We start from the raw sequence: 287,506 nt of genomic DNA, 5'->3' as shown, positions 1-287,506 counted from the left end.
TCGCGGCTGATTGGTTGGGATAAACATAATGGATTCTTATCAGATGGGTCTTCCAACGAAACACCATGAAGACACATCACTGGATGTCTCTTTGTTCATGTGACCCGGAATAGATGGAACACAGAAGTGAATCGCTTTGACATATGGTTTGAAATAATTTCACTATGAAATGGTTTTCTTTCTTTCTTGCCGGAGATCAAGATATTCAAAATACATGGTAACATTTACCTGAGCACTACTGTGCACGTGAGTGAGGCTGGGGCTTTATTGCTGCGGCGCGAGAAGACGGACGGAGGGAGAGAGGGAGACGCAGTAGCCGACTCCCCTAGAGCTCGCCGACTCCCTTACAGCTCGCCAGCTCGCCGACTCCCTTACAGCTCGCCAACTCCCCTAGAGCTCGCCGACTCCCCTAGAGCTCGCCGACTCCCTTACAGCTCGCCAACTCCCCTAGAGCTCGCCGACTCCCCTAGAGCTCGTCAACTCCCCTAGAGCTCGCCGACTCCCTTACAGCTCGCCAGCTCGCCGACTCCCTTACAGCTCGCCAACTCCCCTAGAGCTCGCCGACTCCCTTACAGCTCGCCAACTCCCCTACAGCTCGCCAACTCCCCTACAGCTCGCCAACTCCCCTAGAGCTCGCCGACTCCCCTAGAGCTCGCCGACTCCCCTAGAGCTCGCCGACTCCCCTAGAGCTCGCCAACTCCCCTAGAGCTCGCCGACTCCCTTACAGCTCGCCAGCTCGCCGACTCCCTTACAGCTCGCCAGCTCGCCGACTCCCCTAGAGCTCGCCGACTCCCCTAGAGCTCGCCGACTCCCCTAGAGCTCGCCGACTCCCTTCGCCGACTCCCCTACAGCTCGCCGACTCCCCTACAGCTCGCCGACTCCACTACAGCTCGCCGGCTCCCCTACAGCTCGCCGACTCCACTACGGCTCCCCTACAGCTCGCCGACTCCACTACGGCTCCCCTACAGCTCGCCGACTCCACTACGGCTCTCCTACAGCTCGCCGACTCCACTACGGCTCCCCTACAGCTTGCCGACTCCCCTACAGCTCGCCGACTCCACTACGACTCCCCTACAGCTCGCCGACTATTCTCCCTCCCATATACAGTGCCTTGCGAAAGTATTCGGCCCCCTTGAACTTTGCGACCTTTTGCCACATTTCAGGCTTCAAACATAAAGATATAAAACTGTATTTTTTTGTGAAGAATCAACAACAAGTGGGACACAATCATGAAGTGGAACGACATTTATTGGATATTTCAAACTTTTTTAACAAATCAAAAACTGAAAAATTGGGCGTGCAAAATGATTCAGCCCCCTTAAGTTAATACTTTGTAGCGCCACCTTTTGCTGCGATTACAGCTGTAAGTCGCTTGGGGTATGTCTCTATCAGTTTTGCACATCGAGAGACTGAAATGTTTTCCCATTCCTCCTTGCAAAACAGCTCGAGCTCAGTGAGGTTGGATGGAGAGCATTTGTGAACAGCAGTTTTCAGTTTTTTCCACAGATTCTCGATTGGATTCAGGTCTGGACTTTGACTTGGCCATTCTAACACCTGGATATGTTTATTTTTGAACCATTCCATTGTAGATTTTGCTTTATGTTTTGGATCATTGTCTTGTTGGAAGACAAATCTCCGTCCCAGTCTCAGGTCTTTTGCAGACTCCATCAGGTTTTCTTCCAGAATGGTCCTGTATTTGGCTCCATCCATCTTCCCATCAATTTAACCATCTTCCCTGTCCCTGCTGAAGAAAAGCAGGCCCAAACCATGATGCTGCCACCACCATGTTTGACAGTGGGGATGGTGTGTTCAGCTGTGTTGCTTTTACGCCAAACATAACGTTTTGCATTGTTGCCAAAAAGTTCAATTTTGGTTTCATCTGACCAGAGCACCTTCTTCCACATGTTTGGTGTGTCTCCCAGGTGGCTTGTGGCAAACTTTAAACGACACTTTTTTTATGGATATCTTTAAGAAATGTCTTTCTTCTTGCCACTCTTCCATAAAGGCCAGATTTGTGCAATATACGACTGATTGTTGTCCTATGGACAGACTCTCCCACCTCAGCTGTAGATCTCTGCAGTTCATCCAGAGTGATCATGGGCCTCTTGGCTGCATCTCTGATCAGTCTTCTCCTTGTATGAGCTGAAAGTTTAGAGGGACGGCCAGGTCTTGGTAGATTTGCAGTGGTCTGATACTCCTTCCATTTCAATATTATCGCTTGCACAGTGCTCCTTGGGATGTTTAAAGCTTGGGAAATCTTTTTGTATCCAAATCCGGCTTTAAACTTTTTCACAACAGTATCTCGGACCTGCCTGGTGTGTTCCTTGTTCTTCATGATGCTCTTTGCGCTTTTAACGGACCTCTGAGACTATCACAGTGCAGGTGAATTTATACGGAGACTTGACAGGTGGATTGTAGGTGGATTGGTGGACAGGTGGATTGTATTTATCATCATTAGTCATTTAGGTCAACATTGGATCATTCAGAGATCCTCACTGAACTTCTGGAGAGAGTTTGCTGCACTGAAAGTAAAGGGGCTGAATAATTTTGCACGCCCAATTTTTCAGTTTTTGATTTGTTAAAAAAACTTTGAAATATCCAATAAATGTTGTTCCACTTCATGATTGTGTCCCACTTGTTGTTGATTCTTCACAAAAAAATACAGTTTTATATCTTTATGTTTGAAGCCTGAAATGTGGCAAAAGGTCGCAAAGTTCAAGGGGGCCGAATACTTTCGCAAGGCACTGTAATAGTGCCTGTTTTGACTGCAGTAGTCTAGAGAAGCTAGCCAGCTATAGCTAGCCAGGTTTATTGAGGCCACATGCTGCACTTTGTCCTCAACCCTTTCAGATAAAACAGCCTACCTGTTTGTTGCTCACTGTAGAATACTCCATTTCATTTCGCTAGCTTTTTAATTCCATCTTGCATTGCATTGGTGAACTCTCAGTCCACTTGCTCCACATTGAGCCTCTTTGCCACTTTGATTGGCCAACATAAACAACAAGCTACACATGTGAAGGCTACCTGATGGCTACCAGGCTTTTTGTGGGGCATATGTCATTTTAAAAAAATACATTTGAAAAGTTTGTTTTATTAAATTAATCATTTGAAATGTCATGGTGTGTCCTTGTATGGATAATTGAATTTAGAAAAAGCATTTTCAGTGTTTTAAAATAGGCTAATTTTGAATATTCTAATAACCATACACATCCCTGGTGTCTGAGGATAGCTGTATTACCTCTTGTTTGCTGTCTGTCTGATTTGTTGGCCTTTTATCCTGAGTAGGCTTTTACTGCAGTCCTTCACACACACACACACACACACACACACACACACACAAACGAGCGCATACACGCAGTACACTTAGCATGCAGTCTGCAGGGCTGTTTTAAATGACTCCCAAGTGGTTTCCATGACTACAACCCTATGTCCATATATGGCCGCAGAGAGAATCGTAGGAGAGATGGAGACCCGCACACTGTCGAATGTGGACAAATCCAAAACACATGCTTAAATGCAAAAATACAGATGATTTATTGGGTCATCATGATGCCCAAAAAGTGCATTGTGCATAAAATGAAAGGGGAAAATTTAAATTGCAAACGTTTTGGTATCAAACTATCATCAGTGTTAAGGCCAGGACACACGCCAGGCTTGTATTTGAAGGTTAATTACATATGTCACATGATCCAGTCAGTAAATACATCCAGTCATATATGTACTTAAGCAATAAGGCCAGAGGAGGTCTGACAGCCGTGGTATATTAGCCATATAAGGGCTGTTCTTATGCACAACACCACGAGGCCTGCCTGGATACAGCCCGTAGCCGTGGTATATTGGCCTTATTTCACAAACTCCCCGAGGTGCCTTATTGCTATTATAAACTGGTTACCAACGTAATTGGATAAATGTTTTGTCAAAGCCGTGGTACACGGTCTGATATATCGTAGCGGTCAATCATCATTAAGGGCTCGAACCACCCAGTTTATAAATGCAAATTGAGTACCTAGTACAATAGAATGCATGATTTTAATTATATGAGAGATCTTTACTCATCTTTCTCTGACGCTCCTTCTCTTCCTCCTTCATGTCTCCTTACCCCCCCCCTTTTTTTTCTCTCCCAACTGAATGTAATAATAATCTTTGACGTGATTTGCATGTGTAAATGTTGCCTTGGCAGAACGGAACAAAAGGAATTACACATTTGACAAATGCATCTGTCTCCATCTCTCTCTGTGTTTCTACTTCCCCTGTCCCGCTCTCTCTGTTTCTACTTCCCCTGTCCCGCTCTCTCTGTTTCTACTTCCCCTGTCCCGCTCTCTCTGTTTCTACTTCCCCTGTCCCGCTCTCTCTCTGTGTTTCTACTTCCCCTGTCCCGCTCTCTCTCTGTGTTTCTACTTCCCCTGTCCCGCTCTCTCTCTGTGTTTCTACTTCCCCTGTCCCGCTCTCTCTCTGTGTTTCTACTTCCCCTGTCCCGCTCTCTCTCTGTGTTTCTACTTCCCCTGTCCCGCTCTCTCTCTGTGTTTCTACTTCCCCTGTCCCGCTCTCTCTCTCTATGTTTCTACTTCCCCTGTCCCGCTCTCTCTCTCTGTGTTTCTACTTCCCCTGTCCCGCTCTCTCTCTGTGTTTCTACTTCCCCTGTCCCGCTCTCTCTCTGTGTTTCTACTTCCCCTGTACACACACACCTTTCTCCATCTCTCTGTTTCTACCCCCCCAGCCTGAGAACCTGCTCCTGGCCAGTAAGATGAAGGGAGCAGCGGTGAAGTTGGCAGACTTTGGCCTGGCCATCGAGGTGCAGGGGGACCAACAGGCATGGTTCGGTAAGACCACACACACCCTTCATCAAACGTGTTTAGGTTTTATTTATTTGCACCAAAGAAAACGAAGTGAAATCCAAAACGGTGTGCAGGTTAGGTTGGAAACCCCGAAAAATCCACAAAAATGTATACAGTGCCTTGCGAAAGTATTCGGCCCCCTTGAACTTTGCGACCTTTTGCCACATTTCAGGCTTCAAACATAAAGATATAAAACTGTATTTTTTTGTGAAGAATCAACAACAAGTGGGACACAATCATGAAGTGGAACGACATTTATTGGATATTTCAAACTTTTTTTAACAAATCAAAAACTGAAAAATTGGGCGTGCAAAATGAAATGTGGCAAAAGGTCGCAAAGTTCAAGGGGGCCGAATACTTTCGCAAGGCATTGTAAGTACAAAAAAAAGTTGGTTAAATCTACTAAACAAGCGCACTTTTATTTTTACATGATATACACAGTAAACATGAACCATGTTTGATTATGTGTGAGAGCCAGGCTACATGGAGGGGACGAGTGGGTAGTTTGGGTCATCAGACTGACCCCTAGTCATTGAGGGATGATTGACAAAACACATTGTGAAGATAGGAGTTCCAGAGTATGGAACCTCTGTATCGAACAGAGAATTGACTATGTGAACTGCGGCAGCAGGGAGGGTGAAGGCTATCAGTGTCTGGTTGAATGGGTGGATTTGGGAGTTAACCAGGAAGAACCCATCAAAGGGTTTAGGTAGGCTGTCTGGGAGGGATTTGGAGACGCGTTGGATTATATCGAGTTTCTTAAACAGACTGGTGGCTTGTCTTGCAAATGTATTTTGTGTGATGAGTCATTTGTGTAGGTAGCAAACATATGTACTGGCTCAGACAGTATTGCAGTAAATGAGATATGGGTTACTTAAGATTGTAGTGTTAGGAAACAAGCCTGATGAACCAAAACACAAACCATCTGTGTGGTGATACCAGACCACTCTTCTGTCTGGTGGTACCAGACCACTCTTCTGTCTGGTGGTACCAGACCACTCTACTGTCTGGTGGTACCAGACCACTCTACTGTCTGGTGGTACCAGACCACTCTACTGTCTGGTGGTATCAGACCACTCTACTGTCTGGTGGTACCAGACCACTCTTCTGTCTGGTGGTACCAGACCACTCTACTGTCTGGTGGTACCAGACCACTCTACTGTCTGGTGGTACCAGACCACTCTACTGTCTGGTGGTACCAGACCACTCTACTGTCTGGTGGTACCAGACCACTCTACTGTCTGGTGGTACCAGACCACTCTACTGTCTGGTGGTACCAGACCACTCTACTGTCTGGTGGTACCAGACCACTCTACTGTCTGGTGGTACCAGACCACTCTACTGTCTGGTGGTACCAGACCACTCTACTGTCTGGTGGTACCAGACAGATTTCACCACTTTGCTGCAGACAAAGTGAATGTTCTTTCCAGGACAATGTAAGTGTGAAACCATTTTGTTTTATCTGTCGGGCAGGTTTCGCAGGCACCCCTGGTTACCTGTCCCCTGAGGTCCTGAGGAAGGACGCCTACGGCAAGCCTGTGGACATATGGGCCTGTGGTAAACCTTTAACCTCTAACTGTAGGCGGAGAACAAATCTAAATAATCATCTAGTGACTACTGGGTAATGTGTGTCACCATCCCATTGCTTAAGAGAGGCCATGGTGCAGAGGTCATACATCTTAAACCAGGGTTTACAGAAAACTTAACCAATCTCAACTCTCTCTGCCTTTCTCTTGGTCTCTCTCTCTCTCTCTCTCGGTCTCTCTCTTTCTCTCTCTGCCTTTCTCTCGGTCTCTTTGTCCCTCTCTCGGTCTCTCTCTTTCTCTCTAGGTGTTATTCTGTATATCTTGTTGGTGGGCTATCCTCCATTCTGGGATGAAGACCAACACAAACTCTACCAGCAGATCAAGGCTGGGGCCTATGATGTGAGTTTGTGTGTGTATCTGTGTTTGGGTACTGTGCAGGGGTTGGCTGGACAACTGGTGAATTTTTAATAGTGTCAGATTGAGAGCTGCACCCCAGCTATTGATCCTATCAGCCTCCTGACGCATTGCAGAGGTGTGTGTGTGTGTGTGCGCGCGTGTGTGTGAGTATCCTCTCTAGTATTCAGGTTATATAGTTAATGAAGACTGGTACTGAGACATTCAAACACACGTTAACATTCTGAATTGTAGGAAGACTGATTGTTTACATGATGTGAAAGGTGAAGAAATCCGTTTGTTATGGACATAATGCAGATCATGGTCTTTTTTCCTGTTTCTCTTCCTGTCCCTTCCTGTCCCCCCCCCCCCAGTTTCCCTCTCCAGAGTGGGACACTGTTACTCCAGAGGCTAAGAACCTTATTAATCAGATGTTGACTATTAATCCTTCCAAGAGAATCACTGCTGATCAGGCTCTCAAACATCCATGGATCTGCGTAAGTACACACACACACACACACACACACACACACACACACACGTGGTGACCGCGTCCAAAACCTGTCTTGCCTACTACTTACTAAAACGACTATTTTTTTATATATATATATATATATATTTTACATTTTTTACCCCCTTTTCTCCCCAATTTCGTGGTATCCAATTGTTAGTAACTACTATCTTGTCTCGTCGCTCCAACTCCCGTACGGGCTCGGGAGAGACGAAGGTCGAAAGCCATGCGTCCTCCGAAACACAACCCAACCAAGCCGCACTGCTTCTTAACACAGCACGCATCCAACCCGGAAGCCAGCCGCACCAATGTGTCGGAGGAAACACCGTGCACCTTAGCGACCTGGTCAGCGTGCACTGCGCCCGGCCAGCCACAGGAGTCGCTAGTGCGCGATGAGACAAGGATATCCCTGCCGGCCTAACCCGGACGACGCTAGGCCAATTGTGCGTTGCCCCACGGACCTCCTGGTCGCGGCCCGGCTGCGACAGAGCCTGGGCTGAACCCAGAGTCTCTGGTGGCACAGCTAGCGCTGCGATGCAGTGCCTTGGACTACTGCGCCACCCAGGAGGCCCTGGTGTACAACATTCTAGACTCCCCCGTACTGAGAATGTATAATCTAATACTAGACTCCCCCATACTGATAATGTATAATCTAATACTAGACTCTCCCATACTGAGAATGTATAATCTAATACTAGACTCACCCATACTGATAATGTATAATCTAATACTAGACTCCCCCATACTGAGAATGTATAATCTAATACTAGACTCTCCCATACTGAGAATGTATAATCTAATACTAGACTCCCCCATACTGAGAATGTGTAATCTAATACTAGACTCTCCCATACTGAGAATGTATAATCTAATACTAGACTCACCATACTGAGAATGTATAATCTAATACTAGACTCCCCCGTACTGAGAATATATCATCTAATACTAGACTCCCCCATACTGAGAATGTGTAATCTAATACTAGACTCCCCCATACTGAGAATGTGTAATCTAATACTAGACTCCCCCATACTGAGAATGTATAATCTAATACTAGACTCCCCCATACTGAGAATGTATAATCTAATACTAGACTCCCCCATACTGAGAATGTATAATCTAATACTAGACTCCCCCATACTGATAATGTATAATCTAATACTAGACTCCCCCATACTGAGAATGTATAATCTAATACTAGACTCCCCCATACTGAGAATGTATAATCTAATACTAGACTCCCCCATACTGAGAATGTGTAATCTAATACTAGACTCCCCCATACTGAGAATGTATAATCTAATACTAGACTCCCCCATACTGAGAATGTATAATCTAATACTAGACTCCCCCATACTGAGAATGTATAATCTAATACTAGACTCCCCCATACTGAGAATGTATAATCTAATACTAGACTCCCCCATACTGAGAATGTATAATCTAATACTAGACTCCCCCATACTGAGAATGTGTAATCTAATACTAGACTCCCCCATACTGAGAATGTATAATCTAATACTAGACTCCCCCATACTGAGAATGTGTAATCTAATACTAGACTCCCCCATACTGATAATGTATAATCTAATACTAGACTCCCCCATACTGAGAATGTATAATCTAATACTAGACTCCCCCATACTGAGAATGTGTAATCTAATACTAGACTCCCCCATACTGAGAATGTATAATCTAATACTAGACTCCCCCATACTGAGAATGTGTAATCTAATACTAGACTCCCCAATACTGAGAATGTGTAATCTAATACTAGACTCCCCCCAGACTGAGAATGTATAATCTAATACTAGACTCCCCCGTACTGAGAATGTATAATCTAATACTAGACTCCCCCGTACTGAGAATGTATAATCTAATACTAGACTCCCCCATACTGAGAATATATAATCTAATACTAGACTCTCCCATACTGAGAATGTATAATCTAATACTAGACTCCCCCATACTGAGAATGTGTAATCTAATACTAGACTCTCCCATACTGAGAATATATAATCTAATACTAGACTCTCCCGTACTGAGAATGTGTAATCTAATACTAGACTCCCCCGTACTGAGAATGTATAATCTAATACTAGACTCCCCCATACTGAGAATATATAATCTAATACTAGACTCCCCCCAGACTGAGAATGTATAATCTAATACTAGACTCCCCCGTACTGAGAATGTATAATCTAATACTAGACTCCCCCGTACTGAGAATGTGTAATCTAATACTAGACTCTCCCATACTGAGAATATATAATCTAATACTAGACTCTCCCATACTGAGAATATATAATCTAATACTAGACTCTCCCATACTGAGAATGTATAATCTAATACTAGACTCCCCCATACTGAGAATGTATAATCTAATACTAGACTCCCCCGTACTGAGAATGTGTAATCTAATACTAGACTCTCCCATACTGAGAATGTATAATCTAGTGAGGAGTATTTCTGTATGTAATAAAAAACAAATTCTGATTGGCTCTGCCTGGCTGTGAGTGGACCCAGGCCCACCCATATCTGCACTCCTGCCCAGTCATGTGAAATCCATATATATTAGGGCCTAATGAATTTATTTCAATTGACAGATTTCTTTATATGAACTGTAACTCAGTAAAATCTTTGAAGTTGTTGCGTTTATATTTTCTTAATGTATAGACGTAAAGCTGAAATAAGTATGACATTCTGGCATTTAGTGCAGACTGAATTTGAGACATTTCACCTAATATATAAAACCTATTTTTGCATACTAAAAAAACGCCTACTATTTAAAAATGAAGTACAGGTATTCGGACATACATACATACATACATACATACATACATACATAGAGTTTTGTATAGTGTTTGATATTCGTCTCTGTCCCCTCCTATAGCAACGTTCCACCGTGGCGTCTATGATCCACAGACAGGAGACAGTGGAATGTCTGCGCAAGTTCAACGCTCGGAGGAAACTCAAGGTACACTATTGCTGCTACCTCCTAGACCACCTCCTCCTCCCTATATACCTCCCTCCTAGACCACCTCCTCCTCCCGATATACCTCCCTCCTAGACCACCTCCTCCTCCCTATATAACTCCCTCCTAGACCACCTCCTCCTCCCTATATAACTCCCTCCTAGACCTCCTCCTCCTCCCACATACCTCCCTCCTAGACCACCTCTTCCTCCCACATACCTCCCTCCTAGACCACCTCCTCCTCCCTATATACCTCCCTCCTAGACCACCTCCTCCTCCCTATATAACTCCCTCCTAGACCACCTCCTCCTCCCTATATAACTCCCTCCTAGACCTCCTCCTCCTCCCACATACCTCCCTCCTAGACCACCTCTTCCTCCCACATACCTCCCTCCTAGACCACCTCCTCCTCCCTATATAACTCCCTCTAGACCTCCTCCTCCTCCCTCCTAGACCACCACCTCCTCCCTTCTAGACCACCTCCTCCCTATATACCTCCCTTCTAGACCACCACCTCCTCCCTATATACCTCCCTTCTAGACCACCTCCTCCCTATATACCTCCCTCCTAGACCACCTCCTCCTCCCTATATACCTCCCTCCTAGACCACCTCCTCCTCCCTATATACCTCCTTTCTAGACCACCACCTCCTCCCTATATACCTCCCCTCTAGACCACCACCTCCTCCTCCCTATATACCTCCCCTCTAGACCACCACCTCCTCCTCCCTGTATACCTCCCCTCTAGACCACCACCACCTCCTCCCTGTATACCTCCCCTCTAGACCACCATCTCCTCCTCCCTGTATACCTCCCCTCTAGACCACCACCACCTCCTCCCTATATACCTCCCCCTTAGACCACCACCACCTCCTCCCTATATACCTCCCCCTTAGACCACCACCACCTCCTCCCTATATACCTCCCCTATAGACCACCACCACCTCCCTATATACCTCCCCCCTAGACCACCTCCTCCTCCCTATATAACTCCCTCCTAGACCTCCTCCTCCCTCCTAGACCACCTCCTCCCTATATACCTCCCTTCTAGACCACCACCTCCTCCCTATATACGTCCCTTCTAGACCACCTCCTCCCTATATACCTCCCTCCTAGACCACCACCTCCTCCCTGTATACCTCCCCTCTAGACCACCATCTCCTCCTCCCTGTATACCTCCCCTCTGGACCACCACCACCTCCTCCCTATATACCTCCCTTCTAGACCACCACCTCCCTATATATCTCCCTCCTAGACCACCACCTCCTCCCTATATACCTCCCTCCTAGACCACTACCTCCTCCCTATATATACCTTCCTCCTAGACCACCTCCTCCTCCCTATATACCTTCCTCCTAGACCACCTCCTCCTGCCTATATACCTCCCTCCTAGACCACCTCCTCCTCCCTATATACCTCCCTCCTAGACCACCTCCTCCTCCCTATATACCTCCTTTCTAGACCACCACCTCCTCCCTATATACCTCCCCTCTAGACCACCACCTCCTCCTCCCTATATACCTCCCCTCTAGACCACCACCTCCTCCTCCCTGTATACCTCCCCTCTAGACCACCACCTCCTCCTCCCTGTATACCTCCCCTCTAGATCACCACCACCTCCTCCCTGTATACCTCCCCTCTAGACCACCACCACCTCCTCCCTGTATACCTCCCCTCTAGACCACCATCTCCTCCTCCCTGTATACCTCCCCTCTAGACCACCACCACCTCCTCCCTGTATACCTCCCCTCTAGACCACCACCACCTCCTCCCTATATACCTCCCCCTTAGACCACCACCACCTCCTCCCTATATACCTCCGCCTTAGACCACCACCACCACTTCCCTATATACCTCACCTATAGACCACCACCACCTCCCTATATACCTCCCCCCTAGACCACCACCACCTCCCTATATACCTCCCCCCTAGACCACCACCACCTCCTCCCTATATACCTCTCCTCTAGACCACCACCACATCCTCCCTATATACCTCCCCTTTAGACCACCACCTCCTCCCTATATACCTCCCCCCTAGACCACCACCTCCTCCCTATATTCCTCCCCTCTAGACCACCACCACCTCCTCCCTGTATACCTCCCCTCTAGACCACCACCACCTCCTCCCTGTATACCTCCCCTCTAGACCACCACCACCTCCTCCCTGTATACCTCCCCTCTAGACCACCATCTCCTCCTCCCTGTATACCTCCCCTCTAGACCACCACCACCTCCTCCCTGTATACCTCCCCTCTAGACCACCATCTCCTCCTCCCTGTATACCTCCCCTCTAGACCACCACCACCTCCTCCCTGTATACCTCCCCTCTAGACCACCACCACCTCCTCCCTATATTCCTCCCCTCTAGACCACCACCTCCTCCCTATATATCTCCCCGCTAGACCACCACCACCTCCTCCCTATATTCCTCTCCCCCCTAGACCACCACCACCTCCTCCCTATATTCCTCTCCCCCCTAGACCACCACCACCTCCTCCTTATATTCCTCTCCTCTAGACCACCACCACCTCCTCCCTGTGTACCTCCCCCCTAGACCACCACCTGCTCCTCCCTATATACCTCCCCCCTAGACCACCACCTCCTCCTCCCTGTATACCTCCCCCCTAGACCACCACCTCCCTGTATATCTCCCCTCTAGACCACCACCTCCCTATATTCCTCCCCTCTAGACCACCACCTCCTCCCTATATTCCTCTCCTCTAGACCACCACCTCCTCCTCCCTATATTCCTCCCCTCTAGACCACCACCTCCCTATATTCCTCCCCTCTAGACCACCACCTCCTCCCTATATTCCTCTCCTCTAGACCACCACCTCCTCCTCCCTATATTCCTCCCCTCTAGACCACCACCTCCTCCCTATATACAGTGCCTTGCGAAAGTATTCGGCCCCCTTGAACTTTGCGACCTTTTGCCACATTTCAGGCTTCAAACATAAAGATATAAAACTGTATTTTTTTGTGAAGAATCAACAACAAGTGGGACACAATCATGAAGTGGAACGACATTTATTGGATATTTCAAGCTTTTTTAACAAATCAAAAACTGAAAAATTGGGCGTGCAAAATTATTCAGCCCCTTTACTTTCAGTGCAGCAAACTCTCCAGAAGTTCAGTGAGGATCTCTGAATGATCCAATGTTGACCTAAATGACTAATGACGATAAATACAATCCACCTGTGTGTAATCAAGTCTCTGTATAAATGCACCTGCACTGTGATAGTCTCAGAGGTCCGTTAAAAGCGCAGAGAGCATCATGAAGAACAAGGAACACACCAGGCAGGTCCGAGATACTGTTGTGAAGAAGTTTAAAGCCGGATTTGGATACAAAAAGATTTCCCAAGCTTTAAACATCCCAAGGAGCACTGTGCAAGCGATAATATTGAAATGGAAGGAGTATCAGACCACTGCAAATCTACCAAGACCTGGCCGTCCCTCTAAACTTTCAGCTCATACAAGGAGAAGACTGATCAGAGATGCAGCCAAGAGGCCCATGATCACTCTGGATGAACTGCAGAGATCTACAGCTGAGGTGGGAGAGTCTGTCCATAGGACAACAATCAGTTGTATATTGCACAAATCTGGCCTTTATGGAAGAGTGGCAAGAAGAAAGCCATTTCTTAAAGATATCCATAAAAAGTGTTGTTTAAAGTTTGCCACAAGCCACCTGGGAGACACACCAAACATGTGGAAGAAGGTGCTCTGGTCAGATGAAACCAAAATTGAACTTTTTGGCAACAATGCAAAACGTTATGTTTGGCGTAAAAGCAACACAGCTGAACACACCATCCCCACTGTCAAACATGGTGGTGGCAGCATCATGGTTTGGGCCTGCTTTTCTTCAGCAGGGACAGGGAAGATGGTTAAAATTGATGGGAAGATGGATGGAGCCAAATACAGGACCATTCTGGAAGAAAACCTGATGGAGTCTGCAAAAGACCTGAGACTGGGACGGAGATTTGTCTTCCAACAAGACAATGATCCAAAACATAAAGCAAAATCTACAATGGAATGGTTCAAAAATAAACATATCCAGGTGTTAGAATGGCCAAGTCAAAGTCCAGACCTGAATCCAATCGAGAATCTGTGGAAAAAACTGAAAGCTGCTGTTCACAAATGCTCTCCATCCAACCTCACTGAGCTCGAGCTGTTTTGCAAAGAGGAATGGAAAAAAATGTCAGTCTCTCGATGTGCAAAACTGATAGAGACATACCCCAAGCGACTTACAGCTGTAATCGCAGCAAAAGGTGGCGCTACAAAGTATTAACTTAAGGGGGCAGAATAATTTTGCACGCCCAATTTTTCATTTTTTGATTTGTTACAAAAGCTTGAAATATCCAATAAATGTCGTTCCACTTCATGATTGTGTCCCACTTGTTGTTGATTCTTCACAAAAAAATACAGTTTTATATCTTTATGTTTGAAGCCTGAAATGTGGCAAAAGGTCGCAAAGTTCAAGGGGGCCGAATACTTTCGCAAGGCACTGTATCTCCCCCCTAGACCACCACCACCTCCTCCCTATATCTCTCCCCCCTAGACCACCACCACCTCCTCCCTATATTCCTCTCCCCCCTAGACCACCACCACCTCCTCCCTATATTCCTCTCCTCTAGACCACCACCTCCTCCTCCCTGTATACCTCCCCCCTAGACCACCACCTGCTCCTCCCTATATACCTCCCCCCTAGACCACCACCTCCTCCTCCCTGTATACCTCCCCCCTAGACCACCACCATCTCCCTATATATCTCCCCTCTAGACCACCACCTCCCTATATTCCTCCCCTCTAGACCACCACCTCCTCCCTATATTCCTCTCCTCTAGACCACCACCTCCTCCTCCCTATATTCCTCCCCTCTAGACCACCACCTCCTCCCTATATATCTCCCCCCTAGACCACCACCTCCTCCTCCCTATATCTCTCCCCCCTAGACCACCACCACCTCCGCCCTATATTCCTCTCCTCTAGACCACCACCTCCTCCCTATATATCTCCCCCCTAGACCACCACCTCCTCCTCCCTATATTCCTCTCCTCTAGACCACCACCTCCTCCTCCCTATATTCCTCTCCTCTAGACCACCACCTCCTCCCTGTATACCTCCCCCTAGACCACCACCTCCTCCCTATATTCCTCTCCTCTAGACCACATTTTTACCAATATGTTATTGGACACATTGGATGTGGAAATCCAGAAATGGTGTCGGCATCATTTTATTTTAATATATTTTGGAGTAGAATGTCCTTTTAAAAAGTCACCAGAACTGAGCTTCTCAGTCCTTCTACATAAAACCAACGGGTCTGGAATAACATGTACAAAGGGATCCTCTTTCCCCTACCCTACCACACCCCTCATGTGATCATATCTCTTCATTAATTATCCCTTCTCTCTCTCTCCTAGGGAGCGATCCTCACCACCATGCTGGTGTCCAGAAACTTCTCAGGTGGGTGTGTCTCCTCCTCCCTCGCTCCAGTTACTGACTGAGGGAGGAGGACAGAGGGCTTTACTCTCCCTCCTCCCTGGAGTCTACCTAATGTAGGTTTTTAGGCCGAGAGGAGGAGTTTGTGAGTGCTAGGAGACGTGTGTGTGTGTGTGTGTGTGTGTGTGTGTTTTCAGAACACAAGTTCTGAAGGAGAAGAGGAGGTGAAAGGAGGGTGTCAGTACTAGGTGCTAGGAGGAGGTGCCATAAGGTGTCAGTACTAGGTGCTAGGAGGTGCCATAAGGTGTCAGTACTAGGTGCTAGGAGGAGGTGCCATAAGGTGTCAGTACTAGGTGGTGCTAGGAGGTGGTGCCATAAGGTGTCAGTACTAGGTGGTGCTAGGAGGAGGTGCCATAAGGTGTCAGTACTAGGTGGTGCTAGGGGGAGGTGCCATAAGGTGTCAGTACTAGGTGCTAGGGGGAGGTGCCATAAGGTGTCAGTACTAGGTGCTAGGAGGTGCCATAAGGTGTCAGTACTAGGTGCTAGGAGGTGGTGCCATAAGGTGTCAGTACTAGGTGGTGCTAGGAGGAGGTGCCATAAGGTGTCAGTACTAGGTGGTGCTAGGAGGAGGTGCCGTAAGGTGTCAGTACTAGGAGGAGGTGCCATAAGGTGTCAGTCCTAGGAGGAGGTGCCATAAGGTGTCAGTCCTAGGAGGAGGTGCCATAAGGTGTCAGTCCTAGGAGGAGGTGCCATAAGGTGTCAGTCCTAGGAGGAGGTGCCATAAGGTGTCAGTCCTAGGAGGAGGTGCCATAAGGTGTCAGTGCTAGGAGGAGGTGCAATAAGGTGCCAGTGCTAGGAGGAGGTGCCATTAGGTGTCAGTACAAGGAGGTGCTAGGAGGAGGTGCCGTAAGGTGTCAGTACTAGGACGTATCAGTACAAGGAGGTGCTAGGAGGAGGTAACAGTGCTAGGAGGAGGTGCCATTAGGTGTCAGTACAAGGAGGTGCTAGGAGGAGGTGCCATTCTAGAATGTAATATTTCCAGCAGTACTATGTGTTTACATCTATGTCTCTAACACTTTTCTCCCTCTCCTTGTCGGCTCTGGAGTGTGTGTCAGTACTAGGAGGTGTGGTTTGACAGAGGACGGGCCATATTTAAGGCTCTACTTTCTCTCCTTTACTAGCTAAGATGATTAGAGGTTAAGACCTGGCCCTAAAGGAAGGGGGGGGGTATTACGTCCTAGATGGCATCCTACTCCTCGTATAGTGCACTACTTTTGGCTACTATATGGAGAATAGGGTGTCATTTGTGATTGGTCACTGTATTGGGTTAGGCCAGCCCAGATTTGCATAGCTCCTCCCAATTTGAGTATTTCTGTCCAATAGTGGGCCGGCAGCATACCAACCCTGCTGCTGTGTCCTCCACCGCCTCGCTGGCGCAGGAAGGTACGTCACAGAGACACGCCCTCTTACTTCCTCTACACACACTTCCGGATTCCTGTTTAAGCCCCTCCCACATCATACTAAAAGGAAGCACCATGGTTTCTTTAACTTCTGAAGGGGTCAGCAGGTTATCTAGCCCCTTTTTCTACTGCATGCAGCTCATGCTAGACACACACACACACACACGAACGAGAGTACGATATGGATGTTTTTAAGGATGATGCTAATACTATGCACACAGGCTAAATGCATGTAAAACTACACATAGTCTGTCAACAATACCACTCAGCCTCATATCATCAGAAAGCATCAAATTCATCAGTATATCAACCCCCCTCCCCACCTTCGTCCTGTGGTCACGGCCATGAGGGGGTTGAGGGGGGAGGGATTGGTGGGGGGGGCGTGTATCTGTGGCGACTGACTGACTGGAGGATGGACAGGAGCGGGAGAGGCACGCTGCCATCGTCTGACCTGGGGGGGGAACGAAGGTCGGCGATCCCATGTGGACTAGGAAACGGTATACGGTTTCTGAAAGGGTTGGATGGATAGGTGTAAGCAATATGGAAAAAAATGATATCCAGCCAATCATAGTGGAGCTACTACCATAATATTTACACCTATCAAATCCTTTCATATCTATAGGTGTTTCTGGAAGGTAGGGTTATAGTAGAGTGTTGAAGCGATAACAAGGGGCAGGAGTTAGTGTCTCCCCTGAGCGTGCGATTGGTGCTCTAGGGTTCCGCATGAGGGTGATTGACAGAAGCGAACGGTAGAGCCCTTCAATCACAGGGCTCTCCTCTGAGAGTGGCCCAATCGCCTGCCAGTAAGCCTCCCCGCCACCACGTCACTGCTTGCCCCCTCCCCTCTGCTGTGTATGGCTGACGCAGACTTTGCTCTCTGCTTATGATGCGCTCTCTTCCCCAATCACATCGTCACACTGTAGCACAGGAAAGTGTGACGAGCTGCAGTACATACAATATGTCAAGTGTGAACAATGTGGCTGTGTTACCTTGCTGCATGTGAACTTGTATGCCCTATACACTCCATTTACCCTTCTCCCTGAAGTGTGCACTCACTCACTTCCCCTCCTAGATGTAAAAGGATTGGACTGGTTTGAGGGCACACTTGAGGAAGGACAGGGAGAAACGGGATTGGACAATTTGAAAGTTACTCTTCCCTTCGTGTCTTCCTGAAAATAGCCACTGTTGTAAGGTGAACGTTCTTAGTGGTGGCCACGTTCCAGGACAACTACACTGCAGAGGCCTGCCTGCCTGCTCGCAGGTGTTTACCATGTCAGTTAATCCGACGCCCACTGCCATGTTGTGGCTAGCAGCCATTGGTTGCTGCAATGAAACGTAGTCTGTAATCTAGTTGACCTGGAACTCGACCGATAACGTCCGACCGCGATCATTTGGAAGAAGTTGGTGCATGTTGAGGGTGTTTGAACGGGTTCCGTGCTAGCCCGCCCGCTGGGCAGCTGGGTTGAAGACGTGGCAGGGCTGAATGGTGAGCCAGTCAGGGCCCAGCGCTGCTGTGTGTTGAATGGTAGGTATGCACCTTGGGAACTGTAGTGGATGCTGCATGGTTGGTCCGTTTATTTATTCCAGCCGTTCCTCTGCATGACGTAAAGCGCATGGCGTGGAACGGCTCTGATCGAGGCTCCAACCCCGAGTCGGAGCACGCTCAGTCTGCTCCGCCCAACGCTCCACTAGGGAGCCACACTGTCCCTGTAACAGCCAGTACCACAGCACAGTAAGAACACACGCACAGCAGTGCACAAACCACCAACAACTAAAGGATGCCTGCTGCCTAAAACATGTCTGTCTCTCTCTTTTCTTCCTCCTCTCCCACTTGTTACCGGAAGGTAAGCATCACCAAGACGATGCATGCAGCCCAGAATAGTGTGTGTTTCAGTAATACATTAAAAACAGTGTCAACAGCAGCAGGATGGATGAATGGATGGATGTCTGACTGACTGGAGCCTCCTAAAGGAAATCAGTGGTTTACATTAACATCCACTTGGCTCTGCTATAGCTCTCCCTGAAGTGTACACTTGTTCACTCCCCTTTTGTGGATGAAGAATGAATAGACTGCCTTGGGTGTCATGAATAGTGTTGAAAATACCCTTTAGTCAATGTTCACAACAATCCAATGCTTTTCAATCCATGAAGGGGAGGGTGCTGACTGATGTGACATCCTGTGGGGACCAGGTTGAGTAGGAGAGGGTGAAGTGACTGGAGAGATGTTTCAGCGCTTCTGTTGCTTTATCTCTGTCTCTTTTTACAGCATGCAAAAGTTTACTTAACAAGAAGGCGGATGCTGCTAAGGTAAGGAGTTAAATCTGATGTCATATAGCTAGCTGTCTCTCTCTCTCTCTCTCTACACACACACACACACCCCTTCTGGTTCACGGGGGTGGTGAGGAGATTACTTGATTTAGTGGAGAATTACAGGCTGTATATGTAAAGAGGGAAATTAAGATTTGACTCTCTGGGTTTTGTTATTTATGTGCCTCAGCCTACGACCAACAACAACAGTAAGAACAGCATAGTGAGTGCCATCAATGCCATGAAGGACAACAGCATGGCCGCCGCACAAATGGTACGGATCCTTAACCACTACCTCCTCTCCTAGCACCCTAACCTCCTCTCCTCCCCCGTTCCCTTCATCACGGTCTCCTCTCCTAGCACCCTAACCACCTCCATTCCCCTCAGCCTCGTCTCCTCTCCTAGCACCCTAACCTCCTCTCTTCCCCTGTTCCCTTCATCACGGTCTCCTCTCCTAGCACCCTAACCACCTCCATTCCCCTCAGCCTCGTCTCCTCTCCTAGCACCCTAACCTCCTCTCTTCCCCCGTTCCCTTCATCACTGTCTCCTCTCCTAGCACCCTAACTACCCCCATTCCCCTCAGCCTCGTCTCCTCTCCTAGCACCCTAACCTCCTCTCTTCACCCGTTCCCTTCATCACGGTCTCCTATCCTAGCACCCTTACCACCTCCATTCCCCTCAGCCTCGTCTCCTCTCCTAGCACCCTAACCTCCTCTCTTCACCCGTTCCCTTCATCACGGTCTCCTCTCCTAGCACCCTAACCACCTCCATTCCCCTCAGCCTCGTCTCCTCTCCTAGCACCCTAACCTCCTCTCTTCCCCCGTTCCCTTCATCACGGTCTCCTCTCCTGGCACCCCAACCTCCTAGCAACTTAAAGTCCATGATCCCTCCCTAGCAACCTACCCTCCATACTGTTCTCCCGTCTCTTCCTAGTGGTCCTAGTGGTCTTGTGTGTGTTGGAGTGTTTAAGTTTGGACCCTTCATGGACCTCTAAATCCTTCCTCCTCCATCTTAATATCATCTCCAACCCTAACCCCCAGGCTCGGGTGTGTTTGTGTGTTTGTGTGTGTGTGTGTGTGACCAGACTTAACTCCATGCTCCCCTTCTCCCAGGAATCTCAAAATACAGTGGTTGCTGCTGATGGGGTCAAGGTGAGGGTGTTGGGTGTGCAGTTAGGTTAACAACATACGAGTCAGACTCACACTATGTGTCGTTAATCTCTCTCATCACTATCTCTCTCACTATCTCTCTCTCTCCAGGGTTCTACAGAGAGTAGCAACACAAATGAGGATGAGGATATGAAAGGTAGTAAAATGACTCTCTTCCTCTCTTTGTGGTCTAACATATTGTTTCTGATAGGATGACCTGCCTGTGCTATATAGCTAGCTGTGTGTGTGTGTGACTCACCCGTGTGTGTCTGTCCGTGTGTGTTCTAATCTAGCAGACAGCGTTGTGATGATGAGTCAGGGAAGTGCTACAGACGAGATGCCTTCTCTTCTGACCTCGTCTGACAACTCGCCTGCCAGTAAGTGTTTTCACAGCAACCACAGCCTTTCGTCCCAATGACCCCCACACTTCCTGACATCTGACCTTTGTTTGTTCTGCTTTTCCACTACGCAAACTTTGACCTGTATGTCTAGCCCTCTTTTTTCCCCCCCAAGCCTCCAGCATATCCTCTTTGTTCTTGCTGAGTCCCAAACCAGTCCCTTCCTCTGGCCCCTCTTCCCTGAATTTGCGCGTTCACACGTGCCTCCACCGAATGCAGAAGTGCCTTGTACTCCCTCCCTGTACTGAGGGAGTACAGATTGTCTATGACGTAGGGGCTAATGGGATCCTTTGATAGTCACATCGGCCTAATTATATTCACCTGTTTTTGTTTGTCTTATTTCCAGACTTGACACATGTAACTTATGAAATAGCTCCCAAATTAAAAGTTTAACTGTTGAGGTTTAGATATTGTAAAACAATGAATAAAAAAAGGTGTAAATTGTATTATTTAAATGTGTGTGTCCCGAAGTTGATGGGTTAGATTTTTCTCTCCTCTGAAAGTCACCCTCTGAGTTTAGTCAGCAACACGTGACAACAGAGGGCCCTCTGACAGTGTTGGTTGGGGTGAGGGGCTGGTTAAGGATTCAGCCTCCCTCTCTTTCTCCGTCTTCACTGTGTCCATCTCTGGAACAGGATGGTGAAGGACAGGCGTCTTCTACTTTTACTCCTCCTCTCTCTTCCTCCCCCACGGTGCTGCCCTTTTCTCTCAAAACGCTGCTCTCCTGTTGGCCAGTGCTCTCACATGCTGTGATCCAATGGCAGGCCTCTGTTCTGCTTCTCAAATTGCTGATTGGAAAGCCATCCTTAATGTGTGTCGTCAGTTTTCATAGAGAGAAGTGTGTTTCCCTTCATGTGGAATGCAGGGACACGTAGTGTAAAATCATGATACAGGAAGTAGATTCCTTCCCCGTCAGCTGAGCTGCTCAGAGCCCCCCCCCCCCCCCCCCCCCCCCCCCAGCGGTCTGTTTCAATATCTTTTTCATGAACCAACATCCATCATTACTGTTCCTTCATGTTGTGTGTACGAGTGGTATGCATGTGTCTAACTGCGTGTGTGTGTGTGTATGCGAGTGACCATGCGTTGTGTGTTCCAGCCGTTCCTCTGCATGACGTAAAGCGCATGGCGTGGAACGGCTCTGATCAAGGCTCCAACCCCGAGTCGGAGCACGCTCAGTCTGCTCCGCCCAACGCTCCACTAGGGAGCCACACTGTCCCTGTAACAGCCAATACCACAGCACAGCACAGTAAGCACACACACACACACACACACACACACACACACACACACACACACACACACACACAGAGAGATATACACGCACTAGTATGGAGCTGTCAGAGAAAAAGAGAAGAGGTAGAGAGAGAGAGTAGAGCTATGGTGGTGGGTAAGATGTAAAGTAGTTCCTATTTAGCTAGATTGCTGAACTTCCATCTCTCTCTCTCTGCTCTCAAGCTCGTAAGCAGGAGATAATCAAGATAACTGAACAGCTGATTGAAGCTGTAAACAATGGAGACTTTGAGGCCTACACGTGAGTACAGCTACGTTGTTTCCCACGGCTGATTAGTTACTAACATGAACCTAATGTTGTCGCTCTCTCTTCTCCTCCCTCATCAGGAGGATCTGTGATCCAGGTCTGACGTCCTTTGAGCCTGAAGCTCTGGGGAATCTGGTGGAGGGAATGGACTTCCACAAGTTCTACTTTGAAAACTGTGAGTCTTTCGCTATTTCATACACTTCTGGACATACAACGGAGTTCAGCAGCGATCCAAACATGTTTTCTGTGTTGCCACAGTGCTGAGTAAGAACAGTAAGCCTGTCCACACCACCCTGCTGAACCCCCACGTTCATCTGATTGGAGAGGAGGCTGCCTGCATCGCCTACATCCGCCTTACACAATTCGTCGATGGCCAGGGCCGCCCCCGCTCCAGCCAATCGGAGGAGACCAGGGTGTGGCATCGCCGCGACAGCAAGTGGCTCAACGTCCATTTCCACTGCTCTGGTGCTCCGGCCGCACCCCTGCAGTGATCTGGTATGTACACACACAAATAAACTGTGTGTGTGTATAACTAACCTTGTGGAGATACACAATTGATTCCCATCCGTATACATTACTGAACCTTAACCCCAAAACCTAAGCCTCACCTTTAACCCCTAATCCTAATTCTATCCCTAACACTAATTTTAACCTTAATCCTAAACCCCTAGAAATAGCATTTGTCCTTGTGGGGAGTAACAATGTCTCCTGTTGGTAACATTTTTGTTGGTTTCTTATTCTTGTGGGGACTCACAAGTATAGTGAAACACGTCCACGTGTGTGTGTGTGTATATATATATATATATATATATATATATATATATATATATATATACACACACTTTTCAGAATGTTCAAGGGATTAAAGGTTTGCTCCCATTTTCTCTCTCCTCTTTCTTTGTCTCTGTTTCGATCTCCCTCAGGTGTACAAACACTCCAGTCGGAGTGTGAGTTTTTTGGGGCGTGTTTTCGGCTAGTGTGTTTTGGCGGCGTGTCCTCTTTGTGGATTGGCCCATGCCAGGTGCCCGGCCGGGCAAGACTGCACCCTCTCTGCAACACCAACCAATCCCGTCTATCCTTTGATCCGCTGGGGGCCGGCCGAGTGTGGACTCCGCCCCTGTGGGAATGATGCATGCATCTGACGCCCAATAGGAGGGCTTGTCCTTTGACCTCTGACCCCTCCCACCCGGCAGCCATTTTGTCTCCCGTCCACGGCAGCCATTTTGAGATGATGAGAGGAGCGGGGGGAGGAATGGAGGGTTAATGAACTTGTAATGCCAGATATGACAATGAGTTGTAAGTATACAGGATAATATATGACTAGTATCAGACAACACCCAACCCTACCAAGCATTTATATATACGTCGAATGAGAGGAGAGGAGAATGTGTGTGATTTGTAAGAGGTGACATGTTGGGTTTTGTAAATGGAGAATTCCCTATCAGAATTCTGAACGGAAGGACAGTCGGTTCGATCAGAAAAGATGTAATAACTTGATGTGAGGAAACACCAAAGTGTACAACTGTAGGCTTTTTACACCTTTCTGTGTTTTCTGCTGGTTTAGTTTTTTTTTGAGAGAAGGGAAGGTAGGGAGGGGGGTGCATTCGAGAGTAATTTTGTTTCTGTTGTGTTTTTAGCCTTGTGTTTACGTTGCGTTTCTGTGGACTGTGTCTGGGTCTGTTTGAGACGAATTGTAAGTGACTGAGTTTTAAAAGGGGTTTTATTGTAAAAGTGAAGCTGCAGTGTGTATGGCCTGTCTTTTATCTGACTGCAGTGGGAGAGAGGGACTTTTGGGGAAAAGGCGTCTGCATTTTGCATGTTTTCTCTCGCTCTCTCCCTTTCCTCACCCCTCTCCATTTCACACTCCCACCCTCTGTCTGTGTTTTAGATGGTGTGTGTGTGTGTGTGTGTGTGTGTGTGTATGTAAGTCTGAGACTCATTCAGAGGCACGACAAAGGGGTGAACATCATCTGGTCACACACACCAGCCGTAGTCCCATGGCCATGTTCCTGACCCCATTTTGACATGACCTCTAACGTCTACATGTGGTTGACACCGTGTGACGATCCACAAGGGCGCTCACACGTCAACACGCGCACGTCTCCCGCCCAAATTCTTATTCTATCCTCACATCCTGAGCCTCCAGTCTCACACGTCAACGCGCGCACGTCTCCCGCCCAAATTCTTACTCTATCCTCACGTCCTGAGCCTCCAGTCTCACACGTTCTGTGTAAATGCATATCGTGAACACACTTGCTCACACCTACACATTCTGGTGTGTCAGGCGTTGTAACATATCTTCACCGCTGTACTGTCTCCATGGTGACACCCTGGTAGTGTGTTTTCATCCGTTCTTCGTGCGGTGTCCCTCCATCAGTAACAGTGTCCTTCATTCTCCCCATTTTGTAGAGCGGTGTCTGTTTCTCTGTTTGGATGTCTCTCTCTGTGTGTCTGTCTCCTGGTTTGGGTTTTGTTGACAATGTTTTTGTTTACTGTTTGCTGTTTGCAAAGTTCTGCACTCTATATTATATATATATATATCTATATCTCACACACACACTAAAGTTACACCAACTTTTTAACTGATCAGACTAGCTGGTTATAATATCACAGGGAAGGAAGGGACTTAATCAAGATCAGTTGCTGAGGTTCGAAATCTGTTACACACACACACACACAGGGAAAAGGGAATAGAGGGTGAACGTGGAGACAACATAATCAATTAAAATGAACAGTAAATGTATTCATTTAATTTCACCCCCTCAGTGGTATTTCAGTCCTTATATTGGCCATTCAGGTGACAGAAGAGCGGTAGAGAGTTCAGAGATCACATAATTATCTGTGGATTTAAACCAGAGAGAGATGTATGCATGTTTTCAGTTTAAGCATCTCCACCGTGCACCTACCTGAACTAGGGTAGAGGACAGGGTATATGCTAACAATATCATATTTGCATCTTTTGAAATAAAAATGAAAAACCTGCCTCCATCCAGAATATTGAATAGGTGACATGAGATTAAAAAAATAAAACTATTTAATTACAAAAAGGATTGAGGAGCCTTGGCTTGTTATGAAGCTCATTGTCAGTACTCTCCCTGCGTTGTGATGTTAACCTGTCGGCCTGCGCTTTCTTTCCCCAGTAGTCGTTGGACGCTGGAGTTTTTTTTTTTTTTTTTTGCATGATCATTATGTACGGTAAAATAAAACCATGAATTGAGGACGATCACGTGTTTGTCTCAATGTTAGTAGGTCCTTTATCATAGCTTTGTTATTCAACTTGGATCTTGAAAGTATTTAATAAAAATATTTCAGCACCTTTTTGTCTCTGTCTCTTTTCATGTCCGAAACAAACAGTTTAACCAGTGTTCCAATGTCCTGCTAGCGCTCCACTACTTCCAGTGGAGGCCTGGTGGGAGGAGCTATAGGAGGATGGGCTCATAATGTCTGGAATGGAATTAATGGAACGGAGTCAAAAATGAGCCTGTCCTCCTATAGTATCTCCCACCAGCCTCCACTGATTGCTACATACTGATGATACTGTAGTGCGTGGTCTGATTAACATGGCCCTGCTCTGCTACTGTGACTGTTCACCTGAATCTATTGATAGTGTGTCTACCTCAGAAGTCTCTTAAGATTTCCAGTCATGTTCTCATTTAAGGTGACACGGCAGTGTTATATAGGCTGCACCTAATTGAGGGAAGTATTGTTACCTTATTTAAGGCGGACTGCGTACTCCCGTGTGTAACCTTATTTAAGGCGGAATGCGTACTCCCGTGTGTAACCTTATTTAAGGCGGACTGCGTACTCCGTGAGTAACCTTATTTAAGGCGGACTGAGTACTCCCCATGTGTAACCTTATTTAAGGAGGACTGCGTACTCCCGTGTGTAACCTTATTTAAGGCGGACTGCGTACTCCCTTGTGTAACCTTATTTAAGGCGGACTGCGTACTCCCGTGAGTAACCTTATTTAAGGAGGACTGCGCACTCCCGTGAGTGTGTGTCAGATGTAGGACAAGTCTCTTGGTCCCGGTCTTCTCTGTGATTAATGAGGACACTGCTGCAGGTCAGCTTCTACACACACAATATCCACCACAGCCACACACGTTCACGCACACACACCCACACTAATACTGACACACACACACATTCACTGACCTACCGTCACATTTCCAGCATGCTGTCCATCTCTCTGGCCATCTGTCGCTCTCTCTTGTTCTCTACCCGTTTGTCTTCTCAAAGGTTACAGACGTCATGTTGACATGAACCGGGAATAAAAACCCTGAGCTCATTCTCAAGTCTTTCCTCAATTCCTTGTTTCGCTCCCGTCTTCTGCCCGCCTCTTTAAAATGTCAGAGGGACGCCATCCTTCTCCAAACTTGTTACTTAGGGCTTGATTCAATCTGTGTTGTGTGACTTCAGCACTAGAGCACGATTGAATTTTAAAGGCAATGTTCGTGGAGACAGCATTCACGTTAAATGCTGCAATTGGAAATTACCTTTTACATTTCAAGCTCGGAAATTCCGCAATACGGATTGAATTGAGCCCTAAGCCTACCTCTGACGTTTTGAGACAGAGGGGAAACGAGGAAAACCCGCTTGTAATGTCTTCGAATACTCTCCTCGCTTCCCTTTGATAGGTTGAGACAGAGACAGCCAGGGAGAGGATGAGGAATTTAACGAAAGACTATTGAGAATTACCCCTTGTCTCCACCGGTATCTTAAGTCCATTTATATTGTCATTGCATCACATGGTCTGGTGCCCTGGGTGCCCTTAAGATGTAGCACAGAAGAAGTCACTAGAGAATAGCTTTATTTGAGGCCACACGGTGGCATTACAGCTTCATGCTGTAGATCAGCTTCATGCTGTAGATCAGCTTCATGCTGTAGATCAGCTTCATGCTGTAGATCAGCTTCATGCTGTAGATCAGCTTCCTGCTGTAGATCAGCTTCATGCTGTAGATCAGCTTCATGCTGTAGATCAGCTTCCTGCTGTAGATCAGCTTCCTGCTGTAGATCAGCTTCATGCTGTAGATCAGCTTCATGCTGTAGATCAGCTTCAGTAGACAACCTGTTCTTTCTGTCAGATTAGTGATCTTTGATGTATTTCTATGCTTCCGGTTCTTAAGTTTTGTTTTCTCTTTTACTTTCAGTTTGGTGTTTGGTGGTGTTTGGTACACCAGATTCAAACAGCTGACAAAAATGTCACAGTGGTTTAGATGGTACAGTGATTCTCTACACTGAGTGCTTTAAAAAAATATATATTCACCTTTTATTTAACCAGGTAGGCTAGTTGAGAACAAGTTCTCATTTACAACTGCGACTTGGCTGTTTTGTCACGTCAACTAAAATTAGGCGAATTATTTCAATTTTAGCAACCAGGAAATGGCGGAGAGATTTCTACATATTGCACCTTTTAATCAACATGTAGGCCAAAACACCACACAACATTTTAGTCATTTAGCAAACTTATCAAGGTTCTTATCCAAACGGATTTACAATGAATGCATTGAACTAAAGTAGCACATTCAGGTCTCTGTATCCACCTCAGTTTTGTGGGGTTTGACTGTAAGTTATGTGGGACTCCATCCAGCTGTGCAGCCCCCCCCCCCCCCCCCCCCCCCCCCCCAGTGGTTGTGATGATGTCGATACAGCCATTAGAAACTAAGCTCACTGTCGTCACCAAGCAGCTGTTCTACAGTAATACTCCTCCGTAAAGAACAGACAAAAAAAAATACATTTATTTTGATGTTATAAAGACCAGACAATAGAGACCAGCACAATACTCTTCAATAGCTCACTGTGTTTCAGGACAGACCAGTCTGAGGAACACACAGATGTCTGTAAGACGGTTTTACATTTCTACTGAGTCAAGACTCTTCACAGCTTCAAACAGAGACATGGTGAACTCTGTCTTCGAATTCAATCAAACCCACAGAAGCATTGTTTATGCGGTGTCTGTGTTTGTAAACTACTGCTTCCTAAGAGCAAACACACACTGGGTACAGTATGCAATGTGGGTTTGGTGGAATGTGTCCAGCTATGGAAATATTTACATTGACTTAGGACTCTAGTCAATCTGTATCGCTGAAGACTTACGGTAGAAATGTAAAGGTCATTTCCCATTGAGACGACATATGCAGCGTTTACCGTGAACGCCGTCTCCACTAAACGTGGGAACATGGCCTTTAAATGTCAATCACGCTGTTACGCTGAACTTCCGCGATACGGATTGAATAGAGGCCTTAGTATGACTGAACCGTTTTACTCAAACATGAAGTCACAAGGAGGAGGTTAATGTAATGATTATACATGACAAACCACATGTTACTGGATAGACGGGAGTTTCCAGGATAAACAGAAGGGAATAGGAGCATTTCCTGTTTGAGAGAAACAGTTATGGAATACAAGATGCTTCCACACCTGATTGAGCCAGTTAGAAACAAAAAAAACGATCATCAGGGCCATACTGTATGAGCTGGTAGAAGTTTCACCTAACCACTGGTCCTGGGTCAGATCTTTTTGCATCCTCCCCACAGGATGTTGGTGGCACCTTAATTGGGGGGGGGGGCTCGTGCAAATGGCTGGAGCGGAATAAGTGGAATGGTATCTAATACATCACACACATGGTTTCCATATCATCTGGAGTTGGCTAATCTGATCCTAGATCTCGGGTTAGGGGCAACTTCTCCCTCAAGCATATGATAAATGATGCCTCTGAATATGACAACACCGTCTACTACTAAGGTCATAGAAAAACGAGAGGAATATTAAACTACAGGAAGTCTAACTGTTTGGACATCGAAATCAGACATTAATGAATGCAACACATAAACAATCAGAAGTATTTACACACAACGTTAACAACTAGAGCCATTCGGGGAGATCAGTAGAAAAAGATGAATACGATCCACCCCCTGGCTTTCCATGGCTTTGACAGGAGAGAGAAAAATAGAGTAGCATAGAATATCCTTTTGTTTTCTGTGATGTCGCAATGCCGTTGAGAGGCACAGTGTATGACACAGTGCAGAGTCCCTGGAGCAGTAGAGTCTTACTGTAGGGCACAACGGCAGATGGTAGCTGGGAACTGACACCAACAACCCTCAGGTTACTGGCCTAAACCTCAAGGCTAACTGCCGCCAAATAAAGAGTCCAGTTTTGAGCCCCCCCCCCCAAGAAAGTCCCGTTTATTTGAAACGAGAGAGAAGAGCTTCTCCAGTTGGCATTTGAAAGAAGCGACAGTCCCATCCAAGGTAGATAGCATCTTCAGGAATACAAACGTGATATTAGATATTCGAGAACAGCTTTTGAAAAACAGCTTATATATAATTTTTTTTTACCACTAAGGAATAACAGATCATTCTGGACAGACTTCACATTCAAATAGGGCATCACAAGAAACTCAACCCCACTGTCAGAGAAATGACTACCTAAAGCATGTCGTCTAGCTACACATTATCACTACAGCACCTCCCCTCCCAGACACACATATGATACACACACAAATGACACACATACATACATGAATGCACACACCCCATAGCTAGTGTAATACACATACACACACGCACAAGTCTACATGTTCAGGGGGGCAGAGGTGGATCTCTTCTCGTTCTTCTTATGTTGTATCTTTCCTCTTCCTCCATCATCATCTATCCTTCCTCCTCTTCCTCTGACAGTCACATGACACAGCCGGTGAGCCAATGGCGTGTCCTGGATCAGACAAGAGTGTGTGTGTGTTTATTGTGAGTGTCTGTATGCTGATTGTGTTTGTGTTCATTGTGATTGTGTGTGTGTGTATATTGCTGTGCTGGTCGTGTGTGTGTATGGATTGACCGTCAGTGTGTTTGTTTCAACTGGTCATGATTGTGTGTGTGTGTATGTCCCGCTCCTGTGTGTATGTGTGACTTCCTCGATCCAGCCCCGGAACCGGCTGACCCGTGTGTAGAGCGCCGGGGTTGAGGGGTCGCTGCAGCCGTAACCCCCGGAGACAATCCCGGTCAACACCCATCGCCCTCCCTCCCCCTGGCATACCAGCCCACCGCCCCAGTTGCCCTGGCAACCGTTGTTCCCGTGGAGACGGCGTGTGTCAGGGGGGCTGCCGGCGCACAGCGTGCCGTGGGAGGAGAAACCATCGCCATAACGCTTCTTACACTGCCATGACGTCAGAAGGGGTACCCAGGACTGGAGCACAGCGTCTGAGGGGGAAGAGGGTATGTACAGTAGGGAGGAATAAGTTACTAATGTCTCAGCACTAAACCATATATCCTAAGAGGTTGTAGTTAAGAGGTAGTGGAAAGTGAGGCATACCTGGGCCGTCCCAGCCAGCGGTAACCGCTGCAATGCAGGACAAGGGGGTCTTCCCCCCCGCAGCATCCGGTGTGGGGAGGCAGGCGGCGTTGGTGTGGGGGTCAAAGGTCAAACAGTGATCATTGGGGCTGGGCAGCCTCAGCAGGGCCAGGTCATGACCCCCAGGGCCCTGATCTGCTCTAAACTTTCTATGGACCACCACTCGCTCCGGGATCAGAATTCTGTCAGAACCCCCAAAGCGCACCACATACTGAGACGGGCCAATACCAAACCTGGGAGAGGGAGAGATAGCAGGTGTAAGTTTGGAAAACGGGGACATAAAATTGGATAAAAGAAATGAAGGCAGAAAAAGAGGACGTGAGCGCTGAAAGTAGAAATAAGGAATGACTAAAAAAAAGAGAGGAGAACGGAAAAGGAGAGGTTTCACCTGGTGAAGCAGTGAGCGGAGGCCAGGGCCCAGCAGGGAGAGATCAGAGTACCACTACAGATAGGATGGCCATCTTTCCCCTCAGAACCCAACCACACTGACACCTGCCATGGCCACAATGTCCTAGAGGAGAGGGGGAGGGAGAGGAGGGTAGAGTGTCTGTGTGTGGTGTTTGTGCACGTTAACTTGTGTCTTCTCATGAGTCGTGTGATATTCTGTGTATCTACGCTGTACGTAAAGCTTCTCTTACCTGGGTACATTCTCTCCTTCTCCTCCACTCTTCCTCTCGTTCCCTTCCTCCACAATCTTCCTCACTCCACAGGTGAGCTCACTTGGCCTGGCCTGGCCCTCTGTTGCCCGGGGGGCGTGGTCACAGCTCACCCCTGCATCCTGTCTCCATCTGCAGCCGTCACGGGCCCGGCCCAGAGACGGACACTCCCCCAGGAAGTCCTCCTTCCCGGTACACCTCACCTGGTCCAGGTGGACAGGTCCCTTCCCCCGACCGAACCCACCTGCTGCTACCGCATGACCACTGAGGGAGGAGGAGGAGGAGAGAGAGAAAAGGGGGAAGAGTGGGAGAGTGAAAGACGGAGATAAAGAGAGATATTACAAATGCTGTATTGAATGAAGCTAATCTTCAACACAAAGGTCTGTGAACACACACAGACACACTCACCTGTGGCCCAGCTGTCTGCAGACCACGGCAGCGTTCAGATCGTTCCAGCCTGAGTCACAGATACTCCCCCAGTCTCCATGGAGATAGACTTCCACACGACCTTCGTTATGGCTACTACCCCCAAACAGACGCAACAGAGGACCTGCAACACAAACATACAAGCTAATGAAAAGGCCTGATGGTCGCTTGGCCATATTGCTGTCAGAGTAGGCCTCACCTGTGGCAGGTGCAACAACCGGCACCTCATTGGTCTCTTCCTCTTTAGCTCCGGCCCTGCATCGCACGCCCACGTCCTCTCCATGGGAACAGTCGCTACGGCCCCAGGTGCCATGGCGACAGTCCAGCAGGGACGACTCCGTCCCCTCACAACGCACATCGTCCAACAGGATGATACCAGAACCCTCGCCGAACGTTCTGTCAGTCACCACCTCAGCATGCCCTCTAGAGGTAGAAGATGAAATGACATCAACTTAAAAAGGCACGATGTGGTGGTTGTTGATGTCTAAACGGTTTACGGTGATGTCATATTACTGAGTCTACATTTAAACAGTGGGGCGGGTTTTCTGGTTACAGGAATCATCAACAAGACTCTTCCCAGTGTAACCCCTAGGGCTGTGGCGGTCATGAAATTTAGTCAACCGGTTATAGTCATGCCCAAGACTGCCGGTCTCCCGGTAAATGACCTTTAATTAACAGAGACAGTTAAACGCCTCGGCGCATGATGCAGATCTTTGGAACATTTACATTTTTAAAAGTTGAATAAATCTATTTAATATATAATAAATCCTTTTATTTATTCAGGTCTAAAGAAACATTATGACATGAAGAAAATGTATTTCCAAGGAACAGAATAGGAGTTGACCTACTGTGTGTTATCAGGCTATGCTCCATGCCATAGGCACTGGGACACTGGGCTTGAGAGTGAGCATATGAAGTGTCTATGTTGAGTGTTTTACATATTCACTTTAGTTGTGAACGATACAAACCTTACAACGTGTTAGAAATCAACACATTATTGGGCTGCATGATGTGACTATAGTCTATTCTTACCCTTTGTGCTGTTGTCTGTGCCCAATGTTTGTACCATGTTTTGTGCTACTACCATGTTGTGTTGTTGTCATGTTGTTGTTATGTTGTGTTGCTACCATGTTGAGTTGCTACCATGTTGTTGTTATGTTGTGTTGCTACCATGCTGTGTTGTCATGTGTTGCTGCCTTGCTATGTTGTTGACTTTAGGTCTCTCTTTATGTAGTGTTGTCTCTCTTGTTGTGATGTGTGTTTTGTCCTATATTTATTTATTTATTTATATTATTATTTTTATCCCAGCCCCCATCCCCACAGGAGGCCTTTTGGTAGGCTGTCATTGTAAATAAGAATTTGTTCTTAACTGACTTTCCTAGTTAAATAAAGATAAAATAAATTTAAAGAATTATATTGGGCTCTGTTCCTTGCCCCAGGCTACACACGCTCTTCTGTCATCAAATTATCATATTTTCACTATTCTCAATTTAATCTTGTCTTTACTAATATGTCAGATTTGATTTAGAATGGCCCATTATCAAATGGGCAGGAACAGGGGCAGGGGAAAATAACGTCATCCGTATGCACTGGAATAGCAAATGGAGACCGCTTTCCACACACACACGATCGTAACGTGTTTTCACAACGAAACACACCCCTCTCTCCGCGCGCTGTAGAAAGGGGTGAAGGAGCATATGGAAACGGACAGTGGTGAGATATTCTGTAGCTAAAAAGGTGTCAGCCTATTCAATATGAAAATATACAGAATGCCTTATTACTAGGCTACTCAAAAATCAAATACAAATTAACTATAATTATAGGCTCGGCCGTCATGCACAATCAATGAACCAACAGCATGGCCTATATGCCTATATGCTCTCTCCCAGACTCATAGATCGAACGTTTAGAGCACAGCATAACGTAACCTGTCCATCCAGTATGTATAATAATACAGTCATCACTGAAGGGCGATTACTAGAATTTGATTAATTTTGGAGATTAGGCTAGAAAAACTTTGTACCAAAATACATTTTGTAAAACGTGTTTTCTGCCGTGTGTAATATGCTGTAGGATATGTATTGTGTAATATGCTGTAGGATGTGTATTGTGTAATATGCTGTAGGATGTGTATTGTGTAATATGCTGTAGGATGTGTATTGTGTAATATGCTGTAGGATGTGTATTGTGTAATATGCTGTAGGATATGTATTGTGTAATATGCTGTAGGATGTGTATTGTGTAATATGCTGAAGGATGTGTATTGTGTAATATGCTGTAGGATGTGTATTGTGTAATATGCTGTAGGATGTGTATTGTGTAATATGCTGAAGGATGTGTATTGTGTAATATGCTGTAGGATGTGTATTGTGTAATATGCTGTAGGATGTGTATTGTGTAATATGCTGTAGGATGTGTATTGTGTAATATGCTGTAGGATATGTATTGTGTAATATGCTGTAGGATGTGTATTGTGTAATATGCTGTAGGATGTGTATTGTGTAATATGCTGCAGGATGTGTATTGTGTAATATGCTGTAGGATGTGTATTGTGTAATATGCTGAAGGATGTGTATTGTGTAATATGCTGTAGGATGTGTATTGTGTAATATGCTGAAGGATGTGTATTGTGTAATATGCTGTAGGATGTGTATTGTGTAATATGCTGTAGGATGTGTATTGTGTAATATGCTGTAGGATGTGTATTGTGTAATATGCTGTAGGATGTGTATTGTGTAATATGCTGTAGGATGTGTATTGTGTAATATGCTGTAGGATGTGTATTGTGTAATATGCTGTAGGATGTGTATTGTGTAATATGCTGTAGGTTGTGTATTGTGTAATATGCTGCAGGATGTGTATTGTGTAATATGCTGTAGGATGTGTATTGTGTAATATGCTGTAGGATGTGTATTGTGTAATATGCTGTAGGTTGTGTATTGTGTAATATGCTGCAGGATGTGTATTGTGTAATATGCTGTAGGATGTGTATTGTGTAATATGCTGCAGGATGTGTATTGTGTAATATGCTGTAGGATGTGTATTGTGTAATATGCTGTAGGATATGTATTGTGTAATATGCTGTAGGATGTGTATTGTGTAATATGCTGTAGGATGTGTATTGTGTAATATGCTGCAGGATGTGTATTGTGTAATATGCTGTAGGATGTGTATTGTGTAATATGCTGTAGGATGTGTATTGTGTAATATGCTGTAGGATGTGTACTGTGTAACGGCACAATGATTATTTGAATTCAGATGTTGTTTTCGGGCTTGGGTTCCTATATAGGCCTATGGGTATAAACTCTAATATGTTATGGGTGTTTAGAATTTTTGGTATTTGGTATTTTATTTGGATCCCCATTAGCTGTTGCGAAAGCAGCAGCTATTCTTCCTGGAGTCCATTTATCATTAGTCTATTAATCCATGAACCATCGCCTTAGAAAGCGCAGTCCATTTCGTTGTGTTAGGTTTTGAAAACAACATCCACACAACCATGTTTTTCCACTCCGTTTCAACCTGTTGTTCTTCAAAATGATCAAATCAAGGTGAGTTTTAAAAGCATGATACTGTTTTGAATAAGTGTTTTATTTGATTTTTTGAAAGCATCTATATTGATGTCAGAGTGGTTAGAGGGATAATAGAGCCCTGAGTACCAGGCTATTAGTGACCTGATGGAGGGATAATAGAGCCCTGAGTACCAGGCTATTAGTGACCTGATGGAGGGATAATAGAGCCCTGAGTACCAGGCTATTAGTGACCTGATGGAGGGATAATAGAGCCCTGAGTACCAGGCTATTAGTGACCTGATGGAGGGATAATAGAGCCCTGAGTACCAGGCTATTAGTGACCTGATGGAGGGACAATAGAGCCCTGAGTACCAGGCCAATAGGACCTGATGGAGGGATAATAGAGCCCCGAGTACCAGGCTATTAGTGACCTGATGGAGGGATAATAGAGCCCTGAGTACCAGGCCATTAGTGACCTGATGGAGGGACAATAGAGCCCTGAGTACCAGGCCAATAGGACCTGATGGAGGGACAATAGAGCCCTGAGTACCAGGCCAATAGGACCTGATGGGGGGATAATAGAGCCCTGAGTACCAGGCTATGAGTGACCTGATGGAGGGATAATAGAGCCCTGAGTACCAGGCTATTAGTGACCTGATGGTGGGACAATAGAGCCCTGAGTTGCAGGCCATTAGTGACCTGATGGAGGGACAATAGAGCCCTGAGTACCAGGCCATTAGTGACCTGATGGAGGGACAATAGAGCCCTGAGTACCAGGCCAATAGGACCTGATGGAGGGACAATAGAGCCCTGAGTACCAGGCCAATAGGACCTGATGGAGGGATAATAGAGCCCTGAGTACCAGGCTATGAGTGACCTGATGGAGGGATAATAGAGCCCTGAGTACCAGGCTATTAGTGACCTGATGGTGGGACAATAGAGCCCTGAGTAGCAGGCCATTAGTGACCTGATGGAGGGACAATAGAGCCCTGAGTACCAGGCCAATAGGACCTGATGGAGGGACAATAGAGCCCTGAGTACCAGGCCAATAGGACCTGATGGAGGGATAATAGAGCCCTGAGTACCAGGCCAATAGGACCTGATGGAGGGATAATAGAGCCCCGAGTACCAGGCTATTAGTGACCTGATGGAGGGATAATAGAGCCCTGAGTACCAGGCCATTAGTGACCTGATGGAGGGACAATAGAGCCCTGAGTACCAGGCCAATAGGACCTGATGGAGGGACAATAGAGCCCTGAGTACCAGGCCAATAGGACCTGATGGGGGGATAATAGAGCCCTGAGTACCAGGCTATGAGTGACCTGATGGAGGGATAATAGAGCCCTGAGTACCAGGCTATTAGTGACCTGATGGTGGGACAATAGAGCCCTGAGTAGCAGGCCATTAGTGACCTGATGGAGGGACAATAGAGCCCTGAGTACCAGGCCATTAGTGACCTGATGGAGGGACAATAGAGCCCTGAGTACCAGGCCAATAGGACCTGATGGAGGGACAATAGAGCCCTGAGTACCAGGCCAATAGGACCTGATGGAGGGATAATAGAGCCCTGAGTACCAGGCTATGAGTGACCTGATGGAGGGATAATAGAGCCCTGAGTACCAGGCTATTAGTGACCTGATGGTGGGACAATAGAGCCCTGAGTAGCAGGCCATTAGTGACCTGATGGAGGGACAATAGAGCCCTGAGTACCAGGCCAATAGGACCTGATGGAGGGACAATAGAGCCCTGAGTACCAGGCCAATAGGACCTGATGGAGGGATAATAGAGCCCTGAGTACCAGGCCAATAGGACCTGATGGAGGGATAATAGAGCCCTGAGTACCAGGTCATTAGGATCTGATGGAGGGACAATAGAGCCCTGAGTACCAGGCCAATAGGATCTTATGATCGTTAGCGAGATGGGTACTACCAACACATGTCCAGAGTGCATAACTGTCACCTGAAATTTTACTGGGGTCATGACTCATGATTGCCGGTGCGGCGGTAATATGGTCACCACAACAGCCCATATCATGCCTGCAGTGGAAAGTATACACACACACACCTGTATCCGAGCTGTCGACAGACCACCTGTGTGTGTTGTTGAGTCCAGTGGTCGTCACACACCGTACTCCAGTCCCCAGAGTGGAAGACTTCAACACGACCCTCCCATGGACTGTCTCCTCCTACCAACCGCACCACACCGTCTGGAACACACTCACACGTTATATCATATGTGTGCACGTTATATCCGTTTTTGGGATGTGTGTGTGTGCATGCGTGAGTGCGTGCGTGAATGAATTATGTGTGTGTACCTGTGTAGGGGCTGCAGGATACCCCAGCGTCTTCCATATGGTCACAGTTGTGTTGTTCCCAGTCTCCATGAAGACACTGGTCCAGGAAGACTTCATTTCCTGTACACCTCACGGCGTCCAATAGGATGGGACCTGAGCTCTGTCCGAAGTGAGCCCACGACCAGGCCTTCGCCACACCCCTAAACACACATGGGTCAAAACAACAATAATGACTCTTCCTCTAGCTTCAATATATTTACTCCTATAGTCTCTCTCACACACACACACACACACACACACACACACACACACACACACACACACACACACACACACACACACACACACACACACACACACACACACTCACCCAAAGCCCAGCTGTCGACAGACCACCTCTGCATCTCTGTCGTCCCATTGGTCATCGCAGACAGAGCCCCACCTACCACTGTGGAACACCTCCACACGCCCCTCAAAGTATTCTTCTCCTCCAACCAATCGTAGAGGAAGACCACTGCCTGGAGGAGGATACAACAGCACAATATGGATGCTGAGTAGGGGCACGAGGTACGCACTGTGTTTCCTTCTCTCTAGCTTCCTACTGACCTTCTGGTGGAGCACACACAACTCCCGCCTCGTTTCCATGGCTACAGTCCCCGGTAACAAATGTCCTGCTCTGGCATTGGCTGACGGAGCTCTCATCTCCACGGCAACTCAGCCGTTCGTAATGGAAGAGGCCGGAGCCCGAGCCGAACCTGGACTGCTGCAAAGCAGTGCCGATCTCACTGAGGACACACACACACACACACACACACACACACACACACACACACACACACACACACACACACACACACACACACACACACACACACACACACACACACACACACAGTCTTACAGTTGAAACGGAAATGCTGCGATGCTACAATGCCGATCTCAATGAGGAGGCACACAAACACAAACATACACACTCCTACAACTCTCTTACCCCAACCCCAGCTGTCTGCAGATCACACTGGCATCTCTGTCTGTCCAATGAGAGTCACACACCGCCCCCCACTGGCCATTCAGGTACACCTCCACACGTCCACTTCTTGACGATGTCCCGCCCACCAGCCGAGCTGCACCTAAGAGAGGGTGAGAAGGACAGGTACATCAGCCAATCAATAGTCTAGAAAAAATACAGAGTAGATACTCTGTACAGCAAAGGAGGCTGATGGGAGGAGCTATAGGAGGACGGGCTCAGTGGAATCACTACACGGCTACCCTGGCAGTCGCAGTAGGCCCGGCATATAATACTGGATTTGCTTAGTATATTGTCTCTATAAAGTTTGCTTGCTATAAACTTACCCTGGTGGCAGTCGCAGTAGGCCCAGCCGATGGCCCCAGAGGTCTGTCTGAAGAAGCACCAGGGGTTGGACTCTCTGTCAGGGTTACGGCAGTAGCTGTGCTCCCCAAGGCCTCGGCCAGGGTACTGCAGCACGTAGTCTGGAAACTCTGCCCACCGCAGGCAGGGGGCGCCAGAGTCCGTCTGAGACACAGAGCCATTATAGAAACCCAGCTCTGTAAAACCCTCCGAACAGGAGAGAGGGGCTGACCAGAGAGAGAGAGAGACAGAGAGATGGGACAAGAGAGAGAGAGGATACTGTCATAATTATGACTCCCTCTGAACAAGAGAGACAGTTGGGATGGGAGGTTTATAGCAAGAGAGGAGATGGAGAGGAGATATGGAGAGGAGATAAGGAGAGGAGATAAGGAGAAGAGATATGGAGAGGAGATAAGAAGAGGAGATAAGGAGAGGAGATATGGAGAGGAGATAAGGAGAGGAGATAAGGAGAGGAGATATGGAGAGGAGATATGGAGAGGAGATAAGGAGAGGAGATAAGGAGAAAAGCATAGGAGGAGAGTCAGGAGAAGAGTGAAAATGTCCTTATTCAAAATCCCCTTGGTTCCTCTATATTCATGTACAGACCAGTTCCGTATTAATACACACTATCAAATGACACAGCAGGGGACGTCTATAATACACTACCTCCCACTCCCACCCTTACTCAAAATGGTTGAGGCCACCCTCTAAGGAGTGTACACTCTGTAGTCTGAGAAACCCTTAGGAGTGTACACTCTGTAGTCTGAGAAACCCTTAGGAGTGTACACTCTGTAGTCTAAGAATCCCTTAGGAGTGTACACTCTGTAGTCTGAGAAACCCTTAGGAGTGTACACTCTGTAGTCTGAGAATCCCTTAGGAGTGTACACTCTGTAGTCTGAGAAACCCTTAGGAGTGTACACTCTGTAGTCTGAGAAACCCTTAGGAGTGTACACTCTGTAGTCTGAGAAACCCTTAGGAGTGTACACTCTGTAGTCTGAGAAACCCTTAGGAGTGTACACTCTGTAGTCTGAGAAACCCTTAGGAGTGTACACTCTGTAGTCTGAGAAACCCTTAGGAGTGTACACTCTGTAGTCTGAGAAACCCTTAGGAGTGTACACTCTGTACTTTAGAGGTGGAATTAGTGGAGGAGGCATAAACAACAAACAAAAGCTAAATGAAACTGCTGCTGACGCAAACATAATGCTGAACCAAACACACACACACACACACACACACACACACACACACACACACACACACACACACACACACACACACACACAGCAAGGCAGCAAGAGGGGAAGAGAGAGAGCGAGGCAGAGAGAGAGCGAGGCAGAGAGAGAGCGAGAGCTAGAGAGAGGCAGAGAGAGGCCTGAGAGAGAACGAGGCAGAGAAAGAGAGAGAGAGGGGCAGAGAGAGAGAGAGCGAGGCAGAGAGAGGCCGAGAGAGAGAGGCAAAGAGAGAGAGGCAGAGAAAGTGAGGCAGAGAGAGAGAGAAGCAAAGAGAGAGAGAGAGACAGAGAGAGAGTGCGAGAGCAAGGCCGAGAGAGGGAGAGGGAGGCCGGAGAGAGAGAGAAAGAGGCCTGTGAGAGGGGCAGAGCGAGGGAGAGAGGCCAAGAGAGAAAGCGAGTGATTGAGAGTGAGGGATAGGCTGAGAGAGGCCGAGAAAGAGAGAGGCCCGAGAAAGAGAGAGGGGCAGAGAAAGAGAGAGAGGCAGAGAAAGAGAGACAGGGGGGCCAAGAGAGAGCAGAGAGAGAAAGAGAGGCTGATAAGAGAGGCTGAGATATAGAGAGACAGAGAGGCGGAGAAAGAGAGACAGAGATAGAGGCCCAAGAGAGAGAGAGGCTGAGAGAGAGAAAGGGAGAGAGAGAGAGAGGCAGAGAGAAAGAGAGAGGGGCAGAGAGAGAGGGGCAAAGAGAGAGGGAGAGCAAGGCAGAGAGCGAGAGCGAGTCAGACAGAGGCCGAGAGAGAGAGAGAGGCTGAGAGAGAGAGAGCAAGGCAGAGAGCGAGAGCGAGTCAGACAGAGACCGAGATAGAGGCAGAGGCCAAGAGAGAGCGAGGCCGAGAGAGGTCCAAGAAGGTGGCCCGAGAGAGCGAGAGGCCCAAGAGGGAGGCCCGAGAGAGAGAGAGGCTCGAAAGAGAGAGAGGATAGGCCAAGAGAGAGAGAGAGGGGCAGAGAGAGAGAGAGAGGCCGAGAGAGAGAGTCAGAGAGAGAGAGAGAGGGGCAGAGAGAGAGAGAGAGGCCGAGAGAGAGAGTCAGAGAGAGGCAGGGAGAGAGAGAGAGAGTCAGAGAGAGAGAGAGAGAGAGGCAGAGGCAGAGAGAGAGAGTCAGAGAGAGAGGCAGGGAGAGAGAGAGAGTCAGAGAGAGAGAGGCAGGGAGAGAGAGAGAGGGGCCGAGAGAGAGAGAGAGAGAGAGAGAGGCAGAGAGAGTCAGAGAGAGAGAGGCAGAGGCAGAGAGAGAGAGTCAGAGAGAGAGAGGCAGGGAGAGAGAGAGAGTCAGATAGAGAGAGGCAGAGGCAGAGAGAGAGAGTCAGAGAGAGAGAGGCAGGGAGAGAGAGAGAGTCAGAGAGAGAGAGAGAGGGGCGGAGAGAGAGAGAGAGGCAGAGAGAGAGAGTCAGAGAGAGAGAGGCAGAGGCAGAGAGAGAGAGTCAGAGAGAGAGAGGCAGGGAGAGAGAGAGAGTCAGAGAGAGAGAGGCGGGGAGAGAGAGAGAGAGGGGCGGAGAGAGAGAGAGAGGCAGAGAGAGAGAGGCGGGGAGAGAGAGAGAGAGGGGCGGAGAGAGAGAGAGAGGCAGGGAGAGAGAGAGAGAGAGAGGCAGGGAGAGAGAGGCCTAGAAAGAGAGACTCCCCCCCCCCCCCCCCCCCCCCCACCCCAGATGTGACCCCAATAACTACTGTGGGATATGCGTCAGCAACAGCAACCTTGTGAAAATCCTCTGCATTATCATTAACAACAGACTGGTACATTTCCTCAGTGAAAACAAAGTACTGAGCAAATGTCATTTTGGCTTTTTACCAAATTATCAAACGACAGACCATGTATTCACCATGCACACCCTAATTGACAAACAAAACAAAACAAAGGCAAAGTCTTCTCATGCTTTGTTGGTTTCAAAAACGCCTTCGACTCAATTTGACATGAGGGACTGCTAGGCAAAATGATGGAAAACAGTGTTGGGGGAAAAACATACGACATTATAAAATCCATGTACACAAACAACAAGTGTCTGGTTAAAATTGGCAGAAAACACACATTTCTTTCCACAGGGCTGTGGGGGAGACAGGGATACAGCTTGAGCCCGACCCTCTTCAACATATATATCAATGAATTGGTGAGGGCACTAGAACAGTCTGCAGCAGCTGGCCTCACCCTACTAGAATCTGAAGTCAAATGTCTGTTTGCTGATGGTCTGGTGCTTCTGTCCCCAACCAAGGAGGGCCTACAGCAGCACCTAGATCTTCTGCACAGATTCTGTCAGACCTGGGCCCTGACAGTAAATCTCAGTAAGACAAAAATAATGGTGTTCCAAAAATGTACAGTCACCAGGACCCCAAATACAAATTCCATCTAGACACCATTGCCCTAGAGCACACAGAAAACTATACATACCTTGGCCTAAACATCAGCGCCACAGGTAACTTCCACAAAGCTGTGAACGATCTGAGAGACAAGGCAAAAAGGGCCTTCAACGTCATCAAAAGGAACATTTGACATACCAATTAAGATCTGGCTAAAAATACTTGAATCAGTAATAGAGCCCATTGCCTTTTATGGTTGTGAGGTCTGGGTTCCGCTCACCAACCAAGAATTCATACAATGGGACAAACACCAAATTGAGACTCTGTATGCAGAATTCACCATGTACAAAATCTAGAAAATAAGTGTTCAATTCTACAACCACCTCAATAAAGGAAGTGATTCCCAAACCTTCCATAACAAAGCCATCACCTACAGAGAGATGAACCTGGAGAGGAGTCCCCTAAGCAAGCTGGTCCTGGGGCTCTGTTCACAAACACAAACACACCCCACAGAGCCCCAGGACAGCAACATAATTAAACCCAACCAAATCATGAGAAAAGTCAAAGATAATTACTTGACATATTGGAAAGAATTAACAAAAAAACAGAGCAAACTAGAATGCTATTTGGCCCTAAACAGAGAGTACACAGTGGCAGAATACCTGACCACTGTGACTGACCCAAACTTAAGGAAAGCTTTGACTATGTACAAACTCAGTGAGCATAGCCTTGCTATTGAGAAAGGTCGTCGTAGGCAAACCTGGCTCTCAAGAGAAGACAGCTATGTTCACACTGCCCACAAAATGAAGTGGAAACTGAGCTGCACTTCCTAACCTCCTGTCAAATGTATCACAGCAGCAAAATGCCATCACAGCAGCAAAATGTGTGACCTGTTGCCACAAGAAAAGGGCAACCAGTGAAGAACAAACACCATTGTAAATACAACCCATATTGATGTTTATTTATTGTCCCTTTTGTACTTTAACCATTTGTACATCGTTACAACACTATTTATAGACACAATGTGACATTTGACATGTCTTTATTCTTTTGGAACTTATGTGAGTGTAATGTTTACTGTTCATTTTTACTGTTTATTTCACTATTGTTTATGATCTATTTCACTTGCTTTGGCAATGTTAACATGTGTTTCCCATGTAAATAACGCCCTTGAATTGAGAGAGAGAGAAAGAGGGGGGTAGAGAGCGAGAGAGAGGCAGAGAGAGGCAGTTAGAGAGAGAGGGGGGGTAGAGAGCGAGAGAGAGAGAGAGAGAGGCAGATAGAGGTAGAGAGAGAGAGGGGGGTAGAGAGCGAGAGAGAGGCAGAGAGAGAGGGGAGTAGAGAGCGAGGCAGAGAGAGGCAGAGAGAAGAAGAGAGAGGCAGAGAGGGGGGGTAGAGAGTGAGAGAGAGGCAGAGAGAGATGGGGGTAGAGAATGAGAGAGAGAGGCAGAGAGAGAGGGGGGGTAGGGAGCGAGAGAGAGAGAGAGGCAGAGAGAGAGAGGCAGAGAGAGGGGGTAGAGAGCGAGAGAGAGAGAGGCAGAGAGATGCAGAGAGAGAGGGGGGTAGAGAGCGAGAGAGAGAGAGAGAGAGAGCGAGAGAGAGAGAGAGAGATGTAGCACACGTTCCATAGAGTAGCAGGATCAGACTCTATTGTCACTAAGCTGAATCTGACTACAGAGTTCATGCAGCACACACTCTGCCAGACACACACATGCAGGCTGACACACTTACACGTGCACACGCACACACACACCCTGTGATTAATGGCCAGGACAGAGAGAGGAGCTGCAATAGTTATCTCTCACAAAAACACAGCTTGGCTTTCCTTGAACATCATCTAACTATGCCAAACACACACACAGTCTTTCCCAGAGGCTGTACCTCTCATACCTCATTCCAATCTGGAAGAGGAAGATAGAGGAAGATGAAGAGAGCAAAAGAGGGAGACGAAGTGAGAGAAAGAGGCGGAAAGAGGAAGAGAGTGAAAGAGGAAGAGAGAAAGAGAGAGGGGAGTCAAAGGAAAAGCAGCCTTGCCCCGGACTAAAGAGCCCCGGACTAAAGAGCCCCGGACTAAAGAGCTCCGGACTAAAGAGCCCCGGACTAAAGAGCTCCGGACTAAAGAGTCCTGGAATAAAGAGCTCCGGACTAAAGAGTCCTGGAATAAAGAGCTCCGGACTAAAGAGTCCTGGAATAAAGAGCCCCGGACTAAAGAGCCCCGGACTAAAGAGCCCAGGACTAAAGAGCCCCGGACTAAAGAGCCCAGGACTAAAGAGCACCGGACTAAAGAGCCCCGGACTAAAGAGCCCCGGACTAAAGAGCCCCGGACTAAAGAGCACCGGACTAAAGAGACCCGGACTAAAGAGCCCCGGACTAAAGAGCCCCGGACTAAAGAGCTCCGGACTAAAGAGCCCCGGACTAAAGAGCCCCGGACTAAAGAGCCCAGGACTAAAGAGCTCCGGACTAAAGAGCTCCGGACTAAAGAGTCCTGGAATAAAGAGCCCCAGACTAAAGAGCCCCGGACTAAAGAGCCCCGGAATAAAGAGCCCCGGACTAAAGAGCACCGGACTAAAGAGCCCCGGACTAAAGAGCCCCGGACTAAAGAGCCCCGGACTAAAGAGCTCCGGACTAAAGAGTCCTGGAATAAAGAGCCCCGGACTAAAGAGCTCCGGACTAAAGAGCCCCGGACTAAAGAGCTCCGGACTAAAGAGTCCTGGAATAAAGAGCTCCGGACTAAAGAGTCCTGGAATAAAGAGCCCCGGACTAAAGAGCCCCGGACTAAAGAGCCCCGGACTAAAGAGCCCCGGACTAAAGAGCCCCGGACTAAAGAGCCCCGGACTAAAGAGCCCCGGACTAAAGAGCCCCGGACTAAAGAGCTCCGGACTAAAGAGCCCCGGACTAAAGAGCCCCGGACTAAAGAGCCCCGGACTAAAGAGCTCCGGACTAAAGAGCTCCGGACTAAAGAGTCCTGGAATAAAGAGCCCCGGACTAAAGAGCCCCGGACTAAAGAGCCCCGGACTAAAGAGTCCTGGAATAAAGAGCCCCGGAATAAAGAGTCCCGGAATAAAGAGTCCCATAATAAAGAGCCCCGGACTAAAGAGTCCTGGACTAAAGAGCCACGGACTAAAGAGCCCCGGACTAAAGAGCTCCGGACTAAAGAGCCCCGGACTAAAGAGCCCCGGACTAAAGAGCTCCGGACTAAAGAGTCCTGGAATAAAGAGCCCCGGACTAAAGAGTCCTGGAATAAAGAGTCCCGGAATAAAGAGCCCCGGACTAAAGAGCCCCGGACTAAAGAGCCCCGGACTAAAGAGTCCTGGAATAAAGAGCCCCGGACTAAAGAGCCCCGGACTAAAGAGCCCCGGACTAAAGAGTCCTGGAATAAAGAGCCCCGGACTAAAGAGCTCCGGACTAAAGAGCCCCGGACTAAAGAGCCCCGGACTAAAGAGCTCCGGACTAAAGAGTCCTGGAATAAAGAGCCCCGGACTAAAGAGTCCTGGAATAAAGAGCCCCGAAATAAAGAGTCCTGGAATAAAGAGCCCCGGACTAAAGAGTCCCGGAATAAAGAGCCCTGGACTAAAGAGTCCCGGAATAAAGAGCCCCGGACTAAAGAGTCCCGGACTAAAGAGCCCCGGACTAAAGAGTCCCGGACTAAAGAGCCCCGGACTAAAGAGTCCTGGAATAAAGAGCCCCGGACTAAAGAGTCCTGGAATAAAGAGCCCCGGAATAAAGAGTCCTGGAATAAAGAGCCCCGGACTAAAGAGTCCCGGAATAAAGAGCCCTGGACTAAAGAGTCCCGGAACAAATAGCCCCGGACTAAAGAGTCCCGGACTAAAGAGCCCCGGACTAAAGAGCCCCGGACTAAAGAGCCCCGGACTAAAGAGTCCCGGAATAAAGAGCCCCGGACTAAAGAGTCCCAGACTAAAGAGCCCCGGACTAAAGAGCCCCGGACTAAAGAGTCCGGACTAAAGAGCCCCGGACTAAAGAGCCCCGGACTAAAGAGCCCCGGACTAAAGAGCCCCGGACTAAAGAGTCCTGGACTAAAGAGCCCCGGACTAAAGAGCCCCGGACTAAAGAGTCCTGGACTAAAGAGCCTCGGACTAAAGAGTCCTGGAATAAAAAAAATGGAATAAAAGCCCTGGAATAGACAGACGTGGACTCTCCATTGAAAGTGATTCTTAGTCCAAGACTAGGCTTAATCTGTATCCAGGAAAACGGCCTATTATATGTTAGAAGCTAAACCATAATCTTGTCAGTAACAGATTCTGTTTTATTTTTCGGACTGTATTCCACAAAACGTCAATGGCTTATTAAAGTAATTGACACGTTAACCTTGGTTACTGAGAATCTGACAGAGCCGGTTGCAGGCATAAGCGACATAAGCGGTTGCTTAAGGGGTCTAGACAATCTATACAAACAGAGCCGGCGGAGATCCGTTTGCATCACTCTCTACGTAGTTCTATGTAGGTTTGTGCGGCTGAATTTTTGGAACGCGATGCCAACGGACCCTCGTCAGCTCCGTTTGAGTAGACTGTCTAGAAAACTCAGTCGGGTTCTCAACTTACTATGGCAAAATGAATAGAATTTTATGAAATGTGTTTTATTGTGTTGCAATTGCAGTTTTCTCTTCGCCCCATGGAAAAATGTGTAGAATTGCAGGAAATCGACTTAAACTGGAAATGTTTCTTTCCACTGTAAAATTTGCCAGGAGTTTGCCCCGCCCCCAACCAAATGTCACGCAGGGCCCCCAGAATGCTAGAACCTGAACCCTCAGCAGAGACTTCAGACAGGCATATGAAATATCAACGCTGTCCCTTTAAGAGCAAAGCTATGCAAAGAGCAGATAAGGAGTTGAGTGATGTCACTTTGCAGAAGTGAAAGTTAAATATAGACCAACCATTATCCTGTTCCTCAGAAAGATAACATTGCAGCTTAAGAATCTACGTTTGTCGAGAAATTAAAGGAAAACACAAGATTTTTAGGTGAGTAAGAGAAATAGAGACAGAGGGAGATGGAAAAACCTTGACAGCAGGATCACAACTACCATTCAGGATACCGAGGTCACTGCGAGAGTGAGAAAACCCCCCCCCCCCCCACCAGTTTACGGTCTAAATGCTGACTCATTCCAGAAAGTATTTTAATAGTTGTTTTATTGTGTTCCAGAAATGGCGTCCTCTAGCCGTCTCCTGTCTGAAGAGCAGTTCCAGTGCTCTATCTGTCTGGATGTGTTCACTGAGCCTGTCTCCACTCCATGTGGACACAACTTCTGCAAGGTCTGTATCAGTGGATACTGGGATACAACTGACCTGTGCCAGTGTCCAATGTGTAAGAGGACATTCTACACAAGACCAGAGCTAAAAACCAACACAGCATTCAGAGATGTTGTAGATCATTTTAAGATGATCAGAATCAGAGACACAGACGAAATCAGAGACACAGACGAGTCCCCTGCCGAGGCTGGAGAAGTGTCCTGTGACGTCTGCACTGGGACAAGGCTCAAGGCCCTGAAGTCCTGCCTGGAGTGTCTGACCTCTTTCTGTGAGACTCACCTGCAGCCTCATCAGAGAGTCACCGGCCTGAAAAGGCACAAGCTAATAGACCCCGTTGAGAACCTGGAAGACAGGATGTGTAAGAAGCATGACAGACTGCTGGAGCTGTTCTGTAGGACCGACCAGACGTGTGTGTGTCAGTTCTGCATTGAGACAGACCACAAGACTCACCACGCCGTCCCACTAGAGGAAGAGTGTGGAGAGAGGAAGGTTCAGCTGGGGAAGATGGAGCGACAGATACGGCAGATGATCCAGGAGCGACTAGAGAAGGTTCAGGAGGTCAAACACTCAGTAGAGCTCAACAAGAGAGACGCAGAGAGAGAAATAGCGGACAGCCTGCAGGTCTTCAGTGATCTGATGGATTCCATTCAGAAAAGCCAGGCTGAGTTCATTGAGGTGGTTGAGGAGAAGCAGAAAGCAGCAGAGAATCGTGCTGATGGGCTCATTAAACAGCTGAAGCAGGAAATGACTGAGCTACAGAAGAGAAGCACTGAGCTGGAGCAGCACTCACACACTGAGGACCACCTCCTCCTCCTCCAGACCTTCCCATCCCTGTGTACCCCGAAACACACAAAGGACTGGTCTGAGGTCAGTGTTCACAGTGATATGTGTTTGGGGGGACTGAGGAGAGCTGTGTCTGAGCTGGAGCAGACACTTCAGGAAGAACTAGAGAGAGCGGTGAAGAGGTTGTGTGATGTTGAGCTGAAGACAATTCAGCAGTGGTCAGCGCATGTGACCCTGGACCCTGATACAGCACATCCATTCCTCATCTTGTCTAGGGACCGGAAACAAGTGAGATATGGAGGCACAAGGCAGAAACTCCCTGACAACGCAAAGAAATTCTATAACCCAGAGAGGTTTTTGAATCACCTCTCTGTCCTGGGAAAAGATAGTTTCTCCTCGGGGAGATTCTACTATGAGGTGCAGGTGAAGGGAAAAGCTGAGTGGCTGTTAGGAGTGGCCAGGGAGTCCATCAACAGGAAGCATGACATAAATATGAGCCCTTTCGATGGCCTCTGGACTGTGTATATGAGGGGTGAGGATATCTATGAGGCCTACACCTCTCCCCCTGTCCCTCTCTCCCTGAGAGAGAAGCCCCAGAAAGTAGGGGTGTTTGTGGACTATGAGGGGGGTTTGGTCTCCTTCTACAATGTGAAGGCCAGGGCTCATATCTACTCTTTCATTGGCTGCACCTTCACTGAGAAACTCCATCCATACTTCAACACCTGTGATAATGAACTTGGTCCAAACTTAGCCCCATTCGTCATCTGTCCTGTCAATCACACAGACTGAATGCAATGTTGTACTTTAGCACATGATATTATCTGAAATTAGTATGGACATGTAATCCTATGCCGCAATGACGAGAATAAATAATATCTGAAGTAATATGGTGTTATGTACAGTTGAAGTCGGAAGTTTACATACACCTTAGCCAAATACATTTAAACTCAGTTTTTCACAATTCCTGACATATAATCCTAGTAAAAATTCCCTGTCTTAGGTCAGGTAGGGTCACCACTTTATTTTAAGAATGTGAAATGTCAGATTAATAGTAGAGAGAATTATTTATTTCAGCTTTTATTTCTTTCATTACATTCCCAGTGGGTCAGAAGTTTACATACACTCAATTAGTATTTAGTAGCCTTTAAATTGTTGAACTTGGGTCAAACGTTTCGGGTAGCCTTCCACAAACTTTCCACAATACGTTTGGTGAACTTTGGCCCATTCATCCGGACAGAGCTGGTGTAACTGAGTCAGGTTTGTAGGCCTCCTTGCTCGCACACGCTTTTTCAGTTCTGCCCACAAATGTTCTATAGGATTGAGGTCAGGGCTTTGTGAAGGCCACTCCAATACCTTGACTTTGTTGTCCTTAAGCCATTTTGCCACAACTTTGGAAGTATGCTTGGGGTCATTGTCAATTTGGAAGACCCATTTGTGACCAAGCTTTAACTTCCTGACTGATGTCTTGAGATGTAGCTTCAATATCTCCACATCATTTTCCTTCCTAATGAAGCCATCTATTGTGAAGTGCCACCCGTCCCTCCTGCAGCAAAGCACCCCCACAACATGATACTGCCACCCCCATTCTTCACGGTTGGGATGGTGTTCTTCGGCTTGCAAGCCTCCCCCTTTTTCCTCCAAACATAACGATGGTCATTATGGCCAAACAGTTCTATTTTTGTTTCATCAGACCAGAGGACATTTCTCCAAAAAGTACAATCTTTGTCCCCATATGCAGTTGCAAACCGTAGTCTGGCTTTTTCATGGCGGTTTGGGAGCAGTGGCTTCTTCCTTGCTGAGCGGCCTTTCAGGTTATGTCGATATATGTCTCGTTTTACTGTGGATATAGACACTTTTGTACCTGTTTCCTCCAGCATCTTCACAAGGTATTTTGCTGTTGTTCTGGGATTGATTTGCACTTTTCGCACCAAAGTACGTTAATCTCTAGGAGACAGAACACGTCTCCTCCCTGAGCGGTATGACGACTGTGTGGTCCCATGGTGTTTATACTTGCGTACTATTGTTTGTACAGATGAATGTGGTACCTTCAGGCGTTTGGAAATTGCTCCCAAGGATGAACCAGACTTGTGGAGGTCTACAATTTTCTTCTGAGGTCTTGGCTGATTTCTTTTGATTTTCCCATGATGTCAAGCAAAGAGGCACAAAGTTTGAAGGTAGGCCTTGAAATACATCCACAGGTATACCTCAAATTGACTCAAATTATGTCAATTAGCCTATCAGAAGCTTCTAAAGCCATGATATCATTTTCTGTAATTTTCCAAGCAGTTTAAAGGCACAGTACACTTGGTGTATGTAAACTTCTGACCCACTGGAATTGTGATACAGTGAATTATAAGTGAAATAATCTGTCTGTAAACAATTGTTGGAAAAATTACCTGTGTCATGTACACAGCAGATGTCCTAACCGACTCACCAAAACTATAGTTTGTTAACAAGAAATTTGTGGAGTGGCTGAAAAACAAGTTTTAATGACTCCAACCTAAGTGTATGTAAACTTCCGACTTCAACTGTATACAGTCTATAGGTAAATGTGTATGTACTGGGTTGAAATATTACTATATACAGTGCCTTGCGAAAGTATTTGCCCCCCTTGAACTTTGCGACCTTTTGCCACATTTCAGGCTTCAAACATAAAGATATAAAACTGTATTTTTTTGTGAAGAATCAACAACAAGTGGGACCCAATCATGAAGTGGAACGACATTTATTGGATATTTCAAACTTTTTTAACAAATCAAAAACTGAAAAATTGGGCGTGCAAAATTATTCAGCCCCTTTACTTTCAGTGCAGCAAACTCTCTCCAGAAGTTCAGTGAGGATCTCTGAATGATCCAATGTTGACCTAAATGACTAATGATGATAAATACAATCCACCTGTGTGTAATCAAGTCTCCGTATAAATGCACCTGCACTGTGATAGTCTCAGAGGTCTGTTAAAAGCGCAGAGAGCATCATGAAGAACAAGGAACACACCAGGCAGGTCCGAGATACTGTTGTGAAGAAGTTTAAAGCCGGATTTGGATACAAAAAGATTTCCCAAGCTTTAAACATCCCAAGGAGCACTGTGCAAGCGATAATATTGAAATGGAAGGAGTATCAGAACACTGCAAATCTACCAAGACCTGGCCGTCCCTCTAAACTTTCAGCTGATACAAGGAGAAGACTGATCAGAGATGCAGCCAAGAGGCCCATGATCACTCTGGATGAACTGCAGAGATCTACAGCTGAGGTGGGAGACTCTGTCCATAGGACAACAATCAGTGGTATATTGCACAAGTCTGGCCTTTATGGAAGAGTGGCAAGAAAGCCATTTCTTAAAGATATCCATAAAAAGTGTTGTTTAAAGTTTGCCACAAGCCACCTGGGAGACACACCAAACATGTGGAAGAAGGTGCTCTGGTCAGATGAAACCAAAATTGAACTTTTTGGCAACAATGCAAAACGTTATGTTTGGCGTAAAAGCAACACAGCTGAACACACCATCCCCACTGTCAAACATGGTGGTGGCAGCATCATGGTTTGGGCCTGCTTTTCTTCAGCAGGGACAGGGAAGATGGTTAAAATTGATGGGAAGATGGATGGAGCCAAATACAGGACCATTCTGGAAGAAAACCTGATGGAGTCTGCAAAAGACCTGAGACTGGGACGGAGATTTGTCTTCCAACAAGACAATGATCCAAAACATAAAGCAAAATATACAATGGAATGGTTCAAAAATAAACATATCCAGGTGTTAAAATGGCCAAGTCAAAGTCCAGACCTGAACCCAATCGAGAATCTGTGGAAAGAACTGAAAACTGCTGTTCACAAATGCTCTCCATCCAACCTCACTGAGCTCGAGCTGTTTTGCAAGGAGAAATGGGAAAAAATGTCAGTCTCTCGATGTGCAAAACTGATAGAGACATACCCCAAGCGACTTACAGCTGTAATCACAGCAAAAGGTGGCGCTACAAAGTATTAACTTAAGGGGGCTGAATAATTTTGCACGCCCAATTTTTCAGTTTTTGATTTGTTAAAAAAGTTTGAAATATCCAATAAATGTCGTTCCACTTCATGATTGTGTCCCACTTGTTGTTGATTCTTCACAAAAAAATACAGTTTTATATCTTTATGTTTGAAGCCTGAAATGTGGCAAAAGGTCGCAAAGTTCAAGGGGGCCGAATACTTTCGCAAGGCACTGTAACTATAAATGTGGAGGCCAGGTCTTATATCTATTATTTTACTGGCTACACCTTCACTGAGAGACCTTATCCGTACTTCAATCCCTGTGATAATTACGACGGTACAATGATAGCGCCATTGGAAGGATCTGTGGTTCAAAACGTTGATCCGACTAGATGAAAAATCATCGACGTGCCCTTGAGCAAGGCACTTATTAACCTTAGTTGCTCTGGATAAGAGCGTCTGCTAAATGACTAAACTTTGACTCTCTAGCCTGCTATACACACCATCTCTTATCCCCCAGTCCCTCTGCTTGGAACTGACTCCTCTTCTTTCCTGTATCCCTTCATCTCCTTCTCTCCCTGCAGCACTGATGATAAGAGAATTGCATTATATTCTGTAGGCCTAATAAATGTTTAGATTTTGTCAAGATTCCATAATGCCTATTTGAATTTAATTGGAATAATAACTGATCATTGCATCATGAATCCGTTTGTAAACGCCAATCACCGCATGCAGACACACATACCAACACCGATCACTAGGACGACAATACTGCGTTGCTACGACAACCACACTCTCCTCCATCGCTATGGGAACCATCATCATTCTCTCAGCTCCCATAATCCATTTCACATTCTCAATGAGCATTTGACACGGTTCACAAACACACACAGAGAGTTGAGACGATATGGGGGGGTTGGTGTGTATCTGTGCTCTAACACACAGAGAGTTGAGACCATATGGGGGGGGGGTTGTCTGTGCTCTAACACACAGAGAGTTGAGACCATATGGGGGGGTTGGTGTGTATCTGTGCTCTAACACACAGAGACGTGAGACCATATGGGGGGGGTTGGTGTGTATCTGTGCTCTAACACACAGAGAGTTGAGACCATATGGGGGGGGGGGGGTTTCTGTGCTCTAACACACAGAGAGTTGAGACCATATGGGGGGGTTGGTGTGTATCTGTGCTCTAACACACAGAGAGTTGAGACCATATGGGGGGGTTGGTGTGTATCTGTGCTCTAACACACAGAGAGTTGAGACCATATGGGGGGGTTGGTGTGTATCTGTGCTCTAACACACAGAGAGTTGAGACCATATGGGGGGGTTGGTGTGTATCTGTGCTCTAACACACAGAGAGTTGAGACCATATGGGGGGGGGGGGGGGGGTTGTCTGTGCTCTAACACACAGAGAGTTGAGACCATATTGGGGGGGGGGGGGGGGTTGTCTGTGCTCTAACACACAGAGAGTTGAGACCATATGGGGGGGTTGGGGTGTTTCTGTGCTCTAACACACAGAGAGTTGAGACCATATGGGGGGGGGGGGGTTGTCTGTGCTCTAACACACAGAGAGTTGAGACCATATGGGGGGGGGGGTTCTGTGCTCTAACACACAGAGAGTTGAGACCATATTGGGGGGGTTGGTGTGTATCTGTGCTCTAACACACAGAGAGTTGAGACCATATGGGGGGGGGGGGGTTGTCTGTGCTCTAACACACAGAGAGTTGAGACCATATGGGGGGGTTGGTGTGTATCTGTGCTCTAACACACAGAGAGTTGAGACCATATGGGGGGGTTGGTGTGTATCTGTGCTCTAACACACAGAGAGTTGAGACCATATGGGGGGGGGGGGTTGTCTGTGCTCTAACACACAGAGAGTTGAGACCATATGGGGGGGTTGGTGTGTATCTGTGCTCTAACACACAGAGAGTTGAGACCATATGGGGGGGTTGGTGTGTATCTGTGCTCTAACATAAAATGCATGCGGTGGACACACACACATGAGATACTCATGTTTACACAATCAGCTACACACACCATAGTAAAGCATACTGATGTACTGTACGCTAATCAAACTAAGGAGGGCCTTTTGCATCATCATATCCCAGACAAATCCTCACGCATATTTCACCCAATCAGAACCATCCCTTGGCCAGTTAGAGACTCTGCTGTCTTTATATATATATAGAAATATGCCTTTATGATTTAGACCAGGATGAGGGAGGAAAATGTTGTTGTGTGTCTACATGCAGTGTGTTTTGATGTTGGTTGAGTGTGATTTGTTGTGTGTTGTAAATAAATAAAAAAATTAAAGACTCTTCTGTTTGATTGGCCAGAGTACAGTGGGAGGGGTTTATTTTCCTTGACGCGGTAACATCAAAAGGTCTCAATGAATCATTAGCACTGCAGGGATTTGGATGCTTGTGTGTGTGCATACAGTTTGTGTGCTTTGTGGATTTTGACACTTGGAGTGAGACCAGAAATTATGAATCAGCTGGCCTTTGCAGTGAGCGAGAGAACCCCACCCCTATCACAACCACCAGCCACAGAGAGAAAGAAGGAATAGTGATGGATGGAGGAAATGGGAGGAGGGGAAAAAGAGTCTAGAAGGACATGAGTGAGTAGGAAGGGAGACTATATGAGTAGGGGAAGAAGGGGTGGGACATTTTATGGAGCACAAAGAAATGGGGAGAGGGAAAGGGGGAGGGAATAGGAGAGGGAAAGGGGAGGGAATAGGAGAGGGAAAGGGGAGGGAATAGGAGAGGGAAAGGGGAGGGAATAGGAGAGGGGAAAGGGGGAGGGAATAGGAGAGGGAAAGGGGAGGGAATAGGAGAGGGAAAGGGGGAGGGGAATATGAGAGGGGGAGGGGAATAGGAGTGGGAAAGGAGGGGGATATGACAGGGGGAGGGGAATAGGAGTGGGAAAGGGGAGGGTTTAGGGGGGAAAGGGGGGAGTGAATAGGAGAGGGGAAAGGGGAGGAAATAAGGGAGGGAAAAGGGAGGAAATAATAGAGGGAAAGGGAAAGGGGAGGGAATAGGAGAAGGAAAGGGTGAGGGGAATATGAGAGGGGGAGGGGAATAGGAGTGGGAAAGGGGGGGGGGAATATGAAAGGGGGAGGGGAATAGGAGTGGGAAAGGGGAGGGTTTAGGGGGGAAAGGGGGGAGTGAATAGGAGAGGGGAAAGGGGAAAGGGGAGGAAATAAGGGAGGGAAAAGGGAGGAAATAAGAGAGGGAAAGGGAAAGGGGAGGGAATAGGAGAGGGAAAGGGGAGGGGAATATGAGAGGGGGAGGGGAATAGGAGTGGGAAAGGGGGGGTGAATATGAGAGGGGGAGGGGAATAGGAGTGGGAAAGGGGAGGGTTTAGGGGGGAAAGGGGGGAGGGAATAGGAGAGGGGAAAGGGGAGGAAATAAGGGAGGGAAAAGGGAGGAAATAAGAGAGGGAAAGGGGGAGGGGAATAGGAGGGGGAAAGGGGAGGGGAATAAGAGAGGGAAAGGGGGAGGGGAATATGAGAGGGGGAGGGGAATAGGAGAGGGGGAGGGGAATAGGAGAGGGAAAGGGGGAGGGGAATAGGACAGGGAAAGAGGGAGGGGAATAGGACAGGGAAAGAGGGAGGGGAATATGAGAGGAAAAGGGGGAGGGGAATAGGACAGGGAAAGAGGGAGGGGAATATGAGAGGAAAAGGGGGAGGGGAATAGGAGGAAGGAGGGGAATATGAGAGGGAAAGGGGGAGGGGAATAGGAGAGGGGAGGGGGATGGGAATAGGAGAGGGGAGGGGGATGGGAATAGGAGAGGGAAAGGGGGAGGGGGAAGGGAAAGGGAAAGGGGGAGGGGAATAGGAGAGGGAAAGGGGTATAGGAGACGGAAAGGGGGAGGGGAATATGAGAGGGAAAGGGGGAGGGGAATAGGACAGGGAAATGGGGATGGGAATAGGAGAGGGAAGGGGGAGGGGAATAGGACGGGGGGGAATAGGAGAGGGAAGGGGGGAGGGGAATAGGAGGGGGGGAATAGGAGAGGGAAAGGGGGAGGGAGAAGGAAAGGAGATATAGGAAGAAGAGAAAAGAAGGGATTGTTAACCTACCTGCGTTTTGCACCTCGTTTAAATAACTGTCATCAGCTATCACCTGAGAGGAGAGGAACACAGACATAGTTTCAGATTCACACAACGTCAGATAACACAACCTACTGTCAACATTTCACATCATATCTGTTACAGAACAAATAAATACTATATTGACCCTCAAGAGGGAAAATTGGGTTTACCACCAATAAAAGACAAACGTCAAAAAAGTTTGTTGAACCCCGCTCGCATGATGAATGACCTTGTCTAAGAGGCTTTAGCTCAGTGGGCTTGTCTTGTGATGTGTAGACGATGCAGGTTAAATCCCTTCCTGTCACAAGTACAAACACTTCAGACACACAGACATGCAGAATACAGAGACCTGAGTCATGAAGAAGCAAGTATGAGACAGTTTCAGATAGTATCTGACAGAATGCTGTGTAGTACAGCCTTTCATAGTCACACAAACCAGGTCAGAGAGAGAGGAGAGACAAGAAGAGGAGAGGAAACTGGATAAAAGAGGACTCGCACGCACGCACGCACGCACACACACACACACGCACACACACACACACACACACACACACACACACACACACACACACACACACACACACACACACACACACACACACACACGAGCGTCACCTCCCTGTGATATTGCCCTGGCTAATCATATTACACAGTGAACAGGGGTTTCTGATGAAAACCTAACATGCTGATGATATCTCCACTCATATCAATCTCACGGTTATCATACTGTTACAGCAGCATATCAGATGTTACCACAGCTGAGACCAAACCAACACATCTGGACAGAGAGAGGCTCGATCTGTTCCAATATTCACACTAACATACCACTTAGAATGAATCAGTGTACTGGGCATGCATTCTAAATGGTAAAATTGTGTTGGTATTGGAACCGATAGCCTCAAATCTGTACACCACAGGTGTCTGCATAGCCGCACACAGGGACAGGGTTACAGAACAGGTACGGGCACACACAGATATCCACAACAAGACAGTCAGCAGAGCCCGCTAAGCTAAAGCCTAAGCAATAGCTCTGGGAGCTAACACAAGTCTTCAGGACTCAGGCAAGGTTTCTCTTCACATGAGCGTATTCACGATTCACCAAACCAGTTCTGTGTCATTAACACCACACTGGCTTCCCCCCTGACCCCTGACCCTCCCACAACTAGTCTTAGCCTACACACACCTCAACAGACAGAAGTTACTATTTGTAGCAGGTTAGGAGAACTTAAGCAGCAGGCTAGGATAATTAGGTCAAGGTTAGGAAAATGATTAGGTTTAGCTAAAATACTCTACTAACCTACTATGAAAAGTCACTTCAATCCATAGCTGTAAACCATCTAGCCACAGCCCACCTCACCTCGCCCCTCCAATCTCCTTAACTAAAAGATGCTTGTTGAGGGATCCATGAGACAGTAATATAGTACCAACTCGGGATTATCTGCTTGAAAGGATAACCTCGAATACGGAGCAACAGTTGTGGGCCTATTGAGAAATTATTCACTCGTAAGCCTATAGGCAATAGGGCTACATTGTGTCTCAATACAACATAATGCATATTGCAGTTACAGATGGTGCTGATGTTCTGCTGGAGGGCTGGGTGATTGAATTGCTGCGACAACGGGAAACAGCGCGTGGTGCAACTGTACACCTACGCGCCACCAGGGGAAAACAGGCACGGGCTGGTTCCTATGACACCCAGCCATGAGGGAACCGTGCCTGAGTGTGTGTGTGTGTGTGTGTGTGTGTGTGTGTGTGTGTGTGTGTGTGTGTGTGTGAGTGTGTGTGTGTGTGTGTGTGTGTGTGTGTGTGTGTGTGCGTGCGTGCGTGCGTGCGTGCGTGCGTGCGTGTGTGTGTGTGCGCAACCTCGCTTTATCCGCTCAATTAGACAAAGACATAAAACAGACTCTTGTGCGCAAACACTGACGCGGAACAATAATGTATATTATTAATGCCTGACTGATATTAAAGGCGATCTAATGCGTGCACCTACATTCAAACGGCTTCGTCCAGCACAATTAGTCTCTCTCTACCTCCTTGTGGTACCTATAGGCTAAAACGAAGTATTGTTTAATGAAATGATAATGAAAAACGCAACAAAACGTAAATTATGTTCCATTATAATGAAGTATGTGATTCCAACCATTATAAAACGTAGCCTATAGCACCTAGCCTAATGACCGTTATGTCGGTGGACAAAATGTGGGGCGCACCTTCAAAAAGGAAAGGGACACTGTTGTTTTATTTGACCGTATTTCTCAAGGTTAATTTAATTTAGATCAAATCTGTTTTGCAAGATAGACTTTTTCCAAGATATTCGCAAGAGTAAACATAGTCTACGTACGGGACATGAAAGTGTGAGAAGAAAAGGTCTCACCTTGAAAAGGAACGCAATTATAGCACATAGGGGCCACTAAATTGGCTACTGGTCGTAGTAGCTTACCTCTGAAAGCACTTGGAGCCAGAGGCAGTTGAGGCCGATCAGAAGCATCATTTTCCGGGTGTTTGGATCCATCCTAGCCGCTGTGTCAGTGTCACAGCCTGGTAAAGAAATGGCACACCTCTCCCATCTCTGTCACAAACTGACCGCGAGGTGGATCGCTATTCACCACCGCGCACGGACTCGAAAGAGGATGCCAATAGAGCGCGCGAAGGTGTAGGCCCGGTAAACTGGTTTTATGAATGATACGACAGAAACATCTCCCGTTTCAACCAAAAACCTCTCCTTTTGTCTTCTCTCTCTCTGATGATGTGAGGTGTCGGAATAAAACACACACCCCTTCGAGTGAACAGAAACACACACCCACACCACCTCCGCGCCTTGAGTGGAGGAGGCGACTAGCACCACTTTCGGTTGAGATCTAATTGTTCCGTGAGCTGAACCTGATCTAATTGCCGCACCACGTGTGGCAATTCTCAAACTGACAAGTTAACCACACCATGGGGATACGGCGCCTATTGCTGCTTCTCATATACCTGGACCCCCTGAGCGTTCTCTGCCCCGCCACCGGAGGCAAGAAGGTGAAGCACAAGGCGATTGAAAAAAAAACTTTTTTTTGGTGGGAGTTTCGGCTAAAGTTGCGTATTATGAAGCCACAGAGCCCCCTCCGGAAATGAATATCAATAGATATGCCATAGAGCATATATATTCGTAGAATTAATCAATTAATTAATAGGGTGTCCAATTACAAAAGCATATTTTGACCATTTGTTAATTGTGTAAATAATCCTCTAAGAAAACCAATGGTCCATCCTTTGTAGGATGACCAAAATGAAGATGACTAAATCAAGGGTATTTAATCAGGGGTCCGCGGGCACCTAGGGGTCTACAGAGGTTCTGCAGGGGATCTGCACATTATTTTATTTTTAAAGTGGATTTTTTTATTATTTCAATGTTTTTATGAATATCGCTAGTGTCCTGTCACAAATAACTTTGATATTCCTGTTTATTTAAATCACTGAACTAAAATAAATACATTTTATTTGGTCTTTCATGTTACATCAGAGGTCATACACATGTTTTTATTTATTTAACTAGGCAAGTCAGTTAAGAACAAATTATTATTTACTATGACGGCCTACCCCGGACATATTGTGCACTGCCCTGTGGGACTCCCAATCACGGCCAGATGTGATGCAGCCTGGATTCGAACCAAGAACTGCAGTGACGCCTCTTGCACTGAGATACAGGGCCTTAGACCGCTGCGCCACTCGGGAGCAAGGCCAAAAAGTATGTTGACACCTCTTCAAATGAGTGAATTCGGGCCTACCAGCCCAGACCTAGCTACAGGTCCACGAGAACGCTTGATGCTGAAGACTTCACAGAGCTGAACCAAACATACAGTATGTGATCAGTAGCCTTGATCAAATATGTTTAATTGAACACACACAAGAAAGGTGTATAGGGGTACCTTGTAGTAAAGACAAGCATAGAATTCTTATATAAACATAAAAGAGCAGACAGACAGAAAGAGTTATAGGTTTAAAAAAAATTATAATACAAAATAAGATATACAGAACAGTGACAGGTAAACAGAAAGAGGCGGGGTGTCCACATACCTTTGTATATATAGTGTTGTATATAGAATTCGTTGGTTATTTTGTGTGTGTGTGCGCGCCTGTGTGCCAGTAAGGGATGTTAAAATTGAGTGATTTGGTAGCTTTACTCGTCTGTTTCCATACCAACGGTTTTAGCGTGAGGATTAGCTCGTTTCGATGAGACGGTTTGGGAATCGGGAGTGTGGGGGTTGGTACTGGGATTCGAGCCAGAGCCTCTGGGTTAAACCTAAACCTCTCTCACATCCATTCCACTGAACAGAAACACAAGGACTCTTGGAAGATTAGTCCAAAACAGGACAGAAAGAGATCCTAATCAAATAAAACAGCCCCACTGCACCTTGAGGAGACGAGCACCACTTTCGGTTGAGAACTGTCCCTTAAACTGCTGCAGAGTTAGAATTGGAACCATTGGAATTGACCCCAGTTCTGATCTCGGCACTTAGGATTCTGATGATAAACTCCTATTATCGTCATCTTAGCTTTAGAACGCCCATACTTGCCATTGTTTTATAGGCTACATGATCTCTGGTTTGTAGCTTGCTCTCTTATGACAATGCTGCATGTCTCTATCTCACCCCCTATGATAGCCAGGAGCTGCCTGGGTGGCTGTTTATTGATAGCCTACACAGGATAGTCTAATGTCATTGGCGAAATTAACATTTGCATGCTTGTTGTTCTAATGACGATTGACTCCTTTACACAGCGAAGATGAACTGTTCTGATGGATTTCCGATTTCAACTCTGTGACAACCTTCTACTCTCGGTTTTCTTTCTGACATTATGCCTCATCACTGGCTCTACAGAAAGCTGAGTCTTTGGATGGATTTCTTGGCATCAGCTCGATGCTCCTGTTTATGTGCACATTTAGTAGGGGAACATGTCAGCCTGGCTGGTTTTCTATAGCATACTCGGTTCTGAAATGAAACCAGTGTTTTTTTTAGTATTGTGAATGGGAGGTTATGATTCTCCCCCATTTTGAAGTGACTTTTACAGAAGACCTTGACCAGACAACTCCTCCTCTATGTCCCATATAGGCCTATGTTTGTCCATGGTATATGTTCCTTGTTGTCTTATGTCTTACTTGATTAACGTGTCCTGTCTTGTAGAACAACCCTGACGTTTTCTCAACAAGAAGCTAACAAGTTTTGCTTTAGGATATGCCAACAACAACATCAAATCCATGAGCGGTGTCCACATGACATCATAGTCTTCTCCCTTTGATGTCACACACAATGCTGGACAAATATGTGAATGTGCAAAGGATCGCTTTGTGTTGCAGCGGTGCAAATGGTTAAATCAGCCTGTTGACCACGCCCACCTGTGACGTCACTGTCTAACTTCTTTAGGTAGCCTAGTGGTTAAGAGCATTGGGCCAGTAACCGAAAGGTCGCTGGTTCAAATCCCGAACAGACAAAAACAATTATGTGTATGTGCCCTTGAGCAAGAGACTTAACCCTAATTGCTTCACCCCTAAAGTTGTACTTGATAAGAGTGTCTGCTAAATTACTAAAATGCAAATATGAATATCTGTCATGAATTGCTTTTACCTTGAACCTGGCACATTGGACTTAACACTCCTACAAGTTATTGAATTCATATTGATATCTGATTTACAAAAGCAGTCAGTGAGGTTTGGATCTCACTGCCAAATGTTATTGCATATCTTTGAATGTGATTTTGTCATGTTTGTTGCATTCCACAGCTCTGTTTTCAGAAACACAACAGTGACTTGGTTACACAAACCATTTAGTCCATGTTTGAAGATGCAGCAATGTCTCTATTTCCTGTTACTAGATTTGAACAGCAACGTCTCTATTTCCTGTTACTAGATTTGAACAGCAATGTCTCTATTTCCTGTTACTAGATTTGAACAGCAATGTCTCTATTTCCTGTTACTAGATTTGAACAGCAATGTCTCTATTTCCTGTTACTAGATTTGAACAGCAATGTCTCTATTTCCTGTTACTAGATTTGAACAGCAATGTCTCTATTTCCTGTTACTAGATTTGAACAACAATGTCTCTATTTCCTGTTACTAGATTTGAACAGCAATGTCTCTATTTCCTGTTACTAGATTTGAACAGCAATGTCTCTATTTCCTGTTACTAGATTTGAACAGCAATGTCTCTATTTCCTGTTACTAGATTTGAACAGCAATGTCTATATTTCCTGTTACTAGATTTGAACAGCAATGTCTCTATTTCCTGTTACTAGATCTGAACAGCAATGTCTCTATTTCCTGTTACTAGATTTGAACAGCAATGTCTCTATTTCCTGTTACTAGATTTGAACAGCAATGTCTCTATTTCCTGTTACTAGATCTGAACAGCAATGTCTCTATTTCCTGTTACTAGATTTGAACAGCAATGTCTCTATTTCCTGTTACTAGATTTGAACAGCAATGTCTCTATTTCCTGTTACTAGATTTGAACATCAATGTCTCTATTTCCTGTTACTAGATTTGAACAGCAATGTCTCTATTTCCTGTTACTAGATCTGAACACATTTCAGTTGCATGACCCTTGCTGGTTTAGAATGTTATATTTAACCAGGCAAATCAGTTAAGAACACATTCTTATTTATTATTATTATTTACAATGATGGCCTACACCAGCCAAACCTGGACGATGCTGGGCCAATTGTGCACCGCCCTATGGGACTCCCAATCACAGCCAGATGTGATGCAGCCTGGATTCAAACCAAGTACTGTAGTGATACCTCTAGAACTGAGATGCAGCGCCTTAGACCCCTGCCCCACTTGACCACCCATACTATTAGAAACGTTTATGACCTGTCTGTTGAGAACACGGAAATCATTTCGAAACCAAAGTCAGAAACCTGCACACATATGTTTGCCAAATTCTAATTCGATATGAACCTACATTTTAATTAGGCAGATGTCACTACATTCAATGTTGTTTTTCAGCTGTTTTACAGAACATTTTATGGCTTTGGCTTTTGACATAATGTTTTGTCTGTTCCTATTCATCTCAACTTGATAATTGATTTATGGTTCTAATATTTTCAAGGCAAATTTCCTTTCAAGAACGGGGAAGTTTATTCAATCTAAACTTTAATATTTTCTTAAAGAAAAATGTAATACTGATAGTGTAACTTTAATGATGCATTCATATTTTAGCTATTTTTAAAAAAATGAAATTTTACCCCCAATTTGGTGATATCAATTGGTATTAACGATCTTGTCTTATTGCTGCAACTCCCAACGGGCTTGGGAGAGACTGAAAATATTTGGCATGGGCCCCAAGATCCTCAAAAGGTTCTACAGCTGCACCATCGAGAGCATCCTGGCCGGTTGCATCACCGCCTGGTGTGGCAACTGCTCGGCATCTGACCGTAAGGCGCTACAGAGGGTAGTGCGAACGGCCCAGTACTATACTGGGGCCAAGCTTCCTGCCATCCAGGACCTATACAATAGGTGGTGTCAGAGGAAAGCCCATAAAATTGTCAGAGACTCCAGACCCACCTATAGACTGTTTTGTTTGCTACCACACGGCAATCGGCACCGGAGCACCAAGTCTAGGATCAACAGCTTCTACCCTCAAGCCATTAGACTGCTGAACAATTCATAACAATCGCCACTAGACAATTTACATTGACAAAAATAGAACTGTTTGGCCATAATGACCATAGTTATTTTTTTAAGAAAAAGGGGGAGGCTTGCAAGCCGAAGAACACCATCCCAACCGTGAAGCACAGGGGTGGCAGCATCATGTTGTGGGGGTGCTTTGCTGCAGTGGGGACTGGTGCACTTCACAAAATAGATGGCATCATGAGGAGGAAAATTATGTGGATATATTGAAGCAACATCTCAAGACATCAGTCAGGAAGTTAAAGCTTGGTCGCAAATGGGTCTTCCAAATGGACAATGACCCCAAGCATACTTCCAACGTTGTGGCAAAATGGCTTAAGGACAACAAAGTCAAGGTATTGGAGTGGCCACAAAGCCCTGACCTCAATCCTATAGAAAATGTGTGGGCAGAACTGAAAAAGTCTGTGCAAGCAAGGAGGCCTAAAAACCTGACTCAGTTACACCAGCTCTGTCCGGAGGAATGGGCTAACTTATTGTGGGAAGCATGTGGGCTACCTGAAATGTTTGACCTAAGTTAAACAATTTAAAGGCAATGCTACCAAATACTAATTGAGTGTATGTAACTTGTAAAAAATTTAAGCTGAAATAAATCATTTTTTCTACTATTATTCTGACATTTCACATTCTTAAAATAAAGTGGTGATTCTAACTGACCCAAGACATAGAATTTTTACTATGATTAAATGTCAGGAATTGTGAAAAATTTAGTTTAAATGTATTTGGCTATGGTGTATGTAAACTTCCGACTTCAACTGTATCTGCATGGCATTTTGTCTTAATTTTGGCCGATTAACTCATGTTTATTTCTGTAGATTAACTCGTGTTTTTGCTCCGTTTTTCTTCTCAGGCCAGGCAACAACCCATACTGCAGGCCTACTGTTCCATAAAGAAGTCAGCCAGCGTTTGTACCAAGACTGGCATGGGCCATCATTCAAACAAAGAGATGCCTCCCTGGCCACCAGTGCATATTTCCAAATTGCGTTAGCATTACCTGATCTGTGTTTGAATGTGACTGTGATGACAATACAATCTAAAAACTATGTGGGTAGTCTTTTGTCCATTCTTTAATCATTTATTGTATGTTTGTAATTTTAGTGCACTATTTTTGTTTAATGGTGATTAATCACATTGTCTGAAAGTGTTCAAAACACACTGAAAACACACTGAAAACAACGCCATGTAAAAACAAATTGACATTGAGGTTAAAGAAAGTGCGCTTTTTCAATTGACCTGATTTTGCTAACCGTCACTTTAGACCAAATCAATATGTCAATATTAGTGTAACGTTTTTATATAAACAAAATCTTAATTTCAGAATTTGCGATTAATCGTAGCAAATCCTGTGATTAACTCAATTACATTTGAATCATTTGACAGTCCCAATTTTAATATATTCTTTGCTAGAAATATGACTATTCATTAGTAGTAGCCTTAATTAATAAATTGCACCATACAGGGTTATAAATGGGGCTACCTTTGGTTCCGTGAAGAAGAATCCCTAGGGTTCTGATGAAAGAACGCTACAAAAGGGTTCTAGAACTTTAAGGGGTATGAAGCAAGCGATAGAACCCTTTTCGGGTTCTTTATGGAACGTATTTTTCTTGGATTGTAGAGAAATTAGAAAAACTACTCGTCTTTTTTTACAGACTTTGTTTTATCTACCGACTTCAGGGCATAAGATCCCTCATGAAGTTAAAAGCTAAATGTGTTTTTGTCTTCACAAGTCTTTGAAGTTTGGTGTTCATTGGTAAAGGTTTGTTATCTCTAACCCAGATCTCTGCTCTGCCTGTGTGAGTGTGTGTGTGTATTGAGCAGGCGACTGCTGATTCTCTGGTTAGCTCTGTGCTGAGCTGGAAGCCAATGCAATGTGTAGATGATTATCTTATCTCTCATCCAACTCTCCCTGTCTCATTTCCTTCACCTCCTCCAGCCTGTCAATGTGTAGATGATTATATTATCTCTCTCTCTCATCCAACACTCCTTGTCTCCTTTCCTTCACCTCCTCCAGCCTGTCAATGTGTAGATGATTATCTTATCTCTCATCCAACTCTCCTTGTCTCCTTTCCTTCACCTCCTCCAGCCTGTCAATGTGTAGATGATTATCTTATCTCTCATCCAACACTCCTTGTCTCCTTTCCTTCACCTCCTCCAGCCAGTCAATGTGTAGATGATTATCTTATCTCTCATCCAACACTCCTTGTCTCCTTTCCTTCACCTCCTCCAGCCAGTCAATGTGTAGATGATTATCTTATCTCTCTCTCTCATCCAACTCTCTTTGTCTCATTTCCTTCACCTCCTCCAGCCTGTCAATGTGTAGATGATTATCTTATCTCTCATCCAACACTCCTTGTCTCCTTTCCTTCACCTCCTCCAGCCAGTCAATGTGTAGATGATTATCTTATCTCTCATCCAACACTCCTTGTCTCCTTTCCTTCACCTCCTCCAGCCAGTCAATGTGTAGATGATTATCTTATCTCTCTCTCTCATCCAACACTCCTTGTCTCATTTCCTTCACCTCCTCCAGCCAGTCAATGTGTAGATGATTATCTTATCTCTCATCCAACACTCCTTGTCTCCTTTCCTTCACCTCCTCCAGCCAGTCAATGTGTAGATGATTATCTTATCTCTCTCTCTCATCCAACTCAATTTGTCTCCTTTCCTTCACCTCCTCCAGCCTGTCAATGTGTAGATGATTATCTTATCTCTCTCTCTCATCCAACACTCCTTGTCTCATTTCCTTCACCTCCTCCAGCCTGTCAATGTGTAGATGATTATCTTATCTCTCATCCAACACTCCTTGTCTCCTTTCCTTCACCTCCTCCAGCCAGTCAATGTGTAGATGATTATCTTATCTCTCTCTCTCATCCAACTCTCTTTGTCTCCTTTCCTTCACCTCCTCCAGCCTGTCAATGTGTAGATGATTATCTTATCTCTCTCTCATCCAACTCTCTTTGTCTCCTTTCCTTCACCTCCTCCAGCCTGTCAATGTGTAGATGATTATCTTATCTCTCTCTCTCATCCAACTCTCTTTGTCTCCTTTCCTTCACCTCCTCCAGCCAGTCAATGTGTAGATGATTATCTTATCTCTCATCCAACACTCCTTGTCTCCTTTCCTTCACCTCCTCCAGCCAGTCAATGTGTAGATGATTATCTTATCTCTCTCTCTCATCCAACTCTCTTTGTCTCCTTTCCTTCACCTCCTCCAGCCAGTCAATGTGTAGATGATTATCTTATCTCTCATCCAACACTCCTTGTCTCATTTCCTTCACCTCCTCCAGCCAGTCAATGTGTAGATGATTATCTTATCTCTCTCTCTCATCCAACTCTCCTTGTCTCCTTTCCTTCACCTCCTCCAGCCAAAGAAGAAGCATGGTTCAAATCAGATAATTTGCACCCTTCCTTTGGCTCTTGTTTACTCTCCTTATGATGAAGGCTAGTGAGGGGATTGGAATCGGGCTGAATCACACCTACCTATAACCTTGTTGCTACTCAGCAAAACAGGGCACACTCACACACACAACCTGTCCCTGTTTCTTTGTTGCTGTTGTTCCATACCCATCTTGTACCTCGCCTACTACACAAGAGTCACATGGTACAGTGCTGATTTTACAAATGTGCAGTTGTCATGGCAACACAAGGGTTACTACATGTCTGAGTGGTTGACAGAGCTCTCTCCAGTTCCTATTGCTAATTTGAGGAGCTACAATAGCACTCATACTGTTCGACAGGGGAGGATGTGACCAGGGATGATCACGTATAGAATACATTAGAATTAGAATTTAGAATTAGACTGCAGCATTAGAGTTAGACATGTGGAATCAGGCCATGAGTAGGCTTCTGATGGAAATCTTCACTGGGTCATAATAGGTGGAGCTTTGAAGATTTAACTTCACTTAACACAGGCTGAGTGATGACAGCACACGCATATCTGAAGCTTTCATGAGGTTTCATGATGTCGTTGTAGAGTGTGTGTGTGTGTGTGTTCCACAATCCTACCCAGAGGCTTAGGTTCCAATCCCATTACCCCACCCCCTCCCCCCGCTCCTCATCCCCAAACCGTCCCATTAAAAAGAGCCAGCTCCCACAGCTAAGACAGTTGGTATGGTAACGGATCAGTAAAACTCAGAGTCTCTCCTTTTCAACACCCTTCCCTCTGAGGCAACCAGACAGACACAGTACTAACCCTCCCTGTGTGGGTTGTAAGGATGTGTGAATATGCTGTACTGCTAGAGAGAGGGAGAAAGAGAGTGGGGGGGTACAGGGACAGATAGACAGACAGATAGAGAGTCAGACAGGAAAACAGACAGGTACAGAGATGAACAGAGAGTTAGGCGGTACAGGGACAGACAGACAGACAGATAGAGAGTCAGACAGGAAAACAGACAGGTACAGAGATGAACAGAGAGTTAGGCGGTACAGGGACAGACAGACAGACAGACAGACAGACAGGAAAACAGAGAGCGAGGCGGGGGTGTTTGTCTTCAGCAGCACTGTGTAGCGACAGATCGTTTATCATCTCCTGCCGCCGGCACGGATGGTGTTCAGCGATATCATCCACCGCAGAGTGTGTCTGTCAGGAGATGTTTACAGGAACTCTCTCTTCCACCGGCATCTCCGCCCCCTCCATATGGAGTCAGTGATGAGAAGAAGTGTGTGTGTGTGTGTGTGTGTGTGTGTGTGTGTGTGTGTGTGTGTAAGCTTGAGTGAGAGGAGATTAAAGTGTGGCCACACCTATTTTAAGGTCAATGTCATACATAACCTCTGACTGAACCGGAAGTTCTGTAGCATTATGGGGCAACACACTACCCCTGTACTATGAGCCCAGGTCGTCACAACAGGAAATGGGGTGAGTCCACACGAAACCAGGACAACAACAACAAAAATAACATGATTTGGGGGATTTTCAGGAAATTTAATTCATAGACTGGAAATTTGGAGGAAGGGTTGTTGACATATATCATTAATTAATGTAAGAAAATTGTTATTGAAATAAAAATGCTACTCATATTACAGATATATTTATTAGACCAATATCTGCTTTGTAGCACCTACAGATGAAATACTGTGGAGGCCTGGGTATTGCCAAAATGTCATATATATGCCAAAATATGAATTATATATATTATGCTTTTAGATACAAATGTTTAAAAAAAATATGTGAACAATACTTCTTTCGAAGGACTATGGATTAAAGTTAATGAAAATCCCAATAATATACAGTACCAGTCAAAAGTTTGGACACACATCTCATTCAAGAGTTTTTCTTTATTTTTTTATATTTTCTACATTGTTGAATAATAGTGAAGACATCAACACAATGAAATAACACACGTGGAATCATGTAGTAACCAAAACATTGTTAATCAAATAAAAATAGATTTTATATTTGAGATTTGTCAAAGTAGCCATCCTTTGCCTTGATGACAGTAATGGAGCCATATGTGTTATTTCTTAGTTTTGATGTCTTCACTATTATTCTGCAATGTAGAAAATAGTAAAAATAAAGAAAATCCCTTGAATGAGTAGGTGTGTCCAAACTTTTGACTGGTACTGTATATATATATTTTTTGAGTCTTTGTTAGATGGTAGGGTATTTGCATATTAATGTATTTTTCAAGCAACGTATAGGGGAGTTATTCTCCAGTCTAGTAGGTGGCGGTAATGCAACATTTATTGGATGCCAACCTCCGTTAAACTTCATCAAAGAAGAAGAATAAGATCTAGAGCTGATTTGCAACCCGCCGAAGCAGATCTGGAGAAGAAGGAAAATGTCTCCTGTCTCCACACGCACCGTTCTAGGATCAGCTGGCCGTTAGGAAAACGCAAACAGCAAAGTGGTGAGTCGGAAAACCCTCACTAGTTGCACTGCAGTGAAGGTTAGCGCGAAAATGTTGTGCAACCTGTTCTGAATGTGTTGTATCATAATTTCGATTGGGCCTTATCAAAGGCGCTACCTTCCCCCTTTGAGGCCTAGCCAGCCATGTTTAGGTTTAGACGAAAATAGCGAATATTAACGGTTTACTTTTCACCAAACAGAATTGCGACTGTGGTTCGGGTAACTTGCAACGGTAGCAGTTACTGTGTACTTATAACAAACTTTATTGGTCCCAATCTATCATCTGAGTAGCTAGCTACATGCTTTTAATGAATGCACTGTGTTGGATTTACATAGGAAGCAGGTGTCCTTGCCAAATAGAAGATACCTAGCTTGCTAGCGACGTCCGGCCCGGAGCGCCTCCGGTGTGCGCGTGGGTGACCAACAGAGGGCGAGTTAGAATGTGACGTCAAAACTCCTAATGTTGTTTTTTGCATGACGACAAAGCGTTCTTATTACGAGCCCACAATATGTCATACAAATGTTATAGACATTCATTATTTACCAGAATATAATCTTAAATATAAGTAATATACATTGCTGAATTGGAGAGGGTGGGAAAGAGAATAAATATCTGCGACTGGTGGGAATTATTTATTTAATTGGTAGTCGAGTACCTCAACTCCATGATGATTCACGAGTTGGGCACAGACTAGAGTTTTAGAAACGAACCTCCGACTCGCGATACAGTCGATACTTCGAAAGTGAAAATTCTCAAACCCTTGTTATGTACCTATGTTTCTCATCTGCGTGCCTTTGTTTGCTGAAGTCCATACTTTTTAATAAAACGTTATTCAAAAACAACCACCGACTGTTTTCTCATTGCTGTTCCTCTAAGAGGACAACTCGCAAATTGAAAATCAACAAGGAAACAGTCGGTCGTTGTATTGTATTAACGTTTTATTAAAAGGTACGGATTTCAGCAAACAAAAAATGGCGGGCTAACGTAAGGGTTTAAGAATTCACATTTTTGAAGCATCGACTGCATAGCGACTCGATGAGATAAGAGATTCATAAGAACAACAACCCTAGTCTGGATGTGAGGTACTTGGGGAATCTAATTAGGACATTTGTATTATTGTAATGGCTTATTAATGATGACTATTACTCTGTAGACTAAAGTTTGATGTCTGTTTTTTTTCTGTCCTACAGACTTTACCCATAACTGACCTTAGAGCAGTGTGAAAGCTCATTCTCATCCTACCCCGGACGTTGCAAACAAATATAGAAAGGTTCAGGAGAAACTCTTCCACACTCCAAAACAGTCACCCAGGAATTGAAGAGGAAGTGACATCAGAGCAGATGGAATCAAATCAGAGCCTGGCGGGGGTGGACTCCCAGGGCAACATGGTGTTCAGAGTGGTTAAACCTGTCATGGGCATCTTCCAAGTCTCCTCAGAACAGACCAACTCTGTCGGACAGGGGGGGTCGCAGCAGATGATGGTTGAGGGGCTGACGGGGTTACAAGGGTTATCCAATCTCCCCTCCATGGTGCTGGGGGATGGACAGGGTCAGGGCCAGCAGCGAATGGGGGAAGTGAACCAGATGCAAGCCCAGATTCAGATCCCAGCAGAGGACATGTCCCAGACCCAGGTTGCCGCTCCGAACCACAACCACGTACCCCATGTTCCGTTTGCAGAGGTGTCGTCTCTCTTGGACCCCAACATGAAGAGTTCCAAGGCCCGTAAGTACCACAGCTAGAGACGGAGGGAATCAGGCCAGGTGTGGCCCCTCCTACTGGAGACCTCTCTTTCTGCAGGATGTTCTTGGGCTCCCGAGTGGCACAGCGGTCTAAGGCATTCTCAGGACCATAATTAACTGAATCAGTTGTTAGAACAGTGCTGGTGCAAAACCCTGCACACCCAGTAGCTCTCCAGGTAGAAGGTTGGCCTCACCTGCTGTAGTATGGAATAAGTAGAAAACTCAACACAATTTGTCTGTTGTTCCTCTGGTCCTAGGCAAGTACCTGATACCCTATGACGAGATCAAGCGTCGTCTGGAGGCTCCAGAGAAGATGTCTCTGCGTTCACTAGCAGCCTACACCAGGGTCAGCCGTGGCCCGGCCAGCAAGAAAACCCTGCAGGAGTCTCTAAATATACTGGGTCTTACTCCTGGTACTACTACTTCTGTGTCTTCTTCCTTTTCCAAGCTCACAGAGGGTAAGCGGTGTGTGTGTGTGTGTGTGTGTGTGTGTGTGTGTGTGTGTGTGTGTGTGTGTGTGTGAGCATCTCTTGTGCTTTATAGATTGTTGTGTTTTCCAGGTGACACCAAAGCCCTGTGTAACGACATGAAGGACTTTGCCCATGACTACATAGACTTTGGCAACATGGCCAAGCAGCTTATTCCAGAGACCAACACTGTCCAACACTGGTCCAAGGTCATAGAAACCAGGTTAGTGTGGTTACAGCACGGTGTAATCACGAGTTAACTATGATCTATACGTTTTCTGTACAGTGAGACCGACCCTAACACACCTTTATTCTGCGATAGGAGCCACCTGGAGGCGATGAGGAAGTGTTTTCGTGACCCGGTCAACAGTGCGTCGTTCGACAACGTGACTCACGGCTTGGGCCTCGGGATGCTCGACGCCGCCCTCGACATGATCACCATGGTGATCGACAAACAAATTCGCATCCTGTCTGGCGCTGCGGCAACCGATCCCGTCGACACCGGCCCTCCAATGAGACGCATCCGCCGCCGCCACCGCAAGCCCCGAGACAACGGCAACGACAAATTGCACGGGTCGCTGGGCGGGGTTAAAGGTCAAGAGAAAGGGCCAGGGAAGGGCAAAGGGAGGGGCAGAGGCAGGAAGAAGATGCGGCTGCAGGAGTCTGGAGCTCCGGTTGGTGTTGCCATGGATACAACCCAGCAGCAGGATCAAGAGCATTGTCAGCCGGAGGATGTGGAGAGCAGTGTTCTCACACTCGTCTCTGTTGGTTACGAGACCATCTCCAGCGGCCTCAATGCCACAGGACAGATCTGAAGATGTTTAACGGTTGAACAAACAATGCTTAACACGGGAATCAGACTTTGCTTAACATTTTCCCATGGGGAAGCTGGGAGCGGAACTGTCTTAGTAACGTTGTGGAACGTTGTGATGTTTAGACGCAACTCTGCTCTGGCCCACAGAACCCCAAACACTGAGAGGGAGGCATTCAGTGACCTCACAGCATTCTGGTTTAGAGTTTTGTTTTTGAATGTTGCAGCTCTTGCCTACTGATAAATTCAATCAATTGCATTTTGTTTTTTTTGTTGTCAGTTAGCACAGAGGTGAAGAACGCAGCTTTGTTCAAGTGGAATTCAAGTCAATCCAAAGATAACTGATTATATTGAAAAACCTACAATGTAGAAATGAGTCTTAATTCTGGTCTTTGGGTTAAGGCAACCCATTCATTCCACCTACTCATCTGGTATTTGATAGCCCCGTTTATTTATATCATGAGTGGACTAGTTATAGCCCTCTCTCAATCTCCATGATTGTAACATAGGGAACACATCATGCCAGTACTTTGTCAATGATTGTATGTTTATATTGAAACCTGGATTGCTGAAATACTTGTATTAAAGCTTTCATTTTATGAATGAACCTCCATGATGTTCTTTATTTCTGACAGAATCAATGGCACAGCATCTGATCTATTTCACTGAGGGAGTTTGACTAAGCTGAACCGGGATGGCCTGTGCCGTGACCGGGAAAAAGCGATAAGGAAGGAGCTTCTCAAATTGAATAGTAATCTGTGCCGCCCGGTCATATTGTCAACAAGGCAGCATCATTCAGAAACATGGTGCATCTTTTCAAATTCATTTTCTTTTGAGAAGGCAAAATAGGGCCAGCCGGTGTTATGATACTGGTGGATTGTACGGTTGTGGCTACTAGTACTGCTCCATCTAGTTGTCTGGGATAACAGTTATTAACAACTGTAGCATTTTAGCTAACTCTAACCTTTTTCCTAACCTTAATCTCATTCTCCTAACCTGCAATGTAAGTCAGTGGAGCCTGGTGGGAGGAGCTGTAGAAGGACGGGCTCATTAATGGCTGGAATTGAATAAATGGAATGGAGTCAAACATGTGGTTTCCATATGTTTATCATTCCATTCCAACCATAACTGGATTAGGTTTAGTTAAAATGCTACAGTTGTCAACAAACCACAAGCCATCAGTTTCAAAACAAATGCAATCACTTTTCAGCCAGTGGAGACTCCGAACACCCGACCAGTGTTTCTCAACCTATATGAACACCTATTTAGTCAAATGTCCTCAAAATGTAGCACTGATACAATAAAACAGGGACACTGGATAATGTTACAGCAAAGACAGTAGAGATCTCTTGAAAACAACTGGGATAAGGTCAAATCATGACGTCAGTGATCTTAAGGTCACAAAGTCGGAGCTCTAGAAAGTTTGTTAGAAATGTTTTGTTTGTTTATTCCATGTGTAATTGTGTTGTATGTGTCGAACTGCTATGCTTTATCTTGGTCAGGTCGCAGTTGCAAATGAGAACTTGTTCTCAACTAGTCTACCTGGTTAAATAAAGGTGTTCTCAACTAGCCTACCTGGTTAAATAAAGGTGTTCTCAACTAGCCTAACTGGTTAAATAAAGGTGACATCTTTAAAAAATAAAACATTTTTAAGAAGCAGCGCTTAAAACAACTGGGTACTCGGGCTTCTTTCTGACCTGTATATTACAGTTGTCTTGAAAGCACAAAAATGCCCAAATATCCTATTTTATTTGTCACATGCGCTGAATACAAACAACCCTTACACTGAAATGCTTATACAAGCCCTTAACCAACAATACAGTTGAAAAAAAATAAACGTAAAAAATATATATAAATAAAAGTAACAAATAATTAAAGAGCAGCGGTAAAATAACTACAGCGAGGCTATCTACAGGGGTTACCGGTACAGAGTCAATGTGCGGGGGGCACCGGTTAGTCGAGGTAATATGTACATTTCCGAAGTTTTTTCAAAGTCAGAGATTTCCGAGTTCCGGAGTTGGAAGTTGTTTTGAACGCGACATTTATATTCACTTTGCAGAGATATGATTGGGTCGTTGTAGATTCAAGCCAATCACTGTGCACTATTATTTTCAGCGTCAAACCAATCAGACGGCAGATATTTTTGGCCGCACATCAACGTTATCTTATAGCGCATCATCAACATGGAGCCCTCAGGTAGCTTGCTAAATTATTTCACCCTCGCATAAACATACTAGCGATTGGGAGTACATGGATATTATTTAGTAAATATTAACGTAACTGTTTACATTTCAAAAGGGGTTTGTTAACTAGTAAACACAGACTGTAATGTTAGCTAACTGTTCTACTAGCAAAGTAGCTAACCAGCTAGCTAACAAGCGATAGCTAGTTTGTGATGTTTGCTTTGCTAGCCAGTCTGAAAATTAACGAGTTTGTGACTGTTTGCATTTCAAATGCATGCATTTATGTGTTAGCTGTACGCTAGTTATTGCCTATCAGCATGATGTTGTAGCTAATTAGCTAGCTGGTTGGGTATGATGATGATGATGAAGATATCACAGCTTGAACAATGATCCAGATGTTTCACCGGATGTATAAATCTTAAGCATCCGGTTGGCGTTTCCACATGGTGATGAAAGGAAGCCCAGTGGCCGGCAGTGGGAGGAGATGGAGTGAGATGGATTTTGGCTGACATTCAGATAATTTTCTCATCAATTAAACATTAGATATCATTACAGTTTTCTGTTACGAACAGAGTTGACAAAGTTTTGTACACTTTACCAACGTTTTTTTTTTAAAAGTGCGATGTTTAGTAGTGTAAGGGCGAATTGAGTTATTGCGCACGTCACAGGGTAGGCGTTCCATAACGGAAATATGCAAATAATTCTAGAATGCGCCCATAAGATCTCACTGGCTAGTGCTTGGGTCTGCCCACCCCCTTGCTTGTTCTACCTACTATGATTAATTTGCTCTCATTGGAAACGACAGGCTGTGATCTACCTTGTATTAGTTATAAAAATCTTTGATATGTCTGGACTGTCACAGACAGCAGGAGGAGAAATAAAAGGATGCCGCTTTCAAAACAACTGGGAACTGGGAAATCTCAGACTTCAGTGCTTTCAAAAAAAAAAAAAAACGGGCTTTGACTGGGAAAAATTGATTTGAACGGTCATCCTACTCAGAATTCAAACTCTGGAGCTCTGGCCTTTTTCTGGAGAGCTGACTTTCTGACCTGAAGATCAGACTTCATAATTTGACATGGAGTTGTTTTGAAAGCGGCACGTGAACTTGGAAAAAATGAGGTCAAACCATGACATCAGTCATCTTCAGGTCGGAAAGTCAGTTCTAGAAAGATGCCAGAGTTTCTGACTTGGGAGACTTCAAAAACAATTTCACCAGTCAGAGCTCATTCCCCCCCAGTTCCCAGTTGTTTTGAATGCTCGTAAGTCTGGGATTTCAGAGTTCCCAGTTGTTTTGAATGCGGCAGGGGAGTGTGTGGGAGGGAAGGTGGTGATTAGGTGTGTGCATTGACTTGCAACGCTTCCATCGTTCTAGGAACCCACAAGGGTTGCACATTTACATTTTAGCTGTGCACTGCCAATAACACACCTGACCTGACAAACTAGTATCAACTAATTATCCAGTCCTTGATTGGCTGATTTAATGTGTTAGTACTGGACAATAATGAAATGTGTACACATCTCCAAGACCAGGATTGATAAGAAACCCTGCTTTGCTGGTGACTAAGGACTTCTCTAATTGAATTGCAGGGAACAGAACCCCTGAGGGGAAGGATATGATCCATCTGGCCAAGAAGGCAGAGAAATATGCAGGTATGTACATTGTCTGAAGCATGAATTTAAGGTTGCCATATTAATCAGACTTTTATACCAATGCTTGATGTAAAGTCTGAAACTTATTCCTGCAAAATTGTCAAAGTTTTCCTTAGAAGCCAAAATGTTGAATAAAATTACATTTGAACTTACTCTACCAGTTGTCTGAGCGGTTAGTCCTTCAACCACTCGAAATATGATACAAATGTCCACAGGGAATAATTGCTAACCCAACTTTTTTAGAGAGCCGGTAGGTATATGGTTCTCTCGGCTTGTATTTTTGTGACTAGAGAAAAGGCAGATCATTTAGCATGAACTTGGAGGTGCTGGTTAACAAACGTATGAATACTGCAATTTGAAACAAATTGCAAAGTACATGTCAGAAAACAACACAGTTACTGTGGATTTAAATGCTTTTACTTCCCTCCAAACTGCCAGGGACTTCCCAGGCCTCGACTCCAGTTGTGGTCGTGACCCAATCTCAAACATCAGTCGGTGTCCCCAAGAAGCGCATCTACGTAGTACCCATGCCCCGGCGGGCTCCTAAAGAGCCACAAATCCAGATTCTGACTCCCACTGCAGATGCAACCCAAACCCGGACTCCAGTCCCATCCACAAAACGCATCTTTATTGTATCCCAACCTTTCTCTGCTGGGGGCTCGACGCAAACCCAGGTACCAGGCACTAGGAAACACATCTATGTACTAGCTCAGCCCAAGAATGCTGCTGGGGTCAGAACCCAACCCCAAACTACAGCCAGGATCACAACTCAACCCCAAACTACAGCCAGGATCACAATTCCACCCCAAACTATAGCTGGGAAAATAGGCCCACTTAAAGTGCCAGGACAGTCCCAGATCAAGACTCCAACTGGGGCCACAGTTCAATCCCAGATTGTAGCCAGTGTCAAAGCCCAAGTCCAGCCTGCAGTAGGGAGAATAGACCCTCCTAATGCTCCAAGGCAGACTAGGAAGATGGTTCACTTCCAACCCAAGCCTCTGACAGCCAGGGATGCAGCCCCAACCAAGGCTGATGCCCAGACTCAGACCCCTACTGTCGTGGCAGAGGTGGTCTCTATGCTGCAACACGGAGATGTGAGACCTGCACCGCAGCCATACCTGGTCCACAAAGAAGAGGTAATAGTAAATATCATGTACTGAACAAAAATATAAACGCAACATTCAACAATTTCAACGACTTAGGCCTCCCAAATGGTGCAGTGGTCTAAGGCACTGCAGCGCCGTGCTTGAGGCGTCACTACAGACCGGGTTCGATCCCGGGCTGTGTTGCAGCTGGCCGCCACCGGGGGACCCATAAGTTGGCACACAATTGGCCCAGCGTTGTCCGGGTTAGGGGAGGGTCTGGCCTGCGCTCTAGCGACTCCTGTGTCGGACCAGCCGCATGCACGCTGACACAGTCGGCAGTTGTACGGTGTTCCCTGGCTTCCGGGTTAAGCGAGTATTGTGTCAAGAAGCAGTGTGGCTTGGCAGGGTCGTGTTTCAGAGGAGACATGACTCTGGACCTTCGACCTCTTCCAAGTCCATATGAGAGTTGCAGCGATGGGACAAGACTGCAACTACCAATTGATATTACGAAATTGGGGAGAGAAATGGCAAAAAAAGTTTTTATAAATTTACAGTTCATGTAAGGAAATCAGTCCATTGAAATAAATTGATTAGGCCCTAATCCATGGATTTCACATAGGGGGCTCAGCCATGGATGGGCCTGGGAGGACATATGCCCACCCACTGGGGAGCTAGGCCCAGCCAATCAGAATAGGATTTTCCACACAAAAGGGCTTTATTACATACAGAAATACTCCTCAGTTTCATCAGCTGACCTGGTGGCTGGTCTCAGACGATCCTGCAGGTGAAGAAGCTGGATGTGGAGGTCCTGGGCTCCACACGTGGCTCCACATATATGGTTGTGAGGCCTGTTGGACGTACTGCCAAATTCTCTAAAACGGTATTGGAGGCAGCGTATGGTAGAGAAATTAACATTACATTCTCAGTACAACAGCTCTGGTGGACATTCCTGCAGTCAGCATGCCAATTGCACGCTCCCTCAAAACTTGAGATATCTGTGGTATTGTGCGACAAAACTGCATAGAGTGGCCTTTTTGTTGTCCCCAGCACAAGGCGCACCTGTGTAATGATCATACTGTTTAATCAGTTTCTTGATATGCCACACCTGTCAGGTGGATGGATTATCTTGGCAAAGAAGAAATTTAGCTTTTTGTGCGTATGGAACATTTCTGGGATCTTTTATTTCGGCTCATGAAATATGGGACCAACACTTTACATGTTGTGTTTTATATTTTTGTTCAGTATATATTGTTTTCATTTAATTTAAAGGTACACTTTGGGATCTGGGACTGTTCAATGGTCATTGAAATTATTGATTTGATAGGTGCTGAGGAGGATGGGTGCGCCAGAGAAGATGTCAGTGAGAACGTTGCTGATGTACACTGGGAAGAACCCTGCAGACCGAGACAGCAAGAACAGATTGGTGAAAAACCTGATTAAGGCTGGAATCCCCCCCGTCGAGATCCCTGCCTATATCACCAGTGCCTTCTCCAGGCTCACCGAGGGTAAGAGAGGGAGAGAGAGATTTTCTCCAGGTGACACAAGAACGCTGGGTAGTGGCATGTCCCTAGCTACCTAAAACGATTACCTCAACTTCTGTAACGTGTGTGTGTGTTCCTTCAGGCGACACCACAATGCTGTGTAGTGACATGAAGTCCCTAGCTATCAAACACCTCAACTTCACCAATATGGCCGAGCAGCTCATAGAGGAGACCAACCCTGTGCAGCACTGGTCCAAGATCATCGATACCAAGTAAGCTCTCATAGACGTATACCTTATGTTGGGTCCAAGGTTATCCATTCATCAATGCCAGTTACTACTGGTATTTCAAAGCATCTTAACTTCTGAATATGTTCCATAGATAGGGAAATGATGTATCTGTCATCGTTTAATCTTTTCCTATTTGTCAGTTTGTTAATTAGTCCCCTCACTCCTCCCCCACCCCTCTCAGAGCCCAGCTAGAGGAGATGAGACTGTGTTTCAGGGACCCAGCTAACAGTCGTCTGATGGACAACGTGACCCACGGTATGAGCACGGGCGTGATGGACGCCACCTTCGACATCATCTCTACCCTCATTGACTACCAGGTGCAGCTAATCGCCTGTCTAGTGAACACCATGCCTTCACACCAAACTCCCACTGTCAAAACTAGGCCTTCTCCGGCCCTTCAGACGTCCGTGTCCCTCGTCACCCCCCCTGTTATTACCAATCCGACACCCCTGGGCCCATTCGCCTCCCAACCCCCCTTGAAACGTCTCTATGTGATAGCCCAGCCCCACAACAAGCCCCTGCGGTGCTGCCAAGAGACCCAGAACGAGACCCAGACAGACACCCAGCTCCCTACGGAACCACTGAAACATCAGAAGGGTCGAGGCGTCCAGCGTGGCCCCAGGGGATCTTACAGGAAGAGAGCCGCTTCAGGGGCCTCAGACAGGAAACAGGAAGCGGCTCAGGAGAAGGGGAGGGGTAAGAAGGTTAAGCTAAACCCCTCCCCACACGTTGCCACGGATACCGAGGAAGAGGGGAATGCAAAGATGGCCAAAAAGAGAACTCCTGGCAACACAGAAGGAAACTCTGCAGCTGGATGTACACAAACGAATTGAAAAGTTACAGAATGTGTAGCTGCAAACTCCAGCAGAAAGGAAACCCCAACAGTTGCGGCAACAGAAACATAGCCTCGTTCCAGAAACAGTTTCTGGCTCCTACACTTGTGTAGGCCTAGATATGAGGGGATTGGATAGGTGAAAGCAATTGGATAGGTATAGCAAATCAAATTTGATTTGTCACATGCGCCGAATACAACAGGTGTAGTAGACCTTACCTTGAAATGCTTACTTACAGGCCCTTAACCAACAATGCAGTTCAAGAAAGAGTTAAGAAAATATTTACAAAATAAACAAAAAAATGTCATGTAACAATAAAATAACAATAACAATGCTATATACAGGGGGTACCAGCACTGGGTCAATGTGCGGGGGTACAGGTTAGTCGAGGGGGGGGGGGTTCAATGTAAATAGTCCGGTTGGTCATTTGGTTAATTGGTCAGCAGTCTTATTGCTTGGGGTAGAAGCTGTTACGGAGCCTTTTGGACCTAGACTTGGTGCTCCGGTACGGCTTGCTGTGTGGTAGCAGAGAGAACAGTCTATGACTTGGGAGACTGGAGTCTTTGACAATTTTTTGGGGCCTTCCTCTGACACCGCCTCGTATTGAGGTCCTGAATAGCAGGAAGCTTGGCCCCAGTGATGCACTGGGCCGTACATACTACCCTCTGTAGCGCCTTACGGTTGGATGCCAAGCAGTTGCCATGCCAGGCGGTGATGCAACCGGTCAGGATGCTCTCGATGGTGCAGCTCTAGGACTTTTTGAGGATAATGGGACCCATGCCAAGTATATTCAGTCTCCTGAGGGGGAAAAGGTGTTGTCGTGCCCTCTTCATGACTGTCTTGGTGTGTTTGGACCATGATAGTTTGCCAGTGATGTAGACACCAAGGGACTTCAAACTCTCGACCTGCTCCACTACGGCCCTGTCGATGTGAATGGGGGTGTGTTCGGCCATTATTTTCCTATAGTCCACGATCAGCTCCTTTTTGTCTTGATCATGTTGAAGTAGAGGTTGTTGTCCTGGCACTACACTGCCAGGTCTCTGATCTCCCTATAGGCTGTCTCATCGTTGTCGGTGATCAGGCCTACCACTGTTGTGTCGTCAGCAAACTTAATGATAGTGTTGGAGTCGTGCTTGGTCACGCAGTCGTGGGTGAACATGGAGTACAGGAGGGACTGAGCACGCACCCCGTGTTGAGGATCAGTGTGGTAATGTGTTGTTGTCCAGGATCCAGTTGCAGAGGGAGGTGTTTAGTCCCAGGGTCCTCAGCTTAGTGATGAGCTTTGTGGGCACTATGGTGTTGAACGCTGAGCTGTAGTCAATGAACAGCATTCTCACAGGAGTTAATTTTGTCAGGTGGGAAACGGCAGTGTGGAGTGCTATTGAGATTGCGTCATCTGTGGATCTGTTGGGGTGGTATGCGAATTGGAGTGGATCTAGGGTTTACAGGATTATGGTGTTGATGTGAGCCATGACCAGACTTTCCAAGCACTTCATGGCTACCGACGTGAGTGCTACAGGGCAGTAGTCATTTAGGCAGGTTACCTTCGCTTTCTTGGAGACCGGGACTATGCTGGTCTGCTTGAAACATGCAGGTATTACAGACCTGGTCAGGGAGAGGTTGAAAATGTCAGTGAAAACACTTGCCAGTTGGTCCGCGCATACTCTTGAGTACACGTCCTGGTAATATGTGAATGTTGTCCTGTCTTAAAGATCTTGCTCACTCACATCAGCTACGGAGAGTGTGATCACACAGTTGTCTGGAACAGCTGGTGCTCTCATGCATGCTTCAGTGTTGCTTGCCTCGAAGCGAGCATGTGGTGTACCGCAGGGCAGCTCTCTAGGCCCTCCACTCTTTTCTATTTTTACCAATGACCTGCCACTGGCATTAAACAAAGCATGTGTGTCCATGTATGCTGATGATTCAACTGTATGCGCATCAGCAACCACAGCTAATGAAGTCACTGAAACCCTTAACAAAGAGTTGCAGTCTGTTTTGGAATGGGTGTCCAGTAATAAACTGGTCCTGAACATCTCTAAAACTAAGAGCATTGTATTTGGTACAAATAACTCCTTAAGTGCTAGACCTCAGCTGAATCTGGTATTGAATGGTGTGGCTGTTGAACAAGTTTAGGAGACTAAATTACGTGCCGTTACCTTAGATTGTAAACTGTCATGGTCAAAAAATATAGATTCAATGGTTGTAAAGATGGGGAGAGGTCTAGTCGTAATAAAGATGCTAGGGCTGAAATACTATGCATGCCAGTCTCTCTTGGTTAAGAGTTGAGGAGAGACTGACTGCATCACTTCTTATTTTTATAAGAAACATTAATGTGTTGAAATCCCAAATTGTTTGCATTGTCAACTTACACATCGCTCTGACACACACACACTTATCCCACCAGGTCTTTTCACAGTCCCCAAATCCAGAACAAATTCAAGAAAACATCCAATATTATATAGAGCCCTTATTGCATGGAACTTCCTTCCATCTTATATTGCTCAAATAAATAGCAAACCTGGTTTAAAAACAGATGAAGTGACACCTCATGGCACATCTTCTCTCCCTTATTTGACCTAGATAGTTTGTGTGTATGCATTGATATGTAGGCTACGTGTGCCTTTAAAAAATATGTATGTAGTTCTGTCCTTGAGCTGCTGTTTTCTATTGATGTTCTGTATTGTGTCATTCTGTATTATGTTTCATGTTGAACCCCAGGAAGAGTAGCTGCTGCTTTTGCAAAAGATAATGGGGATTCTAATAAAATACTAATGACCAAATAAAAGGCCTTTAGCTCGTCTGGTAGGCTCGCGTCACTGGGCAGCTTGTGGCTGGGTTTCCCTTTGTAGTCCGTGATAGTTTGCAAGCCCTGCTACGTCCGACGAGCGTCAGAGCCGGTGTAGTAGGATTCATTCTTAGTTCTGTATTGACGCTTTGCCTATTTTTTTATAATTTGTCTGATGGCATAGCAGGATTTCTTATAAGCGTCTGGATAAGTGTCCCGCTCCTTAAAAGTGGCAGCTCTAGCCTTTAGCTCGGTGCGGATGTTGCCTGTAATCCATGGCTTCTGGTTGGCATATGTACGTATGGTCACTGTGAGGACGATGTCGTCGATGCACTTATTGATGAAGCCAGTCACTGAGGTGGTATACCCCTCAATACCATTGGATGAATCCCCGAAAGTTTTCCAGTCTGTGCTAGCAAAACAGTCTTGTGGCGTCTGCGTCATCTGACCACTTCTGTATTGATTGAGTCACTGGTAATTCCTGCTTTAGTTTTTGCTTGTAAGCAGGAATCAGGAGAATAGAATTATGAGATTTGCCAAATGGAGGGCGAGGGAGAGCTTTGTATGCATCTCTGTGTGTGATCATAGATCACTCTTTCCTGCTGTCCTCACTGCTTGCAGTAGGGGGCAGTTATTCGCCCGTAGAGTGTTTCCACCATTTTAACGTAAACTGGGTGGGGATTCTTATGGGTTGGGAGCGATCAGACAATGATCAGAGTATTATTAGCCTTAACCTTTTTTTCAAAACACAAAATAATAAGGACATTTTAAATGGTTTGAGCAAGGTGCTGTGCAGAACCACTGATCTACAAATCATCCTGCATTCTAAAGAACTACCCAGTAAGAAATCCTCACGTACAAGGATTAGCAAAACACCTTGCTCATTCAGCCGAATGTAAATCTGCCAAGTCAACCAAGCCAAGGGCCTATAAAGCCCCATAAAACTGGCGGTCAAACAGGGAAATGGTTCCAATCCTTTTTCCACCATTCGTTTTTCCCAAAGGGGATTTTAAAAACGCCTAGAATAAGGGCTGTGTTTCATGTAGGCTTACTCTGGCGTGGCGTTTTGATAACCATGCAAATCTCTTTTGGACAAGGTTTACTTTTATCAATATATTCGGCTCTGATTCGAAAGTGCTAATTAACATCAAAGTAGACATCATGCAAGACTATAAATCCCTGCAAGGTCCCTCATGTCATCTCTAGCTGACACCTTTGCTAACAGGTATTGTGTCATTTTAGACTTTGCCCAAGACAGTTCAGAATTGTCCATTTAAAGAAATGTTACCAATTTATTCATTACAACATTTAGCTAACTTTAGATAGTTAATCCAGAGATTCTTAATTTTGCAGAGATTTGGCAGCCTCGTCCAAATCATCATGGCATTTGTAGTTCTTTATGATAGCCACATTAACAGCTAATCAGCATTTCATTTGATGAAATACAGGCAAATATATTGATAAAAGTCACCTTGATAAAAGGAATCTTAAGTGTAAAATCCCATAGAAGAATGAAGGGTAGAAAACCTGTATGACCGCTAGGTTATATGGATATGTTTACTGTGGTAATGAATTGTCTGCCAACACAGCGGGTGAAAGGGAGGGAGGAACCGAGGGAGCTTTGCAGGGAATTAGGATTTACTCTGTATTAGCGTAGAGGAGGAGGAGGAGGGAGGGAGAGAAAGAAAAACGCCTGAAAGAGCGGGAGTACGGAATATGTAACATAAAAGGCAAGAAGGAAATAAATGGATTCGGGGCTTGCTGAGCGTATCATAGAGGAGGGAAGAGAGACGAGGTAGAAAGAAAGGAGAAGACGGTGTCTGAAACAGCAACAGACAGATGTTCCAGAAAGCTGGCGAAGAGATACGGATAAGATATAGGGGGAGTGCAGAGGTGTGTAGAAAACATTGTCTGGTTGACAGACGGTTTGAGAAACAACTGCAACAAAAAGGCCGGATGGGAGTCTATACTGACACATATGCACGCATACACACCCACAACACACACATGGATAGACTGCGGCCGACCAGTGACTCCGGTCGACTACTGCCAGTGGTACCCAAAGGTGAGTGTTGAGTAGAATTGCGTTTTTTTTTTTTAAGTTTGGTGTGTGAAGATAGACACTACGCTGCGTTGGACTGAGCCACACACTAAACATACTATTGAGCACTGAGCATTACACCACGGATATTGCTTCATTTGATATGGACACTAGCATGGCACCAGTGTGTACAGCGCGCCACAGGAGGGGATTACTATGCGACCTGACACAGCTGCTGTTGCTATGTACCTTACACTTCTATATCAGTACATTATAAACTGGGTGGTTCGAGCCCTGCTGATTGGCTGACAGGCGTGGTATATAGCACAGGTATGACTAAACGTTTATTTGTTTTACTGCTAAATTACGTTGGTAACCAGTGACACCTCGGGGGTTTGTGGTATTTTGCCAATATACCACGGCTAAGAGCTGTTGCACAACGAAAAGCGGAGTGACCCTTAGCCGTGGCCTAATGCCTTATGCCACAACCCTCGTGCCTTATATCTTAATTATACACTGACATAGTCACTTAGGTTTACACTACTCTGTAGGGTACGTGTTGTATGTGTCCCAGGCTGGGATCTGAACCCGTGTCCCCAATGGGAGAAACCAACGTCTTGACCGTTAAACCTCCTGGGCTGAAGGTGAAACTGATTTTGTTCGTGGACAGGGGTACCTCATCACGAGGCCGACTCATGTCTGCTACGTTTGCTTGTGGTGTCTATAGCGCTGTCATGTATATGTGGTACAATGTTATTCATTTCAAATCGGTACTTGAGGTGGGATGAAAACGATGCCAGAGCTCACCATAATTTTACTGTACCAGGGTTCATATTGAAGGGTCTTGACCCCAGGTCTCCCAGCCCACAGCCAAACGTATTAACCAATGCTGTACTATGGTTATAGGGAGATCGTAACAAGCGAACTGGTACAGTAACTATTCATATTCAATCATCTCTCTCTCTCATCCTCTCAGACCCTCTCACTAATGCATTAGATGCCATTGTGGTCAGTACTGATCTCATCGAGGATGAACTCCGACCTCACCTGGAAACAGTACTTACTGTCATACAGGAAAAACGTGAGTCACACACACACACCTCTGACCACAGCAAAGAGGACACAACCTGCCAACGAAACCAAAAATTACACAAAAAGGTGGCCTTTCCTTCAAGGGAGAACTTCGATTTTGTCTATTCTCCAAAAATATATTATTTACAGTAGCCAAGCTATTGTTAAAAAGGATGGAAGGAAGGGGTTTCCATTAGTTACCACAGCCACAAAGTCAAAATATCGTAGAAATTCATGAACACCAAAATGAGCTTTTTGGTCTTATTTTAGGTTAGGGTTAGCAGTGTGTTTTTCAGTTTACGGTTAAGGATAGGTTTAAAATCACATTTTAAGAAGAGACATTTGTGGTAACAAGTGAGGAACAAGAGAGAGAAGGAAGGAAGGGGTTGAGAGCGGGAGAGTTGGATGCGTGACCAATTGGACAAACAGTCGCTAAGCCGTTTGTGTCTGAGGGAGAGAGAGGGAGGGAGGGAGAAAGAGAGACGAAATGGGAGGGCGAAAAGGTCACAGGGTTGATTAACCTGCCTGGATTAAACTCACACACACGTAAACAAACCATACACAATGTACATAAACTCAGCAAAAAAAGAAACGTCCTCTCACTGTCAACTGCAGATTTTTTTCAGCAAACTTAACATGTGTAAATATTTGTATGAACTTAACAAGATTCAACAACTGAGACATAAACTGAACAAGTTCCACCGACATGTGACTAACAGAAATGGAATAATGTGTCCCTGAACAAAGGTGGGGTCAAAAGTAACAGTCCGTATCTCGTGTGGCCACCAGCTGCATTAAGTACAGCAGTGCATCTCCTGACCGTTCCAGAAGTGCATGTTCATTAATTGTTTATGGTTCATTGAACAAGCATGGGAAACAGTGTTTAAACCCTTTACAATGAGGATCTGTGAAGTTATTTGGATTTTTACAAATTATCTTTGAAAGACAGGGTCCTGAAAAGGGGATGTTTCTTTTTTTGCTGAGTTTACATGGCACACACATTATTCATAAAACAGTTTAGCTTCCGTCCCTCTCCTCGCTTCTACCTGGGCTCGAACCAGGGACCCTCTGCACACATCGACAACAGCCACCCTCGAAGCATCCTTACCCATCGCTCCACAAAAGCCTCGGCCCTTGCAGAGCTAGGAGAACACCTACTTCAAGGTCTCAGAGCGAGTGACGTCACCAATTGAAACGCTATTAGCGCGAACCCCGCTAACTAGCTAGCCATTTCACATCGGTTACACTCACACAGTCACGCACACACAGTATTCACATGCATGCCTGGATGGCTTGTAGGTAAATGGAGGGAGAATACAGTAAAGAGTGTATATTGCGCTTGTTAATATGATGCTGTGCATTTAATCTCTCTTTGTGTGTGTGGTGTGTAGAGCGTGGGGCTGCGGAACAGGTGGCAGTGAGTGGTGTATTACCTACTCTGGCTCAAGCCCTTAGGAGGAGAGGACCGCTTACTTTAATGACTGCTAAACTGGTGTCAGAACTGGCCAGAGAAAGTAAGTCTCTCTCTCTCTCTGCCTCTCTCTGCCTCTCTCTCTCTCTGCCTCTCTCTGCCTCTCTCTCTCTCTCTCTGCCTCTCTCTCTCTCTGCCTCTCTCTGCCTCTCTCTCTCTCTCTCTCTCTGCCTCTCTCTGCCTCTCTCTGCCTCTCTCTCTCTCTCTCTCTGCCTCTCTCTCTCTCTCTGCCTCTCTCTCCCTCTCTCTCTCTCTCTCCCTCTCTCTGCCTCTCTCTGCCTCTCTCTCTCTCTGCCTCTCTCCCTCTCTCTCTCTCTCTCTCCCTCTCTCTCCCTCTCTCTCCCTCTCTCTGCCTCTCTCTCTCTCTCTCCCTCTCTCTCCCTCTCTCTGCCTCTCTCTCTCCCTCTCTCTGCCTCTCATGGTTGTCATTCACTGCGTCTTTCTCCATCAGCGGTGATCAGGGAGAGGTGTGGGGAGACAGGGGTGTCATCTGCTCTGCTGTCTGTGCTGGTCTCCAGGGATCAGGAGCTGCTGATACACGCTGGCCGCGCTATCGCTCGTATCTGCTACGAGAGCCGTGAGTCATCGCTAACCTCTGACCCCTAACCCTCGACCACAGCCTTATATCTAACGCTTCAAGTCTAAGCCCTTAACCTAACCTTTCTTACACATATTTCTCTCTCTCTCAGGGTGTCAACAGGAGCAGTTGTTGCGTTTGGGGGCGGTCCCTAGGCTGGTTGGAATCCTGCTGGGTTTTAAAAGCAACCAGGCTCTGGAGGGTGTGTGTCTTGTGGCCCTGTGTAACCTAGGTGACATGGGAGAGGGGTGGGAGGATGGAGGTATATCGTGGGAGAGAGGCGTGTCACTATGTCCCGAGGAGTCTGTATTTCGTGGCGTGACTTCTCACTCCTGCGGCTTTGGCTCCATGGTTACAGTCGTCAGACTGACCCAGTGGTCGCCCGGGCAACACACCGTCAGCATCGAGGTGTTATCCCGTTACTCCATCGGGTTCTGGACAATGCATAACAACCGCCGGACAGTGCGACGTTCACCACTCTCTCACTTGGGAACGTGTCCTAGGTTCTACAAAGCCATCAAGTACTCCGTTCAGAACATTCCCAACAGTAGGAGCCTCAAGTCACTGATCTTCCACACCTTCCTTTGAGAGGGGGATGGACTACAAACATGGCAGCATATTATGGACTACAAACATGGCAGTATATCATGGTTTACAAACAACGCACCATATTATGAACTAAAAACATTTTTCATTGACTATGAATATGGTATTCTATCAATGACAAACAGGAGAACTCATTCACACCTTAGAGAGGAACGGACTACAAACATGGCATTTTATGGACTACAAACAGGTTGACTCTGAAAGTCACTACAGATACATCAGGACTGCAGACAGAAACCGAGATGACTGTGGGTGTTGGGGTTCTGGATGTACCTTACCCAATTAGAAATAAATCGGAGTTCAATTTCTTTTCAAAATTGACGTTAAAGATTCAAACCTATTTCTTTATTTTGTTTTTAAGAAATTCTAAAATAATTTGACAACCCTGCTTTGTACGCTTTTAAATGATATCAAACTCAACTGTTTACCTTTTTTTCAGTCAGTGATGAAGACACGTGTCATGGTATGGTGGGGTGTGCAAATGGGTCAACTTTGGGAACCTCTATCTTTTGAAAGTTTTGGCATTCAGGTCCAAGATGTCCCTTTTTGACCACTTCTTAAATGGGAAAACATGTTTGACAAATGTTGCTTAATCAAAAGTGATGCTGTCAAAAAGTGATTCAATTCAAATGGATTTACCCCCCCACACACACACACTACTAGGTCCGTATAGCGGCCGATAGGTTTGTTCATAACATTCATTATACACAATACAATCTTAGACTGAACTTCTTACTGTGTAGCTCTTTCTCTCTATCTCTGGGTTTTGTATCATACACAATGTTTAAAATGTCAGAACAGTAGTTTTCTCATAAAAAAAATTGCATATTCAAGAACCGGTGACACTTGTAATTTCTGCTGTGCCATATAAAACCATGTTTTTGACAATTCGTTAGCCAATTTTACTACTCCACAAGTATTTCAACCGAATTCTGCATAATTTTAACCTGTTGACCGTTAACGTTAAGTGGATGGCCATATAAAACACATGTATGTTCATGTAGGCCATGAACAGTACCTAGTAATGCCTTACACTGTTAGAAAGCTCAGATTGTGCTTTTTTTTTATTAGCTATTCATTATTTTTTGATTTTATGCATTTAAAAAAACGGAAATGGTTCCAATGTTTTTTCCGCCATTCATTTTTCACATTGTGAATAAATAAAGTATAATTCATTGTGTGTTTGGTGTAGGTGTTCCTTGGCATGACGTTTTAATAGCCGTGTAATTCTCTCTCGGACAAGGTGAGTTTTATCAATAAATTCGCCTCAATTTACTCTCAAAAATTTGCAATGCTAATTATTGATGAACGTTACCTTGTCAGAGAGATTTGCGTGGTTATCGAAACGTCATGCCAGGGTATTCCTACACGAAACAGACATTTGAAGTAGTTATAACATCCCAGATGGAACAATTGGAACAATTTCTGGGTTTTATGACTCATACTGTGACACTCAACAGTAAATAGTATGAACAATAGTAAATTGTAGATTTTATTTTCACATTTCATATGCTATGAACAACCTATTATTTAAAAATGGCAAAATAGGGCTAAACACGTTTTTAGATAATCTACATATTCTCACAATTTTACAACTAACATGCTGTAAGATTTCAGCTGAATTATTACTGTAAGAATTTTTAGATTTAATGGTCAGGGAAAATCTAACTCATTTCCTGGTGCAATAATCATCAAATTCGTTCTCTTCCCCCCTTGGGTTTCCACTAGATAGCACAGCCACAAAGCCAGAATTGGCTATATCGTTAAAACTGACAATTGTTTAATTTTTAATTTAAGTAATGCTGATGACAATTTTTTTGTTTTTTTAATTTCACCTTTATTTAACCAGGTAGGCCAGTTGAGAACAAGTTCTCATTTACAACTGCGACCTGGTCAAGATAAAGCAGAGCAGTGCGACAAAAACAACACAGAGTTACACATGGGATAGACAAACGTACAGTTAATAACACTGGAGTGATAGATGTGCAGATGATGATGTGAAAGTAGAGATACTGGGGTGAAAAAGAGCAAAAAAATGACAATATGGGGATGCGGTAGTTGGGTGGGCTATTTACAGATGGGCTGTGTATGTAACCGATGTGAAATGGCTAGCTAGTTAGCGGGGTGCGCGCTAATAGCGCTTCAATTGGTGACATCACTCACTCTGAGACCTTGAAGTAGTTGTTCCCCTTGCTCTGCAAGGGCTGCGGCTTTTGTGGAGCGATGGGTAACGAGGTGTGCAGAGGGTCCCTGGTTCGAGGCGAGGAGAGGGACAGAATATGTACAGGTGCAGTGCTCGGTAAGCTGCTCTGACAGCTGATGCTTATAGTTAGTGAGGGAGATATTAGTCTCCAGCTTCAGTGACTTTTGCAATCCGTTCCAGTCATTGGCAGTAGAGAACTGGAAGGAAAGACGGACAAAGGAGGTGTTGGCTTTGGGGATGACCAGTGAACTATACCTGCTGGAGCGTGTGCTGCTGGTGGTTGTTGCTATGGTGACCAGTGAGCTGAGATAAGGCGGGGCTTTACCTAGCACAGGCTTATAGATGAACTGGAGCCAGTGGGTTTGGCGACAGATATGTAGTGAGGGCCAGCCAACGAGCTTTTGGGGCGGCAGGAAGCCTAGTGGTTAGAGTGTTAGACAAAAAAACAAAAGGTTGCAAGATCAAATCCCCGAGCTGACAAGGTAAAAATCTATTGTTCTGCCCCTCAACAAGGCAGTTAACCCACTATTCCTAGGCTGTCATTGAAAATAAGAATTTGTTCTTACCTGACTTGCCTAATTAAATAAATGTAACATAAATACAGGTCTCAGTGGTGGGTAGTATATGGGGCTTTAGTGACAAAAAGGATGGCACTGTGATAGATAGACTACATCCAATTTGCTGAGTAGGGTGTTGGAGGCTATTTTGTTAATGACATCGCCGAAGTCGAGGATCGGTAGGATAGTCAGTTTTACGTGGGCATGTTTGGCAGCATGAATGAAGGAGGCTTTGTTGCGAAATAGGAAGCCGATTCTAGATTTAATTTTGGATTGGAGATGCTTAATGTGAGTCTGGAAGGAGAGTTTACAGTCTAACAAGACACCTAGGTAATTGTAGTTGTCCACATATTCTAAGCCAGAACCGTCCAGAGTGGTGATGCTAGTCGTGCGGGCGGGTGCAAGCAGCGATTGGTTGAAGAGATGGTGAGGAAAGCACTTTTAAAGAACAACCAGGCATCCTCTACTGATGGGATGAGGTCAATATCCTTCCAGGTTGATTAGAAAGGCCTGCTCGCTGAAGTGTTTTAGGGAGCATTTAACAGTGATGAGGGGTGGTCACGGACCCATTACGGACGCAGGCAATCTAGCTTAGATTGTAGGATGGCTGGGGTGTTAAGCATATCCCAGTTTAGGTCACCTAACAGTACGAACTCTGAAGATAGATGGGGGGCAATCAATTCACATATAGTGTCCAGGGCACAGCTGGGGGCTGAGGAGGGTCAATAACAAGTGGAAATAGTGACAGACTTATTTCTGGAAAGGTGGATTTTTAAAAGTAGAAGCTCGAACTGTTTGGGTACAGACCTGGATAGTAAGACAGAACTCTGCAGGCTATCTCTGCAGTAGATTGCAACTCCGCCCCCTTTGACAGTTCTTTCTTGACGGAAAATGTTGTAGCTGGGGATGGAGATTTCAGAATTTTTGGTGGCCTTCCTAAGCCAGGATTCATACAAGGCTAGGACATCAGGGTTGGCGGAATGTGCTAAAGCAGTGAATAAACTAAAAATAAACTTAGGGAGGAGGCTTCTGATGTTAACATGCATGAAACCAAGGCTTTTACGGTTACAGAAGTCAACAAATGAGAGCGCTTAGGGAATAGGTGTAGAACTGGGGGCTACAGGGCTTGGAATAACCTCTACATTACCAGAGGAACGGAGGAGTAGGATAAGGGTATGGCTAAAGGCTATCAGAACTGGTCGTCTAGTGCATTGGGAATAGAGAATAAAAGGAGCAGATTTCTGGGTGTGGTAGAATAGATTCAGGGCATAATATACAGACAGGGGTATGGTAGGAAGTGAGTCCAGTGGAGTTAAACCTAGGCATTGAGTGACGATGGGAGGGGTTGCGTTTCTGGAGGCACCAGTTAAGCCAGGTGAGGTCTCCGCATTTGTGGGGGGTGGGACAAAAGAGCTATCTTAGGCATGTTGAGCAGTAGACAATACATATAGACATTAGAGATAGGCATAAAGCAATCATGGGTGTTTGTCGGGAGAGCTCAGACAACAACGGGTAAATGGCGATGATGGAGCACCTTGCCATAAGGAAAAAGTCTCAAAAAAATCTCAAAGTAAAATAATGGAATTAAGAAATAAAAAAAAGATTATGTTCATGTTCATGTTGCTATAAAAGGAAGCTATAGAATTACATTTATTAATGTCTACATTCATTTTTGACATGTTTATTATATTACAGACACCTTAATGCAGACTTTTAAATTATATTATATGAGCAAAACAGTACAATAAAAAAATACAATTTTTTGTGTAATAATGTTAATGTTAATGTTAATGTTAATAATGTTACAGTGACTACTACAACAACAACAAAAAACACTTAAATATATTTAATTTTGTCTTGAAACATTTCATTAAAATACTATAGAATGCCATTCATTCCAATGGAGGACTGTTCCTACTAGGGAGTGCCAATACGGCTGACCGATTTGACCTAACAGAAGTTGATTTATAAGAGAATTACCTTGATATGCCTGGATAAAACAATTACATTATAAACGAAAGTCCCTTAAATAGTGGACTTAATGTTTTTTTGTTTTTCTTCTGATAGGAATATTTTTCATAACAGGTGCAAGGTGTGTTACCTGCTCACATAACCTGTAGCCACTCCAGGGGAAGACTGGGATAATTCGGCCCTAGAATTTTATCCACACCAGACCACATCACTGCACACGCCGCAAACTCATTATCACCGGTGCCACTAGCTTTACAGTTGGTGGCAGCAGCCCATGATTTGTTGGACCCATATCGTGAGTTGGCTCAACATCTTATAAAGTCATTCAGAAGTTGTTTCATCTAACACGTCCAAGCAGGATATTTTGACTTACATCCGAATCCAATGATAGTCATGCATTTTGGGTTGATGTGTATAGTTGCTATATTTTACTGTCCAAATTAAGGTGACCATATTCTGGGAATTAAAATCGGATAGAAAAAAATTGTCTATCTAGTAATTTTACAATCACCCAAGTTTGGTAGCCTATGGTGTTGGATGAACTTTCTGGCCATGGGCATTGTGGTTCATGCGATGGTTTGTATTGTATTACTGATCACCACACAAGCAAACGAGTTTGGTACAGGGATCGATTTTTACATGCCAAATCTCATTGGATACAGCGTTTGATTATTGAAATACTTCAGAGTTGCTTTTTTCCTTATGAAGGCTAATCAGGGACGTCTGGACATCCTAGTCAAAATAGAACTCCAGAATTTCCAGATTTTTTTTTGTTTCAATAGAGATTAATTACATACATCTTTATGTGCACTAACTAATATCATAGGCTAATTAATTTGGGGTTCAACACCTGAGGAAGTGGAAACTAAAAAACCCGTTGCTAACTTTAAATATAATACCCACTGCCAGTAGTCATGTGGCCTTTAGGGCTATGCCCTCGCAATGGCCAGTCCACATTTCACGCGCACAACTCCATATCTCAAAGCCATATCAAATATAAAATAGTTGCTATTCAGCTGAATACTGAGAAATACAAATTATACCTACAGAAAGCTGAGACCCTCATCTCTTCGACAAGGACAAGCGGGCGAAGCTTCCAAAGCTGTGTTTTCCCGCAATGACATTTTGGAATGTTATACGATCAGACTGCATTTTTCTCTCGAGCTATGGGGGTAGAGGAGAGCTATGGGGGTAGAGGAGAGCGGCTTGCTCATCACATCAGCAGGGCCCAGCAAGGGCACAGGAGCAGGGCAGACACTTTCATTACAGGAATCATGAGGATAATGCACTTCTGTTTGACCAAATAATGGTTTTAGCCACCCAAAAAATGGGACGTTTTGAGTGAAGTCACAATGTAGAATGTGCTCTTTCTCATGTACAGTGGCTTTTGAAATTATTCATCCCCCTTAGCATTTTTCCTATTTTGTTGCCTTACAACTTGGAATTAAAATGTATTTTGGGGGGGGGGGGTTGTATCATTTGATTTACACAACATGCCTACCACTTTGAAGATGCAAAATAAGTTTTATTGTGAAACAAACAAGAAATAAGACAAAAAAAACTGAAATCTTGAGCGGGCATAACTATTCACCCCCCCAAAGTCAATACTTTGTAGAGCCACCTTTTGCAGCAATTACAGCTGCAAGTTTCTTGGGGTATGTCTTTATAAGTATGGCACATCTAGCCACTGGGATTTTTGCCCATTCTTCAAAGCAAAACTGCTCCAGCTCCTTCAAGGTGGATGGGTTCCGCTGGTGTACAGCAATCTTTAAGTGATATGCCACAGATTCTCAATTAGATTGAGGTCTGGGCTTTGACTAGGCCATTCCAAGATATTTAAATGTTTTCCCTTAAACCATTCGAGTGTTGCTTCAAAAGTATGCTTAGGGTCATTGTCCTGCTGGAAGGTGAACCTCCGTCCCAGTCTCACATTTCTGGAAGAATGAAACAGGTTTCCCTCAAGAATTTCCCTGTATTTAGCTCCATCCATCATTCCTTAAATTCTGACTAGTTTCCCAGTCCTTGCTGATGGAAAAACACCCTCATCTCATGATGTGCCACCACCATGCTTTATTTAACTAATTATGTGACTTCTGAAGGTAATTGGTGGCTACAGATCGTTTTTAGCGACTTCATAGCAAAGGGGTGAATACATATGCACGCACCATTTTTCTGCAATTCTTTTTTTTTTTTTACCATTTTGTGTATGTCCATTACATGAAATCCAAATAAAAATCCATTTAAATTACAGGTTGTAAATCAACAAAATAGGGAAAATGCCAAGGGGGGGTGAATACCTTTGCAAGGCACTGTATAGGCTACCTTTCTGTTAATTTAAAAAAAATGTACTATCCATGATGTTGTCTGTCTAACTGATGAGAGAGTCGGAGCAGGTCTCTTTGCTGATCTGAATCTGTCTTTGCGTGACCTCAGCTCAGCCTATCAGAAAAACCGTTCCGGCCCATCTTGGTCGGGGGGCCGGCTGTTGCCCACTGATCAGCCATAGGCTCATTATAGATTAGTATGGCCATGTCACCTTTCTCATTGTTTTATTTAGTATATCATTGTTTGTGTGTGTGTGTCAACTTTGACCAGACCACCCAACAACAAAAATGCCCAGCCCATCTGGCTTTTTCCAGAATTTCCAGATGGCTAATCCACCCCTGAGCCATTCTGATCCACTTTCACTATCAGTGACAGACTGATACTATTGATAAGACTATACAGTGGAAAGGAAGGCTGGGTTTCACTGACTCCTGTCATTGCAATGTTAAAACAGTTTGCCAATTACAACCAGACGTCCGCTTCTAGCATGGTGTTATCACCTCCCCAAACAGAAAAAAATACATTTAAAATACATTTTGTTTTTATTTATTAATTCATTAAATTTGTATTAATTTAAAATACATTTTTGGACTATACTGTATGTCAAAATGTTCCGAATTGGTCAAATAATATATTTTAAATATATTAGCATTGTATTTGTGTAAAAATGTATTTTAATTAAATATATTTAATAAGAAATACAGGCCCTTCGGAAAGTATTCAGAACCCTTGACTTTTTACACATTTTGTTACGTTACAGCCTTATTCTAAAATGAATCCTTGTAGTTAGATGTTTTAGTATTTGATATTGTTGCCGTAATTAATTGTTATAAAGTTTGCTAGTTAGCGTAGCCTCTTGCTAAGCGATTGTGTAGAATTGTGTAACATTTATTTTTACACTACTATACAGGGTAATCTGTTGCTATGTGTTGGACAACACACATACAATTTGATGGTTTTACATGCTAGAATGCATACCTTTTGCACTATTTGTAAGTGAAATGCCTTTATTTTGGTACAGATACTAATTCATTGAATAGCAATATCTATGTGTACTGTTAAAGAGACTGAATATAAGATATAAAAGTATGTGAATTAATATTTTTTGATGTAGATATTTCTCTATTGATAATGAGTACTGTGAATTAAAAGAATTCTACAAAACAATTGTTGTGAACCAGAATTGACCCTCGACACTTGTGGATAAAACAATAAATAATAATAATAATTCTTCAAGCTCTGTCAAATTGGTTGTTGATCAGTGCTAGACAATCATTTTCAGGTTTTGATATAGATTTTCTAGCCGATTTAAGTCAAAACTGTATTCACAGTCTTCTTGGTAAGCAACTCCAGTGTAGATTTGGCCTTGCGTCTTAGGTTATTGTCCTGCTGAAAGGTGAGTTTGTCACACTCTGATCTGTTTCACCTGTCCTTGTGATTGTCTACACCCCCTCCAGGTGTCGCTTATTTCCCCCAGTGTATTTATCCCCGTGTTTCCTGTCTCTCTGTGCCAGTTTGTCTTGTATGTTCCAAGTCAACCAGTGGTTTTTCCCTTACTCCTGCCTTTGCTATTGTCCTTTTTCTTGGCCAACCCGGTATTGACCCTTGACTGTTCTGGACTCTGTACCCACCTGCCTGACCATTCTGCCTGCCTTGACCTCAAGCCTGTCTGCCACTCTGTACCTCCTGGACTCTGAACTGGTTTTGACCTTTCACCTGTCCACGACCATTCTCTTGCCTCCCCCTTTTTGGATTATTAAACATCTTAGTATCTGGGTCTCGCCTTGTGTCATAATAGACTTAATCTCCCGTGTCTGTATCTGGGTCTGGGTCTCGCCTTGTGTCATAATAGACTTCATCTCCCGTGTCTGTATCTGGGTCTGGGTCTCGCCTTGTGTCATAATAGACTTAATCTCCCGTGTCTGTATCTGGGTCTGGGTCTCGCCTTGTGTCATAATAGACTTCATCTCCCGTGTCTGTATCTGGGTCTGGGTCTCGCCTTGTGTCATAATAGACTTCATCTCCCGTGTCTGTATCTGGGTCTCGCCTTGTGTCATAATAGACTTAATCTCCCGTGTCTGTATCTGAGTCTGGGTCTCGCCTTGTGTCATAATAGACTTCATCTCCCGTGTCTGTATCTGGGTCTCGCCTTGTGTCATAATAGACTTCATCTCCCAGTGTCTGTATCTGGGTCTGGGTCTCGCCTTGTGTCATAATAGACTTCATCTCCCGTGTCTGTATCTGGGTCTGGGTCTCGCCTTGTGTCATAATAGACTTCATCTCCTGTGTCTGTATCTGGGTCTCGCCTTGTGTCATAATAGACTTCATCTCCCAGCGTCTGTATCTGGGTCTCGCCTTGTGTCATAATAGACTTCATCTCCCAGTGTCTGCTAAACCAGGTTAACCTCTAGGATTTTGCCTGTGCTCAGCTCCATTTAGTTGATTTTTTATCCTGAAAACCTCCCCAGTCCTTAACGATTACAATCATACCCATAACATGATGGAGCCACCATTATGCTTGAAAATTTGGAGAGTGGAACTCAGTAATGTGCTGTATTGGATTTGTCCCAAACATAACACTTAGTATTCAGGACCAAAAGTTCATTGCTTTACCACCTTTTTTGCAGTATTACGTTAGTGCCTTGTTAAAAATGGGATGCATGTTTTAGAATATATATATTTTTGTCAACTAGGTTACTATTGTGGCATAACTACAATGTTGTTGATCCATCCTCAGTTTAAACTCAGTGACTGTTTTGATGGCACGATTGGCCTCCTGGTGAATTCCATGAGACGTTTCCTTCCTCTCTGACATCTGAGTTAGGAAGGACGCCTGTATCTTTGTAGTGGCTGGGTGTATTGATTCACCATCCAAAGTCTAACTTCACCATGCTTAAAGGGATAATCAATGTCTGCTTTTTTTTACCCATCTACCAAATAGGTGCCCTTTGTGAGGCATTGGAAAACCTCCCTGGTTTTTGTGGTTGAATCTGTGTTTGAAATGCACCTTACATATGTATGCGTGATGTGCAGTATGTGTGAGTACAGAGATGAGGTAGTCTTTCAAAATCGTGTTAAACACAATTATTGCATAAAGAGTGAGTGAATACAACTTATTATGTGACTTGGGTTAGGGGAAGACGCAACAAAAGCTATTCACCAGCAAAAAGACACTGAAGGCTGGTATTCAGCACAAACACAACAAAGGCTGGTCACCATTGAAAACAAAACGAAGGCTGGTCGCCATTGAAAACAAAACGAAGGCTGGTCACCAGTGAAAAGACAATGAAGCATGTTCACCAATGAAAAAACAATGAAGGCTGGTCACCAGTGAAAACAACCAAGGCGAGACACCAACGCAAATACAATGAAGGCTGGTCAACATCAAAAACTAAGGCTGGTCACCAGCACAAATACAACAAAGGCTGGTTACCAGCAAAAACACAAATGCTGATCACCAGCGAAAACACAATGAAGGCTGATCACCAGTGGAAACACATTATAGGCTGGTCACCAGTGAAAACACACAATGCTGGTCACCAACACAAACAGAACGAAGGCTGGTCACCAGCGAAAACACAATGAAGGCTGGTCACCAGTGAAAACACATTGTAGGCTGGTCACCAGTGAAAACACACAATGCTGGTCACCAGCACAAACACAACGAAGGCTAGTCACCAGCAAAAACACAATGAAGGCTTGTCAACAGCAAAAACAAAACAAAGGCTGGTCACCAGCACAAACACAACGAAGGCTAGTCACCAGCAAAAACACAATGAAGGCAACAGCAAAAACATAACAAATGCTGGTCACAGGTGAAAACACAACAAAGGCTGGTCACCATTGAAAACACACACGATGCTGGTCACCAGTGAAAACACACACAATGCTGGTAACCAGCACAAACACAACAAATGCTGATTACCAGCGAAAACACAACGAAGGCTGGTCACCAGTTAAAACACATTGAAGGCTGGTCACCAGCTAAAACACATTGAAGGCTGGTCACCAGTTAAAACACAATGAAGGCTGGTCACCAGTTAAAACACAATGAAGGCTGGTCACCAGTTAAAACACATTGAAGGCTGGTCACCAGTTAAAACACATTGAAGGCTGGTCACCAGTTAAAACACAATGAAGGCTGGTCACCAGTTAAAACACAATGAAGGCTGGTCACCAGTTAAAACACATTGAAGGCTGGTCACCAGTTAAAACACAATGAAGGCTGGTCACCAGTTAAAACACATTGAAGGCTGGTCACCAGTTAAAACACATTGAAGGCTGGTCACCAGTTAAAACACAATGAAGGCTGGTCACCAGTTAAAACACATTGAAGGCTGGTCACCAGTTAAAACACATTGAAGGCTGGTCACCAGTTAAAACACATTGAAGGCTGGTCACCAGTTAAAACACATTGAAGGCTGGTCACCAGTTAAAACACATTGAAGGCTGGTCACCAGTTAAAACACAATGAAGGCTGGTCACCAGTTAAAACACATTGAAGGCTGGTCACCAGTTAAAACACATTGAAGGCTGGTCACCAGTTAAAACACAATGAAGGCTGGTCACCAGTTAAAACACAATGAAGGCTGGTCACCAGTTAAAACACATTGAAGGCTGGTCACCAGTTAAAACACATTGAAGGCTGGTCACCAGTTAAAACACATTGAAGGCTGGTCACCAGTTAAAACACATTGAAGGCTGGTCACCAGTTAAAACACATTGAAGGCTGGTCACCAGTTAAAACACATTGAAGGCTGGTCACCAGTTAAAACACATTGAAGGCTGGTCACCAGTTAAAACACAATGAAGGCTGGTCACCAGTTAAAACACATTGAAGGCTGGTCACCAGTTAAAACACATTGAAGGCTGGTCACCAGTTAAAACACATTGAAGGCTGGTCACCAGTTAAAACACATTGAAGGCTGGTCACCAGTTAAAACACATTGAAGGCTGGTCACCAGTTAAAACACATTGAAGGCTGGTCACCAGTTAAAACACATTGAAGGCTGGTCACCAGTTAAAACACAATGAAGGCTGGTCACCAGTTAAAACACATTGAAGGCTGGTCACCAGTTAAAACACATTGAAGGCTGGTCACCAGTTAAAACACATTGAAGGCTGGTCACCAGTTAAAACACATTGAAGGCTGGTCACCAGTTAAAACACATTGAAGGCTGGTCACCAGTTAAAACACATTGAAGGCTGGTCACCAGTTAAAACACATTGAAGGCTGGTCACCAGTTAAAACACAATGATGGCTGGTCACCAGTTAAAACACAATGAAGGCTGGTCACCAGTTAAAACACAATGAAGGCTGGTCACCAGTTAAAACACAATGAAGCCTGGTCACCAGTTAAAACACATTGAAGGCTGGTCACCAGTTAAAACACATTGAAGGCTGGTCACCAGTTAAAACACAATGAAGGCTGGTCACCAGTTAAAACACATTGAAGGCTGGTCACCAGTTAAAACACATTGAAGGCTGGTCACCAGTTAAAACACATTGAAGGCTGGTCACCAGTTAAAACACATTGAAGGCTGGTCACCAGTTAAAACACATTGAAGGCTGGTCACCAGTTAAAACACATTGAAGGCTGGTCACCAGTTAAAACACATTGAAGGCTGGTCACCAGTTAAAACACAATGAAGGCTGGTCACCAGTTAAAACACAATGAAGGCTGGTCACCAGTTAAAACACAATGAAGCCTGGTCACCAGTTAAAACACAATGAAGGCTGGTCACCAGTTAAAACACATTGAAGGCTGGTCACCAGTTAAAACACATTGAAGGCTGGTCACCAGTTAAAACACAATGAAGGCTGGTCACCAGTTAAAACACAATGAAGGCTGGTCACCAGTTAAAACACAATGAAGCCTGGTCACCAGTTAAAACACAATGAAGGCTGGTCACCAGTTAAAACACAATGAAGGCTGGTCACCAGTTAAAACACAATGAAGGCTGGTCACCAGTTAAACACATTGAAGGCTGGTCACCAGTTAAAACACATTGAAGGCTGGTCACCAGTTAAAACACATTGAAGGCTGGTCACCAGTTAAAACACAATGAAGCCTGGTCACCAGTTAAAACACATTGAAGGCTGGTCACCAGTTAAAACACATTGAAGGCTGGTCACCAGTTAAAACACATTGAAGGCTGGTCACCAGTTAAAACACATTGAAGGCTGGTCACCAGTTAAAACACAATGAAGGCTGGTCACCAGTTAAAACACAATGAAGGCTGGTCACCAGTTAAAACACAATGAAGCCTGGTCACCAGTTAAAACACATTGAAGGCTGGTCACCAGTTAAAACACATTGAAGGCTGGTCACCAGTTAAAACACATTGAAGGCTGGTCACCAGTTAAAACACAATGAAGGCTGGTCACCAGTTAAAACACAATGAAGGCTGGTCACCAGTTAAAACACAATGAAGGCTGGTCACCAGTTAAAACACATTGAAGGCTGGTCACCAGTTAAAACACATTGAAGGCTGGTCACCAGTTAAAACACAATGAAGGCTGGTCACCAGTTAAAACACATTGAAGGCTGGTCACCAGTTAAAACACATTGAAGGCTGGTCACCAGTTAAAACACATTGAAGGCTGGTCACCAGTTAAAACACATTGAAGGCTGGTCACCAGTTAAAACACAATGAAGGCTGGTCACCAGTTAAAACACATTGAAGCCTGGTCACCAGTTAAAACACATTGAAGGCTGGTCCCCAGTTAAAACACATTGAAGGCTGGTCACCAGTTAAAACACAATGAAGGCTGGTCACCAGTTAAAACACATTGAAGGCTGGTCACCAGTTAAAACACATTGAAGGCTGGTCACCAGTTAAAACACATTGAAGGCTGGTCACCAGTTAAAACACAATGAAGGCTGGTCACCAGTTAAAACACATTGAAGGCTGGTCACCAGTTAAAACACAACAAATGCGGAGGACATTTTTTTTTTTTCAAGAATGGACCTATTTACAGGGAGTACCAGTACTAGATCAATGTGGGTCTATATAAAGGAGTACCAGTACTAGATCAATGTAGAGCTATGTACAGGGAGTACCAGATCAATGTAGAGCTATATACAGGGAGTACCAGATCAATGTAGAGATATATACAGGGAGTACCAGATCAATGTGGGTCTATATAAAGGGAGTACCAGTACCAGATCAGTGTGGAGTTATATATTTTTTAAGCTAGTTGAGAACAAGTTCTCATTTACAACTTTACAACTGTTTGAGGTTGTGGACAGGTGTCTTTTATACTGATAACAAGTTCAAACAGGTGCCATTAATACAGGTAACGAGTGGAGGACAGAGGAGCCTCTTAAAGAAGAAGTTACAGGTCTGTGAGAGCCAGAAATCTTGCTTGTTTGTAGGTGACCAAATACTTATTTTCCACCATAATTTGCAAATTAATTCATTAAAAATCCTACAATATGATTTTCTGGATTTTTTTTCTCATTTTGTCTGTCATAGTTGAAGTGTACCTATGATGAAAATTACAGGCCTCTCTCATCTTTTTAAGTGGGAGAACTTGCACAATTGGTGGCTGACTAAATACATTTTTGCCCCACTGTATATACAGGGAGTACCAGAACCAGATCAACGTGGAGTTATATACAGGGAGTACCAATACCAGATCAATGTGGAGTTATATACAGGGAGTACCAATACCAGATCAATGTGGAGCTATATACAGGGAGTACCAGTACCAGATCTATGTGGAGCTATATACAGGGAGTACCAATACCAGATCAATGTGGAGCTATATACAGGGAGTACCAGTACCAGATCTATGTGGAGCTATATACAGGGAGTACCAATACCAGATCAATGTGGAGCTATATACAGGGAGTACCAGTACCAGATCTATGTGGAGCTATATACAGGAAGTACCAGTACCAGATCAATGTGGAGCTATATACAGGGAGTACCAGTACCAGATCTATGTGGAGCTATATACAGGAAGTACCAGTACCAGATCTATGTGGAGCTATATACAGGGAGTACCAGTACCAGATCTATGTGGAGCTATATACAGGGAGTACCAATACCAGATCAATGTGGAGCTATATACAGGAAGTACCAGTACCAGATCAATGTGGAGCTATATACAGGGAGTACCAGTACCAGATCAATGTGGAGCTATATACAGGGAGTACCAGATCAATGTGGAGTTATATACAGGGAGTACCAGTACCAGATCAATGTGGAGTTATATACAGGGAGTACCAGTACCAGATCAATGTGGAGTTATATACAGGGAGTACCAATACCAGATCAATGTGGAGCTATATACAGGAAGTACCAGTACCAGATAAATGTGGAGCTATATACAGGGAGTACCAGTACCAGATCAATGTGGAGCTATATACAGGGAGTACCAATGCCAGATCAATGTGGAGCTATATACAGGGAGTACCAGTACCAGATCAATGTGGAGCTATATACAGGGAGTACCAGATCAATGTGGAGTTATATACAGGGAGTACCAGTACCAGATCAATGTGGAGCTATATACAGGAAGTACCAGATCAATGTGGAGTTATATACAGGGAGTACCAGTACCAGATCAATGTGGTGGTATATACAGGGAGTACCAGTACCAGATCAAAGTGCAGAGGTACAATGTAATTGAGGTAGATATGTCTATGAAGGCAGGGTAAAGTGACTAGGCATCAGGATAGATTATAATAAGAGTAAAATAAAGAACGGAGTAGCAGCAGCATGTGATGAGTGTAAAGGTGTGTGTGTTTGTGTTGTGTCGGTATACGTATGTAGTGTATGTGTGTGGGTTTTGTGTGAGATTGCCATTGTAGTGTGTGTGTGTGTGTCTAGTATGTATTGCATATATCATCTTGTGAGTGTGTAATTTCATTGAAATGACATAGAAACAACATTGATACAACCTGTCTGTGCCTAGTGGGTAGGATCAGTGCAGATAGACTGTGTAACCATTAATGAACTATTTAGCAGTATTATGGCTTGGTGGTAGAAGCTGTCTTGGAGCCTGTTGTTCCGAGAGCAGATGCTCCCGTCCGTACCTTTGGCAATTTTTCAGGCCTTCCTCTGACACCGCATGATATGGAGGTCCTGAATGGCAGGGAGCTTGGCCCCAGTGACGTACTGGAGCACTCGAGGGTGGTGCATTTACCATACCAAGTGGTGATACAGCCAATCAAGATGCTCTCGATGGTGCAGCTGTAGAACTTTTTGAGGATCTGAGGGCTCATGCCAAATCTTTTCAGACTCCTGAGGGGGAAGAGGCGTCGTAGTGCCCTCTACACGACTGTGTGGAATATGTTAAGTCCTAAGCTCCGTTGATATGGATGGGGGCGTCCTCATGTAGATTGTGTTTAAACAAACTTTCAAAAATGGAAATACGATTTTTCACTTCAAAGTAAAAGACTAAATTATAAAAAATGTAAATTAATTTCGTTGGAAGCAATTATTGTCCTTTACTCTGTAATGTATCTCACCTGTGGTGCCTTTCAGGTGCCTACGGGTGCCTACAGGGTAACACCTGTGGTGCCTTTCAGGTGCCTACGGGTGCCTACAGGGTGCCTACAGGGTGCCAATATATCAGACCTCAACTGTATTCTGTAAAAATACTTTCAATGGAGATTCAACATTGAGCGTGCCAGTCCAGGAGTACGCTTAATCTGGGCCGTGGAAATCAACACAGACAAACATCATTCATATTATTTTTATTGGGCCATCGGGAAAAATGTTGATTTTCCATCTGAGCAATAATCGTTGCACACACGCACACACGCACGCACGCACGCACACACACACACACACAGAGCTCAGGGATTTGGTCAGTCTGAGAGAGCAGAGCTGCAGCTAATGAGATGACAAGATGCTAATCCATAGGGCTAATGCTAATGCTAAAGCTCTAAGTCACACACACACACGGCCACCTGCTCATCTTGGGCTCAGAGAGAGAGTTAGAGAGCGAGACAGAAGAGAGGAAGTGATAGAATGAGTGTGAGAGAGGAAAGAAGGGAATGAAGGAGAGGTGTATAAGAGGAGGAGCAGTATGAAGCAGGTAGAGTCAGGTGCGGAAGAGAGGTGTATAAGAGGAGGAGCAGTATGAAGCAGGTGGAGTCAGGTGCGGAAGAGAGGTGTACAAGAGGAGGAGCAGTATGAAGCAGGTAGAGTCAGGTGCGGAAGAGAGGTGTATAAGAGGAAGAGCAGTATGAAGCAGGTAGAGTCAGGTGTGGAGGAGAAGAGCAGTAGAGTACAACAGGACTCATAAAGGTAAGACACTATAGAGTATATCCCATGGTTGGGAAAGAGTGAGTTTTCGTGAGTACAGGTTGATTTCCACGGCCCAGATTAACCATACTCCTGGACTAGATGGCACGCTCAATATTGACTCTCCATTGAAAGTATCTTAGTCCGGGAATACAGTTGCGGTCAAATATTTTGACACCCTTGTATTTTAAAATGCAATGGCTCCTGAGTGGCGCAGCGGTCTAAGGCACTGCATACGTTACTACAGACCCTCGAATCTAGGCTGTATCACAACCAGCCGTGATTGGGAGTCCCATAGGGCGGCGCACAATTGGCCCAGCGCCGTCCGGGTTAGGCGGTCATTTTAAATAAGAATTTGTTCTTAACTGACTTGCCTGGTTGAATTGAGAAGAATGTTTAGTTTTTTCTTTCAAAACTGGTTGAATGGCGATGTTTTACCCTGTAGGCACCTGAAACATACCACAGGTGAGATGCATTACACAGTAAAGGACAATAAGTTCTTCCAAACAAATGTATTTTCATTTTTTAAAATTTAGTTTGAAAGGTTTTTACTTTGAAGTGAAAAATCTTAATTTCAATTAAAAATATATATATTTCTTGGTCCTGTGCAGTTGTAAATCAAACAAAGTCTTTAAATGTCAACGTATTTTAAAAATAAATAGTGAACCAAGCAAGGGTGCAAACATATTTAACCTCATCTGTATGTTTAATCTGTGTGTGTGAAACTGGCCTTAGGCATTTGTAAGGTGAGGTCAGTTTGTGCGAGAGAGACAGGAGACAGAGGGGATGTGTGGGTTGGATTGAGGACAGATTTGGATGTGTGTTGTGTGTGTTTTTCTCTCCAATAGCAGGCAGTTTGACTGGGTTTTTGAAAGCTTCTCAGCTATCTGGAAGGTTTAATACACCCACAAACACACTGTCTGGCACAGACACAGGACACAGGACACAGGACACAGACACAGACACAGGACACAGGACAAACACACTGTCTGGCACAGACACAGGACACAGGACACAGACCACAGGACACAGGACACAGGACACAGGACACAGGACACAGGACACAGGACACAGGACTCAGGACACAGGACACAGGACACAGGACACAGGACACAGGACAAACACTCAGTAGGCGTGGTCATGTGGCTTTGTATTTTTTCAACTCATCGCTAACTCAATCATAGGATCCAGAGAGATAAACTTAGTTGAATTGTTTTCCATGAGCCTATTGTTATTCTCCTCTTCTGCTGGTCCATGCTGGTCAGTGCTTGTTGGATGCTGTTCAAGGTGGTTTGACTAGCATTGTTTAATGCTGGGCATGCACTATACAACTTCTAAAATCTTAACTTAGACGTGCTCACATTTCCCCGTTTCATTCTGTTTATCCTCAACCCCAGGACGTGGGTGCTCACATTTCCCCATTTCATTCTGTTTATCCTCAACCCCAGGACGTGGGTGCTCACATTTCCTCATTTCATTCTGTTTATCCTCAACCCCAGGACGTGGGTGCTCACATTTCCCCATTTCATTCTGTTTATCCTCAACCCCAGGACGTGGGTGCTCACATTTCCCCATTTCATTCTGTTTATCCTCAACCCCAGGACGTGGGTGCTCACATTTCCTCATTTCATTCTGTTTATCCTCAACCCCAGGACGTGGGTGCTCACATTTCCCCATTTCATTCTGTTTATCCTCAACCCCAGGACGTGGGTGCTCACATTTCCCCATTTCATTCTGTTTATCCTCAACCCCAGGACGTGGGTGCTCACATTTCCTCATTTCATTCTGTTTATCCTCAACCCCAGGACGTGGGTGCTCACATTACACAATCATTTTCTAGTTGAACTTGCCCTGCGTTTCTTGGTTGTCATGGGAACAAAAATGCAAACAGTAAGCTGCTTTATTAGTGTGAAGACATTATTACTGTGGAAAAAAAAGATAAAACTCAACTCTGGACATGTTAGTTGGATATGAGGGTCTAGGTGGTCAAGCTGATCTGACCAGCATGGTCTAGCTGGCAGACCAGCCTTCCTTGTGTTTTTGCTGGCAGACCAGCCTTCCTTGTGTTTTTGCTGGTGACCAGCCTTCGTTGTGTTTTTGCTGGTGACTAGCCTTCACTGTGTTTTTGCTGGTGACTAGCCTTCACTGTGTTTTTGCTGGTGACCAGCTTTCCTTGTGTTTTTGCTGGTGACCAGCCTTCGTTGTGTTTTTGCTGGTGACTAGCCTTCACTGTGTTTTGGACACTGGAGACCAGCATAAGCTAAAGAAAACCCAACATCAAGTCACAAACTGGCTAGCAAAGTGATGTATAATTACAATTGAAATCCTAAAGTGGATCTCCATAATCTGCATTTAGAATGGCTGCCACAGTTTGAAAGGTACATGAATGAGACTACCTAAACTGGAACAACCATTTCAGTAACGGGTGTAATAAATCCAACTACAGATGGGATTGGGTTTAGAAAAATGTACGTTATTTATGTTTTTGTGGCATAACATCCAAAGCCTTGTTTCGCCGAACAACCACCTGATTGCTTTGGTATTGGTTTCGGGTCAAAGACAAAAATGCTACTCTGCGCACGTGCTATGGGGTGTCATCTATAATAATTTGGCTGCTCTAAATTATTTTGACCAGCAGGTGCCACTAGCGTACACTGTGTTGATCAGTATCGAGTAATGAATCTATTTTCAACGCAATTGGTTGGAAAGCCTTAACTGTTGGAAGCTTGGCTTCCCCATCACCAGTGAATGGGCAAGAAAAAAATATTGAAGTGCCTCTGAACGAGGTAGTAAATGCCAGGCGCACCGGTTTGAGTGTGTCAAGAACTGCAATGCTGCTGTGTTTTTCACGCTCAACAGTTTCCAGTGTGTATCAAGAATGGTCCACCACCCAAGGACACCCAGCCAATTGACACAACTTGGCACAACCACAACCAAAAACACAGCGGCTAGTCACCAGCAAAAACACAACGAAGGCTGTTCCCCAGGGAAAAGACAATGAAGGGAGAGAGAGGAAGAGAGAGAGACAGAAGGGAGAGGAAGTGGCCACCTGTTAGGGCTAAATGATCTCTTAACTCTAACTCAATCCTACGTTTTACTAAATAATCGAATAATCTGGACCCTGTAATCTTATTACCGGAAGTTAATCTGTCTGTGTCTGTGTGTGTGTGTGTGTGTGTTTGTGTGTTACGAGAGAGTAAGAGAAGAGTCAGGGAGCATCTGACAGGAAGGGTTTATGAAAGAAGAGAAAGACAGGGAGTAGAGGGAAAGAAATTAAAGAAAGAAAGAATTAATCTGAGTAGAACAAAAAACCAGGCCACTGCTGGAAGACGCATTGATTAATCCCTTCTTCCCATTTGTCAGTGTTGTTGCCATGGCGAGGCGCTGGCGTCCGTCATCGGACCACTTCCCCCCTGCCAGCTGCCATTTTGGGTCAACAGGTGGATTCAGGACAAAGATAAATGAAGGGGGAGAAGAAGAGGAAGAACGCTCGCCCATCTACTCTCTCTCCAAGAGCTCCATGGACATAGTCATGGCAACCGGACACCAGCATCTGCTAGATCCGGCCTGGGCAAAACTGGAGCTGAGACATAGCGCCAGCCATAACACACACTCCTCCCCAAACACACAAACACCAAAGCTCACACAGCAGCAGCCATACAGACAACACACACCCTCACACACGTCTCAAAACATACACGGGCACGGATCTCCCCTTGGCAACGAGCGTGTGGAGAGTTGGAGTGTGTGTAGTGGTGGCAGCACGCCAGAGACGGTCATGTGGAAGGGAGGGGCCTCCCGCCCCTGGATTATAACTGAGGAGAGCCCCTGCGTCCCGTACTTCACTCGCTGCTCCAAACTGGCGTCAGAGTCTCAGTCTTCCTCACCCCTAACTGTAACCTCACCCTTTACCTCACCTCTAAACACACCCACAACACTACAATCATGCCACACCCTACAATACATACCATCACACCTAACTGTAGACACACCCCATCAGACACACACACCCTCACCTGTGTCCTCACCCCTACCTTTAATATCCTCCCTACCCACAACTCCACCTTTAACCTCACTTCTACCCTCACCCCTACCTTCACCCCTACCCTCACCTGTAACCTCACCCCTACCTGTAACCTCACCCCTACCCTCACCTGTAACCTCACCCCTACCCTCACCTGTAACCTCACCCCTACCTGTAACCTCACCCCTACCCTCACCTGTAACCTCACCCCTACCTATAACCTCACCCCTACCCTCACCTGTAACCTCACCCCTACCTGTAACCTCACCCCTACCCTCACCTGTAACCTCACCTCTGCCCTCACCCCTACTTGTAACCTCACCCCTACACTCACCCCTACCTGTAACCTCACCCCTACCTGTAACCTCACCCCTACCTGTAACCTCACCTCTACCTGTAACCTCACCCCTACCTGTAACCTCACCTGTAACCTCACCCCTACCTGTAACCTCACCCCTAGCCTCATCCCTGACACATAAAGGATGCCCACCAAATCCTTACACAGACGAGGCTCGTTCCCCCCACAAGCATTCCTCTTCCCCCTACCCCTTCCCCTCTCCTTCCTGTAGAGGTCAAGGTGAGGAAGGTCTAGTGGAGAGGGGCAACAATGAGCTGGTCCCACCCCAGCCAGGGTGCACCAGTGTGGGGACATGCTATGGAGAGAAGCCCCCTATCCTGAATGCAAAACCCAGTCCCAGTCCTAACAATAACACACATCCCCTGGGTGTTAGCCTGGGCAGCCCTGTACAGCAGCAAGATGTGGGGATGGACTGTTGGGTGTTTTTCCCGAGCCCACCATCTCACCTGGCGTTGTCATGGTTACAGAGGCGCACTTGTCCATCTGACCGAGGTCAGAGGTCGGTGGCTTTAGTCTCCTCCCTCAGTGACTCGCGATTGGATGGCTGCCACCGCTGCTGCTATAACTCTGCCCACTCAGGAGTCATGAACTTGATGACGTCATCACCCCAGGGGTCAGGGTTCAAGGATGAGGGGACGATGACATCACAGAGGGAGCTGGTTGAGGTAGGGGTGCAGGCGGGGTCACCTCTAGGGTCAAAGTTCAACTTTAGATCAAAGTCCTTCCAGAGCTCCATAAAGGATCATGGGTCGGACAGTAATCTGGGGTCCCCCCCTCGGTCCCACTCCTACATTGGCTACAACTCTTATCTAGGTTCACAGTCAATCTTGGGGTCCCCTCCAGGGTCAAGGTTGAACCTGAGGTCATCGCTTGGCTCCCACTCCAACCTGATGTTGCCTTCTTCCAGTATGTTCTGTCTGGACAGCCCTGGAGAGGAGAGTGAGGAGGGGGTGAAGTGGGAGGAGAGCAGCTCTCCCCCGCTGGGGGAGATGGGGAGGAGGAGGTCCTGTCTGAAGGTGGTGGTACAGGAGGAGGAGAGGAGGAGGAGTGGAGAGAGGGATCACAGCAAGAGGAGGAGTAGTATGAAACAGGTGCAGTGGGATGAAGATGGACTGACCTGGGATGTTTACGGAGCCTCCCTGGACCCAGAGGTGCTCAGCTCAGCCTTACAGGTGTGTGTAGGTGTGTGTGTGTTAACCCTGTGTGGTTTCCATCCCTACAGATGTGTGTGTGTGTAGCTCGACTATTTAAGTGATGGTTTCTATATGTTAAAATGTTTCTCTAATCTTATTGTGTCTTCCAGAAACACCTACAACTCCTGACCAGGACAGACAGCACAAACACAGAAACCACTTCCAAGACCAAAACCAAGTCAAGGGTTAAGATCATGTCTAAGACCAAAAACCCTCCCATGGAAACCACTACCACGTCAACCCCTGTTATGACAACCAAGCTCAAGACCGCTTCTATGGAAACCGCTACCACGTCAACCCCTGTCACAAACAAAAGAAAGGCCAGTTTCATGGCAACTTCCCCAATGGCAACCCTTGTCACACCCTTATCGATTAATAGCATGGCGACTGCTGCTATAGAGACTGAGACTGACACTAAAGGAGAGGGAGACAGAGAGGGAGATAGAAAGCGAGGAGAGGTAGAGAGAGAAGGAGATGTACAGAGAGAAGCAGAGGGAGAAAGAAAGGGAGAGAGAGAAGGAGAGGTAAAGAGAGGAGAGGAGGACGGAGAAGGTACAGAGGAGGAGGGGACACCGGTGCTGTCTCGTAAGTCGTCATCCCGTGAGAGTGGGTGGCGCAGAAAGAAGAGTGGAGGAGTGATCAGGTCACTAAAGCGATGCATTCGCTCCTCAAACCCCAATGACTAACACTGGAAGCACACCCAGAAGGTGGACATTCTCCCATTATAAGACTAACCGATGACTGCATAGGACTAACACAGGGGGGTTGGTGGGGTTCAGTCTGAAAGGGAAAAGAGTCATCGTATAGCCCCAACACTGGAGTCCATCTGTATTGCCCCAACACTGGAGTCCATCTGTAAATACCTAACACTGGAGTCCATCTGTAAATACCTAACACTGGAGTCCATCTGTATTGCCCTAACACTGGAGTCCATCTGTATTGCCCTAACACTGGAGTCCATCTGTATTGCCCCAACACTGGAGTCCATCTGTATTGCCCTAACACTGGAGTCCATCTGTATTGCCCCAACACTGGAGTCCATCTGTATTGCCTAACACTGGAGTCCATCTGTAAATACCTAACACTGGAGTCCATCTGTATTGCCCTAACACTGGAGTCCATCTGTAAATACCTAACACTGGAGTCCATCTGTATTGCCTAACACTGGAGTCCATCTGTATTGCCCTAACACTGGAGTCCATCTGTATTGCCCTAACACTGGAGTCCATCTGTATTGCCTAACACTGGAGTCCATCTGTATTGCCCTAACACTGGAGTCCATCTGTAAATACCTAACACTGGAGTCCATCTGTATTGCCCTAACACTGGAGTCCATCTGTATTGCCCTAACACTGGAGTCCATCTGTATTGCCCTAACACTGGAGTCCATCTGTATTGCCCTAACACTGGAGTCCATCTGTAAATACCTAACACTGGAGTCCATCTGTAAATACCTAACACTGGAGTCCATCTGTAAATACCTAACACTGGAGTCCATCTGTATTGCCCTAACACTGGAGTCCATCTGTATTGCCCCAACACTGGAGTCCATCTGTATTGCCCCAACACTGGAGTCCATCTGTATTGCTCCAACACTGGAGTCCATCTGTATTGCCCTAACACTGGAGTCCATCTGTATAAACCTGGACTCCGTACTGATGTAGTGTAGTTTTTAGCTACTTAATATTTTTGTTGTTACCTCAAACAAAATGTATTTCTGTTGGTATTCAAATGCATCTGCCAGTAGGTAAAACAAGTTTTGGCTTTTTAATAGAAGAGATACTACTTGGGTTCAGGGCTGCAATAACAGGTCCAGGATTCATTGTTTTGTTATTGATCAGTTACTGCCTAACTGCAGAGTATTACAATACGTGTGGGAATGTGAATGTATGGATGCTATGGTTGATTATAAAGAATCTCCAATGGAAAAAAACTGTCATGTATTAAATAATCTGGTCAAAACAACTATTGTCACTTTCATATGTATACTCTATGTATTCTCTGCACTATACATATACAGCACACTCCCTCACCCTCTCAAAATAAACACACAGGCACTCACAGACCGTGTGTAAACTTGGTGAACCATGGTGGTGTGAGTGAGTCTATACTATACATGTTCAGTTCATTCAGGCCCTGTGTAGTGCCACTGTTCAGATGAGCAGGCACATTCCCTGTCTTTCACCGTAGTGAAGGCCTGAAAACTCACCTCGCTAGCTGCTTCTACTGTTGTCATATCTCACTGTTCACGAACAAACACGGTAGTTGTATGTATCATGTAGAGTAACAAAGCTCTCGCTCTCTCTCTTTTTACATCATGCCCCCTGTGGGATGAAAGTGGTAGAGTCTTGGGCCTAGTTGCAGGCCAAACTTATATAGGATGACTTCATCCATCCACAGCCCTAGGGAGGTTCGGATGAATTTAATGTCATCTATTTCCAATAAAGTGGTTTTGTATTTTATTGGATAGGTTACAGAGGTTAACTGGTGCCGATTTATAGTTAAGGAAATGTTTAGATAAGTAAAAGTAAGCCTTGTGAGGGAGATTATTTAAGCAATAAGGCCCGGGGAGATGTAGTGCATGGACAATATACCACGCCTAAAGGCTGTTCTTAGGCACGATGCAACGCGGAGTTATAAACTGGTTACCAACGTAATGAAAGCAGTAAAAATAAGTGTTTTGTCATACCCATGGTATACGGTCTGATATACCATTTCTCTCAGCCAATCAGCATTCAGGGCTCAAACCTCCCAGTTTATAATTACAAGTAATGGGGTATAATAGCTTGTAGGCATGAATGGGTAGAGTGATGATCTAATTAATTGTGTGTGTGTTTATGGGGGTAGGGGGTGAGGTTTGGGGGGGGGGGGGTACAGGTAAGGTCATCTAGAGGTCACCGGGTCACGTGACACAGGATCAGGGGGTGGGCTGATGGGGGAGTGATGTGCGTCATGGGGTGAGTGGCGAGTACAGCTGTGTTTGACCTACATGTTTGTCCTATGTCTGCGGCCAAGGGAGCGTGTTGTGCCTGTGTGTATGTATTCATGCATGCGCATGTATGAATGTGTGTGTGTGTGCGTGAATGTGTGTGTGTGTGTGTGTTGAAAGTGCTGATGGGCCTCCCAGAAGCCCCTGGTTGCAGGAGAACAATCCAACGCTGGGGCTTTGTGGTCCTTTTTGTCCTTGGGGTAAGGGGGGTGTGTGTGTGTGTGTGTGTGTGCGTGCATATTAGTTTTGAGTGTGTGTATGTGTATATGACTGAGTTTGTCCAGTGCTGTATAAATAGTGAGCTGTGGGCACGAGGCAGTGATTCTGCTGGAGATGGTTGATGTTCCAGGACCTCCGCTCCTATCTCTGCTGCTGCTGTTGAGTGTGTCGGCTCTGCCTGCCGGCGCATACACTCTGACCCCCGGCAGACTGCCCCAGGCCCAGCACAAAGTCCTGCAACTAGGTGAGCCAGAAACACACAGTCATCTTAACAGCGACTACACCTCGCTCTCGTTTATTCAGTGTGATCTCAACCCTTTCTACTTGGGCCAATAACTAAAACGAAGTCAAACATTAAAAAATATATATAATTCTAATTGTTCTGACCTGTGATAGTCACAAAGGCTGTTTACACAAGCAGCCCAATTATGGGCAAAAGAGCCGATCTGATTGGTCAATAGACCAATTAATGGGGAAAGTATCAGAATTGGGGTGCCTGTGTAAACGCAGCCATAGTCTCTGATCTCTTATATTCTTAAACTGGCCCACAGACTTTGATGTGGCTGATCTAGGATCAGTATTAGTCTGACTGTACTGACAGTTCATGTGTATTTTATCTCCTATAGACTGGCCTAAGGACTGTGGCATGGCACACTACAAACCCAACATGGCTGAACGGATCGTCTCTGGCAACGAGGCCAGACCTCACTCCTGGCCATGGCAGGTCTCCCTACAGGTAATCAATCAACAAATCAACCAATAAATATACTTCTGCTAACTTCAGGAAATCTTACTTAGGGACTAAGTGAAAATTTGACTTGAAAGTAACTCATTTCCAAATAATGTTGTTGACTAGTCCTATACTCCTATGTGGCCAAAGCAGAAATTAGAGAAAAAACCCCACCTCAAACTTCCATCTCAAACCGACGTTTCAAAAATGCAAAACATTTATTTGTACTGCCCTAATTACACTGGTAACCAGTTTATAATAGCAATAAGGCACCTTGGGGATTGTAGTATATGGCCAATATACCACGGCTAAGGGCTGTATCCAGGCACTCCCCATTGCGTCGTGACTAAGAACACACCCACTTGGGTCTTATTGCTTAAATATACCATGGGTATAATGCAAAAAGACTTGTTTACTGTTATATTTATGCTGGTAAATGGTTTATAAAAGCAATAAGGAAGCACACCTCCTCGGGCCTTGCTTAGATAGAGCATGATGTCATGTTGGCTCATTGGCTGAGCTGACCAATCAGCGGCCTACTCGCATGAATATTTTTAATGACTGGTATACGCCCACACCATTCTGTCGTCGGGGTACGCCCAAATCATTCTGTCGTCGGGGTACGCCCAAATCATTCTGTCGTCGGGGTACGCCCAAATCATTCTGTCGTCGGGGTACGCCCACACCATTCTGTTGTTGGGGTACGCCCACACCATTCCAACACGGAAAGGCTGCTTTTAAAAAATACTTAATTGCCATTTTTTTGGAAGGAAGATTATTTCACTCATTTTGTAATTAAATCCAGGTCATATTTCATAGAAATCTGGAAACACTGAACAGGAAGGTCTTGCTTGTGGGTTAATGGTACCTGTGTGTCTCAGGTTCGTCCCAGAGGCAGTAAGCACTACATCCACGTCTGTGGCGGAACACTCATCCACAAGAACTGGGTCCTCACCGCTGCCCACTGCTTCCAGAAGTAAGACCAGTTAGACAGTACAGACACACACCGACTCCCTAAGTAAGATTAGCCATTTCAATAATGTTGTGTGCTACCACTCATGAACCTGAGCTAGAAATAACCCCTAGGAGTGCTCTAGTCTCTAACTCCTACACTAAAACTCAGTTAAGACGAGAGTCAAAACACCTTGAGAAAACGTCAACGATTAGTAGACTACTAGATTACCTGTGAGGATTGTGACAGTTTCAGTCTGAACCCTGTGTGAACTCAGTTACCCACCATGCTGTGTGTCTCAGGGGTAAAGCCGAGGATGCTGGGAGTTGGAGGATCGTCCTGGGGAAGCATCGGCTGAAACGTTCGGAGACGCCCGAGAGGACTATCCCGGTGAAGAGGATCTACCGGCACGAGCACTTCCGTTACCCCACGCACAGCGAGCTGGACTATGACATCGCCCTGGTCAAGGCTGCCACCGACATCGTGCCCAACAACCACATACGCTACGCATGCCTGCCGCGCAAACAGATCAACCTGAAGCCTGGACAATACTGCTGGGTGACCGGCTGGGGAGACACTCGGGGTAAGGTGGAATGAGAGGGGGAGGCACTCGGGGTAAGGTGGAATGAGAGGGGGAGACACTCGGGGTAAGGTGGAATGAGAGGGGGAGACACTCAGGGTAAGGTGGAATGAGAGGGGGAGGCACTCGGGGTAAGGTGGAATGAGAGGGGGAGACACAAGGGTGGAGGTGGGAGGCTGGAGGGAGACGATAACCACTTATGTGAGAACTAAGATTGAGGACAAGAGAGCATCAACCAGGGTTGTATTCAGTAGTAACGAGAATGTTACTCAAAGGTAATCCTGTGGTGTTTCCCTGTCTGTGTATCAGGTGGGAAGGAGAATGTGTCTCTGGCTGAGGCTCTGAACCAGGCCCGTCTGCCCATCATCGACTTCAAGACCTGCCGTCAGAAGAAGTTCTGGGGAGACCGCGTCAGGGACTCCATGATCTGTGCCGGCTTCAGAGACACAGAAGGACCACCTGCTGCCTGCCAGGTAGAAAGGGAAGGAGGAGGGAGCAAGAGGGAGATGGGGACAGAGAGGGAGGGTAGGAGGATGGAGCAAGAGGGAGATGGGGACAGAGAGGGAGGGAGGTGGGAGGAGGGAGCAAGAGGGAGATGGGGAGAGAGAGGGAGGGAGGAGAGAGCAAGAGGGAGATGGGGACAGAGAGGGAGGGAGGAGAGAGCAAGAGGGAGATGGGGACAGAGAGGGAGGGTAGGAGGAGGGAGCAAGAGGGAGATGGGGACAGAGAGGGAGGGTAGGAGGGAACAAGAGGGAGATGGGGACAGAGAGGGAGGGTAGGAGGAGGGAGCAAGAGGGAGATGGGGACAGAGAGGGAGGGTAGGAGGAGGGAGCAAGAGGGAGATGGGGACAGAGAGGGAGGGTAGGAGGAGGGAGCAAGAGGGAGATGGGGACAGAGAGGGAGGGTAGGAGGAGGGAGCAAGAGGGAGGGTGGGAGGAGGGAGCAAGAGAGAGAGGGAGGGAAGGGAAGGAAAGACCCAAAAGGGAGGAAGAAATACATACTTGTACTTCGTATTAACATCGGAATGTGATCTAACAATGTCCCTACCCCCTCTCCTCTCAGGGTGACTCAGGGGGTCCTCTGCTGTGCCAGCTGGGGCGTGACAGGTGGGAGGTGCACGGTGTGGTGAGCTTCGGCCCCATTGGCTGCACCGTGGAGAACAAGCCCAGCGTGTTCACCCGCACCGCCAACTACATCCCCTGGATCGAGGCTACCCGCATCAGAGACTTCTTCCTGCACTAGACCACACTCACACATAACCTGACAACCCCTCTGCACCCATCAAACTATAGCATTGTTTTTGGGAAGAGATACCATATTGCAGTTTGTTTCGTAATCACACTGATGTCAATGATTCAGTGTTGTTCCATGTCCATTACCTATCAATTTTGTCTTGAGCATTCTGTCCTGCTAAATGTAACATTCAGAATCATGTTATCCCATTTTAAAATGGTGCATATTTGCAATTTGTACGGCACTTATGACACCTTGACCACCACCCTGTCCCCATCCACTGCTCCACTTCCTGGTTGTACTCTTTCCTGACTACATTTCCCACCATGCACCCAATAAAATTTGCAGAAAAAGCAGAACATTGTGAAGCTCTTCTTCTGATGTAAAACACTATGGTTATTAGTTTAGCTTACTGACCGATAGTGTGGCTGAGTTTGTGGCAGGTGAATTCAAACCCAGTCAGACACAATGGCATATCCCTCCCCTACAGGCTTTCACCATGTAAACAGCATGAGCACAACTGACAAAGAGCCAGGGCAACACATTCGCATTTCCAATGTTTGTTGTATTGTTCTTACAGTGGGATTAACAGGCAAGGCGACACAGATAACACACACTTCCAGTACTGTTTGGAGGCAACTTATTAAACAGGCCAGCATCAAGCACAACTAAGGAAAATAGCACTCACTATGAATAGCTGCATTAGAACAGTACTGATTGTAAGGCCTTGGCAGGGTGTGTGTTGGGAAAGTTTCTCATTGCTCTTTAGTTTGAAGAGTCTTGTGATTTGTATCTGAAGGACGACAACCAACATCAAGAGACAGGACTACATTCATGGTTTCCAGCAGCTTTCTGATCAGGTCTAAGACCAGTGTGGCAGAGGTGGTTCAATGAACCACGCTTAGATGACGATTAACCTTGCCTGAGAAGACTTGCTTTAGCTCTCTGTACCAACCACCAGGCTTTACAATAGGGAGCTAATAGTCATTACATCTTAAAGGGCTAATTCCACCGCTTTTCAACCTCCTATCCATCATCAAAACAATGAATATGTGAAAACAGTGTTTCTAGGATCTGTGGTTTCAAAGAATGTCCTAAAAAAAAAAAAAACAGTGTTTCTAGGATCTGTGGTTTCAAAGAATGTCCTAAAAAAAAATAGGACATCACAGGGTAAGATTAAAACTACAGGTTTCTAGCCCAAGGCCAGGCTATGTGCCTGCTTCCTACGTCACTGCAAATCTGTGTTTGAAAATCACTTTTGATGTTGTCAGGAAGAACTTTTTAAACTTCACATTTATTTTCTACAAAACGTAGAAATGTGCCGTTTTCACAAAACGTTGACACGTATTGATTTGGAGAAAATGAAAATTAGCTTGAAAAGTGGAGGAGTTGCCCTTTAAATACCCGGTCGGTAACAACAGCAGAGGTCTTCAAATATATCCATCATTCCTTCACCCCTCCTCGAAGTAATCACTGATCGGACATTTTATTTTTTTACATTTATCCTTTTTTAACTAGGTAAGTCCGTTAAGAACAAGTTCTTATTTACAATGACGGCCTACACCAGCCAAACCTGGACGACGCTGGGCCAATTGTGCACCGCCCTATGAGACTCCCAATCACGGCCGGATGTGATACAGCCTAGATTCAAACCAGGGACTGTAGTGACGCCTCTTGCACTGAGATGCAGTGCCTTAGACCGCTGCACCACTCGGGAGGGCGTGACTGGATAGGTGTAAACAGACTTCCACTGCATTGTTTCCATCGCTCCAGTCATGTCAGATCAGTGACTACTTCACAGGGAGGGAGGAGGCATGTAAAAAGTATTACAACAGGGACCCAGTCTCCCTCTGCTTAGTAAATACTCTTAACATGTCTCTCTCGCTCTCTCTCTCTTCCCGGCTACTAGACACAGCATTCAATAATAGAACAAAAGATACATTTCTAAAAACAGTTCCCAATACAATAACACATGAACCCCTTGGAAATAGCTTTTCAGATCTAGAGAGGGGAGGTACCCCAAAGGGACTGGGCTGTCACCGGGTGGGCGGGGCAGCAGGGGAAGTTGTGTGTAGACAGAGGGGTGTTTCTCTGAGGTCATTTTGTCCATTGTTTACCGACATCTCAGTCCTTCCTCCAATATCCCCTTAAAAAAAAAAAAAAAAAAAAAAAAATCGGGAAGTGAACAGGGGGAGAGGCTGTTGATATTTGTGGGAGGGGTTTGACTACTGGCACCCTATTCCCTGAGGATGTGGAGGGAGGGAAGAGGGTGCCATTTTGGATGAAACCAAACAGACAGGGACGTGTTCAGTAGAGACTTGAAGAGGAGCCGCCTCTGATATGGTCCCAGTTGCTGTAGAGAGCATAGGCACCGGACAAGGCTAACCCCACCAGACCACCACGCGCCACTCCCTTCAGCCCTCCTGAAAACACAACACACAATAAGATGAGTGAGACAGACCATGGTGTTTACATGGCTCTATATCAGCACACAAGACACACGAACGTAGACTAATCACAGACAGGGCACACACCTACCTGTGGATTTGAAGAGCATGCCTGTGAGTGTCCCAGCAGCCACAGTGTTGATATCATCCTCTGCTCCTCTAGCCTTCTCTATGGCAACGCCAAATACACTGTACAACAATGCTGCACACACACACACACACAATGGTTAATACAAAAATACTAAGGACAGAAGACCCCGACACCTGGTTAGCATGGTGATGAGATGAGGAGGAGAGAGGAAGATGTGAGTGCTCACCAACAGAGCCCAGTGTGTTGGCCCACAATGCACCTTGTCTGGTCACCATGTTGAGAATCCTGCGGTCAAGGTCAGAGGTCAATCAGAGAGCAGTATATAGAGCAAGATTTTATTATTTTTTATTTTACCTTTAACTAGGCAAGAACAAATTTTTATTTTCAATGACGGCCTAGGAACTGCCTGTTCAGGGGCAGAACGACAAATCCCTTGTCAGCTCAGGGATTTGAACTTGCAACCTTTCGGTTACTAGTCCAACACTCTAACCACAAGGCTACCCTGCCGCCACCATACAATATAGCATTTCTATTAGCATGACTAAGACCCGCCTCCAACGTGATAACACTAAAGTCACATACTACTGGAGGAACACAGTGGTGCTTACTGGACGTTGCGAGGTTTAGTCCAGCCCATTTCTCTTGTATCCTTCAACCCCATCCTCAGACCATTTACTGTCCCAAATGCAGCTCCTAGAGACGGAGAGAATCAGATACGAGCCGAACCAGCAGACAACATAACTTAAATCTGGGAGAGGGAGGTGAAAGGGACAGAGAGGGGAGTGAAAGGGACCGAAAGAAGAGATGAAAGAGGGAGAGACAGAGAAACAGGGGAAACGGGGGGAGGGAGTATGCATCTCACCTGTGATGCAGCAGCCCCCAATGGTGAAAAAGGCCAGTTCAAACCTCCCCCTGGTTTTGCTGGCCCCGGTGGGCAGAATGAACTCATCTGTGTCCTGGAACAAACACAGGTTAACATCTATGATCTTAGTCTACATGTCATTGGGAATGTCACAAATCAATTCCACATGTATTGATTGAGGTCAAATGTATGCTACTAGCTAACTAGAATATCTTACCTGTACGAGGTAGCGGGGGTCGACATTGAGATAAGGTGACAGGGGGCTCATTCCGGTCACTGTGTAGAAAATTGGACAATTCAACAGTTGTCATGTTCAACATAAACCTTAACCACCTCTGTGATGTCAACTTGTCCAGCTAACGCTAGTTAGCATGCTAGCTAGGTAGGTACATGCATAAATTGGCAGGGGCACTTACATGGGACACCGGCGAGTTCTGTGTTGGAGTATTCGCTTCCGCCAAAGAGACTTCCGAAGCCACCTTTCCCTCCCGATCCGGGGGCATTGTTGTCCATATCTGGGGAAGATCTGGAGACACACCCGGCAAATGCTTCGGACTGGAGATGCTGGTTGGGTGAGCTAGCTAGCTAGCCTAGCAGACCAAACGGTATGATGCAAGCCGAGGGACCGACAGTTCTCGTTGGAAAAGCTATATAGCGATATTTCCTGGTATCTACAACGCAGTAATATGTTTACGTTTCAATAGGTTTGTACACTGTCTTACTGTAAGTAGTCAGGTATTGAACTGATCAGGTTTTTGTAATGGATGGTTGGGTTCGCCTTTTCATCATGCTTCTCTGACCTCCACGCTCTGCCGTAAAGCGACCAAACAGGTGATTACGTAAAAAAAAAAGTAAACACAGCATTTAGGTCAATAACTAAACGTAAAACGGGTGAAATAAAGCAATGATTGCATTTGAAACGGGGCTATAAACATATCGAAATACATTTGAGATGACTGAAATGACAAAAGCCATACATTCAGATGTAAATGAAGCGTAAAAGGTCCGATAATTTTTGCGACAGTTCATGACATCACAGGGTCAGTTAAAGTACTAATATATTGCGCTAGATGGAAGCAAAGTAACATTAAATCGCTCAACGCCAGTTCGTCTGTAACCGAAATACCAGACCCCAAAGATTATAATAACTAACTCCTTTCATCTTCCCTTTAATTCCCATGTCATCTGTGACCAGAATATGGAGACCGCCAGTACTCTCTTTGATTAGACTTTAGTGTGTGTTAGGTCTTTGTTCCCTCTAAATCTGTTTTGCTTTGCATAGACACACCCACACACAAATGTTTTGGCTTGCGCCCTCCTTAGTGTGCCTACACAGTCCAGCCATCTGTTGTGGGTCAGAGAGATACTGAATACATTTATTGTGATAAAAAAAAACACACCCACAAATAACAACTGTCTTATTTAGATGCAGCCACTGTAGCTGCCTTGTGTTATTGTGTATTCAGCCCAGTCCAAGTGGAGCGATGAAGATTGTCATTGTTGCTGTGTGTGTGTTCAAGCTGCCTGGCACAGTCTGAGTAACTGTTGTCTCCGTATGGGAGATATGTGAACCCGCTGGCCTCATACAATACCCTATTCAGTCTCACGCACACACGCACACACACACCACACACACACACACACACACACACACACACACACACACACACACACACAGGCCAAGAGGCTAGCTCATCCTCAGCCAATCACCAGGAGGGAGGAGGGGGCACAGCCCATAAAATGGTGGATGTGAGAAAAATAGCTGTGATGTCATCTTTAATCTTCTTCTTCTTCTCTCTCCCACATGCACACTTGTTACTAGATCTCTCTCTCTCTCAATCTGAGCTATCTCTACCCTCTCTCTTTTTTCTCTCAGCTGAACTAAAGCTGAACTAAACCAGTACAGAAAAAGGGGCCTCAACAGGGCCCTTGTGTGTGTGCTTGTTGTCACAGAGACAAGAAGAGAACATTGTGGCACTTTAAACAGGCTCAGTGCAGTGTGTTTTACAATTTTATTTGATATAGCCTTTTTTATCCAGGTTAGTCTCATTGAGATCAAATCTATTTTTCAAGTGAGACCTGGTCCAAACAAGAGGGGGGGGGGGGGGGGGGGGCATGTTTCAGACAAATATCAGGCATAGACACACAATTAACAACATTTATACGTTACAACTACAGAAACATTCAAACGTCGTAGATAAAAATCAACCATATGTACCTCCGCATAAAGTCCTAATGACAATCACATTCCTCAGTAACATGTGAGTCAAGCAAACTTTTAAACTCCTCCAAGGAAACAAGATTCTGGTGTTTCAAGCTGTGGTCTGGTAGTAGGTGCCAGGCGCATTGTTTTGTGTCAAGAGCTGCAACACTGCTACGCTGCTGGATTTTTCACGCTTCAACAGTTTCTTATGTGTAGTGTCACCCACCCAAAGGACATCAAGCCAACTTGACAACTGTGGGAAGATTTGGAGTCAACATGGGCCAGTATCCCTGTGGAACGCTTTCCACACCTTGTAGATTCCATGCCCTGACGAATTGAGGCTGTTCTGAGAGCAAAAGTGTGTGGGGGGGGGGGGGGGGGGGGGGGGGGGCAACCCAATGTCAGGAAGGTGTTCTTAATGTTTGCATATTCAGTGTAGATCATAGTATACCAAATATTTAAGCCTATGTGGAGTCAAAGAAGACCAGCCAACAGCACTATAGAGATCACAGTGATGTGTGAGACGTATTTGATTGGTGGCAATCTTAAAGGCTGCATGCTACACAGAATCAAGTGTCTTCAGGGTAGAACTTGAGGTTTGCATGTAAATGACATCCCTGTAGTCCAACACAGACAGGAATGAATACCGTATCAGCACTTTTCTGGCTCCAAAGAAAAACAAGCCTTATGAAAGGTAATAAAAACCTATTCTCAACATGAGCTTCTTCTTTTTTTTTACCACTTTCTCTCCCCATTTTCGTGATATCCAATTGGTAGTTACAGTCTTGTGTCATCGCTGCAACTCCCCTATGGACTCGGGAAAGGCGAAGGTCCAGAACCATGTGTCCTCCGAAACACGACCCTGCCAAGCCGCACTGCTTCTTGACACTGCTCGCTTAAGCCGGGAAGCCAGCCGCACCAATGTGTTGGAGGAAACACCGTCCAGCTGGCGACCCAGGTCAGCTTACAGGCTCCCGGTCCTCCACAAGGAGTCGCTAGAGCGTGATGGGACAAGGAAATACTGGCCAGCCAAACACTCCCCTAACCCGGACGACGCTGGGCCAATTGTGTGCACAGCCTGGGATCGAACCAGGGTCTGTAGTGACGCCTTAGACCGCCACGCCACTCGGGAGGCCCAACTTGAGCTTCTTTACCAGCTTCTCAACATGATTAGTGAAGCTCAGCTTCTCATTCACTCAAAACTCCCAGATATTGGTGCGTTTTGACTTGCTATATGGAATTTCCTTTCAAAGTAGCAATGACATGGTTATCCGAGTGTTGGAAGCTGTGGGCTAGCATTGTCTGTAGGTTAGATTAGACAGAGAGGAGAGGAGCTTACCACATGGTCTGGCGATGGTCTGAGAGATCCTGGCAGTGGTGTTAAGTACTTAAGATAAATACTTTTACTATTTATATTGATAAACTTTTACTTCACTACATTCGTTAAGAAAAAAATGTACATTTACCCTGACACCCAAAAGTACTCGTTACATTTGGAATGCTTAGCAGGACAGGAAAATTGTCCAATTCACACACTTATCAAGAGAATATCCCTGGTCATCTCTACTGTCTCGGATCGGGCTGACTAACTAAACATAAATGCTTCGTTTGTAAATTATGTCTGAGTGTAAGTGTGCCCCTGGCTATCCAGGTTTGCTTAATATAAGGAATTTGAATCGATTTATACTTTTACTTTTGATACCCAAGTATATTTTAGCAATTACATTTACTTTTGATACTTAAGTATATTTAAAACAAAATACTTAGACTTTTACTCAAGTAGTATTTTACTGGGTTACTTTCTCTTGAGTAATTTTCTATTATGGTACTTTTTCCACCACTGGATCCTGGACTGAACATCATAAAACTAGACAAAACAGGAACAGCCAAAATCGAGAGCACACACACACACACACACACACTGTTCTAGATGTTTCTGACAGGTGCATCTGCCTCAAACCCCAAATGGGAGAATGACGCAGTAGGAAAAGGGAGCACATGGGGAAAGGCAAACCTTTTATCTTCTCTTCCTTCGCATTTCTTCTTCTCCCTCGCACTCATTCTCAATCTTTCTCTTTTAGCCCACTCTCCTTCCATAGGAATGTCATATTGATGTTCTTGCTCCCACACTCTAGTCCAGCGGGTTGCCAGATCATACTCCTTCTCCCCCAACAGCTGCAGGGGCAGTATCCGGAACACAGGCCCAGAGCCAAGCCTGGGGCTCAATTACCTCAATTACACCCAGAGAGGGTGCAGGAAGGGCAGGGAGAGAACAACCCACTGACAGCCCTGTCAAATAAATATTTTATAGGTCTATATACTGTATGTGTGCTTGGGTGCAGTCTTCGAGACAGAGAATGTACAGCAGTTAAAATATGACACATGGCTGTAATTAACCGTGGAATGAGAGAGATACTATACGTTAGGGAGAGCCACAGTGTTCCAGCATAGTTCGCTCAGGAGATGTGTTTGCATGTTTGTGTGTGGGTAGGTAGGTGTGAGTGAGTGAGTGAGGTTAGGTTGCACAATCGATTTGCTTCAGATTGCCCATCACCTTGGAATCTCCTTTTTAAAATCTGTCTAGCTGTTTGAGTGGGAGAGAGCCAGAGAGATGATGGGGAAGGGGGAACAAGTATGTCTGGCCTACTTTCTTTCTAAAGTATATACGTGTATTCCAATAGTATCTGCAGTGTGTCTAAGATTAGTACGCAGAAAGGAAGCTCTGAGGAAACTTTAGATGCTACAGAGAAAAAGTGACAAAGTTTGTTAGTTTTTTTTAAAACTACCAGTTTAATAATATGTTATTGTTTCCCAGTACAAATAGCTATTATTATTATTTTTACCAGCTTTTAAAACGTTAAACATTAACAACACTTTTTAATGATCTGATTCACACAGTTTATATTTGAAAAGAAACCAAAGCAGAGACAGATATGAGTAAAGAGGTTAACAGTACAGGACGGGTCAGTTAGTACAAAGATTAATATTCAGTACTACAGAGTTAATCCTCCTTTACACACAGAAGTTACAGAAGGTAAGCAACACTGAGATTAACTTGAAAAACAAGAATCTTCCAGAACATTTGAAGGTTTTCAGTATATCAGGACTTTAAAAACACTCCCGGACACTTTGTGAATGGCACATTGGTTGGAGGCAATATTAGCTCTTAAACTGAATGAAAAAATATATTCATAGTAAGGTATACTGTTCTTATCTGAAAACATAATTTAATGTTATTTCTCACATAAAAAATATAATATAAAATTGCATTATAAAACAGATGTTACAGATGTTGTACAGTATTGTCCCTGTTTTGTCTTGAAGGAGACGGTTTGTGTGGAGTAAAAACAACCGCTTGGCAAGAGGCTAGTTAGGGGCTCAAATATGTAACACACACACACACATCTAATAACACAACACTATACGATAGAGTGTGTTCTCAAAGGCAGACACACACACACACACACACAAATACATAAACGCCACTCCCCAAAATAAAATAAACACACAACATTAATACTGTTCTGAGAAGGTCCTACTGCACAGACGGAAGGAACAAACCCTTTGGCACTTCACTCTAAACCCAGAAGACATGTGGGTTTATGTTAAATCACAACATTGAGATGGTTTCTGTAAAATACACATCTCTTTCACTGTGTTGAGAGATAGAAAAGATGGCGTCAGGTTATTCCTCTTTCATGGAGGTTAGAAAAGCCTTCATAAAAAGGCTGGTCTGTAACAGATCTATTTAAATAACTAAAAGGCACTTGGTTCTCCACATTTCTATAATACTGTGACGTTGTGGTTGAGAGTATACCTGGAGAGCTTAGATCTTACACATCAGATAGGCTCAGCTCACTGTCGAAAGGCAGGCATGGTGCAACAGTCGAGACTCTAGTCTTAGAGAGGACATCGTGTGAAACTGGTGTGACCTGGTAAAACCCGATCTAAGTAACGTTTTGTGTGACAGTGACGTTTTGAGAACAGGGACAGTCAGACTAGTGGCCGTGGAGGGTCAGTGTGCTCGACAAGTATAATTATGATCACACATATGACTGTTATTATTTGGATTATTGAATTATTATAATATTATAGCTCCACATCGACTCAGTGCAGGGCAAGGAATAGAGCCAGGTTATCTGACCAGTGCAGATTGGGGAGATTTGGTTAAAGGGGGTTGTGGTTGGGGGGTTTGGCTGTGGGGTTTCCTTTAAAAGGGGCACATGGCTTGATAGTGTAGTGTTTGGGTGGGTGTGGCTGGTGACTGGGTCCTGATTGGGTCCTGAAGGTTCGTTACCATGGCCGCTGGTCTCTGGTTGGTTAGGCAGAGGTGACTCTGGGGGAGGGGCGTGGCTGCTGTCCAGAGCATGGCAACGAGCGAGGCACGGGCGGAGACGGGTGGGTCATCAGTGGGCAGAGGTCAGGGATTAGTTGCCGTGGCAGCTGGGGGGGGGGGGGGGGGGTTAGGAGACAGACGGACATACACAAAGAAATGAGAACATAAAAAAGACACACAGAAAAAGATAGAAAGAGATTAGTGTCAGCTAGTGGTGTCAAGATGACCACATAAAAGATCTACTCCAGTCACACAAACACACAACACCTTCACTACATTGACAGTTACAAGTCAGTAGCCGCAGGTTGACATAAGGTCTGGCATCTGCATGAAGTGACACGATGTGAGATGCCAACCAGTGACTGCTGACATAGGTACTTATGAATGCTTATGTACTGCTAATGAAGGCATGGTAAAAGAGCCTTTGTAGAAGGTTTGAACACTGTTACAGTGAGGCTAGCTGCATTACAGACTGAGAAACCATGGAGAGAGCAGAGGGTATGGTTTATTGTGAGGGTGTGACATTGTCACAGACGTCTAAGGCTGCTCTGACTCACCCAGTGTGTTTCTCAACCCAGTCGACTTGTGTGGACCACAAGTGGTCTCACATAATCTAGTTCTAATCATCAATGCCTTGATGGACTAGATCAGACATGTGAAATGACCACTAGGTCCTGGAGGTTGGGTTCAGCAGTGGTTAGCAGTAGTCACGGTGTAACGTTATGGTGTCTTCACAGAAAAGACCAAATGCAATGATGACCAATTAATTGATTAAAAATGATCTGCCAATGATTTCCAGACTGCTGTTAAGCATTAGAGAAGAAACAAGGCCTGCAGTTAACAGAGAGCCAAGACATGCTAAGAGATGTGGTTTTTTAGAAGGAATTAAGAACAGATATTTTTAACAGATATTTTCAAATTATAATAATTTACATTGGTTTTCAGATTATTATTATTTATTTTTTTTAAATCTCAATCTTTGGTTCTCTATGTACACCAGTTGAACTATAGCTGACACACAGCAAGGCAAGTCCTACTGTTACCAAAGTGACACCAAGAGTACACCAACATCACTTTAACACACAAAGTCATACCCGAAACAACCCTTGAACCGTTTGCTTCATAAATATGAATTAGAGCTTCAAGTCTACAGTCTAAACTCTATAGAAAACATCCATTTATTTTTGGAAAGCACAAGAGCAAAAACGACAATTATCTCAAAAAGAACAGGCTAAGCACAATGAGATGACAACGGAATGTCTATCTAAATTCTCTCTCATGTAAACCCATCCCTACCCCGAAGGTCCAGTACTGCTTACTTTACACACACACTACGGAAATCTCCTAATAGAGATTTCAGTAGTCGTTTTGAAATATAGGGTCATATACTACACAGTATAGGATCATATGGAGTACGGCTATGAGGTGGCTGTTTCAGCTTCAAGTACTGTATGTCTCTGATCCATGAGATCCACAAAACATTATAAAACCACATCAATAAATAAAAGACTCAATCAAATGAAAGGAATGGTGTAATTTAAGACAATATAAAAAGAGATGACTACTTGTCTCTAAGGTTGAACAGTAGTGAAATCACCAGGAGAGAGAGAGAGAGAGAGAGAGAGAGAGAGAGAGAGAGAGAGAGAGAGAGAGAGAGAGAGAGAGGAAGCAAGGGACACACCTTCTCATTCAAGGGTTTTTCTTTATTTGTACTATTTTCTACATTGTATAATAATAAAGACATCAAAACTTTGAAATAACACATATGGAATCATGTAGTAGCTAAAAAAGTGTTCAACAAATTAAAATATATGTTATATTTGAGATTCTTCAAAGTAGCCACCATTTGCCTTGATGACAGCTTTGCACACTCTTGGCATTCTCTCAACCAGCTTTATGAGGTAGTCACCTGGAATGCATTTAAATTAACAGGTGTGCCTATGTGGAATTTCTTTCCTTCTTAATGCGTTTGACCAAGACCAAATCCATATAAGCAAAGAGAAATGACAGTCCATCATGACTTTAAGACATGGAGGTCAGTCCATCATGACTTTAAGACATGGAGGTCAGTCCATCATGACTTTAAGACATGGAGGTCAGTCCATCATGACTTTAAGACATGGAGGTCAGTCAATCTGGAACATTTCAAGAACTTTGAACGTTTCCTCAAGTGCAGTAGCCAAAACCATCCAGAGCCATGATGAAACTGGCTCTTATGAGGACCGCCAAAGGAAAGGAAGACCCAGAGTTACCTCTGCTGCAAAGGATAAGTTCATTAGAGTTAACTGGCTCTCATGAGGACCGCCAAAGGAAAGGAAGACCCAGAGTTACCTCTGCTGCAAAGGATAAGTTCATTAGAGTTAACTGCACTTCAGATTGCAGCCCAAATAAATGCTTCACAGAGTTCAAGTAACAGACACATCCCAACCTCAACTGTTCAGAGGAGACTGCGTGAATCAGGCCTTCACGGTCAAATTTCTGCAAAGAAACCACTACTAAAGGACACCAATAAGAAGAAGAGACTTGCTTGAGCCACGAAACACGAGCAATGTACATTAGCTGGTGGAAATCTGTCCTTTGGTCTGATGAATCCAAATTTAAGATTTTTGGTTCCAACCGCTGTCTTTGTGAGATGCAGAGTAAGTGAATGGATGATCTCTGCATGTGTGGTTCCCACCATGAAGCATGGAGGAGGAGGTGGTGTGATGGTGCTTTGCTGGTGACACTGTCTGTTATTTATTTAGAATTCAATGCACACTTAACCAGTATGGCTACCACAGCATTCACCATCCCATCTGGTTTGAGCTTAGTGGGACTATCATTTGTTTTTCAACAGGACAATGACCCAAAACACACCTCCATTCTGTGTAAGGGTTATTTGACCAAGAAGAAGAGTGATGGTCCTAACCCAACTGAGATGGATTGGTATGAGTTGGACAGAGTGAGGGAAAAGCAGCCAACAAGTACTCAGCATATGTGGGAACTCCTTCAAGACTGTTGGAAAAGCATTCCTCATGAAGCAGATTGAGAGAATGCCAAGAGTGTGCAACACTGTCATCAAGGCAAAGGGTGTCTATTTTGAGAAATCTCAAATATATTTTTATTTGTTTAACAATTTTTTCTAACTACATGTGTTATTTCATAGTTTTGATGTCTTCACTATTATTCTACAATGTAGAGAATAGCACAAATAAAGAAAAACCCTTGAATGAGTAGGTGTGTCCAAACTTTTGACTGGTTCTGTATGTATGTATGTATATACAGTTGAAGTTGCAAGTTTACATATACTTAGGTTAGAGTCATTAAAACTTGTTTTTCAACCACTTCACAAATTTCTTGTTAACAAACTATAGTTTTGGCAAGTTGGTTAGGACATCTACTTTGTGCATGAAACAAGTAATTTTTCCAACAATTATTTTCAGACAGATGATTTCACTTATATCACACTGTATCACAATTCCAGTGAGTCAGAATTTTACATACACTAAGTTGACTGTGCCTATTAACAGCTTGGAAAATTCCAGAAAATTATGTCATGGCTTTAGAAGCTTCTGATAGGCTAATTGACATACTTTGAGTCAATTGGAGGTGTACATTGGAGGCCTACCTTCAAACTCAGTGCCTATTTGCTTGGGAAAATCAAAAGAAATCAGCCAAGACCTCAGCAAAAAAAATTGTAGACCTCCACAAGTCTGGTTCATCCTTGGGAGCAATTTCCAAACGCCTGAAGGTACCACGTTCATCTGTACAAAAAAATAGTAGGAAGGAGGAAGAAGACACGTTCTGTCTCCTAGAGATGAATGCACTTTGGTGTGAAAAAGTGCAAATCAATCCCAGAACAACAGCAAAGGACCTTGTGAAGATGCTGGAGGAAACAGGTACCAAAGTATCTATATCCACAGTAAAACAAGTCCTATATCGACATAACCTGAAAGGCCACTCAGCAAGGAAGAAGCCACTGCTCCAAAACCACCATAAAAAAACAGACTTTCGGTTTGCAACTGCACATGGGGACAAAGATCGTACTTTTTGGAGAAATGTCCTCTGGTCTGATGAAACAAAAATAGAACTGTTTGGCCATAATGACCATCGTTATATTTGGAGGAAAAAGGGGGAGGCTTGCAAGCCGAAGAATATCATCCCAACCGTGAAGCACTGGGGTGGCAACATCATGTGGTGCTTTGCTGCAGAAGGGACTGGTGCACTTCACAAAATAGATGGCTTCATGATGAGGGAAAATTATGTGGATATATTGAAGCAACATCTCGAGACATCAGTCAGGAAGTTAAAGCTTGGTCGCAAATGGGTCTTCCAAATGGACAATGACCCTAAGCATATTTCCAAAGTTGTGGCAAAATGGCTTAAGGACAACAAAGTCAATGTATTGGAGTGGCCTTCACAAAGCCCTGACCTCAATCCTATAGAACATTTATGGGCAGAACTGAAAAAGCGTGTGCGAGCAAGGAGGCCTACAAACCTGACTCAGTTACACCAGCTCTGTCAGGAGGAATGGGTTAAAATTCACCCAAGTAAAACAATGTAAAGGCAATGTTACTAAATACTAATTGAGTGTATGTAAACAGGGAATGTGATGAAAGAAATAAAAGCTGAAATAAATCATTCTCTCTACTATTATTCTGACATTTCACATTCTTAAAATAAAGTGGTGATCCTAACTGACCTAAGACAGGGATTTTTGTCTAGGATTAAATGTCAGGAATTGTGAAAAACTGAGTTTAAATCTATTTGGCTTAGGTGTATGTAAACTTCCGTCTTGAACTGTGTGTGTGTGTATATATATATATAAAGGAGGGGGAGAGAGGGAGAGGGGAGAGAGAGGAGAGGACAGAGAGAGGAGAGGACAGAGAGAGAAGGACAGAGAGAGAAGGACAGAGAGAGAGGGGAGAGGGGAGAGGAGATGAAAGAGTAGAGAGGAGAGACAGTGAGAAAGAGAGTGAGCAACATAGTACGTAAAGAGAGCTCTCAGAACTCTGAGAATCACAAGGTCACAGTCAGTTGGAGGAAAGGTCCATTCTAAAAGCAGGGGACAACAGACTGTTGTTAGACATTTACACACAGCCTCACTGTTTGACTTTCCTCTCATTCCTCTCTTAGCAGGCGGCACACATAGGTCAACTGACGGACACACACACACTGTCGGGCAAACGCAATCAAAACCACTCACGAATGCGTATTCCCACTCACACAGTCTGGTGATCTAACTGACCTCTGTCGGTGTTCACTACTCTTTGGTAAGGATGGGCTCTCATATTGTGGCGTTGCACCTGAGCCGTCATCGCTCCTGCTCACCGCGCAACCACATCACCAAAACACAGGAGGTTAACAGTGACACCATCAAACAGTGACATCATCAAACAGTGACATAATCATTAAGAAGACAAGAGGCCCATTTCAGATAAGCCTGTGTGTGTGTGTGTGTGTGTGTGTGTGTGTGTGTGTGTGTGTGTGTGTGTGTGTGTGTGTGTATGTGTGCGTGTGTGTGTGAGAGGTCCATGTGTAGGAGAGTGTTCATCTCTCAGCCTTTGGTTTGGAAAGCCATACCTGGAGACAGAGAGAGAAATAGAACAAGGTCACAACACAACAACACAACCCTCATGCCCAAATCAACTTGATCTGTGTGTGTGTGTGTGTGTGTGTGTGTGTGTGTGTGTGTGTGTGTGTGTGTGTGTGTGTGTGTGTGAGCTGAACAGAGGGAAACCTATCTGGGAACACCTAAGTGAGGAACTTCATGTTCTCATCACAGTGGAAGACTCACACAACAGTGCTCAGATCAAACTACAAAGAGCTACCGCAGAGGTCAAGAAACTGCTCGTACCAGCTGTGAGTACCAGGAGTTTCATGCTATAATTGTCTGTCTGTATCAGTGTATCAGTGTATCTGTGTTTACCTAGTACACCAGTAGTGTCCATGGGGTATTCTAGTATAGATGGAGTTAGGGTGTAGGGGGAATATTCGTAGGGAGCGTAGAAGAACCCTCCTGATTCAGGTGATTGCTGCATCAGTGCTGCGTGCTGATTGGCTCCTTGCATGAGGGCCTGCTGACTCTGGATCTGACGAATCAGGTGAGGCATGAGGTTGGGCTGTTGACCAGGGGCGGGGCTCCGCATAGCCTGCTGCATGACAGGGGAGGGGCTGGAGATGAGCCGAGGCTGCTGAGAGGAGGCTAGGGAGAAGGCCATAGTGGCTACACACATCATGCACCCACACACACACAGACACAGACACACCCACAGACACACACCCACAGAAACATAGAGAGAGAGAGACCGAGAGAAAGAACAAATAGACAATCCATTACTAGATGAAAAAAACACCTCCCTCAAAAAGTCAGTTTCAGGACAGGCGCTTCATGATGATGTCATCCTTACGTTGCTTGATGTTGGCGTCTCTGTAGGTTCCGTTGAGAATGGCGAGCTCCATTAGCTGCATCTTTTTTAGACTGTCCTCTCCATCAGCCTACACACACACACACACACACACACACACACCGTTGGTTGAAGGTTGGATTATGCTATGCTCTGGCCAACAGATTGTGAGGGATGTACAGCTAGGTCAGGTTAAACGAACAGATACAGTTGAAGTTGGAAGTTTACATACACCTTAGCCAAATACATTTAAACTCCGTTTTTCAATTCCTGACATTTAATCCTAGTAGAAATTCCCTGTCTTACGTCAGTTAGGAACACCACTTTATTTTAAGAATGTGAAATCTCAGAATAGCAGTAGAGAGAATTATTTATTTCAGCTTGTATTTTTTTCATCACATTCCCAGTGGGTCAGAAGTTTACATACACTCAATTAGTATTTGGTAGCATTGTCTTTAAATTGTTTAACTTGAGTCAAACGTTTCGGGGTGCCTTCCATAAGCTTCCCACAATAAGTTGGGTGAATTTTGAATTTTAGCCCATGCTGGTGTAACTGAGTCAGGTTTTTAGGCCTCCTCACTCACACACGCTTTTTCAGTTCTGCCCACAAATGTTTGATGGGATTGAGGTCAGGGCTCTGTGATGGCCACTCCAATACCTTGACCTTGTTGTCCTTAAGCCATTTTGCCACAACTTTGGAAGTATGCTTGGGGTCATTGTCCATTTGGAAGACCCATTTGCCACCAAGCTTTAACTTCCTGACTGATGTCTTGAAATGTTGCTTCAATATATCCACAGAACTTTCCTGCCTCATGATGCCATCTATTTTGTGAAGTGCACCAGTCCCTCCTGCAGCAAAGCACACCCACAACATGATGCTGCCACCCCCGTGCTTCAAGGATGGGATGGTGTTCTCGGCTTGCAAGCCTCCCCTTTTTCCTCCAAACATAACGATGGTCATTATGGCCAAACGGTTTCTTCCTTGCTGAGCGGCCTTTCAGGTTATGTCGATATAGGACTCGTTTTACTGTGGATATAGATACTTTTGTATCGGTTTCCTCCAGCATCTTCACAAGGTCCTTTGCTGTTGTTCTGGGATTGATTTGCACTTTTCACACCAAAGGACGTTCATCTCTAGGAGACGCTCCTTCCTGAGCGGTATGATGGCTGCGTGGTCCCACGGTGTTTATACTTGCGTACTATTGTTTGTACAGTTGAATGTGGTACCTTCAGGCGTTTGGAAATTGCTCCTAAGGATGAACCAGACTTGTGGAGGTCTACAATTTATTTTCTGAGGTCTTGACTGATATCTTTGGATTTTTCCATGATGTCAAGCAAAGAGGCACTGAGTTTGAAGGTAGGCCTTGAAATACATCCAGAGGTACACCTCCAATTGACTCAAATGATGTCAATGACATAATTTTCTGGAATTTTCCAAGCTGTTTTAAGGCACAGTCAACTTGGTGTATGTAAACTTCTGACCCACTGAAAGTGTGACACAGTGAATTATAAGTGAAATAATCTGTCTGTAAACAACTGTTGGAAAAATTACTTGTGTCATGCACAAAGTAGATGTCCTAACCAACATGCAAAACTATAGTTTGTTAAAAGAAATTTGTGGAGTGGTTGAAAAACGAGTTTTAATGACTCCAACCTAAGTGTATGTAAACTTCAGACTTCAACTGTATCATTAACCCATACCCACACACTCTGATTTTCTGGGTTAAGTTAAAGGCCAAAAATGTGATTTTCCTCTGTTTTATATTTATTTCCACACTATGAGGTTGGAACAATACTGTTAAATTGTGAAAATTCTGATAATGCATTTTTAGTGTAAGAGCTGCTTGAAAAGTTTTGGTGGGATGGAGTTTTGGCCTTCCATGACCTTCCATGACCTTCCACGACCTTCCATGCAGTAAATTAGTTAATAGACCGAAAAACCTCTCAGCCAATAACAGTTCGTTTTAAGTTTCCCCTGCAAAACTCTTGTTTGAGAAATGGCTCTTTCCTAAGAAGCTATTTTTGTAAATGTTTTACAATTCTAATTTTAAAACAATCACATTAAGGTACTTAATTGTCACCCAGAAATAATTTGATATTGAGATAAAAACGGCTGCAATGGACCTTTAACATGTATCATTATAACCTCTCTGGTATTGATACTGCGACCTGATTGGACAATTTAAGAGACAGGGACGGGACAGAATAAGTTCACAGGGGGCATTAGTTATATTACTGTAAATCAATGCAGTGTGATCTGAGAGTTTGTTTGGGGGTTCATAACTACTCTATTCAAAGTTGAATTTCAGTAGAGCAACATTGTTAGCAATAATGTGTCTGTGTGAGGTGTGGGGAAAGGGTAGGAGGCTAAGAGAATGGGAGAAATGTTGAGGACACGGAAAGAGTTGATGTGAGAAATTAGAGAGAGAGAGAGAGGAAGAGGGAATTCATTAAGTGTGAGGAGTGAAAGGAGTGATAGAGTGAAGAGAAAGTGTGAACAGTCTCTCCATTCATCCCCTAATTTCACATGCATTACCATGGTTACGCCTTTATACATGCTGCCTGGCGAATTACCCAACTCCCCAACACACACACAGACACACACACACACACACAGACACACACACACACACACACACACACAGACACACACACACAGACACACACACACACACACACACACACACACACACACACACACACACACACACACACAATTATAGCATGAAACTCCTGGTACTCACAGCTGGTACGAGCAGTTTCTTGACCTCTGCGGTAGCTCTTTGTAGTTTGATCTGAGCTCTGTTGTGTGAGTCTTCCACTGTGATGAGAACATGAAGTTCCTCACTTAGGTGTTCCCAGTTAGGTTTCCCTCTGTTCAGCTCTTCCTGATACACATACAAAACAATAATATTACGGTGTGTGTGTGTGTGTATTTTTATTTGAGTGTGTATGTGAGCATCTTCCTTCATCCATAAAACATGTTTCCGTTTCCCAGAAGACTGTCCACATTGGCTTCAGTTCTGTAATGACACAGTACACTGTAAGACCAGAAACATGTGACACACTCATAAACTAAATGTCAGTGTTTAAAACTCAACCATTAGGTATTTAGATTTGCCATTGAGGCTAGATTAAACATGATAGTCATCTTTTTCCTGTCGCTTTCCAACCAGGAGAACACCTATATCTCCCAAGTGTTCAGATTTTAAACAATAGCGTTTACTTTCCTACTGTCCTGTGGTCCTAAAAAAAATGTATGCCTTTTATTCAGATCAGTGTTACGAATGTCTGTCACCTTACCTACATATAACTGAACAGGACATTTGATTCAATAATTATTTTCAAATCGTCGAGTGCTCTTGTTACTCGACTGTGTAGAGTTCCTTTCCTTGAAGTCTCTCAGAGTGAAACAGACGCGGTAGTGGCCTCATTATCATATTTCCCAGCGTCCATTGTTTCAGGGTGATTTTTTTTCTTGTTTGTGATCAAATATTCAAATTCTTGGACATCTTCCCTCTGGCTGGATTCCGATAGGAATTACTAATCACTTCACAAACCAGCGTACTGTTTATTGCAGGTCTGATGTGGCCCATTATTTTCAGACCAAAATGTCAAGGATAACGAGGCCATAACTAAAGGCCTTATGAAATGCATAATATGAGGTCATAAAGGGTTTAGTTTTAATTCAAACACATTCACTTAAGCAATCACTTAGTGAAGGCTTCAAGAATAGATGTAATTGAACACAAGAACCATGTCTCTGTCACTAACAAGCAGAGTCATTAGTGGGTATCTCTCACATTCACTCGAAAGGCATGCTGGGAAATAGGAAATTACGGCTTCACACCCAGTGTTTAGCGGTTAAAACCTGAACGTCTTGTGCTGAATAAATGTGTTCATGTGTTTAAAACGTGTCACAAGGATTAAACACGTTCTGGTCTTTACAATATAAACACTGTGATGCAGTTTCATTGACATTCTAAATGCCTTGAGGTGTTTAAAACGTGCTACAGAAGAGCGCTTAGTCATGTGTTCAGATCCTAAACACTTGGTTTTACAGTGTAGCCATTTCATTGAATAATCCCCCTCATGAAGGTCAGAATGTCTACCAGGGATGAAACGTTTAGTCGGTTTCACGATAAACCACGGTATTACCCGTTTCAAATTTGAATCATCATTAAAAGTGTGTTTGATTACCACGGTTTGAAAAACTCACGGTAAATAGTGTCCAGCATCAACCACAGTTAGCAACAGTCCGACGCAGGCGCAGCGTGGGTTTGGTTTTGTGTGAACACGACACGTTGTTCTGCTGCTGTATGCGTCATGTGTCTGCAGACTATTTGTCCATTAAACACGATAACAAGGTTAGATAGTTTAGTCACCCAACCAACATATTTCGTTCATTTAAAATCAGGCAGTCGTCAACTTGGTTGTAAAAGTGTTTCAACAGGAGAAACACTATAGATTCCTATACAAGACTCCTCTACCAGACTCCTCTACCAGACTCCTCTACCAGACTCCTCTACCAAACTCCTCTACCAGACTACAGGACTCCTGTATTTATGTCAAGTGTTGGGCTCATTGCAATTACTATCACTGTCTTAAGACTAATTTGTATTAATGTAAATTGTGCATGGGGTCATGCTCAAATGCAACACAGAAGATAGACTGTGTGTGTGTGTGAATAATAATAATAATAATAATAATACATGTGTTATTCCCTTGTTTACAGAGATGGACGTGCAGCAGTTAAACCCAGTGGATGCTACTGGTCCCTCGTCATCTACAGTTGTGACACAGACACTCCAGCAAGCATTTAAAAGGCAGGCTGCTTATGCAGCCACATCAAAACATGCTCAAGACCTCACTGTACCCCTTTCATATTACATTGCAAAGGACATGATGCCATTTCAAATTGTTGAGAGGCCTGGCTTTCTGAGGCTGATGAAGGTTGCCGTGACTCACTACAAAGTGTCATCACAAACATTATTTTCCATGACTGAAATCCCAAACCTGTACAACCAGGTTCAAACTGATGTTGGAAAAAGTTTGGCTCAAGGCACACGGCTTGCTGCAACTACTGACCTCTGGACCAGTGAAAGCAGGGGTGGTCAACCCTACATCAGCTTCACTATCCATCACCTCACCCCAGACTGGCAACTGGAATCAAACTGTCTGGAAACACAGTTCTTCCCAGAAGATCACTCGGCTCACAACATCAGAGAGTTTTTGAGAATATGCTGGAAGAGTGGGGGATCAACAAGAAAGACCGGTTCTGTATAACCACAGACAACTCAACAAACATGACCAGGGCTTTTGAAGAGTTCCCAGTTCTGTGGCTTGGGTACTTTGGCCATCATTTGAACCTGGCCATCTCAAAGGCTCTGAAAATTCAGAGAGTTGACACAGCAGTCAAGGCCTGAGTCATCTGGTCCAAGGCTTCTCACGGAGCTGGAAGAGAAGGAGAAAACTGAGAGAAAAGCAAGCTGCCCTCAACATGCCACAGAAGGCTCTGATCCATGATGTGGTGACCCGATGGGGATCTACACACAAGATGCTTGAGCGTTTCCTCAGCCAACAGCAGCCGGTCTGCGCGACACTGGCTGGAGAAAGAGGAATATGGCATCAGATGCCCAAGGATGCCGACATAAGTGTCATGGAGCAACTGTGCCAGCTACTTGAACCTCTGAGACAGTTTACAGGTGCACTTGCCACAGAGACATGAGTGACACTGTCAGCCACAAGCCTGTCCTGGACCACATCACCTGTGATTTTCTGGTGGAAAAGGATCACTGACCAAGGAGATGATATGGAGCCATCCCTGACCAAGGAGATGAAAAGGATACGGAGCCATCCCTGACCAAGGAGATGATATGGAGCCATCCCTGACCAAGGAGATGAAAAGGATATGGAGCCATCCCTGACAGAGGACATGAAAAGGATATGGAGCCATCCCTGACCAAGGAGATGAAAAGGATATGGAGCCATCCCTGACCAAGGAGATGAAAAGGATATGGAGCCATCCCTGACCAAGGAGATGAAAAGGATATGGAGCCATCCCCGACCAAGGAGATGATATGGAGCCATCCCTGACCAAGGAGATGATAAGGATACGGAGCCATCACTGACCAAGGAGATGATAAGGATACGGAGCCATCACTGACCAAGGAGATGATAAGGATATGGAGCCATCCCTGACCAAGGAGATGATAAGGATACGGAGCCATCCCCGACCAAGGAGATGATAAGGATACGGAGCCATCACTGACCAAGGAGATGATAAGGATACGGAGCCATCACTGACCAGGGAGATGAAAAGGATACGGAGCCATCCCTGACCAAGGAGATGATAAGGATACGGAGTCATCACTGACCAAGGAGATGATAAGGATACGGAGCCATCACTGACCAGGGAGATGAGAGAAGACCTTAACAACAGATGCAAAGAGAGTCATGCACATGGCTTGTTTCATTGACCCCCGCTTCAAAAAGGAGCTTTGTAGATGAGCCTGAGGCTGCCAAAGTTGCCACTGACAGCTGTGTCCAGGAGGCCTTGAAGCTGGCAGCTGCACAAGTCAGGGAAGAACCACAAAGCACCAGCAGCACCTCCACCACCAACACCCCCACAGCGGCATCGGAGGGGAAAGGCCTGGCTGGGTTGTTGAGGAAGATCACCTCTCTGCTGCCTTGTTGAGGTAAAGAGGATCAGATTCCGACCACCCCAGAAGACAGAGTGAAAGAAGAGATCAAGATCTACCTGTCTCTGCCTCCCATTCCAGCAGACGAGGATCCACTGGTGTGGTGGAGGGGCCCTGCATCAGAGCTGCCTCACCTTGCCAGGGTTGCCAGGAAGCTTTTGTGCATCCCAGCAGCCAGCGTGACATCAGAGAGAGTGTTCAGTGCTAGCGGGCACATTGCCTCCCCTCGCAGATCACTACTTAAACCGGACAAAGTAAATATAATGCCATTTTTACATTTCAATCTCATGTGAACAAAGATGCATACATACAGGATGTTAGGCCAGCAGCACCTTGTTTCTTCATGAAGGAGAGAACAGACATACAATCAGCGCTGTTCATTTGATTTGTTTACATATTGTGTGTTGTTATTTTAATGTCAACACCTGCACATTGGATTTGTTTACATATGGTTGTATTGTTCTTGCATTCAAAATGCAAAATGCATAGTGCTGCTAAAGTCATTGTTATTTGTTGGTTTTCAATATAGAACTTGGTGAAATGATTTCAGTCTGTATCAGTACTTTTTGAACATTTCCAGCACATTAACAATACCGCGATAATACTGATAATACTGATAATACTGATAATACTGATAATACTGATAATACTGATTATACTGATAATACTGATAATACTGATAATACTGATAATACTGATAATACTGATTATACTGATAATACTGATAATACTGATTATACTGATAATACTGATAACTGTGATCATTTTGGTCACTATAATCGTGATATATAATTTCCATACCGTTTCATCTCTAATGTCTACCCACTCTTTCAACTAATTTCCACATCTCTCCATCCCTCCCTCTTTGTTTCTCTGAGGTATGGAATGGGTGTATTCTCATGAGAGGTGGATGGAATGCCAGCTGCGCTCCACCTGCCTTTAGCTTCTGCACTGTACGGCTGACCAGAGAACCTAAACCAGCAGAGAAACATACGGACCCAGCTCTATTCACCTCTACTCCACTCGTTAGACTCTACTACCAAAAAGAAATACACATGCTGTGTGTGTGTGCGCGCATGCTTTTGTTTGTGTGTTCGGGCTTGCATCTGTGTGTGAGCGTGTGTGTGTGTACACATACCTTCTTCTTGTCTCTCATGGATCCTTTTCCTCGTACCATGATCTTACAGCCCATCTCTGCCTCCAGCTGTTTGGCTGTTAGGCCCCTTGGACCCAGTATCCTACCTACAAAGTTAAACTAAACACACACACACACACACACACACACACACACACACACACACACACACACACACACACACACACACACACACACACACACACACACACATACACACACATACACACACACACACACACACACACAGAGAGAGAGACATTTTAAGAAGAAGAAGAAGAAGAAGGGCCAGGAGTTGGTCTAAGTTGTTCTTTCCATGAAACACTCCTGGATCTGGTTGGTAATTTGGGTCTAAATTGGCCTGGCCATGAAATACTCCTGAGCCTATGACGGACATCGCTCATCCATATATTTATATGTACATATTCTTATTCATTCCTATACACTTGTGTGTATACATTTTTATGCTGATGATACTGTTATTTACTGTTGTGCCTCGTCTCTTACAAAATCTTTCCAGAACATGCAAACTGCTTTTTATACTGTTCAACATACCTTGTGTCAATTGAAGTTTATCCTCAATACTGACAAAACTAAACTAATGGTGTTTTCTAATGCAATAAATAGACCTCTGAACATTTCACCTATTACTACCTGTCAGGGCAAGGAGATTGAGGTTGTAACCTCATATAAATATCTTGGAATTTTAATTGATGACGGCCTCTCTTTTAAATTGCATATTCAAGAACTTACAAAAAAATTGAAGCTGAAATTGGGATTTTATTTTAGGAATAAGGCCTGTTTTTCTTTTGAAGCCAGAAGGAGGCTAGTATCAGCTACATGTATCTCTTTACTAGACTATGGGGATATTTTATATATGAATGCTTCCGCTCAGTGTTTGAGATCAATTGACACTCTTTACCATGGCACTTTGAGATTTATTTTAAACTGCAAAACCCTTACGCACCACTGCACTTTGTATACCAGGGTTGGCTGGCCTTCTCTAGTCACTCGTAGTCTCAGTCACTGGTATACGTTTATTTACAAAGCCATTTTGGGTTTACTACCTTTTTATTTGGGCATTTTTATTGTTCAGAAATGTGGTGGGTACTCTCTTCGTTCGCTGGACTTTATCCTGCTAACTGTTCCAAATGTCCCAACTGAATTTGGTAAAAGGGCTTTCATGTACTCTGCGCCATCGTCTTGGAACACCTTATAAAATACTTTTAAACTGGAAGAACTTGTCCCGATTGGTGTTTTTAAATCAATGATGAAGGATTTTGAGGCTGATTCCCTGACCTGTCAATGTTTTTAATTTGCTGTTTTATACTCTTGTGAATTCAATGGTTTTTACTAGATTACTTGTAGTTTTTCATGTTGTCTGTCTGTAATTTTTTTGTAATTAGATTTTTATTTTACCCCTTTTTCTCCCCAATTTCATGGTATCCAATTGTTTTAGTAGCTACTATCTTGTCTCATCGCTACAACTCCCGTACGGGCTCGGGAGAGAAGAAGGTTGAAAGTCATGCTTCCTCCGATACACAACCCAACCAAGCCGCACTGCTTCTTAACACAACACGCATCCAACCCGGAAGCCAACCGCACCAATGTGTCGGAGGAAACACCGTGCACCTGGCAACCTTGGTTAGCGCGCACTGCGCCCGGCCCGCAACAGGAGTCGCTGGTGCGCGATGAGACAAGGATATCCCTACCGGCCAAACCCTCCCTAACCCAGACGACGCTAGGCCAATTGTGCGTCGCCCCACGGACCTCCCGGTCGCGGCCGGTTACGACAGAGCCTGGGCGCAAACCCAGAGTCTCTGATGGCACAGCTGGCGCTGCTGTACAGCGCCCTTAACCACTGCGCAACCCGGGAGGCCGAAAAATAGATTTTAATCTCAATGAGCCCTTCCTGGTTAAATAAAGGTTAAATCAAATAAATAAAAATTAAATAATGTAGTTGTGAAATTGTTAAATTACGTGTTAGATATTACAGCACGGTCGGAACAAGAAGCACAAGCATTTCTCTACACTCGCATTAACGTCTGCTAACCATGTGTATGTGACCAATAAAATTGTATTTTATTTTATTTGGCCTGGTTGGTAACTTGGTCTAAGTTGGCCTGGCCATGGAATACTCGTGGACCTGGTTGGTAACTTGGTCTCAGTTGGCCTGGCCATGAAATACTCCTGGACCTGGTTGGTAACTTGGTCTCAGTTGGGCTGGCCATGAAATACTCCTGGACCTGGTTGGTAACTTGGTCTCAGTTGGCCTGGCCATGAAATACTCCTGGACCTGGTTGGTAACTTGGTCGCAGTTGGCCTGGCCATGAAATACTCCTGGACCTGGATGGTAACTTGGTCTCGGTTGGCCTGGCTATGAAATACTCCTGGACCTGGTTGGTAACTTGGTCTCGGTTGGCCTGGCCATGAAATACTCCTGGACCTGGTTGGTAACTTGGTCTCGGTTGGCCTGGCCATGAAATACTCCTGGACCTGATTGGTAACTTGGTCTCGGTTGGCCTGGCCATGAAATACTCCATGACATTTTTAATTGGTAGCACTGGTGCTCCCAACTTAAAGTTATGAGCACCACATGAAAGAGCGCCAGAAAATATGATTTACCGTTGTTGAGATACATCCTTTATTGGGCCTATATTCAAACTACTTTGCAGCACATGTTGTGCTCTAAAAACGAATATGTAAAACTGCAAACACTTTAGTATATTACAAAAGCTCAAATGTTGCTACGAATACATAGTATCGACGAGTCATTTGTGTAATATTAGTTTTCTATATTGTGTAAAATCACTATTTGTGGAAAAAGTACCTAATTGTCATACTACAATAGAAAATTACTCAAGTAAAAGTTCTCCAGTAAAATACTACTTGAGTAAAAGTCAAAGTATTTGGTTTTAAATATACTTAAGCATCAAAAGTAAATGTAATTGCTAAAATATACTTAAGGTTCAAAAGTAACAAATAATTTAAAATTCCTTATGTTAGGCAAACTAGACAGCACCATTATTTTTTATTTTTTTACGGATAGCCAGGGGCACACTCCAACACTCAGACCTCATTTACAAACAAAGCACTTGTGTTTAATGAGTCCACCAGATCAGAGGCAGTAGGGATGTTCTCTTTATAAGTGTGTGAACTTGACCATTTTCCTGTCCGGCTAAGCATTCAAAATGTAACAAGTACTTTTAGGTGACAGGGAAAATGTATGGACTAAAAAGTACGAAAAGTGAACGAGAGAAAACAGATGCGTCATAGCGTGTCAAATTAGAAAGCAAGTCTATTTTTATTGTGTCTCCGCGGAGCAATGCTTATAAAATAATCAGATCAATTGCATGGGTTGTTTGTAGAAAAGGGTTTGAGGAATTGTTATGATCTTCACTATGCTAAGAAGTCTAAAGATGTAGTTTAACATTTATTTGGGCTGTAAGTTAAGGTTTCTCAGTGAAATCAGCTAAACATTTTTGAAAACAATCGCAGCCTACCTGGTTTGACTTCGATCATAGGAATATAGCCTAGGAAAGGCTATGGCTGGAAAACTCAAGAAACGAGACTAGCAAAATTCTTCAGAGACTGCTCCGGTGTACAGTGTTGCCAACTTAGCGACTTTGTCGCTATATTTAGGGAGTATTCAGACCTCTCTAGCGACACATTTTTTAAAAAGCGACTAGCGACAAATCTAGCGACTTTTTCTGGTGTTATTGGAGACTCTGACGTGAAAGCAAGTATCGTACTCTTCTCAATGAGCAGCGGGTGTTGCCGTGGGCCCCACCTCCGTCCTAAAGCACTCGCAGGCAGCCCAGTCCTCACGCAGCAGTCCCTCCCAGCTGCAGTCAGAGCAGGAGATGTTCACCCCTCACGTCCAGACTGCAAATGAATCGCACATGCGGGGAGCCGCCGCTGGCTGATCCCGCCCTGGATCCCGCCCTGGCATCCCCAGGGCGGGATGTAAATGTAAAAAACTCAAATAAAAAACTAAAACATTTAATAAAAAACTAAGTAACTCTGCCAGAGTGTCTCTTTTGGGTCACTTTAGCCGGTCCCAAACCCGGATAAAGGAGGAGGGTTGGAATTGTGACATAAAAAAAAACAAGAATCGACAGAAGAAAGTTCATTTGTAGTTCTAAACATATTTAGGGTGTTTTTTACTCCCTTTTTGTCTCTCCCAAGATGTTATTCCCCTCTCCTACAGCGTCCATCACAAATTACATGCACATGGCCAAGTATGCAAATTAGGTGATGACGTCATTTAGCGACTTCTAGCGAGTTTTAGGACAGCCAATAGCTATTTTCCTTATTGAGGAGTTGGCAACACTGCGGTGTATTAGCTACAACTGTCTTCGCGTTCGTAAGCTAACATAACTGTTTAGCACAGGCGGGTAAGGTGGCTCCAGTAGAACATATAAGGGAGTCAAAAGTAACAAACAATAATAGCGAACGTAAAAATTACAACTGTTTACAATATATTATCCTTATAATTAAGTGTGTATACACTGCGCAGTGTGTGAATTAACGTTTCCACTATAGTAATGGCACAACCATGACGCTAATGAGACTGCATTCGCTTTTTTCCCTCTAAGGCTCACGGAACAAAACTATACAGTGAAGCCTTATCATTACAACAATTATCTGGGAGATATTTTTCATAGTTGCAGTGCTCCCAAAATAAAACTCCCGTTGGCGCATGAAAATATTTTGTGGCACTTTAGAGCGCGTGAGTCAGGAATAGGTCATTGTTTGTTTTGGCAGGTGGTGGTGAGGCCAGGCTCTCTTAACCTTATCTGTCACTGGAGCTGAGAGATTAACAAGACAGCTGCCTCTCTTCTCGCTCTCCTCTCTCACACCCGTTGTGTCTGTCTTTATTTGTTTCTCTGACCCCCACACTTTTATACGGATGTGAATGCATTCTCTTCCTTCCCAAAATAACCCCTTTAAAGCGAGCGCACACACACACACACACACACACACAGGGGATATTCTAATGTATTTTTAGCCCTGATCTCATCTGTTCCATCGGTTTGTGTGTCCTTCTGTGTGTTTGCATGTGTCTGTTACCAGTGGTTACACTGTCCCATGCTATTTGGGATCCTTGGACGTCCCATCTCAGACGTTACCCCATTGAAGTTGAAATTTAAAATGGTCATTGTAAAAGTTAAGGTCGGGACTTCCCAATGATCCCGGATAGCACTAACCGCGGTTATATTGTCATTTTATTATGTGAAGGAAGAGAAGCTTCTGTCATTGAAGTTTGCAGCAAATTTGAAATTTGACTTTGGAGAAAAATAATGATACTGAGCAGAACTGGTCAACCCAGGGCGTCAAAACACTTCTGAAATTTGATGTTTGGAGCAACTTTGACATTTAACATTGGAGTAACGTGGATAAACGTCTAATTCTGCAGTGAGACTGTGAGAGCTTGTTGGTCGTCACCCCTATCTGATGTCCTCAGCCATACATTCTAACCCACTTTTATAAGGGCTGGGGGCTTAGAAAGCAGCCCTTTACCCTTTACTGCTACCCCCATCTATGTTAACCAATCTGGATGGACCAGACATGAGTAAGCAACATGGTGATGGCTCTACCATAGAAATAGAGGTCAATGATGGCATAATGGTTGGACTGGTGGCCCTTGCAAGTATACCCATAGGAGCAGAGCTACATTGAAGATGTCGATGGCTAAGACAATTCTTTTCAACAATTGGAGCAGCTGGTAAGGAGCAAAGTTAGGTCGAAAATATACAGCTCAAGACAACATTGTCAAAAATCTGGGGCCAGAGCTGTTACTAACTACCATCCCATTGTTGCAAAGAGTTATGGGATATTAGAATGCGGTTGTCTTAACATCTTTGACATCTTCAACCTAGGAGCAAAGCAGGAAGTAAAATCAGGAAGTGTACCCATCAATCTGTGTGGTGATTTGTTGAATCAGCACAACTGACATTACATAAAATATATTCATTGCATGAGCCACATCAGTTAGCATCATTTGAACAAAAATGATACCTTACCATGGAAATTATTGCATCACAATACCAGGCAGCCATTGTGAGTGTACTCATGAGTTTACCAGTGAAATTGCAAGGGTTAAAGGTTCCAAGCCCATTCTATTCATATCGGCTTTACCTTACCCTCCAATGGGCTGGACGTTTCTGTTATGGAAAGCGATAGATATTCTGTTATTCATTTAGACACTGACATAAAGACATCTATAACGGTTGAAAAAAGGGTTGTCTACTCACGTCGGGGTACTCTTTAACGGGCACATAGAGCTTCTCCTGCAGCTGAGCCACTGGACCAATCCCATCAGGCAGCTCCTCGGAGTCCCGCCCCTCGGCAGCCACACCGCCATTCATTGAGTCGTTATACATGTCCTTGCGCACTCTACCTATCTCTGATGGAGGGAGAAAGAGGGCGAAGAGAGATTGGGAGAGAGAGAAAGAGATTGAGAGAAGGGAAGAGAGAGAGAGAGAAAGAAAGAGAGGGAAGGAGGGAGAGCAAGAGGGAGGGAGAGAAACAGAAAATAAATTAATAAAGTCAAGCACTACAAAATAAAGACGGAGACAGTGTGTGTTTGTTTAAAGCTGTCTGACTCAGACTTTCAATATTGTTGCATGATGCATTACTAACAGCATGCCAACCACTATAATAACCTGCTAGGCTAGACGCACACACACACACACCACACACATACCCCTGTGAAATAACTATGGCCTGACGGAAGCTGAGTGATAACTAAGTGTGAACATAGTTATAATAACTGAAACTATAATTATCTAAAGCTATATTCACAACAGCTATACGCCACTAATAACACACCTGACCTCACACGTAAACCTGGTTAAACACACACACACACACACACACACACACACACACACACACACACACACACACACACACACACACACACACACACACACACACACACACACACACACACACACACACACACACACACACACACACACACACACACACACACACACACACAGGGCTCTAAAGTGCGACCAATTTGGGAGAGGGAAAGGGGATGCTTAGTCAGTTGCACAATTGAACTGCATTCAACCGAAAGGTGTCTTCCACATTTAACCCAACGCCTCTGAATCAGAGAGGTGCGAGGGGCTGCCTTAATCGACGTAAACATTATCAGTGCCAGGGGAGCAGTTGTTGTTGGGGGCACAGTGCAACTAGGAAAAATATATTCCAGATAATAATTGTTTTAATGATTAGGCTGTGCCGTACTGTTGTTTCCGAGTGCCCTAGAGAAAAGAGTGCAGATTTGATAGTGTCATGGTTGCACCATTACTACAGTGGAAACGGCTTGCTTGTGACCCAACCAGGTAAAAAAATAACATACCAGTGCAACATTTTTATCTTCCTCGCCGGGACCTCATTTTAGATTCATAAACCAGGTCGTGGGCAGTTCTAGTGTAGCTCAGTTGGTGGAGCATGGCGGTGCAGCGCCAGGGTTGTGGGTTCAACTCCCATGGGGGACCAGTACGAAAAAGTATTTAAAAAATGTATGCACTCACTACTGTAAGTCGGTCTGGATAAAATGTAAAACTGCTCATGTGTCGTTAACCATTTGTTTACACTTTGTTCAGTTATGTTACCTCATTGGCTAGCTAACAACCTGGCAAGTTTATATCCAACCATTTTGGAGAACAGAAAAAAAGTAAGCGATAGCTTCTTCAGGAGATCAACGACAGAGCGAAAGAGGCGAAGCGAGAGGGATAACTGGGCCCAAACTCTGTCTTCTCCAGCAGATGGCGTTTTTCACCACAGACCAAGAGAGGAGTTTTTGTATGGAGGTCAGGGAGAGTGTAAAATTTGGTTAACAAAAAAATGATTGGCTTATTTGCTACGTGTGGCTTAGTTGATTGAATATAAGTTTTGTAATGATTAGGGTTTTACGAGTGTACTGATATAACTAAGAGATGTGACATACTGGAAACGGAGAAAAAACACGTGCCTGGTCGTCACTAGTTACCTCAGCCACCCCACCTATTTCCACAATTTCTTTTCTTAAAATTTGATTTTAAAGCTAACCTTAACCACACTGCTAACCTTATGCCTAGCCCTAAACTTAAATTAAGACCAAAAAGCAACAAAAAAACATGCATTTTTACTATATAGCCAATTTAGACTGTGTTTGTGGTAACTATTGGAAACCGTTGTTCACAAGCTTATCTGCCCTCTCATTGGCTAGAGTGGTCCCACCTAGGGGTGTTACGGTGACCATATTAGCGCCACAGCGGCAGTCATGAGTCATGACCACCATAAAACAGAGTTTGATGGCCTCTATTAAAAAGAGGAGGATCCCTCTATACACTAGGCCTACTATATTTACTTATCAACTTTACTACTATTAAGCACATATTAAGCACATATAGCTTACCTGCCTGGCATGCAAATGAACCACGGGAAAAGCATCCTCCATTCTCTATTTAAGTGCATAAATTACATGTATTTTGTATCAAAACTTATTTTACACATAAACTAAATAATGTATGTAAAGACAAGATTAAATCAAGAATAGTCTGGTGGGTAACAATATTATCGTTTGTCAATGATGTATTATCGCTTGTGGATGATGCATTATCGCTTGTGAATTATGCATTACCGCTTGTGAATGATGCATTATCGCTTGTGAATGATGCATCATCGCTTGTGAATGATGCATTATCGCTTGTGAATGATGTGTTATCACTTGTGAATGATGCATTATCGCTTGTGAATGATGTGTTATCACTTGTGAATGATGTATTATCACTTGTGAATGATGCCCAGTTTGTGCAGTAAGGCAGGAAACTGTGCATGCCTATTTTTTGTGACTTATAAATTATAGTCACACACCTCATGTAGCCTAGCCCATAGGCCTATATGTTGATAAGGTTTGCATCACAACTAAAGTGGCCAAATAACTTCAAAAAATTAAGTTAAGTTTGGGGAAGACAATTTTCACCATAAAAATGCACCTTTATAATAATGCATTACATGCAAAATCACATTTGTGGTCATTTTGAGAATGGTGTTTTCCCGCTAATTGATTGCATTTTGGAACATTTGCTCTTACTGCCGTGTGCGCATTACTGCGCTTATGTAATATGAAGAAATAGCCTAATAGTTTACCAGCATTTTAAGCTAAACGTTCTGATCTGTTGCATCAACCTCATTGCTTTTAAAATATTTGTTTGATGCGAGTGGTTGTATTAATTTGTAATCTATCACGTTCCAATCAATAAATCAAATGTATTTATAAAGCCCTTTTTACATCAGCAGATGTCACAAAGTGCTATTCAGAAAACCCAGCCTAAAACCCAAAACAGAAAGCAATGCAGATGTAGAAGCACAGTGGCTAGGAAAAAAAACCTAGAAAGGCATGAACCTAGAAAGAAACCTAGAAAGGAACCAGGCTCTGAGGGGTGGCCTGTCTTCTGGCTGTGCCGGGTGGAGATTATAAGAGCACATGTCCATTTCAGGCCAGATTGTTCTTCAAGCTGTTCAAACGTTCATAGATGACCAGCAGGGTCAAATAATAATCCGTGGTCGTAGAGGGTGCAACAGGTCAGCACCTCAGGAGTAAATGTCAGTTGGCTTTTCAGAGGTCGAGACAGCAGGTGCGGTAGAGAGAGAGAGAGAGTTGAAAACAGCAGGTCCAGGACAAGGTAACACGTCCGGTGAAAAGGTCAGGGTTCCATAGCCGCAGGCAGAACAGTTGAAACTGGAGCAGCAGCACGACCAGGTGGACTGGGGACAGACAGTTGTCCCGGAGTATATTCCAAATATTTCTTTCTCGCACAGAAGGACAAGTAGCATAGGTCAACTTTTGTACTATGGGGGATAGTAGATTGACATAGTATAGTGCTTTTTCTGTTCGTTAGGCTTACTCATCTTGTTGGCTGATGAAAAGTAAATGTGGACAGTTCTTTTAACATCTTCAATATGTGCCTCGGAATTCGATTAGAAGGACACACGCAGTTGCATCTCTGATGTGTCTGTTTTCACTTGTAGCCTACTTTAGAGCTGAGATACCTGTGAGAAGGATCCGATCATGTGACTGGCATTGGCTAATAAGAATTGCGATATCTGAGAGAGCCATGTGAGTGAGAGGTGCTTCGGAGCACGGCGATTGGCAGTCAGGAGAAGGGAATTATAATATCCAGCTCAAGGGAACAAAGTGCCACTTTGGCCGCAAAAGGCATGGATTTTTTTAGGGGGCATTACAGCCACACAAGTGGGATGCCGCCAGGAAATTTGAGGATTGGTGAGAATATTATCAAGTGCTTGTCAAATTGTGAATGAGAGACTGATGAAGTGTGTGCAGCCTGCTCGAAATCAAAGCAGAGTTCATGCCTTTCATGTGACTCTTTACAAATCATAATTAAACTCACATCATCATCAGCCTTAGAATGTTTTAAAAATCAAAACATATAGCCTAGCGTTTGAATCACAACTAAAGTTGCATAAATAACTCTTAATTAAGCATATAGGAGAACTTGTTTCTTTGTTAACGCACTCCTTTTGTTAATAGATACCCTCAGAAAATATGAAATAATGTCAAGGAATTCTAAGCAAATTGTCTGCTAAATGAACTAGTGTAGCACACAAGCATATGGCATAGCCAGAGGGACAACTCAGAGTATGATATTCTGTTCTTCTGAAATAGACTAGATTTACTTCATATCATGTTTCTTTAGACCGTTTTAAAATAAATAATGGATTTATTGTGATGGTGTAGGCTATATTAAATGTATTTATTAAAATGTAGATGTTCCACTGGTCTGCATCAGTGGCTTGTAGTCTACGCGAGGAAGCCGGGAGATGCTAAACGTATTTATGTTAATTAATGGTCAATTACCATGAGACCGGCAATTATTTGCTTGACAATCACCAGCTGACACAGCCCTAGTCCCACCTGATCTTGCCTCCTCCCGGCTGCCTTCCATTTTGAAGACATTTATTTTCAAAGTTAGAGCAGCCACTAGAGCGTCTGGTCAATATAATCTGTGTCAATGATCATAGCAATGAATGAACAGCAGATCTTTTGCATTTCGTCATCACAAACCTGACATTCTTAAAGAGAGTATAATATGTTCAATGAAATGCATATAGGAAAATAGTGAGGCGCATACCGACAAAACTGTGGTTATATGTAGAAACAATCAAGCCTCAACTTGATAAATCAACATATTCCCAAGCAACTGGGAGAGGGTGAGCAATCCATTTTGTACAACAATGAACCAATCAGTTTGTAAACAGTGAACCAATCAGTTTGTAAACAGTGCAGCAACACGAACGCAACAGATCATGGCCTCCGTCAAAGAAAAAGACAAAGGGCAACTTGGAATGTAAAACGAGAGTAATGAACAGTTAAATGCTCTCTGGGAAAACAATACTAAAGTTCACAGTGCCCACCAAAACTAACAAACTGCTACAATCTGTTGTTAAAAAAAAGTAGATTGACAAAGTACTGAGTAAAGGGTCCGAATATCTACCTAAAATGTGATATTTCTGTTTTTTATTTGTAATACATTTGCAAATGTACATTTGTTTTTGACTTGTCATTATGGGGTTTTGTGTGTAGATTGATGAGGGGGAAAAACTATTTAATCAATTTTAGAATAAAGCTGTAAAGGGTGGAACAGTGGCCTAGGGCAGTGGTCTCTGTGCCCCCAGAGACCCTGGGTTCGAGCCCAGGCTCTGTCGCAGCCAGCCGCGACCGGGAGGTCCATGGGGTGACACACAAATGGCCTAGCGTCGTCCGGGTTAGGGAGGGTTTGGCCGATAGGGATATCCTTGTCTCATCGTGCACTAGCTGTGGCGGGCCAGGCGCAGTGCGCGCCAACCAGGTCGCCAGGTGCACTGTGTTTCCTCTGACACATTGGTGCGGCTGGCTTCCAGGTTGGATGCGCGCTGTGTTAAGGTTGGGTTGTGTTTCGGAGGAAACACAAGCCCGTACGGGAGTAGTAGCAATGAGACAAGATATTAACTACTAACAATTGGATACCACGAAATTGGGGAGAAAGGGGGGTAAAATTTATATAAAAAATAAAATAAATAAATAAAAATAAAGCTGTAACGTAACAAAATGTGGAAAAAGTTTCTGAATTTGTATTATTCCTTGTAAACATAGTTAAGATTCAACAGTGGTTATTATGTGTGGTGCTTCCACTCATCTCACTTAGGTCTCTCAGTGCACCCAATAGAGACCCACCAAGCACTATACTTCAATCTAGTAACTCCCCATCCCGGGTCCGGGAGCGTAATCATCGACTGACACTAATAATCATCACCCTGACCAAGGCCCTTCTCCCCCGATTGCTCAGTTTGACGGAGGAAAAGAGGAAGCAGATCGGGCTGGTGGTCGAGAATCCTTAGGCGAGCGAGTAAACTCCCACTGCCATCAATTGTACTTGCTAACATACAATCATTGGAAAATAAAATTGATGACCTACGATTACAATTATACTACCAATGAGACATTAAGAACAGTAATATCTTATGTTTCACCGAGTTGTGTCTGAACGACGACAAAGATAATATAGAGCTGGAGGGATTTTCCATGCACCAGCAGAACAGAGAAGCTACATCTGGTAAGACGAGGGGTGGGGGTGTGTCTTTTTGTCAATAACAGCTGGTGGTCGATGTTTAATATTATAGAAGTCTTGAAGTATTGCTCGCCTGAGGTAGAGTACCTTATGATAAGCTGTAGACCACACTATCTACTAAGAGAGTTCTCATCTATATTATTCGTAGCCGTCTATTTACCATCACAGACCGATGCTGGCACTAAGACTGCACTCAACCAACTCTATAAGGCCATAAGCAAACAAGAAAATGCTCCCCCAGAAGCGGCGCTCCTAGTGGCCGAGGACTTTAAAGCGGGCAAATTTAAATCAGATTTACCACATTTTTACCAGCATGTCACATGTGCAACAAGAGGAAAAACAACACTTGACCACATTTACTCCACACACAGAGATGCATACAAAGCTCTCCCCCACCCTCCATTTGGCAAATCTGACCATAATTCTATCCTCCTGATTCCTGCTTAGAAGCAAAAACTAAAGCAGGTAGTACCAGTGACTCACTCAATATGGAAGTGGTCAGATGACGCGGATGCTACGCTACAGGACTGTTTTGCAAGCACAGACTGGAACATGTTCCGGGATTCATCCAATGACATTGAGGATTATTCCAACTCAGTCATCGGCTTCATCAATAAGTGCACGGACGACGTCGTCCCCACAGTGACCTTATGCACATATCCCAACCAGAAGCCATGGATTACAGGCAACATCCGCATCGAGCTAAAGGCTAGAGCTGCCGCTTTCAAGGAGCGGGACACTAATCCAGACACCTATAAAAAATCCCGCTATGCCATCAGATGATCCATCAAAAAAGCAAAGCGTCAATACAGGATGAAGATTGAATCCTACTACACCGGCTCTGACACTCGTTGGATGTGGCAGGGCTTGAAAACTATTACAAACTACAAAGGGATACCCAGACGGGAGCTGCCCAGTGACGCGAGCCTACCAGACGAGCTAAATGCCTTTTATGCTCGCTTCGAGGCAAGCAACACTGAAGCATGCACAAGAGCACCAGCTGTACTGGATGACTGTGAGATAACGCTCTCCATAGCCGATGTGAGTAAGACCTTTAAACAGGTCAACATTCACAAAGCCGCAGGGCCAGATGGATTACCAGGACGTGTATCAAAGCATGTGCGGACCAACTGGCAGGTGTCTTCACTGACATTTTCAACCTCTCCCTGACAGAGTCTGTAATACCTACATGTTTCAAGCAGACTACCATAGTCCCTGTGCCCAAGGAAGAGAAGGTAACCTGCTTAAATGATTACCGCCCTGTGGCACTCACGTCAGTAGCCATGAAGTTCTTTGAAAGGCTGGTCATGGCTCGTATCAACAGCATCCTCCCGGTTACCCTAGACCCACTCCAATTCGCATACTGCCCCAACAGATCCACAGATGACGCAATCTCAATCGCACTCCACACTGTCCTTTCCCACCTGGACAAAAATAACACCTATGTGAGAATGCTGTTCATTGATTATAGCTCAGCATTCAACACCATAGTGCCCACGAAACTCATCACTAAGTTAAGGACCCTGGGACTAAACACCTCCCTCTACAACTGGATCCTGGACTTCCTGACAGGCCGGCCCCAGGTGGTAAGGGTAGGCAACAACACATCTGCCACGCTGATCCTCAACACTGGGACCCCTCAGGGGTGTGTACTTAGTCCCCTCCTGTACTCCCTGTTCACCCACAACTGCGTGGACAAACACGACTCCAACACCATCATTAAGTTTGCTGACGACAGACAATGATGAGACAGCCTATAGGGAGGTCAGAGAACTGGGAGTGTGGTGCCAGGACAACAACCTCTCCCTCAATGTGAGCAAGACAAAGGAGCAGATTGTGGACTACAGGAAAAGGTGGGCCAAACAGGCCCCCATTAACATCAACGGGGCTGTAGTGGAGCAAGTCGAAAGTTTCAAGTTCCTTGGTGTCCGCATCACCAACGATCTATCATGGTCCAAACACACCAAGACAGTCGTGAAGAGGGCACCGACAAAACCTTTTCCCCCTCAGGAGACTGAAACATTTTGGCATGGGTCCCCAGATCCTCAAAAAGTTCTACAGCTGCACCATCGAGAGCATCCTAACCGTCACTGCCTTGTATGGCAACTGCTCTGCATCTGACCATAAGGCACTACAGAGGGTAGTGCGTACGACCCAGTACATCACTGGGGCCAAGCTTCCTGCAATTCAGGACCTATATTAATAGGCGGTGTCAGAGGAAATCCCATAAAATTGTCAGAGACTCCAGTTACCCAAGTCATAGACTGTTTTCTCTGCTACCGCACGGCAAGCAGTACTGGAGCGCCAAGTCTAGGACCAAAAGGCTCCTTAAAAGCCTCTACCCCCAAGCCATAAGACTGCTGAACAATGGCCTCCCGGGTGGCGCAGTGGTTAAGGGCTGTGCCATCAGAGTCTCTGGGTTCGCGCCCAGGCTCTGTCGTAACCGGCCGCGACCAGGAGGTCCGTGGGGCGACGCACAATTGGCCTAGCGTCGTCCGGGTTAGGGAGGGCTTAGGGGTGGAGGGGTGTCCTTGTCTCATCGCGCACCAGCGACTCCTGTGGCGGACCGGGCGCAGTGCGCACTAACCACGCATTGGTGCTGGCTTCCGGGTTGGATGCGCGCTGTGTTAAGAAGCAGTGCGGCTTGGTTGGGTTGTGTATCGGAGGACGCATGACTTTCAACCTTCGTCTCTCCCGAGCCCGTACGGGAGTTGTAGTGACGAGACAAGATAGTAGCTACTACAACAATTGGATACCACGAAATTGGGGAGAAAAAAGGGGTAAAATAAAAAAATAAAATAAAAAATGAAAAATAAAAAAAGACTGCTGAACAATGAATCAAATGGCCACCGGACTATTACATTGACCCCCACCCCATTTGTTGTGTACCCTGCTCCTACCTTCTATTTATTATCTATGCATAGTCACTTCACTCCTACCTACATGTACCCCCGCACACTGACTCAGTTCTGGTACCCCCTTTATATAGCCTCGTTATTGTGTTAATTTTTATTTTCGTTTATTTGGTAAATATTTTCTTAACTCTTCTTGAACTGCACTGTTGATTAAGGACTTGTAAGTAAGCATTTCACGGTAATACCTGTTGTATTTGGCACATGTGACAAATAAAGTTGGATTTGATTTGAGACAGGGATGTCCTTTCTCCCCCCTCATGTTTGCACTGGCAATTGAACTGCTTGCAGATATAATTAAACAGGCCCCAAAATGTAACAGGTATTGGCAAACAGGAATACAAACGTAACTTATTTGCTAAAAATCTCCTGATATGACTCACTAATATTGAAAACTCAATGTCCCCCTTGTTAAAAATATTTTTGGAATACTCTAAAATCTCAGGATATAAAATGAACGTGGAATTTTTTTAATAAGGGCAATAGGAAAAATAACTCTTGATTTACAGCAGTGGACAACAAAAAATATGAAATACTTTGGAAGCTTAATAAGTGACAACAAACAACAAATATATAAAGATAATGTTGTTGAGTAATGAAATAAAGTTAAGGCAGATCTAATTAAATGGAAAAATCTCCTCGTAAATCTTACAAGTAGAATAAACATCTTTAGAATGACATAACTCCGAAGGTTTCTATATTTTTTTTCAGTAATACCAATTACCCCACCGAAGACATTCTTTAAAAAAGTATACATGTCCCTAAATCTGTGATTTTAACCTCCCAGACTTGGAGTTGTATCAACTCACAACCCAAGGCTTTTACTTACAACGTATAGTTAAATGCACTAAAGAGGAAGAATGGGTTCATATTGAAGAGGTGCATGCTTTTCCCCAGAATCTTCTCACGTGTCTGTTTTCAAAGGATGGAGCGAAGCACATTAACAACTTCATAGTTAAGAACACTATAGCAACTTCATAGTTAAGAACACTATAACAACTTCATAGTTAAGAACACTATAACAACTTCATAGTTAAGAACACTATAACAACTTCATAGTTAAGAACACTATAACAACTTCATAGTTAAGAACACTACAACAACTTCATAGTTAAGAACACTATAACAACTTCATAGTTAAGAACACTATAACAACTTCATAGTTAAGAACACTATAACAACTTCATAGTTAAGAACACTACAACAACTTCATAGTTAAGAACACTACAACAACTTCATAGTTAAGAACACTATAACAACTTCATAGTTAAGAACACTACAACAACTTCATAGTTAAGAACACTATAACAACTTCATAGTTAAGAACACTATAACAACTTCATAGTTAAGAACACTACAACAACTTCATAGTTAAGAACACTACAACAACTTCATAGTTAAGAACACTATAACAACTTCATAGTTAAGAACACTATACCAACTTCATAGTTAAGAACACTACAACAACTTCATAGTTAAGAACACTATAACAACTTCATAGTTAAGAACACTATAACAACTTCATAGTTAAGAACACTACAACAACTTCATAGTTAAGAACACTATAACAACTTCATAGTTAAGAACACTTTAACAACTTTGTTGTTAAGAACACTATAACAACTTCATAGTTAAGAACACTAAAACAACTTCATAGTTAAGAACACTATAACAACTTCATAGTTAAGAACACTATAACAACTTCATAGTTAAGAACACTATAGCAACTTCGTTGTTAAGAACACTATAACATTGAAGAAAATGAAACGGATCCTACAAGAACCAATATCACTCTCTAAAAACACACCCCTATGAAACAATCCTTGGCTTTTCAGAATTCACCGACAAATTGTCCCACATGGAAAACTAAAGGCATAGAAACCGTAAATGATGTGGTAATAGGAAATACAATTAATTCCATGACAGAATTAAAAAGCAATTTTGGACTGACCAACGTAGACATTTTCAAATATTTGCAACTTAAGTTTTATATTACAACATTTTGACCTGAAAGCTTTTGGACATCAGAGCAATCCTATTTGAGACAGAAAAATATACTAAGATGATAGGTAATGTCCAACTGACAATGTCTTCGAAAAAAATATAAACTATTGGAACCAAGACATAGAAAATGACACAGTTAACTCAAATGTACGCTTAATCCAGTATAAACTAATGTCTAAAATGTATTATACAAATTCTACAGCAAAACTTCAGAGTCATGTCTTAAGTGTAAAACTAACAGTGACTCAATGACACATGCCTTCTGGGAGTACTATAAAGTCCAACAGTTTTAGGCGGAGTTAGAAAGTGGCTGTCAGAAGCTTTACAATATACATTTACTTTTAATCCATCTATCTGCACATTTCAAGACATGGCATATGAGGGTGCCGTGAGATACTCAATGGGTTGGACAATATTATTTTTAGCGCTTATATTGAAAAAGCTATTACTTAAATACTGGACCAATCAAATGCTTTATTATTATTTTTGAAACTGGCTACAGACAGAAACGTCATAACACAATTTGAAGTCAGAGTGTTACAAGCATTAGAAAACAACATTTGGATGTGGGCACGATTGGAACGTAGGTCTGAGCAAGTGTGACGTCATTAATGTTGGTGGAAATGCATGCATGTAAATATTGGTAGAATCAAATGTTTTATCATTAACATATTTGTTTAGAAATCTGGCAACAGACAGAAACCACATAATGTTGGTGGAAATGTATGTCAATGTTAAGTAGGTTTATTGTGTTTTTGTTTGTCAACAAAAAAAAGAAAAGTTAAATAAAACATTACAACAACAAAAAGTAAAATAGCGCTTTTACACAATGTAGAAACCTAATATTCCACTAATGACTTTGTCATTTCAATGACAGGTATTCGTAGCAACATCTTAGCTTTTATAACAAACTGTCTTTACTGTGTTGCATATTAGTTTCTGGGGCACAACATGTGTTTTAAAAGTAGCTAGATTTCTTATTGGCTGTATCGCAAATCAATAAAATAAAAATCGTATTTTCTGGTGCTCCTAAATTGTGCTCCCAATAAAAATAAATAATTTAGAGCCCTGCGTACATATCACACACACACACACACACACAAACACACACACACACACACACACACACACACACACACGAGAAATGTGTCTTGGATGAGACGGCCACAGTAGTTAAAATTGGCACAATAAGAATAATGTGGCTGCAGAATGGAAAGAGAGCTGGTGCATGAGTGTGAGTGAGTATGTGCAGTCTATATATATATATATACAGAGAGAAATCTAGATAGTGTAATGGCAGGTTGAAGTGTAGAGATAAAGCCAAGCACAAATACCTCCCCGGCCTCTCCCCCTCTTGTCTTTCTCCCGTTGTCTTCCTCTCAGTCATTTTTACGTTATTTCTCCCCCTCTCCTTGTCCTTTGTCAAAATCAATATAATCTGATCATTAATTCCACAGGACATCTCATTGTTTGTTACTATGTCGTTTGACCTGCTTGGAGTGTTTTTGGTTGTTGTGATGGGGGTCCTCTTCAAAGACTACAATCAATCAATCAATCAGCCATACTGTACACACACACAGAGAGAGTTTACTGGCTCTCTATTCACGTCCTCCAAAGTCAAGTATTTTCAGGTTGACATCCCGTTGACCGAGTACTGAGCCTCGTGACTAACCGGGGATGGGCCGCCACATTCACACCGCCTTGCACAATAGGTCACCGACCCAGACTAACAACTGTCCGTTTGTTCACATCACCAACTGCCTGGTGTGTCTCTCTTAATGTCTATGGTGTGTCTGTTTATTAATGTGTGTCACAGTATCTCACCAAACAACATAGTTGAAATATCAACCAACTAATTATCAGTGGAGTAAAGTACTTAAGTAGAAATACTTTAAAGTACTAAGTTGTTTTTGGGGTATCCGTACTTTACTATTCATATTTTTGACAACTTTTACTTCACTACATTCCTAAAGGAAATGATGTCATTTTTACTCCATACATACTCCGTTACATTTTCAATGCTTAGCAGGACAATAAAATTGTATAATTCACAAACTTATCAAGAGAACATCCCTGGTCATCCCTACTGCCCCTGATCTGGTGGACTCACTAAACACATGCTTCGTTTGTAAATTATATCTGAGTTGTAGCATGCCCCTTGCTATCTGTAAATAAATGTAAAAAACTAGAAAATGTGGCCATCTACTTTGCTTAATATAAGGAATTAGACATTAATTATACTTTTACTTTTGATACTTAAGTATATTTAAAACTAAATAATTTCTGACATTTACTCAATAAGTATTTTACTGGGTGACTTTCACTTGAGTAATTTTCTATTAAGGTATCTTTACTTTTACTCAAGAATGACAATTTGCTACTTTTTTTACCACTGCTAATTATAGACCTATCATATTTTTTTGTAAATCTTTACAAATATATATGCATTGTAGCCTAAGCACTTACCTTCGTCTAAGAGCCGCTCCAGGTGAGTGAAGATGCCAGTGAAGTTGGGCAGCGAGCTCATCACCTTCCGGTCTGTCATCAACTGCATCAGGTAGTCCGGGCTGGGCCTTGGTCTGGGTCTTTCCCGGACCTGCTCATTCAACTCGCCGACCATTGTCAAACTAACAACTCAAGTTTACCAGCCAAAATCAGGGCTGACGCTCTAGAATGACGCTTAACAACAAAAAAAAGTATAACTTTAAAATAAAAGTATGTCCAAACTGCTTCCTCAAGCCCCAGCCTCCTCCGATTCTGAGATTTGGGCACACACCGCTCAGAAAAGTGGAAAGCAATAACACGATGCGATTTGTAAATATATATATATATTTTAACTTCGCTGGGTTGGATATGCCTAAAGTTAGTTAGTTAGTGTCCCCCGTTGCTTTAAACTAATTTTCTTCTCCGCAGTTTCAGTCAGATAGGCGTTCCCCAGTAACCGCTCACGCTCTCTCAGTGTCCGCGACACACACTTAGCCACTTGTTTTCTCCGGTTTACGCCTCCTCGCTCATGTCGAGTGTGTTGGTATTCAGACCCTGTCATATGACCACACATCACACTGCAAGAGAAGGAGAAATAAGGAGAGAGAGACCGAAATGGGGAAGGGGGAGGTACCAGAGAGAGCTGCGCGTCCCCGAAGATTGGATTCAGATTTAGAAAATCTATGGAGGAGAGACAGCGTGTTTGTCATCTCGCGTCTGTCTCTGTCTCTCCTCCCCCACATCTCTCTCTCTCTCTCTCTCTCTCTCTCTCACACACACACACACACACACATAGCGATAGTGCCTTCAGAAAGTATTCGCACCACTTTACTTTTTCCACATGTTGTTGTGTTACAGCCTGAATATAAAATTAAATTGAGATGTTATGTCACTGGCCTACACACAATACCCAGTAGTGTTGTTTTTTGAAATTTTTACATATATATAAAACATTTCAAGCTGAAATGTCTTGAATCGATAAGTATTCACACCCTTTGTTATAGCAAGCTTAAATAAGTTCTGCAGTAACATTTTGCTAAACAAGTCACATAATAAATGCACACTCTGTGTGCAATAATAGTGTTTAACATGCTAAATGACTATCTCATATCTGTACCCCACACATACAATTATCTGTATGGTCACTCAGTCGAGCAGTGAATTTCAAACACAGATTCTACCAAAGACCATGGAGGTTTTCCAATGCCTCACAAAGAAGGGCACCCATTGGTAGATGGGTAAAAAAAAAGTAGACATTGAATAGCCCTTTGAGCCCAGTGAATATATTAATTACACTTTGGATGGTGTATCAATACACCCAGTCAATACAAAGATACAGGCATCCTTCCTAACTCAGTTGCCAGAGAGGACGGAAACCGCTCAGGGATTTCACTATGAGGCCAATGGTGATTTAAATACAGTTAAAGGGTTTAATGGCTGTGATAGAAGAAAATTGAGGATGGATAAACAATATTGTAGTTACTCCACAATACTAACCTAAATGACAGAATGAAAAGAAGGAAGACAGTACAAGCTGTTAGCAACAAGGCACTAAAGTAACACTGCAAATAACTTGGCAGAGCAATTCACTTTTTGTCCTGAATACAAAGTGTTATGTTTGGGACAAATCCAATACAACAGATTATTTTCAAACATAGTGGTGGCTACATCATGTTGTGGGAATGCTTGTAGTCGTTAAGGACTGGGGAGATTTTCAGGATAAAAAAGAAACGGATTGGAACTAAGCACAGGCAAAATCCTAGAGGAAAACCTGGTTCAGTCTGCTTTCCACCAGACACTGGGAGATTAATTCATCTTTCAGCAGGACAATAACTTAAAACACAAGGCCAAATCTACACTGGAGTTGCTTACCAAGAAGACAGTGAATCAAATCAAAACAAATTTTATTGGTCACACACATGGTTAGCAGATGTTATTGCGAGGGTTGCGAAATGCTTGTGCTTCTAGTTCTGACAGTGCAGTAATATCTAACAGCAATCTAACAATTCCACAGCAACTACCTAATACACACACATCTAAGTAAAGGGATGGAATAAGAATATATACATATAAATATATAGATGAGCGATGACCGAGCGGCACAGGCAAGATGCAATAGATGGTATAAAATATAGTATATGAGATGAGTAATGAAAGATATGTGAACATGATTACAGTGGCATTATTAAAGTGTCTAGTGATCCATTTATTAAAGTCCTTCCTAAGTCAGTTGAATGTTCCTGATTGGCCGAGTTACAGTTTTGACTTAAATCTGCTTGACCTGAAAATGGTTGTATAGCAAAGATCAACAACCAATTTGACAGAGCTTGAATAATTTTGAAAAGATGAATGGCAAATGTTGCACAATCCAGGTGTGGAAAGCTCTTAGAGACGTACCCAGAAGGATTCACAGCTGTAATCACTTCCAGAAGTGTTTCTACAAACTATTGACTCAACATGTTTTTGCTATGTCATTATGAGGTACTGTGGGTAGATGGATGACAAAAAAAAATTACATTAATTTTGAATTCAGGCTGTAACACAACAAAATGTGTAATAAGTCAAGGGGTATGAATACTTTTTGAAGGCACTGTATGTCTTACTATACTTGTGAGGACTTTTTGGGGACAATTGATTCCCATTCAAAATCCTATTTTCCCTAACCCTTAATTAACCCTAACCTTAACCCTAACCTTAACCTCCAAACCTAACCACTAACCCCTAACCCTTAATTAACCCTAACCTTAACCCTAACCTTAACCTCCAAACCTAACCACTAACCCCTAACCCTAATTCTAACCCTAAACCTAACCCTTAAGACTAAAATGTCTTTTTTACAAGTGAGGACCGGCAAAATGTCCTCACTTCACTGAATTCTAGTTGTACACACACACACACACACACACATACACACACAAACACACACATACACACAGACTTAGAGGACGAGCTGTGAACAAATTTCCTTTAGATTTGTTTGGGGACTATCTGTTGTTCCATGTAGTGAATCTGTTGTTCAATGTGATTGGATTGGCTGATAGCAGTAACAATGTCAACAATGCTGTTTGTCAATGTTCCTTCAGAGGTTTGCACACCTGTTTTACCTCACTCTCTGTCACTCTGGGGGATCTCTGGATGTGTGTGTGGCATTCAAGTGGTCTCTCACTTCTCTCTCTCTCTCTCTCTCTCTCTCTCTCTCTCTCTCTCTCTCTCTCACTCTCTCTCTCACTCTCTCTCTCTCTCTCTCTCTCTCTCTCACTCTCTCTCTCTCTCACTCTCTCTCTCTCTCTCTCTCTCTCTCTCTCTCTCTCTCTCTCTCTCTCTCTCTCTCTCACACACACACTTTTCTTTGAATAAAATGCTAAATTAATGTATAGTTTGAATAATAATGCCTTGTTATTGGCAATGCTGTATGTGTGTGTGTGTTCTGACTCTGTGGACTAGCTGTTCTGACTCCAGTCTTTGTCAGCCACAGCTGTCTCACACTGTTGTCCCACTGTTCACTGCCACCACAGACATGGAGCAGAGAGAATATTCATCTGACACAAACACACACTACACAGACAGAATATTCATCTCAGATTCAGCTCCCCCCCCCCCCCCCCCATCTCCACCCACCAAGCACCACATCTCATTCCTCCAAACAATCAGATGTGTGTATTTAACCTTCAACACAACGATGGTCTTATACGTCTGATGGGGTAGGGGACATTGTGTGTGTGTGTGTGTGTGTGTGTGTGTGTGTGTGTGTGTGTGTGTGTGGGTGCATGCATTTGTGCGCCTGTGTGTATATATGTGTGTACTGTATATGTGTGTATGTACAGTTGAAGTCGGAAGTTTACATACACCTTAGCCAAATACATTTAAACGTTTTTCACAATTCCTGACATTTAATCCTAGTAAAAATTCCAGTTAGGATCACCACTTTATTTTAAGAATGTGAAATGTCAGAATAATAGTAGAGTGAATTATTTATTTCAGCTTTTATTTGTTTCATCACATTCCCAGTGGGTCAGAAGTTTACATACACTCAATTAATATTTGGTAGCATTGCCTTTAAACTGTTTAACTTGGGTCAAACGTTTCGGGGAGCCTTCCACAAGCTTCCTACAATAAGTTGGGTGAATTTTGGCCCATTCCTCCTGACATAGCTGGTGTAAATGAGTCAGGTTTGTAGGCCTCCTTGTTCGCACACACTTTTTCAGATCTGCCCACAAATCTTCTATAGGATTGATGTCAGGGCTCTGTGATGGCCACTCCAATACCTTGACTTTGTTGTCCTTAAGCCATTTTGCTACAACTTTGGAAGTATGCTTGGGGTCATTGTCCATTTGGAAGACCCATTTGCGAACAAGCTTTATCTTCCTGACTGATGTCTTGAGATGTTGCTTCTATATATCCACATAATTTTCCCTCATCATGATGCCATCATCTTTGTGAAGTGCACCAGTCCCTCTTGCAGCAAAGCACTAACCCACAACATGATGCTGCCACCCCCGTGCTTCACAGTTGGGATGGTGTTCTCCAGCTTGCAAGCCACACCTTTTTCCTCCAAACATAACGATGGTCCTTATGGCCAAATAGTTCCATTTTTGTTTCATCGGACCAGAGGACATTTCTCCAAAAAGTACGATCTTTGTCCACATGTGCAGTTGCAAACCGTCTTCTGGCTTTTTCATGGACATTTTGGAGCAGTGGCTTCTTCCTTGCTGAGCGGCCTTTCAAGTTATGTCGATATAGGACTCGTTTTACTGTGGATATAGATACTTTTGTACACGTGTCCTCCAGCATCTTCACAAGGTCCTTTGCTGTTGTTCCGGGATTGATTTGCACTTTTCACACCAATGTATGTTCATCTCTAGGGTACAGAACGCGTATCCTTCCTGAGCGTTATGACGGCTTCGTGGTCCCATGGTGTTTATACTTGCGTACTATTGTTTGTACAGCTGAATGTGGTACCTTCAGGCGTTTGGAAATTGCTCCCAAGGATGAACCAGACTTGTGGTTGTCTACAATTGTTTTTCTGAGTTCTTGACTGATTTCTTTTAATTTTACAATGATGTCAAGCAAAGAGTCACTGAGTTTGAAGGTAGGCCTTGAAATACATCCACAGGTACACCTCCAATTGACTCAAATTATGTCAATTAGCCTATCAGAAGCTTCTAAAGCCATTACATCATTTTCTGGAATTTTCCAAGCTGTTTAAAGGCACAGTCAACGCAGTGTATGTAAACTTCTGACCCACTGGAATTGTGATACAGAGAAATATAAGTGAAATAATATGTCTAAACAATTGTTGGAAAAATGACTTATGTCATGCACAAAGTAGATGTCCTAACCAACCTGCCAAAACTATAGTTTGTTTGCAAGACATTTGTGGAGTTTTAATGACTCCAACCCAAGTGTATGTAAACTTCTGAATTTAAATGTGCATATGTGTGTGTGTATATGTGTGTGTTTGTTTGTGTGTGTGTGTGTGTGTGTGTGTGTGTGTGTGTGTGTGTGTGTGTTTGTTATTGGGTGATGTCGTTGTATCAGCCTGGTACGGTGTGATGGGTATTCAGGGCGGGGCCCAAACAATACCCCCTCTCATTAAGACACAAGACACTGACTAGCTACTAAAACATACTCACAGCAGAGGGCTCTCTCTCTCTCTCTAGATGAACATAGTTCAGAAAATGTTTATCTGTGTCTTTGATGGTTACGTGTTTGACCCCAGAGCTCTGGGTTAGAGGTCAAACTATGACATCACTAAACAAAGGACAAAAGTCCAGGGGAATATCAAAGGAGACATTGGGATAGTGATATCTGCTGTAGAATGACAGGATGAGGGAGCAGAGCAGTACCTATCTGCACCAGTAGACTGCAGCAGAGGACAGCTTCTTTGAGTTACATCATAATGGGACTCCCTGCAAACAAGCCACTTTGATACAGTTAAGGCCAGAAGTGACTTCTCATGGCAGATTAGGAGATCATTTTCCCTATCCCTAACCCTAAAATTGTATTTCAAAAAAGTATTTCATGATTTTAAACGGAATTTTAGGAATATTGCATGCAGTTTTTACATTAAATTTCAATTGAATTCATTTACATTTTAGTAATTTAGCAGACGATCTTATCCAGAAAGGTTTACAGTTAGTGCATTAATCTTAAAATAGCTAGGTGGGACAACCACACATAGATGTTTACTCAATAAAGGGGGAAAGTGGTGAGGAGGGGGTGCGAAAGGGGGAAGGCTATGAGATTATTAAGATACTCTTTAAGGAAGTAGGGTTTCAGATGTTTTCAGAAGATGGCCAGGGACTCTGCTGTCCTAGCTTCAGGGGGAAATTGGTTACACCATTGGTGTGCCAGGACAGAGAAGAGCTTGGACTGGGCTGAGCGGAGCTGCCCTCCCGTAGGGGTGGAAGGGCCAAGAAATCAGAGGTGGCCTGCTGGTTTTCTGTTCTACCTGATAATAAATTGCATCCACCTGGTGTCCCAGGTCTAAATCTCTCCCTGAATAGAGGGGAACAATGGAGAAAAGCAATGAAACTGGCTTCGAGGTCTAGAGTTGAGTTTGAGGGTTGTAGAGGAGCGAGTCACTGCAGGAGCGAGTGGACAGCGCCAATGACTTGGTGTATAGAGAGAAGAGGAGAGGGCCTAGAACCGACCCCTGGGGGACACCAGTAGTGAGAGTGCGTGGGGCAGACACAGATCCTCTCCACATCACCTGGTAGGAGCGGCCTGCCACATAGGATGCAGTCCATGAGTGTGCAGAGCCTGAGACACCCAGCCCTGCGAGGGTGGAGAGGAGGATCTGATGGTTCACGGTGGATTTAATGGTTCACGGTGAATTGGTCTACACGGACAAGTTCTGGCCTGGTTCAGATCTTATCTGTCGGAAAGATGTCAGTTTGTCTCTGTGAATGGTTTGTCCTCTGACAAATCAACTGTACATTTCGGTGTTCCTCAAGGATCCGTTTTAGGACCACTATTGTTTTCACTGTATATTTTACCTCTTGGGGATGTCATTCGAAAACATAATGTTAACTTTCACTGCTATGCGGATGACACACAGCTGTACATTTCAATGAAACATGGTGAAGCCCCAAAATTGCCCTCGCTAGAAGCATGTGTTTCAGACATAAGGAAGTGGATGGCTGCAAACTTTCTACTTTTAAACTCGGACAAAACAGAGATGCTTGTCTAGGTCCCAAGAAACAAAGAGATCTTCTGTTGAATCTGACAATTAATCTTAATGGTTGTACAGTCGTCTCAAATAAAACTGTGAGGGACCTCGGCGTTACTCTGGACCCTGATCCCTCTTTTGAAGAACATATCAAGACCATTTCAAGGACAGCTTTTTTCCATCTACATTGCAAAAATCAGAAACTTTCTGTCCAAAAATGATGCAGAAAAATTAATCCATGCTTTTGTCACTTCTAGGTTAGACTACTGCAATGCTCTACTTTCCGGCTACCCGGATAAAGCACCAAATAAACTTCAGTTAGTGCTAAATACGGCTGCTAGAATCCTGACTAGAACCCAAAAATGAGATCATATTACTCCAGTGCTAGCCTCCATACACTGGCTTCCTGTCAAGGCAAGGGCTGATTTCAAGGTTTTACTGCTAACCTACAAAGCATTACATGGGCTTGCTCCTACCTATCTCTCTGATTTGGTCCTGCCGTACATACCTACATGTACGCTACGGTCACAAGACGCAGGCCTCCTAATTGTCCCTAGAATTTCTAAGCAAACAGCTGGAGGTAGGGCTTTCTCCTATAGAGCTCCATTTTTATGGAATGGTCTGCCTACCCAAGTAAGAGACGTAAACTCGGTCTCAACCTTTAAGTCTTTACTGAAGACTCATCTCTTCAGTGGGTCATAGGATTGAGTGTAGTCTGGCCCAGGAGTGGGAAGGTGAACGGAAAGGCTCTGGAGCAACAAACCACCCTTGCTGTCTCTGCCTGGCCGGTTCCCCTCTTTCCACTGGGATTCTCTGCCTCTAACCCTATTACAGGGGCTGAGTCACTGGCTTACTGGGGCTCTTTCATACCGTCCCTGGGAGGGGTGCGTCACTTGAGTGGGTTGAGTCACTGATGTGATCCGGGGGTGTCCTCGGATGGGGCCACAGTGTCTCCTGACCCCTCCTGTCTCAGCCTCCAGTATTTATGCTGCAGTAGTTTATGTGTCAGGGGGCTAGGGTCAGTTTGTTATATCTGGAGTACTTCTCCTGTCCTATTCGGTGTCCTGTGTGAATTTAAGTGTTCTCTCTCTAATTCTTTATTTCTCTCTTTCTTTCTCTCTCTCAGAGGACCTGAGCTCTAGGACCATGCCTCAGGACTACCTGACATGATGACTCCTTGCTGTCCCCAGTCCACCTGGCCGTGCTGCTGCTCCAGTTTCAACTGTTCTGCCCTATTATGGGGTGGCAGGGTAGCCTAGTGGTTAGAGTGTTGGACTGGTAACCAAAAGGTTGCGAGTTCAAATCCTGAGCTGACAAGGTACAAATCTGTCGTTCTGCCCCTGAACAGGCAGTTAACCCACTAGGCCATCATTGAAAATAAGAATTTGTTCTTAACTGACTTGCCTAGTTAAATAAAGGTAACATTTTTTTAGAAAAATATTATTGGACCATGCTGGTCATATTTGAACATCTTGGCCATGTTCTGTTATAATCTCCACCCGGCACAGCCAGAAGAGGACTGGCTACCCCACATAGCCTGGTTTCTTCCTAGGTTTTGGCCTTTCTAGGGAGTTTTTCCGAGCCACCGTGCTTCTACACCTGCATTGCTTGCTGTTTGGGGTTTTAGGCTGGGTTTCTGTACAGTACGTTGAGAAATCAGCTGATGTACGAAGGGCTATATAAATATATTTGATTTGATTTGATTTGAATTCAATATTCAAATTCAATTTTTGAAATAAGTTTACAAACTATAATTTCAAGTTTACCAAAGTTTAATATAATCAATTTCTCAGATGCATTCAGTTTTAAAATTCAGTTCTCTAAATTCAGTTTTCTCAATTCAGATTCATAACTTCAAAACAACATCCTGGTGCTTTTCCAGCTAGGAAAGGTAGAAGAGAACAGATATAATCTACCGCTCTCTGTGGGAAACAGAAGGTATTGTAATGGACGTCACGATGCTTGCTTAGTGGGTACCGCTTTCCCCTGATTCAGCTCATACCACCCTCCCCTTAGTGACGTAATTCCAGGACTGTATAGTTGTTCTCCAGGCTGTCTAACGATGCTAATCTAAAGCCTCTTTTGGCCTCTTATCTGCTCAGACCTGCTGGTTAACCACAATACCAAAATACCACCTACTGTTGGCCTCTTTACCGCTGCCTGCAGCTACACCAAACACCCACTAACTATCCCTCTGGCCCCACTTACTAGCCAACTCCCCTACCCCTCAAGCCCCCAACTCACAAGTTACCTACCCCACACACCTACTAACTACCCCTCAAGACCTTACTCACTGGCTAACTATCCCTCTGGCCCCCACTTACTAGCCAACTACCCTACCCCTCAAGCCCCCAACTCACAAGTTACCTACCCCACACACCTACTAACTACCCCTCAAGACCTCACTCACTGGCTAACTATCCCTCTGGCCCCCACTTACTAGCCAACTACACCTACCCCTCAAGCCCCCAACTCACAAGTTACCTACCCCACACACCTACTAACTACCCCTCAAGACCTTACTCACTGGCTAACTATCCCTTTGGCCCCACTTACTAGCCAACTACCCTACACACCCACTAACTATCCCTCTGGCCCCACTTACTAGCCAACTACCCTACACACCCACTAACTATCCCTCTGGCCCCCACTTACTAGCCAACTACCCTACACACCCACTAACTACCCCTCTGGCCCCACTTACTAGCCAACTACCCTACACACCCACTAACTATCCCTCTGGCCCCCACTTACTAGCCAACTACCCTACACACCCACTAACTATCCCTCTGGTCCCACTTACTAGCCAACTACCCTACACACCCGCTAACTACCCCTCAAGCCCCCAACTCACAAGTTAGCTACCCCACACACCTACTAACTACCCCTCAAGACCTTACTCACTGACTAACTACCCCTCAGGCCCCCACGCACTAGCTAGCTACTCCAAACACCCACTAACTAGCCCTCGGGCCCCCACTTACTAGCTAGCTACCCCAAACACCTACTAACTACCCTTCAGGCACCCACACACTAGCTAGATACTCCACACACCCACTAACTACCCCCCAAGCCCCAACTCACAACCTCATTATACTTGGTCCTTTACAGTACTATAATAACACCTACTGCTGTTCTGCTCTCTATAGGTCTCCCCTCTGACTTGACCTGGAATCAGAACCTTGATTTGTGGTAAGGATCCTTTGGTAACGTAGTTAATGGCGGATCCTTTGGTAACGTAGGCGGATCCTTTGGTAACGTAGGCAGATCCTTTGGTAACGTAGTTAATGGCGGATCCTTTGGTAACATAGGCGGATCCTTTGGTCGCTTAACAACTAAAAACACCTAGAATGTTAGAGATCCGAAGTTTAGATTTTTTTTTCATCTAAAGTCACAGAACAAACACGCACACGCACACACACACACACACACGCACATACGCACACACCCTCGTCCTTCAGTCTCCATGTGCAGGGTTGTCCTGTGTCCATGTGAATGCGATAATCTGATGATTACCCTGATCCAATTGGCTAAATGAGGCACCCCGCTGAGTTCCCAGAAGGCATTGCTGTTTGATCTTTGATCAGTCTTAAGTAGAAACAACACAACACCAATATGTCCAACTCTACTTCACAGGGCTAGCTTCTTTATTAACATTTTCATTTACACAATGGCCTCATCATCCTTCTACACAACATACAGAAAGAAAAACAGAAGGATTTCTCATGGCAAAACATTTTCTTTACAGTAAATAAAATAATTTAAATGAATTACACGGTTAAAAAAAAAGTTATGTATCAATACTAGACTATTTACAAAGACAACAGTAGCCTGGGAGTTGGTCTGTGAGTGTGTGGGTATGTACAGTAGCTCTTGATAATCCAATAAGAGAATGCTGATTGGACCTGCTGAGTGACCTCACAGAGCAGACGGCTGGGGTCAGAGTTCAGGGGTCAGAGGCCAGGGGTTTAGCTGCCAGTCTCAAATGTCCTCAACTTTGGGGTCACCCCTGGTTCACCCCCGCCACGTCTCCTTTAGCCCCTCACCCCCAAACTTCAACAATATCGGTTAGCATAAAATGGTTCCACCTCTTCCAGCCCAGGAGTCTCCAGCCCTCCTACCCAAACTTCAACAACATCGGGTTAGGGTGAAATGGATCCACCTCTTCCAGCCCAGGAGTCTCCAGCCCTCCTACCCAAACTTCAACAACATCGGGTTAGGGTGAAATGGATCCACCTCTTCCAGCCCAGGAGTCTCCAGCCCTCCTCCCCAAACTTCAACAACATCGGGTTAGGGTGAAATGGATCCACCTCTTCCAGCCCAGGAGTCTCCAGCCCTCATCCCCAAACTTCAACAACATTGGGTTAGGGTAAAATGGATCCACCTCTTCCAGCCCAGGAGTCTCCAGCCCTCCTCCCCAAACTTCAACAACATTGGGTTAGGGTGAAATGGATCCACCTCTTCCAGCCCAGGAGTCTCCAGCCCTCCTCCCCAAACTTCAATAACATCGGGTTAGGGTGAAATGGATCCACCTCTTCCAGCCCAGGAGTCTCCAGCCCTCCTCCATCTCTCAAATTAAGTTAGAAATTAAGAACTTTAAAGAGTTGATATCTGGGGTGTTTCAGTCCTTTTCTTTTGAATTTTCTAGGAATTATCTAATAGAAAAAACTGCACTACAGGTGGATCCAAAACATATTTCCTTGGGCTATGAATTAACATTTAACCTTTCCACTTTAACGTCCTCTCTGGGAAGGGAAGCGGGTTGCGCCACAACCACCAGCCCCACATTATCCATAAAACACAACATACCTGGTTTCCTGACCTTACTCTTAAAAATGCATTTTCACAGTGCAATGCAAAACATCTGACATTATGCATTTTCATGACACTGGGTGGTGTTTAGTTTTTCCCTCGTTTTATAGAAAATGGGCTAAAAATAAAATATGAAACAGAGCAGAATTATACAGAACGTAAGAAAACTGAAGCAGAGTAGCAAAGCTGGGGTTGGAGGAGAGGTGTGTGTGTGCGTGTGCGTGTGCGTGTGCGTGTGTGTGTGTGTGTGGAAAAGGTATGAGTTTTAGAAAAAGTGTGTATTGTTTGTTAGTCTGTGTGTATTGGAGTGGGGGAGGGCATATTGGAAATTGGTTATAATGTGACTTATACATACATTCATGCATTCGTACATTCAACATATCGTAAGTGCTGACATGTACTCAAGAGTCCATTTGTGTCCATTTCAGTTTTCCCTTCAGATGGACAGTATTGTGTGTGTCGGGTATGTATGTGTGTATTATGTGTGTATTTTGTGTAATAAATGCAAAGGAGTTGTTCAATCTGCCTTTCTTCCCCTCGGTGGGAATGGTCTCAGTTTGTGTCAATGTGTCTTGTTCAGCTGCCCGTGGCGACACCATCCACTTCGGCCTCGTCCACTGCATTGCCTTTACTCATGGCTTTCATCTTGTCCATGATGTCAGTAAACGTCTCCTTCACTGTCTTCTCCAGGATCCAGCCTTCGCTCTCACACTCTGGGTCCTCTGGGTTGGCCAGGTTAGACAAGGAGGTATTCACGTACTGGAGGCCGATCATCACAATAACCTACAGGGGATAGAGATAGACATATTAGTTACATCTAGCCTGGGCTAAGACTTACAGCTAGCCTGGGTGAAGAGCTACACCTGGCCTGGGTGAAGAGCTACACCTGGCCTGAGGTAAACACTAGCTTCAGCGACTTGCTCATGTACTGGAAGTGAAAACCCATAACTTAACCTAACCCCACATTAACCAACCTACAGGGGTTGAGAGAGATAGCTATAGCTGTTAGCGCAGGCTGACATGTCTAACAGAAGACACCAATCAGCATTCAGCAACTGAAATATAGCTTTGCTTATGTTCCAAGTCAACACATCAAACCCGTCTGAAACAAAGAGTTAGCTAAAAACAGAGATTCACACTGACAGGGTAAGCAACAACAGGCAACAGCAATCATAAGTTTGCCTCACAGGCATAGGCTAATGTAGTAGCATCTCTGTAGCCCTACAGAACCGAATAAAAGACATACCCCATTTCACTACTTTGACACTATCTGCTCCTGCACCATGCCAAAGGCCTGGGAGGACAGGACACCACCACTCAACACACCCTGTAACTCTTCTAAAGTCAAATCTGGTATGCCCAAATAGTTCTCTGCTGCTGCCACCACAACATCTATATTCTGTGATTTTACGTTCCATCTGATAAGCATTTCTATGAACGCTAAGAAGCCAGCCTTAATGAAGCTCAAAACACCCTCTGACACAAATCTATTACTCCATTGACCCATCCTCCTCTACCGTTGACCCATCCTCCTCTACTTTCTTCACTGCCTCAGCATACGACAGCTTCCGCACTACTCTGACTCAGACCACTTCAACCTGCCTCTCTCGCACCGAACACTTCCGATCCCCAACAACATGGGCACCCTTACAGTTGACACACGCAACTTTATCCACCAAAACGACACAATCCTCTGTCCCATGCCCTCCTGCACACTTCCCACATCTTGGAATCTCCCCCCTACACACGGCTGCGACATGAACATGAAAGTTGCACGTGAAACAGTGCAATGGGTTCGGCACAAAAGCTCTAACAAGATAAAAAAAAACATTTATTTAACCTTTATTTAACTAAGCAAGTCAGTAAAGAACCAATTCTTATTTCCAATGACAGACAACCGAAGAAACTCTGACAGAAATCTATTACTCACTGGGATCCTCACCATTGACCCATCCTCCTCTACCGTTGACCCATCCTCCTCTTTCTTCACTGCCTTTGTTCAGGGGCTGAACGACAGATTTTTACATTGTCAGCTCAGGGATTCGATCCAGCAACCTTTCAATTACTGGCCCAACACTCTAACCACTAGGCTACCTGCCACCCCAACATGACTTTGTTCAGTAGAGACTTTGACTCAAAAGGACTGCGATGACTCCTGTTTCACCACGCTCCCCACCTGGTCTGCGTCGCACCAAACGGCAGTCATCACAAACACCAGGAATTTTCAACTTCAATTGCTCCAGCTTTTGTCAAAAGTAGATTTTTTTTTTTTTACATTTAAGCTAAGGCTTTTCCAAACTTTAACATAATTCCCCTAACCTGCTACGTTAATTCTCCAAACCTAGTACGAAAAGTCAAATATGATGTTAATTTGACAAAAGCAGGATCCTTTCTAGTATGACCCCTCTGACAAAGCTATAGGTAAGGTAATACCATGGAGACAGTTGCGTAACCATGGCTATTCCAGGTAGGAGATCTCTCGGGTTGTTTTTATCCCTGATAAGCTTCAGCAGATTGAGTCCAAGTCCAGGTTTTCAGGACAAGTTAAGGGAGCAACTGAAGGCAATAAACAACTTCTCTGGTAGAAAACGGTTTATGTGGCATCTATATTAGTCAGAAACATTTATTATTGTGTCAAAATTGACTACAACAAAGTGTAATAGCATCATTTTGGTCATTGAGTCAGTCTTGTCCAAAACTGAGATTTGCAAGATAATTAGGAAAAAATGGTATGTCACAGAATGAAGGGTACCGTAACAGCTTTCCTTGGGTTGGATTTATTTCAACCCTGCCTACAGCTGGAAGCACCCAATTATTTATCAATTCAGATTGCATCTGCACATGGCTCTATCCTAATGACCATGGTCAGTTTGATATGTTTGATATTTGATATCCATATGAGACTCGTTAGGAACCATCAGTAAATTACACAATGTACATGGGACAATACTTTTAAATGTCAATAGCTCCAAATTTCAATGACTTAAAAACCTCAAACCAACTATAAATTGTAGAAATGCATATACAAATATTGAAAGCATTTAACGAAACAACTCGAAGATGTGCAACATGAAAATATTATCCCATTTACATAGAGTAATTATTTGACGTCCCTAACTAGCCCCAGAGATAGGCTATCCAACGTCAAACTAATTTTGACAATTCCAGACCTGAGGCCTATACATAGTTTGAGGAGTTAGGGAGGTAACTTTGGTCAACTCTGAGTTCAACTGGGGATAACTGGTACCTCGAAAATTGCTCACCTTTCAGGCAGGTAAATTCCTGTGGCTACAAATCATTCAGAACTAACCTGCTCAAATATATCCTGAATGAAGTGTCTGAGCTGCGAGTTGAGGACCAATGAAATTAGATTCCCTCCCTCTCGCAAAGATTGCATCATCCCTTTCATTTGAGGAACATGACTGATTCAATATTTTGTTAATAAAAAAATGTGTGTTCAAAAAAAGTTACATTAAAATACCTATCACATTACACATTTAGTAATGACAGAATACATTTTAAACTTTGCACAGAAACTTTTGCTTTTATTGATAAGTGTGGGGAAAAAAGTGCTTGTGCATTGACAAGCATGCCAAAGATGGCATTAACAATCAATAAAGACTTCAACAAGCCTATTTCACGCCATAGCCTGCTGAATATGCAAGATAACTTTTCTTTCAATTTGATTTAGGCACAATTGAGAATGTGGCACTGACTTGCCATTACATTGGTGTTTCAGCATTGTCTCAATGAAGAGTTCGGTGTTCGACTAGCCACATACGACATAAGCCTGCTAGAGTTAGCGGCGGGCGGACAAGCAATATCCACGTCGGAGTACGAATGAAGCATGAGCTGGACTGTGAAGCTAACTGAAGCTGGCTAGCATTAGAAAATTATAAGTAGATCTAGCTTAATCATAGTATACCCCTCTGGTCAGATTGTTTCAAGTTATCTGGAAAGGTGAGTGACTGTAACTGTGCACGGTTTTGGCCGAGTGAAAGTGCAAACGCTTCCCACGTTCGAACACACACTTCCGAGACACCCACATCAAAGCCTCCAAGACCCAAATCTCGCTCTCAGTTGCACTTCCTAATGAGGAGAATTTAAACCAAAGCTGAATCAAGTTCAGGTATTTTATTGGTTTGTTTGGAGTGAAAGCCTGCATCCATATGGCCCACAAGAAGACCACTAAAGAGTTACCAGCCATGTGCACTACCACTGTAAGCCTGCCTCTATGTGTGTGTCTGTGTTTACCATTGTAAACCTGGCAGGTGTGTGTCTATGTTTACCATTGTAAACCTGGCAGGTGTGTGTCTACCATTGTAAACCTGGCAGGTGTGTGTCTATGTTTACCATTGTAAACCTGGCAGGTGTGTGTCTATGTTTACCATTGTAAATCTGGCAGGTGTGTGTCTGTGTTTATCATTGTAAACCTGGCAGGTGTGTGTCTGTGTTTATCATTGTAAACCTGGCAGGTGTGTGTCTGTGTTTATCATTGTAAACCTGGCAGGTGTGTGTCTATGTTTATGTAACAGTATAACTTTAGTCCGTCCCCTCGCCCAACCCGGGCTCGAATCAGAGACCCTCTGCACACATCAACAACTGACACCCACGAAGCATCGTTACCCATCGCTCCACAAAGGCCGCGGCCCTTGCAGAGGGTAACCAAGGGGAACCACTACTTCAAGGTCTCAGAGCAAGTGACGTCACCGATTGAAACACTATTAGCATGCACCACCGCTAACTAGCTAGCCATTTCACATCCGTTACACTTATCATTGTAAACCTGGCAGGTGTGTGTCTATGTTTACCATTGTAAACCTGGCAAGTGTATGCCTGTGTGTACCGTTGCAAACCTGGCAGTCATGTGTCTGTGTGTACCGTTGTAAACCTGGCAGGTGTGTGTCTGTGTGTACCTCTGTAAACCTGGCAGGTGATGGCGTCCCTACAGCAGAGAGCAGGAGGCGTAGAAGCAGGTATCATGACTAATGCAGGAGGTTGGGGTGGAGGAGGTGGAGGTGGAGGGGGGTGGTGGAAGGAGGAGGTGTAGGTGTAGGGAGCTGGTGGAGTTCGTGGGGGGGAGGTGTAGGGAGGGGAGGAAAGTGTGTGGAGGTTTTGGGGGGAGATGAGGGAAGTGGAGGGAGGTGGTAGGTGGTGGAGGAGATGGAGGGAGGTGTAAGTGGTGGAGGAGGTGAGGGAGGTGGAGGGAGGTGTGGAAATGTACATTGAGAGTACAGGAGGACACCATGCCAGGAATTCTGGATCTAGCCAGGCATCTGGGGCATCTTTGTCAACTCTCAGTTAAAACTTCATCACAAAAAACACCCCATGCCTTTTAACAAGCGAGTGAAAGGGAGTATTTGGTCAAACTTTATTTGGATAGTCCATCTGTAGATGCTCTACAGACTATCTTTTCTTACCTCCAGAATAGTGACAAGCAGCACCAGGGCTCCTATGCTGTTCATCATGCCTCCGTAGTAGGAAATCAGAGCGTCGCGGCAGCCCCGTTTCCAGATGTTCAGGTCCTCGGTGTGGTGGTCGTAGGAGTAGTGGGCCGTGTTGTTGGTCACCTGGTACTGGATGCAGGGCCGCGGGGAGCCGGGGTTACAGCAGCTGAATGGAACAGCATCCATCAGGTACTTCCCATCCACGTTGCTGCCGATACGACTGGGGGGTGAAATGGCAAAGAGCAGAGGTTAAGGTTTCATGGCTTAGGGACAGTGTATTGTGTGTTAGGGTCAAGGTCTTATGGGGTTAGGGGAGTGAAAAGGTAGCCTCCACCAAGTACTTTCCATACTCATTAGTGCTTAAATGACTGGGGGTCAGAGGGCAAAGGGCAGATGTCATGGTCAGGGTAATATATAAAAAGCCCTACCCAATCCATCCATCATAACGCACTGTAAGTGTGATGAAGTCCTAGTGAACTACCAGTATTTAGAAAGGTAGTATTAGGTTGAAAGACCTGACACAACCCTGACACAACCCTGACACAACCCTGACACAACCCTGACACAACCTGACACAACCCTGACACAACCCTGACACAACCCTGACACAACCTGACACAACCCTGACACAACCCTGACACAACCCTGACACAACCCTGACACAACCTGACACAACCTGACACAACCCTGACACAACCCTGACACTACCCTGACACAACCCTGACACAACCCTGACACAACCCTGACACTACCCTGACACAACCCTGACACAACCCTGACACAACCCTGACACAACCCTGACACAACCCTGACACTACCCTGACACAACCCTGACACAACCCTGACACAACCCTGACACAACCTGACACAACCCTGACACAACCCTGACACAACCTAACACTGCTTTTACGTGCTCTTTCCATGACAAAGGGTTTGCAGTGCTTGCATAGTTTCTGACAGAGCTGAAATCTGTCCACATTGTACCTGGTAAAGAGAGGATCACGAAGCTCTATCAGTCACATGCTGTTTGAATGGGATTAACCCCGTTTGCCCCTCTCTACTGGGAACACTCTGCTCTCCTCACATTGGATTTGGGAAGAAACAGTGCAAACGAATACTGTCACTTGCTTTCCAAAAAAAGGTGCATGAGCCAAAGGAGAATGAAGAATGAACTCTGCTTACATTGGGAAGGAACTATGATACTTTCACTACATCTCGGTCTCCAACACAAACAGATGAGCACACTGAAGATGAGAAAAACATTCAGCAACTCTCATTGAACACACGTCCTCATTGGTAAGACATCTATCTGCCACGGACTCAGAAATTACAACAAAGGATTGTGGAGGATAATGATGCACACCACTTACAAAGGATCTCTCTCAGAATGACTTTCCCCCACTACACTGAGAAGGCATTTCAGAGGATGTATTGAAATTCAATTCATAAATTGATGGTTGAGCCATTACTTCGAATGATGATGAATTGCCTAAATGGAATTAGTCTGCATACTAACTAATCGATGGCTGGATATACAGTAGTAGCTAGTTAACCTAGTTGTGGCTTGTCAACATAGTTATAGTTGACAGCTAGTCAATCAAGCAGTTTGTTGATCGTCTGAGTAGATGTGGATGATCCCCATAAGGTGAGACTGACTGGACTGGACGTGACAGCAGTAATCTCTCTGATTCTGTAGCAGGGAGTGTGCATTTGGCCTTTGGGTGGTCTGGCGGTAGGGTTTCAACTGTGATTGACAGTTGTAGGGCAGTTCTAAATTAGAGTCATGCAAAGAGTAGTCTGATGGGATCAGAGATGAGAGAGTGACAGGGATATGAATAATTTCCAGTCATTCCCAACAACAAGGACATAGAATAACACTCTGTTGGGAATACTGAAAATGCTTGATAACGCTGACACTCTAGACAGGTCCGATCTTCCGAATGAGTTGTATTAAAGTAGGGTTGGAGCCACTAAGAACTCACAGACTCACAACACACACACACACACACACACACATTCACGCATACACATGGGTGCATGTACGCCACTTACTTCCCCTTTAGACAACCACAACTACACACTTGATATCACTTACACTGAAAACCAAAACTTGAAACACATGAATCCATACACACCTTACACCAGACACACTGCAAAACAGACCCCGGAATCATTCCCTTTCAACTCTCACAGACTGAATCTCCTTCCCTCACCTCCCGTAAGCCAGACACTGTTCAGTAATCCTTTAAACAAACCCACATGCACACACCACCATCACCACCTCTAACACTAAAATCTAAAATCCACTGACCCTGTAATCCCTCCTTAACCTTATAACAAAAAGTGGCCCTTTTATATGACTTAGTCCCCCCCTCCTCGCACCTGCAATCCCTTTATACTGAACACCCTTTAAGAACAGTGGACCCCCCCCCCCCCCCCCATAAACTAACTCTACAATCTCCATTCATACCATTTGTTGGTGTGGGCCTATTATAGAGTCATCTTATTTAAAATAAAAAACGTACATCACTATGTTTAACACTGATCTAAGGTCAGTTTTGCATTATTACCTCCTAATGGTTAGGGATCTTTAGAACTGATCCTAGATCTGTTGCTAATATCATGACTCACTCTTTTACTTCCTTGGCACTGAAGTCCAGGTAGCGATTGCTGACCCACTGGATCTCGAACCAGTCCCTGAAGTTGTTGTTGCCGCAGCAACGGAACTCCATCTGCATCTGGTCCAGGGTTCTCTTCATGTAGCAGCGTCCCGGCGTGTCTGTGTCCTTGTAGAACTTCAGGGCGTTCTTCAGGCCCTCGGCCAGCGTGAACTGGAGAGGGATCCTCATAAGGAAGCAGAGGAGAGCCGTCAGCACCAGGAGACAATTGAAAACCACACAGGAGACTAGGAAGGGTTTGAGCATAGGCTTCCACCTGGAGAACTTGCTGGGGTCCAGGGAGTCATAGCAGATCTTGCCTCCCATGGCATTGATCCCACAGGCCAGCAGCCCCACGCCGATTAGTAGGTTAGGAACGAAGTGGCTCTCGTTGTTGTCCATCATCTCTGAGCGCTTACGCAGCTCGATCTTAAAGAACAGACCCATGCTGAAGACCAGCACGCCTGCCATCACTGAGAACCAGTACATCAGCCATACGAACTGGGCCAGTTTCACCCGCTTCTTCAGGTCAAACTTGACCTTCATTAGTGCCATGGTGGCAATTTAGGGAGATTCCTAAAATGAAAATACACTACTGAGATGAGATATAGCTCTAATGTCTGAAGGTCTGGTCCTTCTTTTGGATGTCCCAGGCAGCAGAGTTTCAGCAGGGCAGGAGTGTCAGCTCAGCCAAAGATCTGTAATCCATCCCAGAGAGAAGGAGAGGTAAGGAAAGAGGAGTGCTGTTATTACTTCAGGGCCCTTTCCTCTCCCATAATGGCAGGACCCTAAATAGAAAACTCACCAAACTCACCCAGACGGATGACAGAACACAGGGTCACACTTTTCCCACTTTTCCCCCTTGCCCCTGTTCCCTCCAAAAATGTCAAAATCAACAGGTGAGGCTAATTGTGATGTCCCTTTCACTGGCTGGAGGAGGATTGAGGAAGATCCTCCCGATTCCAGCCAGAGGGGAGGTGCGTCATGATAATTCCCTGTAAGCAGTCTGATCCCATTTACAGAAATCCCTCTCCAGAAGATGAGCCAGGCCGTAAACTGCTGCCAGGATACATAATTGGTTTGAATGCTCACATGGTCCACGGTCGCCCCGATCGAACGCACCGGGGGCCGGAAACGAGGACAGTAAGTGGTTTAACAGAGAGCCGGTAGGTGGAACTAAGACGTGCTGCGATGTTGACATTGGTCCCTTGGTTCAGACGAGGCAGGATGTTTGCAGTGTAGAGTCAGTGAGACGATTCAATAAAAACAACCAAAAAACCTGTAAGCCCCTCACAGACAAACAGGCTCTGGAAGAATGGATCCTTAGAGTAACTCCTACAACAGTCTCCCCATGACCCACTTAGCTACACCTGCATTCAGCAGCCAACATAAACAACCTGGCAGTCTCTCATCAGAGGGGTCTACTACAAAGCAGGATCAGATAAATTTGATCAACAACCAGAAAGAACTATTGCTTTTCTGGTTCATTAAGAAAGCTAAACTGAGATGTTTTTTGGGCTGTTAAGACAATTAAACCATGCCCATTTCTAGCTTATATTTCTAAAAAAAAATAAAAAGTTATTTCAGAGTGATAAGGCAAGTTCGCTAGCTAACTCATTGACCCTGCATTGTAATATACCCCGCTGTAGTAAGGAAGCAGGCAGATTTAACTATGAAGGTGTTTGTGTCTGGACTGAATGAACTGTGTAATGCTTCTGGCAGTTTGGTGGACCAACAACTAACTTCTAAAGGAGGCCTCTTCATTGCACAGCAAAGCTAGGATTGTGATGTGTAAACTATATAAGAGAAGGGAGATGTGTGTGGTTATGTGAGTGTCAGTGCATTCAATCAACTACATGATGGCAGGTGCACATGTGAGCTGCACAGTTACACACAACAGGCCAGCAGACCTGATATGACATCTTCAGAAGTTGGCAAAACTTATGAGAGAAACCAGAGGAACATACTGGCGTTAGAGTAGCTGAGGGCAGAGATCAGCACTGTCATTGGTACAGTATGATTATAACCTCTACTACATGTCAGATTTCTCTGGGAAAAGTGGGGACAGGATGTGGAAAAGGGAAGAAACAGTTAGAGACGGTTTTCCATACACAGATTAGGCCCGGTCCTAGACTAAACACATTCAATGGAGATTCCCTATTGAACTTGCTTTTTAGTCCAGAACTAGGCTTAATACGCATCCCGGAAAACCACCCCAAACTGTTTCAGTCATATATTTCATGTACCATTAAAAGACAAACTGACAGATTTATTGGTTTGTCAACCAAACCCTTTATTTACATCTTCACTAACACTCACCAAGACCACTTCCACAGATGAGAGAACAGTGAAAGAAATGCATGTTGTAAATATAGATATTTTTTTTACAAACTAAGGTGGTCCTTTCTGAATAAATGAACATGTAACAAACTGTGTTAGTGACATTACCTGTGGTTAACGTTCTAATTGTACTGCTCAGAGTAGGGTAGTGAGAAAGCAGCAATGAGTAAACACACACATAAAATAAATATATAAAGGATATATATATATATAAAATACACATACAGTCAACCCTGTCAGGACATCAGGACTGAGTGATTGTTGAAGTCAACAACATAAATTCTAGAAAATAAGAAAACACTTCATTTGTTTGATTGACAGGCTCTTTATTTATGTCTCTAGGAGTCCCATTCAGTTCTTCTCTCAGCTTCTGGGATGACACACCAGTTAGGTGATTGGGTCCCTATGGCCAGCCAGTTAAAATCATCCACCTGGTTCCAGTTGTTCCTCTCCCGGTCCAGACCAGACACCTTAAAGTCCAGGTCCAGACCTGGGTAGGACCAGGCAAAGGGGGCAAAGCGCACCCCTTGGCAGTCCTCTATGATGGCGCGGCTGGTGACATGCAGATAGACCTGTGTGTCAGTAGTGTGGTGAGTCCGTAGCTGCTGGCAGGGGAAGGAGAGGGTGCTGCCGGTGCAGTGGTCGACGAACACAGAGCTGGAGACCGGCCCAGAGAAGATCTCACAGTTCTGGACGTGTTTGATGTGGACGGTGCTTGGGGATCCCAGGAGTCTGACCTTGCAATTGGTCAGGTGGGTCAGGAGAACATCCTGTTGTTTGATCTCCTCCGCTGTCTTGGTCAGCACCTGCCAAAGACAAACAGTGGTCATCAGACATTTAAACTACATACCTTCAAAAGAGTAGAATCTACAGCACAGTTGATTAGAGACAAGCGTTCTCATAAGAAATGATTTAATGAATCGTGTTATGTTAGGGGCTTACCTGGGACTCAAAGTGGGAGAAGCCGCACTGCTCTGGGGGGCTTATGGCTCCATCCACTTTAATTCGGCCAGAATCCTTAGGTGTTACAGGTGACGCTGGTTCCGCGACAGGTGGATCTACTTTGGGTGTATTTGCTGCACGCGACCTAAAGGCGAACTTCTTCTTGGGGAGAATCTCATCTCTCTTCTCGGCCAGAGAGTTATGTAGTTTCTGGAGCGCCATCTGTGCCTGTCTCAGCTCGTACTGCGGTAAAAACACCATGCTGTCGTTTAGAAACTTCTGGAGCTGTTGTGTTTTAGTAGTCACCTCCTCCAAGGTTTTGGTGGCCAGGACACGGTCAGTAGCCTCCGAGCAACCAGCCAGTAACTTCTCGATAGCCGCCCTTTCGCTGCCGAACGTCGCGGTGAAGAACCCGCTCTTCTCCTCCGTGACAGACTGGCTCTTTTTCACCTCTTTCTTTCTCTCCACGTCCTCGAGCCTATCCTGTTCCCGTTTCAGCATCCCCTCGGGGATCTTCACGCGTAACTCACTAGGCCCAGAGTCCCCGTTTCCCTGACAAATACCACTCTCCACATCCATATTCTCGTTTATGTTGTTGTATCGGCACATGCGGAAGAGATAATGTCGCTTCGTAACAAACGGCATTCTCATTGGATAAATCCCTCCCCTCTTGTGGCTATACTGTCACTTAATTGGTGGGTTATGGAACGGCGTTTCTTACGTTTTCCCCACTCTCACCTAGACCCAAAAGTCCACAGTGCCCATTTCTGCAACCCATAACAAATATCCATCTATAATGTTTCCCATGTTCTATCGTGCCCTACTGCGAAAACAAATGGAAGGATTCCTGGGTTTTAAATCGAGGCGAATATAAAATTAATCTCAGTATAGTTAAAGAGTATATCTGGGACCACCTTCACAGTAGATGTAGAAGAGTGTATTTATTCCTCAATGTCACACACACCTCACTTTCATATGCAGTAACATTGTATTATTCTGCAGGGAGGAATAACTTCACTCGTCAAAAGGAGACAGCTGTAACTGTTTTCAATAATATTAAATATATGGAATAAAATAGGCCTACGTGAATTCACACCACAATAGATTGAATTGCGGTATACATAGTTGACCCCAATCTCTTTTTGAAACATGGTGTACAGAGCAGCACTATGAATAAGACTTATTAAAGCTGTTACCGCCCTCCTATATGCCCTTGGAGAGTATATGAGTGGAATAACGCCCTCGTTTTGATGATCTCTATGTAGTCATTCCTCCTCAATTACTTAAGCAGTCACATCAAGGTGTGGCATCTATTAGTGGCCCCCTACCGTTCATAATAGCCAAGCGTACAGTAAAACAATTTCCTATTCATATGGGAGAATTTAAGTATATGTTAAGTAAAAAAATAAAATAATAATGAATGGTATAACATAGTTTTTCAGTATTTATAGTTTAGTAACTATTTGGTTGTCCTATGTGAGTACTATGGAATATTGCAATGCTATCTGTAGAATGCTCTGATGTTGCTGCCTTCTGCTGGAGCGGCACTACCCCGACTACCCGTGCTGTGATGGCGAGGAAACCCCGTTGACAAGGCACTGCTTTTTCATGACGGTGAGTTTCCCTTTGAGTGTATTATAATTTTGTGATAAAATTTCAAGGAAAAAACACACACAACCTCCTTCCTCCCTTCCTTCTGGGGGGGAATAGAGTGAGAGTGGAGAGAAATATATCTGAGACAGAACAGGGACAGTGAGAAAAATATATGAGTGGGAAAGGAGGGAGGGAGGAGGAGGAGGGGGGAGCAAATTAAAAGTTGCCAAATGGAGATATTGGGTTTCAAGAAGAGTGAGACAGGAGTAAGGGTTTGCCTTCTTTCAGTCGTCTTTATGTTATGCTAATCGAAATAAATATTTATGTCTCGACGCTGTTTAGTCCGTTTAACCGTGTCAACGAATTCTGTCCGACGTTTCTAAATAGGCGACAACGGAGCTAACCAAGAACAGGCCGATGTTTACCAGTTAAAAAAAAAAAATCCTCGGTCAAATAAGTAGCCCCAAGAGCTGCTTGATGGAAATCGCCACGCTCTAGTAAATTCCACGATTTGAAATACGTCTGTTCAGCAAATCGAGAGAAATGTGACGTTTTGCATGCTGGCAGATGAGCTAAATACTGTAGAAGACGAGTGGTAGCTTTTACCCCAACAGAGAAGGAGCACGTCAGCTAGAGGCTGGAAGGACAGGCTTTTTTTGTTGTTGTGCTCCAATACGATTCATTGTCTGTCGATTCAGTCTATATTTTGGGGGACATAAAAAAAAAAATAGCAAGCTATACATTAACTGGCTTTGTTAACGACGCCGAAGATTGAGCGTCGTGCCACGACTGTCGTTAGCTAGCGGTTCGACTCAGCACAATGCTAAGATTTGGGAGGGTGTTATTGCCATGTCGAAATTCAATTGGAGCAAAAATGTTTCGACTATTCTTCGGATGAGCTGGTTTAGCTATCTCTTCTTATACGCCTACTCCGACCACTGGGCGAGTTGTAGGGGGGGAGAGGAAATGCTATATTGTGTGTTTATTTTTGCATTTATTGGCCAGCTAGCTGACTGAGTTCAAGCTAGCTGCTCGTTTTCCCACATTCGGCCAAATGTATCTAGTCAAATCTTTGATATTTCCAAGCCAACTGACAGGTTTTTTTTTGACACTGCGTATGAATTCGGACAGTTAAACGTTATTTGACACGTATAAATGCAATGTTTAGTGGTGCTAGCTCGCCGCTATGGCATAAAATAACCCAAATGAAATGGGCAGAGGGACATTATAAAGCTAGCTAGTCGCGTAGCCGACATACTACGACGCCATCAGATTATTTTCAACTAATCTTTCGTTAACTAACAATACTTGAAGGGACCATCCAAGAGCGGGTATATCGGTTTAATGTGTGAAGTAAAATATATTGTTTTGTTTCCTTTTTGGGGGGTGGAAAACTGCATATAAAGTGCCACGCTTATCTGCGTATGCCACATGTTTTGTTAAGGACAAACATACAAACTAACAGCCCAACTATAGAAAATGCAACTAGTTTCGCCATTTCAAAACGGCCAGTTAGATCTGATTAACCATATTCGTGTAATTCCCTTTACATTGAACTACTCAATTGTAGCTGAGACTTTGTCGCATTGTTTTGAGTCTCATCATCAGGCTTTTCTTTCTCAAATAAAGATGGTGGCGGAGTCGCCATTTTGTTTCAGACTGACACGGGAGTACGAGGCTACATCACTGACTGGACACAATGTATCAGATTTGTAATTCGACATGACATCGAATGAATGATACAAATAAGTTTGAAAAAAATACGTCTATAATTGGGACACATCACAGTATATTAGGCCCCCTACACTGGCAATCCATTTTTCAAAGCCCCACCTTGTTTAACTCGGCCATTGCGGCTCTATGAATGAACCAAATAACAGGTTCGCCCTTGAGAATAGTATGATACTATTGCTATTCACTGTTCTATGGCCCCTTCCGTCACGAGACGACGGTCAACATCATAGGAGTTAGTTCTGTGGAATGTCTGCTATAAAATGCTTTCTAAACGTTCAACTCCCAGACAACCTTGAAATTGAACAGGGTGGAGTTATTTACACCGATGGCCATCTTCATTCTATGGGAGGTGACAGGAGAGACGACCAATATGCAGGAGAAGGGTAGGGTTCGGGAGCGTCACTCCCGGTCTGCTGTAGAGAGCATGGTGCTTGCAACGCCAGAATAATGGGGTTGTTTGCACACGACTGTAAATCGCTTTGGATAAGAGCGTCTGCTAAAATATCCTATATTATTACTCTCAGGGAATCTGGATACTAGGTGGAGGGATAGGGGCAATACTGTACGTACTGTTCTCTTAACCTCCCTCTCCCTTTCCTGTATCTCTCCCATCTGTCTCTCTCACCTGCTCCCTTCTACTCCAGCACAGAAAATAAAGGGTGGTTAATTAATGATTCCATGCCCGCTGTCAGAAAGCTGTGAGTGTTTTATTTCGTCATCACCAACTGTCACCACACACCACTTCCTCTTTATTGGCCCACTGTCAATGTTTCTGCATTGCTCTTTAGTGCTCATAAGCATTCATAGGAATTGTTGCCTCTATCTAGAGTAGTGACGGGTTTGAATAAAAACTCATATTGCATTTGAGCATTTTACAGAATGTATACAGTTAAAAGCCTTAATAGAATATTTTCCACTTATCCTTCATTCCATTACACATAATTTTTCTCACATCATCCTCCACTCTGCTCTCATCCAACCCTCCTCTCAGTTCGTCCCTCTCTGCTTTCACCTCTCCCAGGTGTCATGGATGATGAGGACGATCGCCGTCTTCTGGATATTATAGGGTAAATCTGTCTGACAATTAAATCACAAACATAGTCTATAACATATCTAACACTAAGGCATTCATAATGGCAGGTGGAACAGAGAAGTATGTTGCCCAAGGGCTACAAATGTTAACTAAATTGCATTTAAAAAAAAAAATCAGATTGTCTCTGACTGGAGCTCCCTCCCTCTCCTTCAGAGATGTGCAAGCATTGAATGACTACCTCCACGGCTCCACCAACAAGTCTGTGAGTGTTTCCCCCCTCTGGTCTACTAGTTCATCCATGCCTATTTAAACTAACATAATATTTAATAAAGTTAGCAGGTTGCTTTGTGATACAGGTGAAGTGACTGTGTGTTTTCTCCTTCAGATTGAGGAGGATGATGTGACGAACGCAGTGTACGGCTCTGCTGGAACCTTCTTCGCTAGTAACACTGTGAGTCTTCGTAAACCTTTACTTACCTGCTGCCAGTGGGTTTATATACTGACGGAACCTGCGTAGTTGCCAGCAGCATACCACCCTGCATCCCGCTGCTGGCTTGCCTCTAAAGCTAAGCAGCATCAGTCCTGGTCGGTCCCTGAATGGGAGACCAGATGCTGCTGGAGTGGTGTTGGAGGGCCAATACTGTTCCCTCTGGTCTAGGGAGATCCCAGGGCAGTGAAGGGTGACTTTGCCCCGCCTATCGTGCAGTCTTTCCGATGGGACATTAAACAGGTGTCCTGACTTTCTGTGGTCATAAAAATCCCATGGCACTTATCATAAGATTAGGGGTGTTTACCCTGGTGTAATGGATAAATTCCCAACCTGGCCCCATTCCATCGTGGCCATCTAATCATCCTCCTAATTTGCATATATCACTCCTCACCTCTCCAACTGATAGCTGATGTGTGCTGAGTGTTCTGGCACAAAAATGGTCGGCGTGCATCACCCAGGTGGGTGCTAGACACTGATGGTGGATAATGTGAACTTCCCACTACTATGTAAAGCACTTTGAGTACCATGAGTATCAATTATAGTTATAAAGTGTTATTTTTTTCTCTCTCTCAGGCTGGCTCTAACTCCGGCCTCAAAGATGGCGAGTTTGAGGATTCAGCGGGTGCTGGCCTCCAGCTTTCCAGCAGCCTATCGTTCATCGAGGATGAGCTGGGGGGAGGAGCCTCTCCAGGAGGAATGGATCTTGGAGGAGGAGAGGACCAGCACTTTGACATCCTGCAGAAGTCTCTCATGGAGGCAGACATCACTGAACAGACTCTGGAACAGGAGGCCATGCTAGACTCCCAACCACCTCCCCCTCCGGCCCCCTCCCCATTCCCCGCCCAGCTGGTCTCGGGGGGGTACAGTGGCGGGGTCACCACGGCGACAGCAGCGTTTCCCAGTGGTCAGTTTCTCCAGGGCGTATCCCAGGTGTCCCAGGTGTCCCAGCTGCACAACGGCCAGGCAGGGGGGCACATCCAGGTGTTGGGGTCCTTCGGAGGTGGAGGGGTCCAACAGATCCTCCTCCGGCAGGGTGGGGAGATCGGGGGGGTGATGGGGGGAGTAGCAGCAGGGGGGCAGGTGTTCGCCGCCTCCTCCCAAGTGGGCCAGGTGAACCAGGTGGGCTTGCCCTTTAAAAACATCCCCCTGCAGAACATCATCATCCAGAGAGGACAAGGGGGCACCCAGGCCCTAGTCAGACCTATCCAGCCCAAACCCCTTCAAGCTGGGGCTCAGACAGTCTACAGCCTGGGACTCCAGACCACAACCACCACCATGGTTAACACTGCGGCCCAGGGAAACTACACAGCTAATGGCTCCATCCTGGTCCACTCTCCGCTGGGGCAGCAGAACCAGGGACAACAAGTCCAGGCCAATCTGGCCCCAGGGCAGTACCTGGTCCACCACAATGGCTCCTCAGACCCATCCCAATCAACCATGGTAGCCAATCAGAACACAGTGCAGCTTGTCACCGGGCAGAACTTCACGGCGACGGCGGGTGGTCAGCTGATCCAAGTGGGAGGCAGTCAGGTGGGAGTAGGAGGAGCCATGACCCAAAAATGGCAGACTTTTCCTGGTACTAGCCCTGCCCCCATCCAGGCGGCATCAAATCAGGGGTGTCTGACGCTGGTTGGCACGGCGACCGCAGGGGTTCGGGGTCAGGTGTCGTGCAGCCCAGTGCAGCGCCTCGCAGTGACTCAGAACAGCAGCTCCCTCTCCCCCATGTCTCTCTCTGGTACTGGTACTGCCACACAGGATGAGGAATACTCACAGGTACTAACTACAACTCTCTACCCCTCGCTCACTCTCTCTCTCTTTCTCTCTCTCTCAATTATTACCCTCTTTGTATTTGTTTCTATAAATATTTTGTTGTTTTCTTCTCCACTTCCTGTCACAGGCTCAGACACAGCTCGTCAACCTCCTTGGAAACAAAGGTTTGTGTTTGTATATGAGTTCATGTGTCTGTGTGTAGTTACAGACATAAAGAAACCCCTCTCCTGATTTCTGTTTCCTTTTTTGTCTCCTAGCTGTGAAAACAATGACCTCCGTGAGCCAAGACTCCCTGCTAAACACACAGGTAGTCTACATGTTGCACACGTGTGTGTTTGTGTGTTAGTCTGTGTTTGTGTGCGTGATGATGAAAATGACGTGTCTCTTGTAGGTCAGCGCTCAGAAGAGGCAGGCCCCTCAGCAGCTCACCAGAGGAGCAATGTAAGTAGTGTGTGTTTGTACGTATAAATCAGTGGAGGCTGCTAAGGTGAGGACGGTTTGATGTAATGGCTGGAATGGAATAATATCAAACACATGAAAACCATACGTTTGATACCATTCCATTCCAGCCATTACTATGAGCTGTCCTCCCCTCAGCAGCCTCCAGCGTTATAGATGTGAGTATATCCACATATGCATTTATACTGATTGTATGCGACAAGTGTACAATGTGTATGTCTGCAGGATGCTACATCAGTTGACGATGGATCGTTCAGGGGTTCTGTCACCTGACATCACCCGCTTCACCTCATTGGACGACGCACTGCACAGACTCCTCCCCTACCACATGTTCCACGGTGCTCCGCCCAACAAGGAAGAGTTTTCTCAAGGTCAGAAACCTCCCCTACACCGTGTGTGTGTGTGTGTGTGTGTGTGTGTGTGTGTGTGTGAGTGTGACACTGTGTTCTGTCTGTACCAGTGGATGATGAGTTTGAGACGATGGCGACTCAGGTGTTGAAGAGGACCCAGGTTATGATCAACAAATACAGACGACTGCTGATGGTGGAGGCTGAGGTGAGAACACACACACACACGAACATATGCACATACACACAAATACTTGTTAATCTTCAAAATTGTAAGGATGTTGCTAAGTCCCTCTCTTCCTGCAGCGCTCCAGTCCCTCCTCAGAGATGGTGATGATTGACAGGACCTTTAACCAAGAGGAACGGCAGAACCTGACACAGGACAAACGTATGACACTGGTTGACCCAGGTGAGGAGGAGGGAAATGGCAGGAATGTGGATCATTCAAAAGCTGTGGACCATTATTTTTCATCATGTCTCTTTCTCTCTCTCTCCCTCCCTCCATAGATGGCTTCTTGGAAGATTTCTGTTGTGCGGTGAAGCCGTCTCTCCTCTCTCCCCCCTGCCTCCCCTTGGACCCTCTCTCCTCCCCCTCGTCCAGCCATGGCCATAGACAGTCAGTGGGGGGGTTGAACACAGACCCCCCTCACAGGACAGACCCCCAATCAGGCTATGGAGACCCGGGGGGAGGTAGTGGGGGAGGAGGAAAAGACTCTTATAAGAGTATCATTGACCTGAAGAGAACTCAACATAGCAACTATGGAAACAAAGCTGCTTGTAGCAACAACAACAACAGCAACTATCACCTTGGAAACGTGGCTGCTACGGCCACAGCGGCAGTGTCGACAGGGACGGAACAGACTCAGCACCTGTCTCACCTGCCCTCTCACCCCCAGGTCCCCCTACCACTCCCTCCCACCCCGCCCGACACAGACTCGGTTCTAGAGGCAGCCGTCAACAGCATTCTAGAATGTTAGAGACTGACAGGCAGTCGTGCCCATCACTCTATCCTTCCATTCCTCCATCTCTCATCCTCCCATCCTTTCCCCTCAGCTCGCTCCAGGGATTACATGCTTGTTGTTTATTTTCTCCTTCTCTCTCTCATTGTCAGTCCACTTCAACCAGCTCTGAGTTAGTTACAGCCATAGAAATATAATCTAGATTGTATTTCTATGGTTACAGTATTATATTTACTGTAGGACAGCCAGGTGTCATGATCTTTGTGACATCATATCCTGTTGGGTGTGAGTGGGGAGAGGATGCAAAGATTGTCTATTATATTGATAAAATAGTCGATTGACTGCTCTAACAATGGAAATATATGTCCTCTAAGATGGAAGGCAGGTGGGAGGTGGCGAGATCAGGTAGGACTATTTTAGCCAATGAGAGGGCAGATACGTGTGGGAATAACAGGCCATGGAGATAGATGGAGGACTCATCTCTGTATCTGTGCCATCATAGCATCTGTGACAGCATGGGCAGCGCCATTGAGGCTATTTCCATTTTAAAGTAGTACATTTTCTTCTTCATTGGCCGATTGCTTCCAACTCATAGGAATTCCCACCCAGTTGGCTATTTTAAAATGGTGGAAGCCCCAATGGCCACTTTAAAACGAGTTATATCCACGAAGAGTTCTCTATATACAGTATCTCTATGACAACAGGTACAACTCAGATATTAATGCCACGTGTGTCCACTTATATCAGTGCATTTGTAACAACCTAACCATTGCAAAACTTATATTTGATCAAATAAGCCTCATGAAGCAAATGAGCAATTACATTTTTTGTTGGCCAAATTCGACACCCTTTCTCATTGACCTCTAAAGAAACATTCCTAAATTCCTGAAACTCAATGTTAGGCTATGTCCCACAAAGCTGAAGTTCAGGGAGGAGGAAGATGATGATTCTGTGCCTGAGAAATTCTACATTGTCCTTGAAATGTTTACATGAAGAAGCCTTGTAAGAAATGTTATTTTTGCACCTGACATTATACACCTACACATAAAATACAGTGGTAATTGATGGATTGGAAAACTACAACAAATATTGTGTTTTCTACTTTTCTACTTTCTACTTCAGTCTTCTTGGTAAAGTCAAACCAGAGAGACTCACTCACACTCTTGTGTCTATATAACGACTAAACAAGCAGCTTTTGGTTTTCTGTCAGTTGTCATTTTCTTATTTGGCATTTTTCTTTTGTACCTTAAAGGTATGTGACGCCCCTCTGCACTCACACACATTCACTCTCGTTAGAGTGTATTGGTGCTGGGGGGGGAACTAACTCCTCAGATTGAGGGAGAAATGTTTTGCCGTGTTTATCTTTTTTTGGTTTCAATTTTTTAATTTTTATAAATCACGATTTGTGTTGTTAGGGATGTGTGTACCAGCGAAGTTAACACGCAACCACTGTAACCATGGTGAGATTTAATGACTCTGGAAGGTCATGGGTTGTATGTCTCTGCGTACGTACGCTGGACCAATGTCACTCATTACTTCGCCTGCTTAACTTTCCTCTCCTCTTCTATCCATCACGTCACTCAATCCTCCTGCCCCGCCCAACAATTATACCCCAATCAACAGGAGAGAGAGAGAGAGGGGAGTGTCTATGCTCATAAATTGACTGAATGAACAGACTGAAGCTTTAGAGAGAGAACACAGCTGTCTGTTTTACATGTTGTCTTGTCAACCCTCTGTATTTCAGCCCTGGTCCTGACCACCGCCATGTCTCAAATTACACCCTATGCCTGTGATAGTGCACTACTTTTGACAAGCTTATGTGGCGTGGAGCAAAAGTAGTGCACTTAATGGGGAACAGTCGTTTCCCACAGGAGTGCCTAAGGTTGATAAACTAGGCTCTTTCTGCCAAGGAGTGACACATTTTTACTTCATTACCCCCATTTTCACTGTTTACTTTTGTCTCACTCTGTACATGATTTGTATAGTTTTTATATATATCTATATATAAAAATGAAACAATATTTATACTTTTTTGTAAAGAAGAAGAAGAAGAATGTAAAAACCGTTTTTTTTTTTGTATTCTGTTGGCTATGAAGTGTTCCAAGAGAAATTGTTACAAATACTGTGTTGTTCATTTTTAGTTTGTGTTCACTACAACAGAAAGAGAAAAGTCAACAATAAATTCATTTTGAATACAATCATAAATGGGCATAGCCTGATTCATTTGAAACTTGACCTTTCTCAAACATGTAGTATTGGTAAAACCTTCACAGTCAGTTAAATACTGCAAGCACACACACTGTAATACTTGTTATTATAGTATTACTATACTTGGGCCAGTTTGTCTACATTCAATCATTTGAGGCATTGATTGGGACGGCATGCTACACACAGTACATTGTCAGTTTAAACAAAAACAGTCCAACAGTGACACTTGCTGGATTGGCTGGGAGTCCTTTAGGAGTGCTGAATTAGCTTTGATGCTGTTCTTACTAGTTTAGAGAGAACACAATTCATTTTTAACTTGTCCTAGAAGCAGAAGTGCTGTAACATTGAGATATCCTTCCCTTTCATAAACAGTTAACAAAACAACAGCAAATGCGACATAATTACTTAAAGAGTTGTACACAAGGTTTACAAGAAATTAAACTTCAAACTGAAATGAGACCATTTCCCTGGGCACCTCAGTGTTGCTTCTGTATACATTTCATCTCCTTTCACACAGAAGAATATGTGTATGAAGCCAAAGCGTTTTCGCCATTGCTGCAGCTCGTCAAATATGTCTCCTGTTGGAAAATGTTTCTCCACCACACCACTAGGGGCGCGCTCCCAGAGTGAGAGGTTTCCCCTATGTTTGACCCCTACCGCTGGCGCTCAGCAGGGCTCAGTGGTACTTCCTCCAGCGGTCATGCTCTAATGAGGGAAAACACACAAGTCAGTAAACATATAAAGAAAGTCAGTCAATTTTTTGAAGAAAGATTGAAGTCACACACTTACTGATGTGTGGGTAGTGCCAGGTGTAGCCCAGGACGCAGTATCCTGCTAGCAGCATGGCCACTCCTCCCACTCCACCTTTCCTCACATCTATATACCTCCTGTAGTACCACTGCCATCCTAGAGAAAGAAAGAGAGAGATGGTAGATGGACCTAAAAGAGATATCATGGGATAACCAAATAGATTCACTGTGTGTGAATGTGTAAGTATGTTTGTCGGGCTGGGTTCCCCTACTGGCGTTTTATTTGGCAACCCCAAGTTTTCTGATAAAAAAACAAACATCTAAAAAGATAAAAACCTACTACCATACCCCGTTCAAAGGCGCTTAAATCTGGCCTTGCCCATTCACCCTCAACGGCACACACACACAATCCATGTCTCAATTGTCTCAAGGCTTAAACATCCAACTTTAACCCGTCTCCTCCCCTTCATCTACACTGATTGAAGTGGATGTAATAAGTGACATCAATATCACCTGGATTCATCTGGTCAGTCTATGTCATGGAAGGAGCAGGTGTTCCTAATGCTTTGTACACTCAGTGTACATTAAAAGTTGTTTCCACTACTTTCAAAGCAACTTAGTAGCCGGTAACTTCTTAATGTTTTGTATACTCAGTGTATGTGATCGTAAACAAATGTAAGCTAGGATTAAAATTATTATGTTTTTGTCAAATATCTGTTTGGACTTCTTGCGGTCAATTTGTAGTCTACTAATGATTTGTGACTATGTTCCGGCCCCCTGACCATCCGCTCAATGAAAAACAATCGTCCAATAGCTGAATCTAGTTGATGATCTCTGGTGTAGGATGTCTTCTACCGCTGATCAGGGCCTGTACTCCATTTCTGGGGTTGCGGGGAGCTCTGGTAGCGATCCAGCAAGGTAGTTCCTTCAGCCTCACCTCCCCTAGAGACAGTTTACCTACAACACAACATGCCAGTCAATCAGTGCTGGTCTCATCATCTACAGGGAGTAGGGATGTCAATGGTTAACCAGTTAGTTAGTGCTGGTCTCATCTACAGGGAGTAGGGATGTCAATGGTTAACCAGTTAGTTAGTGCTGGTCTCATCTACAGGCAGTAGAGATGTCAATGGATTAGGCAGCCATAATACAGTAAGACCAGAGAAACACTACAGACCCATGATCCTCTGCTCAGTGCCATACTTCCTGGTGTCGAATGGCGCTTTCTCCCTTGTCACGCTCTGATTGGCTGTTGCTGACTCTGTCCTCACGGAGGTTTGACCGAGTTCAACCGTGAGCAGTCTTCTGGTCTTGTTATACAGATAGTCTTTGTTACGATCAGCGGTTGTGGTCTGAACACGGTCCAGTACTGTTGAAACGTGGTTGACCATGAGTTGGCTTGTCTTGCTGCGTAGACGGTCTTTATTGAGGTCAGAGGTTATGGTTGGGTTATGGTCCAGTGCGATTGTCTTGCTGTACAGACGGTCAGGTTTGACAGTGGTGTGGTCCTGGATGCTTGGTCTGGGCTGACCACTGCCTGACCCCTGCAGCTTCTCTTCTCCTCCCACCTCCTCCCTACTGCTCCCCACCTCCTCCTTCCAGAAGGGTCTTGCTTCACTCTGTGCCCCTGGTAAAGGCTCCTGGGATAGTGTGGCAGCAGCTCTGGCTGTCTGAGCGGATAGTTCAATCTGCTCCCGCAGTGAAACCTTCTTCTTAGAGGCAGCTTTGGCTTTAGTGCTCACTGGGGCTGTGGCAGGGACTGGGGCTGTGGCAGGGACTGGGGCTGTAGCAGGGACTGGGGCTGTAGCAGGGACTGGGGCTGTAGCAGGGACTGGGGCTGTGGCAGGGACTGGGGCTGTGGCAGGGACTGCTTTGAGTTTGGCTATCGCTTTGGGTTTTGTGTGGATATTGGCTGGATCTTTTGCCAGACTGTCCTTGGAGAGAATGAAAGTCTCATCAAGGAGCTTCTGCCGTTTCTTTGAAGTTGTTGTTGATGACGATGACGATGACGATGAGGAGGAGGAGGGTGATGGTGTCTTCTTATTGTTTTTAGTAGTTGTCAATGATGATGATTTCTTACTCTTGGTTGTAGTTGCCAATGGTGATAACGCTGGTGATGGAGACGAAGATGATGCCTTCTTACTCTTAGTAGAAGTTGTTGATGGTGATGAAGAAGACGTTGATAAAGATGTCTTCTTGCTGTTCTTGTCTGTGATGAGGTCAGCTGGGCCAGGGGGGGTCTGCGACCTTTGTGTGGTTGTGGTGACCGGAGCCATCTTGCATCTGGGAAGGTGGCTGTTCAGTCTCTTGAAGTTTTTCCCACAGAACGGGCATGTTTCACTGGAGGACGACATCACTGCTGGAAAAGAGACAGGATTTTAGATGATGTAAATATGATGTTGTTATTGTGGTCTGACAGAGTTTGACACAAAGGATGAAATTATTTTCCAGAATGTTCTCTCTTACAACCCATAACTTTCTAGCTTTAATATCTTAAGAGAAAAACTCTACATAATCTATACATGAATATGTAATACATGCATTACTTTTCTCGCAATCAAATGGGTTAATGAGTTTGATGACCATTATTAGGCATTTATAGTCTGCATAGCCAGAGTCGTGCTCCTGACAATGGGAAATGCCATGTTGGCTTACATAACCCGCATGACATGAGTCTTGAGCGGTAGAATCAATTTTACTTGCCGTTTGTTGGTTGCTAGAACGAAACCAGCGGCACTTCAACATCTTCTAATGCTTATCATCTTCTTCTTGACGAAATGTAAACTTGTGTCATTTTACTGTACGCGTGGAACATTTGGTGTACACGTTGTTTCAACCATAAAATTTTTGTCTGCTAAATACTTTTGGAAAAGACCCCTTGGGTAGCACAAGTAAACGCCTGAGGAAATGAGCTAGATAATTCCACATCGAAAATATTTTCAGCACAAATAAAGCTTTAAAAATGTCTGATAGTACTTTCTCTAATCGAACTGTTATTGCACTCATTACCGATACAGCAATTGGTTAGATTTGTAACGGTAAAAACGAAACAATGTATCTCGTAGTCTAGAGAACGTGTGCGTGGTAGTTGAAAATAGATCTTTGCTGACCCCTAGTGGAAGCTACACCCACAGATAGAACAATGAGACAGAAATTTCACCGGATGTATAAATGTGAAACATCCGCTTGGAGTTTACACTCCCTACCAAATATGGTGGTAAGCGGAAGCCCAGTGGACGGAAGTGGGAAGGCCAAATCAAATGAAACGCGAAGGAGCGTGTACTCGCTGGAATGATTATGCACGGTAGTGAATGACAGAAAACAGGCGCTTGAAATTAGAAAGCAAGTCCACTTTTCTCGCGTGTATGCGAAGCAATGCTCGTTTTGTGTCGGTAAAATTAATTATGCGAGAATTGTAGAAATCTCGGTGTGAACGCTTTTATGCGCAAATATTAATATAACCATCATATCGAAGTAAATTTGGAGTCACGTGATGACATTGTATGGTTCTCCCACAACAACTCGTCGTGAAAGAATACAGTTTATTCGGCACCCCTCACAGCAACTCGCCCAAGCCTCCCCCATTTCTCCTTCACCCAAATCCAGATGGCTGATGTTCTGAAAGAGCTGCAAAATCTGGACCCCTACAAATCAGCCGGGCTAGACAATCTGGACCCTCTCTTTCTAAAATTATCTGCAGAAATTGTTGCAACCCCTACTACGAGCATGTTCTACCTCTCTTTTGTATTGTCTGAGATTCCCATAGATTGGAAAGCTGCCGAGGTCATCCCCTTCTTCAAAGGGGGAGACACTCTAGACCCAAACTGCTATAGATCTATATCTATCCTACCCTGCCTATCTAAGGTCTTCGAAAGCCAAGTTAACAAACAGATTATGGACCATTTCGAATCACCCCGGACCTTCTCCGCTATGCAATCTGGTTTCGGAGCTGGTCATTGGTGCACCTCAGCCACGCTCAAGGTCCTAAACGATATCATAACCGCCATCGATAAGAGAGATTACTGTGCAGCCGTATTCATCGACCTGTCAATCACCACATTCTTATCGGCAGACTCAATAGCCTTGTTTTCTCAAATGAGTGCCTCGCCTGGTTCACCAACTACTTCTCTGATAGAGTTCAGTATGTCAAATCGGAGGGCCTGTTGTCCGGACCTCTAGCAGTCTCTATGGGGGTGCCACAGGGTTCAATTTTTGGGCGGACTCTCTTCTCTGTATACATCAATGATGTCGCTTTTGCTGCTGGTGATTCTCTGATCCACCTCTACGCAGACGACACCATTCTGTATACCTCTGGCCCTTCTTTGGACACTGTTGTTAACTAACCTCCAGACGAGTTTCAATGCCATACAACTCTCCTTCCGTGGCCTCCAACTGCTCTTAAATACAAGTAAAACTAAATGCATGCTATTCAACCGATCGCTGCCCGCACCTGCCCGCCTGTCCAGCATCACTACTCTGGACGGTTCTGACTCTCACTAGCATCACATTTTTGTAGACTTTACACTTTGGCAAAGCTTCCAAAAATTGCGTTGTTTTAGAATGAGTGCAAGGGAGAATTGAGTTAGGGGCTCCCGAGTGGGCAGCGGTCTAGGCAGGCTTACATTAGTTAGCTAATTATTTTTCTAGCTATCATACAGTATGTGTATATTAATAGTTAAATAGTTAATACAAGTAGACATGCAATCATAATTGACTGTAGCACATATAAAGCACCCACAAGCTACCGGTGGCTGAAAACACAATCATCGAGTGATGAATTTCCAGACAAGTGACGTCCATTTAAAAATCATTCCTTCCTCCCTCGCCCCTTGCCTTGCAAGTGTGTACTCGTCAGACGTTATCAGAAATGTACACTTAATTTGAGGGTTGAGGGGATAGTGTGTGTCTTTTAAGTGTTTGGAATCCAGCCTTAGGCTATGGTCCAAGCACTTTGCCTTTTACTCTGAGGTAACACTTTATACCAGGGTTTCTGAAATGATTGTGAACTATCTGTAATTGTCAGGCCCTTGGGTAGTTGAATCATGTGTGCTAGTGTTGAGCGGGATAATACGAATACATACACACTGGGGTGGCCTCTGGTCCAGACTCAAACTGCTGCTTTATAGTCTATGGGCTGAATGAATGACAATTCACACTTTATTAGAAAAAGTGTTTTATTGTAAAAATTAGTGGCATAAAAAAAAATGCAGATTGTTAGAGAAACATATGTTCATTGACAAGGCCAACCGTGAAACAGTGATTTGTTGTTGTTGTTGAATCATTTAAAAGATGGAAGTAAACAGTTTTAGATTACAACTAAGGCATCAGGGCACAGTTTTACTAAAGTTATGCAAAAACTTAAGCTTTTTAAAAAATAAATAAGCTCATAAGAACTCAAATGTTTCATAATTCACGATTTTCTTAAATATCTTCCTAAAATGATTGTCGCTAGGCAACAGCGCTATCTAGCAAGGGCAATCATGTTAGCATATTTCTTACCGAGATTACTGGTCTAAAATGTTTTATTGGATTTAAAACAAATCCAACTGAAAGTTTCAGTAGAGTCAATAAACATGTGCAATTGCTTTCATTAGCTTATTTTCTCACTTCCATGAGTTTAAGACAAGGGTTTACTATAGCCATCTTGGAATTACAAGAAGAAATCCAATAACTTCCTTTTCAAGAATCAAATTTATTTGTAACTATTTTCATAGGAAGAAACTTAAGGACATTTGCAATAACCTTATTGAGGAATAGCACATTTTAATACGTATAAAGTTGAGGTGAAAAAATGGCACTTAAGAAATGTCTTCTAAAAGGTTTTGTGAAACTGGGCCCAGGCGTCAGTCTGTACAAGGCCAGAGCGAGGCACAGTGGAAAGACAGACACGTAATCTCCGTAGCTAGAGAAACTAGGACAGTCGATCTTTATACAGTCATATAAAAGGCAGTGTGACGTGGCAGGAGAGAAACGCTCAAAACGCTAATCTGGAGTCAGTTTCTAGCTGTCTTTCAGCCCTATGAGGTGGCGTATCTTACAGTGTTGGCATACCTATACACACACTATTGTCATCAACAACAGGTTACAGTATGGACATGAAAACAAACAAACTAATCTGTCATATTTGAAACTAAAAGATACATTTGAGTCAGTCTGTACAACTATAAACATGATCACATCCATTAGACAGACAACCTCACTGACCAATAACACAAGTCCCTTTACAAGGCCACCAATGGGAAGGGAAGGAGGAGGCGGTACCTTTAACTTGTCGTGGTAACCTGGGCCACGTTCCGTGGGGGCAAAAACATGCTAGAAATTTCAGACAGAAATGAACACGCATACGAATCTGCCTGAACGTTCTGTAACGTTGCACCCCAAATTAAAGTACTGTAGCCCAGGGTCGGAGACATGCCCCCTCTGCTTTTCTGGTCCGTTAGGGCACACTGTAGAAAAATGTTTCAAAACATTGTGCAATGGAAAAAGAAAACAAGCGTTTCTTATTGGACAAGTTCAGATAGTACATCCCTGTTTCAGCCCGTTTTCTTCCGCTTTATGCTTAGTGAATACGTCCCAGAACAGGTTCTCACAGGAAGACATTTAACAAAAAAAAAATTGAAAGCTTCAACCTGGGATATACACTATAGACCGGGAGTTTTCAACTCTGACCCTACGAGGTACGGAGTGCTGCCGGTTCTGTTCTACCTGATAATTAATTGCACCCATGTGGTGTCGCAGGTCTAAAATCAGTCCCTGATTAGAGGGGGAAGAATACAAATCTAAAAGCAGTAGAGGTCCAGATTTGAATTTGAGGGTATAGACAGACTACAGCCCTATGGACAGACTGTTTATTACAATAATAACACAATAAGGACATCCTTTGTAGCGGTACCTCCATCCAACCCTGAGATAACAATACTAGATAACCGTCCAAGTGTGTGTGTTGTGTCCTTACAGCAGAATTACATGTGAACTACCTGGGAATAGAAAGGTAGAAATTTGTAAACTGTATACACACGTTAAAATGTATTGACTATAAAGACATGATTGATTACATGATAGCTAATGCCAAAACAGGTATACACAGATAGCGCAGGGCGCACACACACACACACACACACACAGTGATTAAGGGTTATTAAGACGTTGTTGTATTAACGCATTGTGGTTTCTGTCAGTCACACAGGTCTCAGATCAGTGGACAGGAGCGGGGCTATGACAGCATGGCAGGCTTCAAAACTGATCCAAGGACAGTGCTTATTATCCAGCGTTCAATCATGTCCCTGGCTCCTAAAAGGTCAAACTGACCTCAGAGCAGTCTATAGACCATCCACTCAACACAGTGCAGTAAAAACCAAATAAAACCATTGAAACAACAAAAGTGGAACATCAAGGTCCTCCCCAAGGCACTGGGGTCCTCAATCCGGTCCTCTTTTGAAGGTGAGAGCAGTCCTCAATCAGGTCTTCTTTTAGGCGGGAGAAGAGGTCCTCTCTGGGGTTCTCTCTGAGGCTGGTTCCTCTCAGGTCCTCTCTAGTGGTCATAGGTCACTGGAGCATAAGCTGTTTGAGGTTTTCGTGGAGGATGGTATCCTTGACATCTCGGAACACCAGGCGGATGTTCTCTGTGTTGATGGCTGTGGTGAAGTGGTGGTAGAGGGGCTTCTGTGTCGCATCTCTTCTCTTCCCCCGGAAACAGTCCACTAGGAACTTCTGGACGTCCGGCAGGCTGTGGTCCGGCCCCGTGTACTCTGGGAAGTATTTCTTCAGCGAAATGTTCGAGACCTGCCAGGAACAGATCAACACAAAGTTTATTCGCCACTTGCACAGGATACATCAAGTGTAAAACATTACAGTGAAATTCTTTACTGAGAGCTCTTTCCCACAATGCAGGGTTGATAATAATGTAGATAGATAATAGAAAATAGAATAAAAACACACAAGAAGTACGATATAAGTTGAAGAAATATGAGAATGCAAGTATATACAGGTCAGTGCCAGTCCCTTATTCAATGTGTAAGGTGGGGTTTTCGTTAGGTAAATGTGGCACAGGACAACGTAACCGGCAAGATGAACATTTACTGGACATTTGAGAGATTTACCCATGGTGCTCAAAATCACATTTAGATTGTAATTCATTTTAACAGAATATAAATTAGCCTGTAAAGTTCTAATAAAATAAAGTAGAACAATGTTCTTATACCAACATGTCAGGTTTTATTGAAAAGCAAAATATAACATTTGTATAATATAATTTGCGAACAACCTGTACTATAAGCCATTTGTATGTACACTTTAATCAATATCAACTGATTGGCTCAAACACATTGAGGAAAGAAATTCCACAAATTAACAAGGTACACCTGTTAATTGAAATGCATTCCAGGTGACTACCTCATGAAGCTGGTTGAGAGAATGCCAAGCGTGAATAAGTGAAAATCTTAGTCAACCAACGGCCTATCGACCAAACAATGAACCAGTTGACTAATTGGGGTCAGCCCTAGTAGAATCTGAAGGTTGGTGTGGCCTCAATAACAACACATTTATCTCTGAAAAGTGAATAGAGTCTAGTTTCTTGTGTGAACCCTGCTTCCTAGAGTGTTTGGTGTGATTGTGATGTTACTGACCTTCTCCTCCAGGAGGTCAGTCTTGTTGAGGAAGAGGATGATGGAGACGGCGAGGAAGACTCGGTTGTTGACTATCGTTTCAAAGATGTTCAATGACTCTCTCAGACGGTTGGTCTGTCGGTCCTCCATCAAGACCTTGAAAAAATAAATACATTAGGGAGTGTGTGAGTGAGAGAAACAAAGGGAGTGTGTGGTGAGTAGGGCTGGGCGATATGGCAAATAAATTATCACGAGATATATATATTTTTTCATTCGATAACAATAATTATCACGATATTAATCAAAAGATGTTTAAAAGGTGCATATCTGCTTCAAACTCAAGAATGCCTTAACAAACCGTAGTTAGAGCGTTGGACTAGTAACCGAAAGGTTGCTAGAACGAATCCCCGAGCTGACAAGGTAAACATCTGTCGTTTAACTGAATAAGGCAGTAAAACCCACTGTTCCCCGATAGCCCGTCATTGTAAATAAGAAGTTGTTCTTAACTGACTTAAATAAAGGTAATTTTTAAAAATGTTATTATGTGAGCTACACATAAAATTATACTTGAAGGAAAATTGTTCCATGTTTGCGGCCAGGGAGCACGTACCTGGGGTCAATTAAATTGATAAGCCTCATGAAACCTTCCTTTTCGACTGTGCTAATGTCCTTAGCAATGCATAATAGCATTTGTGATGTCTTTTTCTTTTCGGTGTTTGCTTGTAGGGCATAAACGCTGTCAGTGTTGACTGCTTCGGGCAACATCCCTAGATTAGCAGGTGCTTGAGGGGCGTTTATCAATACCGTGGTGCAAACTCAAACATCCCTAGATTGGCTGGTGCTTGAGGGGCGTTTATCAATACCGTGGTGCAAACTCAAACATCCCTAGATTGGCTGGTGCTTGAGGGGAGTTTATCAATACCGTGGTGCAAACTCAAACATCCCTAGATTGGCTGGTGCTTGAGGGGCGTTTATCAATACCGTGGTGCAAACTCAAACATCCCTAGATTGGCTGGTGCTTGAGGGGAGTTTATCAATACCGTGGTGCAAACTCAAACATCCCTAGATTGGCTGGTGCTTGAGGGGAGTTTATCAATACCGTGGTGCAAACTCAAACATCCCTAGATTGGCTGGTGCTTGAGGGGCGTTTATCAATACTGTGGCTCAAACTCAAACTTCCTGCATGTTCCAAAGAGGGATTTTGCTTCAGATGTTGAAAAAGGTTTGTCGTATTACCAGACTTTGTAGCCAGCCGTCTACGGCACAATGTGTACTGAACATTGTTCTGCTCTTTGTCGGACTTCAAAAGGCCAAACCACTTCCAAATTACTGAAACAGTTTAACCCTTTTTATCAATAATTTCTTTGTTGGAAGCTGCTCCTTCTCCATGGCTATCACTGCCACTGTTTTCACCTACATCGCTAATTTTTCCTGGTTAATAGAGGTGCTAAGTGGTTTTTAGTGGGCGTATACCTCTCTGCACGTTCCTGCTGCGTCAAGAGGTGAAATGAATGGCTGTACCTAATTATTCTATATCGTCATTATAGAATAAATATCGTTATCGAGGGAGGTAATTACCTCGATAATTATTGATGTTGATTTAATCGCCCAGCCCTAGTGGTGAGTGTGTGTCCACTGTGTGTGTACCTGGTCATACTCTGAAGAAGACACTAGGAACAGTATGGAGGTGACAGAGTCAAAACACTCAAACCACCGTCGTCTCTCTGAGCGCTGTCCTCCCACATCCACCATCTTGAAGGGAACGCTCTTGATCTCAAAGTCGTACTCATGGATGCCTTTAGTGGGCTTGCGGGCTAGCAGGATGTCCTGCTGGGAAGGGATGTAGCTCTGGAGGAGAGGGAAAGAATGATAAGTGGAGGACAGGAGAGGGGGATGTAGAGTGAAAGAGGGATAAAAAGGAAACCCACCTTCTCCCCCAGCATCTCCACATTGTCCAAGAAATACTTCACAGACTCACCCTAAGAGACAGAGAAGAGACATTTGTTTTAGCTTCCTGGATAATCATACTAATCTATCAGCCTAAAACTGCTGCACGTGAGTGTGTGAGTGTGTGTGTGTGTAGAGCATTTATGGGTCTTCCTGTGAGTGTGTGAAGTGAGCATGTGTGCCTGTATTTGTGTGTGTGTGTGTGTGTGTGTGTGTGTGTGTGTGTGTGTGTGTGTGTGTGTGTGTGTGTGTGTGTGTACACAGTGGCAAGGAAAAGTATGTGAACCCTTTAGAATTACCTTGATTTCTGCAGAAATTGTCCATAAAATGTTATCTGATCTTCATTTAAGACACAACAATAGACAAACACAGTGTGCTTAAACTAATAACACACAAATTGTATTTTTCTTGTCTATATTAAATGCATAATTTTAGGTTGGAATAAATGTGAACCCCTTGTCTAATGACTTTTCCAAATGCTAATTGGAGTCAGGAGTCAGCTAACCTGGAGTACAATCAATGAGACATGATTGGAGATGTTGGTTAGAGCTGCCTTGCCCTATAAAAGAAAAAGCTCACAAAATTTGAGTTTGCTATTCACAAGAAGCGTTGCCTGATGTGAACCATGCATCGAACAAAAAGAGATGTCAGAAGATTAAGAATGGTTGACTTGCAGAAAGCTGGAAAGGGTTACAAAAGTATCTCTAAAAGCCTGGATGTTCATCAGTCCCTGGTAAGACAAATAGTCTATACATGGAGAAAATTCTGCTCTGTTGCTACTCTCTCTAGAGTGGCTGTCCTGCAAAGATGACTGCAAATAACAGCGCAGAATGCTCAATGAGGTTAAGAAAAATCCTAGAGTGTCAGCTAAAGACTTACAGAATTCTCTGGAACATGCTGACATCTCTGTTGACGAGTCTACGATACGTAAAACACTAAACAAGAATGGTGTTAATGGGAGGACACCATGGAAGAAACCACTGCTGTCCAAAATAAACAACAACATTGCTGCACATCTGAAGTTGGCAGAAGTGCACCTGGATGTTCTACAGCGCTGCTGGCAAAATAGTCTGTGGACAGATTAAACTACAGTTGAGTTGTTTGGAAGGAACACACAACACTATGTGGGAAAAAAGGCACAGCACACAAACATCAAAACCTCATCTCAACTGTAAACTATGGTGGAGGGAGCATCATGGTTTGGGGCTACTTTGCTGCCTCAGAGCCTAAACAGCTTGCTATCATCAACGGAAAAATGAATTCCCAAGTTAATCAAGACATTTTGCAGGAGAATGTTAGGCTATCTGTCCGCCAATTGAAGCTCAACAGAAGTTAGGTGATGCAACAGGACAACAACCCAAAAGACAGAAGTAAATCAACAACAGAATGGCTTGAACAGAAGAAAATACGCCTTCTGGAGTGGCCCAGTCAGTCCTGACCTCAACCCGATTCAGATGCTGTGGCATGACCTCAAGAGAGCGGTTCACGCCAGACATCCCAAGAATATTGTGGAACTGAAATAGTTTTTTTTAAAGAGGAATGGTCCAAAATTCCTCCTGACCATTGTGCATGTCTGATCAACAACTATAGAAAACATTGAGGTTATTTCTGCCAAAAGGAGGGTCAACCTGTTATTAAATACACGGGTTCCAACCTGCACTGTGAATTTTTACACAGTGTGTTCAATGAAGACATGAAACATTATAATTGTTTGTGTGTTATTAGTTTAAGCAGACTGTCTATTGTTGTGACTGTGACTTGATGAAGATCAGAACAAATTGTATGACCAATTTATGCAGAAATCCAGGTCATTCTAAAAGGTTCACATACTTTTTCTTCCCACTGTATATACAGTTGAAGTCAGAAGTTTACGTACACTTAGGTTGGAGTCATTAAAACTTGTTTTTCAACCACTCCACAAATTTCTTGCTAACAAACTAGTTTTGGCAAGTCGGTTAGGACATGTACTTTGTGCATGACACAAGTCATTTTTCCAACAATTGTTTACAAACAGATCACAATTCCAGCGGGTCAGAAGTTTACGTACACTAAGTTGACTGTGCCTTTAAACATCTTAGAAAATTCCAGACAATTATGTCATGGCTTTAGAAGCTTCTGATATTCTAATTGACATCATTTGAGTCAATTAGAGGTGTACCTGTTAGAGGTCGACCGATTAATCGGAATGGCCGATTAATTAGGGCCGATTTCAAGTTTTCATAACAATCGGAAATCTGTATTTTTGGGTGCCGATTTTTTATACCTTTATACCTTTTATACCTTGCGAATGCAGTAAGCCAAGGTAAGTTGCTAGCTAGCATTAAACTTATCTTATAAAAAACAATCAATCATAATCACTAGTTAACTACACATGGTTGATGATATTACTAGATATTATCTAGCGTGTCCTGCGTTTCATAATATGACTAAGCATACAAGTATCTAAGTATCTGATTGAGCGGTGGTAGGTAGAAGCAGGCGCGTAAACATTCATTCAAACAGCACTTTCGTGTGGTTTGCTAGCAGCTCTTCGTTGTGTGTAAAGCACTGCGCCGTTTATGACTTCAAGCCTATCAACTCCCGAGATGAGGCTGGTGTAATCGAAGTGAAATGGTTAGCTAGTTAGAGCGTGCTAATAGCGTTTCAAACGTCACTCGCTCTGAGCCTTCTAGTAATTGTTCCCCTTGCCCTTGTTCCCCCTGCTTCGATGGTGGCTGATGTCGTTGTGTTGCTGGTTCGAGCCCAGGTAGGAGCGAGGAGAGGAACGGAAGCTATACTGTTACACTGGCAATACTAAAGTGCCTATAAGAACATCCAAATGTCAAAGGTTTGAAATAGAAATGGTAGAGGGAAATAGTCCTATAATTCCTATAATAATTACAACCTAAAATTTCTTACCTGGGAATATTGAAGACTCATGTTAAAAGGAACCACCAGCTTTCATATGTTCTCATGTTCTGAGCAAGGAACTGAAACGTTAGCTTTCTTACATAGCACATATTGCACTTTCACTTTCTTCTCCAACACTTTGTTTTTGCATTATTTAAATCAAATTGAACATGTTTCATTATTTACTTGAGGCTAAATTGATTTTATTTATGTATTATATTAAGTTCAAATAAGTGTTCATTCATTGTTGTAATTGTCATTATTACAAAAAATAAATAAAAATAAATAAATCGTCCGATTAATCTGCATCGGCTTTTTTGGTCCTCCAATAATCGGTATCGGTGTTGAAAAATCATAATCGGTTGACCTCTCGTACCTGTGGATGTATTTCAAGGCCTACCTTCAAACTCAGTGCCTCTTTGCTTGACATCATGGGGAAATCAAAAGAAATCAGGCAAGACCTCAGAAAAACAATTGTAGACCTCCACAAGTCTGGTTCATCCTTGGGGGCAATTTCCAAACGCCTGAAGGTACCACGTTCATCTGTACAAACAATAGTTCGCAAGTATAAACACCATGGGACCACGCAGCCGTCATACCGCTCAAGAAGGAGACGAGATGAATGTACTTTGGTGCAAAAAGTGCAAATCAATCCCAGAAAAACAGCAAATGACCTTGTGAAGATTCTGGAGGAAACAGGTACAAAAATATCCATATCCACAGTAAAAACGAGTCCTATATCAACATAACCTGAAAGGCCGCTCAGCAAGGAAGAAGCCACTGCTCCAAAACCGCCATTAAAAGCCAGAGACTACGGTTTGCAACTGCACATTGGGTCAAATACTGTACTTTTTGGAGAAATGTTCTCTGGTCTGATGAAGCAAAAATAGAACTGTTTGGCCATAATGACCATCATTAGGTTTGGAGGAAAAAGGGGGAGACTTGCAAGCCGAAGAACACCATCCCAACCGTGAAGCACGGGGGTGGCAGCATCATGTTGTGGGGGTGCTTTGCTGCAGGAGGGACGGGTGGCACTTCACAAAATAGATGGCATCATGATGAGGGAAAATTTGAAGCAACATCTCAAGACATCAGTCAGGAAGTTAAAGCTTGGTCGCAAATGGGTCTTCCAAATTGACAATGACGCCAAGCATACTTCCAAAGTTGTGGCAAAATGGCTTAAGGACAACAAAGTCAGGGTATTGGAGTGGCCATCACAAAGCCCTGACCGCAATCCTATAGAAAATGTATGGGCAGAACTGAAAAAGCGTGTGCGAGCAAGGAGGCCTAAAAAACCTGACTCAGTTACACCAGCTGTGTCAGGAGGAATGGGCCAAAATTCACCCAACTTATTGTGGGAAGCTTGTGGAAGGCTACCCAAAACGTTTGACCAAGTTAAACAATGCTACTAAATACTAATTGAGTGTATGTAAACTTCTGACCCACTGGGATTGTGATGAGTGTTGAAATAAATCATTCTCTCTATTATTCAGTAATGAATGTCACATTCTTAAAATAAAGTGGTGATCCTAACTGACCTAAGACAGAGAATTTGAACTAGGATTAAATGTCAGGAATTGTGAAAAACCGAGTTTAAATGTAAATTTTAATTAAATGCCAGGCTAAGGTGTATGTACATTTCCGACTTCCAACTGCAGGTGTTCATTTTTTTCCAGGTGAGGGAAAGGGCAGTGTGGAGTGCAATAGAGATCGCATCATCTGTGGGTCTGTTGGGGCGGTATGCAAATTGGAGTGGGTCTAGGGTTTCTGCGATAATGGTGTTGATGTGAACCATGACCAGCATTTCATGGCTACAGACGTGAATGCTACGAGTCGGTAGTCATTTAGGAAAGTTACCTTAGTGTTCTTGGGCACAGGGACTACAGTGGTCTGCTTGAAACATGTTGGTATTACAGACTCAGACAGGAGGAGGTTGAAAATGTCAGTGAAGACACTTGCCAGTTGGTCAGCGCATGCTCGATGTACACATCCTGGTAATCCATCTGGCCCAGCGGCCTTGTGAATGTTGACCTGTTTAATGGTCTTACTCACATCGGCTGCGGAGAGAGTGTGATCACAGTGGTCCGGAACAGATGATGCTCTCATGCATGTTTCAGTGTTACTTGCCTTGAAGCGAGCATAGAAGTTATTTAGCTCGTCTGGTAGTCTCGTGTCAATGGGCAGCTCTCGGCTGTGCTTCCCTTTGTAGTCTGTAATACTGTAATAGTTTGCAAGCCCTGCCACATCCGACGAGCTTCAGAGCCGGTGTAGTACGATTTGATCTTAGTCCTGTATTGATGCTTTGCCTGTTTGATGGTTTGTCGGAGGGCATAGTGGGATTTCTTATAAGCTTCCGGGTTAGAGTCCTGCTCCTTGAAAGTGGCAGCTCTAACATTTAGCTAAGTGCGAAAGTTGCCTTTAATCCATGGCTTTTGGTTGGGGTATGTATGTACAGTCACTCTGGGGACGACGTCCTCGATGCACTTATTGATAAAGCCAGTGACTGACGTGGTGTACTCCTCAATGCCATCAGAAGAATCCCGGAATATATTCCAGTCTGTGCTAGCAAACAGTCCTGTTGTTTAGCACCTGCTTCATCTGACCACTTTTTTTATCGACTGATTCACTGTTAATTCCTGCTTTCATTTTTTGCTTGTAAGCCGAAATCACGAGTTATGGGCAGATTTGCCAAATGGAGGGCAAGGGAGAGCTTTGTACGCATCTCTCGTTGTGTGTAGTAAAGGTGGTCTAGAGTTTTTTTCTCCCTCTGGTTGCACATTTAACATGCTGATAGAAATTAGGTAAAACTGATTTAAGTTTCCCTGCGTTAAAGTCCCTGGCCAATAGGAGCGCCTCCTCTGGATGAACGGTTTCCTGTTTGCTTATGGCAGAATACAGCTCATTGAGTGAGGTTTTAATGCCAGCCTCGGTCTGTGGTGGTATGTAGACAGCTACGAAAAATACAGATAAACTCTAGGTAGACAGTGTGGTCTACATCTTATCTTGAAATACTCTACCTCGGGCAGCAAAACCTTGAGACTTCCTTAGATATCATGCACCAGCTATTGTTTACAAATATGCATAGACCCGTGCCCCATGTCTTACCAGAGGCTGCTGTTCTGTCCTGCTGATAGACTGTATAACCCGCCAGCTGTGTTCTTAATGTTGTCGTTCAGCCACGACTCGGTGAAACATAAGATATTACAGTTTTTAATGTCCGTAGGATATACGTGCTTTCACGTTTTGATCCTCACAAGGCATTCTTGATCTCTTTCCGTGAAACGTATGCTTCCTTTTCCAGCAAATCGCAGGGATCTGGGCCTGGTCGGGTGTCCTCAGTATATTCCCTGCGTCCGACTCATTGAAGAACTCATCCAATTTGAGGTGAGTAATCCCAGATCTGCTATCCAGAAGCTTTTTTCGGTCATAAGAGACAGTAGCAGCAACATTATGTACAAAACAAGTTATATATATATATATATATATATAAATTGCATGGTTGGTTAAGAGCCGATAAGACGGCAGCCCTACCCTCCGGCTCCATCTTCCAAACTTCTGTGCCAGTATTTAATGTTGAATGCAGGCGGGGCAGCAGATGCTGGGTGGACTGAGTGTGTTCTGTCTGTAAGCAGATCAACATTCCAGCCCAGATCACACTCAATCTCACCAACAAACAGTTAGTGATGGGGGTAAATATCGATACAGTAGACTGAGCATTGCGATATTAATTAGGCCTATTATTAAGGTGTCCAATCAAAAAATGATGTGTTAATTGTGTAGATACTCCTCTAACATCACCAAATGGTCCAAACCGTATGTTTATATATCATAATCATTTAGAAACTTATTGGAGTTTTTACCCTTGTAGGATGACAAAGATTAGGGTGACTAAATCAATGGAGGCCAGAGAAGAAAGGTGGTCAAGAATCAGAAAAATACAGTGAGGTCCAAAAGTATTGTGACAGGAAGAAATGTCGTTCTGGCTCTGTACTCCAGCACTTTAGATTGGAAATGATACAATGACTATCAGGTTAAAGTGCTGACTGTCAGCTTTACATTTGAGGGTATTTTTCATCCATAAATCGGTGAACTGTTTAGAAATTACAGCACTTTTTGTACACAGCCCCCCCCCCCCCCCCCCCATTTTAGGGGACCAAAAGTATTGGGACAAATTCAGATGTGTATTAAAGCAGTCAAAATGTAAGTATTTGGTCTCAAGTTCATAGCATACAATGATTACAACAAACCTGTTGGATGCATTTGTTGCGTTTCTCATTATGTTGTGCCCAATAGAAATGAAATGGTAAATAATGTATTGTGACTTTTATTGTAACTAACAATAGAATGTTTCTAAACACTTCCACATTAACGTGGATACTACCATGATTATAGATAGCCTAATGCTGAATTTATTGTGAATAATGATGAGTGAGAAAGATAAGAGATAAATATCATACCTCCCCCCCAAAATTCTACCTTCCCTTGTTATTGTAATGGTGAAAGGTTAGCATGTCTTGGGGGTACAATATCACTCATTACTCACGATTCATTCAGGACTATGCACAATGATGGTAGCATCAACAATGTAGAAGTGTTTAGAAACATTCTATTGTTATTTAGAAAAAGTGATTCCAAAATGACAATACATTACTTACTATTCATTTCTATTGGGCACAGAATAATTGAATCAGCACCCAAGTATTGTGATAATATTGTATTGAGGTCCCTGGCAATTCCCAGCCCTAGTGTATTTGGAAAGCCCAGATGTCAAGACAAGAGAGCTGGGGTCTGCACAGGAAACAGACTGATGCGCGTTCTTTAGCATGCGACACACACACACACACACACACACACACACACACACACACACACACACACACACACACACACACACACACACACACACACACACACAGAAAGAGATTGAGTGACAAGGGAGGAAGCAGTAGGACGTCTAGTCTTGACTCAGTTTCACTTTTACTTCAGATCAGCTCTGCCAGTCTGAATCTGTGTGCGCGCGCTCGCTCGTCAGGGTTTCCGTTAGGAAAATGTTGATCCGGACAAAGTGATCTGAAGATTTTAATTTACCAGCCATTTGAGAAATTTACCAGACTCCTATGCATTGGGTGCATAACCCATTAGGGCCACGATGCTCAGAATGACACTACATTCCTGGTTGAGTCTGGCAAACCACATTTATAAACATCAATATCCTGCCAGCCAGATTGTGTCTACATTTTCCTGGCATTTTAGCTATCAATGTGATGTTTTGAGGTGCCTAATCAGTCAGTTCTGTACCTTCCTGGCTGAGTGGAAGTGTGTGTGTGTGTGGAAATAAAACTCTAGTCTGCCTGGAAATTAATTCGCAAGGATTAAGCATTTTTCCAATATTTTTCATATAAGATCATTTTCAGTTCTCCTCATTTAAATTAAAGTACTTTTTAGTTACCAACTTGAGAAAATGTCTGATTTAAGGCATTCCAGTAGTGCAAAATTCAATTACTTTAAACACCTCAAGGCACCTTGTGTGAACCCTGCATATAGGTCACCAGTAGTAAATGTTCCGCTAATCCCAGTCATTTAGCTACATTAATGTCTCTTAACTTCTCTAGGGTAGGCAGCATTTGGAATTTTGGATGAAAAGCATGCCCAAATTAAACTGCCTTCTACTCAGGCCCAGAAGATAGGATATGCATATAATTGGTAGATTTGGATAGAAAACACTCTAAAGTTTCCAAAACTGTTAAAATAGTGTCTGAGTATAACAGAACTGATTTGGCAGGCGAAAACCTGAGAAAAATCCATTCAGGAAGTAAGATATTTTTTGTGTGTAGATTTCTATTCAATGCCATTACAGTATCCATTGACTTAGGACTCAAATTGCAGTTCCTATGCCTTACGCTAGATGTCAACAGTCTTTAGAAATGGTTCCAGGCTTGTATTCTGAAAAATTAGGGAGTAAGAGCAGTCTGAATGAGTGGACCCTGCCGTGTCACAGAGCTTTTTCATGCACGCGACCGAGAGAGTGCCTTTCTTATTTACCTTTTATATTGACGACGTTATTGTCCGGTTGAAATATTATTGATTATTTAGGCTAAAAACAACCTGAGGATTGAATATAAACATCGTTTGACATGTTTCTTTACGGATACAATTTGGATTTTTTGTCTGCCTGTTGTGACTGCGTTTGAGCCTGTGGATTACTGAAGAAAACGCGAACAACTGAGGTTTTTGGATAAAAAGAGAGACTATCGAACAAAAGGAACATTTATTGAATAAATGAATGTCTTCTGAGTGCAACCATATGAAGATCATCAAAGATAAGTGATTCATTTTCTCTCTATTTCTGACTTGTGTAACTCTTCTACTTGGCTGGTTACTGTTTGTAACGATTTGTCTGCTGGGCGATGTTCTCAAATAATCGTAAGGTATGCTTTCACCGTAAAACATTTTTGAAATCTGACACTGTGGTTGGATTCACAAGAAGTTAATCTTTAAACCTATGTAAAATAGTTGTATCTTTTCTGAATTTTTATAATGAGTATTTCTGTATTTGAATTTGGCGCTCTGCAATCTAACTGGATGTTGGCCTACCCTAGAGAGCAGAGGCTGACCGATTAATCAGAATGGCCGATTAATTAGGAATTGGAAATCGGTAACTGCACACCGATTATTTAAAAAAAAATTTTTACACCTTTATTTAATCTTTATTTAACTAGGCAAGTCAGTTAAGAACACATTCTTATTTTCAATGACGGCCTAGGAACGGTGGGTTAACTGCCTTGTTCAGGGGCAGAATGACAGATTTTTACCTTGTCAGTTCGGGGATTCAATCTTGCAATCTTGAAAAATGTATCAGGAGTAGGCAGCGCCATAAGTGACTAAACTGAGATATGGAGTTAATCAGTGCAACTTTTCCATAAATAGACAGGAATTTACTTCTCCATGGTTGCAGGAGCTCCTCTATCTTTACAAATGTTCTACTGAAATTCATTGTGGAGAGCTCATTTATATATTTTGTGATGTGAATACCAAGTATGTTTACTTCACCATCAGACCATTTTCTAGGTACACTACAGGGTAATGAAAGTTGTATTTTTTAAAGATCCAATACGTAATCTTGTACATATAATTAGGTTTTAGTCCAGAGTTCAGAAAAGTTCTTCAAAGAGATATTGCAGGGATCTAGTTTGCGGACTTAATAAAGAACTTGAGTCACTGGCATACATGGAGACCTTTGTTTTTAAGCCTTGGATTTCTAATCCTTTAATTGTTGTTGTTTGATCTGATTTTAATAGCTTGCATTTAGATTCCGAATAATATGGTGACAGAGGACACCCTTGTTTACCTCAAAACTCTGAGAAGACGCTGCTATTTACTATTTTACACCTGGGGTTGCTATACATTACTTTTACCCATTTTATAAGACACTCACAGAAATTGCAAAAATAAATCCAGGCATTTATAAATAAAATCCAGTCTTTATCATAGTCCTTTAAAAAAGCTACTATAAATATCAGGCCTAGTTTCTTAAATGTTTCATGTTCTATTATTTCTAGTAGTTAAATAATAGTGAAATCAGACCTTCCAGCTGAGTACCTAACAGACTACCATTTCATTAGGAGTAGTTAAAACAAGTTAATAAATGGAGCTTTGATTGTATAAAAGAAAAGGGCTTTATATACCTCTTCCAGTATGCCATTAAGCCCTGGGGTTTTTCCACACTGAAAGTATTTAATAGTCTCAAAGTTATTCCTCTGTAATTTGGCCTCTAATTTGGCCTTTGAAGAGCGTTTGAAGAGCGTTTGAACGTAAAAAAATATTTTATCAACAAGCGTTTTTTTTTGGCAGAAATGCCTTCTTGACTATGTTTACTTTCATGTGCCTTAAACTCGTATGCCATCTGTAAATACGAATAGAATTGTTAAAATTACAAGCCTTGTTGGTTAAGCCACAGAAAAAAAAGTTAACCTTCCCACTAGCCATGATTGGCTGAGATAATGAGTGGGCTGGACATGCCGAGAGAGGAGTTCGGATTGGTTTGCCATAGAATGTCGTCAGTCTGTGTTGGTAATCCTGTCGAACGCGGCTTTTCGTTTTTTTTTACTGTGTAATGGAGCTGCATAAGTGTGGCTCCCCACTTTCTGGAGGATCAAGTTTTGAAATCAGTGGAATTAAAGTATGATAGCTAAAGAGATGGAGCAAACACCTGTCTCCGGATTACATCTTCAAACTAAGAGAAATCGTGACATGGCATTCCTGACAGGGAGACGCGTCCATTCATGACGATGTATACAGGTAAGATAGCTAGCTAACACTAGACTAACGTTACATTTTCAGATATTACACATTTTCTAATTTTGACAGAAAGTGGTTTCATTTTAAGCTAAAGTGTACGGTTAGCCAGCTAGCTAACGTTAGCTGGCTGGCTCCCTAGCTGACATTATTATTAGTTTCCCAGAGCCGTTTGCAGTTATAGTTAAAGCCTAATGTTAGCTAGCTAACATTGAACATGGGTTGTTAGCTCCCAGCACTGTGGCATTGTTGGCACCATTCATTGTTTAGCTAGCTAATGTTGGCTGGCTGCCTCGTTAGCTAATGTTACGTGACACGTGTACAACACCCGTTGAATATGGCCGGTGTCAGTAAACGTCTAAAAAAGCGTAATGAAATTGTTGACAGCAGAGCTGATTAGGCTGTTTTCAAGTCATCCAGAGGTAAACAAATCATCGGCCAGAGCGTCAAGTGTGCGCTTCGAGAGCAAAACGAAAGTTAATCAACTTTCAAAGCAGAATTACTTTCCCATTGTTCATCAAATGCAGTGTATGACATACCATTTTGTAGCTCTAAGCATCTATTTTCGTATAATGTAAAAAATAAAATAATAATTGTGCTACATAAGACTGAATCCAGGTGGTGAGTCACATTTGGAGTATCATAGATGACTGTCTTTAGGAAAGAGTTTCTGCAAATTATTTTTGGTAGCATTCCTGTGTTGGAGATTCAGGAAGAATTTGGTGCATCCAGTTTGCTTTATTTTTGTAATAGATTACATTCGATTGTTCTTGAATAAGTTCCTCCAGTTCTTTTTCCTCCAACTTATTTTGTCACTCTGTAGTACCGTTTTTATTGCTATCTACCTGTACTATTAGTTCATGTATTTCCCTTGTTAGCCTTGTCTCTTCAGGCAGAAACTGCATTTTTTATTGATGAATATTGAGTGACCTCTGAAGGTACATTGAATGTATCCCAAACAATAAGGGGATTTGCTGAACCTATATTGTACTGGAAAAATTCAGGTTATAAATGACGTCTTAGTTAAGAATAAATTGTCCTGAATTAGACTGATTAACTTCTTTGGGACTGGGGGGCAGTATTGAGTAGCTTGGATGAATAAGGTGCCCAGAGTAAACTGTCTGTAACTCAGGCCCAAAAGCTAGAATATGAAAATAATTAGTAGATTTGGATAGAAAACACTGAAGTTTCTAAAACTGTTTGAATGATTTCTGAGTATAACAGAACTCATGGCAGGCAAAAACCTGAGAAAAAATCCAACCAGGAAGTGGGAAATCTGAGGTTTGTAGTTTATCAAGTCATTGCCTATCGAATACACAGTGTCTATGGGGTCATATTGCACTTCCTAAGGCTTCCACACTAGATGTCAACAGTCTTAAGAACCTTGTTTCAGGCTTCTACTGTGAAGGAGGAGAGAATGAGAGCTGTTTGAGCCAGAGGTCTGGCAGAGTGGCATGAGCTGATCACACGCGTGAGAGGTAGCTGCGTTCCATTGCATTTCTAAAGACAAAGGAATTCTCCGGTTGGAAAATTATTGAAGATGTGATAAAAACATCCTAAAGATTGATTCTATACATCGTTTGACATGTTTCTATGAACTGTAATATAACTTTTTTGACATTTCGTCTGAACAAGTGATCGCGCATTATGCATTTTGGATTACTGGGCTAAACGTGAACAAAAAGGAGGTATTGGGACATAAATTATGGACTTTATCGAACAGCATTCCGATCAAGATCATCAAAGGTAAGTGAATATTTATAATGCCATTTCTGACACCTCTCCTTCTTTGGAAAATGGCTGGATGGTTCTCTGTGACTAGCACTGGCCTAACATTATCGCAAGGTGTTCTTTCGCTGTAAAGTATTTTTGAAATCTGACACAGCGGTTGCATTAAGGAGAAGTTTATCTATATTTCCATGCATAACACTTGTATCTTTTATCAATGTTTATGATGAGTATTTCTGTAATTTGATGTGGCTCTCTGCACTTTCACCGGATGTTTGTTTGCGACAATGCATTTCTGATCATAACACACCAATTTCAAATGAGGTTTTTGGACATAAAGATTAACTTTATCGAACAAAACACACATTTATTGTGTAACATGAAGTCCTGTGAGTGTCATCTGATGAAGATCAAAGGTTAGTTATTAATTTAATCGCTATTTCTGATTTTTGTGAGCCCTCTCCTTGGCTGTATGTTTTTCTGTGACTAGGTGCTGACCTAACAATAGTTTGGTGTGCTTTCGCCATAAAGCCTATTTGAAATCAGACACTGTGGCTGGATTTTCAAGAAGTTTATCTTTAAAATGGTGTAAAACACTTGTGTTTGAGGAATTCTAATTAATTATGGGATTTCTGTTGTTTTGAATTTGGCGCCATGCAATTTCACTGGCTGTTGGCGAGGTGGGACGCTACCGTCCCACATATGCCAGAGAGGTTAAAACCTCTTGAGACTAGGGGGCAGTATTTAGATTTTTGGATGAAAAACATACCCAAAATGAAACTGCCTATTTCTCATGCCCAGAATCTAGAATATGCATATAATTGTCAGATTAGGATAAAAAACACAAAAGTTTCCAAAACTGTCAAAGTATTGTCTGTGAGTATGACAGAACTGATATTGCAAGCAAAAACCCGTGGAAAATGAAACCAGGAAGTGGCTTCTATTTTGAAAGCTCCATGTTCCATAGCCTGCCTTCGCTCCATTTAAAGGGATATCAACCAGATTCCTTTCCCTATGGCTTCCTCAAGCTGTGAACAGTCTTTAGACATAGTTTCAGGCTTTTATTTTGAAAAATGAGCAAGAAAGAACCCATCGCGTCAGTGGATGGCTGGGTGCCAGCAGAGTTTTTCATGCGCAACATATATATATATATATATATATATAGTAAAAACAACCTGAGGATTGATTATAAAAAACATTTGACATTTTTCTATGCACTTTACGGATACTATTTGGAATTTTCGTCTGCGATGTCGTGACCGCTCGAGCCTGTGGATTTCTGAACATACCTCCATTTGTTTGGCGCGTTATTTTGGATATAAAAATAATCTTTATGGAACAAAAGCAACATTTATTGTGTAACTAGGAGTCTCGTGAGTGCAAACATCCGAAGATCAAAAGGTAAGCGATTTAATTTATTGCTTTTCTGACTTTCGTGACCAATCTACTTGGCTGCTAGCTGTTTGTAGTATTTTGTCTACTGAGAGATGTTCTTACATAAACGCTTGTTATGCTTTCGACGAAAAGCTTTATTGACACGCCAGGTGGATTAACAACAAGCTAAGCTGTGTTTTGCTATATTGCACTTGTGATTTCATGAAAATTCAATATTTTTTGTAATTTAATTTGAATTTGGCAATCTGCAATTCAGCGGAATTTGATGACAATTATCCCGCTAAAGGGATAGGTGCACCAAGAGCATCAACAGGCAGCACTAGTAGCGCAACAATTAAAAATAGACGCCAAAAATAAAGTTCCTGGCGATCATAGCGATCTGACTCCCCCCTTCTGTCTGAACTTGGAATATTCTTGTTCGAGGGCTTGGGCCACTGACCCTCAAACTGATTGTTCTGTTCTGCGTTGTGTACTATTCTAATAATTTGAAGTTTGATGGCATAATAATTTTAACTCTCCTGCAATTTGAAATCTTTATTTTTGACTGTCATAGTACCTCTTATGGCAGTAACTTTACAAACACTAATTATGGTCTATTTAGACCAATTTAGTATCTAGTTATGGTAAGGGGAGAAATAAGGATAGCCTGTTATAATTTTAACGGCTTAGCAGATAAGAAAATATCCGTCTTTACATGGCTAAAAGAAAAGGAATATAACATATACTGTTTACAGGAAACTGTTTACAGGAAATCCTTAGATGAAATTGCGTAGGAAAAGGAATGGGATGGTGAAATCAAGGAACCCGAAAGGTGTGATGATTAACAAAAATGTTGATCCTAATGTGCAAATAGTTAGGAATGGTTCGCTAGGAAAGTGGATCCTTTTGAATATGAAAGGGGATAAAAAAAAAAAAAAACTGATTCGGCTCATTAATCTATAATATTGGCCAAATCAGGATGATCCATACTACTTCTAAAATATTTATACCAATGTATTGAACTTACAGGCAAACGATCAAATCATCATGGTGTTAAGTACCTCAATGGACCGTAAAGATAATCACTCTACATACTATCATCACCGTGCTCTTAAGGAAATCACTAATATTATGGACATATTAAAACATTATGGATATTTGGAGGAAAAACCCTGACCTACTGAGATATACATGGAGACTTAATCAAGCTAGTCGTCTTGATTACTTTGTCTCTGTCTCTCTTGCAAAGGTTAAAGTATTGATAGGAGACAGAATGTGATCGGATCATCTAATTGGCCTTCACATAACTCTTACAGAATTTCCACATAGACAGGAATATTGGAAATTTAAGTAGGCAGCTACAGTAGCTGAATGATATTAACATCTTCGGGTTTTATTTTATCTGGGTGCTTACGTCACCTACTAACACCCTGGTACTACCCGTAGCTCCGAGAAAACACAGAAAAGGTATGTGTTGCAGATTACTCCTTCGTAGAATTACATAATGTGAAAGAAATAAAACACCAAGGTTAATGCTGTAGATATTGTCACAAGGGAGTGAGAGACTATTGAAACATGTAACTTTCAGGGTTTTATTTTTGTTATTGATATAGTTTACAGAGTGCTGAAAAGTATTGCTGTTGCTAGCTAGCTGAGCTGCCTACTGACGCTAGCGTTGCATTATGGGAGATGTAGTTTTAGCCCTCTAATGTCTGAATGGGATAAAGGCGATTTCACATTGTAGCTTGTTTGTAATTACAGTGTTTTTGTACATGAGTTGTTGTATTTCAATACTGTCAACACTGAAAGCACCTAGCAATGTATTGGGGATGTGAGTTTTACCTTTCTTCCTGAACAACTTGTCACATGGTGCATTGGAGACTGATGTGTTCCTGTCCTGTCTTTTCACAATACTATTGCAGGTATGGTTCTATTGTCTAAGAATTAAGATTATACATTCTTTGTATTAAGGACTGGTTATTATTTGATACATTATGGCTTTATGTATGAGTGTGATTGTGTGAGTCTGAGAAAACACAGAGAGAAAGAACAACTTGTCAGATGGTGCATTGGAGACCGATGTGTTCCTGTCCTGTTTTTTCATCATACTATTGCAGATTGACATTAAAGCCAAAACGACAGCTGTGGTGTCGCTCTTTATTTCTTGGTTCTCCTGTGGTACATATAAAGACTGCTACAAAATGTCTGATGTTTTGAATTCAAGAAACAGGTTGTAGCAATATTTATTTTATTCCCTTGCCTGTTTGCGAATGCCACAGATGTTAGACAATTGAGTCAAGATGTATTTGTGTAGTAGATTTGAGTAGGTTGATGTGTGTGATATTGGATGTGATTTAGTGAGTGTACAGTGGCAAGAAAAAGTATGCGAACCCTTTGGAATTACCTGGATTTCTGCATAAATTAGTCATCAAATTTGATCTGATATTCATCTAAGCCACAACAATAGACAAACAGTCTGCTTAAACTAGTACCACACAAATGACTGTATGTCTTGTCTACATCATTTAAACATTCAGTGTAGGTTGGGGAAAGTATGTTAACACCTAGGCTAATGACTTCTCCAAAAGCTAATTGGAGTCAGGAGTCAGCTAACCTGGAGTCCAATCAATGAGACATGATTGGAGATGCCCTATATATGCCTTGCCCTATTAAAAAAAAAAAAACTCACAGAATTTGAGTTTGCTATTCACAAGAAGCATTGCCTGATGTGAACCACACCTCGAACAAAAAAGAGATGTCAGAAGACTTAGGATTAAGAAGTGTTGACTTGCATAAAGCTGGAAAGGGTTACAAAAGTATCTCTAAAAACCTAAATGTTCATCAGTCCCTGGTAAGACAAATAGTCTATAAATGGAGAAAGTTCAGCACTGTTGCTACTCTCCCTAGGAGTGGCCGTCCTGCAAAGATGACTGCAAGATAACCTCATTGAGCATTCTGCGCTGTTAAGAAGAATCCTAGAGTGTCAGCTAAAGATTACAGAATTCTCTGGATCATGTTAACATCTCTGTTGACGAGTCTACGATACGTAAAACACTAAACAAGAATGGTGTTAATGGGAGGACACCATGGAAGAAACCACTGCTGTCCAAAATAAACAACAACATTGCTGCACATCTGAAGTTGGCAGAAGTGCACCTGGATGTTCTACAGCGCTGCTGGCAAAATATTCAGTGGACAGATGAAACTACAGTTGAGTTGTTTGGAAGGAACACACAGCACTATGTGGGAAAAAAAAGGCACAGCACACAAACATCAAAACGTCATCTCAACTGTAAACTATGGTGGAGGGAGCATCATGGTTTGGGGCTACTTTGCTGCCTCAGGGCCTGGACAGCTTGCTATCAGACAGAAAAATGAATTCCCAAGTTAATCAAGACATCTTGCAGGAGAATGTTAGGCTATCTGTCCACCAAATTCCTCCTGACCTTTGAGCTGGTCTGATCCGCAACTACAGAAAACGTTTGGTTGAGGTTATTGCTGCCAAAGAAGGGTCAACAGTTATTAAATCCAAGGGTTCACATACTTTTCCCACCCTGCACTGTGAATGTTTACACAATGTGTTCAATAAAGACATGAAAACGTATAATTGTTTGTGTGTTAGTTTAAGCAGACCGTGTTTGTCTATTGTTGTGACCTAGATGAATATCAGATCACATTTTATGACCAATTTTGCAGAAACCATGTATTTCCAAAGGGTTCACATACTTTTTCTTGCCACTCTATAGGATGTCTGGATAATTAGTAAGACTATAATGTGTGATGTCTAAATAAATAATAACCCAGACAATTTGCATGGTCGAGTGTGTGTGTGTATCGTGAGTATAGCCTTAATATTCTGGATGATACTTGTAATCCATATCTTATCACCATCATAGTTGCATAATAATTCAATTAAACATGTTCATGGGAGAAAAACAACAACATATCCCAGCATTTCCATAGCAATTGAAATTTCACATTATCATGAAAGAGACCTTGCATTGCTCTAGAGACAGCTTCACTACATTACAAATGTATTCCTCATAGGCTCCTGCGCCTATCTCCTGTTTCTGTAGCGTGAGGCAGCTCGATGTACAAGCACACCATCTGGACAGGACGCTAGTCTATCGCAGGGCCTTACCCCCTAATCTCGCTCTTTAATGCTGAGTGGCCTATGAAGTCTTTAAAAAAAGAAATGGCTCCACATTTCCATGATCAAATTTTGCCTATAGCCTACTTTGAAGGTAAGACACGCCTCCAGCTTCCATTTGTAAAGTGATGGGACACGCTGATAGACAGTTGCCCGCACTGGAATGGTGAATGGGCGGCGCGCTTCAATTACCAGTTGAGAATAAAATGGTAACTCTTTTTTCCCCCCCCCATCATGCACCAAAACTATTTAACACGCAATTGCATTTAGAATGGAGTAAAACACATTCATTGCGGAACCAAAGGCAATCAGCTGAGGAGCTGCTGGAAAAATCTCACTAAAAATGCTGTGATAGTTGTGTTGGATAAATAAGATACATGATGACGAACGAACGAAAACACACAGGCCAATTTAATTCCACTAAATAATGCAAATGAACCTGTAGCCTGATAAGCATGATAGTCAAATATATTTCCATTGACTGGTATTTCCAGCAATGAATAAGCTGGCAATTGAGGGATAATGGAAACCCTGGGGGGCGTGTACATTGGGTGTGTACTAACCAGTTGGAACTCCCTGCGTCTGTCGTAGGCCTGTTGTATTCCGCTGTCGGCCCACAGGACCTGGATGGAGGGAAGGTACTTGAGAAACACGCTCGTCTCTACCTGGCCGTTCGCCATCATCACAGACCGTGTGTCGAATGACATCACATTGTCTCCGTGCACCTGGTTGTCAGGGGAACCCCAGGGGATGTGAAGCTTCTCCCGTGCGTCCACCAACACACGCACACCTGAAGAGGACAGATAAAGTTGATAGTTAACAACAACGACCATACACAGAAACTCTGACGGGGGTCGATAATATTTTGTTACGTTACAGCCTTTTTCTACAATGGATAAAAAATATTCCCCCCCTTCAGTCTACACACAATAACAAAAACAGGTCTTTAGAAATGTTTGCAAATTTATCAAGGATCTCTCTGAACTTCGCTCTGTTCATCTTTCCCCTCGATCCTGACTAGTCTCCCAGTCCCTGCAACTGAAAAACAACCCCACATCATGATACTGCCACCACCATGCTTCAACGTAGGGATGGTTCCAGGTTTCTTCCAGACGTTACGCTTAGCATTCAGACCACCGTGTTCTTGGTCACCTCCCTTACCAAGGCCCTTCTCCCCCGATTGCTCAGTTTGGCCAGGCAGCCAGCTCTAGGAAGAGTCTTGGTGGTTCCAAACTTATTCCATTTAGGAATGATGGAGGCCACTGTGTTCTTGGGGACCTTCAATGCTGCAGACATTTTTTGGTAGCCTTCCCCAGATCTGTGCCTCGACACAGTTTTGTCTCGGAGTTCTCGGACTTCATGGCTAGGTTTTTGCTTGAATTTTTTTTTAAATAATAAAATGGGCAAATGTTGCACAATCCAAGTGTGGAAAGCTCTTAGAGACTTACCCAGAAAGACTCACAGCTATAATCACTGCCAAAAGGTGCATTTACAAAGTATTGACACGGGTGTAAATACTTATGTAAATTAGATACAGTGCCTTGCGAAAGTATTCGGCCCCCTTGAACTTTGCGACCTTTTGCCAAATTTCAGGCTTCAAACAAAGATATAAAACTGTATTTTTTTGTGAAGAATCAGCAACAAGTGGGACACAATCATGAAGTGGAACGACATTTTTTGGATATTTCAAACTTTTTTAACAAATCAAAAACTGAAAAATTGGGCGTGCAAAATTATTCAGCCCCCTTAAGTTAATACTTTGTAGCGCCACCTTTTGCTGCGATTACAGCTGTAAGTCGCTTGGGGTATGTCTCTATCAGTTTTGCACCATTTGAACCATTCCATTGTAGATTTTGCTTTATGTTTTGGATCATTGTCTTGTTGGAAGACAAATCTCCATCCCAGTCTCAGGTCTTTTGCAGACTCCATCAGGGTTTCTTCCAGAATGGTCCTGTATTTGGCTCCATCCATCTTCCCATCAATTTTAACCATCTTCCCTGTCCCTGCTGAAGAAAAGCAGGCCCAAACCATGATGCTGCCACCACCATGTTTGACAGTGGGGATGGTGTGTTCAGCTGTGTTGCTTTTACGCCAAACATAACGTTTTGCATTGTTGCCAAAAAGTTCAATTTTGGTTTCATCTGACCAGAGCACCTTCTTCCACATGTTTGGTGTGTCTCCCAGGTGGCTTGTGGCAAACTTTAAACAACACTTTTTTATGGATATCTTTAAGAAATGTCTTTCTTCTTGCCACTCTTCCATAAAGGCCAGATTTGTGCAATATACGACTGATTGTTGTCCTATGGACAGAGTCTCCCACCTCAGCTGTAGATCTCTTCAGTTCATCCAGAGTGATCATGGGCCTCTTGGCTGCATCTCTGATCAGTCTTCTCCTTGTATGAGCTGAAAGTTTAGAGGGACGGCCAGGTCTTGGTAGATTTGCAGTGGTCTGATACTCCTTCCATTTCAATATTATCGCTTGCACAGTGCTCCTTGGGATGTTTAAAGCTTGGGAAATATTTTTGTATCCAAATCCGGCTTTAAACTTCTTCACAACAGTATCTCGGACCTGCCTGGTGTGTTCCTTGTTCTTCATGATGCTCTCTGCGCTTTTGACGGACCTCTGAGACTATCACAGTGCAGGTGCATTTATGGACTTGATTACACACAGGTGGATTGTATTTATCATCATTAGTCATTTAGGTCAACATTGGATCATTGAGATCCTCACTGAACTTCTGGAGAGAGTTTGCTGCACTGAAAGTAAAGGGGCTGAATAATTTTGCACGCCCAATTTTTCAGTGTTTGATTTGTTAAAAAAGTTTGAAATATCCAATAAATGTCGTTCCACTTCATGATTGTGTCCCACTTGTTGTTGATTCTTCACAAAAAAATACAGTTTTATATATTTATGTTTGAAGCTTGAAATGTGGCAAAAGGTCAAAGTTCAAGGGGGCCGAATACTTTCGCAAGGCACTGTATATCTGTATTTAAATTTCAATACATTTGCAAACATTTCCAAAAAACATGTTTTCACTTTGTCATTATGGCGTATTCTGTGTAGATCAGTGAGAAAATTCAGGCTGTAACTCAACAAAATGTGGGACAGTGATGTTGTTTCTACGTGCCAATTCGAAGGCAAGTTCTCTGCATTTGAGGCTACTAAACTGGTCCGCAAAATTCTTGATATGTTTATCAAGTTCAGACTCCATGTTATCAGATAGGTTACAGGACTGTTTTGCTAGCACAGACTGGAATAAGTTCTGGGATTCTTCCGATGGCATTGAGGAGTACACCACATCAGTCACTGGCTTCATCAATAAGTGCATCGATGACGTTGTCCTCACAGTGACTAAGTACATACCCCAACCAGAAGCCATGGATTTACAGGCAACATCCGCAATGAGCTAAAGGGTAGAGCTGCCGCTTTCAAGGAGCGGGGCTCTAACCCGGAAGCTTATAAGAAATCCCGCTGTACCCTCCGACGAACCATCAAACAGGCAAAGCATCAATACAGGACTAAGATCGAATCATACTACACCAGCTCTGAAGCTCGTCGGATGTGGCAGGGCTTGAAACTATTACAGACTACAAAGGGAAACACAGCTACGAGCTGCCCAGTGACACAAACCTACCAGATGAGCTAAATTACTTCTATGCTCGCTTTGAGGCAAGTAACACTGAACCATGCATGAGAGCACCAGTTGTTCCGGACGACTGTGTGACCACTCTCTCAGAAGTCGATGTGAGTAAGACCTTTAAACAGGTCAACATTCACAAGGCTGCAGGATTACCAGGACGTGTATTCCGAGCATGCGCTGACCAACTGGCAAGTGTCTTCACTGACATTTTCAACCTCTCCCTGTCTGAGTCTGTAATACCAATGTTTCAAGCAGACCACCATAGTCCCTGTGCCCAAGAACACTAAGGTAACCTGCCTAAATGACTACCGACTCACGTCTGTAGCCATGAAGTGCTTTGAAAGGCTGGTCATGGCTCACATCAACACCATTATCCCAGAAACCCTAGACCCACTAATTTGCATACCGCCCCAACAGATCCCCAGATGATGCACTCTATTGCAATCCACACTGCCCTTTCCCACCTGGACAAAAAGAACACCTATGTGAGAATGATATTCACTGACTACAGCTCAGCGTTCAACACTATAGTGCCCTGAAAGCTCATCACTAAGCTAAGGACCCTGGGACTAAACACCATGCCTCTGCAACTGGATCCTGAACTTCCTGATGGGCTGACCCCAGGTGGTAAGGGTAGGGAACAACACATCCACCACGCTAATCCTCAACATGGGGCCTCTCAGGGGTGCATGCTCAGTCCCCTCCTTTACTCCCTGTTCACTCATGACTGCATGGCCAGGCATGACTCCAACACCATCATCGAGTTTGCTGATGACAACAGTGGTAGAGCTGATCACCAACCACGATGAGACAGCCTATAGGGAGGTCATAGACCTGGCCGTGTGGTGCCAGGACAACAACCTCTCCCTTAACATGATCAAGACAAATGAGATGATTGTGGACTACAGGAAAAGGAAGACCAAGCACGCCCCCATTCTCATCGACGGGGCTGTAGTGGAACAGGTTGAAAGCTTCAAGTTCCTTGATGTCCACGTCACCAACAAACTATCATGGTCCAAATACACTAAGACAGTTGTGAAGAGGACATGACAAAGCCTATTCCCCCTCAGGAGACTGAAGAGATTTGGCATGGGTCCTCAGATCCTCAAAAGGTTCTACAGCCGCACCATCGAGAGCATCCTGACTGGTTGCATCACTGCCTGGTATGACAACTGCTCGGCCTCCAACTGCAAGGCACTACAGAGGGTAGTGCGTACGGCCCAGTACTTCACTAGGGCCAAGCTTCCTGCCATCTAGGACCTCTACACCAGGCAGTGTCAGAGGAAGGCCCTAAAAATGGTCAAAGACTCCAGTCAACATAGTCATAGACTGTTCTCTCTGCTACCGCACGGCAAGCGGTACCGGAGCGCCAAGTCTAGGTCCAAAAGGCTTAACAGCTTCTACCTCCAAGCCGTAAGACCCCTGAACAGCTAATCAAAGGGCTACCCAGACCCCTCTTTTACACTGCTGCCCCTCTCTGTTTATAATCTATACATAGTCACTTTGACTCTACCTACATGTACATGTTACCTCAACTAACAGGTGCCCCTGCACATTGACTCTGTACCGGTACCCCCTGTATATAGCCTCGCGCTTATTTCACTACTGCTGTTTAATTATTTGTTACATTTATTTTATTTTTTACTTAACACTTATTTTAATTTTTTTCCTTAAAACTTCTTAAAGCATTCTTGGTTAAGGGCTTGTATAAGCATTTCACTGTAAGGTCTACTACACCTGTTGTTTTCGGCACGTGACAAATAAAATTGGATTGAAAACCTGGTTTTCCTCTGCTACTCTGTCATTGCCTCTATCAAGCTCAGACTCCATGTCATCAGATAAGATCTGGTGTTCCTCTGCTACTCATCACAGCCTCACTTTATACAGCTCAGACTCCATGTCATCAGATAAGACCTTGTGTTCCTCTGCTACTCATCACAGCCTCTCTTTATACAGTTCAGACTCCATGTCATCAGATAAGACCTGGTGTTCCTCTGCTACTCATCACAGCCTCTCTTTATACAGCTCAGACTCCATGTCATCAGATAAGTCCTGGTGTTCCTCTGCTACTCATCACAGCCTCTCTTTATACAGCTCAGACTCCATGTCATCAGATAAGACCTGGTGTTCCTCTGCTACTCATCACAGCCTCTCTTTATACAGCTTAGACTCCATGTCAATCAGATAAGACCTGGTGTTCCTCTGCTACTCATCACAGCCTCTCTTTATACAGCTCAGACTCCATGTCATCAGATAAGACCTGGTGTTCCTCTGCTACTCATCACAGCCTCTCTTTATACAGCTCAGACTCCATGTCCTCAGATAGGACCTTGTGTTCCTCTGCTACTCATCACAGCCTCTCTTTATACAGCTCAGACTCCATGTCAATCAGATAAGACCTGGTGTTCCTCTGCTACTCATCACAGCCTCTCTTTATACAGCTCAGACTCCATGTCATCAGATAAGACCTGGTGTTCCTCTGCTACTCATCACAGCCTCTCTTTATACAGCTCATACTCCATGTCATCAGATAAGACCTGGTGTTCCTCTGCTACTCATCACAGCCTCTCTTTATACAGCTCAGACTCCATGTCATCAGATAAGACCTGGTGTTCCTCTGCTACTCATCACAGCCTCTCTTTATACAGCTCAGACTCCATGTCCTCAGATAGGACCTTGTGTTCCTCTGCTACTCATCACAGCCTCACTTTATACAGCTCAGACTCCATGTCATCAGATAAGACCTGGTGTTCCTCTGCTACTCATCACAGCCTCTCTTTATACAGCTCAGACTCCATGTCATCAGATAAGACCTGGTGTTCCTCTGCTACTCATCACAGCCTCTATTTATACAGCTCAGACTCCATGTCATCAGATAAGACCTGGTGTTCCTCTGCTACTCATCACAGCCTCTCTTTATACAGCTCAGACTCCATGTCATCAGATAAGACCTGGCCTCTCTTCCAAACAGGTACATGTTTGTTTTCTGTACCTCTCCAGTGTCATTCAGTCTATTTGTTCATCCCTTGCTGCTGCTCCAATGGACTTCTTCCCTTCTCTCACTTCCTTGGCTGCTCTTTCAAGAACCTCAAGGGGGATAAACCCCTGTTTATTTTACGTTTGTATACACAGGGCATAATGATGCCTGCTCTGTAACAGTAAAAATGTACATATGTATACATAAAAAAAAATAAACAACTATTGCACTATGCACACACTGGCCTCTACCCACACACAGTACATACCTTGCCACCACAACACACACTTTTTTTGCACCAACCCTCCTGCATTGACTATCCACACACACACACACGCATACTGACGACACACACAACATACGCTTCTGCTACGGTCTATTATCTATCCTGTTGCCGAGTCACTTTAACCCTACCTATATGTACATAGCTACCTCAATTACCTCGTAACGCTGCCCATCGACTTGGTACTGTTAATCCCTGTATATAGACGTTATTTTTTTATTAGTTATTCACTGTGTCACTATTTCTATTTATTTTCTCTCTACATTGTTGTAAAAGGACCTGCAAGTAAGCATTTCACTGCTAGTCTACACCTGTTGAAATGCCAGTGGCACAACTTACCCCATGGTCATGATCACAACTTACCCCAAGGCAAACATTTTGACTATATTAACCCACACAGCTACAAAGATGCACTTTCAAGCTAGGTTTGGGTTTGTCGTATTGTAGCTTATAGAGACCCCAACTGATGTATAAAACAAATCTTCAAAAAACGATCTACTTTGGTTTAGATAAATTCATTTATTGTAATTATAGAAATCATTATGCTTTTGACTTTGTGAAAAATAGTTATTTGGACGTAACTTGCGTACTAACTTTCCCATGTGGTTTCTTCCTTCACAGACTCCTTGAAATTACCTCTTCCTAAATATTTGGTTACAAGATTAATTTTGTTTAAAAAAAAAACGGATTGTTTGGATCCTCATTGGACGAGCAGCATTCCAAGCTGCTCTGTATTGGCCGTCAGAAACACACTTATGCCCGCTAACAATTCTATCAGAATATGATGTTCATGTTGCTGACCCAATCATCTGTTGTATTGATCTTAACTCGCCCATTATTATTTCACCTCTTCTCCAGCATTTGGTTTGGTACAGCGGTGGTTTGTTTGCTGTCTGCCTACATTTACTCTCTGCTACCATTTCTGTCAAGCCATCTACACATACAGTTTGATGCATACGTTCCATAAATCCAAAGTATGCCTCTGTCATGATGTTGGCCTGGGGGGGGGGGGGGGGGGGGGTAGGTTTATGACAGTCATAAATACCTCTTCCCCACTTTTTCCTCTCTCTACCCTACTGATGTGACATTTGAAAACCCCTTGGTTAACATAGAGATTCTGGGAACATCAGAAGGTCGGGGGGAATTAACTGGTAATCCGACCAATATAACATATGCGGTGGAACTTAATGAATATGATGTCAGTTTGGTTGTCATCTGGGACATTCTCATAAATGATAAGATGACAAACTCTACAGTGGAAAGTCTGCACATTGTAGTTATCGGAATCACATGGAATTGTTGTTCAATTTAAATGTTTGAATATAAAATTATTGGTGAAGAGATTAAATGTAATTTTAGCTTCCAAATGAGAGATTTGGGTTTTCATATGGTTAGAGCTCTGCTCAACCACCAACCTACCGAAGCGCAGCTCAGAGTAAATATTTATTGCATTTTCCTTTTCCAAATGGACAGTAATTTAGAATGCATAAGATACTGTATTTACGATAGCACAGCTTCTCCCGGTCCCTCAGTCTTCCCGCTCTTTCACTTAAACCCAGACCCTTTTCTTTTGTGTAACAAGCTGTCATATCTGTTCCGCCTGCTAGGGACGGTTTCCTTTATGACGTCATTTGTAATCACGGTATAATTCATTCTGCGTATGTGTAATTCTGTGTGATTAGTTAGGTATTTAGTAAATAAATAATTAAACCCAATTTTGTATTGCTGATTCAACTTGTTAGCCAGGGTTCGTGCAGATAACCAAGAATTTACAACTTTCAGATGAGACTGAATTAAGGTGACGATTAATATTGACTGCTATTGATGTAAAATATTACTAGGTCTTTAAGAGTTTATTCGGAAGATAACAGCTCTATAAATATTATTTTGTGGTGCCCTGACTCTCTAGTTAATTACATTTACATGATTAGCTCAATCAGGTAATATTAATTACGGAGAAAGGATTGTATAGAATATCACTTAATCCGGCATAGCCAAAGATACGACACACCACACTGAAACTGCCTCTGCAATGCAATACTTACAAGGCAAACGTAGCATTCCAATGCCTCGATCACGCCTACAGATCACCCAGTAGGGGTGATCAAGGCGTAAGACACGTGAGGCAGTGCTGCATCACGAATACTGTCGCAGGTAAACCGTTTGACAATGCCTTTTACCTGTGACTGTATTCATGATACAACACTGCCTTGATTGCCTTACTGCTTAAGTATGGTTTCTTAGAAACAAGGGGTGGCTCAACTTAACTCTCGTGCTGATATATTGGCTCGTTGAACCATGTCGCGAGCCGTAGTTTAAAAACTCAGTGGATAGTACCAGTCGGTATTGAACCATGTCGCATGCCGTAGCTTAAAAACCAGTTGGTATTAAATACACTGAACAAAAATAAACATGTAAATTGTTGGTCCCATTTTTCATGAGCTGAAATAAAAGATCCTAGAAATGTTCCATACACACAAAAATCTTTTCTCTTAGATTTTGTGCCCACATTTGTTTACATCCCTGTTAGTGAGCATTTCTCCTTAGCCAAGAGAATCCATCCACCTGACAGGTGTGGCAAATAAAGAAGCTGATAAAATAGCATGATCATTATACAGGTGCACTTTGGGCTGGGGACAAATAACCACTTTAAAATGTGCAGTTGTGTCAAAACAATGCCACAGATGTCTCAAGTTTTGAGGGAGCGTGTAATTGACATGCTGACTGCAGGAACGTCCACCAGAACTGTTGCCAGAGAACTGAATGTTAATTTCTCTACCATAAGCTGCCTCCAACATCATTTTAGAGGATTTGGCAGTACGTCCAACCAGCCTCAAAACCGTGGGTGGGCCTGGCTGCCAAGTGGGTGGGCCTATGACCTCCAAGGCACATCTATGGCTGTCCCCTGCCCAGTCACGTGAAATCCATTACTTAGAGCCCAATGACATTTAAATTGACTGATTTACTTACATGAACTGTAACTCACAAAAATATTTGTAAATGTTGCATGTTGCGTTCATATTTTTGTTCAGTATTTGTATTGATTAGGGATCCCCATTAGGTGTTGCCAAGGCAGCAGCTACTCTTTCTGGGTTCCAATAGAATGTCGTGACACGCCTGCCTTTGGGGGAAAACAACTTAACCTTTCTCAAAATGAAATTTTCTTGTCGTCTGCTTGTTAATTAGTTAATTACAAAAGTACATAAGGAAAACATGTCTAAAGATTACTTTTCAACATTGCCATTATCGTAGGGCTTCCCTCATGCCCCTTTTCATGACAGGGCTAACGTTAGTCACGTGAGTGATTGCTATCTAGGTACCGACCGGACATTAAGCTAGCCAAGACCACACAAACAAAACGGACTACACAGATACAAGAAGTGAGTGGAGTTAAAGTGCATTTGGAAAGTATTCAGACCCCTTCACTTTTTCCACATTTTGTTATGTTACAGCCTTATTCCAAAATGGATTAAATGAATGTTGTTCCTCATCAATCTACACACAATACCCCATAACAACAAAGTGAAAACAGGTTTTTTTGGTTGTTATTATTATTATTATTAATTTTTTTACATACGTTTTCAGACCCTTTGCTACGAGCCTCGAAATTGAGCTCAGGTGCATCCTGTTTCCTTTGATCATCCTTGAGATGTTTCTACAACTTGGAGTTCACCTGTGGTAAATTCAATTGATTGGACATGATTTGAAAAAAAGCACACCCCTGTCTATATAAAGTCCCACAGTTGACAGTGCATGTCAGAGCAAAAACCAAGCCATGAGGTCAAAGGAATTGTCCGTAGAGCTCAGAGACAGGTTGTGTCAAGACACAGGTCTGGGGAAGGGTGCCAAAACATTTATGTAACATTGAAGGTCCCCAAGAACACCTCCATCATACTTAAATTGGCCTCCATCATACTTAAATGGAAGAAGTTTGTAACCACCAAGACACTTCCTAGAGCTGGCTGTCTGGCCAAACTGAGCAATGGGGAAGGGCCTTGGTCAGGGAGGTGCTCAAGAACCCGATGGTCACTGTGAAAGAGCTCTCGAGCTCCTCTGTGGAGATGGTTTTCCTTCTGAAAGGTTCTCCCATCTCTGCAGCACTCCACCAATCAGGCCTTTATGGTAGTGGCCAGATGAAAGCCACTCCTCAGTAAAAAAGGAACATGTCTGCCCACTTGGAGTTTGCCAAAAGTCACCCAACGGACTCTGACCATGAGAAACAAGATTATATGGTCTGATGATACCAAGATGGAACTCTTTTGCCTGAATACAAAGCTTCACGTCTAGAAGAAACCAGGCACCGCTCATAACTTAGCCAATACCCAGTGGTGTAAAGTACTTTAAAAAATACTTTAAAGTACTACTTAGGTAGTTTTTTTGTGTCTCTCTGTACTTTACTATTTATATGTTTGATACCTTTCACTTTACTACATTCCTAAAACAAATGATGTACTTTTTACTCCATACATTTTCCTGACATCCAAAAGTACTTGTTATATTTTGAATGGTTAGCGGGACAAGAAAATGGTCCAATTCGCACATGTATCAAGAGAACGTCCCTGGTCATCCCTACTGAGTCTGATCTGACGGATTCCCTAAACACAAATGCTTTGTTTTTAAATGATGTCCGAGTGTTTGAGTGTGACCCTGGCTATCCGTAAATAAGAAAAACAAGAAAATTGTGCTGTCTGGTTTATTTAATAAGGATTTTTTTTATTATTAGTTTATTTTTATTAATCTTTTACTTTTGATACTTAAGTACATTTAAAACAAACTACTTTTAGACTTTTACTCAAGTAGTATTTTACTGGGTGACTCACTTTTACTTCAGTCATTTTCTATTAAAAGGTATCTTTAGTTTTATTCAAGTATGAGAATTTAGTACTTTTTCCACCACTGCCAATACCATCCCTACGGTGAAGAATGGTGGAGGAAGCATCATGCTGAGGGGATGTTTTTCAGTGGCAGGGACTGGGAGACTAATCAGGATCGAGGGAAAGATGAACTGAGAAAAGTACAGAAAGATCCTTGACGAAAACCTGCTCCGGAGCACTCAGAACCTCAGACTGGGGCGAAGGTTGACCTTCCAACAGGACAACGACCCTAAGCACACAACCAAGACAACGCAGGAGTGGCTTGGGACAATTCTCAATGTTATTGAGTGGCCCAGCCTGAGTCCGGACTTGAACCCGATCGAACTGCAGAGAAGAATACTCCCCAAATACAGGTGTGCCAAGGATGTAGCATCATACCAAGTAAAACTCTAGGCTGTAATCGGTGCCAAAGGTGCTTCAAAGATCTGAGGAAAGGGTCTGAATACTTATGTAAATGTGATATTTCCGATTTTTATTTATTTACTATAAATTAGTTCTCTCCTAAAAATCTGTTTTTGCTTTGTCATTAAGGGGTATTGGGAGTAGTTTGAATGTTTAAAAAAAATCCAGTTTAGAATAAGGCTGTAATGTAAAAAATGTAGAAAAAGTGAAGGGGTCTAAATACTTTCTGAATGCACTGTACAAACGGATAATACTAAGCGAGTTAAATGTCTTACCTGTGAAGAAATGTTTTCCACACACACAGCTACTTGTACACCAGGGTCCCCACAATTTCCCACTCAGAATAGCCTTAAGGGTCCATCAGAGTATCAAACAAGTACACATACGTACAGCAGTGTTCTAGAATATTGGACCATTGGCTTTCATACTTTACTAATTCTGAGCGCAGCTCAAGCAATTTCTCCAACTGTCAACACATTTAAATGAATAGAGGACACGCTGTTTGGGAATTGAGGGGAGGTGCACTTTCGGGCTGCGAGTCCCTCACAGATGGTAGTATCAGAGCCGCTTAGCTAGGTCACAATGGGAAGCCAAAAATCAGTCTCTCCAGGATTCCGCGATCGCATAATTCAATGCAAAAATCAACAAATCAGTGCATATTATGCGAGACCTCGCAATTTTGACGAATCCCCGTACTTACAGCGCATTAATCAAAAGCGGGTTAGTAATTTTGACCAACTACTGCACTGTTACCGTGGAAAATGGCCCAATCCAACCACGTCAACAAAGTTTTTCCCCCTGGCCTGTCAACGTATTCACTTGCAAAGATGGCTGACAGGCAGCACAAATGAACAGAAGTCAATCTCATTTGCCAACAAAAATAACAGCTAAAGACCGTGCAAAACAATTTCCAAATGTTTTACATGAAAGTGGGGAGAAATAGTTTTGCACTCCGTGCAACATTATGCTGGAACACAAGAGAAAGTTGACAATCAACAGTCACTTGGAATCAGCAAAGCACATGAGAATGTCAGAACAGTTTGCACAGCAGCGGCAGATCACCATGCCTGAAGTGGTAGCAGGGAAAACTGTGACAAGCGCTGAAAGAATCAAGGTGAGTGGCGTATTACTCAAACTTTTACTCCGCTGACCTTGGCTTTAGTAGGGTGGTCGGCACTCTGCTTTCCCCAGTCTGTCCATGGAGAGCGCTGCTCAAAGCACAGAGAAATTTGTCAGCTTTTCCGTTTTAAAATCTCTGTAAAACGTACTGTACCACAACCAACGACTCCGCAGTGGCGCAATTGATATGGAGGAGGATAGAGAGGATGAAATGGAGGATTACATTGAGATATAGGCCTAGATGAGCTAGGCCCTCGGTCACCCCCCACCTCTTATGTTCAGAAAAAGAGCTGCGTTTGTTCAAAAAAAGAAACAGCCGAAAAGATACATTTGTCTCCAATTGTTTTCATGGAAGATGAACTTGAGATAATGTCTTAAATGCAGATTGGACCCCAGGTGTTTATTTTGTCCTAGTTTAATCTTTTATACTATTTACAGATTAAGGGGGCATGCATTAAAAAAATCTATATGTTGGAAATGAGCTAGTTTCCACACATTTTTTGTTTAGAAAAATTGCTGTTCAGGAAAATAAACAAAATTGAGCACTTCAAAAGTTAATTGTTTTTGTGTTATGTATTCTGCTTAAAATCCTCCTAAAACTGAGCACAAATGACTTTATATGAAATGAACGTGAAAAAAAACATTGCAAAATGTAGGGCAGAATTTCAGAAATGCTGCTGCAAAAATCAACCATTTTTGGCCACATAAATACATGTTTTTTTAAATCACGAAATCCTAGAGGGACTGCAAAATATTGTGTCTCAGTCAGCGTCTGTTGACGCTTAAAGCCACATGGCTCTTCTCGAAGGCTGTATTTCCCTATGTGGGAGCATTCCGAACCATAGGTTGGGAATTTGACATTGGGAATTTGGCAGCTTTTCGGCATATTTTGTTATTTCTGTAGAATTAAATATGGATGACTAAGTAGGCTTTTTATTTATGTTTTACAATGGGGGGTCAATGTGGAATACCGTCTGTTTTCCCCAATTTGTGGGCGTGGTCGAGGGGAAATTCTTCTTATGACGTGAATACCGACACATAGTGGAGTACAGTGGTAAAACAATGATGTCATCCGAATTCAGACATCTTTATGCAGCTTCGCCACTGAAGAGTTGACAGCAGGAAGTAGCTTAACACTTTTTAAAAGAGGCACCCTAATGACCTTTTTGCATCACTGTGTGCATCGGATTTAACTAGTTATAACATAAAAATGGCCCTTTTACATTAAAAGCTGAGACACTCTCATACTAGCCGACAACGTTAGTCATAAACAACACTAAACTAAACTGAATGTTTAAACTGAATGTTTAATTGTAGTTCTGAAGCTAACGTTAAATCCCTAGCTAACTAATTTAGCTGCTAATTTCATCGAGCAGCTCCACGCATCCACAGAATGTAAACTTCGCCCAAAAGGTTTTTTTTAACACTCAACTTTCACTAGGGCTCGAAAGAAGAGTCCAGAATGTTAACTCGTAGCTTTTTAGTCCCGTAGACGTTCTCCCTAATTACCTTTGATAACATTGCTGTAAATTGTTGCCCGGAACTCTTCACGATCTTGCTGGTCGAAGTCCTGCCCGTGGATGATCCTCATCTGTTTGAGGAAAGTGGATTTGCCGCTCTCGCCCGCGCCCAGTAAAAGTATCTTTACTAGTCGTTCCGCGTACGTTTTGTCTCGGGAAAGACTTTTGTCAATCTCCTTAGATTTCCTCAGCTGTTCAACCTCGGTGCTGGAAAGCAGGCAAACTGGGAAGCACTGGTTTAGCACGGATCGGGTCGGCAGGAAGTCCGCCATGTTTCAACCAGCTTCATCGATACACGGGAGAGAGCTTGCTCGTTCATGTGAGGCGCGCGGAAACGCGACTACACTGTAGAAATATAATGATTCCAGTTCTGTGTACTACATGTGACACACCTCTTTCGCTAGGCAGCTCGTTCACACACAAACGCACATTATTTGTGTGACTATCAGTGTATGAGTGTTTTTATCTTGTCATGTTTTTTTGTGGACCCCAGGAAGAGTAGCTGCTGCTTCTGAAAAAGCTAATGGAGATACAAATAAACACACATAGAGGGCCAAGCCCATCTCTCTTCTACAACCAGGAAGTGTGCTTTGACAATATATTATAAACTGGGTGGTTCGAGCCCTAAATGCTGATTGGTTGACAGGTGTGGTATATCAGACCATATACCACGGGTATGACAACATGTATTTTTACTGCTCTAATTATGTTGGTAACCAGTTTATATTCACAATAAGGCACCTCGGGGGTTTGTGGTATATGGCCAATATACCACGGCTAAGGGCTGTATCCAGGCACTCCGCGTTGTGTTTTGCATGGGGGGGGATACAACCCTTAGCTGTGGTATATTAGCCATATACCACAAACCCCTGAGGTGCCTTATTGCTTAAATATACCACAGGAGGTTGGTGGCACCTTAATTGGGAGGATGGGCTCGTGGTAATGGCTGGAGCGGAATAATTAGAATAGTATCAAATACATCAAACACATAGTTTGATGCCATTCCATTCACTCCATTCCAGCCATTATTGTGAGCCGTCCAGCCCTCAGCAGCCTCCACTGTAGTATACAGTAAACAAATATTGTATATAATGCCTTTCTTGCTATGCTAAATTAATACCTTATATCATCACTTAACCATGTGATTTTGTATTTTCAATAAAACATGCAGTTTTGCACCTGATAAAACGTTTTTAAATCCTCAATTAAACCAAATGTTTTACCAAAGTTGACCAAATGAAAGAAAATAGTTGTGCCTAAAATTATAGCATTGAAATACCTTATTATTCACATCACATTAAATGCTTCATTTAACATTTAACAGAACAATTCAACACTGCCAAATTACAATCATATTTTAATCATGAAGCATGTAGACTGAGATTTATAACCCAATGTCATCACCTGGCGGTCACTGTTGCGTAAACGCAGACCGGTAACTGTTATAACGCAGTCTGTGGGTCATCACTAGCTTTTATAGCCACAAAGTCATAAACCTCGCACATTTCTACGATGTATCTTCTTAAAATTGCATTTTAAACATAACCTTGACCACACTGTTAACAAATTACAACAAATTCCCCCAATGTGGCCAATTTTGACTTTGTGGCTGTGGAATCTGACTTCGTGGCTGTGGAATCTGACTTTGTAGCTATAGAAGCTAGTGGAAACCCAGGCAGTGACAGGCAGGTAAAATCACTGGCGGTAATATAGAACAGTGCCCTGATTGGCTGATACGCAATCCCTCTCCATCCCTATGGATGCTTGCTGCTGGTCATTGTATTGATAAACTGCTTGCTTATTCACTCGCATCCAGCATCTTCGCTTTGGCTGGAGAAATATTAGGCTAAATTAATTCAGTATTGGCGTTATCATAGCGAATAAGAGAGGAGGAAAGCAAACAACATGACCATCAGAAATGTACGGGATCATGGACAGAGGTTCCGACCGAGGATGGCATGTCTCAAAAAGGTAGGTTAGCTTTATCAGAAATTATGATACGGTTAAGCTACACACCGCAGACATCTAGGCTGTCTTGCTATATTTAGTTCTTAAAATAAAATCGTCTGTTCGTACTTCATACCCTGGGCAAAGACTGGTTGAATCAACGTTGTTTCCACTTAATTTCAACCCCCAACATGTCATAACGTTCATCAACGTTGAAAACTAATTGGATTCGCAAAAAAGTCTTAAACGTAGTGGAATTGCGCATTATTTTTTATCCAACTTTGAACCTAAATCCAATGGCATGGGAACGTTTTCTGTTGATTTCACGTTCAATTCACGTTAGTCGACAATTTCACTAAATGTCATTTTAAAAAAAATAGACGTTGGTGGGCAGTTCTGTTTTTCTGGGATTATTCGATCAATGTCTGTCAACCCAATGCACCTATATGATAATAATACATCTACATGTGGTTTCCTAACATGCCATTTTCTCTTACAATGGCCAATTTGAAAACTCAGTTATCAGAAAACATAATTCACAGGAAAGCCTGGGAATTATGACGGTCATGTTTAGTTGTTTCGCAGGTGCTAAGACTGCAAGATCTCGAAAGCTACGTAGTCAAACGAGAGCGAGACCACCTATTCTCAATGTGTTAAAACAAATTACTTTGGTGAACAGCCTTTCACTTACTGGTATCTTTATTTTGACTTTGATTGACACGGTGTTCTCTTTAGCATTGTATTGCTTGATGCGGTCAGTGAGCGTGGTCAGCATTAGTCTGATTAGTATTAACAGCACCACCATCAACCAGTTAATCCAGACAGTAGCAGTATGGAGAGGACAGATCCTAGTGCTTTTCTAGCTGGGACTGTGCTTGTTGTACCTGCTTTTGTTACCAACAGGGTACTAAAACGGGGTTCTCTGTGTAACTCAAGACTATGATGTTTAGCCTATTTACAAGCTCTGTTTGGCCCAGAGACAGTTGGTGTCCAGAGGGTGCTGAGAGTCCGCTGTGTTTGGCTGAACCTAACTGGATGATGTTACTGTCACATGACATCAAAGCCTCAGACAGACACTGGTCTGTCAGAGAGCCCCTTCATATCAGTCAGAGACAGGCCAGAGCAGGCTGGTTTAGAACAGACTGGGATATAGCTCTACACTGCAAGACTGACTGAGACACACTGGTAGCCGGGTTCAAAACAGGCAGGCAGACAGACAGAACCCTACTTGCTGAAACACACTGGTTTTCCAAACATTAAGAGGAACAGAGTCCTTCCTCCACATAGCGTGTATATGCTTGTTTGTGTTCCCTGTCTCCTTCCTCACAGTCTCCCAATAACCTGTCTCATAACTACAAAGCACAGACGTCCTATTATTTAATAGTAATAGTACTACTTAAAAGTAATAGAATTATACAATTATATGGCTCTGACCTGTCTCGTCATAGTAACCTGTTGACTGTCTGTCTTACTGTCATGGTAACCTATTATTTTGACAACCCGTTGTCTCTGTGACCTGCCTCTGTAGTGGTGTATGCCGTTAGTGATCTGTTGTCTTTACAACCTGTGTTCCTGTTGTCTTCCAGGTGGAGGCTGTGATGCTGGAGATGCAGGATCCAAAGACTGGAGTCAAGTCACAACCCCAGAAACTGGTTATCACTACTATACCGCACGCTATCACAGGTAAGCACACACACACACACAAAGAAGCACACAGAAAACACACTCAGTGGATTGATAGTGGTTGCCATAGGTTAGGTAACTCCTATTTTTTTCCATGTCTTGAGCTCAATATTCTATCTCCATGACAACCTCTTACTGAGAGGGAGAGAGAGTGGAAACAGAGGGAGGGAGAGAGTGTAGGAGGGAGAGAATGAAGGCAAAAGAGATGATGGAGGGAGAGAGAATGAGAGAATGAAGGCTAGAGAGAGAGAAGGATGGGGAGAGAGATGATGGAGGGAGAGACAATGAGAGAGTGAAAGATGGAGAGAGAGGTGATGAAGGAGAGAGAATAGTGTGAAGGAGGGCAAGAGAAGAAAGAAGAGAGAGAGAGAGAGATTGATGAAGAACCTATACTCTTGAGTTTTAATGACGCCACTTCAGCCTGGTCCATTTCTGGTATTCTATTATTGGTAAATAATAGAACAGAACAGACTGGAATAGAATAGAACACCCAGAATTCCTTAGGGACATTTGGTTTGCAAAATAGAAGCTCCCCCCCGTCTCATCCTCCCCTCTCAGTATATTGACTGTCTCAGCAGTAGTTTCTCTCAGAGGGAGGCCTCTGGCATTTACAGACTCCACATGTGATGTCCTGTGGGCAGAGTCTCTCTTTCTACTCTCCCCTTTTTTTTTTCTCTCTCTCTCTCTCTCTATTTCTGTGTCTATCTCTCTGTCGCTCTAATATCCTCCTCTCCCTTTCTCTCTCGCTCTCTCTCTCCTCTACTTTCCACACCCTCTTTATATTACAGAGTACCATCAATGAAAGTGTCCATCTGATATCATACATGTGATGTCATATCTCTATAGTAGTTGTGATGTTTGTTGCAACCTTTTCCAGGTGAGGATGTCGTGACATGGCTAGCCAACCGTTACACTATAGAGGCAGAAGGTAAGAGAGCTTTCTTCTCAGACATGCACAGAACGTTCTTGAATTACGGTTCTCTTTCTCTCTCATATTCTCCCTCTCTACCCCTCTCTCTCTCTGTCTCTCACTCCTTCTCCCCCCCTCCGTCTCTCTCTCTCTCTCTGTGTAGAAGCGTGGGCTCTGGGCACCATGTTGGTGGCGTTTGGGTACATCTATCCCCTCCAGGATCATAAACGACTAGTCATCAAACCAGACACAGCCCTCTACCGCTTTCAGGTAGCCACGACAACACCTTATAAACCTTAACCAACCCCATACGCCTAACTCTATGCCAAACCTCTGTGCTTTTTGTCTTCTCTTAGACACCATACTTTTGGCCGGCCCAGCAGTGGCCTGTAGAGGACACAGACTATGGTGAGATACACACAACGAGACAAACATAGTTAAAGGTGCAATTTGCAGAAACCTCCCCGAAATTTCCTGGTTGATAAAATTCTAATACTTTGCCTAATTTCAGTTTATGTGACAAAACCATTAAGTATAGTGTAGAGAGTCATTTTGTATCATCTAAACCGCGGTGAAATATATTTCCCATAACAAAGAAGATTGTATTTTCCGCTGTTTGAAGCTGGTGTACAAAACTCCAAAAAAAATATGCAAAAAACTACATTTGAAGCATAGAAGTAGCACACATAGAACAGATCTACCGCTTCTTATACTTTTTTTCAATGAGAATTACAGATCTATAACTAACATTTCTATGTGAATTTGGTCAGATCGCCCAAAAAGTGACAGATTGCAGCTATAAAGCTTTCTTTATTGTTAGGTCACTTACATTGTGGACATTTGTGTGTGTTGCACCTCCATCACCCGGTCGCGTCATTGCTATTTTTAATCAATGTTCTACAGATGGAGCAGCCATATTGATGCTCAAAAGTAGAACGGGAGCTAATGACTCTAAACCAGGGCTAATGACTGTTTAGTCCAAATTACACTATAGGGGCTTGAGAATACGATGACGTTGGTGAAGTAGGCACATACTTAGTAGGAAACAATCATCATGTTGTCGAATTTACTTTAGACAGATGGCAATATTGTCATTAGCTAGCAAAGTTAATAAAAAATGTCTAGCATTGCTAACGTTAGCTAGCTAAAATCTGGAAGTCTCCCCTCAATCTTAGCTACCTAGCTAACGTTATACTGCAACTAAAGTCAATCTGGCGACATCGAAATGATGACAAAAGGTTTTCCTACGAATTATTCACCTTCTTTAGAAATGCCATAGTGTTTTCAAGCCAAAGTACTGCACTTTGGAATAAATCTTTATCAGCGCTCAATGACGATGCATCGAGTAGAATGCTCAGTCCTAAAAGGAACATTCAAAACAATATTGTGGCGCAACGTGCAACACATGAATAAGTTTAAGTTATAAAAAAAACCCGAATAAAATCATGTTTATTTTTCAGCAATCTACCTGGCCAAGAGAAACATCCGTAAGAAAGGAGTTCTAGAGATGCATGAACAGGTGAGAGACATATATACACACACACACACACACACACACACACACACACACACACACACACACACACACACACACACACACACACACACACAGGCCCACATCTGTCTAAGTGGTAACACACATCTGTGTTTTCTCTTCAGGAGCAGTATAACGGCCTTCACAAGTGGATGAACCATAAATGGGACTTCATTGTGATGCAGGCTAAAGAACAGTACAGGTTAGTCTGGCAGAAACAGACTACACTAACATCCATTCATCCACAGACTGTTTACATGGGAACATAGATTGTTTATCAGGCCTCTAACTCACAGGTGTGTGTGTGTGTGTGTGTGTAGGGCGGGGAAGGAGAGGAAGAAGCCTGATCGTGCGGTATTTGACTGCCAGGAGAGAGCCTACTGGGTTGTACACAGACCTCCGGTGAGACACACACACACACTCCAAGGCATTCCTAGTCGATCACCAAACATTTCTGTAAAAAACCCAACGATAAAGCCTTGCATTTATTTTGATTGGCAATAGGTGTGCTTGATTCAGCAGCCCACTTGATTCAGCAGCGCTAGCACTGTTGGCGATAGGTGCATTTGATTCAGCAGCCCTAACGCATGTGTCTGAAGGTAGAACTCTGCCTACCTGGCAGGCCCCGAGAATAAATCAAGTGCACTTATAGACCTATCGCTGACCAGTGAGATAGCTCAGATCACCGTGTCTGCACAGTTTCCTCGCTCCATAGACTGTAAAAATAAACTTTGAATGCACAGCAAAGTTGATCATGTGAGACTGAATGAATAAGAACTTAAACAGGAACTTACTCATAAAAACAGCAGCTTTATGCCGTATTCATTCAGTCTCTCTCTAATCATGCTTTTAAAAGTTTTGAAATCTCACATGAAGTTATTATTGAGCACTGTCAACACTTTGTTAAACACTTTTAAGCCATAAAATGTGCGTTCTCCCTACTTCCACTCACGCTACAACCAGCACTGTGATGAATGAGTGTAGCAAAGTGTTCCGATAAGCTTGCATTGTCATTATTAGCGGCTTGTGTCTTTTCTTTTTATATCGTGGGAAGATGGACCTTTCTCTGGTCATAGGAGTAACAACATGAATTGGTGCAGAAATAATGCAGTGCGACTTAAGTTTCACTATCAGCTGGAAGACTGTGTCCCCCGTTCTCAGCGGAGGGAGGGAGAGAGGTGGGACGGGGAGTCGGGTGAGAGGTCGCCTCACCACTGCTCCCTCCCCTCAGACTGACCATCAGATGCAGCTAATTATTATGCTCAGTCAGCTTTGCCTCACAAGTAATGCAACAAATGATCTATTGGTTGAATGCATTCAGTTGTGCAAATTACTAGGTATCCCCTTTCTCCTTTCATATACCTAAAAGTTTAAAATATAATTTCAAAATGGTCTGAGAAGAACAATGGAAGGGCAATTCAAGCGTAGCCAATATGCAGTATTAATGTATTGGGCCTATAGCTTACTGTACAAACCTCATCGCTACAGAACTGTTTTTAATTGGTTAATTTTGCACAGGCTTATGTTTTTTAAGTCATGTTAAAAAAAAATGGTCACTGTATCTATATCATACTCTGATGCCAATGAGAGACCCAGTAAACTGTTGTATGGGAGCCTTTTCCTGCAATCAAATGACCTAGTGTCTTCATGGGTGGAATGTTAATAGTTTTCATAATTTCATAATTAATTAACATTATTTAAAAATAAAAAAATCCAGTGTTTCTATGTTTCTAACGGTTTTGTTATGTTTCAGTCTTCTGTGATGTGTATATATAGTGTAGTATTGGGATGCAAACTCAAAATGTAATACATTTCAACTCTATCTGACATGGCACAGGTGTGTTCTTTCTTTAAACCCATAACTATGTGTGTGAGGTGTATACTTTTGTTTCAAAGTAGATTTGTTTAAGACTACCAAGAAACATTGTGTGACCCTGATTAAGCCCACGGCAGTAAATGGTTAATCCTGTCTTCAAACTGAATTTATCAGACAGTAAATATGATCAGATCTATTATCAGACACTATTCTGCTGACAGGTGAATATATCTTTGGGTGAGATGATGTGTGTCTCTGCAGGTAGGAGTTTTGGCCTTTACCTCTGTCTAGACAGACAGACTGCTAATGAGGAATCATGGGTAGAGAATGATGCATGCTGGATATTCTCATTAGGGGCAGAGGGGTAGGGGGCCTAGCTAATTTCTCAGTCTTATACCAATCATCAGAACAACACACCATGCTCTCAAATCATATTATCATACCGTGCACATGACACTTTTTTTGTCTGTCTGTCTGGCTGGCTGGCTGTCTGGCTGGCTGGCTGGCTGGCTGGCTGGCTGTCTGTCTGTCTGTCTGTCTGTCTGTCTGTCTGTCTGTCTGTCTGTCTGTCTGTCTGTAGCCAGGGACCGTCAGTGCCATGGACTACGGACTAGAACGCATGGTAGACCCCAACGCAGAGGAGGTAACAGGTCAGTCGTGTGTGTGTGTGTGTGTGTGTGTAGATTAGCCTGCTTATGCTGAGGGTGTATTGTAACTACAGGTTTGTCATTGTGACCTAGCACGGCTCTATTCAAGCTGCTTATATTTGATAAGAGGATTTCAACTGTGGTAATGTGACATTAGATACAGGTACACACCCTTCTACTTGCCCCCACATTACATCTGGACTCTCTGTCAAGCAATCACACCACACCTGTAGACTCTGTTAGCTAAATCCAATCTCATACTTCAACTGAAGTTATTGCATATTGCACCCTTCATTGGATTTCTATTTGATTGCATTGACAGGATATCCTCCTTCTCTTTTCACTCTGCAGGTTCTCTTCTCTTTTATGGTTTCAACTTTGAAGAGGACTTCCGTCTGCACACACATACACACACACACACAAACCATTAAGTGTAGTGATAAATACCACATTATTACTTTATGTCTAACGGAACAAAGTTGACCGTAGCTGGCCATTCTGCTTTGATATAACCAAATCATTGTTTTATTTTCCAGAAAGAAACTTCAGACTTCTTCAGAAGAATTGTTAGTAACCACATTTTATATCCTAACATAATTAGCCCATTTACATATGACCAGTTCCTCCTTCCTTTTGTCTGTGTTGATGACCAATTCCTTTTTCCTGTTTCCTGTAGATGATTTTTACCCAGCAGTCCATCATGAGGCCGAGGGTCAAGTCGTCTGTCTCTATCGGAGCGTACGTCTAGTTTACATTTCATCACATTTGACACACCCATGGTTAAAAGCTGAACTCAAATGGTGAAAACATTTGTATGACAAGGTGCTAAAAAGCATCATTCTCCATTCTCTCCAACATGGTTGTAGTTGTTTGTGTGTGTGTGTTCTCTCTCTTCTCCAGTCTGGTGAAATACTCCGTCACCTGTAATAAGCACGACCCTTTCCTAGCCCCCTGTCTCCCTAGCAACCCCTGGGTCACCGATGATGTCACCTACTGGTTGCTCAACATGGCCAAGTGAGTCTGATCCCCAACTGTTCAACTTACTATTTCTGTCCTACCTGTTGTTATAGAATGTATCATTTTAACTTATACACTATAAATACGTGGACATTCATGTGTGTGTGTGTGTGTGTCTGTCAGTGTGGATATTCCTACTAAGATGCGTGTGGAAAGGTGGACGTTCAGTTTCGGGGAGCTGCTCTCTGACCCTCGAGGCAGGGATGACTTCAGACTCTTCCTCAAGAAGGAGTTCAGCGGTATGTCGATACAACGTTATGACCACATTGGGAAAACATTACAACAATGGTATTATATGTTGGTCCAGGTCTCTCTTTTAAAAAATAGATTTTCATCTCAACGAGACTAACCCGATTAAATAAATATTATATAAACACGTAATAGTGAATTCTAGGCAGTCACGTACCAGTCCCTTTGACACCCAACCATCTGGGTCTTCTGAAGGTGCATCTACTTGTTCTATTAGGGGTTGATATTATAAAAGTCAAGTTTGATTGGTTGACTGATTGATTGACAGGTGAGAACCTGGCATTCTGGGAGGCATGTGAGGATCTGAAGTGGGGAACGGCTGCTACCATGAACGAGAAGGCCCAGCAGGTCTACAAGTAAGACATACATACACAGTCTCACTCACTTACACACTCACTCACACACTCTCACTCACCATGTCTCTGGTCAGGACTTTCTTGGCGCGTGGCGCCCCCCGGTGGATCAACATTGACGGGAAGACCATGGAGGTGACAGTTAAAGGGTTGAAACACCCTCACAGATACGTACTGGATGCAGCTCAGACACACATCTTCATGCTGATGAAGAAGGTCAGTTTCACCACATTAATACTACTGGCCCTCTGCCTGCTGTAACTGGAGAAATCAAACACAAAATGGCCGCCATGATGTAACATTCCTGACTAACTTATTTTGGAGTAAAACTGTCAATACACATACAGGAGGTATCTAAGTGTGTTTTTGTAGGACTCTTATGGGCGGTACCTGAAGTCTCCAGTGTTTAAGGACACTCAGAAGAGGGCCATCGGTCCTGATCAACACAGGTTCAGGTCAGTGCTGTGTGTCAGTACAGTTGACATATTGTCTGGACTGTCGTGCCCATCTCCCTCAATGCAGAGATGGAAAGACTTTGTAATTGTAAGGACAGTAATAACTCTTTCTCCACCACCTCCCTTCTCCAGTGTGTCCCAGTTGGAGGCCAATGCGAGGAAGCGTCGTCCCAGCATCAGTCCCATCATCGTCCGCCAGCAGGAGAAGGAGGAGAGAGCCAGGATGGCCACCAGTGGCCCTGTGGACATCACACAGGTCATGAGTAAACTCAGCAACAAGGGCAAGGAGGTGCCCCCACCCAAAAAATAGACCACAGACATACTCACATGCACTGACATAAATACACACACTTCTAGAAGCACAACTACACACACATAGGCTACACACCCAATGAAAATGAATCAATGCTGTTGCTATCTTTAAAAATAGTTTGGAGGACAGCAGCGCTGACGATTTGTGAAGATTTGAAATTAAAATGTGCAATTTAGAATTTCTATGAACTGTATACTAGAAGAACTGTAGTCTGACTGTCCACAGACCGTTACATGTAAAGTTTTTAAGTGTATTCTGTTCACATTATTGTAGAAAATCATAGTAAATGTCTCAGGTGATAGTGTTTTAGTCTTGATGGTATGTTCACCTGCGTCTCACCGGTACCTGCGTCTCTCACCTCTCTTTCAATGTCATTCAGCTTCATGTTCCACCTATAGGGACATTTCTGTGTTGTTCCACCAATAGAGTGCCTTTTATGTCCCTCAGGCATTGCGTGTACATAAACCCCGGTAAACAATGCCAATAGCAGTGTTTTCTCATTCAAATAAATTGTGTTTTAACTGAAAATTCCCATTTTGGCATGTCGCAAATCATGTTTGTCCAACTTCTAGGAAGATTTTCCCAAAGTTTTCACCGTCAGTCCTAGTTCTTTTGTTGCTTAGGGAAAGATCTTATTTAATGTGATTCATTTCATTTACATTTGAAGGGCTTATTTCCAAAATGCTATACCCACCAATTTTTCACAATTTGCGTTTTTGTTTAATCAGAAATGGTTGCTTATGGGAGCCCTCCTGTGTGTACAATATTACTGTTCTAAGTTGTTTAATTAATAGATTTTTTTTTTTAAAGAAGTTTTGCCATACGGTATAAATCCATTATTCAGATAGAATGAAATGTTCGTATTCTGTATTTGACTGTGATAGGTGGTTCTCTCACCTAGATATCTTAAGATAAACTGACTAACTGTCAATCGCTCTGAATAAGAGCATCTGCTAAATAACTAAAATGTCAAATGTTTTACATACAGATCTCATATTACTACATTGAATTCTTTTTTTTTTTTCATTTGACTGTGTAAAACCTAGCAGTACTACTGATTTCTCTGAGAGTGAGGCGGATATATATTATTACTGTGTAAAACCTAGCAGTACTACTGATTTATCTGAGAGTGAGGAGGATATATATTATTACTGTGTAAAACCTAGCAGTACTACTGATTTATCTGAGAGTGAGGAGGATATATATTATTACTGTGTAAAACCTAGCAGTACTACTGATTTATCTGAGAGTGAGGAGGATATATATTATTACTGTGTAAAACCTAGCAGTACTACTGATTTCTCTGAGAGTCAAGAGGATAAATATTATTACTGTGTAAAAACCTAGCAGTACTACTGATTTATCTGAGAGTGAGGAGGATATATATTATTACTGTGTAAAACCTAGCAGTACTACTGATTTCTCTGAGAGTGAGGCGGATATATATTATTACTGTGTAAAACCTAGCAGTACTACTGATTTATCTGAGAGTGAGGCGGATATATATTATTACTGTGTAAAACCTAGCAGTACTACTGATTTCTCTGAGAGTGAGGCGGATATATATTATTACTGTGTAAAACCTAGCAGTACTACTGATTTATCTGAGAGTGAGGCGGATATATATTATTACTGTGTAAAACCTAGCAGTACTACTGATTTCTCTGAGAGTGAGGCGGATATATATTATTACTGTGTAAAACCTAGCAGTACTACTGATTTCTCTGAGAGTGAGGCGGATATATAGCGTTTAGCAAAAAACATGATTATTTGTCTCTGAAATGAAACCATCAAGTGACAGATTATTTAAAAAAAAAGACATGTCTGTCATTGAACAACCCCATGCCATGATTAGATGGTGTGTTTTTCCACTAATCTCATTCATAAGTTCTTCAAACAATAAAAGCTAATTTACCAACATTTCTGTTATGGATATATATATATATATATATATATAGCATTTTGGAAATAAACTCTTAATTTGTCCCACAGGGTTGACCCTGTAACGTGAACTCAACTCTTGTGTTAATATGTTAACACTATTCCCTTTTTGAAGAAACATTGAACATTTAATAGCAGTTGAGATGGCTCTACTTTTTCTGGCCATTTTCTGGTGTTTTGTGGTGGAAAACTGAGAACATCAACCCTGTTACCCATAGATACACTACATGACAAAAAGTATGTGGACACCTCGTTGAACATTTCATTCCAAAGTCATGGCCATTAATATGGAGTTGGTCCCCCCCGTTGCTGCTATAACAGCCTCCACTCTTCTGGGAAGGCTTTCCACTAGATGTTGGAACATTGCTGTGGGTTGAAGTCAGGGCTCGGTGCAGGCCAGTCAAGTTCTTCCACGCCGATCTCGACAAACCATTTCTGTATGGACCTCGGCTCTGTGCACGGGGGCATTGTCATGCTGAAACAGGAAAGGGCCCCAAACTGTTGCCACAAAGTTGGAACCACAGAATTCTCTAGAATGTCATTGTATGCTGTGGTGTTATGATGACAGGGGACGCAGCTCTGTTGCATCCTGCAGTGTGTGTGACGTTTGGTGTGGTGTGCGTTTGGGTGGCGTTCTTTGATGTTTTCAATTAGACCCAAGCCACCCCCTGTACCTGGACTTTGAACTACTCCCCTCTGGGCGCAGGTATAGGGCACCCGTCAGCAGGAAAACCAGAACTAGACAATCATTTGTGCCAGGTGTAATATCCCCCCTAAATAGCTTGGACTAATGTTCCTATCGACTCAGTAAGACCAGCAGGCTAGTCTTTAAAAAAAAAAAAGTTTTATTGGTATGTAACTGTTATGAAAGTTGCATTGCCAATTTAGTTTTGTATTTAAACGCCACTTTAAACGTGTACATGACACTGCAACAACATTTCTCCATTGGGACAATAAAGTCAGTAAGTGTTAAGATTTCCCTTCACTGGAACTAAGGGGCCTTAACCATTATTCCTCATCCACCAAACTTTACAGTTGGCACTATGCATTCGGGCAGGAAGCGTTCTTCTGGCCTCTGCCAAACCCAGATTAGTCCGTCGGACTGCCAGATGGTGAAGCGTGATTCATCACTCCATGGTGATCTTAGGCTTGTGTGCGACTGTTTGACCATGGAAACCCATTTCATGAAGCTCCTGAAGAACAGTTATTGTGCTGACGTTGCTTCCAGAGGCAGTTTAGAACTCAGTAGTGAGTGTTGCAACCGAGGACAGACGATTTTTACGCGCTTCAGTACTCGGCGGTCCCATTCTGTGGGCTTGTGTGGCCTACCACTTCGCGGCTGAGCCGTTGTTGCTCCTAGACATTTCCACTTCACAATAACAGCACTTACAGTTGACCAGGGCAGCTCTAGCAGGGCAGAAATTTGATGAACTGACTTGTTGGAAAGGTGGTATCCTATGACGGTGCCACGTTAAAAGTCACTGAGCTCTTCAGTAAGGCTATTCTACTGCCAATCTTTGTCTATGGAGATTGCATGGCATGCTCGATTTTATACACCTGTCGGCAACAGGTGTGGCTGAATTAGCCAAATCCACTAATTTGAAGGGGTGTCCACATACTTTTGTATATATATTGTAGATAGAATATCTTTTAAACATTTCTAGCCTATTTTTTGTGATTGTTCCTCCCGGTTGCACACAGCAAGCGTCTATTCCCCCTGTAACAATGGGAGTTATGGCTGATTTATCGTCAACCCTGTTACAGTCAACCCTGTTACAGTCAACCCTGGTACAGTCAACCCTGTCAATAGTCACTTTTATAGCCATGCTTTCTTAATTTGACCTCTTGAGATGTAACACGTTTATTGAGAAGTTGGAACGTGTGCTATTAATGATAGAATGTTCAAATTTGGTGGAATAAAATGATGAAGAAGAAAAGCCAGTCCCCTAAAGGCAGTCTATTTGTGGAATGGCACATATGTTGTATGTCATTACTGTAACCTACATGTCTGCACCATCTATACAATAAAGCATCAATTACCAGCCATATCTGTCTGTCATGTCATCTTCACTGTGTCATCTAGTCACTGTGCCCATCACTGTCCATAATGCCATAACAGAACTCACAGATAACTCAGTCATTCCTGTCACAGGGCCAGACCAATCCATGCTACCCTTCATCTACAGTTTACCAGTGTTCAGCGTTTATTCATCATTTTTACCACTCCATCCCTGTGTGCGATGTATTAGTATGACCTCTCAGTGATCTTTCCCATCCCTGACCCTATATCTGACCTCTGACCTTTAACCCCTACAGCTGTGTCGCTTTACAGCACCCGTCCCCCACCTCGCGGTCTACTCCGGCCCCCCCTCCTCCTCCCCTGCCTCACCCCCTTTCCCCTTCCGTCTCCCTCACACCCCCACCTGCCCTTCACCCATCAGCGTAACCATAGACAGCACCCCCGCCTCAGAACGCAGGTGGGAGGAAGGAAGAGGAGGTGGGCTGGAGGGGGGAGAGGCGGGCCCTGAGTGCTGGGGGACAGCTGTCTCTTCTCGTTCCCGTATGGCTCTCTCATTGGGCCGTCTGTTGAGGCGGGGCTGTACTTCCTCCACGGTATTCGCCAGCCTGTCACCCAAATGTCCTGCCCCCGCCGGGACCAGCAGCCGCGTTCAGCCTATCAGCACGGAGCAGCCCAGCCAAGCCCCGCCCAGACGCATTGCCAAGTGAGTCACAGAGAGTAAGCTCACACACCTTTTATGCATCCTCATCCCTTCATTCCCTCCTCATTCCTCTTTCCTCGTTCCTTTAGTTTTTTCCAGATCAAGGTGGACATCCCTCCAGAGTGTCGCATCTACCCCATCGACTCCGAGGATGAGGAGGAGAGTGGGGGGGCGTCGAGAAGGGGAGGAGGAGGAGGAGGGCAGGTGAAGGAGATCATCTGTCCCTGGGAGAGTGTGACACCTCATGAGGGGGCTGGGTAACAAACACACACACATTCACGCACGAATGCACAACACACACAGAGATGGACACACACGGACACAGCTGAATCCTTACCGTAATCCTTAATTTAACCAAACTGATCGCTCTCTCGCACCTACCAGGTGACGGTCATTCAATTCATACATCAATGCTCTGGACATTCAGAAGTAGCAGAAGCTAGTCAAAGCTAGCTGAACGTTGCACACTGACATCAACCCAGCTCTTGATTATATGAGTCTACTGGGAGTTTGCACAACACCTCTCAGCAATGTACGTATTTATAAATATATTCTAGTGAGTTAAACTCTGTTTAGTTTTCTGACGTTAGGTCTACAGTGTCTCCACCATGCTGCTGCTCTGTAGAGTTTTGCGTGAGGCTTCTCTGCTGTTTTATGTAGCTTTGTGGTACTCTAGTCCAGGACTCGGACTTGACTCGACCAGTGGTGACTTAGGACTTGGACTTGGACTTGACTCGGACTCGACCATTGGTGACTCGGACTTGACTCGAACACTATTCACGATTTTCATGGCTCGACTTGGACTCGACCAGTGGTGACTCAGACTTGGACTCGACCAGTGGTGACTCAGACTTGGACTCGACCGGTGGTGACTCAGACTTGGACTCGACCAGTGTTGACTCAGACTTGGACTCGACCAGTGGTGACTCAGACTTGGACTCGACCAGTGTTGACTCAGACTTGGACTCGACCAGTGTTGACTCAGACTTGGACTCGACCAGTTGTAACTTTGTTGTCAGACAATCTCTCTCTTCTGCATAATTCAACATACATTCTAGATAACTGTATTGTCTATTTAATAGCCTTACAAATGTGCCACACTGTAATGAAATTAAACTTTAAAATGTTTGAACAACAACGTATAACACTATCAAGTGACTCGGACTCAAGGTTTACTGACTTGCCTAAATCACTGTTTCATACAGACCCCTGTTGGGTAGCCTTTGTCTTTATCTTTAGGGGTTAAGTGATGTTTTTCCATAGTGTCTTTCCTAATGGACAGTGCAGTGAGTTAACTAACAGAATGTATTTGACCCTCTACCTTTAATGTGTTTACAGAGACCAGAATGTGACATGTGAACAGTATTGTATGATTTATTGTGTAAGTGCCTCAATAAATGACTAAACATGACTGTAACAGGGTGAGGAGTAAATTCATCTATGTGTTTAACCAGGGTCGTAACTTTCACTGGGGACGGGAGAGGGGACATGCCCCCCCCCCCACACACACATTCTGAAATAGCATTTTTGCCCCCCCCTAGTTTTATCATTGGAATGTGATACAAACCAAGGCTTTAGGACCATACGGACGCCTTCGGGCGGTTGGGTAGGCTGTTTGGAGTGTTTATCCGCCTGTATAATAATTATGACCCCCCCACTTCTAAAACTAAAGTTGCGCCCCTGTGTGCAACTAGACTGACTGACAATGTATGGCATTATATACTGTATCTGTCTCCTGGGCAGTGGTGAGGATGCACGACCTCCACTAGGTGGAGTTCTCTGCATGTTTCATGGTTGAAGACAAGCTAACATACTACAACTATAAAGGCTATGGTTTTCTGTAGGAATATTTTCACTAATAACACTGAACAAAAATATAAACACAACATGTAAAGTGTTGGACCCATGTTTCATGAGCTGAAATAAAAGATCCCAGAAATGTTCCATACGCACAAAAAGCTTATTTCTCTCAAATATTGTGCACAAATTTGTTTACATCCTTTGCCAAGATAATCCATCCAGCTGACAGGTGTGGCACATCAAGAAGCTGATTAAACAGCATGATCATTACAATGAAAGACCACTCTAAAAATGTGCAGTTTTGTCACACAACACAATGCCACAGATGCCTCAAGTTCTGAGAGATTGTGCAATTGGCATGCTGACTGGAGGATTGTCCACCAGAGCCGTTGCCAGAGAATTGAATGTTCATTTCTCTTCCATAAGCTGCCTCAAATGTCATTTTAGAGAATTTGGCAGTGCGTCCAACTGGCCTGACAACCACAGACCACGTGTATGACGTAGTGTGGGCGAGCAATTTGCTGATGTCAATGTTGTGTACAGAGCTCCCCATGGTGGCGGTGGGGTTATGGTATGGGCAGACATAAGCGACAGACAACGAACACAATTGCATTTTATCGATGGCAATTTGAATACACAGAGATACCGTGATGAGATCCTGTGGCCCATTGTCGTACCATTCATCCGTCTCCATCACCTCATGTTTCAGCATGATAATGCACAGCCCCATGTCGCAAGGATATGTACACAATTCCTGGAAGCAGATAATGTCCCAGTACTTCCATGGCCTGCACACTCACCAGGAATGTCACCCATTGAGCACGTTTGGGATGCTCTGAATTGACGTGTACGACAGCGTGTTCCAGTTCCCGGCAGTATCCAGCAACATCGCACAGCCATTGAAGAGGAGTGGGACAACATTCCACAGGCCACAATCAGCAGCCTGATGAACTCTATGTGAAGGAGATGTGTCGTGCTGCATGAGACAAATAGTGGTCACACCAGATACTGACTGGCTTTCTGATTCTTAACTGCACTGTAACTCAGTAAAATCTTTGAAATTGTTGCATGTTGTGCTTACATTTTTGTGCCGTATATTTGACACAAGTGGCAGCCCATGTGGTGACTATCATGTGAAGAATGGTAAAGATGAACAACCAACCAAATAGCACTAGTGACACATAATCAGCACCATGGATGGTGCTGATCAGAATCACCAGAAGCCAGGATCAGAAGCAGAAGCACCGTGGAAAAACTCAACAGGGAGAAAGATTCCTTGAGAGGATCCAGTCTCACACCTTCCTCTGCAACAAACCTTACTCCACAAAGAGAGTTACAGCCACCAATCATACAGTCATTCATTCAGTCAAGAGGACTTGTTCAGGCTAGATGAGATGATTGTATCTTGTCAGGAGATGCATATATTACTGAGCGTACAAAACATTGCATGACATAGACTCCTCTTTCCATGACATTAACTGACCAGATGAATCCAGGTGAAAGCTATCGTCCCTTATTGATGTCACCTGTTAAATCAACTTCAATCAGGGGAGGAGACAGGTTTAAGAAGGATTTTTAAGTCTTGAGACATGGACTGTGTGTGTGTGTGTGTGCCATTCAGAGGGTGAAAGGGCAAGACAAAAGAGTTAAGTGTCTTTGAAAAGCTATAGTAGTAGGTGCCAGGCACAACAGTTTGAGTCTGTCAGGAACTGCAACGCTGCTGGGATTTTCACGCTCAACCGTTTCCTGTGTGTAACAAGAATGGTCCACCACCCAAGGATACCCAGCCAACTTGACACAACTGTGGGAAGCATTGGAGTCAACATGGACCAGTATCCCTGTGGAACGCTTTCAACACCTCGTAGATTCCATGCCCTGACAAATTTACACCCACTAAGTTTTACATGATGACAGCAGGATTTGCTGGTTTGATCAGGAGTCCCTAAAACATTAAACGTCACAAATTACAATTCATAAAAAATTTAAAGCGCACATATATAGCAAGATAAATATGTATAATCGTATCTCTACATTAACCAACATGTTCCTCTTAACTGTCGTTTCTTTTGCATGATTTGTTAGGAAGTTGTAATTACTTCCATTTGTTTCCATCCTTGCCTGGAAACCAAACTTGAATTGCATTGAATTCAACGTTGGGAAGAAAGGAGCGTTGTAAATCAGGAAAGTTTCCTCTCATGATCACTACAAGCCAGAATATTGAATGAAATTATATTTGAACCTACTTTCCTGGTTGTCCGTGTGGTTGGTGCTTTCGGAGGTAGGAATGTGAGACAATATATCCACAGGAAAGTATAACAACATCAACTTTTCAAAGCGCTGGCTTCACCTGAAGCCGAGCACAAGATAAAAATACATGCAGGAGACACAGGCAAACTGAGACACATGCAAACTGAGATGCAGGCATACTGAGACACAGGCAAACTGAGACACATGCAAACTGAGATGCAGGCAAACTGAGACGCAGGCATACTGAGACACATGCAAACTGGGATGCAGGCAAACTGAGACGCAGGCATACTGAGACACAGGCATACTGAGACACAGGCATACTGAGACGGGGGCAAACTGAGACGCAGGCATACTGAGACACAGGCATACTGAGACACAGGCATACTGAGACACAGGCATACTGAGACACAGGCATACTGAGACACAGGCATACTGAGACACAAGTATACTGAGACGCAGGCATACTGAGACACAGGCATACTGAGACACAGGTATACTGAGACACAGGCAAACTGAGACGCAGGCATACTGAGACGCAGGCATACTGAGACACAGGTATACTGAGACACAGGCATACTGAGACACAGGCATACTGAGACACAGGCATACTGAGACACAGGCATACTGAGACGGGGGCAAACTGAGACACAGGCATACTGAGACACAGGCAAACTGAGACACAGGCATACTGAGACACAGGCAAACTGAGACACAGGCATACTGAGACACAGGCAAACTGAGACACAGGCATACTGAGACACAGGCATACTGAGACACAGGCAAACTGAGACACAGGCATACTGAGACACAGGCAAACTGAGACACAGGCATACTGAGACACAGGCATACTGAGACACAGGCAAACTGAGACACAGGCATACTGAGACACAGGCATACTGAGACACAGGCATACTGAGACACAGGCATACTGAGACGGGGGCAAACTGAGACACAGGCATACTGAGACACAGGCATACTGAGACACAGGCATACTGAGACACAGGCATACTGAGACACAGGCATACTGAGACACAGGCAAACTGAGACACAGGCATACTGAGACACAGGCATACTGAGACACAGGCAAACTGAGACACAGGCATACTGAGACACAGGCATACTGAGACACAGGCATACTGAGACACAGGCATACTGAGACGGGGGCAAACTGAGACACAGGCATACTGAGACACAGGCAAACTGAGACACAGGCATACTGAGACACAGGCATACTGAGACACAGGCAAACTGAGACACAGGCATACTGAGACACAGGCATACTGAGACACAGGCATACTGAGACGGGGGCAAACTGAGACACAGGCATACTGAGACACAGGCAAACTGAGACACAGGCATACTGAGACACAGGCAAACTGAGACACAGGCATACTGAGACACAGGCAAACTGAGACACAGGCATACTGAGACACAGGCATACTGAGACACAGGCATACTGAGACGGGGGCAAACTGAGACAGAGGCATACTGAGACACAGGCATACTGAGACACAGGCATACTGAGACACAGGCATACTGAGACACAGGCATACTGAGACACAGGCAAACTGAGACACAGGCAAACTGAGACGCAGGCATACTGAGACACAGGCATACTGAGACACAGGCATACTGAGACAGAGACATACTGAGACACAGGCAAACTGAGACGCAGGCATACTGAGACACAGGCATACTGAGACACAGGCATACTGAGACAGAGACATACTGAGACACAGGCATACTGAGACAGAGACATACTGAGACACAGGCATACTGAGACAGAGACATACTGAGACGCAGGCAAACTGAGACACAGGTATACTGAGACACAGGTATACTGAGACACAGGTATACTGAGACACAGGCATACTGAGACACAGGTATACTGAGACACAGGCATACTGAGACACAGGCAAACTGAGACACAGGCATACTGAGACGCAGGTATACTGAGACGGGGGCAAACTGAGACGCAGGTATACTGAGACACAGGCAAACTGAGACGCAGGTATACTGAGACACAGGTATACTGAGACACATGTATACTGAGACACAGGTATACTGAGACACAGGTATACTGAGACACAGGCATACTGAGACACAGGTATACTGAGACACAGGTATACTGAGACACAGGTATGCTTCAGGTGATACACATCTGAACGCACTACCAGCGCTTTGAAAAGTTGATGTACATGTAATTATACTTTTCTGTGGATAAAATGTTATAATCCTACTCTCCTCGCTCTTCTCCTTTTTCTCCTCCTCTCTTCCCACTTCAGATAACGCAGGACAATGATAATGAGAGAGAGAGCTGCCTGGGGGCCGGGCCCGGTGTGTCGGTCTTGACGAAAGAATTAAAAGAACTTTGTCAGCTGAACTAAGCCACAGGGCATGCGCACTCACACACACACACACACACAAACACACACACACGCACACACACATACAAACACAAACACAAACACACGGTCTCTAGAGAATAGTTATATTTATACCCAGTGGGCTCTGAGATGTCAGCCTCTCCTTTGCTAAAGCACAAACCTGGTTATTTATGGACCTGTTTTTATCTTTGACTTTCTCTTTCTGCTCTCAAGCTATTTTTACCCTCAAAGTCAGAGAGACAGACAGATGGACATTCTAGCATGGATGGATGGATGGATGGAAGGAAGGAAGGAAGGAAGGAAGGAAGGAAGGAAGGAAGGAAGGAAGGATGGATGGATGGATGGATGGATGGATGGATGGATGGACGGACGGGCAGACAGTCACACAGACACGCAGCAGTTTGCGTAGTGAGCAGAGCAGTCCGGGTTACGTCATTCCTGCTGGTATGTTACATTATGGTAAAAAGGCTGACAGTTGGACCGGCTTAAAGGTCCTGAACCTCGTGTTTTCATGACATTTTATGATATTTGGATGAAACCAGATCAAATGATGATGATCAAAGTATGAAAAATGACTGTTGCTTCTACATTGATGAAGTTTGATCATAAAGTTACTGGTCCCCCCCCCCCATGTCAAACACTTGGATTCAGGAGGCAGGATAAAGCAATATTTTTGATACACCAATGGTAACATCTTATTCTCTTACCTAATTTAAATATTTATCCTCTTAAGGATCCAACCCTCTTTTTCAATTATCGCCTAAAATGACATACCCAAATCTAACTGCCTGTAGCTCAGGACCTGAAGCAAGGACATGCATATTCTTGATACCGTTTGAAAGGAAACACTGAAGTTTGTGGAAATGTGAAATGAATGAAGGAGAATATAACACATTAGATCTGGTAGAAGATAATACATAGAGGTTTAAGTTCCGCCTTGTAATCAACATTGCAGAAGGCATGTTCGCAGAGGGGTGTGGTTTACATAGCTAGGTAGCTAGGATACTGGTTCCAACGTTTGGCTGCAGCTTGTCAGCAAATATCATTTTAGGTTTCACCTATTCATCTCAGGCAAAAATACTCATAGGGTTCCGCATTCATCTGTGTCTAGTGTTAGCTAGTAACTGGCTGGCTTGGTCTTCAGCCAGCATGGAACAAAAAAGGGGGGAGGGGTTGCCCAAAACTCACACGCAGTTGTCATACATTCAAATGTCTTGCCATCATTGATAGTTATAATATATGTCAAACTTAAAAGCTAAAGGAGAGCCGCACGCTCTAGGAGCTCAGATGCCAAAAATATTTATGTCCAACGTTTCGACAGACAAGCTGTCTTCATCAGGGTATAATGACAAACACTGTGGGGTGACTCATTTATATAGTGTCAAAAGACACACATAGATGTCTGTAATCATGGCCGGGTGTGGCCTGATATCATTGGTTAATTCTCATATTAAAATAGCATACAAAAACATAAATGGAGAGCGTACGATCATAGACACAATTTGGCTACATAAGCCTACAAACATTTACAATGAATAGCAAAATCACAATAATCACAAGAATGGCTTCAGATCAAAGTCTACGTTGAGACCGAAAGGGAGCGAGGGTCTTTGAATTAAAGATCCAGGCAGCCTCTCGTTTTAACAATAAATTGTCGAGGTCACCCCCTCTCCTAGGGAGGGTGACATGTTCGAGGCCAATATAACGTAGAGATGAAATTGAGTGGTTTTCTTCCAAAAAGTGGGCCTGAGCTCCTGAGTGTGCGGGACTCCTTTTTGTAGTGTTCCACTCCGTTAGCCAGCACCACGCCTAAACAGGTGTGCGTTTCTTTCGCCTCTGATGATAGTTTCAACTGAAATAGTCCAAGATGAACTAGCTTGATTGGGCTAGCTAACTACATTTTACATCTAACGTTTTGCGTGATGTTTTAGTCACTCAAAAACCTATTTTACATGGGAATCAAAATGATTGTTCGGAACCTTTAACAACGAGAATATTCATTACAGTCCCCCACAGCTATCATTTATTCAGGCATTAGTTCAGTGGGATAATTCTGCCTCTATGTCCCTGCCCCATGGCTCTCCCTTTGTACTGAGACCTGTTCAGTACAGGGTTGTCAACAATCTCTCTCTCTCTCTCTCTCTCTCTCTGTCTGTCTGTCTGTCTGTCTGTCTCTCTGTCTCTCTGTCTCGCTGTCTCTCTCTCTCTGACTCTCGTTCTCTCTCTCTCTCTCTCTCTCTCTCTCTGACTCTCTGACTCTCTCTCTCTGTCACTCTGTCTCTCTCTCTCTCTCTCTCTCCCTCCCTCCCCCCCCTCTCTCTCTGTCTCTCTCCCTGTCTCTCTCTCTCTCTCTCTCTCTCTCTCTCTCTCTCAGTATTCATCCCCACTATCATACACTCGACAACTGTTTATTCACCAAACAGCAGCCATCTGACACCTGTGTACACAAACCAATAGCCACCGCACACACACATGCACTCACGGACACACGCAGGCTCCACAAACAGCTGGATGAACAGTTTTGCTAAGGCTCTGCCTCAGTCAGAGGGGGGGGGGGGGGGGGGGGGGGATTGGCCTCCTGGCCTGGGGACAAAGGGTCCCTTCAACTCATCTGGCTAACAGTTAATGGATCCGCTAACTACTGTACTCTTCAACTCATGAGCTGCATCCTGTATATATTCAACAAGACCTGACTTCAGTATTCAACGTTTGTTCTAAGGGGGGGAGGGGTCTTGTTGCTTACGCCCATATGCCATCCCTGTCTGCAAAGCCTTAGCAAGCCGAATGACTACTTGATGTTATTGTGCTCTCCGTTGCCCCTGGCGGCTGGTTTTGAAGGCATGTCACACTGATCTATTTTAGAGTAGCGGTGTTGTATTTTTAGCGGAGGGTTAGAACCACAAAAAGACTGAGAAGGGAAACAGACATCAGACCGTAACCTGGGAAGACAGGAGAGCTTAAACGCGTGAAAACACCTGCCTGCTAGAATGAGTGAAAGATGCAAGGAGAGAGAGGGGCAGAGGGGAGAGAGAGGAGGAAGGGAGAGGGGGGGGAGGGGGCTTTAGTGAGATGACATAAACATTGGTAGTAGAAGTGCGAGAGGAGAGATGAGAGGCGCTCGGAGGATGTTGCATGCATGCACGCTCACACACACAAACATTGAGACGTGTCAACTCCCTTGTTTAAAAATAGACATCAGTTACTCCAGAGCCTCATAAAGAGGGATAAGTGAGTCTGTGTGTTTTAGGATGGCAGCACTGGTAATCACTGTCAAATATATCTGTTAGTTAGGTGGATGCTTTGTCTGCTTGAGTCACGATGTCTCAGCCTCCTATCTGACTCTCTGATCTCTACGTCTTCACTGTTTAGGAAAGAGGGGAGGGGGGTAATGGAGAGAAGCAGAGAGGCAGGGTGAGAGAGAGAGAGAGAGAGAGAGAGATGGGGAGTGAGAGAGAGACATGGGGGTGTGAGAGGGAGGGGGAGAGGGAGAGAAAGAGAGATGGGGTGTGAGAGGGAGGGAGCGACAGGGAGAGAGGAGGGTGAGGGAAGGAGAGGGAGCGAGATGGGGGTGGGAGAGGGAGGGAGAGACAGGGAGAGAGAGAGAGAGAGAGAGAGAGAGCGAGAGAGAGATGGTGGTGTGAGAAGGAGGGAGAGACAGGGAGCGACAGGGAGAGAGAGAGATGGGGGTGTGAGAGGGAGGGAGAGACAGGGAGCGACAGAGAGAGAGAGAGAGAGAGAGAGAGAGATGGGGGTGTGAGAGGGAGGGAGAGACAGGGAGTGACAGAGAGAGAGAGAGAGAGAGAGAGAGAGAGAGAGAGATTACAATATTTCGGAGCGTGGTTTGTGCACGGCGCTTTTGTGCAACCGTGACTGAGAGTTTCATTCCAGTTTATCTAATGTGTTGTGTTATTACAAATTGTATATGACTATGGCCAGTGCCGGTGGCTTGTGAAGACTCATGTATGGTCTTGTGTCAATTGATAAAGGTTGACTAAATCAGTCAGTGGTTCTCAGTTCTCTCCTCAGGGACCCCCAGCTGTTCCAGAGGTAGTCCACTAGATTCAACTTGTCAATTAACACAATAATAACACCTATGGAAGTTTAACAATATAATATGGCTGACCAGAATAAAACACCCTGTATGGTTCTACAAAGAACCATACAAAGATAGAGGGAAAGGGGGAGTGAGGAGAGAGAGATTTTCAGATGTTAAAAAGAGAGATTTTCAGATGTTAAAAAGAGAGAGAGATTTTCAGATGTTAAAAAGAGAGAGAGATTTTCAGATGTTAAAAAGAGAGAGAGATTTTCAGATGTTAAAAAGAGAGAGAGATTCTCAGATGTTAAAAAGAGAGAGAGATTCTCAGATGTTAAAAAGAGAGAGAGATTTTCAGATGTTAAAAAGAGAGAGATTTTCAGATGTTAAAAAGAGAGAGAGATGTTCAGATGTTAAAAAGAGAGAGAGATCCTCAGATGTTAAAAAGAGAGAGATTTTCAGATGTTAAAAAGAGAGATTTTCAGATGTTAAAAAGAGAGAGATTCTTAGATGTTAAAAAGAGAGAGATTTTCAGATGTTAAAAAGAGAGATTTTCAGATGTTAAAAAGAGAGAGAGATTTTCAGATGTTAAAAAGAGAGAGAGATTCTCAGATGTTAAAGAGAGATTCTCAGATGTTAAAAAGAGAGAGAGATTTTCAGATGTTAAAGAGAGAGATTTGCAGATGTTAAAAAGAGAGAGATTCTCAGATGTTAAAAAGAGAGAGAGATTTTCAGATGTTTAAAAGAGAGATTCTCAGATGTTAAAAAGAGAGAGATTTTCAGATGTTAAAAAGAGAGAGATTTTCAGATGTTAAGAAGAGAGATTTTCAGATGTTAAAAAGAGAGAGAGATTCTCAGATGTTAAAAAGAGAGAGATTTTCAGATGTTAAAAAGAGAGATTTTCAGATGTTAAAAAGAGAGAGATTCTCAGATGTTGAAAAGAGAGAGAGATTTTCAGATGTTAAAAAGAGAGAGAGATTTTCAGATGTTAAAAAGAGAGAGAGATTTTCAGATGTTAAAAAGAGATTCTCAGATGTTAAAAAGAGAGAGAGATTTCAGATGTTAAAAAGCCAGAGAGATTTTCAGATGTTTAAAAGAGAGATTCTCAGATGTTAAAAAGAGAGAGATTTTCAGATGTTTAAAAGAGAGAGAGATTTTCAGATGTTAAAAAGAGAGATTTTCAGATGTTAAAAAGAGAGAGAGATTTTCAGATGTTAAAAAGAGAGAGATTTTCAGATGTTAAAAAGAGAGAGAGATTTTCAGATGTTAAAGAGAGAGATTCTCAGATGTTAAAAAGAGAGAGAGATTTTCAGATGTTAAAAAGAGAGAGAGATTCTCAGATGTTAAAAAGAGAGAGATTTTCAGATGTTAAAAAGAGAGATTTTCAGATGTTAAAAAGAGAGAGAGATTTTCAGATGTTAAAAAGAGAGAGAGATTTTCAGTTGTTAAAAAGAGAGAGATTTTCAGATGTTAAAGAGAGAGCTTCTGTTACGGTGCGTGAATGAGGACCCAAAAGCGAATTAACGTAAACAGAGCTTCTTTAATAACAAAACAAACGTAGGCTCAGATGGACCGGCAGATTCCGACAGGACAGGACAAGGTTGCAGCAAACATGACGATAGTCTGGTTCAGGCATGAATAACACAAACAAGAATCCGACAAAGACAGAAACAAAAACAGAGAGAGATATAGAGGACTAATCAGAGGGAAAAAGGGAACAGGTGGGAAAAGGGGTGACGAGGTAGTTAGGAGGAGACAAGGAACAGCTGGGGGAAAGAGGGGAGAAAAGGTAACCTAATAACGACCAGCAGAGGGAGACAGGGTGAAGGGAAAGGACAGAAACAAGACACAACATGACAATACATGACAGTACCCCCCCACTCACCGAGCGCCTCCTGGCGCACTCGAGGAGGAAACCTGGCGGCAACGGAGGAAATCCTCGATCAGCGCACGGTCCAGCACGTCCCGAGAGGGAACCCAACTCCTCTCCTCAGGACCGTACCCCTCCCAATCTACTAGGTACTGATGACCACGGCCCCGAGGACGCATGTCCAAAATCCTACGGACCCTGTAGATGGGTGCGCCCTCGACAAGGATGGGGGGGGGGGGGGGGGAGACGAGCGGGGGCGCGAAGAACGGGCTTGATACAGGAGACATGGAAGACCGGGTGGACGCGACGAAGATATCGCGGAAGAAGAAGTCGAACTGCGACAGGATTAATGATTTGAGAAATACGGAACGGACCAATGAACCGCGGGGTCAACTTGCGAGAAGCGGTCTTAAGGGGAAGGTTCTGAGTGGAGAGCCAAACTCTCTGACCGCGACAATATCTAGGACTCTTAGTTCTATGCTTATTAGCAGCCCTCACAGTCTGCGCCCTATAACGGCAAAGTGCAGACCTGACCCTCTTCCAGGTGCGCTCGCAACGTTGGACAAAAGCCTGAGCGGAGGGGACGCTGGACTCGGCGAACTGAGATGAGAACAGCGGAGGCTGGTACCCGAGGCTACTCTGAAAAGGAGATAGCCCGGTCGCAGACGAAGGAAGCGAGTTGTGGGCGTATTCTGCCCAGGGGAGCTGTTCTGACCAAGACGCAGGGTTGCGAAAAGAAAGACTGCGTAAGATGCGACCAATAGTCTGATTGGCCCGTTCTGCTTGACCGTTAGACTGGGGGTGAAAGCCGGAAGAGAGACTGACGGAAGCCCCAATCAAACGGCAAAACTCCCTCCAAAATTGAGACGTGAATTGCGGACCTCTGTCCGAAACGACGTCTGACGGAAGGCCATGAATTCTGAAAACATTCTCGATGATGATTTGTGCCGTCTCTTTAGCAGAAGGAAGCTTAGCAAGGGGAATAAAATGAGCCGCCTTAGAGAACCTGTCGACAACCGTAAGAATAACAGTCTTCCCCGCTGACGAAGGCAGTCCGGTGACAAAATCTAAGGCGATGTGAGACCACGGTCGAGAGGGAATGGGAAGCGGCCTGAGACGGCCGGCAGGAAGGGAGTTACCGGACTTAGTCTGCGCGCAGACTGAACAAGCAGCCACGAAGCGACGCGTGTCATGCTCCCGGGTGGGCCACCAAAAACGCTGGCGAATGGAAGCAAGCGTACCCCGAACGCCAGGGTGGCCGGCTAACTTGGCAGAGTGAGCCCACTGAAGGACGGCCAGACGAGTAGGAACGGGAACGAAAAGAAGGTTCCTGGGACAAGCGCGCGGCGACGGAGTTTGAGTGAGTGCTTGCTTTACCTGCCTCTCAATTCCCCAGACAGTCAACCCGACAACACGCCCCTCAGGGAGAATCCCCTCGGGGTCAGTGGAGGCTACTGAAGAACTGAAGAGACGAGATAAAGCATCAGGCTTGGTGTTCTTAGAGCCCGGACGATAAGAAATCACGAACTCGAAACGAGCGAAAAACAGCGCCCAGCGCGCCTGACGCGCATTAAGTCGTTTGGCAGAACGGATGTACTCAAGGTTCCTATGGTCAGTCCAAACGACAAAAGGAACGGTCGCCCCCTCCAACCACTGTCGCCATTCGCCTAGGGCTAAGCGGATGGCGAGCAGTTCGCGGTTTCCCACATCATAGTTACGTTCCGACGGCGACAGGCGATGAGAAAAATACGCGCAAGGGTGGACCTTGTCGTCAGAGAGGGAGCGCTGAGAAAGAATGGCTCCCACGCCCACCTCTGACGCGTCAACCTCGACCACGAACTGTCTAGAGACGTCAGGTGTAACAAGGATAGGAGCGGATGTAAAACGATTCTTGAGGAGATCAAAAGCTCCCTGGGCGGAAACGGACCACTTAAAGCACGTCTTGACAGAAGTAAGGGCTGTGAGAGGAGCTGCCACCTGACCGAAATTACGGATGAAACAACGATAGAAGTTCGCGAAGCCGAGAAAGCGCTGCAGCTCGACGCGTGACTTAGGGACGGGCCAATCAATGACAGCCTGGACCTTAGCGGGATCCATCTTAATGCCTTCAGCGGAAATAACAGAACCGAGAAATGTGACGGAGGAGGCATGAAAAGTGCACTTCTCAGCCTTCACAAAAAGACAATTCTCTAAAAGGCGCTGGAGGACACGTCGAACGTGCTGAACATGAATCTGGAGTGACGGTGAAAAAATCAGGATATCGTCAAGGTAAACGAAAACAAAGATGTTCAGCATGTCTCTCAGGACATCATTGACTAATGCCTGAAAGACAGCTGGAGCGTTAGCGAGGCCGAAAGGAAGAACCCGGTATTCAAAGTGCCCTAACGGAGTGTTAAACGCCGTCTTCCACTCGTCCCCCTCCCTGATGCGCACGAGATGGTAAGCGTTACGAAGGTCCAACTTAGTGAAAAACCTGGCTCCCTGCAGGATCTCGAAGGCTGAAGACATAAGAGGAAGCGGATAACGATTCTTCACTGTTATGTCATTCAGCCCTCGATAATCTATGCAGGGGCGCAGGGACCCGTCCTTCTTCTTAACAAAAAAAAACCCCGCTCCGGCGGGAGAGGAGGAGGGGACTATGGTACCGGCGGCAAGAGCTACAGACAAATAATCTTCGAGAGCTTTACGTTCGGGAGCCGACAGAGAGTATAGTCTACCCCGGGGGGGAGTGGTTCCCGGAAGGAGATCAATACTACAATCATACGACCGGTGTGGAGGAAGAGAGGTGGCCCTGGACTGACTGAACACCGTGCGCAGATCGTGATATTCCTCCGGCACCCCTGTCAAATCACCAGGCTCCTCCTGTGAAGAAGAGACAGAGGAAACAGGAGGGATAGCAGACATTAAACATTTCACATGACAAGAGACGTTCCAGGAGAGGATAGAATTACTAGACCAATTAATAGAAGGATTATGACAAACTAGCCAGGGATGGCCCAAAACAACAGGTGTAAAAGGTGAACGAAAAATTAAAAAAGAAATGGTTTCGCTATGATTACCAGAGACAGTGAGGGTTAAAGGTAGCGTCTCACGCTGAATCCTGGGGAGAGGACTACCATCCAAGGCGAACAAGGCCGTGGGCTCCCTTAACTGTCTGAGAGGAATGTCATGTTCCCGAGCCCAGGTCTCGTCCATAAAACAGCCCTCCGCCCCAGAGTCTATTAAGGCACTGCAGGAAGCTGACGAACCGGTCCAGCGTAGATGGACCGACAAGGTAGTGCAGGATCTTGAAGGAGAGACAGGAGTAGTAGCGCTCACCAGTAGCCCTCCGCTTACTGATGAGCTCTGGCTTTTACTGGACATGAAGTGACAAAATGACCAGCAGAACCGCAATAGAGACAGAGGCGGTTGGTGATTCTCCGTTCCCTCTCCTTAGTCGAGATGCGGATACCTCCCAGCTGCATAGGCTCAGCACCCGAGCCGGCAGAGGAAGATGGTAGTGATGCGGAGAGGGGGGCAACGGAGAACGCGAGCTCCTTTCCACGAGCTCGGTGACGAAGATCAACCCGTCGCTCAATGCGAATAGCGAGTTCAATCAAGGAATCCACGCTGGAAGGAACCTCCCGGGAGAGAATCTCATCCTTTACCTCTGCGCGGAGACCCTCCAGAAAACGAGCGAGCAAAGCCGGCTCGTTCCAGCCACTGGAGGCAGCAAGAGTGCGAAACTCAATAGAGTAGTCTGTTATGGATCGATTACCTTGACATAGGGAAGCCAGGACCCTGGAAGCCTCCTCCCCAAAAACAGATCGATCAAAAACCCGTATCATCTCCTCCTTAAAGTCCTGATACTGGTTAGTACACTCAGCCCTTGCCTCCCAGATTGCCGTGCCCCACTCACGAGCCCGTCCAGTAAGGAGAGATATGACGTAGGCGACACGAGCAGTGCTCCTGGAGTAAGTGTTGGGCTGGAGAGAAAACACAATATCACACTGGGTGAGGAACGAGCGGCATTCAGTGGGCTCCCCAGAGTAACACGGCGGGTTATTGATTCTGGGCTCCGGAGATTCGAAAGCCCTGGAAGTGGCCGGTGGATCGAGGCGGAGATGGTGAACCTGTTCTGTGAGGTTGGAGACTTGGGTGGCCAGGGTCTCAACGGCATGTCGAGCAGCAGACAATTCCTGCTCGTGTCTGCCTAGCATCGCTCCCTGGATCTCGACGGCTGAGTGGAGAGGATCCGAAGTCGCTGGGTCCATTCTTGGTCGGATTCTTCTGTTACGGTGCGTGAATGAGGACCCAAAAGCGAATTAACGTAAACAGAGCTTCTTTAATAACAAAACAAACGTAGGCTCAGATGGACCGGCAGATTCCGACAGGACAGGACAAGGTTGCAGCAAACATGACGATAGTCTGGTTCAGGCATGAATAACACAAACAAGAATCCGACAAAGACAGAAACAAAAACAGAGAGAGATATAGAGGACTAATCAGAGGGAAAAAGGGAACAGGTGGGAAAAGGGGTGACGAGGTAGTTAGGAGGAGACAAGGAACAGCTGGGGGAAAGAGGGGAGAAAAGGTAACCTAATAACGACCAGCAGAGGGAGACAGGGTGAAGGGAAAGGACAGAAACAAGACACAACATGACAATACATGACAGTACCCCCCCACTCACCGAGCGCCTCCTGGCGCACTCGAGGAGGAAACCTGGCGGCAACGGAGGAAATCCTCGATCAGCGCACGGTCCAGCACGTCCCGAGAGGGAACCCAACTCCTCTCCTCAGGACCGTACCCCTCCCAATCTACTAGGTACTGATGACCACGGCCCCGAGGACGCATGTCCAAAATCCTACGGACCCTGTAGATGGGTGCGCCCTCGACAAGGATGGGGGGGGGGGGGGGGGAGACGAGCGGGGGCGCGAAGAACGGGCTTGATACAGGAGACATGGAAGACCGGGTGGACGCGACGAAGATATCGCGGAAGAAGAAGTCGAACTGCGACAGGATTAATGATTTGAGAAATACGGAACGGACCAATGAACCGCGGGGTCAACTTGCGAGAAGCGGTCTTAAGGGGAAGGTTCTGAGTGGAGAGCCAAACTCTCTGACCGCGACAATATCTAGGACTCTTAGTTCTATGCTTATTAGCAGCCCTCACAGTCTGCGCCCTATAACGGCAAAGTGCAGACCTGACCCTCTTCCAGGTGCGCTCGCAACGTTGGACAAAAGCCTGAGCGGAGGGGACGCTGGACTCGGCGAACTGAGATGAGAACAGCGGAGGCTGGTACCCGAGGCTACTCTGAAAAGGAGATAGCCCGGTCGCAGACGAAGGAAGCGAGTTGTGGGCGTATTCTGCCCAGGGGAGCTGTTCTGACCAAGACGCAGGGTTGCGAAAAGAAAGACTGCGTAAGATGCGACCAATAGTCTGATTGGCCCGTTCTGCTTGACCGTTAGACTGGGGGTGAAAGCCGGAAGAGAGACTGACGGAAGCCCCAATCAAACGGCAAAACTCCCTCCAAAATTGAGACGTGAATTGCGGACCTCTGTCCGAAACGACGTCTGACGGAAGGCCATGAATTCTGAAAACATTCTCGATGATGATTTGTGCCGTCTCTTTAGCAGAAGGAAGCTTAGCAAGGGGAATAAAATGAGCCGCCTTAGAGAACCTGTCGACAACCGTAAGAATAACAGTCTTCCCCGCTGACGAAGGCAGTCCGGTGACAAAATCTAAGGCGATGTGAGACCACGGTCGAGAGGGAATGGGAAGCGGCCTGAGACGGCCGGCAGGAAGGGAGTTACCGGACTTAGTCTGCGCGCAGACTGAACAAGCAGCCACGAAGCGACGCGTGTCATGCTCCCGGGTGGGCCACCAAAAACGCTGGCGAATGGAAGCAAGCGTACCCCGAACGCCAGGGTGGCCGGCTAACTTGGCAGAGTGAGCCCACTGAAGGACGGCCAGACGAGTAGGAACGGGAACGAAAAGAAGGTTCCTGGGACAAGCGCGCGGCGACGGAGTTTGAGTGAGTGCTTGCTTTACCTGCCTCTCAATTCCCCAGACAGTCAACCCGACAACACGCCCCTCAGGGAGAATCCCCTCGGGGTCAGTGGAGGCTACTGAAGAACTGAAGAGACGAGATAAAGCATCAGGCTTGGTGTTCTTAGAGCCCGGACGATAAGAAATCACGAACTCGAAACGAGCGAAAAACAGCGCCCAGCGCGCCTGACGCGCATTAAGTCGTTTGGCAGAACGGATGTACTCAAGGTTCCTATGGTCAGTCCAAACGACAAAAGGAACGGTCGCCCCCTCCAACCACTGTCGCCATTCGCCTAGGGCTAAGCGGATGGCGAGCAGTTCGCGGTTTCCCACATCATAGTTACGTTCCGACGGCGACAGGCGATGAGAAAAATACGCGCAAGGGTGGACCTTGTCGTCAGAGAGGGAGCGCTGAGAAAGAATGGCTCCCACGCCCACCTCTGACGCGTCAACCTCGACCACGAACTGTCTAGAGACGTCAGGTGTAACAAGGATAGGAGCGGATGTAAAACGATTCTTGAGGAGATCAAAAGCTCCCTGGGCGGAAACGGACCACTTAAAGCACGTCTTGACAGAAGTAAGGGCTGTGAGAGGAGCTGCCACCTGACCGAAATTACGGATGAAACAACGATAGAAGTTCGCGAAGCCGAGAAAGCGCTGCAGCTCGACGCGTGACTTAGGGACGGGCCAATCAATGACAGCCTGGACCTTAGCGGGATCCATCTTAATGCCTTCAGCGGAAATAACAGAACCGAGAAATGTGACGGAGGAGGCATGAAAAGTGCACTTCTCAGCCTTCACAAAAAGACAATTCTCTAAAAGGCGCTGGAGGACACGTCGAACGTGCTGAACATGAATCTGGAGTGACGGTGAAAAAATCAGGATATCGTCAAGGTAAACGAAAACAAAGATGTTCAGCATGTCTCTCAGGACATCATTGACTAATGCCTGAAAGACAGCTGGAGCGTTAGCGAGGCCGAAAGGAAGAACCCGGTATTCAAAGTGCCCTAACGGAGTGTTAAACGCCGTCTTCCACTCGTCCCCCTCCCTGATGCGCACGAGATGGTAAGCGTTACGAAGGTCCAACTTAGTGAAAAACCTGGCTCCCTGCAGGATCTCGAAGGCTGAAGACATAAGAGGAAGCGGATAACGATTCTTCACTGTTATGTCATTCAGCCCTCGATAATCTATGCAGGGGCGCAGGGACCCGTCCTTCTTCTTAACAAAAAAAAACCCCGCTCCGGCGGGAGAGGAGGAGGGGACTATGGTACCGGCGGCAAGAGCTACAGACAAATAATCTTCGAGAGCTTTACGTTCGGGAGCCGACAGAGAGTATAGTCTACCCCGGGGGGGAGTGGTTCCCGGAAGGAGATCAATACTACAATCATACGACCGGTGTGGAGGAAGAGAGGTGGCCCTGGACTGACTGAACACCGTGCGCAGATCGTGATATTCCTCCGGCACCCCTGTCAAATCACCAGGCTCCTCCTGTGAAGAAGAGACAGAGGAAACAGGAGGGATAGCAGACATTAAACATTTCACATGACAAGAGACGTTCCAGGAGAGGATAGAATTACTAGACCAATTAATAGAAGGATTATGACAAACTAGCCAGGGATGGCCCAAAACAACAGGTGTAAAAGGTGAACGAAAAATTAAAAAAGAAATGGTTTCGCTATGATTACCAGAGACAGTGAGGGTTAAAGGTAGCGTCTCACGCTGAATCCTGGGGAGAGGACTACCATCCAAGGCGAACAAGGCCGTGGGCTCCCTTAACTGTCTGAGAGGAATGTCATGTTCCCGAGCCCAGGTCTCGTCCATAAAACAGCCCTCCGCCCCAGAGTCTATTAAGGCACTGCAGGAAGCTGACGAACCGGTCCAGCGTAGATGGACCGACAAGGTAGTGCAGGATCTTGAAGGAGAGACAGGAGTAGTAGCGCTCACCAGTAGCCCTCCGCTTACTGATGAGCTCTGGCTTTTACTGGACATGAAGTGACAAAATGACCAGCAGAACCGCAATAGAGACAGAGGCGGTTGGTGATTCTCCGTTCCCTCTCCTTAGTCGAGATGCGGATACCTCCCAGCTGCATAGGCTCAGCACCCGAGCCGGCAGAGGAAGATGGTAGTGATGCGGAGAGGGGGGCAACGGAGAACGCGAGCTCCTTTCCACGAGCTCGGTGACGAAGATCAACCCGTCGCTCAATGCGAATAGCGAGTTCAATCAAGGAATCCACGCTGGAAGGAACCTCCCGGGAGAGAATCTCATCCTTTACCTCTGCGCGGAGACCCTCCAGAAAACGAGCGAGCAAAGCCGGCTCGTTCCAGCCACTGGAGGCAGCAAGAGTGCGAAACTCAATAGAGTAGTCTGTTATGGATCGATTACCTTGACATAGGGAAGCCAGGACCCTGGAAGCCTCCTCCCCAAAAACAGATCGATCAAAAACCCGTATCATCTCCTCCTTAAAGTCCTGATACTGGTTAGTACACTCAGCCCTTGCCTCCCAGATTGCCGTGCCCCACTCACGAGCCCGTCCAGTAAGGAGAGATATGACGTAGGCGACACGAGCAGTGCTCCTGGAGTAAGTGTTGGGCTGGAGAGAAAACACAATATCACACTGGGTGAGGAACGAGCGGCATTCAGTGGGCTCCCCAGAGTAACACGGCGGGTTATTGATTCTGGGCTCCGGAGATTCGAAAGCCCTGGAAGTGGCCGGTGGATCGAGGCGGAGATGGTGAACCTGTTCTGTGAGGTTGGAGACTTGGGTGGCCAGGGTCTCAACGGCATGTCGAGCAGCAGACAATTCCTGCTCGTGTCTGCCTAGCATCGCTCCCTGGATCTCGACGGCTGAGTGGAGAGGATCCGAAGTCGCTGGGTCCATTCTTGGTCGGATTCTTCTGTTACGGTGCGTGAATGAGGACCCAAAAGCGAATTAACGTAAACAGAGCTTCTTTAATAACAAAACAAACGTAGGCTCAGATGGACCGGCAGATTCCGACAGGACAGGACAAGGTTGCAGCAAACATGACGATAGTCTGGTTCAGGCATGAATAACACAAACAAGAATCCGACAAAGACAGAAACAAAAACAGAGAGAGATATAGAGGACTAATCAGAGGGAAAAAGGGAACAGGTGGGAAAAGGGGTGACGAGGTAGTTAGGAGGAGACAAGGAACAGCTGGGGGAAAGAGGGGGAGAAAAGGTAACCTAATAACGACCAGCAGAGGGAGACAGGGTGAAGGGAAAGGACAGAAACAAGACACAACATGACAATACATGACAGCTTCTCAGATGTTAAAAAGAGAGAGAGATTTTCAGATGTTAAAAAGAGAGAGAGATTCTCAGATGTTAAAAAGAGAGAGAGATTTTCAGATGTTAAAAAGAGAGAGAGATTTTCAGATGTTAAAAAGAGAGAGAGATTTTCAGATGTTAAAAAGAGAGAGAGATTTTCAGATGTTAAAAAGAGAGAGTGATTTTCAGATGTTAAAGAGAGAGCTTCTCAGATGTTAAAAAGAGAGAGAGATTTTCAGATGTTAAAAAGAGAGAGAGATTCTCAGATGTTAAAAAGAGAGAGAGATTTTCAGATGTTAAAAAGAGAGAGAGATTCTCAGATGTTAAAAAGAGAGAGAGATTCTCAGATGTTAAAAAGAGAGAGAGATTTTCAGATGTTTAAAAGAGAGAGAGATTTTCAGATGTTAATAAAAAGAGAGAGAGATTTTCAGATGTTTAAAAGAGAGAGAGATTTTCAGATGTTTAAAAGAGAGAGAGAGGGAGAGAGAGAGGATAAATCCTTACACCACTGTGATGAGGACTCACAGCACCTCCTGTGATTGAGAGAGAGAGAGAGAGCGAGAGAGAGAGAGGGAGAGAGAGAGAGAGAGAGGGAGAGGGAGAGAGAGAGAGAGAGAAGCAGGATTAGACTGCACGGCAGATGAGCGGAGCCAGCCGGAAAACTCCAGGAAAAATCTGTGACTGTGTGAGAGCAACAGGAGAGGACCTGCCGCTATATACAGCTCCGACAAGCCAGACCACCGTCGGTCCATCAGTCCGTCTTTCGGTCCCATAGACGTCTGCAGCTCTTCCATATGGGAACTCCTCTGGACACATCGGACCTGAGGGACACAGACCGGAATACTCTCCGCTCTCCGCAAAGAGAACACAAGGAATATTCAGCACAGGGAGACACACTAACTCAAGAACATACTCCACACACTCCGGAGATACAAACCCATGGGAATACTGTCTGCACTTTACAGAGGGAGGACAACAAGGAGACCACAACGGAATATTGACGACACCCCAGGGACTGGAGAATACAACAGTGGGAGAACAAACTCGGAGTGGAGGAAAACGTCAGGTGGAAAAAGGACAGAAACTTGTATTTTTTTATTCTGAATAACTGAATAACAATTGATTCCCATGGAGAGGACCTGTATATCATTCATAGAGAGGAAGAGACAGAGGAAGAGGTAGAAAACGACAGAGAGAAATAGAGAGGTTGTGACCATGGTGGGGTTTCTGCACATGTTCTTACTCTTTAAAAACCTTGTCACCCTGTTTTCTCCGCTGGGTGGACTTCTCATCATCACTCTGTTCTCTCCTCTACAGACAAGCAGGGAGCGAGGGAGACAGGCAGACTGACAGAGAGCTAAACAGCAGGTTCATACACACACACACACACACACACACACGCACATGCACACGCACGCGCACACAGAAACACACACACACACGCACACGCACACGCACACGCACGCACACACACACACACACACACACACACACACACACACACACACACACACACACACACACACACACACACACACACACACACACACACACACACACACACACAGAGAGCTGGCTGCCTCTGTCTCACACCTCTCCCCAGCGAATCACTCCTGTCAGAAGGAGGAGTGTGTGAACAGCTTTGCTCCTCTCTCTGTCATCCCCCCTCCCCTCTCATTTTCACTGTCCCCACCTCAGTTCCACTCATTAACACCTGCTATAGTTCTGCTTCACACATTACACACTCACACTGTCCATATGCTGCCACTCTCCCATTGAGATGTGCTCTCCTTCAAGAGAGCATTCCACTACCTAAACTTTTATACACACACAGTTTGAACACACACCCCTACAGGTGTTGAGAGAGGATAGAGGGAAGTAAGAGACAGGCGAAAGGAGAGAAAGAAAGAGCGAGCGATAGAGAGAGAGAGAGTGAGAGAAAGAGAGAGAGAGAGAGAGAGAGAGAGAGAAAGAGCGAGCGATAGAGAAAGAGAGTGTGAGAGAGAGAAAGAGAGAGTGAGACAGAGAGAGACAGAGAGAAAGAGAGAGAGAGAGAACAAAACAGGAAAAAAAGAAAGAGGGAGACAGAGAAAGATGAAACAGCGGAAGCTGAGGTTGAATGAAGACAGTTGGCACAGGTAATACACAATCTAAGTGTGTGTGAAAGATCTGGGTCAATGAATTAGTGTTTCTGTCAAAAAAGCTGGTCCCTATGAGAGAGAAAGAGGGGGATAGAGAGAGAGAGAAAGGAGGGAGAGAGGGAGAGAGAGAGAGAGAGGAGAGAGAGAGAAATTCCCTGTTGCTGACAGTGCAAGACAGTTTGTAGTCAAATGTTGTATAAATTACACCTTAATATGATTTAGGTATTTTTGAAAAGGTGTTGGTGGAGCTTAAAAGGTCACGCTCTCTTTATCTCTCTCTATCTCTCTCTCTCTCTCTCTCTCTCTCTCTTTCTTTCTCTCTATCTCTCTCTCTCTCTCTCTCTGTCTCTCTCTCTCTCTCTCTCTCTCTCTCTCTCTCTGTCTCTCTCTCTCTCTCTCTCTTTCTTTCTCTCTATCTCTCTCTCTCTCTCTCCGTCTCTCTCTCTCTCTCTCTCTCTCTCTCTCTCTCTCTTTCTTTCTCTCTATCTCTCTCTCTCTCTGTCTCTCTCTCTGTCTCTCTCTCTCTCTCTCTGTCTCTCTCTCTCTCTCTCTCTCTCTCTCTCTCTCTCTCTCTCTCTCTCTCTGTCTGTCTGTCTGTCTGTCTGTCTGTCTGTCTGTCTGTCTGTCTGTCTGTCTGTCTGTCTGTCTGTCTGTCTGTCTGTCTGTCTGTCTGTCTGTCTCTCTCTCTCTCTCTCTCTCTCTGTGTCTGTGTGTGTGTTTCTGCAGTTTTATTCCTGCCAGCCAATGTCCCATTACAGCTGTGTACAGAGGGTCTAATGTGTGTGTGTGTCGTTTTGATTGCGCAGGGCAGGTCTAATGCATCTCTATTAGCGATGGGTAGCGTATCCGACGGTTACAAGGTGATGAATGGCCATGCCAACTCTAATTTAGTAGGCTGGCAGCTTTGTGGATGGGGATGGTGGATGGACTCCGAGGGTCGCGTGTTCAGTCAGTGCTAGGCACTGATTTCTATTCTTCTTCTTTTCTTCTTTTTTAAACCTTTAACTTAACCACTTGGAATTAATGCCTAAACCTAAGTTTAAGACTAGCCCTAAACTTAATTCTAATCTTCACCTTTCGGGAATTAATGTCTAAACCTTAGTTTCACTTTTGCAGAATTTGACTGACAGCTAAGATACGGCACCACATGCCCTAATTAAAACGGCAAGCCATCGCGTGGTGGTTCTGTATCTGCAGTTACGCCACGGGGTGCCGTTATATTCTGAGATTGGGTTGCTAAAATACGTGTCAGGCTGTTTAACTGTTTATTACAATCACAATTACATCCTAACTGAAGTGTGTGTGCTCTGCAGTGTGTCTGTCTGTGTGTATCTCTGTGTGTGTGTGTGTTCTCTGAAGTGTGTCTGTCTGTGTGTATCTCTGTGTGTGTGTGTGTTCTCTGAAGTGTGTCTGTCTGTGTGTATCTCTGTGTGTGTGTGTTCTCTGAAGTGTGTGTGTGTATGTGTGTGTGTGTGTGTGTGTGTGTGTGTGTGCGTGCGTGCGTGTACCTAGCAGGTGTTGTAGCAGATTGGGTGGTATACGTAGGTAGTGATGAGAGGGAACAGGGAAACAACTAGCAGAGCTTTGAGTGGTTCCATACTGATGTACATCATAACCTGTTACCTTCAAGTAGGGTGAAGGGGAATGTGGAAGGGGATGGTAGAAGGGGAATGTGGAAGGGGACGGTGGAAGGGGGCGGTGGAAGGGGAATGTGGAAGGGGACGGTGGAAGGGGGCGGTGGAAGGGGAATGTGGAATGGGACGGTGGAAGGGGGCGGTGGAAGGGGACGGTGGAAGGGGACGGTGGAAGGGGACGGTGGAAAGGGACGGTGGAAGGGGACGGTGGAAGGGGACGGTGGAAAGGGACGGTGGAAGGGGACGGTGGAAGGGGACGGTGGAAGGGGACGGTGGAAAGGGACGGTGGAAAGGGACGGTGGAAAGGGACGGTGGAAAGGGACGGTGGAAGGGGACGGTGGAAGGGGACGGTGGAAGGGGACGGTGGAAAGGGACGGTGGAAAGGGACGGTGGAAAGGGACGGTGGAAGGGGACGGTGGAAAGGGACGGTGGAAGGGGACGGTGGAAGGGGACGGTGGAAAGGGACGGTGGAAAGGGACGGTGGAAAGGGACGGTGGAAGGGGACGGTGGAAGGGGACGGTGGAAGGGGACGGTGGAAAGGGACGGTGGAAAGGGACGGTGGAAGGGGACGGTGGAAAGGGACGGTGGAAGGGGACGGTGGAAAGGGACGGTGGAAGGGGACGGTGGAAAGGGACGGTGGAAAGGGACGGTGGAAGGGGACGGTGGAAAGGGACGGTGGAAAGGGACGGTGGAAGGGGACGGTGGAAAGGGACGGTGGAAGGGGACGGTGGAAAGGGACGGTGGAAAGGGACGGTGGAAGGGGACGGTGGAAAGGGACGGTGGAAGGGGACGGTGGAAAGGGACGGTGGAAAGGGACGGTGGAAGGGGACGGTGGAAAGGGACGGTGGAAGGGGACGGTGGAAAGGGACGGTGGAAGGGGACGGTGGAAGGGGACGGTGGAAGGGGACGGTGGCAAGCACCTGCCTCTGGTGCCAAAGGTTGCATTTTTTAATCCAGCGATATAAAGTTTTTTTTTTTCTTGTTTTTTTTTAAGCCTTTCCCAAACATTAACCCTAACCTTAACTTTAAACACTTTGAAATGTGACGTTTGAGAAACAGATGAACATGTAATTGTGACGAGAGACTGTGAGCGCTGGTTGGAATAATATATCCTATAGTACTCTGACGTGTGAAACCTGAATAGATTTCTTTGGCATATGAAGTAGAAGGAATAGAAATAGTTGTTACTACTGCTCACCTCATAGGCAATAGTTTATTCCTGTGCTTCCTGTAGGGTCTGTCCATCAGGCTCCCTGCTAGTAAACCATATGGCCATTGAACTGGGGCATCACTGTATGATAATGGTGACATGGTTAGGAGATATGAATAACTGTTGAGATGGACCATTGGGCTGTGCTGCAGCGTGACAGTGGTGCTGTGAGGTGTGTGTGACCCAAGTAGTGTGTGTGTGTGTGTGTGTGTGTGTGTGTGTCTACCTGAGGTCCCAGTGAGAGTGAGTCTTTATCCCTCATTACTGAGCCTTCCGCCATCTGGACAGAATCTTATTTTAACACAGCTCTACAGATGTCCACTACCAATCTGTGTGTATGTGTGTGTGTCTGTGTGTTTGTGTGTGTTCTGTAAACTTGCATGAATGTGTGTGTGTGTGCGTGAGTGGATGAATGTGGATGAGTGTGTGTGTGTGTGTGTGTGTGTGTGTGTGTGTGTGTGTGTGTGTGTGCGTGCGTGCGTGCGTGTGTGTGTGAAAAAATAGTGAGCATAAGTGTGTTTGTGTGTGAATGAGCATAAGTGTGTGTGAATGGACATCAGTTAAAATAGTACTCTAACGTAATTGGTTTTAAAATGGGATATTTTTATGATGAGATTATTGTTCTTACCAGATGGCTTTCAATTGAGTGGTTGGCAGAGATTACAAATGTGCTGTCTTTTCTCCCACAGTCTGTGTTTTTTTACTGATTGTTCTAGGCTTTTGTGACCAACAGGGTTTAAACGCACCACAACACTATGAAAGGTCGCTGAGCTAAATATCGTATTTGCCTGAAACGATCACTTCGTCTAAGCCTACTCTGAATTCTTGCCTAACCCTGTTTTTCAAAAAGTCTGAAACTTCGAACAATATGATGGGCATATCGATAATATTACCGTTAAATCAACACTCTCATCACTCCTGTTTAACAACTCTAAATCGTTTTGGCAAAGTAGGCATCAAATCACTTGCCGATAACGTTTGAAAGGTCTATCATTTTCATCGAACACAATCAAAGTTTACATGGAGACCAGATGCCTTCAATTACCCAATTCTTAAAACCACACCCAATTTAGCCATATTTTTTTTAATACTATGTGATATTGTGCTCCATTAACAAAATAATCACTTGAAATAACATGATGTAGACTATTTAAACTATCAAAATAAATATATGTGATTATTTAATAGACTAGTGGTTATTGTGGTTAAGTGGTTAAGTATGGTCAAAAACACAAGAGATACTGTTGCATGTAGGTCTAGATTATGTATAGATACTGTTACATGTAGGTATAGATTATGTATAGATACTGTTGCATGTAGGTATAGATTACTGTTACATGTAGGTATTATGTATAGATACTGTTACATGTAGCTATAGATTATGTATAGATACTGTTGCATGTAGATATAGATTATGTATAGATACTGTTGCATGTAGATATAGATTGTGTATCGATACTGTTACATGTAGGTATAGATTATGTATAGATACTGTTGCATGTAGGTATAGATTATGTATATATACTGTTGCATGTAGGTATAGATTATGTATAGATACTGTTACATGTAGGTATAGATTATGTATAGATACTGTTACATGTAGGTATAGATTACTGTTACATGTAGGTATAGATTATGTATAGATACTGTTGCATATAGGTATAGATTATGTATATATACTGTTGCATGTAGGTATAGATTATGTATAGATACTGTTGCATGTAGATATAGATTGTGTATCGATACTGTTACATGTAGGTATAGATTATGTATAGATACTGTTGCATGTAGGTATAGATTATGTATATATACTGTTGCATGTAGGTATAGATTATGTATAGATACTGTTACATGTAGGTATAGATTATGTATAGATACTGTTACATGTAGGTATAGATTACTGTTACATGTAGGTATAGATTATGTATAGATACTGTTGCATATAGGTATAGATTATGTATAGATACTGTTGCATATAGGTATAGATTATGTATAGATACTGTTACATGTAGGTATAGATTACTGTTACATGTAGGTATAGATTATGTATAGATACTGTTGCATATAGGTATAGATTATGTATAGATACTGTTGCATGTAGATATAGATTATGTATAGATACTGTTACATGTAGATATAGATTATGTATAGATACTGTTACATGTAGGTATAGATTATTATTATTATTATGATGACCAAAGTATGAAAAATGACTGTTGCTTCTACATTGATAAAGTTGTATTATAAAGTTACTGTTCCTCTCTCCCGTGTCAAACACTTACATTCAGGAAGAGGGATTATTAAGGGCATAGTGTGACATCACCTTAACTCTTATTTAAAATATACCAATGGTAACATTATATTTTCTTACCTAATTTAAATAAGTACCACCTTGTAACCAACATCGGAGAAGGCGTGTTTGCAGAGGGGCGTGGTTTATATAGCTAGACAGCTACTCACTCTACTGGTGCCAAAATGTGACTGTAGGGGTCAGCTATGGGGTCAATTTTACACCATAGGTATTGAATTCAAAATAAAATAAATTGTGAAGGTGAAAAAAGTTGAGAATGTAAACATATTTTCGAGGACGGGTGAAATAACAGATGTTGAAATCAAAAATCAAACAGTTGAAAGCTAAATGTATAGAATTGTAAACAAAAATAAGACATCAAAAGCAAAACCCCAAAACTTGTTACAAAATCATTTTAAAGGGAGAGCAAAACTCTATGACAAATTATTAAAAAAATTATAATTGAAAACACTACTCGTATCTTTGCTTCCGATGTCTGTTTCTTTGCTTTCACTGACAAGCTTTTCGAATGCGAGTTTTGGCATTATTTTTCAGTGAAGGGCGGGGTTTAGAGGGAGGCGTAGACAATGAGTCTCCATTGGTCCGCTAGTTTTGGAGTGACTGTTTGTCTTAGCCCAATCAATGAACATGATAGACAGGCTTTTTTTTCTATTGCCTGATTAAGTAGACCGTCTGACGTTACCACTACGCGCCAAATCTTCCCCCCTGTGCCCGCATGTTCTGAACATGGCGAACCAGTTACCAACTGCACCGAACGTTGTGCATCAGGTAATTCACATGCTTACCTATGTAGCTAGAAGGTTCAGAGCCAGTGTCACATCAAATCATTGATTGGGTTAAGCCGAAACGTCACTCCAAAACTAGTGGACCAATGGAGACTCTATGCCTCGCTCTATACCCCACCCTTCAAGGGAAAATAATGCCAAAACTCGCAATCGAAAAAAGACTGGCAGTGAAAGCAAAGATTGAGCCAAGATGGCGTAGCAGTCTTGTGTGTTTGCCTTGTCCAGTGTTAATTAGTCTGTAAATAGTCTGTTTTTTGTTTTTTCGTATATATTTTAATCTCCCTTTTGTCATGACGTTGCCCTCTTTGGGTATAGCAAGCCCCATCCCCCTCTCCCTGCCTCCCCCTTGCCTCCTTCAACTAGGCTGCTGTGGTCAGAGATAGGTCGTAAATTCCTGAGAAGACCCTGCCACATGGCCACACAGTATAAGAGACAGAGTGAATTTTCATAGAGCACAAAGGAATTTCTTCCACCTCACAGAACTTGAGGTACGAACAAATTTCATGTCCTGGAGAAGGTATAAAAGATCGGTGAGGAATCCAGCTACGAA

General features: G+C 44.2%; 16 protein-coding genes across 57 annotated transcripts in view; 9 read left to right on the top strand and 7 right to left on the bottom strand.

The window, feature by feature from the left end:
- The window catches only part of LOC110491356 (calcium/calmodulin-dependent protein kinase type II subunit gamma), a 44,499-nt gene extending 18,657 nt beyond the window's left edge, over nt 1-25,842 (top strand). The window contains exons 7-23 of one of the 23 annotated variants that reach the window (XM_036946140.2): nt 4,718-4,820; nt 6,309-6,392; nt 6,666-6,760; nt 7,129-7,251; nt 10,159-10,242; nt 15,659-15,701; nt 17,061-17,120; nt 19,404-19,444; nt 19,635-19,718; nt 20,556-20,594; nt 20,703-20,748; nt 20,888-20,968; nt 22,086-22,235; nt 22,445-22,520; nt 22,607-22,701; nt 22,785-23,021; nt 23,450-25,842. In XM_036946140.2, coding sequence (XP_036802035.1) covers nt 4,718-4,820; nt 6,309-6,392; nt 6,666-6,760; nt 7,129-7,251; nt 10,159-10,242; nt 15,659-15,701; nt 17,061-17,120; nt 19,404-19,444; nt 19,635-19,718; nt 20,556-20,594; nt 20,703-20,748; nt 20,888-20,968; nt 22,086-22,235; nt 22,445-22,520; nt 22,607-22,701; nt 22,785-23,017 — 1,437 coding nt within the window. In that variant the 3' untranslated portion in view covers nt 23,018-23,021; nt 23,450-25,842. Of the gene's footprint in view, nt 1-4,717; nt 4,821-6,308; nt 6,393-6,665; nt 6,761-7,128; nt 7,252-10,158; nt 10,243-15,658; nt 16,579-16,633; nt 17,121-19,403; nt 19,445-19,634; nt 19,719-20,555; nt 20,595-20,702; nt 20,749-20,884; nt 20,969-22,085; nt 22,236-22,444; nt 22,521-22,606; nt 22,702-22,784; nt 23,022-23,449 lie in introns of all 23 variants that reach the window. The other 22 variants (XM_036946139.2, XR_016487124.1, XM_090201886.1 and 19 more) reach the window with 22 other exon arrangements.
- A 2,078-nt stretch (nt 25,843-27,920) lies between these two features.
- On the bottom strand, nt 27,921-59,742 carry LOC110492827 (neurotrypsin). Its single transcript, XM_036946135.2, has 14 exons — nt 59,184-59,742; nt 56,732-56,774; nt 39,110-39,352; nt 38,748-38,886; nt 38,363-38,541; nt 38,127-38,274; nt 37,778-37,956; nt 37,528-37,669; nt 32,154-32,377; nt 31,937-32,078; nt 31,511-31,792; nt 31,261-31,383; nt 30,834-31,105; nt 27,921-30,721 (listed from the first exon to the last, which is right to left on the bottom strand). The coding sequence occupies exons 1-14, from the start codon at nt 59,253-59,255 to the stop codon at nt 30,384-30,386; spliced, it is 2,526 nt and encodes an 841-aa protein (XP_036802030.1). The 5' UTR covers nt 59,256-59,742; the 3' UTR covers nt 27,921-30,383.
- LOC110491355 (E3 ubiquitin-protein ligase TRIM21) lies at nt 47,427-49,572 on the top strand. The gene is made up of 2 exons (XM_036946136.2): nt 47,427-47,616; nt 47,798-49,572. Exon 2 carries the CDS (start codon nt 47,800-47,802, stop codon nt 49,474-49,476), a length of 1,677 nt encoding a protein of 558 aa, XP_036802031.1. The 5' UTR covers nt 47,427-47,616; nt 47,798-47,799; the 3' UTR covers nt 49,477-49,572.
- A 9,498-nt stretch (nt 59,743-69,240) lies between the features above and the next one.
- Nucleotides 69,241-73,870, top strand: LOC110491353 (uncharacterized). 4 transcript variants are annotated; one of them, XM_021564733.3, is made up of 6 exons: nt 69,938-70,246; nt 70,582-70,687; nt 71,437-71,968; nt 72,243-72,443; nt 72,546-72,675; nt 72,775-73,870. In XM_021564733.3, exons 3-6 carry the CDS (start codon nt 71,587-71,589, stop codon nt 73,265-73,267), a joined length of 1,206 nt encoding a protein of 401 aa, XP_021420408.3. In that variant the 5' UTR covers nt 69,938-70,246; nt 70,582-70,687; nt 71,437-71,586; the 3' UTR covers nt 73,268-73,870. The 4 variants fall into 4 exon arrangements, with proteins under 4 accessions (XP_021420407.3, XP_021420408.3, XP_090058010.1 ...); XM_021564732.3 differs by lacking the exon at nt 70,582-70,687 and having other exon boundaries at nt 69,241-70,246; XM_090201884.1 differs by lacking the exon at nt 70,582-70,687 and having other exon boundaries at nt 70,118-70,285.
- A 1,512-nt stretch (nt 73,871-75,382) lies between these two features.
- On the top strand, nt 75,383-83,570 carry LOC149976547 (uncharacterized). 3 transcript variants are annotated; one of them, XM_090201881.1, is made up of 6 exons: nt 75,383-75,459; nt 77,034-77,096; nt 77,535-78,232; nt 79,506-79,686; nt 79,805-79,934; nt 80,134-83,570. In XM_090201881.1, exons 1-6 carry the CDS (start codon nt 75,447-75,449, stop codon nt 80,783-80,785), a joined length of 1,737 nt encoding a protein of 578 aa, XP_090058007.1. In that variant the 5' UTR covers nt 75,383-75,446; the 3' UTR covers nt 80,786-83,570. The 3 variants fall into 3 exon arrangements, with proteins under 3 accessions (XP_090058007.1, XP_090058008.1, XP_090058009.1); XM_090201882.1 differs by having other exon boundaries at nt 75,392-75,459; nt 77,535-77,770; XM_090201883.1 differs by lacking the exon at nt 77,535-78,232 and having other exon boundaries at nt 75,409-75,459.
- A 140-nt stretch (nt 83,571-83,710) lies between these two features.
- Nucleotides 83,711-90,226, top strand: LOC110491352 (uncharacterized). The gene is made up of 5 exons (XM_036946132.2): nt 83,711-85,635; nt 86,588-86,692; nt 88,074-88,196; nt 88,605-88,730; nt 88,843-90,226. Exons 1-5 carry the CDS (start codon nt 85,410-85,412, stop codon nt 89,316-89,318), a joined length of 1,056 nt encoding a protein of 351 aa, XP_036802027.2. The 5' UTR covers nt 83,711-85,409; the 3' UTR covers nt 89,319-90,226.
- A 16,114-nt stretch (nt 90,227-106,340) lies between these two features.
- On the top strand, nt 106,341-114,291 carry LOC149976546 (uncharacterized). Its single transcript, XM_090201880.1, has 3 exons — nt 106,341-106,658; nt 110,019-112,209; nt 112,341-114,291. The coding sequence occupies exons 2-3, from the start codon at nt 110,029-110,031 to the stop codon at nt 112,914-112,916; spliced, it is 2,757 nt and encodes a 918-aa protein (XP_090058006.1). The 5' UTR covers nt 106,341-106,658; nt 110,019-110,028; the 3' UTR covers nt 112,917-114,291.
- An 898-nt stretch (nt 114,292-115,189) lies between these two features.
- Nucleotides 115,190-119,289, top strand: LOC118939489 (chymotrypsin-like elastase family member 2A). Its single transcript, XM_036945872.2, has 6 exons — nt 115,190-115,682; nt 116,065-116,174; nt 117,050-117,144; nt 117,423-117,703; nt 118,010-118,173; nt 118,763-119,289. Exons 1-6 carry the CDS (start codon nt 115,553-115,555, stop codon nt 118,940-118,942), a joined length of 960 nt encoding a protein of 319 aa, XP_036801767.2. The 5' UTR covers nt 115,190-115,552; the 3' UTR covers nt 118,943-119,289.
- A 188-nt stretch (nt 119,290-119,477) lies between these two features.
- Nucleotides 119,478-123,576, bottom strand: LOC110491349 (mitochondrial import inner membrane translocase subunit Tim23). The gene is made up of 7 exons (XM_021564728.3): nt 122,750-123,576; nt 122,551-122,609; nt 122,334-122,427; nt 122,080-122,164; nt 121,698-121,756; nt 121,472-121,582; nt 119,478-121,356 (listed from the first exon to the last, which is right to left on the bottom strand). The coding sequence occupies exons 1-7, from the start codon at nt 122,844-122,846 to the stop codon at nt 121,241-121,243; spliced, it is 621 nt and encodes a 206-aa protein (XP_021420403.2). The 5' UTR covers nt 122,847-123,576; the 3' UTR covers nt 119,478-121,240.
- A 3,730-nt stretch (nt 123,577-127,306) lies between these two features.
- LOC110491348 (KH domain-containing RNA-binding protein qki.S) lies at nt 127,307-163,848 on the bottom strand. 7 transcript variants are annotated; one of them, XR_016487123.1, is made up of 9 exons: nt 163,106-163,848; nt 149,352-149,503; nt 149,241-149,261; nt 143,098-143,214; nt 138,003-138,146; nt 135,262-135,349; nt 134,781-135,077; nt 134,100-134,434; nt 127,307-128,979 (listed from the first exon to the last, which is right to left on the bottom strand). XR_016487123.1 is itself a non-coding variant. In XM_090201878.1 (9 exons), exons 1-9 carry the CDS (start codon nt 163,257-163,259, stop codon nt 128,957-128,959), a joined length of 1,071 nt encoding a protein of 356 aa, XP_090058004.1. In that variant the 5' UTR covers nt 163,260-163,848; the 3' UTR covers nt 127,307-128,956. The 7 variants fall into 7 exon arrangements, 5 of the variants coding, with proteins under 5 accessions (XP_090058004.1, XP_036802022.1, XP_036802024.1 ...); XM_090201878.1 differs by having other exon boundaries at nt 134,100-134,174; XR_005036438.2 differs by lacking the exon at nt 149,241-149,261.
- A 10,064-nt stretch (nt 163,849-173,912) lies between these two features.
- prph2a (peripherin 2a (retinal degeneration, slow)) lies at nt 173,913-184,218 on the bottom strand. The gene is made up of 3 exons (XM_021567349.3): nt 183,185-184,218; nt 180,527-180,773; nt 173,913-175,889 (listed from the first exon to the last, which is right to left on the bottom strand). Exons 1-3 carry the CDS (start codon nt 183,763-183,765, stop codon nt 175,683-175,685), a joined length of 1,035 nt encoding a protein of 344 aa, XP_021423024.2. The 5' UTR covers nt 183,766-184,218; the 3' UTR covers nt 173,913-175,682.
- Nucleotides 184,219-185,473: 1,255 nt separating this feature from the next.
- On the bottom strand, nt 185,474-188,006 carry LOC110491347 (tubulin-specific chaperone C). The gene is made up of 2 exons (XM_021564726.3): nt 186,493-188,006; nt 185,474-186,356 (listed from the first exon to the last, which is right to left on the bottom strand). The coding sequence occupies exons 1-2, from the start codon at nt 187,141-187,143 to the stop codon at nt 185,889-185,891; spliced, it is 1,119 nt and encodes a 372-aa protein (XP_021420401.1). The 5' UTR covers nt 187,144-188,006; the 3' UTR covers nt 185,474-185,888.
- On the top strand, nt 187,995-197,082 carry LOC110491344 (BRD4-interacting chromatin-remodeling complex-associated protein-like). 8 transcript variants are annotated; one of them, XM_021564716.3, is made up of 13 exons: nt 188,028-188,106; nt 190,464-190,517; nt 190,811-190,886; nt 191,066-191,114; nt 191,238-191,303; nt 191,916-193,115; nt 193,240-193,276; nt 193,370-193,419; nt 193,504-193,553; nt 193,797-193,942; nt 194,032-194,126; nt 194,225-194,327; nt 194,426-197,082. In XM_021564716.3, exons 2-13 carry the CDS (start codon nt 190,490-190,492, stop codon nt 194,893-194,895), a joined length of 2,370 nt encoding a protein of 789 aa, XP_021420391.3. In that variant the 5' UTR covers nt 188,028-188,106; nt 190,464-190,489; the 3' UTR covers nt 194,896-197,082. The 8 variants fall into 8 exon arrangements, with proteins under 8 accessions (XP_090058002.1, XP_021420395.3, XP_021420391.3 ...); XM_021564717.3 differs by having other exon boundaries at nt 188,034-188,106; nt 190,469-190,517; XM_021564718.3 differs by having other exon boundaries at nt 188,035-188,106; nt 190,841-190,886.
- Nucleotides 197,001-200,946, bottom strand: LOC110491346 (uncharacterized). 2 transcript variants are annotated; one of them, XM_021564724.3, is made up of 5 exons: nt 200,535-200,946; nt 199,009-200,187; nt 198,690-198,791; nt 197,875-197,991; nt 197,001-197,790 (listed from the first exon to the last, which is right to left on the bottom strand). In XM_021564724.3, the coding sequence occupies exons 2-5, from the start codon at nt 200,183-200,185 to the stop codon at nt 197,762-197,764; spliced, it is 1,425 nt and encodes a 474-aa protein (XP_021420399.3). In that variant the 5' UTR covers nt 200,186-200,187; nt 200,535-200,946; the 3' UTR covers nt 197,001-197,761. The 2 variants fall into 2 exon arrangements, with proteins under 2 accessions (XP_021420399.3, XP_021420398.3); XM_021564723.3 differs by having other exon boundaries at nt 199,009-200,190; nt 200,535-200,945.
- Nucleotides 200,947-202,987: 2,041 nt separating this feature from the next.
- Nucleotides 202,988-241,946, bottom strand: LOC110491343 (guanine nucleotide-binding protein subunit alpha-13). Its single transcript, XM_021564715.3, has 6 exons — nt 241,623-241,946; nt 227,381-227,607; nt 208,363-208,413; nt 208,082-208,282; nt 206,456-206,590; nt 202,988-205,613 (listed from the first exon to the last, which is right to left on the bottom strand). The coding sequence occupies exons 1-6, from the start codon at nt 241,903-241,905 to the stop codon at nt 205,377-205,379; spliced, it is 1,134 nt and encodes a 377-aa protein (XP_021420390.2). The 5' UTR covers nt 241,906-241,946; the 3' UTR covers nt 202,988-205,376.
- A 1,106-nt stretch (nt 241,947-243,052) lies between these two features.
- LOC110491342 (regulator of G protein signaling 9) lies at nt 243,053-258,635 on the top strand. The gene is made up of 19 exons (XM_021564713.3): nt 243,053-243,604; nt 245,167-245,263; nt 246,141-246,191; nt 246,337-246,443; nt 246,530-246,581; nt 247,634-247,692; nt 247,833-247,909; nt 248,028-248,109; nt 250,104-250,166; nt 250,707-250,736; nt 250,847-250,908; nt 251,071-251,184; nt 251,311-251,426; nt 251,705-251,792; nt 251,867-252,005; nt 252,162-252,244; nt 252,377-252,500; nt 256,815-257,221; nt 257,308-258,635. Exons 1-19 carry the CDS (start codon nt 243,539-243,541, stop codon nt 257,477-257,479), a joined length of 1,989 nt encoding a protein of 662 aa, XP_021420388.2. The 5' UTR covers nt 243,053-243,538; the 3' UTR covers nt 257,480-258,635.
- The last annotated feature ends 28,871 nt before the right edge of the window (nt 258,636-287,506 follow it).

Source organism: Oncorhynchus mykiss, chromosome 16, assembly GCF_057628025.1.
Source record: "Oncorhynchus mykiss isolate SJ-2025 chromosome 16, ASM5762802v1, whole genome shotgun sequence".
NCBI classification, from domain to species: Eukaryota; Metazoa; Chordata; class Actinopteri; order Salmoniformes; family Salmonidae; genus Oncorhynchus; species Oncorhynchus mykiss.
This window is presented reverse-complemented; position numbering and strand designations above follow the sequence as displayed.

Coding starts and splice junctions, on each gene's coding strand:
- LOC110492827 (XM_036946135.2), bottom strand. CDS start 59,255: ATGGATCCAAACACCCGGAAAATGATGCTTCTGATCGGCCTCAACTGC. Junction 39,353..56,731: donor AAACGAGGTGCAAAACGCAG/GTAGGTTAACAA, acceptor CTCTCTGGTCAG/CCCCTCTCTCCTGTTCGGAG. Junction 38,887..39,109: donor CTACTGCGACTGCCACCAGG/GTAAGTTTATAG, acceptor ACCCTCTCTTAG/GTGCAGCTCGGCTGGTGGGC.
- LOC149976547 (XM_090201881.1), top strand. Junction 78,233..79,505: donor ACCTGGTCCACAAAGAAGAG/GTAATAGTAAAT, acceptor TTGATTTGATAG/GTGCTGAGGAGGATGGGTGC. Junction 79,935..80,133: donor TCCAAGATCATCGATACCAA/GTAAGCTCTCAT, acceptor CACCCCTCTCAG/AGCCCAGCTAGAGGAGATGA.
- LOC110491342 (XM_021564713.3), top strand. CDS start 243,539: ATGACCATCAGAAATGTACGGGATCATGGACAGAGGTTCCGACCGAGG. Junction 247,693..247,832: donor TTCTAGAGATGCATGAACAG/GTGAGAGACATA, acceptor TTTTCTCTTCAG/GAGCAGTATAACGGCCTTCA. Junction 250,737..250,846: donor CAGACTTCTTCAGAAGAATT/GTTAGTAACCAC, acceptor TGTTTCCTGTAG/ATGATTTTTACCCAGCAGTC.
- LOC110491346 (XM_021564724.3), bottom strand. CDS start 200,185: ATGTCGTCCTCCAGTGAAACATGCCCGTTCTGTGGGAAAAACTTCAAG. Junction 197,992..198,689: donor AGTACAGGCCCTGATCAGCG/GTAGAAGACATC, acceptor TTCTTTCTCTAG/GATGGCAGTGGTACTACAGG. Junction 197,791..197,874: donor CTGGCACTACCCACACATCA/GTAAGTGTGTGA, acceptor TTCCCTCATTAG/AGCATGACCGCTGGAGGAAG.
- LOC110491344 (XM_021564716.3), top strand. CDS start 190,490: ATGATTCCATGCCCGCTGTCAGAAAGCT. Junction 190,518..190,810: donor ATGCCCGCTGTCAGAAAGCT/GTGAGTGTTTTA, acceptor CCCTCCTCTCAG/TTCGTCCCTCTCTGCTTTCA. Junction 193,277..193,369: donor CAACCTCCTTGGAAACAAAG/GTTTGTGTTTGT, acceptor TTTGTCTCCTAG/CTGTGAAAACAATGACCTCC.
- LOC110491348 (XM_090201877.1), bottom strand. CDS start 163,259: ATGGTCGGCGAGTTGAATGAGCAGGTCCGGGAAAGACCCAGACCAAGG. Junction 138,147..143,097: donor CCATGAGAGACAAGAAGAAG/GTATGTGTACAC, acceptor TATGTGTATCAG/GAAGAGCTGAACAGAGGGAA. Junction 134,175..134,780: donor GGACACTACTGGTGTACTAG/GTAAACACAGAT, acceptor CGCGGTGAGCAG/GAGCGATGACGGCTCAGGTG.
- prph2a (XM_021567349.3), bottom strand. CDS start 183,765: ATGGCACTAATGAAGGTCAAGTTTGACCTGAAGAAGCGGGTGAAACTG. Junction 180,774..183,184: donor AGTGCCAAGGAAGTAAAAGA/GTGAGTCATGAT, acceptor TTCACCCCCCAG/TCGTATCGGCAGCAACGTGG. Junction 175,890..180,526: donor TGCTTGTCACTATTCTGGAG/GTAAGAAAAGAT, acceptor TATCCCCTGTAG/GTTATTGTGATGATCGGCCT.
- LOC110491355 (XM_036946136.2), top strand. CDS start 47,800: ATGGCGTCCTCTAGCCGTCTCCTGTCTGAAGAGCAGTTCCAGTGCTCT.
- LOC110491347 (XM_021564726.3), bottom strand. CDS start 187,143: ATGAGAATGCCGTTTGTTACGAAGCGACATTATCTCTTCCGCATGTGC. Junction 186,357..186,492: donor TCTCCCACTTTGAGTCCCAG/GTAAGCCCCTAA, acceptor TGTCTTTGGCAG/GTGCTGACCAAGACAGCGGA.
- LOC110491352 (XM_036946132.2), top strand. CDS start 85,410: ATGTTCCAGAAAGCTGGCGAAGAGATACGGATAAGATATAGGGGGAGT. Junction 85,636..86,587: donor ACTGCCAGTGGTACCCAAAG/GTGAGTGTTGAG, acceptor TCATCCTCTCAG/ACCCTCTCACTAATGCATTA. Junction 86,693..88,073: donor TACTGTCATACAGGAAAAAC/GTGAGTCACACA, acceptor TGTGGTGTGTAG/AGCGTGGGGCTGCGGAACAG.
- LOC110491343 (XM_021564715.3), bottom strand. CDS start 241,905: ATGGCGGACTTCCTGCCGACCCGATCCGTGCTAAACCAGTGCTTCCCA. Junction 208,414..227,380: donor GACGCAGGGAGTTCCAACTG/GTTAGTACACAC, acceptor TCTGTCTCTTAG/GGTGAGTCTGTGAAGTATTT. Junction 206,591..208,081: donor CTTCTTCAGAGTATGACCAG/GTACACACACAG, acceptor TATTTTTTCAAG/GTCTTGATGGAGGACCGACA.
- LOC110491353 (XM_021564732.3), top strand. CDS start 71,587: ATGGAATCAAATCAGAGCCTGGCGGGGGTGGACTCCCAGGGCAACATG. Junction 71,969..72,242: donor CATGAAGAGTTCCAAGGCCC/GTAAGTACCACA, acceptor CTCTGGTCCTAG/GCAAGTACCTGATACCCTAT. Junction 72,444..72,545: donor CTTTTCCAAGCTCACAGAGG/GTAAGCGGTGTG, acceptor TGTGTTTTCCAG/GTGACACCAAAGCCCTGTGT.
- LOC149976546 (XM_090201880.1), top strand. CDS start 110,029: ATGGCGAGGCGCTGGCGTCCGTCATCGGACCACTTCCCCCCTGCCAGC. Junction 112,210..112,340: donor TGCTCAGCTCAGCCTTACAG/GTGTGTGTAGGT, acceptor TGTGTCTTCCAG/AAACACCTACAACTCCTGAC.
- LOC118939489 (XM_036945872.2), top strand. CDS start 115,553: ATGGTTGATGTTCCAGGACCTCCGCTCCTATCTCTGCTGCTGCTGTTG. Junction 115,683..116,064: donor GCACAAAGTCCTGCAACTAG/GTGAGCCAGAAA, acceptor TATCTCCTATAG/ACTGGCCTAAGGACTGTGGC. Junction 118,174..118,762: donor GACCACCTGCTGCCTGCCAG/GTAGAAAGGGAA, acceptor CTCTCCTCTCAG/GGTGACTCAGGGGGTCCTCT.
- LOC110491349 (XM_021564728.3), bottom strand. CDS start 122,846: ATGGACAACAATGCCCCCGGATCGGGAGGGAAAGGTGGCTTCGGAAGT. Junction 122,610..122,749: donor AGAACTCGCCGGTGTCCCAT/GTAAGTGCCCCT, acceptor TTTTCTACACAG/TGACCGGAATGAGCCCCCTG. Junction 121,583..121,697: donor CAACACACTGGGCTCTGTTG/GTGAGCACTCAC, acceptor GTGTGTGTGCAG/CATTGTTGTACAGTGTATTT.